This window comes from Oncorhynchus mykiss, chromosome 5, assembly GCF_057628025.1.
Source record: "Oncorhynchus mykiss isolate SJ-2025 chromosome 5, ASM5762802v1, whole genome shotgun sequence".
NCBI classification, from domain to species: Eukaryota; Metazoa; Chordata; class Actinopteri; order Salmoniformes; family Salmonidae; genus Oncorhynchus; species Oncorhynchus mykiss.
Window position 1 is genome coordinate 84876969 of NC_143026.1, and position 285559 is coordinate 85162527.

The window sequence follows — 285559 nt, forward strand, 5'->3', positions numbered from 1 at the left end:
TCTTCCTTCCTGACCTACCATGTACGTCAAATGTGTGCAGTCTCTTTGTGACAGTTTACTCATACACTTCAATATTGATTGTGGCAAGAGAGGCCTGTATATCCCTTCATGTTACCCTGGGGATCTTAGAGACTTCTATGAAGCTCTTGAGCTGAATTTGGGCTAAATTTGGTGGGACGACATGTCCTAGGTAGATTGCCAGTGGTCTGGAACTTTCTCCATCTGTCGGACAGTGGAAGGATGTACTTCTAATTTCTTGGAAATGGATTTGTAACCCCTCCCAGACTCACAAGCATCAATAATCTTTCTCGGATAGGTCTTCTGATCTTGGCATGATGTGTTACCACACACCCATATGGTTAGGACCAAACCAGATCAAGTTTATAATCTTTATGAAAGGCTGGACCCTTCCAAGGTACTCTAATGATTTCCTAATCATTTGTACTTGTTTTGGTGCACCAGATCCTAATTGTAGCCTGTTTAGGTGATGGTAAAGGTAGAGGTTTACACATTTTTTCTGCATAAGGAAATTGCGTGTTTGTTTATTTCAATTGCATAACATTTTCAAAGTAAAACATTTTTTGGGATGATTTGTTAAATTGGGTGACGTTTATCAATGAATGTGGTTGGAGTTTAGCTCAAATATTCATGTGTCCAAATATGTAAAAAAAATATATTTAAAAAATACCTCTTTCCAAAGGGTGTACTTACTTTTTCACATGACTGTATGTGGAGATGTGACATTGACAACTTAATCATACTAGTTCTTAAAAGATGGCTGCCGTCAAAATTTTCACATTTGATCCAATTTTGAAAAGAAATGTGTGTAATTATTCATTATAATTTTTGTGAGTTTGATATTCAAATTGTTTCTAGTACATTAATATCTAAGGAATAGTTAAGTCAGGACTGTTGAAAAATGTATGGCAAATAGAAAACTGTATGGTGTACAGAGATAGGTGGAAGGGTAGCTGAAGGGTGGGACTGAAAAATAACAAAAAAAATAAGATAACTCATGTAAAATATACTGTGTCCGTAAAATGTACAGTTGAAGTCGGAAGTTTACATACACCTCAGCCAAATACATTCAAACTCAGTTTTTCACAATTCCTGACATTTAATCCTAGTAGAAATTCACTATCTTAGGTCAGTTAGCAACACCACTGTATTTTAAGAATGTGAAATGTCAGAATAATAGTAGAGAGAATTATTTATTTCAGCTTTTATTTCATTCATCACATTCCCAGTGGGTCAGAAGTTTAATACACTCAATTAGTATTTGGTAGCGTTGCCTTAAAATTGTTTAACTTGGGTCAAACGTTTCGGGTAGCCTTCCACAAGCTTCCCACAATAAGTTGGGTGAATTTTGGCCCATTCCTCCTGACAGAGCTGGTGTAACTGAATCAGGTTTGTAGGCCTCCTTGCTCGCACACACTTTTCCAGTTCTGCCCACAAATTTTCTGTAGGATTCAGGTCAGGGCTTTGCGGTGGCCACTCCAATACCTTCACTTTGTTGTCCTTAAGCCATTTTGCCACAACTTTGGAAGTATGCTTGGGGTCATTGTCCATTTGGAAGACCCATTTGCGACCAAGCTGTAACTTCCTGACTGATGTCTTGAGATGTTGCTTCAATATATAAACATAATTGTCTTTCTCATGATGCCATCTATTTTGTGAAGTGCACCAGACCCTCCTGCAGCAAAGCACCACCACAACATGATGCCGCCACCCCTGTGCCTCAAGGTTGGGATGGTGTTCTTCGGCTTGCAAGCCTCCCCCTTTTTCCTCCAAACATAATGATGGTCATTATGGCCAAACAGTTCTATTTATGTTTCATCAGACCAGAGGACATTTCTCCAAAAAGTACGATCTTTGTCCCCATGGGTAGTTTGCAAACCGTAGTCTGGCTTTTTATGACGGTTTTGGCACCAAAGTACGTTCATCTCTAGGAGACAGAACGCGTCTCCTTCCTATGACGGCTGCATGGTCCCATGGTGTTTATACTTGCGTACTATTGTTTGTACAGATGAACGTGGTACCTTCAGGCATTTGGAAATTGCTCCCAAGGATGAACCAGACTTGTGGAGGTCTACAATTTTTTTTGTGAGGTCTTGGCTGATTTCTTTACATTTTCCCATTATGTCAAGGAAAGAGGCACTAAGTTTGAAGGTAGGTCTTGAAACACATCCACAGGTGCACCTCCAATTGACTCAAATGATGTCAATTAGCCTATCAGAAGCTTCTAAAGCCATGACATCATTTTCTGGAATTTTCCTAGCTGTTTAAAGGCACAGTCAACTTAGTGTATGTAAACTTCTGACCCACTGGAATTGTGATACAGTGAGTCATAAGTTAAATAATCTGTCTTTAAATGATTGTTGGAAAAATGACTTGTCATGGACAAAGTAGGTGTGGGGAAGCCAAGCATGGAAAAATAGCAACATTACAACCTATGTGTTATGATAATTGCATTGTTTGCTCTATAACCTGTTAGTTCATATGCCTTCCCACCGTGATATATAGGCCTAAGGCCGAAACAATAGGAAGAAACAGTGGCAGAATAAATTGTGCCTCGTCACAAAACTGGAGAGCAACATCTGTCCAATGAAGTCCACAAAGCATATTGCATGTATCAAACAATTACATGACCTACCAGCATGGTCATGGAGGTTAACATTTCTAACATTTTTGGACCAATAAACAACTATTGATTTAGATTAGAACCACAGAGAGTTGGGCTACCGCATGTCGCAAAGAAAGCAGGAGCCGCCTCCGCTGTTTGGGGACCATTTCAACATCATCAAATAACCTATACTTAGTCTAATACAGTGACAACTAAAAAATACCAAAAACGATTTAGTCCAATCAACGTAAGCTAAATATGGTGTGGCTGTCCATGGTACTGATGTGTGTGTGTGTGTGTGTGTGTGTGTGTGTGTGTGTGTGTGTGTGTGTGTGTGTGTGTGTGTGTGTGTGTGTGTGTGTGTGTGTGTGTGTGTGTGTGTGTGTGTGTGTGTGTGTGTGTGTGTGTGTGTGTTGTGGTGGTTAATTTATTTACTATCAAATGAGGAGAGACAAACTTATCACAGAAAACAGAATTATACTAAAACTAAATCTTTATTGACTTGTTAATAAGGGAGCAGGTCAATACAATACAAACATAAAAAGTTAATCGATTGAGTGCTCTGCGATAATAATGGCTGGTCGACGAATCAGATGATTCGTTGAGAGCCCCAAGACAAAGGTTCACAGGTCTTCTATAGCCAAAATACACCCCCTTCAATCTACATGACAACAAGATGTATGGAATGGGTCACAAGATTAATATTTGTATGAAAGATACTAATAATTCACATCAGACAGTATCTGCTGTAAAGACTGTTCTCATTGTGTAGAAACCAGGGTCTGGCCCGAGCCATCTCTCCATTGTACCGTATAGAACAGAAACAGTAACTCATGCTATGGAATGCGGTCTTGTTAGGTTTTTCACCCAAAGCATTGTAAATCTTCTGTCAGCATTAAGCCCCCCAGAGGCCCACTTTCAGTTCACACAGACACAATAGAGTTATAACAACCCTCTATTATGTTGCATAAAACAACCATTTGATCCAATAACAGTATTATAACATAGTCAAAACATGTTGACTCACACTACTTGTATAGAAACGCCAATGCGATCCCCCTCTTTCATGTTGAAGAAACGGTCTATGACTCTGTCAACCAGTACATGCTTTTAGTTTTTGTTGCCCTAGGCTACCTGGCTAAAATGCTTGCTCGCTAGCCTAACTTCCTTTCATGGGCAATGATGAGCCATCAAGTTAACATTAGTCTACTACATCTAGCTTCCATGTACAACATGAACTTCCATCCTCTCAGGCCGGGGGCACAATGTATGAATTAAGGGTTGGATCAGAATCAGCATTATAATCATTGGCCAGTACGGAGAATTAAGTAAAACCACAAGTCCAAATCCCTATCTCCATCCATGGCTAACTTAGGCAAGGGACAATTTTAGCTCGCCACCAGAGGACAACAACACAACAATTCAATTTTTTTTCTATCAATAACGTTGGGCTTTGATGTGATGTGATTGGTGTGAAGCCAGAACGAAACTGGCTTCCCTTGACAATTATTTTTGGGTGAACCAGGACCATTCACAGTTGAGCTCACTAAGTGCTTTTTCCAGTGAGATACATTCAGCCTCTTGCGAATTGAAGGACAATTATTAAATGAAAAATCCATTGTTTAACATGTGTTTTTTCTTTGTCCATTTTTGGGGGAAGCCTGGCTTCCTTTGGCATCCATGAATACACAACACTGAATTTCAGAAGGATCTAAATGGTCCCCTGTTGTGGCTTTTGTGAACTTTGAGTGGTTCTGGAACAGTTCTGACCAATATGTCTGTGTACAGCGCACTCTGTGAATGGCACAACATCAACTTCCTTTTATTTCCTAAAGGTTCTGGCTGTCCCGATTCATATGCGCTATTGCAAGCACAGCTGTGAGTTTCACAAACACAGGAAATTGGTTATTTGCATAGGGAGTGACAAGTCACATTTTCTGGCCTATCCAGACAAAGGAATGATTTCCTGTGCCTGTGAAACTCACAACATGCTTGCAATAGAGGCTACAGTCCAAACGCAAAGTAGAAAGGCCTTTGCCCTAAACCCTCAGCCCTTGAATGATATTTTACATTGTCACATCCAAGTGTACATTAAATGTCCCTTGCACAAGCGAGAGAAAGTTAAAATTGGAGAGGCGACGTGATTGGTGGAAATATTGAAGTTCAGCTTAAAAACAACCAACCTAAATCTATTAATTTACAGTACCAGTCAAAGGTTTGGACACAAGGGTTTTTGTTTATTTTTAGTATTTTCTATATTGTAGTATAATAGTGAAGACATCAAAACTATGAAATAACACATATGTAATCATGTAGTAACCAAAAAAGTGTTAAACAAATCAAAATATATTTAATATTTTAGATTCTTCAAAGTAGCCACCCTTTGCCTTGATGACAGCTTTGCACACTCTTGGCATTCTCTCAGCCAGCTTCACCTAGAATGGTTCTCCAACAGTCTTAAAGGAGTTCCCACATATGCTGAGTACTTGTTGGCTGATTTTCCTTCACTCTGTGGCCCAACTCATCCCAAACCATCTCAATTGGGTTGAGGTCAGGTGATTGTGGAGGCCAGGTCATCTGATGCAGCACTCCATCACTCTCCTTCTTGGCAAATAGCCCTTACACAGCCTGGAGGTGTGTTGGGTCATTGTCCTGTTGAAAAACAAATGATAGTCCCACTAAATGCAAACCAGATGGGATGACATATCGCTGCAGAATGCTGTTGCTATCATGTTTCCATAAAGACCCAAATGCAGACTGTGTTGAAGTAACAATGTTTAATACAGCAACAGGGGCAGGCAAATGACAGGTCAAGGCAGGTAGGGCTCGATAATCCAGAGTAGTGGCAAAGTACAGAATGGCAGGAAGGCTCAGGGTCAGGCAGAGGTCGGTAATCCAGAGTAGGGGCAAAGGCAAAGGACGGAAGGCAGGCTAAGGGTCAGGGGCAGGCAGAGTGGTCAGACAGGTGGGCTCAGAGTCAGGGCAGGCAAAGGTCAAAACCAGTAGAGCGAGAAATAGAGAAGCTGGGGAAAAGCAGGAGCTGAGACAACATGCTGGTTGACTTGTGGTTAAGTGTGCCTTGAATTCTAAATAAATCACTGACAGTGTCACCAGCAAATCATCCCTACACCCTACACCTACACCTCCATGCTTCATGTTGGGAATCACACGTGCAGAGATCATCCATTCTGTCACTTTGTTTGATGGCACTTAGCCTTAAGCTTCACGGTTTGTTTTTGTATTGTTTATTGTTTTGTCTGCGTCATTTTGATTAATTAAAGAAAATGTACGCTCACCAAGCTGCACCTTGGTCCTCATCCGTCAACAGCCGTGACACATTCACCTACTCCGCGTCTCACAAAGACAGCTGTTGGAACCAAAAATCTCAAATTTGGACTCATCAGACCAAAGGACAGATTTCCACCGTTCTAATGACCATTGCTCGTGTTTCTTAACCCAAGCAAGTCTCTTCTTATTATTGGTTTCTTTGCAGCAATTCGACCATAAAGGCCTGATTCACACAGTCTCCTCAGAACAGTTGATGTTGAGATGTGTCTGTTACTTGAACTCAGTGAAACATTTTTTGGGCTGCAATCTGAGGTGCAGTTAATTCTAATGAACTTATCTTCTGCAGCAGCGGTAACTCTGGGTTTTCCTTTCCTGTGGCAGTCCTCATGAAACCTAGTTTCATCATAGCTCTTGATGGTTTTTGCGACTGCACTTGAAGAAACTTTCAAAGTTCTTGACATTTTCCACATTGACTGACCTTCATGTCTTAACGTAATGATGGACTGTCATTTCTCTTTGCTTATTTGAGCTGATCTTGCCATAATATGGACTTGGTCTTTTACCAAATAGTATTATCTTCTGTATACCACCCTACCTTGTCACAACACAACTGATTGTCTCAAATGCTTTAAGACGGAAAGAAATTCCACAAAATAACTTTTAACAGGCAAACCTGTTCATTCAAATCAAATCAAATGGTATTAGTCACATGTTCGAATACAACAGGTAGACTCTTACAGTGAAATGCTTACTTACGAGCCCCTAACCAACAATAAAGTTTTTTTTAAATACAGATAAGAATAAGAAATACATTTTAGAAGTAATTGAAAAGCGCAAGTAAAATAATAATAGCAAGACTATGTACAGGAGTACTGTAATTGAAATGCATTCCAGGTGACCTCATGAAGCAGGTTGAGAGAATTGCAACAGTGTGCAAAGCTGTCATCAAGGCAAAGGGTGACTGATTTTATTTGTCTAACACTTGTTTGGTTACTACATGATTCCATATGTGTTATTTCATAGTTTTGATGTCTTCATTATTATTCTACAAAATAGAAAATTGTAAAAATAAAGAAAAACCCTTGAAAGAGTAGGTGTGTCAACTTTTGACTGGTGCTGTATATATTTGTTTCATTTGTTTCACATGCCGAAAATGCAGCTGTGTGTATTTGACACGTGACTACAGTTTGCATTGAATTGTGGGTCATATCAACGCCACAAGTGTTGAAAGTTCTTCATTCGCTATGGGTTTGGACTGCAACCAGAGTACCACAGTATGAGTCATAATATCCATAAAACCTTGCGGTCAAACAGGGAAATGGTTCCAATCTTTTTTCCGTCATTCATTATTCCCGTAGCGGATTTTAGAAACACATAAAATAAGGGCTGTGTTTCGTGTAGGCTTACCCTGGCGTGACGTTTTGATAACTGTGTAAATCTATGGACAAGGCGATTTTATCAATATATTCGCCTGTATTTACACCCCAAAAATGAAACGCTAATTAGCTGCTAATGTGGCTATCGTAAGGAACTACAAATGCCATGATGATCATGACGAGGCTGAAGAATCGAGGCAAAGGTAAGAATCACGGGATTAACTATCTAATCTTAGCTAAATGTAGTAATTAATAAATTGACAATTTTCTTTAAAATTGACAATTCTGTGAACTGTTTTGTGCAAGTCTAACACAATACCTGTTAGAAAAGGTGTCAGGTGGAGATGACATTCAGGAACTTGCAGGAATTTGTCGTTTTGCTTGATGTCTACTTTGATGTTAGTTAGTATTTTTGAATCTGTGAGTAAATAGATCCGAGTTGTCAAAACGTCACGTCAAGGTAGCAGAGGTAACTCTGGGCCTACACGAAACACAGCCCTTATTTTAAGTGTTTCTAAAAGGGAAAAAATGAATGGTGGAAAAACGGAGCCATTGGAGCCATTTCCCTGTTTGACCGCTAGGTTTTATGGGTATTATGATACCTCCACTGTGTGGCTCTATAGCCCATGCAATAGCGCATGTATATGAAACAGGAGAGTCTAGCAGATGCAACAATAGTAGTTTCACCGCGCTGTTCTCAGATGGATTTATAGCTCTCAACAGAAAAATATATAATAATAATTTTGTAGAATTGAAAGACCCCTTTTTCGGAGCCACAGACGGACAAAATCACTTTTGCTCAAAGCTGAAGTTATAACGAGTCTGCACACATTTGAATGCTGTCTCTGAGCCACTCAGTGGACGTTAAGGAGAAAAGTCTCTGTCGTTAGTTCTATGAAATAATGCCAATATTTTACTATCACTATTTATAATCATACTTATTTTACAGTTATAAGAAAGGTGACATTTTATGGTAAATTGTTTATAATTTGATTGTTGCTATATTTAGAAAGTATTTCTGTCACGAATCCCGCTTCCTGAGTCTGTGTGGGTTAGTGTTTGATCTGCAGCCCCATTCTTACGCCACTGACAAGGCTAGGATAGCCTTTGTTATTGAACTGCTGCGTGGAAGAGCTCTGGAATGGGCTTCAGCCGTTTGGGAACGACAGGAGACCTGCATGGCTTCATACCAGGAGTTCACGGGAGAGATGAGAAAGCTTTTTGACCATCCAGTCCGAGGTAAGGACGCAGCTAAACGTTTGTTCACTCTTCGCCAAGGAGCTCGCAGTGTGGCAGACTTTATGATCGAGTTCAGGACATTGTCTGTGGAGAGTGGTTGGAATGAGGAGTCACTACAAGCGGCTTTTTACCAGGGGTTGTCGGAGCAACTCAAGGACGAGCTAACATCCTATCCAGAGCCTAGTGATCTAGACAGCTTGGTCACCTTAGCTATTCGGGTAGATAATAGAGTCTGAGAGAGAAGGAGGGAGAAGCAGTGGGGTCCTTCTAATCAATCTGAGACTCGGTTACCATTCGGGTCAGGAAGTGGACCAGAACGGGTTGATCATTTTCCTTCACACGGGATTAGTGGAGGAGTCCTGCCGCCAGATCCTGAACCTATGCAAGTGGGGCGGCACAGGTTAACTAAGGACGAGGGCCAACGTAGACATGAGACCAACAGCTGCCTCTACTGTGGTAGCGCGGGATATTACATCTCCGTTTGTCCTCAGCGCCCGTTAAACTGCTCGGCTCGTTAAGTTTGGGAGGTTTGTTAGCGAGCCAGTTTCAACCTCTCAAGAGCCCTGTCAGACCTCGTTTTCCTGCTACCCTCATAAATAAGAATCAGAGTTTAGCGATTAACGCTTTCATCGATTCAGGTGCCGACTTAGTGGAACAGCTGGGACTTTCCAAGGAGCAATTACCGGAAGCCATTGAAGCAACCACTCTGAACGGCAGTATTCTGGCACGGATCACTATGAGGACTGAACCGGTTAAGATGTTGTTGTCTGGGAATCATTCAGAGGTTATTTCTTTTTTCATTTTGCCTTCCCCCATGTTCCTCTGGTTCTTGGATACCCCTGGCTAAGAGAACACAATCCTTCGTTCAATTGGGTGACTGGTAAGGTAACTAGTTGGAGCATTGAGTGCCATGCTAACTGCCTCAGGACTGCCTGTTCTCATGCTGTCCCCAGTCGGGTCAGTGAGTCTGCTCCTCCTGATTTGTCCTTGGTTCCTGAAACATATCACGAGTTGGGTGAGGTGTTCAGTAAGCAGAAAGCTCAGTCACTTCCTCCCCACCGACCTTATCATTGTACAATTAAGCTGTTCCCTGGAGCTGCCTTTCCCAAGGGACGGTTATACAGTATTTCTCGACCTGAGCGGGAAGCCCTGGAGACCTACATAAAGGAGTCTCTTGCTGCAGGTCTCATTCGTCCCTCGTCATCACCCCTGGGAGCTGGATTTTTTTTGTGAGTAAGAAGGATGGCTCTCTTTGACCGTGTATTGATTATCGGGGGTTGAATGATATTACGGTCAAGAACAAGTACCCCTTGCCCTTGATGAGCTCCGCTTTCGATTCTTTACAGGGTGCTACTGTGTTTACGAAGCTTGATCTACGCAATGCGTATCATCTGGTTCGGATCAAAGAGGGGGACGAGTGGTTGACTGGATTCAATACACCTATGGGACATTTCGAGTACCAGGTGATGCCGTTTGGACTTTCCAACGCTCCAGCAGTGTTCCAAGGTTTGGTGAATGACGTGCTGAGGGATATGATCGGTCTGTTTGTGTTCGTTTACCTGGATGACATCCTGATTTTCTCCAAGGAGCTTTCCAGCCACATCCAGCATGTTAAGCAGGTCCTGCAGCGGTTATTGGAGAACCGTCTGTTTGTGAAGGCAGAGAAGTGTGATTTTCACGCCCACACTACATCCTTCCTCGGGTACATCATCTCCAGGGGTGAGATCAAGATGGACCAAGAGAAGGTTCGGGCGGTTCGGGATTGGGCCCGGCCCGGTACGAGATTGCAGCTCCAGAGATTCCTGGGATTTGCGAACTTCTATCAGAGGTTTATCCGTGATTACAGCCGGGTGGCCGCCCCTTTAACTGCTCTGACGTCTTGCACCAGAATTTTCTGTTGGACTCCTGAGGCAGACCGAGCATTTCTGAACTTGAAGAGCCGATTCACCAACGCGCCGATTCTCTCTCAACCTGACACTTCCCGTCAGTTTGTTGTTGAGGTGGACGCGTCTGATGTGGGGGTGGGCGCCATCCTGTCCCAGCGTAGCTCCACTGACGGTAAACTCCATCCCTGCGCCTTCTACTCTTGTCGTCTTTCACCAGCTGAGAGAAACTACGATGTGGGTAACCGGGAGCTTCTCGCTATGAAGCTTGCCTTGGAGGAGTGGCGTCACTGGTTGGAGGGAGCGGAGCAACCGTTTGTGGTCTGGACTGACCACAAGAATCTGGCTTACGTGCAATCGGCTAAACGTCTCAACTCCCGTCAGGCCAGGTGGGCTTTGTTTTTTGGACGCTTCAATTTTTCCCTGACGTTCCGACCTGGGTCGAAGAACGGCAAAGCGGACGCCTTGTCCCGGATGTTCTCCAAGACGGATGAGAGTGGGGCCAAGACTGAGACGATTCTTCCCCAGAACCTTGTCGTGGGAGCCGTTACATGGAGGATTGAGGAGGATGTGATGGCGGCCCTTCGGACGCAGCCCGGCCCCGGTAACGGTCCACCCGGTCGGTTGTTCGTGCCTGAGTCGGTCCGTTGTGCTGTTCTTCAGTGGTCCCACGCCAGCAAGATAGCTTGTCACCCTGGCGTTGCTCGGACTATGGCGCTACTGCGCAGACGATTTTGGTGGCCTGCCATGGGAGAAGATACCCGGAGGTTTGTTGCCGCATGTCCTGTTTGTGCTCAGAACAAAAGTACCAATCGGCCCAGCTCTGGGCTTCTTCACCCCCTACCTATTCCTCGGCGACCTTGGTCGCATCTGGCCCTGGATTTTGTCACGGGATTGCCCCCTTCTGTTGGGAACACGGTCATTCTGACCATTGTAGACAGATTCAGCAAGTTTGCTCATTTTGTCCCTCTCTCCAAGCTTCCATCTGCCACGGAGACGTCCGAGATCCTGGTTAGGGAGGTTTTCAGGGTCCACGGATTGCCCAGTGACATTGTTTCTGACCGTGGTCCTCAGTTTACCTCTGCTGTCTGGAGATCCTTCTGTTTGGCGATTGGAGCTACAGTCAGTCTCACTTCTGGATTTCACCCACAATCTAATGGTCAGGCGGAGAGAGCCAACCAGAAGATGGAGTCCATGCTGCGTTGTCTTGTCTCCTCTGATCCCACCTCTTGGTCATCTCAATTACCCTGGGTCGAGTATGCCCATAATACCCTTCCTTCATCTGCCACTGGGATGTCCCCCTTCCAATGCCTGTACGGATACCAACCTCCCTTGTTTCCTTCTCAGGAGAGGGATCTTTCGGTTCCTTCTGTCCAGGCCCACATTTGTCGTTGCCACCGGACCTGGCATCGGGCCAGGAAGGTCCTCCTTAGAGTTTCTGACCGGTATCAGATCCAGGCGAATCGTCGCTGTATTCCTGCTCCCGCTTATACCATCGGAGATAAGGTTTGGTTGGCAACACGGGATCTTCCTCTACGGACTGAGTCGAGGAAACTGTCACCAAAGTTCATTGGTCCGTTTGTGGTGGAGAGAATCATTAACCCTGTTGTGGTCCGACTCAAATTGCCGGCAACGCTTCGAGTACACCCCACCTTTCATGTCTCCTGCCTCAAGCCGGTTCTCCTCAGTCCTCTTTAGCCCCCTCCTCCTCGTCCTCGTCCTCCTCGGATGATCGGAGGTGGTCCTGCCTACACGGTGCGCCGCATAATGGATTCCAGACGGCGGGGTCGAGGTTTCCAATATCTCGTGGATTGGGAAGGATATGGTCCAGAGGAGAGGAGTTGGATTCCTCGGCGTCAGATCCTTGATGACGACCTGCTTCGTGACTTCTACCGCCTCCACCCTGGCGCTCCAGGTAGTCTGCCCGGTGGCGTTCGTCGGAGGGGGGGTACTGTCACGAATCCTGCTTCCTGAGTCTGTGTTTGCCTGTGTTTCTGTCCTGGCGTGTGTCTCCGGTGTCCTGGAACGCACCCTGTCTGGTTGCCGGGCGAATTAGCTTGTTGGGAGATCGATGTTCACCCGCACCTGTATCCCATCAGTAATCTGCACACCTGTCCTGATCATCACCTCTCCCCTTCAAAAGCTCTGACCTGACATCCATTCCCTGCCAGATCGTTAGCCATGAACATTACTCATCCGGATCATTTACCCTATTCCCGCCTGGTCGTCGGAGGATTCCGCTACCCCATTGGATCCACCTATTTACTCCCATCAACTCACCACCGCTGCCCGCTACGCCACCTGGATATATCTACCCATTCACATTCACTTGTAAATAAATACTCACCTTCTTCCTACTCTCCTTGTCCTGGTCTGCTTCTGGGTTCGATTTTGAAAGAACGTGACAATTTCAGTAATTTCAAGCCCTATTGTCCCAGTTTTGTTGAATAGATTAAAAAAATGTACACATGAATACGAATATTTGTACTATACAATTGCGGTTGAGTCCTCAAAACCTCAGCAATTTATCCAGGCCTTTCTAAAACGCTACAACATTAACAGTTTTTTTATGGCCATCTCATTGTTCTTTCGAAGGCCAAACGTGGCCAAATACCTCTATTTGATATAATCTAACCATAGCATAGCCTGGAGTTTATTTAAAAGCATTACTGGCACTTGGATTGGAACCGGTGCTATGGTCACATGCTGCTAGTCTGTGGCTACAAGACAATCCTCATCATTACCTTGGCTACTTGAGAAGCATGTATAATCATAACTGGCTTAATTAAAATGTCCTTTCTGCTCAGCCACATTTCCTATAAACACATCTCATCGGAACATTGTTAAAACACTGAATATATATATAATATGACATTTGTAATGTCTTTACTGTTTTGAAACCTCTGTATGTGTAATGTTTACTGTTCATTTTTGTTGTTTTTCACTTTATATATTCACTTTGTATGTTGTCTACCTCACTTGCTTTGGCAATGTTAACACATGTTTCCCATGCCAATAAAGCCCTTGAATTGAATTGAATTGAATAGAGGGAGAGAGATGGGAAAGGGAAAACAGGGAGAGAGAGAATTAGGTGCAGGAGGAGGGAGGGAGACATAGAGAGATAGTGATAGAAAGAGAGAGAGCGAAAGAGAGACAAAGATAGCGATAGAAAGAGAGAGAGAGAGACAGAGAGAGATTCCCGAGAGTGAGAGAGAGTGAGAGGGAGAGAGAGAGAGACAGATCGAGAGAAACAGAGGGAAAAAGTGAGAGACAGAGAGACAGAGAGAGAGGAAGAGGGAGATATGGTTGAAGTAAGGATTAAGGTTAGGGTTAGGATTAGGTAAGAGTTATGGTCATCGTTGGGGATTAGGGTAAGGGTTAAGGTTAAGGTTAAGGTTAGGGTTTAGGGTATGGGTGTCCCAAGGATTCTGGATAGCAGTAACCATCTCATCATTCCATCCAATGGATTTTTAATGACACTCTATACCCAACAAAAAAAACAGGACGCGGAACAAACCAGCAAACAGGCTCTGACTGCCGGCACCACTTAAACAGTGAGAGAATAGTCTTTCATTTAATGTCATACAGGAACTAGAGGTCCTGAGTCATCATAGGTTATAAAACGACTGATATGAAATATATCTATGAGTATACAGTAGGCTCTGCGTCAACCTCTGACCGGTACACAAACTCTTTCTGCGTCTGAAATGACACCTTCTTCGCTATATAGTCCTCTTCTTTTGACTAGAGCCCAGGTACAATGAATATACAATGAATACACAATGACTATACGATGAATATACAATGACTATACAATGAATATACAATGAATATACAATGAATAGGGTGCCATTGGGTATGCACACTCTATTACTGGTGTCCCCACTGACACAAGCACGCACGCACGCACGCACACACAAACACACACACAAACACACACGCACAAGCACACACACACACACACACACAGAGAATGAGACAGTCATCATACACTCTGCATAGACACACCCACAATGCGTTAATTCAACAGTCATGTATACAGTCGTGGCCAAAAGTTTTGAGAATGACACAAATATTAATTTTCACAAAGTCTGCTACCTCAGTTTGTATGATGGCAATTTGTATTTACTCCAGAATGTTATGAAGAGTGATCAGATGAATTGCAATTAATTGCAAAGTCCCTCTTCGCCATGCAAATTAACTGAATCCCCCAAAAACATTTCCAATGCATTTCAGCCCTGCCACAAAAAGGACCAGCTGACATCATATATGTGATTCTCTCGTTAACACAGGTGTGAGTGACAACGCTGGAGATCACTGGCATGCTGATTGAGTTCAAATAACAGACTGGAAGCTTCAAAAGGAGGGTGGTGCTTGGAATCATTGATCTTCTCTGTCAACCATGGTTACCTGCAAGGAAACGAGTGCCGTCATCATTGCCTTTCACAAAAAGGGCTTCACAGGCAAGGATATTGCTACCAGTAAGATTGCACCTAAATCAACCATTTATTGGATCATCAACAACTTCAAGGAAAGCGGTTAAATTGTTGTGAAGAAGGCTTCAGTGTGCCCAAGAAAGTCCAGCAAGCGCCAGGGCCATCTCCTAAAGTTGATTCAGCTGTGGGATCGGGGCACCACCAGTACAGAGCTTGCTCAGGAATGGCAGCAGGCAGGTGTGAGTGCATCTGCACGCACAGTGAGGCAAAGTCTTTTGGAGGATGGCCTGGTGTCAAGAAGGGCAGCAAAGAAGTCATTTCTCTCCAGGAAAAACATCAAGGACAGACTAATATTCTGCAAAAGGTACAGGGATTGGACTGCTGAGGACTGGGGTAAAGTCATTTTCTCCGATGAATCCTCTTTCCGATTGTTTGGGGCATCCGGAAAAAAGCTTGTCCGGAGAAGACAAGGTGAACGCCACCATCAGTCCTGTGTCATGCCAACAGTAAAGCATCCAGCCTTTGAAACTTATGCAATGCTTGTAATTATACTTCAGTATTCCATAGTAACATCTGACAAAAATATCTAAAGACACTGAAGCAGCAAACTTTGTGAAAATTAATATTTGTGTAATTCTCAAAACTTTTGGCCACGACTGTCCCCAATATGTTTTACAAAAAAATACTCCATTCATATGGCATCGTTACAGAGATTAAACGTTATAGAGAGAAAACATCCTCAGCATGCACATGATACATAACATCCTCTCTCCCTCTAGCCTTCTCTCCCTCAAGCCTTCTCTCCCTCTAGCCTTCTCTCCCTCAAGCCTTCTCTCCCTCTCTCCCTCTAGCCTTCTCTCCCTCTCTCCCTCTTGCCTTCTCTCCTTCTCTCCCTCTAGCCTTCTCTCCCTCTCTCCCTCTAGCCTTCTCTCCCTCTAGCCTTCTCTCCATCTAGCCTTCTCTCCCTCTAGCCTTCTCTCCCTCTCTCCCTCTAGCCTTTTCTCCTTCTCTCCCTCTCTCCCTCATGCCTTCTCTAATTCTCTCCCTCTCTCCCTCTAGCCTTCTCTCCCTCTCTCCCTCTAGCCTTTTCTCCCTCTCTCCCTCTAGCCTTTTCTTGTTCTCTCCCTCTCTCCCTCATGCCTTCTCTCACCTCTCTCCTTCTCTCCCTCTAGCCTTCTCTCCTTCTCTACCTCTAGCCTTTTCTCCCTCTCTCCCTCTCTCCCTCTCTCCCTCTAGCATTTTCTCCCTCTCTCCCTCTAGCCTTTTCTCCTTCTCTCCCTCTCTACCTCATGCATTCTCTCCCTCTCTCCCTCTCTCCCTCTAGCCTTCTCTCCCTCTAGCCTTCTCTCCCTCTAGCCTTTTCTCCCTCTCTCCCTCTAGCCTTCCCCCCTCTCTCTCTCCTCCCTCTAGCCTTCTCTCCCTCTCTCTCTCTAGCCTTCTCTCCCTCTCTCCCTCTAGCCTTCTCTCCCTCTCTCCCTCTAGCCTTTTCTCCCTCTCTCCCTTTCTCCCTCTCTCCCTCTAGCCTTCTCTACCTCTAGATTTTTCTCCCTCTCTCCCTCTCTCCCTCTAGCCTTCTCTCCCTCTAGCCTTCTCTCACTCTAGCCTTCTCTCCCTCTCTCCTTCTCTCCCTCTCTCCCTCTAGCCTTCTCTCCCTCAAGCCTTCTCTCCCTCTAGCCTTCTCTCCTTCTCTCCCTCTAGCCTTCTCTCCTTCTCTCCCTCTAGCATTCTCTCCCTCTAGCCTTCTCTCCCTCTCTCCCTCTAGCCTTCTCTCCCTCTCACCCTCTAGCCTTTTCTCCTTCTCTCCCTTTCTCCCTCTCTCCCTCTAGCCTTCTCTCGCTCTACATTTTTCTCCCTCTAGCCTTCTCTCACTCTAGCCTTCTCTCCCTCTAGCCTTCTCTCCTTCTCTCCCTCTAGCCTTCTCTCCCTTTCTCCCTCTAGCCTTCTCTCCCTCTAGCCTTCTCTCCCTCTCTCCCTCTAGCCTTCTCTCACTCTCTCCCTCTAGCCTTTTCTCCCTCTCTCCCTTTCTCCCTCTCTCCCTCTAGCCTTCTCTCCCTCTAGCCTTCCCTCCCTCTCTCCCTCTAGCCTTCTCTCCCTCTCTCCCTCTAGCCTCTCTCCCTCTAGCCTTTTCTCCCTATCTCCCTTTCTTCCTCTCTCCCTCTAGCCTTCTCTCCCTCTAGCCTTCTCTCCCTCTCTCCCTCTAGCCTTCTCTCCCTCTCTCCCTCTAGCCTTCTCTCCCTCTCTCCCTCTAGCCTTCTCTCCCTATCTCCCTCTCTCCCTCTAGCCTTCTCTCCCTCTAGCCTTTTTTCCCTCTAGCCTTTTCTCCCTCTAGCCTTTTCTCCCTCTAGCCTTCTCTCCCTCTAGCCTTCTCTCCCTTTCTCCCTCTAGCCTTCTCTCCCTCTCTCCCTCTAGCCTTTTCTCCATCTAGCCTTCTCTCCCTCTAGCCTTCTCTCCCTCTCTCCCTCTAGCCTTCTCTCCCTCTCTCCCTCTAGCCTTCTCTCCCTCTCTCCCTCTAGTATTATCTCCCTCTCTCCCTCTCTCCCTCTAGCCTTCTCTCCCTCTCTCCCTCTAGCCTTCTCTCCCTCTCTCCCTCTAGCCTTCTCTCCCTCTCTCCCTCTCTCCCTCTAGCCTTCTCTCCCTCTAGCCTTTTTTCCCTCTAGCCTTTTCTCCCTCTAGCCTTTTCTCCCTCTAGCCTTCTCTCCCTCTAGCCTTCTCTCCCTCTCTCCCTCTAGCCTTCTCTCCCTCTCTCCCTCTAGCATTCTCTCCCTCTAGCCTTCTCTCCCTCTCTCCCTCTAGCCTTCTCTCCCTCTCTCCCTCTAGCCTTTTCTCCATCTAGCCTTCTCTCCCTCTAGCCTTCTCTCCCTCTCTCCCTCTAGCCTTCTCTCCCTCTCTCCCTCTAGCATTCTCTCCCTCTAGCCTTCTCTCCCTCTCTCCCTCTAGCCTTCTCTCCCTCTCTCCCTCTAGCCTTTTCTCCATCAAGCCTTCTCTCCCTCTAGCCTTCTCTCCCTCTCTCCCTCTAGTCTTATCTCCCTCTCTCCCTCTCTCCCTCTAGCCTTCTCTCCCTCTCTCCCTCTAGCCTTTTCTCCTTCTCTCCCTCCCTCCCTCTAGCCTTTTCCCCCTCTAGCCTTCTCTCCCTCTCTCCCTCTAGCCTCTCCCTCTCTCCCTCTAGCCTTCTCTCCCTCTAGCCTTCTCTCCCTCTAGCCTTCTCTCCCTCTAGCCTTTTCTCCCTCTAGCCTTTTCTCCCTCTAGCCTTTTCTCCCTCTAGCCTTCTCTCCCTCTAGCCTTCTCTCCCTCTAGCCTTCTCTCCCTCTCTCCCTCTAGCCTTTTCTCCATCTAGCCTTCTCTCCCTCTATCCTTCTCTCCCTCTCTCCCTCTAGCCTTCTCTCCCTCTCTCCCTCTAGCCTTCTCTCCCTCTCTCCCTCTAGTCTTATCTCCCTCTCTCCCTCTCTCCCTCTAGCCTTCTCTCCCTCTCTCCCTCTAGCCTTCTCTCCCTATCTCCCTCTCTCCCTCTAGCCTTCTCTCCCTCTAGCCTTTTTTCCCTCTAGCCTTTTCTCCCTCTAGCCTTTTCTCCCTCTAGCCTTCTCTCCCTCTAGCCTTCTCTCCCTTTCTCCCTCTAGCCTTCTCTCCCTCTCTCCCTCTAGCCTTTTCTCCATCTAGCCTTCTCTCCCTCTAGCCTTCTCTCCCTCTCTCCCTCTAGCCTTCTCTCCCTCTCTCCCTCTAGCCTTCTCTCCCTCTCTCCCTCTAGTATTATCTCCCTCTCTCCCTCTCTCCCTCTAGCCTTCTCTCCCTCTCTCCCTCTAGCCTTCTCTCCCTCTCTCCCTCTAGCCTTCTCTCCCTCTCTCCCTCTCTCCCTCTAGCCTTCTCTCCCTCTAGCCTTTTTTCCCTCTAGCCTTTTCTCCCTCTAGCCTTTTCTCCCTCTAGCCTTCTCTCCCTCTAGCCTTCTCTCCCTCTCTCCCTCTAGCCTTCTCTCCCTCTCTCCCTCTAGCATTCTCTCCCTCTAGCCTTCTCTCCCTCTCTCCCTCTAGCCTTCTCTCCCTCTCTCCCTCTAGCCTTTTCTCCATCTAGCCTTCTCTCCCTCTAGCCTTCTCTCCCTCTCTCCCTCTAGCCTTCTCTCCCTCTCTCCCTCTAGCATTCTCTCCCTCTAGCCTTCTCTCCCTCTCTCCCTCTAGCCTTCTCTCCCTCTCTCCCTCTAGCCTTTTCTCCATCAAGCCTTCTCTCCCTCTAGCCTTCTCTCCCTCTCTCCCTCTAGTCTTATCTCCCTCTCTCCCTCTCTCCCTCTAGCCTTCTCTCCCTCTCTCCCTCTAGCCTTTTCTCCTTCTCTCCCTCCCTCCCTCTAGCCTTTTCCCCCTCTAGCCTTCTCTCCCTCTCTCCCTCTAGCCTCTCCCTCTCTCCCTCTAGCCTTCTCTCCCTCTAGCCTTCTCTCCCTCTAGCCTTCTCTCCCTCTAGCCTTTTCTCCCTCTAGCCTTTTCTCCCTCTAGCCTTTTCTCCCTCTAGCCTTCTCTCCCTCTAGCCTTCTCTCCCTCTAGCCTTCTCTCCCTCTCTCCCTCTAGCCTTTTCTCCATCTAGCCTTCTCTCCCTCTATCCTTCTCTCCCTCTCTCCCTCTAGCCTTCTCTCCCTCTCTCCCTCTAGCCTTCTCTCCCTCTCTCCCTCTAGTCTTATCTCCCTCTCTCCCTCTCTCCCTCTAGCCTTCTCTCCCTCTCTCCCTCTAGCCTTCTCTCCCTATCTCCCTCTCTCCCTCTAGCCTTCTCTCCCTCTAGCCTTTTTTCCCTCTAGCCTTTTCTCCCTCTAGCCTTTTCTCCCTCTAGCCTTCTCTCCCTCTAGCCTTCTCTCCCTCTCTCCCTCTAGCCTTCTCTCCCTCTCTCCCTCTAGCCTTCTCTCCCTCTAGCCTTCTCTCCCTCTCTCCCTCTAGCCTTCTCTCCCTCTCTCCCTCTAGCCTTTTCTCCATCTAGCCTTCTCTCCCTCTAGCCTTCTCTCCCTCTCTCCCTCTAGCCTTCTCTCCCTCTCTCCCTCTAGCCTTCTCTCCCTCTCTCCCTCTAGTCTTATCTCCCTCTCTCCCTCTCTCCTCTCTAGCCTTCTCTCCCTCTCTCCCTCTAGCCTTTTCTCCTTCTCTCCCTCCCTCCCTCTAGCCTTTTCCCCCTCTAGCCTTCTCTCCCTCTCTCCCTCTAGCCTCTCCCTTTCTCCCTCTAGCCTTCTCTCCCTCTAGCCTTCTCTCTCTCTAGCCTTCTCTCCCTCTAGCCTTTTCTCCCTCTAGCCTTTTCTCCCTCTAGGCTTTTCTCCCTCTAGCCTTCTCTCCCTCTAGCCTTCTCTCCCTCTAGCCTTCTCTCCCTCTCTCCCTCTAGCCTTCTCTCCCTCTCTCCCTCTAGCCTCTCTCCCTCTAGCCTTTTCTCCCTATCTCCCTTTCTCCCTCTCTCCCTCTAGCCTTCTCTCCCTCTAGCCTTCTCTCCCTCTCTCCCTCTAGCCTTATCTCGCTCTCTCCCTCTAGCCTTCTCTCCCTCTCTCCCTCTAGACTTTTCTCCCTCTCTCCCTTTCTCCCTCTCTCCCTCTAGCCTTCTCTCGCTCTAAATTTTTCTCCCACTCTCCCTCTCTCCCTCTAGCCTTCTCTCCCTCTCTCCCTCTAGCCTTTTCTCCTTCTCTCCCTCCCTCCCTCTAGCCTTTTCCCCCTCTAGCCTTCTCTCCCTCTCTCCCTCTAGCCTCTCCCTCTCTCCCTCTAGCCTTCTCTCCCTCTAGCCTTCTCTCCCTCTAGCCTTTTCTCCCTCTAGCCTTTTCTCCCTCTAGCCTTTTCTCCCTCTAGCCTTCTCTCCCTCTAGCCTTCTCTCCCTCTAGCCTTCTCTCCCTCTCTCCCTCTAGCCTTTTCTCCATCTAGCCTTCTCTCCCTCTATCCTTCTCTCCCTCTCTCCCTCTAGCCTTCTCTCCCTCTCTCCCTCTAGCCTTCTCTCCCTCTCTCCCTCTAGTCTTATCTCCCTCTCTCCCTCTCTCCCTCTAGCCTTCTCTCCCTCTCTCCCTCTAGCCTTCTCTCCCTATCTCCCTCTCTCCCTCTAGCCTTCTCTCCCTCTAGCCTTTTTTCCCTCTAGCCTTTTCTCCCTCTAGCCTTTTCTCCCTCTAGCCTTCTCTCCCTCTAGCCTTCTCTCCCTCTCTCCCTCTAGCCTTCTCTCCCTCTCTCCCTCTAGCCTTCTCTCCCTCTAGCCTTCTCTCCCTCTCTCCCTCTAGCCTTCTCTCCCTCTCTCCCTCTAGCCTTTTCTCCATCTAGCCTTCTCTCACTCTAGCCTTCTCTCCCTCTCTCCCTCTAGCCTTCTCTCCCTCTCTCCCTCTAGCCTTCTCTCCCTCTCTCCCTCTAGTCTTATCTCCCTCTCTCCCTCTCTCCCTCTAGCCTTCTCTCCCTCTCTCCCTCTAGCCTTTTCTCCTTCTCTCCCTCCCTCCCTCTAGCCTTTTCCCCCTCTAGCCTTCTCTCCCTCTCTCCCTCTAGCCTCTCCCTCTCTCCCTCTAGCCTTCTCTCCCTCTAGCCTTCTCTCTCTCTAGCCTTCTCTCCCTCTAGCCTTTTCTCCCTCTAGCCTTTTCTCCCTCTAGGCTTTTCTCCCTCTAGCCTTCTCTCCCTCTAGCCTTCTCTCCCTCTAGCCTTCTCTCCCTCTCTCCCTCTAGCCTTCTCTCCCTCTCTCCCTCTAGCCTCTCTCCCTCTAGCCTTTTCTCCCTATCTCCCTTTCTCCCTCTCTCCCTCTAGCCTTCTCTCCCTCTAGCCTTCTCTCCCTCTCTCCCTCTAGCCTTATCTCGCTCTCTCCCTCTAGCCTTCTCTCCCTCTCTCCCTCTAGACTTTTCTCCCTCTCTCCCTTTCTCCCTCTCTCCCTCTAGCCTTCTCTCGCTCTAAATTTTTCTCCCACTCTCCCTCTCTCCCTCTAGCCTTCTCTCCCTCTAGCCTTCTCTCACTCTAGCCTTCTCTCCCTCTAGCCTTCTCTCCTTCTCTCCCTCTAGCCTTCTCTCCCTTTCTTCCTCTAGCCTTCTCTCTCTCTAGCTTTCTCTCCCTCTCTCCCTCTAGCCTTTTCTCCCTCTCTCCCTATAGCCTTTTCTCCCTCTCTCCCTTTCTCCCTCTCTCCCTCTAGCCTTCTCTCACTCTAAATTTTTCTCCCTCTCTCCCTCTCTCCCTCTAGCCTTCTCTCACTCTCTCCCTCTAGCCTTTTCTCCCTCTCTCCCTTTCTCCCTCTCTCCCTCTAGCCTTCTCTCCCTCTAGCCTTCCCTCCCTCTCTCCCTCTAGCCTTCTCTCCCTCTCTCCCTCTAGCCTCTCTCCCTCTAGCCTTTTCTCCCTATCTCCCTTTCTTCCTCTCTCCCTCTAGCCTTCTCTCCCTCTAGCCTTCTCTCCCTCTCTCCCTCTAGCCTTCTCTCCCTCTCTCCCTCTAGCCTTCTCTCCCTCTCTCCCTCTAGCCTTCTCTCCCTATCTCCCTCTCTCCCTCTAGCCTTCTCTCCCTCTAGCCTTTTTTCTCTCTAGCCTTTTCTCCCTCTAGCCTTTTCTCCCTCTAGCCTTCTCTCCCTCTAGCCTTCTCTCCCTTTCTCCCTCTAGCCTTCTCTCCCTCTCTCCCTCTAGCCTTTTCTCCATCTAGCCTTCTCTCCCTCTAGCCTTCTCTCCCTCTCTCCCTCTAGCCTTCTCTCCCTCTCTCCCTCTAGCCTTCTCTCCCTCTCTCCCTCTAGTATTATCTCCCTCTCTCCCTCTCTCCCTCTAGCCTTCTCTCCCTCTCTCCCTCTAGCCTTCTCTCCCTCTCTCCCTCTAGCCTTCTCTCCCTCTCTCCCTCTCTCCCTCTAGCCTTCTCTCCCTCTAGCCTTTTTTCCCTCTAGCCTTTTCTCCCTCTAGCCTTTTCTCCCTCTAGCCTTCTCTCCCTCTAGCCTTCTCTCCCTCTCTCCCTCTAGCCTTCTCTCCCTCTCTCCCTCTAGCATTCTCTCCCTCTAGCCTTCTCTCCCTCTCTCCCTCTAGCCTTCTCTCCCTCTCTCCCTCTAGCCTTTTCTCCATCTAGCCTTCTCTCCCTCTAGCCTTCTCTCCCTCTCTCCCTCTAGCCTTCTCTCCCTCTCTCCCTCTAGCATTCTCTCCCTCTAGCCTTCTATCCCTCTCTCCCTCTAGCCTTCTCTCCCTCTCTCCCTCTAGCCTTTTCTCCATCAAGCCTTCTCTCCCTCTAGCCTTCTCTCCCTCTCTCCCTCTAGTCTTATCTCCCTCTCTCCCTCTCTCCCTCTAGCCTTCTCTCCCTCTCTCCCTCTAGCCTTTTCTCCTTCTCTCCCTCCCTCCCTCTAGCCTTTTCCCCCTCTAGCCTTCTCTCCCTCTCTCCCTCTAGCCTCTCCCTCTCTCCCTCTAGCCTTCTCTCCCTCTAGCCTTCTCTCCCTATAGCCTTCTCTCCCTCTAGCCTTTTCTCCCTCTAGCCTTTTCTCCCTCTAGCCTTTTCTCCCTCTAGCCTTCTCTCCCTCTAGCCTTCTCTCCCTCTAGCCTTCTCTCCCTCTCTCCCTCTAGCCTTTTCTCCATCTAGCCTTCTCTCCCTCTAGCCTTCTCTCCCTCTCTCCCTCTAGCCTTCTCTCCCTCTCTCCCTCTAGCCTTCTCTCCCTCTCTCCCTCTAGTCTTATCTCCCTCTCTCCCTCTCTCCCTCTAGCCTTCTCTCCCTCTCTCCCTCTAGCCTTCTCTCCCTATCTCCCTCTCTCCCTCTAGCCTTCTCTCCCTCTAGCCTTTTTTCCCTCTAGCCTTTTCTCCCTCTAGCCTTTTCTCCCTCTAGCCTTCTCTCCCTCTAGCCTTCTCTCCCTCTCTCCCTCTAGCCTTCTCTCCCTCTCTCCCTCTAGCCTTCTCTCCCTCTAGCCTTCTCTCCCTCTCTCCCTCTAGCCTTCTCTCCCTCTCTCCCTCTAGCCTTTTCTCCATCTAGCCTTCTCTCCCTCTAGCCTTCTCTCCCTCTCTCCCTCTAGCCTTCTCTCCCTCTCTCCCTCTAGCCTTCTCTCCCTCTCTCCCTCTAGTCTTATCTCCCTCTCTCCCTCTCTCCCTCTAGCCTTCTCTCCCTCTCTCCCTCTAGCCTTTTCTCCTTCTCTCCCTCCCTCCCTCTAGCCTTTTCCCCCTCTAGCCTTCTCTCCCTCTCTCCCTCTAGCCTCTCCCTCTCTCCCTCTAGCCTTCTCTCCCTCTAGCCTTCTCTCTCTCTAGCCTTCTCTCCCTCTAGCCTTTTCTCCCTCTAGCCTTTTCTCCCTCTAGGCTTTTCTCCCTCTAGCCTTCTCTCCCTCTAGCCTTCTCTCCCTCTAGCCTTCTCTCCCTCTCTCCCTCTAGCCTTCTCTCCCTCTCTCCCTCTAGCCTCTCTCCCTCTAGCCTTTTCTCCCTCTCTCCCTCTAGTCTTATCTCCCTCTCTCCCTCTCTCCCTCTAGCCTTCTCTCCCTCTCTCCCTCTAGCCTTCTCTCCCTCTCTCCCTCTAGTCTTATCTCCCTCTCTCCCTCTCTCCCTCTAGCCTTCTCTCCCTCTCTCCCTCTAGCCTTTTCTCCCTCTCTCCCTTTCTCCCTCTCTCCCTCTAGCCTTCTCTCGCTCTAAATCTTTCCTCCCTCTAGCCTTTTCCCCCTCTAGCCTTCTCTCCCTCTCTCCCTCTAGCCTCTCCCTCTAGCCTTCTCTCCCTCTAGCCTTCTCTCCCTCTAGCCTTTTCTCCCTCTAGCCTTTTCTCCCTCTAGCCTTTTCTCCCTCTAGCCTTCTCTCCCTCTTGCCTTCTCTCCCTCTAGCCTTCTCTCCCTCTCTCCCTCTAGCCTTCTCTCCCTCTCGCCCTCTAGCCTTCTCTCCCTCTAGCCTTCTCTCCCTCTCTCCCTCTAGCCTTATCTCCCTCTCTCCCTCTCTCCCTCTAGCCTTCTCTCCCTCTCTCCCTCTAGCCATTTATCCTTCTCTCCCTCTCTCCCTCTAGCCTTTTCCCCCTCTAGCCTTCTCTCCCTCTCTCCCTCTAGCCTCTCCCTCTCTCCCTCTAGCCTTCTCTCCCTCTAGCCTTCTCTCCCTCTAGCCTTCTCTCCCTCTAGCCTTCTCTCCCTCTAGCCTTTTCTCCCTCTAGCCTTTTCTCCCTCTAGCCTTTTCTCCCTCTAGCCTTCTCTCCCTCTAGCCTTCTCTCCCTCTAGCCTTCTCTCCCTCTCTCCCTCTAGCCTTTTCTCCATCTAGCCTTCTCTCCCTCTAGCCTTCTCTCCCTCTCTCCCTCTAGCCTTCTCTCCCTCTCTCCCTCTAGCCTTCTCTCCCTCTCTCCCTCTAGTCTTATCTCCCTCTCTCCCTCTCTCCCTCTAGCCTTCTCTCCCTCTCTCCCTCTAGCCTTCTCTCCCTCTCGCCCTCTAGCCTTCTCTCCCTCTAGCCTTCTCTCCCTCTCTCCCTCTAGCCTTATCTCCCTCTCTCCCTCTCTCCCTCTAGCCTTCTCTCCCTCTCTCCCTCTAGCCATTTATCCTTCTCTCCCTCTCTCCCTCTAGCCTTTTCCCCCTCTAGCCTTCTCTCCCTCTCTCCCTCTAGCCTCTCCCTCTCTCCCTCTAGCCTTCTCTCCCTCTAGCCTTCTCTCCCTCTAGCCTTCTCTCCCTCTAGCCTTTTCTCCCTCTAGCCTTTTCTCCCTCTAGCCTTTTCTCCCTCTAGCCTTCTCTCCCTCTAGCCTTCTCTCCCTCTAGCCTTCTCTCCCTCTCTCCCTCTAGCCTTTTCTCCATCTAGCCTTCTCTCCCTCTAGCCTTCTCTCCCTCTCTCCCTCTAGCCTTCTCTCCCTCTCTCCCTCTAGCCTTCTCTCCCTCTCTCCCTCTAGTCTTATCTCCCTCTCTCCCTCTCTCCCTCTAGCCTTCTCTCCCTCTCTCCCTCTAGCCTTCTCTCCCTATCTCCCTCTCTCCCTCTAGCCTTCTCTCCCTCTAGCCTTTTTTCCCTCTAGCCTTTTCTCCCTCTAGCCTTTTCTCCCTCTAGCCTTCTCTCCCTCTAGCCTTCTCTCCCTCTCTCCCTCTAGCCTTCTCTCCCTCTCTCCCTCTAGCCTTCTCTCCCTCTAGCCTTCTCTCCCTCTCTCCCTCTAGCCTTCTCTCCCTCTCTCCCTCTAGCCTTTTCTCCATCTAGCCTTCTCTCCCTCTAGCCTTCTCTCCCTCTCTCCCTCTAGCCTTCTCTCCCTCTCTCCCTCTAGCCTTCTCTCCCTCTCTCCCTCTAGTCTTATCTCCCTCTCTCCCTCTCTCCCTCTAGCCTTCTCTCCCTCTCTCCCTCTAGCCTTTTCTCCTTCTCTCCCTCCCTCCCTCTAGCCTTTTCCCCCTCTAGCCTTCTCTCCCTCTCTCCCTCTAGCCTCTCCCTCTCTCCCTCTAGCCTTCTCTCCCTCTAGCCTTCTCTCTCTCTAGCCTTCTCTCCCTCTAGCCTTTTCTCCCTCTAGCCTTTTCTCCCTCTAGGCTTTTCTCCCTCTAGCCTTCTCTCCCTCTAGCCTTCTCTCCCTCTAGCCTTCTCTCCCTCTCTCCCTCTAGCCTTCTCTCCCTCTCTCCCTCTAGCCTCTCTCCCTCTAGCCTTTTCTCCCTATCTCCCTTTCTCCCTCTCTCCCTCTAGCCTTCTCTCCCTCTAGCCTTCTCTCCCTCTCTCCCTCTAGCCTTATCTCGCTCTCTCCCTCTAGCCTTCTCTCCCTCTCTCCCTCTAGACTTTTCTCCCTCTCTCCCTTTCTCCCTCTCTCCCTCTAGCCTTCTCTCGCTCTAAATTTTTCTCCCACTCTCCCTCTCTCCCTCTAGCCTTCTCTCCCTCTAGCCTTCTCTCACTCTAGCCTTCTCTCCCTCTAGCCTTCTCTCCTTCTCTCCCTCTAGCCTTCTCTCCCTTTCTTCCTCTAGCCTTCTCTCTCTCTAGCTTTCTCTCCCTCTCTCCCTCTAGCCTTTTCTCCCTCTCTCCCTATAGCCTTTTCTCCCTCTCTCCCTTTCTCCCTCTCTCCCTCTAGCCTTCTCTCACTCTAAATTTTTCTCCCTCTCTCCCTCTCTCCCCCTAGCCTTCTCTCCCTCTAGCCTTCTCTCACTCTAGCCTTCTCTCCCTCTAGCCTTCTCTCCTTCTCTCCCTCTAGCCTTCTCTCCCTTTCTCCCTCTAGCCTTCTCTCCCTCTAGCCTTCTCTCCCTCTCTCCCTCTAGCCTTTTCTCCCTCTCTCCCTTTCTCCCTCTCTCCCTCTAGCCTTCTCTCCCTCTAGCCTTCCCTCCCTCTAGCCTTCTCTCCCTCTCTCCCTCTAGCCTTCTCTCCCTCATTCCCTCTAGCCTTCTCTCCCTCTCTCCCTCTAGCCTTCTCTCCCTCTAGCCTTTTCTCCCTCTCTCCCTTTCTCCCTCTCTCCCTCTAGCCTTCTCTCCCTCTCTCCCTCTCTCCCTCTAGCCTTCTCTCCCTCTAGCCTTTTCTCCCTCTAGCCTTTTCTCCCTCTAGCCTTCTCTCCCTCTAGCCTTCTCTCCCTCTCTCCCTCTAGCCTTCTCTCCCTCTCTCCCTCTAGCCTTTTCTCCATCTAGCCTTCTCTCCCTCTAGCCTTCTCTCCCTCTCTCCCTCTAGCCTTCTCTCCCTCTCTCCCTCTAGCCTTCTCTCCCTCTCTCCCTCTAGTCTTATCTCCCTCTCTCCCTCTCTCCCTCTAGCCTTCTCTCCCTCTCTCCCTCTAGCCTTTTCTCCCTCTCTCCCTTTCTCCCTCTCTCCCTCTAGCCTTCTCTCGCTCTAAATCTTTCCTCCCTCTAGCCTTTTCCCCCTCTAGCCTTCTCTCCCTCTCTCCCTCTAGCCTCTCCCTCTAGCCTTCTCTCCCTCTAGCCTTCTCTCCCTCTAGCCTTTTCTCCCTCTAGCCTTTTCTCCCTCTAGCCTTTTCTCCCTCTAGCCTTCTCTCCCTCTTGCCTTCTCTCCCTCTAGCCTTCTCTCCCTCTCTCCCTCTAGCCTTCTCTCCCTCTCGCCCTCTAGCCTTCTCTCCCTCTAGCCTTCTCTCCCTCTCTCCCTCTAGCCTTATCTCCCTCTCTCCCTCTCTCCCTCTAGCCTTCTCTCCCTCTCTCCCTCTAGCCATTTATCCTTCTCTCCCTCTCTCCCTCTAGCCTTTTCCCCCTCTAGCCTTCTCTCCCTCTCTCCCTCTAGCCTCTCCCTCTCTCCCTCTAGCCTTCTCTCCCTCTAGCCTTCTCTCCCTCTAGCCTTCTCTCCTTCTCTCCCTCTAGCCTTTTCTCCTTCTCTCCCTCTCTCCCTCATGCCTTCTCTCCCTCTCTCCTTCTCTCACTCTCTCCCTCTAGCCTTCTCTCTCTCTAGCCTTCTCTCCCTCTCTCCCTCTAGCCTTCTCTCCCTCTCTCCCTCTAGCCTTCTCTCCCTCTAGCCTTCTCTCCCTCTAGCCTTCTCTCCCTTTAGCCTTCTCTCCTTCTCTCCCTCTAGCCTTTTCTCCCTCTCTCCCTCTCTCCCACTAGCCTTCTCTCCCTCTAGCCTTTTCTCCCTCTAGCGTTCCCTCCCTCTCTCTCTCCCTCCCTCATCCTATAGATATTAAACAGTAATGAGAGTCCCATCTTTATCCTAACTACATATTTCACAGTTCATCACGGCTTGTGGGGCAGGGGAGGGGGGTTCTCATTTCATCGCTCATTACCTCCAACGCCACCCAATTAATAACTGAAATCCATGTCTTCGTCCCAAAAGGCATCCTATTCCCTATGTAGTGCTTTACTTTTGACCAGGGCTCATAGAGGCGCAACCAATGCCCCTGTTTATTCACAGAGGGGCACAGAGTATTTCCTCACGTAGGTTGAGAAAAAACTGCTGTGTTTTAGCCCAGTGGTATTCAAACTTTATCAGCGGGACCCTCTTTATTGGGCCAGAAATTCTGAGGACACCATTTTTGGGTGATCCCACCGCACCCCAAATCTAATGACACAAACTTGACATCGGTTAAAAAAATTATAATCTTATAAACAAATAACTCATTCAATTTCTCTCAAATGATCTTTCTCAATAACGTTTGTATAGTGTCCCCTAAAATAATATTTACTCTTATATTTTTATTGGTGACCCCACAACTTTGAATACCACTGTTCTAGCCTTATGTTGCAGCAGTTTAGTACAACATTTATATTTGTTTTCTGTTCTCAGAGAGGGGAATCTGCCTAGGTGACTGCCTGGGTGAGACAGTGTGGTCATGTCCATACAGGCCCTGTGGATGCCTGTCTCTCTCTGCCATCCTCTCCATCGTGATAATGAGATTTCGCAGAATGGAATGCGTCCCAAATGGCACCCAATTCCCTATTTAGTGTACTACTTTTGACCCTGATCAAAAGTAGTACACTATACAGGGAATATGGTGCCATTTGGGACACAAAAGAGATTTTTGCCACCCTGACACGCGGAGGCCAGGTTGAGAAAATACCATTTCCCTGAGAGGATGTGTGAGGACGAGAACAAGCCGAAGAAACAAATGTGTTTCATCAGGGGAAGACGGGAGGAGGACGCTCTGGAATGGGTATTCACGGGGAAAAAACGACATTTATCATGGTTCCCTTTATCACGTCTGTGATTGAAGATATGGAGAGCGGAATGAAGATCACACAATGGAAAAAGGTATCTTCTCTCAAACCAGAAGATTGAGAACAGAAAAAATAAATGGAAAATGTCCCTCTAGCATATTTAACATGAATGTACAAATACAGTACAACGCTAGTAAAATAGGTATTTATTTTTTATTCATTAACCATTTATAAAATAGATGAGAATGCATTTGGTCTTTGTATTAGGCTCTGCTCCTTCAGGGGAGCTCACTGCCAGAGCAATGCTCAGTTATTACCATGATAATGAACTACATGTAGTGAGCGAGTTATAGCTGTACCCATCCCCGACGGGAACAAGAGCAGAGCCAAACAGGGGTTTCCTGTCCAAACTGGCTTCGCCTAACTATTTCAGGTGTTTACCTTCAGAGAAATCTGATGAAAGAATGTAGATTTTTCAGACTACATTATAGTCACTATCTTTAGAGGAAAGGGCACATGTAGAACCCTCAAACTTAACACTGGGACTCAAAATCCCTGACTGAGATAGACCTGGAACACCAGGTGGGTGCAAATCATTTTCAGGTAGAACAGAAAACCAGTAGGCTCCGGACTTCATAGGGTCAGAGTTGAATACCCCTAATGTAAAACATTGTTTTATTAGAGTTAGTTGTTTGACATTCAAGTTGTCATGCCTTTAACTATTAATTACATCTTTTCAATAACTGTGGTAGGGGAAGTTCCTACTTTTTAAGTTCTCTTAAAGTACTGTAGATCAAGCAAAGAACCAGTCAAGTGTTTAATGATTCATGACTGCAGTGACTAAAGAAATGCAATGATTTTGCTGAGCAGGACGGAGAGAGATGGAAAAACACAAGTACCCTTGGAAGTGTGCTTGTGTGTGTGTGTGTGTGTGGTGCTGGAGAGAGAGAGAGAGAAAGAAAGAGGGAGCACAAGGGGAATGCATTAATGTGGTATTGATCAGTGTGCCTGTGACATCACTATCAGCTGAGTCCAATTGGAAGGTCATGGTAACTCACTCTGACTTAACCTTACATGTCCATCTCTGAGAGAGAGAGAGAGAGAGAGAGAGAGAGAGAGAGAGAGAGAGAGAGAGAGAGAGAGAGAGAGAGAGAGAGAGAGAGAGATAGATAGAGAGAGAGAGAGAGAGAGACAAGGAGGGTGGGAGAGGAAGAGATAGATAGATAGAGAGGGGCAGGGGGAGAGACAGCGAGAGAGAGAGATGTAGAGAAAGAGAGAGAGAGAGAGAGAGAGAGAGAGGGAGAGACAAGGAGGGTGGGAGAGGAAGAGATAGATAGAGAGGGGCAGGGGGAGAGACATCGAGAGATGGATAGAGGGGGCAGAGGGTGAGACAGAGAGGAAGAGATGGATGGAGAGGGGGCAGAGGGAGAGAGAGAGAGAGAGAGAGAGAGAGAGAGAGAGAGAGAGAGAGAGAGAGAGAGAGAGAGAGAGATGTAGAGAAAGAGAGAAAGAGAGAGGGGGGAGAGAAGGAGGGAGAGAGAGAGAGAGAGATGGAGAGATGGAGAGAGAGAAGGGCAGGAGGGGAGATGGGGAGGAGCACCCGGCACACGCACGATCCAAATCTATTTCCATGACAGAGAGAGGATAGAAAAATGTTGAGTCATTGTCTGCAGCCTTTACATTATAAAATCTCAGTAACTTAAAAACCTAAAAAAAATGTATGCATCTGTAGGCCAGAAGAAATCATGCACTGTGAAAACCATGATACAACTGATTGATTTGATCATGATGAATATGCCATTAAATCCAGTCCAGTAGGGAACAAAGAAGGAGTGTGACTAATAAAAGGGAAAGGGTCTGTACTCAGTCCGTGTGGAGACCTTCTACAGCTTAAAGAAAATTATTCCTGTAAAGTACTGTATGCTGAAGCCAGCTGGCCAGTAGGGGTACATCTATGGGTGCTCAGGTCAGACTCAAAGGCAGAAATTCCTAGAAAGGATTGTAGTTCACACACTAAGATGCCCTGATCTGTCTATATCTGTCCCGATCTGTCCTTCTCCATCCCCCTCTTTCCCGCTTTCTGTCTCTCTCTGCCTCTTTCTGCTTCTCTCTTTCCCTCTCTGCCTCTCTCTGTCACTCTCTGCCTATCTATGTCCTGCCCTGTCCTTCTCTGTCCCTCTCTGTCCATCTCTGCCTCTCTCTGTCCCTCTCTGCGTCACTCTGTCCCTCTCTGGCTCTCTCTGTCCCTCTCTGTCTCTCTCTGTCTCTTTCTGGCCCTCTCTGTCTTTCTCTGTCTGTCTTTGTCCCTCTGTCCCTCTCTGCCTCTCTGTCTCTGCCCCTCTGTCCCTCTCTGCCTCTATCTGCCCCTCTCGGTCCCCTTTTGCCTCTCTGTCCCCTCTCTCTTTCGCTCTCTCTCTCTCTGCCCCTGTCTGTCCCCCTCTGCCTGTCTCTGTCCCTCTGCCCCACTCCTTATCTGTCCCTCTTCCTCTCTGCCACTTTGTCCCTCTTTGTCTCTGCCTCTCTGCCGTATGGAGAGCATAGCACACTATAAAGAGGATTTGTGGTGGAGGGTTTTGTGAAGAGGCAAGCTGTGCATTGTTTGGAACCCATAACTCACCTTTAAGACTCAGGGCCTTCATGTCCTTGATTTTATGATGGGACAGGCTGCCAGGAAACCCAGACTTTTGGAAGTTACCAAAACTATAATGTCCTGTCCACTGCACACTTTACTTAAAACCTATCAAACAAAGAATGCATGTTTCACATACTATCAATTCATAGCATAAACATATATCAATATAGCCTGGTCCCAGATCTGTTAGAGATCTTGCAAATGTCAGCTCCATACTCTCAGATAGAGGAAATGACTAGATCTGTGCTTGTCTCAGAGCCCAAACTCCCCTGTTATCTCTCCTGTTAATCTCTTTTTGTTTGAAAGAGAGGGAGATTGGTGGGTATAGGAAGGAGGGAGAGAGGCTGGTTGGGTAAGGAGTGAGGAGGGATATTAGGAGTGATGGAGCCAGCCTGACCAATCAGGGTTTTGTGAGGGTGGCCACCGACCCTCTTCTCTGTCCCAAACAGCTCCCTATTCTCTACATAGTGTACTTCTTTGGACCAGAGCCCTATGAGCCCTGGTCAAAGTAGTTCATTATATAAAGAATAGGGTGTCTTTTCTATCTCTCTCCAATAAGACAAGATCTTAAAATGCCCCCTTTTCTATCTCTCTCCCATCTCTCCCCATCCCATAGATGACAAAGTCTAGGCATCACTGCTTCAGCCACATATTCTTGATATTGTATGTATCATAACAAAGAGACCAGGACAAGGTGATTGTGTGATATTAGCAGTAATTAATTATTCTGATATTGATGATGGTATTTCCCATGCAGACATGAATGAAGAGGCCTGTTGTACTACCAGTGGAGTAACAGGTGAAAGCATTGGGACTCCCATACATACACACTGGCTGGATAACTCCTCATGTAATTACAACACAAGCCTGGCTCCAAGCCACATCTCACACCAGTGCAGGGCTAGTATAGGATTACAAAACGTATCCAGGGCTTTCAACAGTAGCCTCCGCTGCAGGTTCCATTGCCAAACATACATTTTAACTGCGTAAATGCAACATAAAGTGATTCTATTTTAATCGTTATAAAGATAACATGTAATTTCCCTCACCTCTCAATGGGGAGTAACTAACTGTTCAAACACGCACACACAAACACACACACTGGCTCAAACACACACACACACTGGCATGCAGTCGCAAAGGCACATACACACACTAGGTAGACCAATCAGTCTCTTCCGACAGTGCCATTTAGGAGGAGTCAGGTGTGTGGCGACCCGGTGACCCTGTTCAGCAGACGAGATCACATACTCACTCCCATGAACACAGCCATTCAGATCACACACACAATCCCACAAACACAGCCATTCAGATCACACACACACACACAATCCCACAAACACAGACATTCAGAACACACACACAATCCCACAAACACAGACATTCAGATCACACACACAATCCCACAAACACAGACATTCAGATCACACACACAATCCCACAAACACAGACATTCAGATCACACACACAATCCCACAAAACACAGACATTCAGATCACACACACATATACAGTGAATTCGGAAAGTGTTCAGACCCCTTGACTTTTTGGACACTTTGTTACAATACAGCCTTATTCTAAAATGTATTAATAAATAAAACAATTCCCTCATCAATCTACACACAACAACCCATTTTTTTGCAAATGTATTACAAATAAAAACAGACATACCTTATTTACATAAGTATTCAGACCCTTTGCTATGAGACTTGAATTGATCATCCTTGAGATGTTTCTACAACTTCATTGGAGTCCACCTGTGGTAAATGGCACCTAAATACTCTCAGACCATGAGAAACAAGATTCTCTAGTCTGATGAAACCAAGATAGAACTGAATGCCAAGCATCACGTCTGGAGGGAACCTGGCACCATCCCTACGGTGAAGCATGGCGGTGGCAGCATCATGCTGTGGGGATGTTTTTCAGCTGCAAGGACTGGGAGACTAGTCAGGATTGAGGGAAAGATGAACGGAGCAAAGTACAGAGAAATCCTTGATGAAAACCTGCTCCAGAGCGCTCAGGACCTCAGACTGGGTCGAAGGTTTTTAAAACCTGTTTTTCCTTTGTCATAATGGGATATTGTGTGTAGATTGATAAGGGAAAAAACAATGTAATCCTTTTTAGAATAAGACTGTAACAAAATGTGGAAATAGTCAAGGGGTCTGAATACCTTCTGAATGCACTGTACGTGTAATTCTCTGGCTGCAAGCGAGGGAGAGAGAAAGAGAGAGATTATGTGACTCAGTCATCTACCGGCTGAGGTTCACAGTCTCCTTACATCCTTTCAAGTACCAGGACAAAGATGTCTGAGGGGGAGGGAGGGAGGGTGAGCATATGTTGGTTAGTTCAAAGTGTTAGAGAGAATGTGGCTGGGTTTGAGTGAACTATTTAGCTTTTGGTTTAGTGGCTGCTTTATAACTAGTATGTATTTCTTCAACTGATAATGATGTGCATGGGTTTGTGTGTGACTGCGAGCATGTGTTGTTGCATGTGTGTGTGAGTACAAACTGTGGCCTATACAGTGTGTGCCAATAACCTGTATACAACATGTCTATAAAGATGTATGACAGTGGTGGTATGATATTCACACACTAAGATGCCCTGAGAGCAGCTACTTCAGACTACAGTCCAGGGACTAATCATTAGGTCACACACTGATAATGGAGATCATAGCAAGAGTATATTCATCCACATTTCAATTCATTAATAAAACAAGACACCAACAGATCACTGACTGAACGGATGAGCGGACTGATACTGGATGCATGATGCACTATCCACTGACAAGACTGAGTTAGGCGGCGTCCCAAGCAGCACCCCATTCCCTATATAGGGAACAAGGATAGACAGGGACATCTGTACATCTCACACCTCATTAACTTGATGGGATACTAATAAGAAGAAATAGTATTAATAATAAAAGCTAATAATAATAAATAATACATCATACTAATAATACTAATATAAAATAATACATAATAATAATAATAATACATAATACATCATACTAATAATACTAATATAAAATAATACATAATAATAATAATAATACATAATACATCATACTAATAATACTAATATAAAATAATACATAATAATAATAATAATACATAATACATCATACTAATAATACTAATATAAAATAATAATAATAATAATAATAATACATCATACTAATAATACTAATATAAAATAATACATAATAATAATAATACATAATACATCATACTAATAAGACTAATATAAAATAATACATAATAATAATACATAATACATCATACTAATAATACTAATATAAAATAATACATAATAATAATAATAATAATACATAATACATCATACTAATAATATTAATAGAAAATAATACATAATAATAATAATACATAATACATCATACTAATAATATTAATATAAAATAATACATCATAATAATAATAATACATAATACATCATACTAATAATACTAATATAAAATAATACATAATAATAATACATAATACATCATACTAATAATACTAATATAAAATAATACATAATACACAATAATAATACTAATACACAATAATAATAATAATACATAATACATCATACTAATAATACTAATATAAAATAATACATAATAATAATAATACATAATACATCATACTAATAATACTAATATAAAATAATACATAATACACAATAATAATAATAATAATACATAATACATCATACTAATAATACTAATATAAAATAATACATAATACACAATAATAATAATACATAATACATCATACTAACAATACTAATATAAAATAATACATAATAATAATACATAATAATAATAAAAGTCATATGACAACAGCACACTAAGTGTGCAATTCATATTCTAAAATATTATTGCACTCCAGTGGGAGGGACATGCTTGAGTCTACCTCGCTGGCTGTGTGGCAGAGAGGAAAGTAGCTGTCTCCCCGGGATAGTAAAGGAGCTGTCTCCCTGGGAGAGGAAATGAGCCTACTAGCAGTACGCCACAGCGTGTGGTGGCAGTTCAGTCAGATTGCTCTGGACTCGTGAAGCAATCGTTTGTATTGCGTTTTGTTGCAAGACTGCCTGCCAACCGGTCAGTCAGTAAAGAATAACCTTATATTCAGACACAAAGCAGAGTGTTTTCATTTCAGCTACTTGGCAAAGGCAAGCTGACTTTAATCAAGGCCTTGAGTGGAGATAATTAAGGATCTGGGCTCCACTGAAACGTCAACACATCAAGAAAGGCACTAGGAGACTGTCTGTATAATATCTGGGTTTCAGAAGTAGTGGGTATCTGGCATAAGGGTACCTGGCATCCCCCACATAGAAATCAGCTTGTGCATCAAATGGACACGTGCTTAAAGACACAACTGAAATGCTCTGTGGATAGCATTCATTAGAATTGTGCTTCTACCTGCATTCACTTCCTCATTCCTCTTGAATACCTCTTCTATGTCGTGTTCACACTTCCTCATTCCTCTTGAATACCTCTTCTATGTCGTGTTCACACTTCGTTCAGGGTCATCTTTGTTCTGTACCCAGTGGACTCCTAAAGTGTTATACTCACACATCTATTATATTTGGCTCTCTCCAGGGGGCAATCTTCTCAGACTGCTGTTGTGTAATGCTAATCTTTGTGAAGGTACAGACTGTACTGTGGTGTAACGCTAATCTTTCTTAAGGTACAGACTAAACTCTCTCTTCTTCTTCTTCCTGCATGGTAGGTGGCTGCTCCTGGCTGCTCCGGGCTGCTCCTGACTGCTCCTGGCTGCTCCTGACTGCTCCTGACTGCTCCTGGCTGCTCCTGACTGCTCCTGACTGCTCCTGGCTGCTCCTGGCTGCTCCTGCCTGCTCCTGACTGCTCCTGGCTGCTCCTGGCTGCTCCTGACTGCTCCTGGCTGCTCCGGGCTGCTCCTGACTGCTCCTGGCTGCTTCTGGCTGCTCCTGGCTGCTCCGGGCTGCTCCTGACTGCTCCTGACTGCTCCTGACTGCTCCGGACTGCTCCTGACTGCTCCTGGCTGCTTCTGGCTGCTCCTGGCTGCTCCAGACTGCTCCTGACTGCTCCTGGCTGCTCCTGGCTGCTCCTGACTGGTCATGAATGCTCCTGACTGCTCCTGGCTACTCCTGGCTGCTCAGGGCTGCTCCTGACTGCTCCTGGCTGCTCCTGGCTGCTCCTGACTGCTCCTGGCTGCTCCTGGCTGCTCCGGGCTGCTCCGGGCTGCTCCTGACTGCTCCTGGTTGCTCCAGGCTACTCCTGGTTGCTCCTGACTGCTCCTGGCTGCTCCTGACTGCTCCTGACTGCTCCTGGCTGCTCCTGCCTGCTCCTGGCTGCTCCAACAGTTTTTTATTAACGGTATCTGTGGCATAAAATGTCTCACGAGATGCACATCCATTCTCTATTTGAACTCACTGTCAGGGGTTGCAATTTAGTCAAGCAAGCAGGGATAAGAAGTTTTAATGCTGGCTGCCGCTCTGCTCTGTGCTGTTGTTGATGTTGTTATCTGCCTGCCTGCCTGCCTTGCCTGCCTGCCTGCCTGCCTGCCTGCCTGCCTTGCCTTGCCTGCCTGCCTGCCTGCCTGCCTGCCTGCCTGCCTTGCCTGCCTGCCTGCCTTGCCTGCCTGTGTAAAGCAGAAAAAGCAAGTCACTTTAAGCGCTACAGGCCCTCCCTGTCCATTGCAGTGGGGTCAGGAAAAAATCAATTAGCATTTTAACACAGGGGCCTGCTGACTGACAGACCTGAATTACTGTCCTGTCCAGAGTGCACACTATTCCCTTTATAGTGCACTACATTTGACCAGGGCCTATAAGGAGTAGGGTGACATTCAGGATGCATCCCCAGTCACACACGTCTGTGTGCACAAATTTGTTTACTTCCCTGTCAGTGATCATTTCTCCTTTGCCAAGATAATCCATTCACCTGACAGGTGTGGCATATCAAGAAGCTGATTAAACAGCATGATCATTACACAGGGGCACCTTGTGCTGGGAACAATAAAAGGCCACTCTAACACAATGACACAGATGTCTCAAGTTTTGAGGGGCCGTGCAATTGGCATGCTGACCTCAGAAATGTCCACCAGAGCTGTTGCCAAAGAAATTAATGTTCCTTTCTTTAAAGACCCTGAGGCCCATTGTCCTGCCATTCATCAGTCGCCATCACCTCATGTTTCAGCATGATAGTGCATGGTCCCATGTCGCAAGGATCTGTACACAATTCCTGGAAGCTGAAAATGTCCCAGTTCTTATATAGCCTGTGTTCTCACCAGAAATGTCACCCATTGAGCGTGTTTGGGATGCTCTTGATCGACGTGTACGACAGCGTGTTACAGTTCCCGCCGATATCCAGCAACTTCGCACAGCCATTGAAGAGGAGTGGGACAACATTCCACAGGCCACAATCAACTGCTTGATCAACTATATAATAAGGAGAAGTGTCCCACTGCGTGAGGAAAATAGTGGTCACACCAGATACTGACTGGTTTTCTGATCCAAGCCCCTACTTTTAAAAAAAGAGGGTATTTATGACCAACAGATGCATATCTGTATTCCCAGTCATGTGAAATCCATAGATTAGGGCCTAATGAATGTATTTCAATTGACTGAATTTCTTATATGAACTGTAACTCAGTAAAATCCCTGAAATTGCTGCATGTCGCATTTAAATATTTGTTTGATTATAGTTTGAAGTAAAATAGTCTGAAGAAAATGTTTCAGATGACCTTCAACAAGACGGGGGCTCGCTGTATGCTTCAGTGACTCCAACAGTTCTGTTCCACTAAAAAGGCTCAAGTCTAGCTGCTCCGGACGGTTCCCCCTTCCGGGCCGGGCCTGAGATTGTAAATGGATGATAGCTGCCATTTGTGAAGGTTACACACAATGTTCCCTGAATAATGATACTGCCACCAGCTACAGTACAGACAGGTAGTTTGGTGCTCCCTCAGAGGCACAATGTCCAACCACAAACACCTTGAATTTAAAAATCAAACACTGCAGTACCAAAAGGATTCATTATTAAGAGTTGACTACAATGAAATATGTCTTCTAAACAACTAATGGTATTGTCCTAGATCAACTTAGAATGTATTTGAAAGAATGCACACAAACCATGGTAATATACTATGAGCATGGTCTCTTTTCCTAAAATGACAAATGCTTGCAAATAATGCCTTCAATTAGGCTACCATATCCACAATTAAACCTACCAGGCTTACTTTCATCTGAAAGGTCACCTTTTAAATGTCCACTTTGTCCTTAAGAGGCCCATTTGAAAAGAAGTTGAAGCCTCCTGGAAGGACATTTAAATGTCTCATCATTTACATTTGGGCAGAAGGCATTTATAAAAATGTTAAATGACGCTGTCCCCTGAACCAGACCTGGGACTGCTGATGGATCACCTGGAGCTCAGCGTGTGTGTGTGTGTGTGTGTGTGTGTGTGTGTGTGTGTGTGTGTGTGTGTGTGTGTGTGTGTGTGTGTGTGTGTGTGTGTGTGTGGGCATGTGAGTGTGCTTGTGTCTGTGTGTGTGTGCTTGTGTCTGTGTGTGTGTGTGTGTGTGTGTGTGTGTGTGTGTGTGTGTGTGTGTGTGTGTGTGTGTGTGTGTGTGTGTGTGTGTGTGTGTGTGTGTGTGTGTGCTCACCCAGGAGTGTTGGGGAGAACCTGGTCTGGACATGAAGCTTTGATTAATGTCTTTTCCACAACAGCCAGTCAGGAGATGTACTACCTGCATGTTGAGAGCCCATTGTTTAATCCAACAGACGCATCATTTGCACAGCGACGTAGGTTAACGACAGAAAGATAACCATTAAAATATAAATTAATCACTACTACATTTATCTCCTCGTTCATTTTTGTGCCTCTCCCGGTAGACAGACACTACACACAGAGGTGCGCACAGACACACACACACACACGTTAAACAGGAGTCTCTAGCTCTGACAATTTTGGGACTTCCACCTTGGTTTCCTGCTCTGTGAGATTTGCCCGTTTTATCTTGGCTAAGGGATTCAGCTGGCTTCTGGGTGCGTGTATAGATTGAGCTGGCTTCAGGGTGCACGTTTAGATTGAGCTGTCATCAGGATGCATGTTTAGATTGAACTGTCTTCAGGATGCCATGTTCAGAATGAGCTGGCTTCAGGGTGCACGTTTAGATTGAGCTGTCATCAGGATGCATGTTTAGATTGAACTGTCATCAGGATGCATGTTTAGATTGAGCTGGCTTCTGGGTGCATGTTTAGATTGAACTGTCATCAGGATGCATGTTTAGATTGAGCTGTCATCAGGATGCATGTTTAGATTGAGCTGTCATCAGGATGCATGTTTAGATTGAGCTGTCATCAGGATGCATGTTTAGATTGAGCTGGCTTCTGGGTGCATGTTTAGATTGAACTGTCATCAGGATGCATGTTTAGATTGAGCTGGCTTCTGGGTGCATGTTTAGATTGAGCTGCCTTCTAGTTGCATGTTTATATTGAGCTGTCTTCTGGGTGCATGTTTAGATTGAGCTGCCTTCTAGTTGCATGTTTATATTGAGCTGTCTTCTGGGTGCATGTTTAGATTGAGCTGCTTCTAGTTGCATGTTTATATTGAGCTGTCATCTGGGTGCATGTTTATATTGAGCTGGCTTCTGGGTGCATGTTAATATTGAGCTGGCTTCTGGATGAATGTTTAGATTGAGCTGGCGTCTGGGTCCATGTTTAGATTGAGCTGCCTTCTAGTTGAATGTTTATATTGAGCTGTCTTCTGGGTGCATGTTTAGATTGAGCTGCCTTCTAGTTGCATGTTTATATTGAGCTGTCTTCTGGGTGCATGTTTATATTGAGCTGGCTTCTGGGTGCATGTTTATATTGAGCTGGCTTCTGGATGAATGTTTAGATTGAGCTGGCTTCTGCGTCCATGTTTAGATTCAGCTGCCTTCTAGTTGCATGTTTATATTGAGCTGTCTTCTGGGTGCATGTTTATATTGAGCTGGCTTCTGGGTCCATGTTTAGATTGAGCTGCCTTCTGGTTGCATGTTTAGATATAACTGCGTTCTGGTTGCATGTTTAGATTGAGCTGCCTTCAGCTGCTTTCTGGATGAATGTTTAGATTGAGCTGTCTTCTGGTTGCATGTTTATATTGAGCTGTCTTCTGGGTGCATGTTTATATTGAGCTGTCTTCTGGGTTTATGTTTATATTTGAGCTGGCTTCTGGGTCCATGTTTAGTATGTGCTGCCTTCTAGTTGCTTGTTTAGATTGAGCTGTCCCATGGGTGCATGTTTAGATTGAGCTGCCTTCTAGTTGCATGTTTATATTGAGCTGTCTTCTAGTTGCATGTTTATATTGAGCTGTCTTCTGGGTGCATGTTTATATTGAGCTGGCTTCTGGGTGCATGTTTATATTGAGCTGGCTTCTGGATTAATGTTTATATTGAGCTGTCTTCTGGGTGCATGTTTATATTGAGCTGGCTTCTGGTTGCATGTTTAGATTGAGCTGGCTTCTGGATGAATGTTTAGATTGAGCTGGCTTCTGGGTCCATGTTTAGATTGAGCTGCCTTCTAGTTGCATGTTTATATTGAGCTGTCTTCTGGGTGCATGTTTATATTGAGCTGGCTTCTGGTTGCATGTTTAGATTTAGCTGTCATCAGGATGCGTGTTTAGATTGAGCTGGCTTCTGGGTGCATGTTTAGATTAAGTTCTTCATCAGGAAGCATGTTTAGATTGAACTGACTTCTGGTTGCATGTTTATATTGAGCTGGCTTCTGGGTGCATGTTTCGATTGAACTGCCTTCTAGTTGCATGTTTATATTGAGCTGCCTTCTAGTTGCATGTTTATATTGAGCTGTCTTCTGGGTGCATGTTTATATTGAGCTGGCTTCTGGTAGCATGTTTAGATTTAGCTGTCATCAGGATACATGTTTAGATTGAGCTGGCCTCTGGGTGCATGTTTAGATTGAGCTGGCTCCTGGGTGCATGTTTATATTGAGCTGGATTCTGGATGAATGTTAAGATTGAGCTGGCTTCTGGGTCCATGTTTAGATTGAGCTGCCTTTTAGTTGCATGTTTATATTGAGCTGGCTTCTGGTTGCATGTTTAGATTGAGCTTGCTTCTGGATGAATTTTTAGATTGAGCTGGCTTCTGGGTCCATGTTTAGATTGAGCTGCCTTCTAGTTGCATGTTTATATTGAGCTGTCTTCTGGGTGCATGTTTATATTGAGCTGGCTTCTGGTTGCATGTTTAGATTTAGCTGTCATCAGGATGCATGTTTAGATTGAGCTGGCTTCTGGGTGCATGTTTAGATTGACCTCTTCATCAGGGTGCATGTTTAGATTGAGCTGACTTCTGCTGCTTTCTGGATTAATGTTTAGATTGAGCTGTCTTCTGGGTGCATGTTTAGATTGAGCTGTCTTCTGGGTGCATGTTTATATTGAGCTGGCTCCTGGGTGCATGTTTATATTGAGCTGGCTTCTGGATGAATGTTTAGATTGAGCTGGCTTCTGGGTCCATGTTTAGAATGAGCTGCCTTTTAGTTGCATGTTTATATTGAGCTGTCTTCTGGGTGCATGTTTATATTGAGCTGGCTTCTGGTTGCATGTTTAGATTGAGCTGGCTTCTGGATGAATGTTTAGATTGAGCTGCCTTCTAGTTGCATGTTTATATTGAGCTGTCTTCTGGGTGCATGTTTAGATTGAGCTGCCTTCTAGTTTTATGTTTATATTGAGCTGCCTTCTGGGTGCATGTTTATATTGAGCTGGCTTCTGGTTGCATGTTTAGATTTAGCTGTCATCAGGATGCATGTTTAGATTGAGCTGGCTTCTGGGTGCATGTTTAGATTGAGCTGGCTCCTGGGTTCATGTTTATATTGAGCTGGCTTCTGGATGAATGTTTAGATTGAGCTGGCTTCTGTGTCCATGTTTAGATTGAGCTGCCTTCTTGTTGAATGTTTATATTGAGATGTCTTCTGGGTGCATGTTTAGATTTAGCTGCCTTCTAATTGCATGTTTAGATTGAGCTGCCTTCTAGTTGCATGTTTATATTGAGCTGTCTTCTGGGTGCATGTTTATATTGAGCTGGCTTCTGGGTGCATGTTCATATTGAGCTGGCTTCTGGATGAATGTTTAGATTGACCTACCTTCTAGTTGCATGTTTATATTGAGCTGTCTTCTGGGTGCATGTTCATATTGAGCTGGCTTCTAGTTGCATGTTTATATTGATCTGTCTTCTGGGTGCATGTTTATATTGAGCTGGCTTCTGGTTGCATGTTTAGATTGAGCTGGCTTCTGGATGAATGTTTAGATTGAGCTGGCTTCTGGGTCCATGTTTAGATTGAGCTGCCTTCTAGTTGCATGTTTATATTGAGCTGGCTTCTGGTTGCATGTTTAGATTTAGCTGTCATCAGGATGCATGTTTAGATTGAGCTGGCTTCTGGGTGCATGTTTAGATTGACCTCTTCATCAGGGTGCATGTTTAGATTGAGCTGGCTTCTGGGTCCATGTTTAGATTGAGCTGCCTCCTTGTTGCATGTTTATATTGAGCTGGCTTCTGGGTGAATGTTTAGATTGAGCTTCCTTCTAGTTGCATGTTTAGATTGAGCTGCCTTCTAGTTGCATGTTTATTTTGAGCTGTCTTCTGGGTGCATGTTTATATTGAGCTGGCTTCTAGTTGCATGTTTATATTGATCTGTCTTCTGGGTGCATGTTTAGATTGAGCTGGCTTCTGGGTCCATGTTTAGAATGAGCTGCCTTCTAGTTGCATGTTTATATTGAGCTGTCTTCTGGGTGCATGTTCATATTGAGCTGGCTTCTGGTTGCATGTTTAGATTGAGCTGGCTTCTGGATTAATGTTTAGATTGAGCTGGCTTCTGGGTCCATGTTTAGATTGAGCTGCCTTCTAGTTTTATGTTTATATTGAGCTGTCTTCTGGGTGCATGTTCATATTGAGCTGGCTTCTGGTTGCATGTTTAGATTTAGCTGTCATCAGGATGCATGTTTAGATTGAGCTGGCTTCTGGGTGCATGTTTAGATTGAGCTGGCTCCTGGGTTCATGTTTATATTGAGCTGGCTTCTGGATGAATGTTTAGATTGAGCTGACTTCCGGATGAATGTTTAGATTGAGCTGGCTTCTGGGTCCATGTTTAGATTGAGCTGCCTTCTAGTTTCATGTTTATATTGAGCTGGCTTCTGGTTGCATGTTTAGATTTAGCTGTCATCAGGATGCATGTTTAGATTGAGCTGGCTTCTGGGTGCATGTTTAGATTGAGCTCTTCATCAGGGTGCATGTTTAGATTGAGCTGACTTCTGCTGCTTTCTGGATGAATGTTTAGATTGAGCTGTCTTCTGGGTGCATGTTTATATTGATCTGTCTTCTGGCTGCATGTTTATATTGAGCTGGCTCCTGGGTGCATGTTTATATTGAGCTGGCTTCTGGATGAATGTTTAGATTGAGCTGGCTTCTGGGTCCATGTTTAGATTGAGCAGCCTTCTAGTTGCATGTTTATATTGAGCTGGCTTCTGGGTGAATGTTTAGATTGAGCTGCCTTCTAGTTGCATGTTTAGATTGAGCTGCCTTCTAGTTGCATGTTTAGATTGAGCTGTCTTCTGGGTGCATGTTTATATTGAGCTGGCTTCTGGGTGCATGTTTATATTGAGCTGGTTTCTGGATGAATGTTTAGATTGAGCTGCCTTCTAGTTGCATGTTTATATTGAGCTGTCTTCTGGGTGCATGTTTATATTGAGCTGGCTTCTGGTTGCATGTTTAGATTGAGCTGGCTTCTGGATGAATGTTTAGATTGAGCTGGCTTCTGGGTCCATGTTTAGATTGAGCTGCCTTCTAGTTACATGTTTATATTGAGCTGTCTTCTGGGTGCATGTTTATATTGAGCTGGCTTCTGGTTGCATGTTTAGATTTAGCTGTCATCAGGATGCGTGTTTAGATTGAGCTGGCTTCTGGGTGAATGTTTAGATTGAGCTCTTCATCAGGGTGCATGTTTAGATTGAACTGACTTCTGGTTGCATGTTTATATTGAGCTGGCTTCTGGGTGCATGTTTCGAATGAGCTGCCTTCTAGTTGCATGTTTATATTGAGCTGCCTTCTAGTTGGATGTTTATATTGAGCTGTCTTCTGGGTGCATGTTTATATTGAGCGGGCTTCTGGGTGCATGTTTATATTGAGCTGGCTTCTGGATGAATGTTTAGATTGAGCTGGCATCTGGGTCCATGTTTAGATTGAGCTGCCTTCTAGTTGCATGTTTATATTGAGCTGTCTTCTGGGTGCATGTTTATATTGAGCTGACTTTTGGTTGCATGTTTAGATTGAGCTGGCTTCTGGATGAATGTTTAGATTGAGCTGGATTCTGGGTCCATGTTTAGATTGAGCTGCCTTCTAGTTGCATGTTTGTATTGAGCTGTCTTCTGGGTGCATGTTTATATTGAGCTGGCTTCTGGTTGCATGTTTAGATTTAGCTGTCATCAGGATGCATGTTTATATTGAGCTGGCTTCTGGTTGCATGTTTAGATTTAGCTGTCATCAGGATGCATGTTTAGATTGAGCTGGCTTCTGGGTGCATGTTTAGATTGAGCTCTTCATCAGGGTGCATGTTTAGATTGAGCTGACTTCTGCTGCTTTCTGGATGAATGTTTAGATTGAGCTGTCTTCTGGGTGCATGTTTATATTGATCTGTCTTCTGGCTGCATGTTTATATTGAGCTGGCTCCTGGGTGCATGTTTATATTGAGCTGGCTTCTGGATGAATGTTTAGATTGAGCTGGCTTCTGGGTCCATGTTTAGATTGAGCAGCCTTCTAGTTGCATGTTTATATTGAGCTGGCTTCTGGGTGAATGTTTAGATTGAGCTGCCTTCTAGTTGCATGTTTAGATTGAGCTGCCTTCTAGTTGCATGTTTAGATTGAGCTGTCTTCTGGGTGCATGTTTATATTGAGCTGGCTTCTGGGTGCATGTTTATATTGAGCTGGTTTCTGGATGAATGTTTAGATTGAGCTGCCTTCTAGTTGCATGTTTATATTGAGCTGTCTTCTGGGTGCATGTTTATATTGAGCTGGCTTCTGGTTGCATGTTTAGATTGAGCTGGCTTCTGGATGAATGTTTAGATTGAGCTGGCTTCTGGGTCCATGTTTAGATTGAGCTGCCTTCTAGTTACATGTTTATATTGAGCTGTCTTCTGGGTGCATGTTTATATTGAGCTGGCTTCTGGTTGCATGTTTAGATTTAGCTGTCATCAGGATGCGTGTTTAGATTGAGCTGGCTTCTGGGTGAATGTTTAGATTGAGCTCTTCATCAGGGTGCATGTTTAGATTGAACTGACTTCTGGTTGCATGTTTATATTGAGCTGGCTTCTGGGTGCATGTTTCGAATGAGCTGCCTTCTAGTTGCATGTTTATATTGAGCTGCCTTCTAGTTGGATGTTTATATTGAGCTGTCTTCTGGGTGCATGTTTATATTGAGCGGGCTTCTGGGTGCATGTTTATATTGAGCTGGATTCTGGATGAATGTTTAGATTGAGCTGGCATCTGGGTCCATGTTTAGATTGAGCTGCCTTCTAGTTGCATGTTTATATTGAGCTGTCTTCTGGGTGCATGTTTATATTGAGCTGACTTTTGGTTGCATGTTTAGATTGAGCTGGCTTCTGGATGAATGTTTAGATTGAGCTGGATTCTGGGTCCATGTTTAGATTGAGCTGCCTTCTAGTTGCATGTTTGTATTGAGCTGTCTTCTGGGTGCATGTTTATATTGAGCTGGCTTCTGGTTGCATGTTTAGATTTAGCTGTCATCAGGATGCATGTTTAGATTGAGCTGGCTTCTGGGTGCATGTTTAGATTGAGCTGGCTCCTGGGTGCATGTTTATATTGAGCTGGCTTCTGGATGAATGTTAAGATGGAGCTGGCTTCTGGGTCCATGTTTAGATTGAGCTGCCTTTTAGTTGCATGTTTATATTGAGCTGGCTTCTGGTTGCATGTTTAGATTTAGCTGGCTTCTGGATGAATGTTTAGATTGAGCTGGCTTCTGGGTCCATGTTTAGATTGAGCTGCCTTCTAGTTGCATGTTTATATTGAGCTGTCTTCTAGTTGCATGTTTAGATTGAGCTGCCTTCTAGTTGCATGTTTATATTGAGCTGTCTTCTGGGTGCATGTTTATATTGAGCTGGCTTCTGGGTGCATGTTCATATTGAGCTGGCTTCTGGATGAATGTTTAGATTGACCTACCTTCTAGTTGCATGTTTATATTGAGATGTCTTCTGGGTGCATGTTTATATTGAGCTGGCTTCTAGTTGCATGTTTATATTGATCTGTCTTCTGGGTGCATGTTTATATTGAGCTGGCTTCTGGTTGCATGTTTAGATTGAGCTGGCTTCTGGATGAATGTTTAGATTGAGCTGGCTTCTGGGTCCATGTTTAGATTGATCTGCCTTCTAGTTGCATGTTTATATTGAGCTGGCTTCTGGTTGCATGTTTAGATTTAGCTGTCATCAGGATGCATGTTTAGATTGAGCTGGCTTCTGGGTGCATGTTTAGATTGAGCTCTTCATCAGGGTGCATGTTTAGATTGAGCTTGCTTCTGGGTCCATGTTTAGATTGAGCTGCCTCCTAGTTGCATGTTTATATTGAGCTGGCTTCTGGGTGAATGTTTAGATTGAGCTGCCTTCTAGTTGCATGTTTAGATTGAGCTGCCTTCTAGTTGCATGTTTATATTCAGCTGTCTTCTGGGTGCATGTTTATATTGAGCTGGCTTCTAGTTGCACGTTTATTTTGATCTGTCTTCTGGGTGCATGTTTAGATTGAGCTGGCTTCTGGGTCCATGTTTAGAATGAGCTGCCTTCTAGTTGCATGTTTATATTGAGCTGTCTTCTGGGTGCATGTTTATATTGAGCTAGCTTCTGGTTGCATGTTTAGATTTAGCTGTCATCAGGATGCATGTTTAGATTGAGCTGGCTTCTGGGTGCATGTTTAGATTGAGCTGGCTCCTGGGTTCATGTTTAGATTGAGCTGGCTTCTGGATGAATGTTTATATTGAGCTGGCTTCTGGATGAATGTTTAGATTGAGCTGGCTTCCGGATGAATGTTTAGATTGAGCTGGCTTCTGGGTCCATGTTTAGATTGAGCTGCCTTCTCGTTGCATGTTTATATTGAGCTGGCTTCTGGTTGCATGTTTAGATTTAGCTGTCATCAGGATGCATGTTTAGATTGAGCTGGCTTCTGGGTGCATGTTTAGATTGTGCTCTTCATCAGGGTGCATGTTTAGATTGAGCTGACTTCTGCTGCTTTCTGGATGAATGTTTATTTTGATCTGTCTTCTGGGTGCATGTTTAGATTGAGCTGGCTTCTGGGTCCATGTTTAGAATGAGCTGCCTTCTAGTTGCATGTTTATATTGAGCTGTCTTCTGGGTGCATGTTTATATTGAGCTGGCTTCTGGTTGCATGTTTAGATTTAGCTGTCATCAGGATGCATGTTTAGATTGAGCTGGCTTCTGGGTGCATGTTTAGATTGAGCTGGCTCCTGGGTTCATGTTTAGATTGAGCTGGCTTCTGGATGAATGTTTATATTGAGCTGGCTTCTGGATGAATGTTTAGATTGAGCTGGCTTCCGGATGAATGTTTAGATTGAGCTGGCTTCTGGGTCCATGTTTAGATTGAGATGCCTTCTCGTTGCATGTTTATATCGAGCTGGCTTCTGGTTGCATGTTTAGATTTAGCTGTCATCAGGATGCATGTTTAGATTGAGCTGGCTTCTGGGTGCATGTTTAGATTGAGCTCTTCATCAGGGTGCATGTTTAGATTGAGCTGTCTTCTGTGTGCATGTTTATATTGAGCTGTCTTCTGGGTCCATGTTTAGAATGAGCTGCCTTCTAGTTGCATGTTTATATTGAGCTGTCTTCTGGGTGCATGTTTATATTGAGCTAGCTTCTGGTTGCATGTTTAGATTTAGCTGTCATCAGGATGCATGTTTAGATTGAGCTGGCTTCTGGGTGCATGTTTATATTGAGCTGGCTTCTGGATGAATGTTTAGATTGAGCTGGCTTCCGGATGAATGTTTAGATTGAGCTGGCTTCTGGGTCCATGTTTAGATTGAGCTGCCTTCTCGTTGCATGTTTATATTGAGCTGGCTTCTGGTTGCATGTTTAGATTTAGCTGTCATCAGGATGCATGTTTAGATTGAGCTGGCTTCTGGGTGCATGTTTAGATTGAGCTCTTCATCAGGGTGCATGTTTAGATTGAGCTGACTTCTGCTGCTTTCTGGATGAATGTTTATTTTGATCTGTCTTCTGGGTGCATGTTTAGATTGAGCTGGCTTCTGGGTCCATGTTTAGAATGAGCTGCCTTCTAGTTGCATGTTTATATTGAGCTGTCTTCTGGGTGCATGTTTATATTGAGCTGGCTTCTGGTTGCATGTTTAGATTTAGCTGTCATCAGGATGCATGTTTAGATTGAGCTGGCTTCTGGGTGCATGTTTAGATTGAGCTGGCTCCTGGGTTCATGTTTAGATTGAGCTGGCTTCTGGATGAATGTTTATATTGAGCTGGCTTCTGGATGAATGTTTAGATTGAGCTGGCTTCCGGATGAATGTTTAGATTGAGCTGGCTTCTGGGTCCATGTTTAGATTGAGCTGCCTTCTCGTTGCATGTTTATATTGAGCTGGCTGCTGGTTGCATGTTTAGATTTAGCTGTCATCAGGATGCATGTTTAGATTGAGCTGGCTTCTGGGTGCATGTTTAGATTGAGCTCTTCATCAGGGTGCATGTTTAGATTGAGCTGTCTTCTGTGTGCATGTTTATATTGAGCTGTCTTCTGGGTCCATGTTTAGAATGAGCTGCCTTCTAGTTGCATGTTTATATTGAGCTGTCTTCTGGGTGCATGTTTATATTGAGCTAGCTTCTGGTTGCATGTTTAGATTTAGCTGTCATCAGGATGCATGTTTAGATTGAGCTGGCTTCTGGGTGCATGTTTAGATTGAGCTGGCTCCTGGGTTCATGTTTAGATTGAGCTGGCTTCTGGATGAATGTTTATATTGAGCTGGCTTCTGGATGAATGTTTAGATTGAGCTGGCTTCCGGATGAATGTTTAGATTGAGCTGGCTTCTGGGTCCATGTTTAGATTGAGCTGCCTTCTCGTTGCATGTTTATATTGAGCTGGCTTCTGGTTGCATGTTTAGATTTAGCTGTCATCAGGATGCATGTTTAGATTGAGCTGGCTTCTGGGTGCATGTTTAGATTGAGCTCTTCATCAGGGTGCATGTTTAGATTGAGCTGACTTCTGCTGCTTTCTGGATGAATGTTTATTTTGATCTGTCTTCTGGGTGCATGTTTAGATTGAGCTGGCTTCTGGGTCCATGTTTAGAATGAGCTGCCTTCTAGTTGCATGTTTATATTGAGCTGTCTTCTGGGTGCATGTTTATATTGAGCTAGATTCTGGTTGCGTGTTTAGATTTAGCTGTCATCAGGATGCATGTTTAGATTGAGCTGGCTTCTGGGTGCATGTTTAGATTGAGCTGGCTCCTGGGTTCATGTTTAGATTGAGCTGGCTTCTGGATGAATGTTTATATTGAGCTGGCTTCTGGATGAATGTTTAGATTGAGCTGGCTTCCGGATGAATGTTTAGATTGAGCTGGCTTCTGGGTCCATGTTTAGATTGAGCTGCCTTCTCGTTGCATGTTTATATTGAGCTGGCTTCTGGTTGCATGTTTAGATTTAGCTGTCATCAGGATGCATGTTTAGATTGAGCTGGCTTCTGGGTGCATGTTTAGATTGAGCTCTTCATCAGGGTGCATGTTTAGATTGAGCTGTCTTCTGGGTGCATGTTTATATTGAGCTGTCTTCTGGGTGCATTTTTATATTGAGCTGGCTCCTGGGTGCATGTTTATATTGAGCTGTCTTCTGGGTGCATTTTTATATTGAGCTGGCTCCTGGGTGCATGTTTATATTGAGCTGGCTTCTGGATGAATGTTTAGATTGAGCTGGCTTCTGGGTCCATGTTTAGATTGAGCTGCCTTCTAGTTGCATGTTTATATTGAGCTGGCTTCTGGGTGAATGTTTAGATTGAGCTGGCTTCTGGGTCCATGTTTAGATTGAGCTGCCTTCTCGTTGCATGTTTATATTGAGCTGGCTTCTGGTTGCATGTTTAGATTTAGCTGTCATCAGGATGCATGTTTAGATTGAGCTGGCTTCTGGGTGCATGTTTAGATTGAGCTCTTCATCAGGGTGCATGTTTAGATTGAGCTGACTTCTGCTGCTTTCTGGATGAATGTTTATTTTGATCTGTCTTCTGGGTGCATGTTTAGATTGAGCTGGCTTCTGGGTCCATGTTTAGAATGAGCTGCCTTCTAGTTGCATGTTTATATTGAGCTGTCTTCTGGGTGCATGTTTATATTGAGCTAGATTCTGGTTGCGTGTTTAGATTTAGCTGTCATCAGGATGCATGTTTAGATTGAGCTGGCTTCTGGGTGCATGTTTAGATTGAGCTGGCTCCTGGGTTCATGTTTAGATTGAGCTGGCTTCTGGATGAATGTTTATATTGAGCTGGCTTCTGGATGAATGTTTAGATTGAGCTGGCTTCCGGATGAATGTTTAGATTGAGCTGGCTTCTGGGTCCATGTTTAGATTGAGCTGCCTTCTCGTTGCATGTTTATATTGAGCTGGCTTCTGGTTGCATGTTTAGATTTAGCTGTCATCAGGATGCATGTTTAGATTGAGCTGGCTTCTGGGTGCATGTTTAGATTGAGCTCTTCATCAGGGTGCATGTTTAGATTGAGCTGTCTTCTGGGTGCATGTTTATATTGAGCTGTCTTCTGGGTGCATTTTTATATTGAGCTGGCTCCTGGGTGCATGTTTATATTGAGCTGTCTTCTGGGTGCATTTTTATATTGAGCTGGCTCCTGGGTGCATGTTTATATTGAGCTGGCTTCTGGATGAATGTTTAGATTGAGCTGGCTTCTGGGTCCATGTTTAGATTGAGCTGCCTTCTAGTTGCATGTTTATATTGAGCTGGCTTCTGGGTGAATGTTTAGATTGAGCTGCCTTCTAGTTGCATGTTTAGATTGAGCTGCCTTCTAGTTGCATGTTTAGATTGAGCTGTCTTCTGGGTGCATGTTTATATTGAGCTGGCTTCTGGGTCCATGTTTAGATTGAGCTGCCTTCTAGTTGCATGTTTAGATTGAGCTGTCTTCTGGGTGCATGTTTATATTGAGCTGGCTTTTGGGTGCATGTTTATATTGAGCTGGTTTCTGGATGAATGTTTAGATTGAGCTGCCTTCTAGTTGCATGTTTATATTGAGCTGTCTTCTGGGTGCATGTTTAGATTGAGCTGGCTTCTGGTTGCATGTTTAGATTGAGCTGGCTTCTGGATGAATGTTTAGATTGAGCTGGCTTCTGGGTCCATGTTTAGATTGAGCTGCCTTCTAGTTGCATGTTTATATTGAGCTGTCTTCTGGGTGCATGTTTATATTGAGCTGGCTTCTGGTTGCATATTTAGATTTAGCTGTCATCAGGATGCGTGTTTAGATTGAGCTGGCTTCTGGGTGAATGTTTAGATTGAGCTCTTCATCAGGGTGCATGTTTAGATTGAACTGACTTCTGGTTGCATGTTTATATTGAGCTGGCTTCTGGGTGCATGTTTCGATTGAGCTGCCTTCTAGTTGCATGTTTATATTGAGCTGCCTTCTAGTTGCATGTTTATATTGAGCTGTCTTCTGGGTGCATGTTTATATTGAGCTGGCTTCTGGGTGCATGTTTATATTGAGCTGGCTTCTGGATGAATGTTTAGTTTGAGCTGGCATCTGGGTCCATGTTTAGATTGAGCTGCCTTCTAGTTGCATGTTTATATTGAGCTGTCTTCTGGGTGCATGTTTATATTGAGCTGGCTTCTGGTTGCATGTTTAGATTTAGTTGTCATCAGGATGCATGTTTAGATTGAGCTGGCTTCTGGGTGCATGTTTAGATTGAGCTGGCTCCTGGGTGCATGTTTATGTTGAGCTGGCTTCTGGATGAATGTTTAGATTGAGCTGGCTTCTGGGTGCATGTTTAGATTGAGCTCTTCATCAGGGTGCATGTTTAGATTGAGCTGACTTCTGCTGCTTTCTGGATGAATGTTTAGATTAAGCTGTCTTCTGGGTGCATGTTTAGATTGAGCTGTCTTCTGGATGAATGTTTAGATTGAGCTGGCTTCTGGGTGCATGTTTATATTGAGCTGGCTTCTGGATGAATGTTTAGATTGAGCTGGCTTCTGGGTCCATGTTTAGAATGAGCTGCCTTCTAGTTGCATGTTTATATTGAGCTGTCTTCTGGGTGCATGTTTATATTGAGCTGGCTTCTGGTTGCATGTTTATATTGAGCTGGCTTCTGGATGAATGTTTAGATTGAGCTGGCTTCTGGGTCCATGTTTAGATTGAGCTGCCTTCTAGTTGCATGTTTATATTGAGCTGGCTTCTGGGTTAATGTTTAGATTGAGCTGGCTTCTAGTTGCATGTTTAGATTGAGCTGCCTTCTAGTTGCATGTTTAGATTGAGCTGTCTTCTGGGTGCATGTTTATATTGAGCTGGCTTCTGGGTGCATGTTTATATTGAGCTGGTTTCTGGATGAATGTTTAGATTGAGCTGCCTTCTAGTTGCATTTTTATATTGAGCTGTCTTCTGGGTGCATGTTTATATTGAGCTGGCTTCTGGTTGCATGTTTAGATTGAGCTGGCTTCTGGATGAATGTTTAGATTGAGCTGGCTTCTGGGTCCATGTTTAGATTGAGCTGCCTTCTAGTTGCATGTTTATATTGAGCTGTCTTCTGGGTGCATGTTTATATTGAGCTGGCTTCTGGTTGCATGTTTAGATATAGCTGTCATCAGGATGCATGTTTAGATTGAGCTGGCTTCTGGGTGCATGTTAATATTGAGCTGGCTCCTGGGTGCATGTTTATATTGAGCTGGCTTCTGGATGAATGTTAAGATTGAGCTGGCTTCTGGGTACATGTTTCGATTGAGCTGCCTTCTAGTTGCATGTTTATATTGAGCTGTCTTCTGGGTGCATGTTTATATTGAGCTGGCTTCTGGTTGCATGTTTAGATATAGCTGTCATCAGGATGCATGTTTAGATTGAGCTGGCTTCTGGGTGCATGTTTAGATTGAGCTGGCTCCTGGGTGCATGTTTATATTGAGCTGGCTTCTGGATCAATGTTAAGATTGAGATGGCTTCTGGATCCATGTTTAGATTGAGATGGCTTCTGGGTGCATGTTTAGATTGAGCTCTTCATCAGGGTGCATGTTTAGATTGAGCTGACTTCTGCTGCTTTCTGGATGAATGTTTAGATTGAGCTGTCTTCTGGGTGCATGTTTAGATTGAGCTGTCTTCTGGATGAATGTTTAGATTGAGCTGGCTTCTGGGTGCATGTTTATATTGAGCTGGCTTCTGGATGAATGTTAAGATTGAGATGGCTTCTGGATCCATGTTTAGATTGAGCTGGCTTCTGGGTGCATGTTTAGATTGAGCTCTTCATCAGGGTGCATGTTTAGATTGAGCTGACTTCTGCTGCTTTCTGGATGAATGTTTAGATTGAGCTGTCTTCTGGGTGCATGTTTAGATTGAGCTGTCTTCTGGATGAATGTTTAGATTGAGCTGGCTTCTGGGTGCATGTTTATATTGAGCTGGCTTCTGGATGAATGTTTAGATTGAGCTGGCTTCTGGGTCCAGGTTTAGAATGAGCTGCCTTCTAGTTGCATGTTTATATTGAGCTGTCTTCTGGGTGCATGTTTATATTGAGCTGGCTTCTGGTTGCATGTTTAGATTGAGCTGGCTTCTGGATGAATGTTTAGATTGAGCTGGCTTCTGGATGAATGGTAAGATGGAGCTGGCTTCTGGGTCCATGTTTAGATTGAGCTGCTTTTAGTTGCATGTTTATATTGAGCTGGCTTCTGGTTGCATGTTTAGATTGAGCTGGCTTCTGGATGAATGTTTAGATTGAGCTGGCTTCTAGTTGCATGTTTATATTGAGCTGTCTTCTGGGTGCATGTTTATATTGAGCTGGCTTCTGGGTGCATGTTTAGATTGAGCTCTTCATCAGGGTGCATGTTTAGATTGAGCTGACTTCTGCTGCTTTCTGGATGAATGTTTAGATTGAGCTGTCTTCTGGGTGCATGTTTAGATTGAGCTGGCTTCTGGGTGCATGTTTATATTGAGCTGGCTTCTGGATGAATGTTTAGATTGAGCTGGCTTCTGCTGCTTTCTGGATGAATGTTTAGATTGAGCTGTCTTCTGGGTGCATGTTTATATTGAGCTGTCTTCTGGGTGCATTTTTATATTGAGCTGGCTCCTGGGTGCATGTTTATATTGAGCTGGCTTCTGGATGAATGTTTAGATTGAGCTGGCTTCTGGGTCCATGTTTAGATTGAGCTGGCTTCTAGTTGCATGTTTATATTGAGCTGTCTTCTGGGTGCATGTTTATATTGAGCTGGCTTCTGGTTGCATGTTTAGATTTAGCTGTCATCAGGATATATGTTTAGATTGAGCTGGCTTCTGGGTCCATGTTTAGATTGAGCTGGCTCCTGGGTGCATGTTTATATTGAGCTGGCTTCTGGTTGCATGTTTAGATTGACCTGGCTTCTGGATAAATGTTTAGATTGAGCTGGCTTCTGGATGAATGTTACGATGGAGCTGGCTTCTGGGTCCATGTTTAGATTGAGCTGCCTTTTAGTTGCATGTTTATATTGAGCTGTCTTCTGGGTGCATGTTTATATTGAGCTGGCTTCTGGTTGCATGTTTAGATTTAGCTGTCATCAGGATGCATGTTTAGATTGAGCTGGCTTCTGGGTGCATGTTTAGATTGAGCTGGCTCCTGGGTGCATGTTTATATTGAGCTGGCTTCTGGATGAATGTGAAGATGGAGCTGGCTTCTGGGTCCATGTTTAGATTGAGCTGCCTTTTAGTTGCATGTTTATATTGAGCTGGCTTCTGGTTGCATGTTTAGATTGAGCTGGCTTCTGGATGAATGTTTAGATTGAGCTGGCTTCTAGGTCCATGTTTAGATTGAGCTGCCTTCTAGTTGCATGTTTATATTGAGCTGTCTTTTTGGTGCATGTTTATATTGAGCTGGCTTCTGGTTGCATGTTTAGATTTAGCTGTCATCAGGATGCATGTTTAGATTGAGCTGGCTTCTGGGTGCATGTTTAGATTGAGCTCTTCATCAGGGTGCATGTTTAGATTGAGCTGACTTCTAGTGCTTTCTGGATGAATGTTTAGATTGAGCTGTCTTCTGGGTGCATGTTTAGATTGAGCTGTCTTCTGGATGAATGTTTAGATTGAGCTGGCTTCTGGGTGCATGTTTATATTGAGCTGGCTTCTGGATGAATGTTTAGATTGAGCTGTCTTCTGGGTCCATGTTTAGAATGAGCTGCCTTCTAGATGCATGTTTATATTGAGCTGTCTTCTGGGTGCATGTTTATATTGAGCTGGCTTCTGGTTGCATGTTTAGATTGAGCTGGCTTCTGGATGAATGTTTAGATTGAGCTGGCTTCTGGGACCATGTTTAGATATAGCTGCCTTCTAGTTTTATGTTTATATTGAGCTGTCTTCTGGGTGCATGTTTATATTGAGCTGGCTTCTGGTTGCATGTTTAGATTTAGCTGTCATCACGATGCATGTTTAGATTGAGCTGGCTTCTGGGTGCATGTTTAGATTGAGCTGGCTCCTGGGTTCATGTTTATATTGTGCTGGCTTCTGGATGAATGTTTAGATTGAGCTGGCTTCTGGGTCCATGTTTAGATTGAGCTGCCTTCTAGTTGAATGTTTATATTGAGCTGTCTTCTGGGTGCATGTTTAGATTGAGCTGCCTTCTAGTTGCATATTTATATTGAGCTGGCTTCTGGTTGCATGTTTAGATTTAGCTGTCATCAGGATGCATGTTTAGATTAAGCTGGCTTCTGGGTGCATGTTTAGATTGAGCTGACTTCTGCTGCTTTCTGGATGAATGTTTAGATTGAGCTGTCTTCTGGGTGCATGTTTATATTGAGCTGTCTTCTGGGTGCATGTTTATATTGAGCTGGCTCCTGGGTGCATGTTCATATTGAGCTGGCTTCTGGATGAATGTTTAGATTGAGCTGGCTTCTGGGTCCATGTTTAGATTGAGCTGCCTTCTAGTTGCATGTTTATATTGAGCTGGCTTCTGGGTGAATGTTTAGATTGAGCTGCCTTCTAGTTGCATGTTTAGATTGAGCTGCCTTCTAGTTGCATGTTTAGATTGAGCTGTCTTCTGGGTGCATGTTTATATTGAGCTGGCTTCTGGGTGCATGTTTATATTGAGCTGGCTTCTGGATGAATGTTTAGATTGAGCTGGCTTCTGGGTGCATGTTTAGATTGAGCTGCCTTCTAGTTTTATGTTTATATTGAGCTGTCTTCTGGGTGCATGTTTAGATTGAGCTGGCTTCTGGTTGCATGTTTAGATTTAGCTGTCATCAGGATGCATATTTAGATTGAGCTGGCTTCTGGGTGCATGTTTAGATTGAGCTGGCTCCTGGGTTCATGTTTATATTGAGCTGGCTTCTGGATGAATGTTTAGATTGAGCTGGCTTCTGGGTCCATGTTTAGATTGAGCTGCTTTCTAGTTGAATGTTTATATTGAGCTGTCTTCTGGGTGCATGTTTAGATTGAGCTGCCGTCTAGTTGCATGTTTAGATTGAGCTGCCTTCTAGTTGCATGTTTATATTGAGCTGTCTTCTGGGTGCATGTTTATATTGCGCTGGCTTCTGGGTGCATGTTCATATTGAGCTGGCTTCTGGATGAATGTTTAGATTGAGCTGCCTTCTAGTTGCATGTTTATATTGAGCTGTCTCCTGGGTGCATGTTTATATTGAGCTGGCTTCTAGTTGCATGTTTATATTGATCTGTCTTCTGGGTACATGTTTATATTGAGCTGGCTTCTGGTTGCATGTTTAGATTGAGCTGGCTTCTGGATGAATGTTTAGATTGAGCTGGCTTCTGGGTCCATGTTTAGATTGAGCTGCCTTCTAGTTTCATGTTTATATTGAGCTGGCTTCTGGTTGCATGTTTAGATTTAGCTGTCATCAGGATGCATGTTTAGATTGAGCTGGCTTCTGGGTGCATGTTTAGATTGAGCTCTTCATCAGGGTGCATGTTTAGATTGAGCTGACTTCTGCTGCTTTCTGGATGAATGTTTAGATTGAGCTGTCTTCTGGGTGCATGTTCATATTGAGCTGTCTTCTGGGTGCATGTTTATATTGAGCTGGCTCCTGGGTGCATGTTTATATTGAGCTGGCTTCTGGATGAATGTTTAGATTGAGCTGCCTTCTAGTTGCATGTTTAGATTGAGCTGTCTTCTGGGTGCATGTTTATATTGAGCTGTCTTCTGGATGAATGTTTAGATTGAGCTGGCTTCTGGGTGCATGTTTATATTGAGCTGGCTTCTGGATGAATGTTTAGATTGAGCTGGCTTCTGGGTCCAGGTTTAGAATGAGCTGCCTTCTAGTTGCATGTTTATATTGAGCTGTCTTCTGGGTGCATGTTTATATTGAGCTGGCTTCTGGTTGCATGTTTAGATTGAGCTGGCTTCTGGATGAATGTTTAGATTGAGCTGGCTTCTGGATGAATGGTAAGATGGAGCTGGCTTCTGGGTCCATGTTTAGATTGAGCTGCTTTTAGTTGCATGTTTATATTGAGCTGGCTTCTGGTTGCATGTTTAGATTGAGCTGGCTTCTGGATGAATGTTTAGATTGAGCTGGCTTCTAGTTGCATGTTTATATTGAGCTGTCTTCTGGGTGCATGTTTATATTGAGCTGGCTTCTGGGTGCATGTTTAGATTGAGCTCTTCATCAGGGTGCATGTTTAGATTGAGCTGACTTCTGCTGCTTTCTGGATGAATGTTTAGATTGAGCTGTCTTCTGGGTGCATGTTTAGATTGAGCTGTCTTCTGGATGAATGTTTAGATTGAGCTGGCTTCTGGGTGCATGTTTATATTGAGCTGGCTTCTGGATGAATGTTTAGATTGAGCTGGCTTCTGCTGCTTTCTGGATGAATGTTTAGATTGAGCTGTCTTCTGGGTGCATGTTTATATTGAGCTGTCTTCTGGGTGCATTTTTATATTGAGCTGGCTCCTGGGTGCATGTTTATATTGAGCTGGCTTCTGGATGAATGTTTAGATTGAGCTGGCTTCTGGGTCCATGTTTAGATTGAGCTGGCTTCTAGTTGCATGTTTATATTGAGCTGTCTTCTGGGTGCATGTTTATATTGAGCTGGCTTTTGGTTGCATGTTTAGATTTAGCTGTCATCAGGATATATGTTTAGATTGAGCTGGCTTCTGGGTCCATGTTTATATTGAGCTGGCTTCTGGATGAATGTTTAGTTTGAGCTGGCATCTGGGTCCATGTTTAGATTGAGCTGCCTTCTAGTTGCATGTTTATATTGAGCTGTCTTCTGGGTGCATGTTTATATTGAGCTGGCTTCTGGTTGCATGTTTAGATTTAGTTGTCATCAGGATGCATGTTTAGATTGAGCTGGCTTCTGGGTGCATGTTTAGATTGAGCTGGCTCCTGGGTGCATGTTTATGTTGAGCTGGCTTCTGGATGAATGTTTAGATTGAGCTGGCTTCTGGGTGCATGTTTAGATTGAGCTCTTCATCAGGGTGCATGTTTAGATTGAGCTGACTTCTGCTGCTTTCTGGATGAATGTTTAGATTAAGCTGTCTTCTGGGTGCATGTTTAGATTGAGCTGTCTTCTGGATGAATGTTTAGATTGAGCTGGCTTCTGGGTGCATGTTTATATTGAGCTGGCTTCTGGATGAATGTTTAGATTGAGCTGGCTTCTGGGTCCATGTTTAGAATGAGCTGCCTTCTAGTTGCATGTTTATATTGAGCTGTCTTCTGGGTGCATGTTTATATTGAGCTGGCTTCTGGTTGCATGTTTATATTGAGCTGGCTTCTGGATGAATGTTTAGATTGAGCTGGCTTCTGGGTCCATGTTTAGATTGAGCTGCCTTCTAGTTGCATGTTTATATTGAGCTGGCTTCTGGGTTAATGTTTAGATTGAGCTGGCTTCTAGTTGCATGTTTAGATTGAGCTGCCTTCTAGTTGCATGTTTAGATTGAGCTGTCTTCTGGGTGCATGTTTATATTGAGCTGGCTTCTGGGTGCATGTTTATATTGAGCTGGTTTCTGGATGAATGTTTAGATTGAGCTGCCTTCTAGTTGCATTTTTATATTGAGCTGTCTTCTGGGTGCATGTTTATATTGAGCTGGCTTCTGGTTGCATGTTTAGATTGAGCTGGCTTCTGGATGAATGTTTAGATTGAGCTGGCTTCTGGGTCCATGTTTAGATTGAGCTGCCTTCTAGTTGCATGTTTATATTGAGCTGTCTTCTGGGTGCATGTTTATATTGAGCTGGCTTCTGGTTGCATGTTTAGATATAGCTGTCATCAGGATGCATGTTTAGATTGAGCTGGCTTCTGGGTGCATGTTAATATTGAGCTGGCTCCTGGGTGCATGTTTATATTGAGCTGGCTTCTGGATGAATGTTAAGATTGAGCTGGCTTCTGGGTACATGTTTCGATTGAGCTGCCTTCTAGTTGCATGTTTATATTGAGCTGTCTTCTGGGTGCATGTTTATATTGAGCTGGCTTCTGGTTGCATGTTTAGATATAGCTGTCATCAGGATGCATGTTTAGATTGAGCTGGCTTCTGGGTGCATGTTTAGATTGAGCTGGCTCCTGGGTGCATGTTTATATTGAGCTGGCTTCTGGATCAATGTTAAGATTGAGATGGCTTCTGGATCCATGTTTAGATTGAGATGGCTTCTGGGTGCATGTTTAGATTGAGCTCTTCATCAGGGTGCATGTTTAGATTGAGCTGACTTCTGCTGCTTTCTGGATGAATGTTTAGATTGAGCTGTCTTCTGGGTGCATGTTTAGATTGAGCTGTCTTCTGGATGAATGTTTAGATTGAGCTGGCTTCTGGGTGCATGTTTATATTGAGCTGGCTTCTGGATGAATGTTAAGATTGAGATGGCTTCTGGATCCATGTTTAGATTGAGCTGGCTTCTGGGTGCATGTTTAGATTGAGCTCTTCATCAGGGTGCATGTTTAGATTGAGCTGACTTCTGCTGCTTTCTGGATGAATGTTTAGATTGAGCTGTCTTCTGGGTGCATGTTTAGATTGAGCTGTCTCCTGGGTGCATGTTTATATTGAGCTGGCTTCTAGTTGCATGTTTATATTGATCTGTCTTCTGGGTACATGTTTATATTGAGCTGGCTTCTGGTTGCATGTTTAGATTGAGCTGGCTTCTGGATGAATGTTTAGATTGAGCTGGCTTCTGGGTCCATGTTTAGATTGAGCTGCCTTCTAGTTTCATGTTTATATTGAGCTGGCTTCTGGTTGCATGTTTAGATTTAGCTGTCATCAGGATGCATGTTTAGATTGAGCTGGCTTCTGGGTGCATGTTTAGATTGAGCTCTTCATCAGGGTGCATGTTTAGATTGAGCTGACTTCTGCTGCTTTCTGGATGAATGTTTAGATTGAGCTGTCTTCTGGGTGCATGTTCATATTGAGCTGTCTTCTGGGTGCATGTTTATATTGAGCTGGCTCCTGGGTGCATGTTTATATTGAGCTGGCTTCTGGATGAATGTTTAGATTGAGCTGCCTTCTAGTTGCATGTTTAGATTGAGCTGTCTTCTGGGTGCATGTTTATATTGAGCTGTCTTCTGGATGAATGTTTAGATTGAGCTGGCTTCTGGGTGCATGTTTATATTGAGCTGGCTTCTGGATGAATGTTTAGATTGAGCTGGCTTCTGGGTCCAGGTTTAGAATGAGCTGCCTTCTAGTTGCATGTTTATATTGAGCTGTCTTCTGGGTGCATGTTTATATTGAGCTGGCTTCTGGTTGCATGTTTAGATTGAGCTGGCTTCTGGATGAATGTTTAGATTGAGCTGGCTTCTGGATGAATGGTAAGATGGAGCTGGCTTCTGGGTCCATGTTTAGATTGAGCTGCTTTTAGTTGCATGTTTATATTGAGCTGGCTTCTGGTTGCATGTTTAGATTGAGCTGGCTTCTGGATGAATGTTTAGATTGAGCTGGCTTCTAGTTGCATGTTTATATTGAGCTGTCTTCTGGGTGCATGTTTATATTGAGCTGGCTTCTGGGTGCATGTTTAGATTGAGCTCTTCATCAGGGTGCATGTTTAGATTGAGCTGACTTCTGCTGCTTTCTGGATGAATGTTTAGATTGAGCTGTCTTCTGGGTGCATGTTTAGATTGAGCTGTCTTCTGGATGAATGTTTAGATTGAGCTGGCTTCTGGGTGCATGTTTATATTGAGCTGGCTTCTGGATGAATGTTTAGATTGAGCTGGCTTCTGCTGCTTTCTGGATGAATGTTTAGATTGAGCTGTCTTCTGGGTGCATGTTTATATTGAGCTGTCTTCTGGGTGCATTTTTATATTGAGCTGGCTCCTGGGTGCATGTTTATATTGAGCTGGCTTCTGGATGAATGTTTAGATTGAGCTGGCTTCTGGGTCCATGTTTAGATTGAGCTGGCTTCTAGTTGCATGTTTATATTGAGCTGTCTTCTGGGTGCATGTTTATATTGAGCTGGCTTTTGGTTGCATGTTTAGATTTAGCTGTCATCAGGATATATGTTTAGATTGAGCTGGCTTCTGGGTCCATGTTTATATTGAGCTGGCTTCTGGATGAATGTTTAGTTTGAGCTGGCATCTGGGTCCATGTTTAGATTGAGCTGCCTTCTAGTTGCATGTTTATATTGAGCTGTCTTCTGGGTGCATGTTTATATTGAGCTGGCTTCTGGTTGCATGTTTAGATTTAGTTGTCATCAGGATGCATGTTTAGATTGAGCTGGCTTCTGGGTGCATGTTTAGATTGAGCTGGCTCCTGGGTGCATGTTTATGTTGAGCTGGCTTCTGGATGAATGTTTAGATTGAGCTGGCTTCTGGGTGCATGTTTAGATTGAGCTCTTCATCAGGGTGCATGTTTAGATTGAGCTGACTTCTGCTGCTTTCTGGATGAATGTTTAGATTAAGCTGTCTTCTGGGTGCATGTTTAGATTGAGCTGTCTTCTGGATGAATGTTTAGATTGAGCTGGCTTCTGGGTGCATGTTTATATTGAGCTGGCTTCTGGATGAATGTTTAGATTGAGCTGGCTTCTGGGTCCATGTTTAGAATGAGCTGCCTTCTAGTTGCATGTTTATATTGAGCTGTCTTCTGGGTGCATGTTTATATTGAGCTGGCTTCTGGTTGCATGTTTATATTGAGCTGGCTTCTGGATGAATGTTTAGATTGAGCTGGCTTCTGGGTCCATGTTTAGATTGAGCTGCCTTCTAGTTGCATGTTTATATTGAGCTGGCTTCTGGGTTAATGTTTAGATTGAGCTGGCTTCTAGTTGCATGTTTAGATTGAGCTGCCTTCTAGTTGCATGTTTAGATTGAGCTGTCTTCTGGGTGCATGTTTATATTGAGCTGGCTTCTGGGTGCATGTTTATATTGAGCTGGTTTCTGGATGAATGTTTAGATTGAGCTGCCTTCTAGTTGCATTTTTATATTGAGCTGTCTTCTGGGTGCATGTTTATATTGAGCTGGCTTCTGGTTGCATGTTTAGATTGAGCTGGCTTCTGGATGAATGTTTAGATTGAGCTGGCTTCTGGGTCCATGTTTAGATTGAGCTGCCTTCTAGTTGCATGTTTATATTGAGCTGTCTTCTGGGTGCATGTTTATATTGAGCTGGCTTCTGGTTGCATGTTTAGATATAGCTGTCATCAGGATGCATGTTTAGATTGAGCTGGCTTCTGGGTGCATGTTAATATTGAGCTGGCTCCTGGGTGCATGTTTATATTGAGCTGGCTTCTGGATGAATGTTAAGATTGAGCTGGCTTCTGGGTACATGTTTCGATTGAGCTGCCTTCTAGTTGCATGTTTATATTGAGCTGTCTTCTGGGTGCATGTTTATATTGAGCTGGCTTCTGGTTGCATGTTTAGATATAGCTGTCATCAGGATGCATGTTTAGATTGAGCTGGCTTCTGGGTGCATGTTTAGATTGAGCTGGCTCCTGGGTGCATGTTTATATTGAGCTGGCTTCTGGATCAATGTTAAGATTGAGATGGCTTCTGGATCCATGTTTAGATTGAGATGGCTTCTGGGTGCATGTTTAGATTGAGCTCTTCATCAGGGTGCATGTTTAGATTGAGCTGACTTCTGCTGCTTTCTGGATGAATGTTTAGATTGAGCTGTCTTCTGGGTGCATGTTTAGATTGAGCTGTCTTCTGGATGAATGTTTAGATTGAGCTGGCTTCTGGGTGCATGTTTATATTGAGCTGGCTTCTGGATGAATGTTAAGATTGAGATGGCTTCTGGATCCATGTTTAGATTGAGCTGGCTTCTGGGTGCATGTTTAGATTGAGCTCTTCATCAGGGTGCATGTTTAGATTGAGCTGACTTCTGCTGCTTTCTGGATGAATGTTTAGATTGAGCTGTCTTCTGGGTGCATGTTTAGATTGAGCTGTCTTCTGGATGAATGTTTAGATTGAGCTGGCTTCTGGGTGCATGTTTATATTGAGCTGGCTTCTGGATGAATGTTTAGATTGAGCTGGCTTCTGGGTCCAGGTTTAGAATGAGCTGCCTTCTAGTTGCATGTTTATATTGAGCTGTCTTCTGGGTGCATGTTTATATTGAGCTGGCTTCTGGTTGCATGTTTAGATTGAGCTGGCTTCTGGATGAATGTTTAGATTGAGCTGGCTTCTGGATGAATGGTAAGATGGAGCTGGCTTCTGGGTCCATGTTTAGATTGAGCTGCTTTTAGTTGCATGTTTATATTGAGCTGGCTTCTGGTTGCATGTTTAGATTGAGCTGGCTTCTGGATGAATGTTTAGATTGAGCTGGCTTCTAGTTGCATGTTTATATTGAGCTGTCTTCTGGGTGCATGTTTATATTGAGCTGGCTTCTGGGTGCATGTTTAGATTGAGCTCTTCATCAGGGTGCATGTTTAGATTGAGCTGACTTCTGCTGCTTTCTGGATGAATGTTTAGATTGAGCTGTCTTCTGGGTGCATGTTTAGATTGAGCTGGCTTCTGGGTGCATGTTTATATTGAGCTGGCTTCTGGATGAATGTTTAGATTGAGCTGGCTTCTGCTGCTTTCTGGATGAATGTTTAGATTGAGCTGTCTTCTGGGTGCATGTTTATATTGAGCTGTCTTCTGGGTGCATTTTTATATTGAGCTGGCTCCTGGGTGCATGTTTATATTGAGCTGGCTTCTGGATGAATGTTTAGATTGAGCTGGCTTCTGGGTCCATGTTTAGATTGAGCTGGCTTCTAGTTGCATGTTTATATTGAGCTGTCTTCTGGGTGCATGTTTATATTGAGCTGGCTTCTGGTTGCATGTTTAGATTTAGCTGTCATCAGGATATATGTTTAGATTGAGCTGGCTTCTGGGTCCATGTTTAGATTGAGCTGGCTCCTGGGTGCATGTTTATATTGAGCTGGCTTCTGGTTGCATGTTTAGATTGACCTGGCTTCTGGATAAATGTTTAGATTGAGCTGGCTTCTGGATGAATGTTACGATGGAGCTGGCTTCTGGGTCCATGTTTAGATTGAGCTGCCTTTTAGTTGCATGTTTATATTGAGCTGTCTTCTGGGTGCATGTTTATATTGAGCTGGCTTCTGGTTGCATGTTTAGATTTAGCTGTCATCAGGATGCATGTTTAGATTGAGCTGGCTTCTGGGTGCATGTTTAGATTGAGCTGGCTCCTGGGTGCATGTTTATATTGAGCTGGCTTCTGGATGAATGTGAAGATGGAGCTGGCTTCTGGGTCCATGTTTAGATTGAGCTGCCTTTTAGTTGCATGTTTATATTGAGCTGGCTTCTGGTTGCATGTTTAGATTGAGCTGGCTTCTGGATGAATGTTTAGATTGAGCTGGCTTCTAGGTCCATGTTTAGATTGAGCTGCCTTCTAGTTGCATGTTTATATTGAGCTGTCTTTTTGGTGCATGTTTATATTGAGCTGGCTTCTGGTTGCATGTTTAGATTTAGCTGTCATCAGGATGCATGTTTAGATTGAGCTGGCTTCTGGGTGCATGTTTAGATTGAGCTCTTCATCAGGGTGCATGTTTAGATTGAGCTGACTTCTAGTGCTTTCTGGATGAATGTTTAGATTGAGCTGTCTTCTGGGTGCATGTTTAGATTGAGCTGTCTTCTGGATGAATGTTTAGATTGAGCTGGCTTCTGGGTGCATGTTTATATTGAGCTGGCTTCTGGATGAATGTTTAGATTGAGCTGTCTTCTGGGTCCATGTTTAGAATGAGCTGCCTTCTAGATGCATGTTTATATTGAGCTGTCTTCTGGGTGCATGTTTATATTGAGCTGGCTTCTGGTTGCATGTTTAGATTGAGCTGGCTTCTGGATGAATGTTTAGATTGAGCTGGCTTCTGGGACCATGTTTAGATATAGCTGCCTTCTAGTTTTATGTTTATATTGAGCTGTCTTCTGGGTGCATGTTTATATTGAGCTGGCTTCTGGTTGCATGTTTAGATTTAGCTGTCATCACGATGCATGTTTAGATTGAGCTGGCTTCTGGGTGCATGTTTAGATTGAGCTGGCTCCTGGGTTCATGTTTATATTGTGCTGGCTTCTGGATGAATGTTTAGATTGAGCTGGCTTCTGGGTCCATGTTTAGATTGAGCTGCCTTCTAGTTGAATGTTTATATTGAGCTGTCTTCTGGGTGCATGTTTAGATTGAGCTGCCTTCTAGTTGCATATTTATATTGAGCTGGCTTCTGGTTGCATGTTTAGATTTAGCTGTCATCAGGATGCATGTTTAGATTAAGCTGGCTTCTGGGTGCATGTTTAGATTGAGCTGACTTCTGCTGCTTTCTGGATGAATGTTTAGATTGAGCTGTCTTCTGGGTGCATGTTTATATTGAGCTGTCTTCTGGGTGCATGTTTATATTGAGCTGGCTCCTGGGTGCATGTTTATATTGAGCTGGCTTCTGGATGAATGTTTAGATTGAGCTGGCTTCTGGGTCCATGTTTAGATTGAGCTGCCTTCTAGTTGCATGTTTATATTGAGCTGGCTTCTGGGTGAATGTTTAGATTGAGCTGCCTTCTAGTTGCATGTTTAGATTGAGCTGCCTTCTAGTTGCATGTTTAGATTGAGCTGTCTTCTGGGTGCATGTTTATATTGAGCTGGCTTCTGGGTGCATGTTTATATTGAGCTGGCTTCTGGATGAATGTTTAGATTGAGCTGGCTTCTGGGTGCATGTTTAGATTGAGCTGCCTTCTAGTTTTATGTTTATATTGAGCTGTCTTCTGGGTGCATGTTTAGATTGAGCTGGCTTCTGGTTGCATGTTTAGATTTAGCTGTCATCAGGATGCATATTTAGATTGAGCTGGCTTCTGGGTGCATGTTTAGATTGAGCTGGCTCCTGGGTTCATGTTTATATTGAGCTGGCTTCTGGATGAATGTTTAGATTGAGCTGGCTTCTGGGTCCATGTTTAGATTGAGCTGCTTTCTAGTTGAATGTTTATATTGAGCTGTCTTCTGGGTGCATGTTTAGATTGAGCTGCCGTCTAGTTGCATGTTTAGATTGAGCTGCCTTCTAGTTGCATGTTTATATTGAGCTGTCTTCTGGGTGCATGTTTATATTGCGCTGGCTTCTGGGTGCATGTTCATATTGAGCTGGCTTCTGGATGAATGTTTAGATTGAGCTGCCTTCTAGTTGCATGTTTATATTGAGCTGTCTCCTGGGTGCATGTTTATATTGAGCTGGCTTCTAGTTGCATGTTTATATTGATCTGTCTTCTGGGTACATGTTTATATTGAGCTGGCTTCTGGTTGCATGTTTAGATTGAGCTGGCTTCTGGATGAATGTTTAGATTGAGCTGGCTTCTGGGTCCATGTTTAGATTGAGCTGCCTTCTAGTTTCATGTTTATATTGAGCTGGCTTCTGGTTGCATGTTTAGATTTAGCTGTCATCAGGATGCATGTTTAGATTGAGCTGGCTTCTGGGTGCATGTTTAGATTGAGCTCTTCATCAGGGTGCATGTTTAGATTGAGCTGACTTCTGCTGCTTTCTGGATGAATGTTTAGATTGAGCTGTCTTCTGGGTGCATGTTCATATTGAGCTGTCTTCTGGGTGCATGTTTATATTGAGCTGGCTCCTGGGTGCATGTTTATATTGAGCTGGCTTCTGGATGAATGTTTAGATTGAGCTGCCTTCTAGTTGCATGTTTAGATTGAGCTGTCTTCTGGGTGCATGTTTATATTGAGCTGTCTTCTGGATGAATGTTTAGATTGAGCTGGCTTCTGGGTGCATGTTTATATTGAGCTGGCTTCTGGATGAATGTTTAGATTGAGCTGGCTTCTGGGTCCAGGTTTAGAATGAGCTGCCTTCTAGTTGCATGTTTATATTGAGCTGTCTTCTGGGTGCATGTTTATATTGAGCTGGCTTCTGGTTGCATGTTTAGATTGAGCTGGCTTCTGGATGAATGTTTAGATTGAGCTGGCTTCTGGATGAATGGTAAGATGGAGCTGGCTTCTGGGTCCATGTTTAGATTGAGCTGCTTTTAGTTGCATGTTTATATTGAGCTGGCTTCTGGTTGCATGTTTAGATTGAGCTGGCTTCTGGATGAATGTTTAGATTGAGCTGGCTTCTAGTTGCATGTTTATATTGAGCTGTCTTCTGGGTGCATGTTTATATTGAGCTGGCTTCTGGGTGCATGTTTAGATTGAGCTCTTCATCAGGGTGCATGTTTAGATTGAGCTGACTTCTGCTGCTTTCTGGATGAATGTTTAGATTGAGCTGTCTTCTGGGTGCATGTTTAGATTGAGCTGTCTTCTGGATGAATGTTTAGATTGAGCTGGCTTCTGGGTGCATGTTTATATTGAGCTGGCTTCTGGATGAATGTTTAGATTGAGCTGGCTTCTGCTGCTTTCTGGATGAATGTTTAGATTGAGCTGTCTTCTGGGTGCATGTTTATATTGAGCTGTCTTCTGGGTGCATTTTTATATTGAGCTGGCTCCTGGGTGCATGTTTATATTGAGCTGGCTTCTGGATGAATGTTTAGATTGAGCTGGCTTCTGGGTCCATGTTTAGATTGAGCTGGCTTCTAGTTGCATGTTTATATTGAGCTGTCTTCTGGGTGCATGTTTATATTGAGCTGGCTTTTGGTTGCATGTTTAGATTTAGCTGTCATCAGGATATATGTTTAGATTGAGCTGGCTTCTGGGTCCATGTTTAGATTGAGCTGGCTCCTGGGTGCATGTTTATATTGAGCTGGCTTCTGGTTGCATGTTTAGATTGAGCTGGCTTCTGGATAAATGTTTAGATTGAGCTGGCTTCTGGATGAATGTTACGATGGAGCTGGCTTCTGGGTCCATGTTTAGATTGAGCTGCCTTTTAGTTGCATGTTTATATTGAGCTGTCTTCTGGGTGCATGTTTATATTGAGCTGGCTTCTGGTTGCATGTTTAGATTTAGCTGTCATCAGGATGCATGTTTAGATTGAGCTGGCTTATGGGTGCATGTTTAGATTGAGCTGGCTCCTGGGTGCATGTTTATATTGAGCTGGCTTCTGGATGAATGTGAAGATGGAGCTGGCTTCTGGGTCCATGTTTAGATTGAGCTGCCTTTTAGTTGCATGTTTATATTGAGCTGGCTTCTGGTTGCATGTTTAGATTGAGCTGGCTTCTGGATGAATGTTTAGATTGAGCTGGCTTCTAGGTCCATGTTTAGATTGAGCTGCCTTCTAGTTGCATGTTTATATTGAGCTGTCTTTTTGGTGCATGTTTATATTGAGCTGGCTTCTGGTTGCATGTTTAGATTTAGCTGTCATCAGGATGCATGTTTAGATTGAGCTGGCTTCTGGGTGCATGTTTAGATTGAGCTCTTCATCAGGGTGCATGTTTAGATTGAGCTGACTTCTAGTGCTTTCTGGATGAATGTTTAGATTGAGCTGTCTTCTGGGTGCATGTTTAGATTGAGCTGTCTTCTGGATGAATGTTTAGATTGAGCTGGCTTCTGGGTGCATGTTTATATTGAGCTGGCTTCTGGATGAATGTTTAGATTGAGCTGTCTTCTGAGTCCATGTTTAGAATGAGCTGCCTTCTAGTTGCATGTTTATATTGAGCTGTCTTCTGGGTGCATGTTTATATTGAGCTGGCTTCTGGTTGCATGTTTAGATTGAGCTGGCTTCTGGATGAATGTTTAGATTGAGCTGGCTTCTGGGTGCATGTTTATATTGAGCTGGCTTCTGGATGAATGTTTAGATTGAGCTGTCTTCTGGGTCCATGTTTAGAATGAGCTGCCTTCTAGTTTTATGTTTATATTGAGCTGTCTTCTGGGTGCATGTTTATATTGAGCTGGCTTCTGGTTGCATGTTTAGATTTAGCTGTCATCACGATGCATGTTTAGATTGAGCTGGCTTCTGGGTGCATGTTTAGATTGAGCTGGCTCCTGGGTTCATGTTTATATTGTGCTGGCTTCTGGATGAATGTTTAGATTGAGCTGGCTTCTGGGTCCATGTTTAGATTGAGCTGCCTTCTAGTTGAATGTTTATATTGAGCTGTCTTCTGGGTGCATGTTTAGATTGAGCTGCCTTCTAGTTGCATATTTATATTGAGCTGGCTTCTGGTTGCATGTTTAGATTTAGCTGTCATCAGGATGCATGTTTAGATTAAGCTGGCTTCTGGGTGCATGTTTAGATTGAGCTGACTTCTGCTGCTTTCTGGATGAATGTTTAGATTGAGCTGTCTTCTGGGTGCATGTTTATATTGAGCTGTCTTCTGGGTGCATGTTTATATTGAGCTGGCTCCTGGGTGCATGTTTATATTGAGCTGGCTTCTGGATGAATGTTTAGATTGAGCTGGCTTCTGGGTCCATGTTTAGATTGAGCTGCCTTCTAGTTGCATGTTTATATTGAGCTGGCTTCTGGGTGAATGTTTAGATTGAGCTGCCTTCTAGTTGCATGTTTAGATTGAGCTGCCTTCTAGTTGCATGTTTAGATTGAGCTGTCTTCTGGGTGCATGTTTATATTGAGCTGGCTTCTGGGTGCATGTTTATATTGAGCTGGTTTCTGGATGACTGTTTAGATTGAGCTGCCTTCTAGTTGCATGTTTATATTGAGCTGTCTTCTGGGTGCATGTTTATATTGAGCTGGCTTCTGGTTGCATGTTTATATTGAGCTGGCTTCTGGATGAATGTTTAGATTGAGCTGGCTTCTGGGTCCATGTTTAGAATGAGCTGCCTTCTAGTTGCATGTTTATATTGAGCTGTCTTCTGGGTGCATGTTTATATTGAGCTGGCTTCTGGTTGCATGTTTAGATTGAGCTGGCTTCTGGATGAATGTTTAGATTGAGCTGGCTTCTGGGTGCATGTTTAGATTGAGCTGCCTTCTAGTTTTATGTTTATATTGAGCTGTCTTCTGGGTGCATGTTTAGATTGAGCTGGCTTCTGGTTGCATGTTTAGATTTAGCTGTCATCAGGATGCATATTTAGATTGAGCTGGCTTCTGGGTGCATGTTTAGATTGAGCTGGCTCCTGGGTTCATGTTTATATTGAGCTGGCTTCTGGATGAATGTTTAGATTGAGCTGGCTTCTGGGTCCATGTTTAGATTGAGCTGCCTTCTAGTTGAATGTTTATATTGAGCTGTCTTCTGGGTGCATGTTTAGATTGAGCTGCCGTCTAGTTGCATGTTTAGATTGAGCTGCCTTCTAGTTGCATGTTTATATTGAGCTGTCTTCTGGGTGCATGTTTATATTGCGCTGGCTTCTGGGTGCATGTTCATATTGAGCTGGCTTCTGGATGAATGTTTAGATTGAGCTGCCTTCTAGTTGCATGTTTATATTGAGCTGTCTCCTGGGTGCATGTTTAGATTGAGCTGGCTTCTGGGTGCATGTTTAGATTGAGCTCTTCATCAGGGTGCATGTTTAGATTGAGCTGACTTCTGCTGCTTTCTGGATGAATGTTTAGATTGAGCTGTCTTCTGGGTGCATGTTCATATTGAGCTGTCTTCTGGGTGCATGTTTATATTGAGCTGGCTCCTGGGTGCATGTTTATATTGAGCTGGCTTCTGGATGAATGTTTAGATTGAGCTGCCTTCTAGTTGCATGTTTAGATTGAGCTGTCTTCTGGGTGCATGTTTATATTGAGCTGGCTTCTGGGTGCATGTTTATATTGAGCTGGTTTCTGGATGAATGTTTAGATTGAGCTGCCTTCTAGTTGCATGTTTATATTGAGCTGTCTTCTGGGTGCATGTTTATATTGAGCTGGCTTCTGGTTGCATGTTTAGATTGAGCTGGCTTCTGGATGAATGTTTAGATTGAGCTGGCTTCTGGGTCCATGTTTAGATTGAGCTGCCTTCTAGTTGCATGTTTATATTGAGCTGTCTTCTGGGTGCATGTTTATATTGAGCTGGCTTCTGGTTGCATGTTTAGATTTAGCTGTCATCAGGATGCGTGTTTAGATTGAGATGGCTTTTGGGTGCATGTTTAGATTGAGCTCTTCATCAGGGTGCATGTTTAGATTGAACTGACTTCTGGTTGCATGTTTAGATTGAACTGCCTTCTGGTTGCATGTTTCGATTGAGATGTCTTCTGGGTGCATGTTTAGGTTGCCCGGACGGCCATTAACTGTCCAGAGCAAATCCAATGTAGGTCCTCTGTAAAAGAATGAGTCACTCAGAAGGAGAGAAAAAGAGCTGTGATTCTGTCACCCTCCTCCTCTGCTCCATCGCCAAGCCGGCCCCATCTATCTCCTGTGTTTAATTTGCCTGCTAATCAATTATGGCCTGTGTGCGCACACACAAGCACACAAGAACATGCACACACACAAACATACACACATACGCACAGAAGAGCACACATACACTGACACACACACGGTGCATGCACACACACACACACACAGTGTACGCACGCACACACACACACTTCCCTTTGGCCAGCCGCATAAATGAGGCCAAAGGAATGAAAGCCACATTACAATACAGGGCTTGTGAATAGATCTGACTAATGTATGACTAGACACTGGACAGGCGGCGTGGAGGTATTGCTTTTGTAATGAGCTTTGATTTTCTCCAGCCTCATCTATGTCAAACGAGTGTGTGTACAGAGGTTCGAATTGATTAGCAGGGCAAACGATGGACAAACAGCCCCGTTAGTTCCATTTGTGCCAAAAAAGTTTCTACTGCACTGTAAAACCTTTCCCTGTAAATGTACAGCTTTATAATGGCACCACAGTTGACAACTTAATACTTTTGCTTTTGCTTTACAGCAGAAATTACAGTACTATTTTCCTTACTGTAAAGACATATTACAGCATCCTTGCTGTACATTTACAGGGATACTGTAAATGGATACTGTAAATGGATACTGTAAGTAAAATGACAGTATTAAGCTGTCAACTCTGGTGCCAGGATAATGCTGTCAATTCACAGTGAAATTTTACCTGAAATCTAAACGTAAGAAAAACAATAGATTTGTACATAAAATGTATTTATTCAAAGTGGTAACAACATTAACAACAGAATTTAGGCAACAGAAGTAACAAAAGTGAACACGTACAGTACACTACATGCTCGTCAAAAATGAATATGCGGTTGGTTCCCCTTTGCTGCTATAACAGTCTCCACTCTTCTGGGAAGGCTTTCCACTAGATGTTGGAACATTGCTGCGGGGACTTGCTTCCATTCAGCCACAAGAGCTTTAGTGAGGTCGGGCACTGAAGTTGGCCGATTATGCCTGGCTCGCAGTCGGCATTCCAATTCATACCAAAGGTGTTCCATGGGGTTAAGGTCAGGACTCTTTTCAAATCAGTGAAGTTCTCCCACACCGATCTCGACAAACCATTTCTGTATGGACGTCACTTGTGCACAGGGGATTTGTCACGCAGAAACAGGAAAGGACCTTCTCCAAACTGATGCCACAAAGTTGGATGCACAGAATCATATAGAATGTAATTGTATGGAGTAGCGTTAAGATGTCCCTTCACTGGAACTAAGAGGCCTAGCCCAAACCATGAATAACAGCCCAGACCATTATTCCTCCTCCACCAAACTTTACAGTAGGCACTATGCATTCAGACAGGTAGAGTCCTCCTGGCATCCGCCAAACCCAGATTCATCCGTCGGACTGCCAGATGGTAAAGCATGATTCATTTGGGGCTCCCAAGGGGTGCTGCCGTCTAAGGCACTGCATCTCAGTGCAAGAGGCATCACTGCAGTCCCTGGTTTGAATCACATCCAGCTGTGATTATGAGTCCCATAGGGCGGCGCACAATTGGCCCAGCGTCGCCAGGGTAGGCCGTCATTGTAAATAAGAATTTGTTCTTAATTGGCTTTCCTAGTTAAACAAAATAATTAAAAAATAAATCATCGCTCCAGAGAACGCGTTTCCACTGCTCCAGAGTCCAATGACGACAAGCTTTACATCACTCCAGCTGACGCTTGGCATTGTGCATGGTGATCTTAGGCTTGTATGCAGCTGCTCGTCCATGGAAACATATTTCATAAAGCTCTCAACGAACAGTTATTATGCTGACGTGGCTTCTAGACACAGTTTGGGACTCTGTAGTGAGTGTTGCAACCGAAGACAGACAATTTTTACACGCTACACGCTTCAGCACTCAGTGGTCCCGTTTTGTGAGCTTGTGTGGCCAACCACTTCGCGTCTGAGCCGTTGTTCCTCCTAGACCTTTCCACTTCACAATAACAGCACTTACAGTTGACCGGGGCAGCTCAAGTAGGGCAGAAATTTGACAACGTGACTTGTTGCAAAGGTTGTATGTTGAAAGTTACTGAGCTCTTCAGTAAGGCCAATTTACTGCCAATGTTTGTAAATGGAGATTGCATGGCTGTGTGCTCATTTTATAAACCTGTCATCAATGGGTGTGGCTGAAATAGCCGAATCCACTAATTTGAAGGGGTGTCCACATACTTTTGTATATATAGTGTATGTAACCAAATAAGATAATCATTACAACACTAATGTAAAAACTAGATTGTGTGCCTGTGTGTGGGCTTTGGGGGGAGAGAGGGACAAAGAGAGAGAGGTAGACGGAGTTAAAATTGGGACTGGTACAATCTTAGATCTTCAGATTCAGTGCGCCAAGCTCCAACATGCAGGACTAAGTGAAATAAAACAATGAAAATGGTAATAAGAAAAACAGAAATAGTACTATATACATAATAACAAATGTAGCAGTTATGAATGAATAAATATCCATTGGGGTGGACATTGACCATAGTGGGAACAGCAGGCTGACTAAACGACCATAGAGGGAGTGTGGGGACCAAGTGAAACAATAAAAAGCAGATAACTGACTAGTAGTGGCTTCCAGTTTTCGCCATATTGCTCTTGTGCTGCCCGTGTCTGAGTAATGGAAACTGGGAGAACAGGCCGTGGCTCGGGTCCCTGATGATCTTTTTGGCCTTCCTGCGACACCTGGTGTTGTAGGTGTCCTGGAAGGCAAGCAGTGTGCACCTAATGGTGCTTTCGGGTGTGTGTATCACCCTCTGAAGTGCCTTGCGGTCTGCGGTGGTGGAGTTGCTAAACGCATAACAGGACAGTTTGGGCCGGAGAGCATCCAGGAGAGAGAAGTCAGCGCAGCATTAGGTGTTCCTCATGGAGCCCTGTAACAAACCTCCTCAATTCTGATTTGTCAGCTCCTCTCACCACTAGGACAAGCATAGAAAAAGAAAGAATAGAATGAGATACAGAGAGCACCAGGGCTGCTACTCTGTGGTTAAAAAGACAGGGGACAAGGGACATATCAAGCTGGTGTCGTGTATATGTACTTACCTCACTAGAGATCTTCATTCAAACTCAGTGAGCTCTTGGAAGAATGGGGCATGGTAGGGATTGAGAATAAACAGCTGGCTTCCTCTGGGCCACCTTGTCATGCACTTCTTCAGGATTCATCATCTTGGGTTGATTTGAACCTACAGCATATATTCACTTTAGTTTATGAAATCAAATGAGGCATTGAACAAATACAAATAAGACTGCTAGATACACCTACATCAAACCCTAGCAAACTAATACAACATCACTATAGGCTACACAATATCACAGATTATTTTACCAGACTCACAACATGTTCCTTTCTAGCTGTGCCACCAGATGTTTGCATACTACTGGTAAATTGAACAGGTTTAGCTAATACTGTAACATTATGGAACAATATTGTTTAAATTAAACAAATGGATAGTGGAAGAGTATAGCTGCAGGAAGTAGTTTGGGGGTGGGGGTGCTGGAAAAACGTTTTGCCCGCGCTTCAGACGGCTATATCGGTCCACTAACACAGGACTACTAAAGGCCCAGTGCACTACTTTTGTGAATAAAAACGAACAAAATATGGGTCATCTTTACAACTGCTAGAAACAAGCCATTTCTCTGTAGTAATGGTGGAAACATAGCGGTCACGAATCTGTGCTCAGTGTATTTCTATGGCACTCAGGAGCTGGAATACAGCCTATAATCACAATCTTTTTCTATGGGTGATGTTTTTCTACATCGCACAGCTAGATATTTACGAGCAATTTAGAGCATACCATTAGCCAGCTGTCTAGTTAGGTTAGCTAAGGAAATGTACAGTAAGTCAATGTTAGCTAGCAATAAATATACTTATAAACAAGTCAACGTACCTACCCAGCATCTGCTGAAAATATTCTTCCATTTCACAGCTGCTTCAAGAAGATATTTACTAAAACTGTCTGAGCTTTATGTGTCTCACCTGACAGCATAATGTTGTCACCTGAAACTGATCATTTGAACCTCTAGAAGGCATAAGCTATTCTTGTAAATAAATACAGTATGTTAGAGTCATTTTTACAGGAGGCTTAATAAGTTAATAGTTAATAAGAATATTTTTCAGCATTTTACCCATAACGCAGTGCAATCTACAGCATGAATGCTGTAAGACACATTTATGGTATTATACTGTGCATCTTACAGTGTTTTACTGTTGAAATGACAGAAAAATCTTAGTGTACTTTGTATCATTCACAACCACATGTCATTATTGTCTTATCGTTCACTTAGACACTTTTGGGGACACAATTTGAACTCCATATGATAAAGCATCCTGCTCAGACGACAGAAACGTCAAGGCTGTTCCTTTCGTGGGACTATCAGGATCACATGTCAACAAGAATGAGGGAAAAATGGTCTTTAAAAATCTACAATTTGGTATGGGATTTTAGAAGTCAGCAGAATGTCAAGACGCAATCATCCAACTTCAGTTAACTTGATCACGTCAAGGCTGTGTGACTCCTGTTATAACATCCTTCATTCTTGTCTAGGGCAGTGTCTCCTGGTGTAACATCCTTCCTCCCTGTCTAGGGTAGTGTCTCCTGTTGTAACATCCTTCCTTCCTGTCTAGGGTAGTGTCTCCTGTTGTAACATCATTCCTTCCTGTCTAGGGTAGTATCTCCTGTTGTAACATCCTTCCTTCCTGTCTAGGGCAGTGTCTCCTGTCATAACATCCTTCCTTCCTGTCTAGGGCAGTGTCTCCTGTCATAACATCCTTCCTTCCTGTCTAGGGTAGTATCTCCTGTTGTAACATCATTCCTTCCTGTCTAGGGTAGTATCTCCTGTTGTAACATCCTTCCTTCCTGTCTAGGGCAGTGTCTCCTGTCATAACATCCTTCCTTCCTGTTTAGGGTAGTGTCTCCTGTCAAAACATCCTTCCTGTTTAGGGCAACATCTCCAGTCATAACATCCTTCCTTCTTGTTTAGGGCGTCTCCTGTGGTAACATCCTTCCTTCCTGTCTAAGGCAGTGTCTCCTGTCGTAACATCCTTCCTTTCTGTTTAGGGTGTCTTCTGTCATAACATCCTTCCTTCCTGTCTAGGGTAGTGTCTCCAGTCATAACATCCTTCCTTCCTGTCTAGGGCAGTGTCTCCTATCATAACATCCTTCTTTCCTGTCTAGTGCAGTGTCTCCTGCTGAACAAACTGTCAAGTCTCTTGATTCAATACCCCATGCATGTCCAACCCAACATAGGATCCACAGTTCAATAAAATTCAGTATCATTTAACATAGTTAAATATTGTCATTTATGCATTTTACTTATAAAGGTATGTCATTTTAGTTTATGGTTTTGGTCTACAGTTATGTCACATTAGCTGACATATGTTACATTACTGTTTGAACTTACTAGGTTTGATTGAATGGTCCCACGAGGTATCTGGAATGTGTTTTTTATCTGGAGATTATTAACCTCTTATGGACAGACAACATAACATAAATGGTATTGTCACATCTGATGCAACTACATGATATTTTAGTTATGGGTTTCTGAGATTAGGAGAGGAGTAAAGGAAGTATTTTGGTTTATTAACAAACAAAATGCTAGTGCATGGCTGCATGTAGGAGAGTGACTGGTTTAAAGCATCATCTTGCCTCAAGTCTTTCCTCGTTTCCTCTAGTAGTCTGTGGTTGAACGCTTCACGTCGACTGACTTTTCAGTTTGGATAGTGATTTCACGCTTTACCCACACCTACCCAAATGCACCTTTGAGGATTCTGCCGTCTGTAATCGGGCCCTTAATTAACTGGTGTCCGATATCCGCTGAATCTCTCTTCTCTTTTCCGAACTGCACCTCACGCACACACCTGCTTAGCCTTTTTGTGAGTGCTCGTTTGATCATTAAGATCAGGGATTTACCATTTGACTTTCACACTTCAATCGTATTAGGACATTTAAAGGGGGATGGGGGCGTGTAGAGACTGACAATGCACTGAAGAATGAGGAGTCATTTCCACAGTCATTACCGTGGGTTCACGGTTTAATTCCTGCAAATCAAAGGGGGGACCACATTGGGGTAGTAGACTGTAATGAGAAATGTGTATCCTAGGCCCCCAAACCCTTCAAGGGAACAGCACAAAAGGCAGGCAAAGCAGGCAGGCAGGCAATGTCCCACTGGCTATATACACTACATGAACAAAAGTACCTGCTCGTCGAACATCTCATTCCAAAATCATTAATATGGAGTTGGTCCCCCCTTTGCTGCCATAAAAGCCTCCACTCTTCTAGATGTTGGAACATTGCTGCAGGGACTTGCTTCCGGTCAGCCACAAGAGCATTAGTGAGGTTGGGCACTAATGTTGGGCGATTAGGCCTGGCTTGCAGTCTGTGTTCCAATTCATCCCAAAGCTGTTCGATGGGGTTGAGGTCAGGACTCTGTGTAGGCCAGTCAAGCACAGAATTGTCTAGAATGTCATTGTATGCTGCAACATTAAGATTTCCCTTCACTGGAACTAAGGGGCCTAGCCCAAACCATGAAAAACAGCCCCAGTGTCATGTATTGTCATGTTGTGTCTTGTTTCTGTCCTTTCTCTTCACCCTGTCTCCCTCTGCTGGTCGTATTAGGTTACCTTTTCTCCCCCTCTTTCCCCCAGCTGTTCCTTGTCTTCTCTAACTACCTCGTTCACCCCTTTTCCCACCTGTTCCCTTTTTCCCTCTGATTAGGTCTCTATATCTCTCTCTGTTCCTGCTCCTGTCTTTGTCGGATTCTCGTTTGTGTTACTCATGCCTGAACCAGACTATCGTCGTGTTTGCTGTAACCTTGTCCTGTCCTGTCGGAATCTGCCTGTTCATCTAACCTTGTCCTGTCCTGTCGGAATCTGCCTGTCCATCTGAGCCTACGTGTGTTTCGTCATTAAAGAAACTCTGTTTTGTTAATTCGCTTTTGGGTCCTCATTCACGCACCTGACAGAAGAATCCGACCAAGAATGGACCCAGCGACTTCGGATCCTCTCCACTCTGCCGTCGAGATCCAGGGAGCGATGCTAGGCAGACACGAGCAGGAATTGTCTGCTGCTCGATATGCCGTTGAGACCCTGGCCGCCCAAGTCTCCAACCTCACAGAACAGGTTCACCATCTCCGCCTCGATCCACCGGCCACTTCCAGGGCTTTCGAATCTCCGGAGCCCAGAATCAATAACACGCCGTGTTACTCTGGGAAGCCCACTGAATGCCGCTCGTTCCTCACCCAGTGTGATATTGTGTTTTCTCTCCAGCCCAACACTTACTCCAGGAGCACAGCTCGTATCGCCTACGTCATATCTCTCCTTACTGGACGGGCTCGTGAGTGGGGCACGGCAATCTGGGAGGCAAGGGCTGAGTGTACTAACCAGTATCAGGACTTTAAGGAGGAGATGATACGGGTTTTTGATCGTTCTGTTTTTGGGGAGGAAGCTTCCAGGGTCCTGTCTTCCCTATGTCAAGGTAATCGATCCATAACAGACTACTCTATTGAGTTTCGCACTCTTGCTGCCTCCAGTGACTGGAACGAGCCGGCTTTGCTCGCTCGTTTTCTGGAGGGTCTCCGCGCAGAGGTAAAGGATAAGATTCTCTCCCGGGAGGTTCCTTCCAGCGTGGATTCCTTGATTGAACTCGCTATTCGCATTGAGCGACGGGTTGATCTTCGTCACCGAGCTCGTGGAAAGGAGCTCGCGTTCTCCGTTGCCCCCCTCTCCGCATCACTACCATCTTCCTCTGCCGGCTCGGGTGCTGAGCCTATGCAGCTGGGAGGTATCCGCATCTCGACTAAAGAGAGGGAACGGAGAATCACCAACCGCCTCTGTCTCTATTGCGGTTCCGCTGGTCATTTTGTCACTTCATGTCCAGTAAAAGCCAAGAGCTCATCAGTAAGCGGAGGGCTACTGGTGAGCGCTACTACTCCTGTCTCTCCTTCAAGATCCTGCACTACCTTGTCGGTCCATCTACGCTGGACCGGTTCGTCAGCTTCCTGCAGTGCCTTAATAGACTCTGGGGCGGAGGGCTGTTTTATGGACGAGACCTGGGCTCGGGAACATGACATTCCTCTCAGACAGTTAAGGGAGCCCACGGCCTTGTTCGCCTTGGATGGTAGTCCTCTCCCCAGGATTCAGCGTGAGACGCTACCTTTAACCCTCACTGTCTCTGGTAATCATAGCGAAACCATTTCTTTTTTAATTTTTCGTTCACCTTTTACACCTGTTGTTTTGGGCCATACCTGGCTAGTTTGTCATAATCCTTCTATTAATTGGTCTAGTAATTCTATCCTCTCCTGGAACGTCTCTTGTCATGTGAAATGTTTAATGTCTGCTATCCCTCCTGTTTCCTCTGTCTCTTCTTCACAGGAGGAGCCTGGTGATTTGACAGGGGTGCCGGAGGAATATCATGATCTGCGCACGGTGTTCAGTCGGTCCAGGGCCACCTCTCTTCCTCCACACCGGTCGTATGATTGTAGTATTGATCTCCTTCCGGGAACCACTCCCCCCCGGGGTAGACTATACTCTCTGTCGGCTCCCGAACGTAAGGCTCTCGAAGATTATTTGTCTGTAGCTCTTGACGCCGGTACCATAGTCCCCTCCTCCTCTCCCGCCGGAGCGGGGTTTTTTTTTGTCAAGAAGAAGGACGGGTCTCTGCGCCCCTGCATAGATTATCGAGGGCTGAATGACATAACAGTGAAGAATCGTTATCCGCTTCCTCTTATGTCTTCAGCCTTCGAGATCCTGCAGGGAGCCAGGTTTTTCACTAAGTTGGACCTTCGTAACGCTTACCATCTCGTGCGCATCAGGGAGGGGGACGAGTGGAAGACGGCGTTTAACACTCCGTTAGGGCACTTTGAATACCGGGTTCTTCCTTTCGGCCTCGCTAACGCTCCAGCTGTCTTTCAGGCATTAGTCAATGATGTCCTGAGAGACATGCTGAACATCTTTGTTTTCGTTTACCTTGACGATATCCTGATTTTTTCACCGTCACTCCAGATTCAGGTTCAGCACGTTCGACGTGTCCTCCAGCGCCTTTTAGAGAATTGTCTTTTTGTGAAGGCTGAGAAGTGCACTTTTCATGCCTCCTCCGTCACATTTCTCGGTTCTGTTATTTCCGCTGAAGGCATTAAGATGGATCCCGCTAAGGTCCAAGCTGTCATTGATTGGCCCGTCCCTAAGTCACGCGTCGAGCTGCAGCGCTTTCTCGGCTTCGCGAACTTCTATCGTCGTTTCATCCGTAATTTTGGTCAGGTGGCAGCTCCTCTCACAGCCCTTACTTCTGTCAAGACGTGCTTTAAGTGGTCCGTTTCCGCCCAGGGAGCTTTTGATCTCCTCAAGAATCGTTTTACATCCGCTCCTATCCTTGTTACACCTGACGTCTCTAGACAGTTCGTTGTCGAGGTTGACGCGTCAGAGGTGGGCGTGGGAGCCATTCTTTCTCAGCGCTCCCTCTTTGACGACAAGGTCCACCCTTGCGCGTATTTTTCTCATCGCCTGTCGCCGTCGGAACGTAACTATGATGTGGGAAACCGCGAACTGCTCGCCATCCGCTTAGCCCTAGGCGAATGGCGACAGTGGTTGGAGGGGGCGACCGTTCCTTTTGTCGTTTGGACTGACCATAGGAACCTTGAGTACATCCGTTCTGCCAAACGACTTAATGCGCGTCAGGCGCGTTGGGCGCTGTTTTTCGCTCGTTTCGAGTTCGTGATTTCTTATCGTCCGGGCTCTAAGAACACCAAGCCTGATGCTTTATCTCGTCTCTTCAGTTCTTCAGTAGCCTCCACTGACCCCGAGGGGATTCTCCCTGAGGGGCGTGTTGTCGGGTTGACTGTCTGGGGAATTGAGAGGCAGGTAAAGCAAGCACTCACTCACACTCCGTCGCCGCGCGCTTGTCCTAGGAACCTTCTTTTCGTTCCCGTTCCTACTCGTCTGGCCGTTCTTCAGTGGGCTCACTCTGCCAAGTTAGCCGGCCACCCTGGCGTTCGGGGTACGCTTGCTTCCATTCGCCAGCGTTTTTGGTGGCCCACCCGGGAGCATGACACGCGTCGTTTCGTGGCTGCTTGTTCAGTCTGCGCGCAGACTAAGTCCGGTAACTCTCCTCCTGCCGGCCGTCTCAGGCCGCTTCCGATTCCCTCTCGACCGTGGTCTCACATCGCCTTAGATTTTGTCACCGGACTGCCTTCGTCAGCGGGGAAGACTGTTATTCTTACGGTTGTCGATAGGTTCTCTAAGGCGGCTCATTTCATTCCCCTTGCTAAGCTTCCTTCTGCTAAAGAGACGGCACAAATCATCATCGAGAATGTTTTCAGAATTCATGGCCTTCCGTCAGACGTCGTTTCGGACAGAGGTCCGCAATTCACGTCTCAATTTTGGAGGGAGTTTTGCCGTTTGATTGGGGCTTCCGTCAGTCTCTCTTCCGGCTTTCACCCCCAGTCTAACGGTCAAGCAGAACGGGCCAATCAGACTATTGGTCGCATCTTACGCAGTCTTTCTTTTCGTAACCCTGCGTCTTGGTCAGAACAGCTCCCCTGGGCAGAATACGCCCACAACTCGCTTCCTTCGTCTGCGACCGGGCTATCTCCTTTTCAGAGTAGCCTCGGGTACCAGCCTCCGTTGTTCTCATCTCAGTTCGCCGAGTCCAGCGTCCCCTCCGCTCAGGCTTTTGTCCAACGTTGCGAGCGCACCTGGAAGAGGGTCAGGTCTGCACTTTGCCGTTATAGGGCGCAGACTGTGAGAGCTGCTAATAAGCGTAGAACTAAGAGTCCTAGATATTGTCGCGGTCAGAGAGTTTGGCTCTCCACTCAGAACCTTCCCCTTAAGACGGCTTCTCGCAAGTTGACCCCGCGGTTCATTGGTCCGTTCCGTATTTCTCAGATCATTAATCCTGTCGCAGTGCGACTTCTTCTTCCGCGATATCTTCGTCGCGTCCACCCGGTCTTCCATGTCTCCTGTGTTAAGCCCGTTCTTCGCGCCCCCGCTCGTCTCCCCCCCCCCCCCCCCCCCCCATCCTTGTCGAGGGCGCACCTATCTACAGGGTCCGTAAGATTTTGGACATGCGTCCTCGGGGCCGTGGTCATCAGTACCTAGTGGATTGGGAGGGGTACGGTCCTGAGGAGAGGAGTTGGGTTCCCTCTCGGGACGTGCTGGACCGTTCGCTGATCGATGATTTCCTCCGTTGCCGCCAGGTTTCCTCCTCGAGTGCGCCAGGAGGCGCTCGGTGAGTGGGGGGGTACTGTCATGTATTGTCATGTTGTGTCTTGTTTCTGTCCTTTCTCTTCACCCTGTCTCCCTCTGCTGGTCGTATTAGGTTACCTTTTCTCCCCCTCTTTCCCCCAGCTGTTCCTTGTCTTCTCTAACTACCTCGTTCACCCCTTTTCCCACCTGTTCCCTTTTTCCCTCTGATTAGGTCTCTATATCTCTCTCTGTTCCTGCTCCTGTCTTTGTCGGATTCTCGTTTGTGTTACTCATGCCTGAACCAGACTATCGTCGTGTTTGCTGTAACCTTGTCCTGTCCTGTCGGAATCTGCCTGTTCATCTAACCTTGTCCTGTCCTGTCGGAATCTGCCTGTCCATCTGAGCCTACGTGTGTTTCGTCATTAAAGAAACTCTGTTTTGTTAATTCGCTTTTGGGTCCTCATTCACGCACCTGACACCCAGACCATTATTCCTCCTCCACCAAACTTTAGAGTTGGCACTATGCATTGGGGGAAGAAGCGTTCTCCTGGCATTCGCCAAACCCAGGTTTGTCCGTCGGACTGCCAGATGGTGAAGGGTGATTCATCACATCATAGAATGCGTTTCCACTGCTCAAGTGTCAGTTGCCGTCGAGCTTTACACCACTACAGCCGATGCTTGGCATTGCACATGGTGAGCTTAGGCTTGTGTGCGGCTGTTCGGCCATGAAACCCATTTCATGAAGATCCCGAATACCAGTTCTTGTGTTGACGTTACTTCCAGAGGCAGTTTGCAACTCGGTAGTGAGTGTCGATTGTTATGCGTTAAGTGCTTCAGCACTCGGCGGCCCCGTTCTGTGAGCTTGTGTGGCCTACCGCCTCATGGCTGAGCCATTGTTGCTCCTAGATGTTTCACCTTCACAATAACAGCACTTACAGTTGACCGGGGAAGCTCTAGCAGGGCAGAAATTTGATGAACCGACTTGTTGGAAAGTTAGCATCCTATGACGGTGCCAGGTTTAAAGTCACTGAGCTCTTCAGTAAGGCCATTCTACTGCCAATGTTTGTCTATGGAGATTGCATGGCTGTGTGCTCGATTTTATACACCTGTCAGCAACAGTTGTGGCTAGTAGACAAATCCAATTTGAAGACAAATCCACTAATTTGAAGAGGTGTCCACATACTTTTGCATATACAGTATCAATCAAAAGTTTGGCCACACCTACACATTCTAGGGTTTTTCTCTATTTTTACTATTTTCCACATTGTGGAATAATAGTGAAGACATCACAACTATGAAATAACACATATGGAAACATCTAGCAACCAAAAAAAGTGTTTATATTTTATATTTGAGATTCTTCAAAGTAGACACCCTTTGCCTTGATGACAGCTTTGCACACTCTTGGCATTCTCACAACCAGTTGTGTTGTGACACGGTAGGGTTGGTATACAGAAGATTGCCCTATTTGGGCTATTGCAGCAAATGAATGCTTCACAGAGTTCAAGTAACAGACAAATCTCAACATCAACTGTTCAGAGGAGACTGCTTGAATCAGTCCTTCATGGTCGAATTGCTGCAAAAAAACAATTACTAAAGGACACCAATAATAAGAAGAGACTTGATTGGCCCAAGAAACATGAGCAATGGACACTAGAATGGTGGAGTCCAAATGCCAGATATGGCAAAAAATTCTGTGCTTTATTCCATGACTTAATCAAAAGATTACAATGGTACTAGAACTTGAATGATTCAGACTGTTTTCCATAAGGAATATAAAGTAAGTATGTCAATTAGGCTCCCTCTTTATCTATATCCAGGCCTCTTATCAAGAGTTAGGCCTGTTTTCTTATCATGGACACACATTTAATTAGAAATCCATTCCAATTAATGATGATTTAATGAATTCACAGTTAGTCTGGCTCAAGTAGTAGGACAGATTTCCCTTTTCGGTAAAGCTAGAATGGGCTTTAGAATGGGGACAGCACACTCAGTTGTTTCCAAACAAACAAACACACAAAGAAAAACTTTTTTATCACAGGATATGACATAAGATTTTAGAGAAACCTGATCAACAAAAACTGAAAAATAAATAAACAAAAGCGAAATAAAATAAATAAACAAAAACTGATAAACAAAAACAAAAAAAGATTATGTTCGACAGGTGTGTTCAAGGCTATGGAAGTTCCATGGGGTTCAAAACCATGCACCACCACCTCATTGTAATGATTCATTTGAACTGACTAGCAATGGATCTTAAAAACAAGTTATTTCTCTCTCTCTCCATTCGGTCCTGTTCATCTTGCTCTCTGTTTCCCCGTCCCCATGCTTTATTATTTTTCCCTGATGCAGGCCGTGTCAATAAAAACACACTGCCATAAATCACCAAAGTCTGGACACTTAGATAACTCTCTCACCCAGGCCAGCTAGTCATTTGACACACACAAGGTCATCTGGGTCGTATTCATTAGGCACAAACAAGAAAAAAAATGGCCCGAATGCTTAGGAACTGTCTGTCCAACAAGAAAGTTGTCCAATAAGAAATGCTCGTTTTCATTTTCCATTATTGATTATGAGCCTGCTGAGCACTGGGCCTATGTTGCTGCTCTGCTCGCAGCTCAGGGGAGAGGCGGGATAAGGCAGGTAACCAAGGTGCAGAAAGGACATACACAGCACAGAAGCCAGAAGTTTTATGAGACGGTCTACCTAGCTTCACCCTTCACACAGAGGGCTTCACAGTACAGTACATTAGCACCTGATGATTGATTGAGATGATGGACATAGCTCATGGTGAAATAATCTACATGGTGATTTCCAAAGGTTAACATATAGCCTAGGTGTGGACGTGTAAGGACTAATTGCTCATGTGAGTAATACTCTTTACTCTGTGATATGTAGTGGCTATGAGGCATTGGCCTGTGTCCAATATGGAACACAGCCAAATATCTTTCACAATGCTGTGTAGAAGAGAGGTGGTTAAATAATCATAGCACTCAGAACAATGGACAAACAGTCAAATTATTTCATTTATCATTTTCAGGGAAGAATTCTGTGAAACCTTGACTGCCTTCTTCTGCTCTGTAATCTATTCTGACCAATTGAATCTGACCTGTTTTCCTCTCCCTCCATCTCTCTCTAGGGGATCCCTACATATCTCATTACCTGTATCATGGCCCTGAGAAATACCTCTGGAACTAAAGCAGTCCCCAGACTAGTTGTCAAGATCATAGGCAGCAAACAGGTCAAGTATTTCATCACAGAAGAGACAGACAAGTGAGTTGAATCAGGTCGATCAAAGATCAAGCTGTGTTCTAAGAATGGAATGGCATAAAATAGAATAGAATAACATACAATAGATTGGAATAGAATAGAAAAACATAGAATACTATACAACAGAATGAATACTTTACTTTTCATTCTTGTGAGAAACAGAAATCTAAAGTAAAGTAGCAGTAAAGTCTCAATGGTAATTCTGCTTCAAAACACTACATCTTACACATGCTTATTACTGTGACTTAACTGGATCTCGATGCATGTCTCTTTAACTTTGCACAAGGGTGAATAAAGCAGCTATTCCTCTGGCCGTTGTGGATAATGTGATGAAGGAACCACCAGACAAACAGGACTCTATAGTGACCAGGTCACACAGACAAGCTGAGGCTGAGGGGGGTGTGGGGTCAGCTTTTCAGGCTGAGCTCCACAAGGTAAACCCTGAACAGTAATATAGGGGTTATACTTATGTCATTAAGTTATGTTATTATTATTATTATTATTTATTATCATGTAGCTTAGAAAAATACACAATTGTACATTATTTAAAAAATGGTATCTACCCTCTTTTAAATGTTGAATAAAAAAATAAAATATATAACAATAATACATAGTGAAAAAATGACATTGAATGAGTAGTATATTTCAAGATAGATAGACAAAGGTGACATAAACCCTATGGTTACGGGATTTCATTGATGTGTATAGTACATTGTGCACAGTGAGCTGTATCTTTCTAGTGGAGAGCTCAAAACAGTGTTGGGTTCACTTTACAGGCCTCAAACAGGCTGTGTATGACAGCTCCCTCTGGTGACCGTTCCCTGTCTTACATCCATCAGAAGAACCCAGCTGTCATAAGAACTGAACTCAAAGTAGGAACAGCAGCAAGGGCATCTGAGGAGGAAAAGGTTGGTCCAAACTACGGCCTAACTGTGATCACTTGATTTCATTTTTATTTTACTCAAACAAAACCGTGGTCTGCACAGTGATCACCACTTTCATACATAAAACAGATGATACCCACGCTTCATGAAGTTGTATGGCATTGTTTATTTCTACTGATTATCACGTCCTACTGGTGTGGAGCTCAACAAAGGCTTATTCTGATTCCGCACCATAGAAATATAATAATTCTATATAAATATATTTCTATGTAGCTCACTAGTGGTTAGAGCGTTGGGCCAGTATCTGAAAGGTTGCTGGATCGAATCACCGAGCTGACAAGGTAAAACTCTTTCATTCTGCCCCTGAGCAAGGCAGTTAACCCACTGTTCCACGGGCACCGAAGACGTGGATGTCGATTATGGCAGCCCCCCGCACCTCTCTGATTCAGAAGGGTTGGGTTAAATGTGGAAGACACATTTCAATTGAATGCATTCAATTGTATAACTTACTAAGTACCCTCCTTTCCCCACATCCACACAGAGAGATCTACCAGAGGAAGAACAGGAAGACTGTCTCTCATTGGCCATCAGTGAGCAGCTGGCTGACTGGCAGGCTTCTTCACCCCTGAGGACCATTCAGGAGGAAGTGGTTGCAATTGACTCTGCCCTCAAAGGGACCATCAGCCAATCACAGATCACTCAGGCGTTTCTGAGACACGAGGTTCCACTGAAATTACCAACATTCCGTCAGCTCCTCCTAACGTTCTGTGATGCTGACCATCCAGATCAGGTAGGGTTGAAATTAAACATCACAAAGGAGTTTATTTAGGGTCTTGTTTTTTATAGGAAATACTTGTGGTTCACCACTTCAAGTATTACTGCAGCATGGCATTCAAGGTAGTGGCAAGCAGAAGGCCTACAGTAAAATAAGTTGACTGTTACAACATTTTATAGTTTATAGTTAATATTTCATTCACATCAGTGCAACTGTATGAGAGCCTGACACTAGTATCTATTGTATGACATTGTTCTCATACTTAATATAATGTTTACATACCCTACATTAGTCATCTCATATGTATATACTGTACTCTATACCATCTAATGCATCTTGCCATCTTTATGTAATACATGTATCACTAGCCACTTTAAACTATGCCACTTTTATGTTTACATACCCTACATTACTCATCTCATATGTATATACTGAACTCATCCCATCTACTGCATCTTGCCTATGCCGTTCTGTACCATCACTCATTCATATATCTTTATGTACATATTCTTTATCCCTTTACACTTGTGTGTATAAGGTAGCAGTTGTGAAATTGTTAGGTTAGATTACTCGTTGGTTACTACTGCATTGTCGGAACTAGAAGCACAAGCATTTCGCTACACTCGCATTAACATCTGCTAACCATGTGTATGTGACAAATAACATTTGATTTGATTTGATATTTTAGGTGCATTACAAAGACCTTCTACAATTCCTCAGTGGTATTGTGTTACCCAAAGAGCTACAAGATGACATTAAGGTTCTCTATTCTCTTCCAGTCTCTTCTTTCTCAGCCCTTGCATCTCTATAGTTCTCTTCTGTAAATCTTGCTGAAAGTCCTCGTTGATATTTTGACAGGCAGAGTTTGGGCATGTGTCACACACATCAGAAGTCCCCAAGGGTTGCACTGAGCCCCCACCAGCTTCTGTGGATCCCATGGAAACAGAAAGATGGCTCCAAAGGTTCCAGAGAATGGAGAGAGCCATGCACATATGTGACAGCCAGAACACCGGTACGGTTTTAAAAGTTGATAGGTCAAAATAATTCATAAGGGGCTGTTTTACCTGAAATATAGGGAACTATCGTAACATAACTTGCAGTTATGTACTAAATTCAAAACATTTTTTTTAACCACTGATATAATTCTGATGATAAATATAGAATTCTAAATGAATTGGGGATATTATTTAATGTACAGTAAACATTCATTTCAGAGAGACATCATCACTAATGAGCTATACTACAAGTATATGACAGAATTGGGAATCTGTCTGCCATTTCAGGTTACATAGACCAGGACAAAGCCAGACGTCTGATTCAGAACTACAACCACATCTTCAACCTGAACCTGAGTCCCCTGAGGATCAGTGAGGTCACCTACTGTCATGGAGGGAGAAGACAGGGCAAAGTCCACCTGGACACAGCCCTACAGTACCTAAAGGAACTGTGATGAAGGTGTTTGGTGAGGACTTGTAATACTGTATGTGTGGGGTATGGTGTGTGGTGTGTGTTGAAGACTAGGTTTTTGTCTATAAGTAAATATTGGCATTATCTTTGTAGTAGCTACTATGTAATGTGAGTCTTGTTTAGAAAGCTACATTTGGGCAGAAAATAAAACATTTTTCTCTATACACTTTCACTCGATTACTTCCAGTTCATTACTGTATTAATAATTTGGTGCTCTAGCTGTGAATCACATCGGACTAGTCAATCCATCCAGTGCAAGGGCTTGAAAATAACTGAAGCCTCAACCCAATGCCCATCGGTACCAGATCAGTCCCAGGCCCAGTTGCGTATCGATCATTTAGACATTTAGTGGCCCTTTTGGGTACTTTGGATTATCACAGGTGTCTGTAATTATCCCTGACTTATCACATGTAAAATATTTCACAAATAAACATGTAATGATAATGCTGTGAAACATTATCTTAAATTTAAACCATTAACTTAGTTAATACCATTGGTGTTTAATATGAGGGTTTCAGCATGAAATGTATTTTTACATTGTTAATATGTTTTGATGTCAATGTTTTGACGTCAAACTGGTGGCAGTTGTGAAAAAAGTAAATAGTTGGAAGACTTGCAGAGTTAATGGAAAATAATTCCATTGTTGATTAGATGCTTTTTTTAAAAATTAATTAGGCTATTTTCTGTTGAACCATATGGTCTATCTACTAGAATCTCATGGACAATATGGACACAGATATAAAACATGTATACTTTTTATGAATACATTTTTTACAGTTATCCAAGTATAAATTACCAAAGTTACCACAGGTTGTCATATATTTTCTGTTAATTACCCAAATTACTGAAGATTCTGGTAACTTTGGTAAATTACCGGTAGCTTTGCAACCCTATATGAGACTTTCTACTAATACTAGCTGAAAGATAGTGGCTGTGGTCGTAATGAAGACTGGACAGGTGTAGAAACATTTATTCTGCAAGCAATGTTATCAAGTTGTGTAATACTTCGCCTGTCTCTTTTTGCATCTCACCTGCATTTCCTCACCAAGGCCTCACAGTTCTTCATGTTGTCCATCAGATAGTTGTGGTAGCCACGGAACTTCATGCCGTTGTCTAGGAAACGCTGGACAATCTCATCCTGGTCATCAAGGTGTCCTTTGTCCACTCTGTGGAGCATCTACAGGTGGTCCAACTCCCGTCTGCCCAAAGACTTTCTTCATTATTTATACAACAACACATTTAGACTTTCTTTGTGAACAGTGCAATCAATTGCAAATGACTGTGTTCCAGTTTCATGAAAATAAATAATAGTGCAACGACAGGCATTCCATAAGACTCCTATAGCCTACCTGCTCCTGTTCCAGCATCCTCAATGTCCCATATATATGAGTTCAGCCTTCCCGTCCACCCTACCCAACGTGGATATGATCAGTGAGCAGAGACAGACCCTCCTGCAACCCTGTCCACACCTAAATAGAAGAGGCTATTTCAGCCACTCATGGAGGACAAAGTTGATTTTAAAATAAATATTTGTTTTGAAAAACCAATTTGTTTCAGCGTGTAGCCTTCATCTGGGTTTTACAGACAGAAGTGGACGTTTGGGACATGCTGTAGAAAAAAAAGAGGCTTTTCGTCAACACCTCCTATGGCTCTCCCTCAGTCAAGCTCCACAGCAGGTCAGGGGCTACCAGGACAGTCAGTATAGCCAGGACTAACAGCCACAGCATCAGTCTCACCAGATTCAGCACACACCACTGGGCCCACTGAAGCATTGTATCTGGATAGAATAGGTCCTAAGGGTGGTCAATATAGTGGCATCAATACAATGATCCTATTGAATTATTCTGATTCTATGTGGAATTCTCTGTGCATCAATGTCGGTATAATTTGGAGTGAAAACAGAGAAAATTAAGAAGAAAATGAAGGCGTTATGAATAGTGTCTTATCTTTTGTCCACTCGCCTTGCTATCTCGAAATAAAACTGCCTGGTGTTTTTGTTGTTGTGCTCTAGAATCCAGAGGTAATTTAGAACATCGGGTGACTGGTTCATTCTACTCCTATGTGTTCGTACCTTCGATTTCAGCACTATCTAGCATTGGTCAGCGGCACTTCCAGTTACAAGATGGGAAAATAACAATTATGCAAACTAAACAATTTGTATGGATTAACGCAAAGACATTTAAAATCTAGGCTAGCCGACTGCTTGAAATCATACTATCTTTCGGGGAAGGTGTATTGCTGTTAAGAATGTTAATAAACCACTCCCATGAAGCAATGGACAACAAGGATGTATTTGATTGTTTCATTTCTGTGAAACCGAAAGTAAAATATCGACTTGAGGAGAGCAACTGAAAAACTGTTTGGTAAGCTTTATTCTACAACTACGTTAAGTATTCGTACCTGTTGTTTCTTGTTTTATATGTTGAAGAATGAGCCAGTGCTCGAGAGCCTATGGCTGTAAAGTTGTCTGCCTAGTGACGACAGGTAGCTCAGTAAACGCCTGAGTTTTGAACTTCATTGAACATAACTACATTATTGTACTACAGTAGCCGTAAATGCCTGAGGTTTGAACATCATTGAACATAACTACATTATTGTACTACAGTAGCCGTAAATGCCTGAGGTTTGAACATCATTGAACATAACTACATTATTGTACTACAACAGATATTTATTGTTGAAGTATCCAGCAGCAAAGACAGATGATGGGGAAAGAGAACCAACATAGACCATTAACCATGAGCTATAGAGACGCCCTTCAAACACCATCTAACAAAGGTGAGCTTTCTTTTTTAAATGAGATAGGGTACTATATTTTGTAAGACCAGTTTATGACAACCCAACCTTTTTGCTTTGGGGAGGGTTGTGTGTTTTTTATTGGGCACAGGGAAGGGTAGTGTGTTTTCCCCCGGTTTACATTCACTCTTTTGCAGATTTGACTATATAATGTATTCCATCCTAGCCTCCACTATATCAAGGTGTTTTGGTATTTCCCTTATGCTCTATGGTTTTCCTGCTCTCTAACTTTTAATAAAAAACTGGGTGGTTTGAGCCCTGAATGCTGATTGGCTGACAGCGGTGGTATAACAGACTGACAAAACATATATTTTTACTGCTTAAATTACATTGGTAACTTGTTTATAATAGCAATAAGGCACCTCAGGGGTTTGTGGTATATGGCCAATGTTCTTATCCGTGATCCTTCGTGCATAACACCAGCCCTTAGCCGTGGTATATTGGCCATATACCACACCCTCTCGTGGCTTATTGCTTAACTATACCACAGGTCAATATATTCTACCAGTCTAACCTTCTATCCTGCCCTCTATCCACCATTCATCGTGACAATAGTGGTAAGGTTGATCGTTTCTCCAGATCTGCAGAAGGCTTACTACTAGCGGTCAAGCAACACATAAAAGCAACCTGCACAAATGTTCCATATGAATTCACTAGAACAAATAGGAATAGCTAATAGGCAGTGGAGGCTAGGTGCATCATTGGACATGAATGAGACAAGCAGCTCAAAAGGCTCCCCTAATGATCTTGTTTAGGAACAATACAATTATCCAGTGGCGTGTATGCTTGGATGCCAAGGAAAGCCAGGCTTCCCCAAAACATTTACCAAGAACAAAACATATATACCTTTTTTTAATCTTTCATCTCTCTATGTTTCATACATTTCCTTCAATTCGCAAGAGGCTGAATGTATTTCACTGGAGAAAGCATCCGAGCGAAAGAAAAAGCACCTCTCTGTCTTACTACGTGAAGCACATCTATCTGATGCTGTCTGGTCAAAATTAATATGACATTGTTTCTGCCCATTGCATTGAATGCAATGGAAGCCAGCAGACATTTGGCCTCCCTTGATAAAAAAAAAAAAAGCTCAACTGTGAATGGTCCTGTTGCAAAAAAAAAAAAAAAGTGTCAGGCTTGCTAAAATCGTCCCTTTCTTAAATTAGGCATGGATGGAGACAGGGAATTGAACTTGTGGTTTTACTTAATTCTCCGTACTGGCTAATGATTATAACAGCGATTCTGATTCAACCATAAATTCATACATTGTGCCCCTGGCCTGTGGATGGAAGTTCAACATGTAGCTAAATGTAGCTAGCTGTCAACTAGCTGGTAGCCTAGGACAACAAAAACTAAAAGCATGTAGAGTCATAGACCGTTTGAGTAACATGAAAGAGAGGAGGATGGCATTGGCGATTCTCTTTTTCTACTTACACACACACATAAATTAGTACCATGGATGATATTTTGCTGACGTTGATTGGACTAAATTGTTTTTTGTATCTTGGTTGTCACTGTACTAGACTAAGCATAGGTGATTTGATGTTGAAATGGTGCTGGAATAGGGGAGTCAGCTCCTGTTTCCTCTACGACTTGCAGTAACTCTTCTGTGTTCTAAATCAATAGTTGTTTAGTAGTCTGAAAATATTAACTTGATTGGCCATGTAAATGTATGTTACATGCGATATGCTTTGTAGACTCCACCACGTATTGTCTCGGCCTTAGGCCTACAGTGCATTCGGAAAGTATTCAAACCCCTTCCCTTTTCCACATTTTGTTATGTTACAGCCTTATTCTAAAATTGATTAAATCGTTTTTTTTCCTCGTCAATCTACCCCATAATGACAAAGCAAAAACAGGTTTTTAGAAATGTTTGCACATTAAAAAACAGAAATACCTTATTTACATACTGTAACTATTCAGACCCTTTGTTATAAGACTCAAACTTGAGCTCAGGTGCATCCTGTTTCCATTGATCATCCTTGAGATGTTTCTACAACTTGATTGGAGTCCACCTGTGGTAAATTCATTTGATTGGACATGATTTGGAAAGGCACACGCCTGTCTATATAGGGTCCCACAGTTGACAGTGCATGTCAGAGCAAAAACCAAGTCATGAGGTCGATGGATTTGTCTGTAGAGCTCCGAGACAGGATTGTGTCGAGTCACAGATCTGGGGAAGGGTACCAAAAAATGTCTGCAGCATTGAAGGTCCCCGAGAACACAGTGTTCACCGTCATTCTTAAATGGAAGAGGTTTGGAACCACCAAGACACTTCCTAGAGCTGGCTGCCTGGCTAAACTGAGCAAGCAGGGGAGAAGGTCCTTGGTCAGGGAGGTAACCAAGAACCTTATGGTCACTCTGACAGAGCTCCAGAGTTCCTCTGTGGAAATGGGAGAATCTTCCAGAAAGACAACCATCTCTGCAGAACTCCACCAATCAGGCCTTAATGGTAGAGTGGCCAGACGGAAGCCACTCCTCATTAAAAGGCACGACAGCCCGCTTGGAGTTTGCCAAAAGGCACCTAAAGGACTCTCAGACCATGAGTAACAAGTTTATCTGGTCGGATGAAACCCAGATTGAACTCTTTGGCCTGAATGCCAAGTGTCACGTCTGGAGGAAACATGGCACCATCCCTATGATGAAGCATGGTGGCAGCATCATGCTGTGGGGATGTTTTCCAGCAGCATGGACTGGGAGACTAGTCAGGATCGAGGGAAAGATGAATGGAGCAAAGTATCAAAAGGTGCTTCAACAAAGTATTAAGTAAAGGGTCTGAATACTTATGTAAATGTCATATTTGTTTTTATTTGTAATAAATTAGCTACAATTTCTAAAAGCCTTTTTTTGCTTTGTCATTATGAGGTATTTTGTGTAGATTGATGAGGATTTTTTTTATTTGATCCATTTTAGAATAAGGCTGTAACTTAACAAAATGTGGAAAAAGTCAAGGGGTCTGAATTCTTTCCGAATGCACTGTATATATCGGTGGCAAGGCATATGAACTAACAGGTTATAGAGCAAACAACTCAATTTCACAACACATAGGTTGTAATATGGCTTTTTTCACTCTGGTTTGCTTTCCCTGGTGATTTTACCTAAGCACCGCCATTGCAATTATCCTCCATAGAATTTATTTTCCAATTTACAGATTATGTGAATATTCTAAAATCTACATAAAACAATATACGCATTTTCCTACTGGAGATGTGTTTCCAACTGACTTATTGTGGATAAACGGCTGTGCGTGATGACTAGTGCACATAAAAATAACTTCTGCAGTTAAATTCTCATGTACCGAATGAAAAATACAAGTTAAATGGGTTCCATGGCATTATCAACATTACTGATGGTTTTGTCACAAAAACTGTTGCGTTTTATAGCAAATGTGCGCATTATTAACAGCAGCCAAGCATCGATCATCATGTCACCAGAATAAGACCCTCAATATTGATTGGACACTCACCACCTTGGATACTCACCACCCTGTGAAGTTCAGAATTTCTTTAATCTGCTAATCAACTGCATGCTTTCACGAGTCGTAGTGGGAGGACCACTTAACATTAACACGACTCCCAAGTTTACTTCGACATGGTCATTATATCAATATTTGTGCATAAAGGCGTTTCCACTGCCATTTCACACATAATTCATTTTACACACAAAAATATCCAACCATGTCGACCAAACAAATTGTCTGTCGGCATTTATAAAATTCTACCAGCATTTGTCGTTTCATCAGCCCAGTTTTTTAAAATGAATGCGTCAGGTAATTAATCCTAATGAAATGTTTGTATGGAAACCTGGTAAGTGTCTGCAGCCGGCTCTTGTAGTGTAATGAGACAGACAGGGAGAGCGAGCTCGTCCATGGTGCTGGACAAACCCTCAACCTTGTGGCCGTTACATGCTGACCACACCGCTCACATTACGTGTGCGAGCTTTCTAATTCTGAGGGGAGAGATTCTGCAAGTGATTTACAGTACAAGGGGAGTCATGATTGGATCAGACCCCCCCCCAGTACATTTTTAACTATCCCTAATTTGGCTATATTACAACAATGAGAGGATAGCACCTGAGTGAAACCTCATAAGATGATTATCTTTTCTTTTTCTTAAAAAGTAAGGACTTCTGCTAGACCAGCAGCCCCTACTACTGCCCAGAACAGTTACCTGACCAGACTGAAGAGCAGCCTCCATGACCTGATGAACCAGCACCCAGAGGGAGTACCCCTTTCCCGTATGAGTCAGGCCTGCTCTCTCCTCCTGCACCCGGAGGTACTTAAGCCCTATCCCTCCACCAGGTACCTCTTGGCCTCCCTCCCCGCTGTGGTGAGGCTTCAGGGGATCGGGGTACAGACCCTGGTGCTCCCAGCACTAAGCCATTGTGGAGGTGGGACGGATGCTGGTCGTGTTGATTGTCGCTAGCCTTCTCGACCTATGCCAAGCAGGGACCAGGCCGTCCTCAAAGAGACTGATTTCAAGATTCCAATCAAAGCCAAGACAACGGAAGAACCTCAAATGTACACAGCCCATAACGATATCAGGGAAAAGCATTAGGGAAGTCTACATACAAGACAATGGTACGTCTTACAAGACAATCAACACATTCTTACCATGAAAGCACACTCCTGTGAATTACAGATGTATGATTTTTTTACATTTTTAGACTGTGGCAATACAATTTATTAAATTATTTTATATTTATGATACATCATGGAAAACAAGATTTCACTTTAAAGTGTACATGTTTGAACATAGATACTTTGTGCCCAATTTTATTCATGTTGGACAGATTTTAGACAAGTAAACCTAGAACGCTACATAAACCAATCACTGTTTTGCAGCGTCAATTTGATTATATTTTTCTTAGCATGATAAGCGACATACTTTATCATATAATAACAGTTTTCTAAACATTTGAATAAAACATTCTGAAAAACATGGAAAGTGCTTTTTTTGCCTCAAACTGAACAGGCAAGGTCTATTCTATCATGTTAAGATCACATCCATTCAACAGCACTGTACAATAACACACCACCTCTTCAACACTCTAGTCATCTTACTTTCCCACACAACCTATAACATACAGTACAATAAAGTCAAAATAAACCAAAAACTTTGAATGACACTGAGGGGCAACGTTGTTACATTTAATGCCTGTTTGCCTGAGGCTGATGCCGTGCAGGTGTTGGTATGCATGCATACACACATTCATTCACACGTAAATAGTGCCATACATTCACTCTCGGGAACTGTGGTGGGGATCTTGGAGGACTGGTGGCCTGGCGGTTGGGAACTTGGGCCAGTGGCTGATGGACCCGGCCCAGGAACCTCTGTTTTTGACCATGTGGGAGAACTGTCGACATGCCCTTGGGCAGGACGTTGACCCTGGTTGCTTCTGTGGGTCCCTCTGGATGGGAGTCTGTTAGATGACAATGTAATGTAAATGTTGAGCGGCTTCACTGCAGATAGATTGTATGTTTAATATTCAATCAAATAAAAATGTAAAAAGTGCTCACGGTGCTATACGGCTGTCTCCATACCGATTCACCTTTACCTCCTCTCCCTCTAGTCTACTTTGTTTTAACATGATTACTCCACCACAGGGCAAGCTGTAGCAGTTACCCAAGATGGTTATCTAACTCTGTCAACATCATTAGTCAAAGGGCAAGGAATATTGTCACTACCTCGCTCTCCAACCAAGGGGCTTTAATTAAGGAGCAAACTGAACTGAAGATAACATTCTGCAACTCTTGGAAGTTGATAGAAATGTCTTTATTGTTCAAACCAACACATTTCGGCTCATAGACACTGTTCTTCAAGAGTTGTTGAATTTCCTCTTTACTTCAACATCTCATTAGTTATAAAAATCCCTTGATAATTAAAGTCGTTCACACAGCACGTTTTGAGATGAGCTAAGTTTAATTCCATTATTGACCCTGCTGCCCTAGCATTTTCATTAGCTAGCATTTAGTTTAGTTTCACTTAGTTTCATCATATTATTCACTCATTAGTTTCATCATATTATTCACTCATTAGTTTCATCATATTATTCACTCATTAGTTTCATCATATTATTCACTCATTAGTTTTATCATATTATTCACTCATTAGTTTCATCATATTATTCACTCATTGGTAGACAATCTTGGCCTATGTGCTTACTAAACTCAGGTTGGGTTTTGATACAGATGCTTGATACCTACGGCCCCTGGTCTCAGTGTTTGGAGTCAAGGCTGTGACAGAGCATGGTGAAGGGTTTGGGTTTGCGGATCAGGTTGAAGAATGCCCTCCGTGTCCTGGGGAGAAGGGTTGGGGGGCCAGGATAAACACAGGTGCTGCAGCAGGGATGTGAAGAACACAGACAGATCCACCTGGCCAGCGACTCCCCCAGACACACCCACGGGCCTTCAGAGGACAGGGAGCCAGTCAAATCAGGGTTGGGGTCCTTTTCAATTCAGTCAATTTAGGAAGTAAATTGAAATTCTAAAAATTACTCAATGCTACTCAGATAATTTTTTTTAAATAATTTCAGTTTACTTCTTGAAATGACCCCAACCCTAGGCAAGGCAAAATGCTGTAGAGATGAGGTACTAGGTAAAGAAAGGAGATGCACACACATAATATTGCTGCTCCCTAGTGCTTTTCAGTCCTGCAATATGATTACAAACAATGTTCCGGCTTCACAGAAGTCTTCCTCAGGTGGAACTAGGATGTGTGTTCCGAGGAGGAACTAACCACAAAAAACACTCAAAGATCACAGAGACACACAGTTTCAACACACAAACACATACAGTGCATTCAGAAAGTTATTCAGACCCCTTGACTTTTTCACATTAGTTTTATTCTAATATTGATAAATGTGTTTTTTTCCCCTCATCAACCTACACACAATACCGCATAGTGACAAAGCAAGAACAGGTTGTTAGAAAATTCTGCAAAAAAACCTGAAATATTACATTTGCATAAGTATTCAGACCCTTACTCAGTACATTGTTGAAGCACCGTTGGTAGTGATTACAATTTGGTTTCCTCAGACCAGAAAATCAGCCAAGCAGGCTGTCATGTGCCTTTTTACTGAGTGGCTTCCGTCTGGCCCCTCTACCACAAAGGCCTGATCAGTGGAGTTCTGCAAAGATGGTTGTCATTCTGGAAGGTTCTCCCATCTCCAGAGAGGAACTCTGGAGCTCTGTCAGAGTGACCATCAGGTTCATGGTCACCTCCCTGACCAAGGCCCTTCTCCCTCGATTGCTCAATTTAGCCGGGCAGCCAGCTCTAGGAAGTGTCTTGGTGGATACAAACTTCTTCCATTTAAGAATGGCGGCTGCCACGGTGTTCTTGGGGACCTTCAATGATGCAGACATTTTTTGGTTCCCTTCCCCAGATCTGTGACTCGACACAATCTTGTCTCTGAGCTCTACAGACAATTCCTTCGACCTCATGACTTGGTTTTTGCTCTGACATGCACTGTCAACTGTGGGACCTTATATAGACAGGTGTGTGCCTTTCCAAATCATGTCCAATCAATTGAATTTACCACAGGTGGACTCCATTCAAGTTGTAGAAACATCTCAATGATGATCATTGGAAACAGGATGTACTTGAGCTCAATTTCTAGTCTCATCGCAAAGGGTCTGAATACTTACGTAAATTACGTGTTTGATTTATAAGAAATTTGCAAACATTTCTAAATACGTGTTTTTCGCATTGTCATAATGGGGTATTGTGTGTAGATTGAGGGGGAAGAAAACTATGTAATCCATTTTAGAATAAGGCTGTAACGTAACAAAATGTGAAAAAAGTAGAGCGGTCTGAATAATTCCCGAAGTCACAATGTGTAATGCATTCAGAAAGTATTCAGATCCCTTTCCCACATGGTTACGTTACAGCCTTACTCTAAAATGTTTTAAATAAATAAATCCTCACAATATCCTCACAAGAAATCTACACAATATCCCATAAAAAGACAAAGCAAAAACAGGTCTAGACATTTTTACTAATATATTAAAAATAATAGAAATACCTTATTTAAATAAGTATTTAAACCCTTTGCTATAAGACTCGAAATTGAGCTCAGATGCATCCTGGTTTCCATTGATCATTCTTGAGAATAAGGCTGTAATGTAACAAAATGTGGAAAAAGTCAAGGGGTCTGAATACTTTCCGAATGCACTGTACATACAGTTGAAGTCGGAAGTTTACATACACCTTATAGGCTGACCACACAACTCGGGTCGCGTGCGCTGCAAATTAAATTTAGAAATCTGTTATTCAATTATTGCACACACACTGCTTGCGAGCGTCAACGAGTGTCTGCATTACCAAGGGCTAAAATAGAAGTCATTCATATTTCTGACGCAGATCGCGCAGCAAGTCCTGCCTCTCCAATCTCCTCATTGGTTTATAGAAGCAGGTACCCACGTGCCATCTCCTCATTGGTTATACCCACGTGGGTGATTGGAAGACAAACTGTTGCCGGTTGTTGTGGTAATACTATGAAAGTTTAGATGCCAATCACCATATAAGTTCAACGATGAAAAGGCCTGGAAGGAGGAGAGATGACTAGAAACGATTCGGTTGACCGTTTTATGTGTGGATTAATTGTCAGAGTAGAGGATTTAGCTGATTTCTTTTGATTTTCCCATGTCAAGCAGAGGCACTGAGTTTGAAGGTAGGCCTTGAAATACATCCACAGGTACACCTCCAATTCACTCAAATGATGTTAATTAGCCTATCAGAAGCTTCTTAATTAAGCCATGACATAATTTTCTGGAATTTTCCAAGCTGTTTAAAGGCACAGTCAACTTAATGTATGTAAACTTCTGACCCACTGGAATTGTGATACAGTGAATTATAAGTGAAATAATCTGTCTGTAAACAATTGTTGGAAAAATTACTAATAGATGTCCTAACAGACTTGCCAAAACTATAGTTTGGCAACAAGAAATTTGTGGAGTGGTTGAAAAACCTAAGTGTGTGTAAACTTCCGACTTCAACTGTACTGTATGTACATACAACAATATTCTCTATATGCCCATATTGTTCTCTCCAAACAAAAAATATAATTTGGGCCAATGAGAAGAGGGACTCATCCAGAGAAAAGGCCAGAAAGTTCTGGGTACTTCCGGTGGTCTTTTCCCGTCAGGATCGCAGTCAAGTTGACAAAGTTGGTACTCTTTCACAGTAAGGTAGTAGGACACAGGTATCAAATAGCCTGAATTCAGCACTAACTATTGAAAGTAAGTAAAAGCCAACCCTACAATAATGAATTGTATAATACTATTGTTTACTGTAGTTTGTGTCCAGCTGTGTTTCTATGTGGTGCGCATATTTGTGAGCATTGAAAATAATTATTGTAGGACAGAAAACATCAATATTTGTAATGTAAGGCATCAGCTTATGGAAATCCACATTATTTTTTTTTACAAATAAATCAAACTTCACCTTGAACAGGTGGAAGCCACTGAGCTGGCGGCATGGACCACCCCTAGCAGAACGCCGTTACACTACACCCCCCCCCCCTCCGGACCTCATGGACTGTGGCATAGACGTAGGGAAGGGATGCCCTGTTGTCCATTGAGGGGGTGCAGTCGAACCCCAACACATGAAAAATCGAATGACATCGTTCTGGGATTTTTAAATAAACACAGATAAGCAATAGGACAGCAGGACTGAGTCTGAAATGGCTGCCTATTTCCTACATTAATATCAGCACTTTTAATCTCTCACACACACACCTTGAATGTATGAGTGCTCCATCATGTTGATGAGGCCCCATCTGATGTGAAGGTGGCGTCAGTCCCGGCCAGGAAGAGATCAGCCACCGACAACACCATGTTCTCCTCGAAGTACGCTGAGTCCGGACTCGAGTCCTGCTGCTCCAGAGATCAAGGAATAGTGACAGATATGACATCGTATTTATGACAACAGACAATTGAAACTTGAACAAAAATGTATAGTCTCTATGGTTGCCATGTTTGATAACAGCTAAATCAACCAGGATTCAAAATGTACAAAAATACTATAGTTTATCTATAGTTTTTTTATTTTTTATTCCAGACTGCAGCTTTAAGGATGACCTCCAGAGAGCCTTCTATTCACAGATTTACCACTTATAGGAAAAAAACAAGCATTATATAAAAGATGGTGTTTGGAGAGACCTATTTGTCACTTAGTTACTCTTCATCTTCTATGGGTCACTTACTCTCTCCATTAGGTAAGAGTCTATGAAGTATCAGAGGTTGTCCCTGTCCAGGGTCTTCCAGTGCTGCCTGGCCACCTCCAATATGAAGCCTTTCAGCTCTGACACATTCCTCTGGAGAGCTCTGGTGAGGTCCCGGGAAATGTTTCATAAACAGGAACAGATTAAAAGATCTAAAGAAATGTATCAAGCCAAATATATTGAAAGAAACTACCTGAAAAAACATCAGTTAAATACGGTACACATGATGCTATAATCTTATTTTGAATCTTATTAGCTGTTAAACGTTCCTGTTACTAATATGGTCATTTTTCACCTATTGCCTCTACATATTTTTAGAGTAGTGATACATTACTAGAGTGGCCTATGTCATAAACCTTCATAACTCTACAAGGGCAGACATTTTGGTCAAAGATAAATTCCAAACAAGTCAAATTGCAACCATTCAAATGTTTTATTTATTTCTATGTGTACTCGTACCTGGCCGAGAGCAGATCCAGTCAGGAAGAGATTTTAATTGTGGATATCCAGGAGGCTGTGGAAACGGTGTTCTTGTACTCATAGCAGTCCGAACACCACTGAGCAGATGATGTTGGACACGGCCTTCACGATCACGTGTTGTGGGTTGAATGGATTCTCTTCATGATAAAACCACCACAGATCACAGTGAAAACTTTACACAGCTGGTCAGCGTCCTTCATCACACAACAGTAGATATAATATTCCACTGACAAGATTCCAATAAGCCAATAGAAAATGTCTGTGGCACAATCAGGATTACTGTTCGGGGCAGTCCTGTCAAAAATGAATGACCTCCCTCCTTCTGTAGCACCTGTATAAGGTAGTGGGCCTCCTCTGTGACCCGATGATCCAGAGATTTCTTGCCCAGACTGAAGGCCTTAAGAGTGAGAAAGGCGAACTTCCTGTTGACACCCAACTTTCCCCTGTAGACATCAAAATCCCTGAGTGGCAAAATAAATCATAGGGTATATCTAGCTGGCACCCTATTCACTATGTAGTGCACAACTTTTGACCAGGGTCGATTGGGCTATGGTCAAAAGTAGCGCACTTGTGATAGACTTTGTGACTTGTCAATGCTTTATATCCATCCTAGCACTTGAGTGCAAGAGACCCAATCAAAACCATCTGTTCCAGCACTGCAACAATCTTTGATTAATGAAAAGGAAAAGGTGTGGTTTTTAGTTACACCTGGTGGCAAATATTGCAGAAATAATTCTGGTACTATCTCAAATATGCTTTCTTTTATCTCAGCAAAAGTGGGGTATACTGTCTCTTCAGTGCATGTTTGATTGAATTCCAGCCTCATGAAATGCAGTCTCAGGCTACAGTCCAAACACTTAAGTGTTTAACCTCTGATGACGTATCATGACATCTGACTGGTATACACTTAAATGGACCACCCTTGGCCAGAAATTCATCACTCGTTCATCCCACAATGATTGTGTTTTCAGCTGCTTTATATGCACTAGTCAATTATGACTGCATGTCTACTTATATTAACTATCTAATTATTAATATACACCTACTGTATGATAGCTAGCAAATTAATTAGCTAACAGACATTAGCTTGCCTAGCTGGAACTTCTGAAGAAATAAGTTAATTCTACAATTTCCAAAAGGTAACCAAACAAAAACATATTTACTTTTTGCGAGTCGTTTTTGTGACGTCATGTGCATTAGTAGCATAATTTCTAAATGATTTGCATAAATCTTTACTTACACTTGTAGGTTGACTTCTCCATTGATGTTAAGTTCTCAGATTTTCTTAGCGAATGTACAATTGTCTCAAAATTGAGAGGCTTACGCTGCAAACTTCCCTTGCTTGGCTAATCATTTGGACCGCCCTCCAAGATGACAATGAGGATTCCTCCAAGGGCATAAGGCGAGGTTAAGTGGACGAGGGTGTCTTTTAAATGTTTGGACCACAGCCTCAGGTTACCACAGCAAGCCTGGGCTATTACCGTATTCTCTCTCCTTCCTCCCTAAAGTGTGCACTTGCTCACCTCCCTTCACTCACTGATTTGAAAGGAAACGACTGGTAGCCCATGCCTCTACCAATCCAATGCTTTTCGATGTGTGTGAAGTAGTAAACAAGTGTACACTTCAAGATAAAGGGGATAATATTGTGAAAGCAGAGGCTACAGGAAATGTAATGTGATTGACCAAATGGGAGTGCATCCCAAATTGCACCCTATTCGGGTTCTGGTCAAAAGTAGTGCACTATATAGGGAAAGGGGTGTCATTTAGGACGCAGATGTGATCATGTCACTGACCTCCTCTGTAGATGATCCAGTCCAGAACAGGCATAGATGGCCTCCCTAAAAACACGGCTCCATTCCGTACCAGAGTCACATTGGTGACGTGGAGAGTGTTCAGCACTATAGACAGCTTCCAGCTGTTAAAGGAATACTCCACTCAAACAATTTGTTATCAATTAGTCCCAAAATGTTTTGCATGTCAGCAGTCGCGGAAAGGCGGCCAAAAGAGGAATTGGCTTTGGGGGTGGCAAGTGAAATATACCTGCTGAAGCGCATCCTACGGGTGGATGCTGCTATGGTGACCAGTGAGCTGAGATAAGGCAGGGCATTAACTAGCAAAGACCTATAGATTACCTGGAGCCAGTGGGTTTGGCGACAAATATAAAGATAGGGCCAGCCAACAACAGCATACAGGTCGCAATGGTGGGTAGTAATGGGGCTTTGGTGACAAAACGGATAGCTCTGTGATAGACTGCATCCAATTTGCTGAGTGTTGGAGGCTATTTTGTAAATGACATCGCCAAAGTCTAGGATAGGCAGGATAGTCAGTTTTACGAGAGTAGGTTTGGCAGCATGAGCGAATGATGCTTTGTTGCGAAATAGGAAGCCAATTCTAGATTTAATTTTGGATTGGAGATGATTAATGTGAGTCTGGAAGGAGAGTTTACAGTCTAACCAGACACCTAGGTATTTGTAGTTGTCCAGATATTCTAAGTCAGAACCGTCCAGAGTAGTGATAAATGGGTAGGCGGGCAGGTGCGGGCAGTGATCGGTTGAAGAGCATGCATTTAGTTTTACTTGCATTTATGAGCAGTTGGAGGCCACGTAAGGAGAGTTGTATGGCATTTACGCTTGTCTGGAGGTTAGTTAACACAGTGTCCAAAGGGACAGATGTATACAGAATGGTGTCGTCTGCGTAGAGGTGGATCAGAGAATCACCAGCAGCAAGAGCGACATCATTGATGTATATAGAGAAAAGAGTCGGCCCGAGAATTGAACCCTGTGGCACCCCCATAAAGACTGCCAGAGGTCCGGACAACAGGCCCTCTGATCTGTAACTTCATTTGTTGACTTCTGTAACCGTAAAAGCCTTAGTTTCATGCATGTTAACATTAGAAGCCTCCTCCCTCGGTTTGTTTTATTCACTGCTTTAGCACAGTCTGCAAACCCGGATGTCCTAGCCGTGTCTGAATCCTGGCTTAGGAAGGCCACCAAAACCCCTGAAATTTCCATCCCCAACTATAACATTTTCCGACAAGATAGAACTGCCAAAGGATGCGGTGTTGCAATCTACTGCAGAGATAGTAAGACAGAACTCTTCAGGCTATTCATGTCTGTGCCCAAACAATTTGAATTTAAAAAAAGTAGAAGCTCACCTTTCCAGAAACAAGTCTCTCACCATTGCCACTTGCTATAGACCACCTTCTGCCCAGGACACCATATGTGAATTGATTGCCCCCCATCTATCTTCAGAGATTGTGCTGTTAGGTGACCTAAACTGGGACATGCTTAACACCCCGGTCATCCTACAATCTAAGCTTGATGTCCTCAATCTCAAACAAATGATCAATGAATCCACCAGATACAACTCCAAATCCGTAAACACAGGCACCCTCATAGATATCATCCTAACCAACCTGCCCTCCAAATAACCCTCTGCTGTCTTCAACCAGAAGCTCAGCGATCACTGCCTCATTGCCTGCGTCTGAAATGGGTCTGCAGTCAAACGCTCCCTAAAACACTTCAGCGAGCAGGCCTTTCTAATCGACCTGGCCCGGGTATCCTGGAAGGATATTGACCTCATCCTGTTAGTAGAGAATTCCTGGTTATTCTTTAAAAAGTGCTTTCCTCGCCATCTTAAATAAGCTTGCCCCATTCAAAAAAATGTAGAACCAGGAACAGATATAGCCCTTGGTTCACTCCAGACCTGACTGCCCTTGACCAGAACAAAAACATCCTGTGGCGTACTGCACTAGCATCGAATAGCACCCGCGACATGCAACTTTTCAGGGAAGTTGGGAACCAATAAACACAGGCAGTTTGAAAAAGCTAGCCTTTGCTTTCCTAACAGAAATTTGCATCCTGTAGCACAAACTCCAAAATGTTCTGGGACACTAAGGTCGATGGAGAATAAGAGCACCTCCTTCCAGCTGCCCACTGCAGTGAGGCAAGGAAACACTTTCACCACCGATAAATCCACTATAATTGAGCATTTCAATAAGCATTTTTCTACGGCCGGCCATGCTTTCCACCTCCCTACCAACAGCTCAGCATCCCCTGCAGCAAATTTCACCTCTATGGCTTATTTATTGCCTTACCTCCCTAATCTTCTACATTTGCACACACTGTTCATAGATTTTTATATTGTGCTGACTAAGTTTGTTTATGTGCAACTCTGTGTTGTTGTTGATGTCCCGCTGCATTGCCACGTCGCAGTTGTAAATGAGAACTTTTTCTCAACTGGCCTACCTGGTTAAATAAAAGGTGAAATAAAATAAAAATAAATTAAGTATTATACTAGTGTAAATTGAACATTTGTGTTTTGCATATCCCATAGTGCATTCAAAGTGACATTGGGTCTTCTGCATGTAGTCAAACGTATGCATTGCAGTACATATACAACTTGCACTATAGCAAGTTTAATTTAGGCAGTTTGGCGATGTTTGGTGCTGCTACCTAAATTACACGTGTTATAATAAAAATACCCTAATTGCCCACACTGATCATAGAACTGCGTGATTTCCAGTTCCAAGTCTTGTGCCATGCAAGATTAAATAGTTTAAGCTATTACTATAGTAATAGTTTGTCCCGATTAATTTTTATTACAATTTGTATTTGTATCCACTATTACTTGACCCTCACCCACAAGGATGCGAGTGTTTACAGAGGAGATAAATAAAAGTCTAAATCAAACAATGAAACCCTACAATGTATGGAAGGGAACGAACACTAAATTGGCAGTGAAATATAGGTGGTTATTATTTCCTGAGGCAAATAGGAGAAGTCCTAGCTGACTGTACAGACTACTTCTACTGCCTTGAGGGAGAGCCCAAGCTCAGTTCAGAGGGTTTCCATCAGTGCAGGACAATACACTACAAGAGCTTGTTTATACTGCTAGACTGGTGGGACAGCTCCTGCCATTGAACATTGAGAAAAACACATGCCAGGGGTGTATTCATTAGTGCATACCATAGGAAACTGTTGCAAAACGTTTGCAACGAAAACAAGAGTTCCTTACTGGAAAAGTTCAGCTGATCCCTCCAGCATTAAGGCCAGTTTGGTTCTGAGTAAATACACCGCAGGGGCTTTTCTAGGAAAAGGTTCACTTTGGTGACACAACCACTACCATTATGTAATAACAGAAATCTGTGAAACAAAGTAAAGTTTACTATCAATGAACAATATGAATAATAATAGTACAGGGACTTTGCTATAAAAGTCGATAGAGTCCATGTCCTGCTGATTAAACTCATGCTCTAGTAGTAGAGCAACTGCAGGTCTGGACATTATTACTAAAGCTGGATTGTAAACATCTGTACTCATACAATGAGTAAAATCATAAAACTCACCGATCATAAATTGTGTATTGATACTATACTGAATTGTATGTAGAGCGGCCGGTTTGCGGTCCTGACCAGGCTATATCAGGGCATGCAATTAAAAATATATAAAAACAGATTAAGAATCTCTATTGGAAACAGGAAAAGACTTAAGATGCCTAGGAAAATGACAGAAATTGTCTGCAGTCAACAAATAATGTCACCAAAAACAAAATGTTTGATTTAACTTTATTTATTTTTTATGGCTTTGTTTTTTTCTTATTGTTTTCTTATTTTTTCCCCTTACTATAGGTCTTTTTGGCACTACATAATTATCTGATAGGAGTGGGCATGTTAAAATGTTGTTTTTTGTTTGAACAAATGTCTATTCAAAGCTTTAATCCTTAAGCAAGCAAAGTATGAACACAGCTAATAAAAATAAAGGATCATTTTTACCTCCTTTTCACAAAATAAAAACACTTTTTGGACCCCTTCAGAAATGGGGGTATTAAAATATTTTACATTTGTATTACAAGTCAATGTAATGAGACAAAACATGTAAAAACTGTACAAAAATGATAAAATTCATTTTAAAAAGTATTGTGACCAGATGATGCAAAGTTAAGATTATATAGTTTTTGTTTTGTCAGGGTGAAGGACCATAACGCCTAAATGAAAGAAGATGCTATGGGAGCAGAGTTCACAATTCATTTCTTCTGCTGGATGTAGTTGAGGTTGACGTGATGTCGTCCGTGGGGGAGGAGCGGGAAATGCTGATTGGGGTGCACCACAGAACCTGGGGCGGGGCCAAGACAAAGAAGGAAGTAAAGTTAACTACAGTAGGGGCATTTTTGAAAAATCGAAGGGGAGAATTATTTAGAGTAGACCAATCAATGAAGTATTACAAACTATACTAAATGAGAGGTGGATCCGTGGCTTTCCCACCCCACCAGATATGCAATAATTAATTGTATTTTTTAAACGGACACCCGTTCTGAACGGACTCAAGGACAGACCGACCCGTTCCGAAAAGAACAGTTTGAAACTGACTCAAACAGACCCATGCTTGTTCAGGTTCCGAGACACCCGTTCAGATTCTAAAGAAAGCAATTTAAAATATCCAATTGGGCGCTGCCAGCGCCATCAATAAACTAGCAATGTTGGCCAAATTAACTACAGTTGCGTGTCCTTAAAAACTGCCTATAACAAATTATTTTTAAAAACGATTAGTTGTGTTTCGACGTGTAGCGTATGGACTATACTTTGCTAATACAAAATTACATTAATTTATTTTTTTTATATTTAAAAAAAGACGAGCTTAGGCCTAGCCCTAGAACAACAGAAAAGATAGGTATGCCGGTGTTGTGCCGAAAATCTCCCCCCTGCCTCCCCTCCCCCCCCCCCCTTCTAATTTCCTTAATTTTGTGGCTAGTGTCAAATCATTTCTGTAGAACTTCAAGTCAGGATAGGCAACCAAAAATGAATAATTAATGCATGTGTGTTTTATTAAAAACATGAAGGGAGTAAAATGTTGGCAAGCAATAAACCTTTCAGAACAACTACGGCTGAATTATCATCCATAGACTTTCAAAAATACTAGTAGAATAAGACATGGGAGAGATGAAGCATTTTGGCAAAGAGATTTATTTATAGACCAATACAAAAATCAGTAGCGGATTTAGGTACGCGACAAGGGCAGCCGCCCATGGCGGCATCTTGCCGGGGGTAGCACGGGGCGCCCCCGGGTGTGTGCGCTGAAGGGGGGGTTCGCCCAGAAACAAATAGCCAAACCGAAAACTGCAGACAAAAATGCGTTCTGCTACTAAGATCAGTGAATGTAGGCTAAACTGACAAAGGAGTGAAGAGCAGAAATCTCAACTAGCAAGCAAGTCGCAGCAATGAAGAACGCGAACGGGGGGGAGGGGATTCTGAGGGGGAGATTTGGCAATACTCCAGCGCCATGTTCCCGACATCTTTTAAATCCTTGTCAGATTGATAAAGATACAGGCAGACGCAGTAGCTTTATTTGTACATTTTCTATCCAAATATTTTTTCATAAAGATAAGCATTATATTGTTAGATTAAAGGTGTAACTCAGGTAGGCATAAAACATTCTTCCTCACCTCAAGTTCAACTCTCGGTGTGCACTGCCTTCATAGGTCTGCAGTACCTAAGCCGAATAGGCATACCACACCAAACGATCACAAAAGTTGCTTAACTTTATTAGGGTAATATCAAAAGTCAGTCACTGTTCACCGGGAAAATACGAATATTGCCGCAATAAATTCAATACCAAAGGTGACTGCCTACCGCAGGCCTACCCAACAAATGACAGTAATAGGTTAATGCTATTTCTTTTACAACAGGCCTACTTTTAGCCTTAAACTAAATACATGGCACAAAAATATAGATACGTTTTCATTGACAAAAAATGTTCAACAAAATGAAACACTTTTTGCATTGGTAATTTAAAAGAACTGGTTTAGATAATTAAAATAGGTCTACAATAGTAATAAATAAACAATAATGGACTGGACGATAAATGAAAATAAATAAGGTAGAAATATGCATCAAACCTGAATAGCGAATTGCACAGTCCATTTGGCTGTGCCAACATTTTTCTCATCTTTGTCAACTACAATATCACAACTTGTCCCTGAGGACGTTCCCCTTGTCGACTTCTTTTCACTTTTCTCTTTCTCCTCTAACTTTCGTTATACTTCAATGAAAAAGGACTCAATCTTCACGATCCAAATCAGGACCAATCGGTAATACATTTTAATTGCACATACCTGGTACCCGTGGCAATTGTGTCAGACCCGACCCAGATCCGAGCCAAAAGTCAGATTTTAGGGCCAGGACCCGATTGGGTCCCGGATGAGATCTCGGAATTTCGGATCTGTTGAAACTGTGAAGACCTCTAATTCGCATCTCTCTATCGCAGAGCCTCTTACCTTGGGACATGAAGGGTTTGCCGGGTTGTGGGTAGCCCCCGTTGCCCTGCTGGATGAAGTTCTGTGGCATGCGGTAAGGCCAGGACGGGGACAGGGAGTAGTGGGCCGCATTGCTGTGCTCCCAGGTCCTAGAACCCTGCTGGCTCACACCCCCAAACTGGGTCTTGTAGCCTGGGTCTACAGGGAAAGGGAGGTCTTTAAATTTGGTCCACAAAACATAATTGGAAAATTTAAACAAGAAACTGCTCAGCCAACCACAATAATTTGATATCATCCTTCTGACCCAGCACCAGTTTAAGTGCACAGTGAATTAAGTGTGTAGCCCAAAACCACTGGTGTTTCTTACCTGACCACACAATCAGCACAGTTAACAAGGAAACAGACAGTTACTGCTAAAGACAAAGACAGAATCTGACCAGTTAGTCAGACAAACCAACAAAGACAGACTGTTCTGACAACTAGCAGAGACAGAAAGAGCCCAGACAGAGACGGAGCCACCCAGTGTGTACCTGACTTCCCCACAGTGCCGTTAGCCACCATTGCCCCCTGTTGTGCCAGGTGGTTGTGCCAGTGCCTGTCCCGTCCCTGCCCTCCTCCCAGGCCCATGGGCCTCCCCGCCGGCTGGGCGAAGATGATGCTAGGGTCGTTTAGGTTCATAGGGCTAGGGCTGCCACCCCCCAAAGAGCCACCTGGCCCTGTGTTCCCATTCCCTGGGCCAGGGGCCTGGCGCAGAGGGAATTTAAGGCCGGGCGGGGAGGGCCCACCAGGGCCACTGGAAGTCTGGAGGATGGGGCTGTGGATGGGCCAGGAGTTGGAGGGGTGGTGGTGTTGGTGATGAACCTGGTGCCCCTGGGACTGATGTGACTGGTGCTGGTTGTGGTGGGAAGGCAGCAGTCCCAGAGCAGTGAGAGCTGCAGAGTGGTGGTACTGGCCCGGGTGGGAGGGAGGGAAGCCGAAGAGAGAGAGGGGAACCTGGGGGTGTTGGGGCTGCTTAGGGGGTCCCACTCCAGCGGAGGTTTTGGAGGAGGAGGATTGGGGGGAGCTGGAGGATTGGCTGGAACCCTGGGAGAACAGGTTGGGCTGGGGGGAGTAGGGCGGAGTCTGGTGGGAATCAGACTGAGGAGGGGGGCGGGGGACAGCAGGGTAAGGATGTAGAGGGAAAGTCAGGAAGGGAAAGAGAGAAATCAATTAAATGGCATCACCATACATAGAGGTCTGTACTGATAGATAAAGAAGCTAGCTGTAGCATGTTTGAACATGGTTAGGGTGGCTCAGGGAGAGAGACAACACCGAGTTGTACTCACACATTCGGAGGGATGTCTGGTGCGTCCGGGGCGGTCCTGTGGAGGCTGGGGGATGGGGATGGACTGGGAGCTCACCATGGCTTGCACCATGTGGGGAACTGGAGGAAACGGAAGCAAACCATTACATCACTCAGTCATCGAGCCACTGCTGTCCTCTGCTGGGAGGTAGTAGTCATGACAAAACACAGGTCTTTAAATCAACAATTACATACTGTACAATACAGGAACGATAAGTTTTAGTTTGAAACGATTCGGTGCCATTCGGTTTGAATACAGAACAAATCGATGTGATTCGGTGCCATTCGGTTTGAATACAGAACAAATCGATGCGATTCGGTGCAATACGATTCGATACACTAACATTTGTTGCACAAACACCTTCATTTTCCATTCTAAATTAAAAATCTGCTGCTAATGGGACTCTTGGAGCTGGATCTGTCTGAGCTTGTTATTTTTTGCAGATTCATGTTTGAGCTTTTAATATTTATCATTTACAAATGAGCTCTGACATACCCAATGAATATATAGCACAACTTTGGATTTCACTCCCATCTCAAAATCAAATGGTTTTAACCGTTTTTACAGATTGATCTTCTCGTCGTCTCTAGTTTTGGCCATGCAGTGCGACTCGCAAAAGTGATTGCTGGCCTCTCGAGTGGAGCAGTGGTCTAAGTCACTGCATCGCAATGCTAGCTGTGCCACTAGAGATTCTGAGTTCGAACCCAGGCTGTCACAGCCACCCGCGACCGGGAGACCCATGGGGCGGCGCACAATTGGCCCAGCGTCGTCCGGGTTAGGGGAGGGTTTGGCCGGTAGGGATGTTCTTGTCCCATCGCGCACTAGCGACTCCTGTAGCAGGCCGAGCGCATGCACGCTGACACGGTCGCCAGGTGTACGGTGTTTCCTCAGACACATTGGTGTGGCTGGCTTCCCGGTTAAGTGGGCATTGTGTCAAGAAGCAGTGGGGCTTGGTTTCAGAGGACGCACGGCTCTCGACCTTCGCAGAGTCCGTATGGGAGTTGCAGCGATGAGACAAGACTAACTACTAATTGGAGACCACGGAATTGGGGAGCAAACGAGGTAAAAAAATATATTTTTAAAAAGTGATTGCCGTCCTCGTTATGAAATAATTAACTTTACACTGATTGTTCGAAGCAAAACTATCAAAAATATTGCTGATGGTGAACCTGAACAATCAAAATAAACTCAATTTTAAGCCCTGTTCAGCAGGGAGGCCAACAGCCAGTTGTCTCTCCGGTAGCTTACTTTTATTCCAGTAAATCAGCGCACAGATGACAACCTAAATGACATCTGACTGATGCATGCTACAATTGGATCGGTTTAGGGTCCGCAGACTGATACACTTGTATCTTAAACATTTGAATTGGGGACCGATGCGTATCGGTGAATCGTTACATTCCTACCTGAATTTGTCCAAATGAAACTCTTGTTTTGCTCTGTTTGCTTCTCAAATGGTAGACTGTTTACGTAATGAATTCACCCCAGAGGTGTAATTATTAGACCAAGACGGTAGCAAACAGTTGCAAAACCCTTTGCAACGGAAACAGTTTACTCCAAACAGAAAACGGTTTGGCAACGAAAACAGGAGTTTCTATTGGACAAATTCAGGTAGGTCCCTCCCTGTTTAATTTCGGTTTTCTTCCAGCGGATACACCCTCGATCAGGTGTGTGTGTGTGCGTACCTAGTCCCACTGCGGCTCTCTGTCTAAGATGACGGTACTCTTGGCAGTCCCTCCGTACGTGACCCATGTCACCACACTGGAAACAGCGACGCTCCCGCAGCTCATGATCGTCTCCCTCCTTCACATCCTCCTCTTTCTCGTTCTCCTTCTTCCTCATCCCCCTGTTCAGACAGACACGCACACAGAAGCAGAGGATTAGTTCACTCAAACATGCAGCCACCACTTGACATAGGTTCAAATACTATTATAAATCATTTCAAATACTGTATCTGTGCTTGATTGAGCTCGTCTTCCAACAGAACCAATGCAACAAAAAGTCTCAAAAGTGCAAAGCCCTCCCACCTGGAATTATTTCAAATAGTATTTGAACCCAGGTCTGTCACACACACGCTAGTTCCAAAAGAAACTCACTGATGTTCTCTCCCAGTGTACCTGCGTCTCTTGGGGCAGTCCTTCATATAATGGCCGATCTTGCCACAGACCCGACAGCACCTGTCATTAGGTGCCAGCTCCCCGTCCGTTAGCACCTTGGAGTCAAAGAAGTAGTACTGCACCACAGAAGAAACAATGTTAGACAAATGGAATAATTTGACATCAACAGTGTACAGCCCGGGCGACAATGCCCATAATTACAACGGGTTTCAGAGTGCGGATCTTGGATCAGGTCCCCCTCTTGTTCATCATCATTTAAAAAAGGCAAAAATGATCCTATATCAGCACTCTGAATACAGCCCTGTATCTAGTGTGTGCCGTACCGCCTCCAAGCCAGGCTGGGGGTAGAAGGGAGTACCAAACAGCTTCCTGCCGTTGATAAAGGCCTTCATGATGAAGTTAGTCACTAAGGAGAGACAGAGAAGGGGTGTGTTGGGGACCATGATCACTGAACTACTACAGGGAGCACAGACCATAATCACTGAAATACTGTGGTAGATGATACATACTTGGCCTGATAAGGATAACTTGAGAGTTTTGCCACCTTACTCTTAATACATTCTGTGATTTTCCAGAAATCCTGGATGGCGAATTCCGGATTTCCTGCTCATTATCTCCTGACAACCTCCAACCAGGATTTCGGGTAAACTAGGGAATTTATTGGAAGTTCCTGAAATGTTAAAACCCTACTGAGGAGACATAGTTCACTTACTTTTGCGAGAAACTCCAGCACCAAGATTGTGATTCAAGTCAAAGGGATCTAAGGAACAAACAAAAAGTAACCAGTGATCAATTGGTCCTTTCATCATCACAACCATGTGAGTGAGAAGGAAAGTTTCACTACCTTCAATAGCGATGCACTTGGAGGTCCACTGCTTCTCGAAGGTGGTGAGTCGTTTCCTCTGGCGGATGCTAATGACATGCTCCTTAAAGTCAAACTCCTCGGTGTAGAACCTGAGCAGGCCCAGCCACAGCTCCCCCACAGACTCATGGTTTTGCTGCAGCTCTGGCAGATGACGACGCTATGAGGGAGGACAAGGGACAGCGAGCTTTATCAGAACTCTTTAATAGAACGCTTTAGACTACAATGACTAGTAAGCAAAGCAACAAACGTATTCAAGGTCATCATTTAGGAGAGGCAGGTGTGTGTAAGATTTGCTACATTCAGTTGCGTTGATGACTTAACTCACCAGTTCCTCGAGGTCATCACAGAAGAAGGCATTCCAACCATCCACCATCCTCTGTGGTACAGTATGTCCGTCAAAGATCTAAGGAACAGGTGGACATTGGGTTATTTCCTAAAGCTTTTACAAAGACTGAGTGGGTTCTGTTGGTGTCAGCTACATCCACACTGACTGGCTACCACACTGACTGACATGGACCTGTAACAAGGGTTAGCAGAGGGTAAGTGAACAGTACCTCTTGGAGAACAGGGATGACGGGGGGCTTTCTCTGCTGCAGGAAGTAGAGCACCATGAGGATGTATGCATAGGATGACAGGCTTCCTCTGGACGCGTCACCTATGTCGCAGCGCTTTGCAAACACCTTCATGGTGTATCCCAGGAACTGCACGCGCGGGTCTAGAGCCGCGTAGGTAGCCAGCATTCTGGTGTTGTGTTGAGCCTGAAAGAGGAGCGACGCCAATGAATCCATACAGATGGATAGTACACAATCACTGATTACACAGCAACTTAGCTTGACTTACAAAGGACATGTTACCCAATGATAGTACTCTGTCCCTTACCAGTCCTTGTTATGGCTATCTGTAACGTTAAGTAATGATCTCCATTTACTCACCAGCGTATTGTAGAGGCTGATGTCTGCCTCCAGTCCGCTCGGTCTGTGTTCAAACTTCACAATAGGCACTTTGGCTGTCGTAATAGGCAGGATGTTCCTCAGACCTGACAGAGGAAAACACAGGTCATCAATCACCAAGTCACAAAATATGACAGTCTGCATTCATAACAAGTAGTCAAACCACGCATCCTGAAAGGGGTCAATGTAATGTGCTATGAAAGAACCTCTTACCTGCGTGTTTCTTTAGCACCTTGGCTAGGTCTTCGATGATCTCTTTGCAGTTCAACTTCTGTTGAGTAGAGAGATAGACAGATATACATCTCAGAATGACTGGGGAGAGAAAGACCTGCGGTAATGAGTTTCAATATTCAAAATGGACACCAATCACAGTGAGCCCACGTACCTCTCCGGTGTCGTGGCCCTCCAAGGTCATGCAGATGTCCAGGTCACTGTCACGGAAACCAAAGCCGTTCTTGGAGGAGCCAAACAAACACAGCTGGGCCTCGTCTGTGTGATGATATCATAGATGTTTTATAATACCGAGGTGGTACTACACAGAATAGTAAGTTCCATATTCTTGTAAACTGCTGTTACATATGCAATTCAGTTCTGTACGTACCATTGTATTCCTTTCGTATAAACCTCTCCAGACTACCCATGACCTGCTCTCTCTTCTGCTGCTCTCCAAGAGAGGGGGACAGCTCATCTACAAACAATCAGAAAAAGTAGATTTAACGTGTTTGAGTATTCCTATTTGTGCATGTGAAGTCTATATATACAGGTTTTACCAGTGTAGTGTTCAAGACATGTCTTAGCTCCATAATATAGAAGATCTGCTTGGACAAAATCTGGACATAATCACTCAAACAAGACAGCAGAATGATGTTAAGCAGCAAATGACTTACGGTAGCAGAGTCTACAAAGGCCATCCAGGATGTCTCTGAAGCGATCGGTCATGGGAGGCAGCGGTTTGAGCTCGATCTTCTTGAAGTCCTCAGGACAATCGTCCTTCAGATGGCCATCTCTCTTACAGATGCTGCACACGACTGTAGGAGGCTGCAGAGAAGATAAATAAAGATAATTAAGCAAAGCCTGTGAACTTAATTCTGGAACTTACACTAAACTTCTGTCAAAGCAAGTCTAGAATTTTCATTATCCAATTCAAAACAATCAAAAAAGCATTTTGTACAGGTACCTTTCCTCCTGTGAAGATCATCCTGTCAAATATATAATGCAGGTCCTCTGGTGCAATATGTCCCTGCATCTTAAACACAGGCTTAACTTCCTCTTCCCCCTCTTCATCACTGTCCAGCAGGCCGTTCTGGGGCGAGGGGGAGGCGGAGGAATACTCCAGGGTAGCGGAAGGCTCAGCTCCAGTCCCATCTGTAGAACTGTCCCCCTCACTGAGGACCAAGTCCATAAGGCCAGCGTTTAATGCCCGCTCTGCTCCATCCTCTTCATCACTTTCAACCTCATCATCCTCCTTCTGTCCTGTCTCAGAGCTCAGACTGTTCCCTTGCTTCCCATTGCGCACTCCACCTCCACTCTTCTCAGCCACCTCTTCTCCTTCCTCCGGTTTCATGTCGCCAAGTTTGCATGTCTTCTTGCCTCTCTGGCGCCCTCCTGTGTCCCTGTCCTTGCTCTGCGGGCAGGCAAAGTATTTGTAGGCAGTACGAAAGCGCTCCTGGACGTACTCAAAGACCATCTGACTGTTCAGGCTGCGGGCAACATTCCTCTTCAGGGCAAACGGATCTGAGAAGAAATAGAGGAGGATAAGTTTAAAGGTGGTAGAGCAGTGGTGTGTAGAAACTGACTAAAATAACTAGCCATGAAATAAAAGTTGATTCTGACTCCACCACATTACTTTAAGCTATTCATACCTAGGCAATTTAACAGGTAAACTCATGGGTACACTCGCAATGGCTGTCTAGTATTGTGATGCAATAATTTCCATGGTAAAGTATGTTAACTGATGTGGTTCATGCAATTGTACAGTGCCTTGCGAAAGTATTCGGCCCCCTTGAACTTTGCGACCTTTTGCCACATTTCAGGCTTCAAACATAAAGATATAAAACTGTATTTTTTTGTGAAGAATCAACAACAAGTGGGACACAATCATGAAGTGGAACGACATTTATTGGATATTTCAAACTTTTTTAACAAATCAAAAACTGAAAAATTGGGCGTGCAAAATTATTCAGCCCCCTTAAGTTAATACTTTGTAGCGCCACCTTTTGCTGTGATTACAGCTGTAAGTCGCTTGGGGTATGTCTCTATCAGTTTTGCACATCGAGAGACTGACATTTTTTCCCATTCCTCCTTGCAAAACAGCTCGAGCTCAGTGAGGTTGGATGGAGAGCATTTGTGAACAGCAGTTTTCAGTTCTTTCCACAGATTCTCGATTGGATTCAGGTCTGGACTTTGACTTGGCCATTCTAACACCTGGATATGTTTATTTTTGAACCATTCCATTGTAGATTTTGCTTTATGTTTTGGATCATTGTCTTGTTGGAAGACAAATCTCCGTCCCAGTCTCAGGTCTTTTGCAGACTCCATCAGGTTTTCTTCCAGAATGGTCCTGTATTTGGCTCCATCCATCTTCCCATCAATTTTAACCATCTTCCCTGTCCCTGCTGAAGAAAAGCAGGCCCAAACCATGATGCTGCCACCACCATGTTTGAAAGTGGGGATGGTGTGTTCAGCTGTGTTGCTTTTACGCCAAACATAACGTTTTGCATTGTTGCCAAAAAGTTCCATTTTGGTTTCATCTGACCAGAGCACCTTCTTCCACATGTTTGGTGTGTCTCCCAGGTGGCTTGTGGCAAACTTTAAACGACACTTTTTATGGATATCTTTAAGAAATGGCTTTCTTCTTGCCACTCTTCCATAAAGGCCAGATTTGTGCAATATACGACTGATTGTTGTCCTATGGACAGAGTCTCCCACCTCAGCTGTAGATCTCTGCAGTTCATCCAGAGTGATCATGGGCCTCTTGGCTGCATCTCTGATCAGTCTTCTCCTTGTATGAGCTGAAAGTTTAGAGGGACGGCCAGGTCTTGGTAGATTTGCAGTGGTCTGATACGCCTTCCATTTCAATATTATCGCTTGCACAGTGCTCCTTGGGATGTTTAAAGCTTGGGAAATCTTTTTGTATCCAAATCCGTCTTTAAACTTCTTCACAACAGTATCTCGGACCTGCCTGGTGTGTTCCTTGTTCTTCATGATGCTCTCTGCGCTTTTGACGGACCTCTGAGACTATCACAGTGCAGGTGCATTTATACGGAGACTTGATTACACACAGGTGGATTGTATTTATCATCATTAGTCATTTAGGTCAACATTGGATCATTCAGAGATCCTCACTGAACTTCTGGAGAGAGTTTGCTGCACTGAAAGTAAAGGGGCTGAATAATTTTGCACGCCCAATTTTTCAGTTTTTGATTTGTTAAAAAAGTTTGAAATATCCAATAAATGTCGTTCCACTTCATGATTGTGTCCCACTTGTTGATTCTTCACAAAAAAATACAGTTTTATATCTTTATATTGAAGCCTGAAATGTGGCAAAAGGTCGCAAAGTTCAAGGGGGCCGAATACTTTCGCAAGGCACTGTATGTGTTGTTTGTAATGACATTTGAGTTGAATCAACAAATCACAGCACAAATTGATAGGTACACTTCCTGCTTTGCTCCTATGGGTACACTCACAATGGTTGCCGGTCCACCCATTATGCCATAATTGATTGATCATGTCAGCTCTATTCATTACATTTCTACCTGCAACATTCTATATGTTTCAACTCTGAATATCCTGTTCAGTGGTCTCTCCCTCACCCTTGATGGCCCGCCTGTCTGTTCAGTGGTCCATCTCCCTCTCCCTCCCCAGCCTGTCTGTTCAGTAGTCTCTCCCTCGATGGCCAGCCTGTCTGTTCAGTGGTCCGTCTCCCTCTCCCTCCCCAGCCTGTCTGTTCAGTAGTCTCTCCCTCGATGGCCAGCCTGTCTGTTCAGTGGTCCGTCTCCATCTCCCTCCCCAGCCTGTCTGTTCAGTAGTCGCTCCCTCGATGGCCAGCCTGTCTGTTCAGTGGTCCGTCTCCCTCTCCAGCCTGTCTGTCTGTTCAGTAGTCTCTCCCTCGATGGCCAACCTGTCTGTTTAGTGGTCTCTCTCCCTCAGTCTTACCCTTGATGGCCAACCTGTCTGTTTAGTGGTCTCTCTCCCTCAGTCTTACCCTCGATGGCCAGCCTTCGTCGGGGCCAGTTCTTCATCTCTCTGGAGAGGAGCTCTTTGAGGCGGATGCTGATGATGCGTTCCTCCAGGGCGAACTCCAGAGTGTAGAACCGAAGCAGCTCCAGCCACAGCTGGCCCAGGGACACCCCCTTACCCAGGTCCAGGGCCAGGCGCGTCTGAGAGGGAGCAGAGCAGGAACAGAGTGAGATGGGACATATGAACTAAGCCTAAGACTACATGGACAGTAACCACAAAGAAGAACAGAGGCACTCAACGCCATAGGTGGCATTGATAAAAAAGGAAATGGACTGGTGTAAGAAATATGGTGAGTAATCAGTCTAGCTAACACACCAATACAATGCTTTGTAGCCCTCCTGAAAAAAGGGGTACACTCAGTCCTTTGAAGAACTCTGCTTTTAGCACTGCAGAATAGAAACATATTACAATGTGCAGTCATATCATTTCTTGAATGAAAACTTAATTTGAAAAAGAAAATGAAAGCCTTGTCGAGAGTACTCACCATTCCCTCTGTATGCTGGTTCTTCAGAGCTGGTTTCTTCTGCTCAGGCTTGACCTTCCCTCCTTCCCCCCTGCCGTCCCCCCGTCCCTCTGTACTGGGGGGCCGGTGCTCCCACCCCACAAATATATCCATCTCTATCCCTGTCAGATGGTACTCATCCACAGCCTTGACATCAAAGCCTTCGATCTGAAATCAACCACATAAAGTTATAAACAGCATTAACAAAAACAGCAACAAGCACAGTAAAAACATCTTAAACAAAAGCAAAAAAAATGACCTGAAAGAAAATGAATCAGTTCAAATGTGTGCAGCAATAATGGTGACTATTTTAATAAAATATCGACCTTTGTGTGGTGTCACCTACCCAGTAGCCGAAGTAGACAGGAAGGATGGGCTCTCTGCGTTGTTGGAGGAAGAAGATGACCATGAGGGAGAAGGAGTAGGACGGGATTCCCCCTTCTGCCTGGCAGTCAATGTGGCACAACTAGAGGGACAAACAAGCACACAAACGATAGTCTTTATTTAAATCAGGTAAGTCATTAAGAACACATTCTCTCTGGTCAGGGGCTGTCGTCATCAAAACCACTAAAGCGACAATATGCTAAGTTAGGTAAAGCAACCATATAATTTACAATGAAATCCACTCTACACATAAATGCTAGTTCAGTCATCAAATGCCAATACATTTAGTTACATTTGCTATTTCCGCTAAAAGCACTAGCGTCAACTAGACAGATGCTATTTATATCATATGCTGGTATCCATAAAATACTATTTTCCCTAGACCAGCCTTACCTTAGCCCAGAGGCGGAAGGCCAGGACCAGAGGCACCAGTCTGGGTTCCAGTCTAGCTAGGGCAGCCAGGTGGTTTGTGGTGAGGCAGGCCACATCATTACCTGCACTCACCTTGCACATCAACCCACTGTGGAGATACAACACACTGATCAGGGTTGTATTCATTAGACACCAAACGGAAGAAAACGGACTGAAGCAGAGATGGGTTACCTGAACTTGTCCAATAAGGAACTCTCATTTTTATTTTGTTGCGAAATGTTTTGCTATGCTGTACCCAGGAATTCAAAATGCACCCAGGAACAACTAACTCAGAGGATATTTCACAAAAGTAGGTTGTAAATGGATAACAGTAGAGCTCATAGAAAACAGTAGAATTAACCTTCCACTGACCTGTTGACATCTCTGCAAAACACTACCGGAACTTTGGCGTGAAAGTCAGACTCAACCTCAGAATATTGAGCTGGAAAAAGAAAAGCCAACATTCTTTGACTGCTCCCAAACCCAACAATTATCTTTTGGCTGGCTACCTAATTTACATAGCTTAAAACCTGAAAAGGATTAAACAATCTAATTTACCAAAGGTGTTTGTATTAAAACTACTGTGCATTAGTTCGGATTTCTATTCATTTTATTTTCTCATAACCGTCATTCGAGGTGGTTAATATGAGCTCTCCAAGCTAACAAATAACTCAATATAGCTTCTCATGCTGAATTTACAGTCTCTCTCAACACTGCGTGTGTGTGTGCGTGTGTGTGTGTGTGTGTGTGTTTAGCACACCACTGTTCTTCACGATTTCCAATACTTGTATCAGCACATCTGGTTGAGTCATCTAGAGAGACAAAAACATGACATTTATTATTAAGAGTCAAGGCATCAACATTTATCACATTAAATTCAATCACATGTCTTCATAAAGCAGTTTATGCATCATCAGCAGCAGTCAAAGTGCTTTAACTGTGGCCCCAGCCTAGAACCCAAAGACCTAATAGGAGTGGAGGCAAATCATATTCAGTCCACAGTTCATTTGAGTCCTGTTTTAGTGTCCTGTCTAGGAGTCCAATCATTCACTGGTTATTGGATCCCTCCAACTGATAAATATACCCAATCAGTTAAATCATATCCAAGACAATCAAGGTGAAAGCGATCAGAGATCATCCGATACAGACTGACAATAAGGCAATAATGCAAATCAAGGCCAATAGTGTCCCAATAGTCTTGAATAACCTCCCTCCTGTTTCCTATGTTGATTACCACTGATCTTAAAATCATTTGACTTGCACCCACATTGCATTTAACACCTGCACACTTCGCATTTACACTCAGTGGCCAATTTACACTCAATGGCCAAGTACTGGGTCGGACACACCTTTGCTTCCAGAACAGCCTGAATTCTACGGGCCATTGAATCATTGCTCAATTGGTATCAAGGGACCTAACGTGTGTCAGGAAAAAACATTCCACACACCATTACAGCACCACCACCAGCCTGTACCGTTGACACCAGGCAGGATGGGGTCATGGTCTCATGCTGATTTCGACGATCCTGACTCAGGAACCGGGATTCGTCGGACAAGGCACTGTTTCTCCACTCCTCAATTGTCCAGTGTTGGTGATTGCATGCCCCCCGGAGCCGCTTCTTCTTGTTTTTAGCTGATAGGAGTGGAACCCGGTGTGGTTGTCTGCTGTAATAGCCCATCCCTGACCAGGACCGACGAGTTGTGCATTCCGAGATGCCGTTCTGCGCCATTTGTGGCCCGACTGTTACCTTGCATGACTCGCCTTTGACCTCTCATCAACAAGCTGTTTTCACCCACAAGACTGCTACTGACAAGATGTTTCTTGTTTGTCGCACCATTCTCAGTAAACCCTAGACACTGTCATGCGTGAAAAGTCCAGGAGGACGTTTGAGACACTGGAACAGGCACACCTGGCACAGATGATCATACCACACTCAAAGGTCACTTGTTTTGTCCACTAACGTTCAATCGAACAGTAACTGGATGCCTGTCTACCTGCTTTATATAGCAAGCCAAGGCCACGTGACTCACTGTCTGTAGGAGCAAACCATTTTCGTGAACAGGGTGGTGTAGCAAATAAACTGGCAATTGCGTAATTATAATTTGCATTAGTGAGTTGTCAACCTCTCTTGGGTAGGGGGCAGTATTTTCACATCTGGATGAAAAGCGTGCCCAAAGTTAACTGCCTGTTACTCAGGCCCAGAAGCTAGGACATACATATATTTGGTAGATTTGGATAGAAAACTCTAAAGTTTCTAAAACTGTTAAAATAATGTCTGAGTATAACAGAACTGATATGGCAGGCGAAACCCAGAGGACAAACCATCCTCCCCCCAAAAAACATTTCAGCCTACCACTGTTTTCAATTGCTGTCATGTTTATTATGAGGCAAAATCCTCCCAGATTGCAGTTCCTAGGGCTTCCACTAGATGTCAACAGTCTTTAGAAAGAGTTTCAGGCTGGTTTTTGGAAAAATTAGCTAGAACTTGTGGTTTTTCTAAGTGGCTCCCATTTTGGCTGTAGTGTTTCCATGCGCGTGGATGAAAGCGCTTTCTTTGTTATTTATCTCCGGTAATGAATATACTATTCTCTGTCTTAAATTGTATCATTTATTTACATATTAGGTTACCTGAGGTTTGATTATAAACATTGTTTGACTTGTTTGGATAAATTTATTGGTAACGTTTGGGATTGATTTTGAAGGAGGGAAACCGGTGGATTATTGAATGAAGCACGCCAGCTAAACTGAGTTTTTATGGATATAAAGAATGACTTAATCGAACAAAATGACCATTTGTGATGTAGCTGGGACCTTTTGGAGTGCCAACAGAAGAAAAACTTAAAAGGTAAGGCATTTATTATATTGCTATTTCTCACTTTCAGGCACCTGCCTGGTTGAAACATTTTTTTCATGCTTTTGTATGCGGGGCGCTGTCCTCAGATAATCGCATGGTGTGCTTTTGCAGTAAAGCCTTTTTGAAATATGACAGTGGCTGGATTAACAAGAAATTAAGCTTTATTTTGATGTAAAACACTTGTATTTTCATGAATGTTAAATATTTATATTTCTGTAATTTTAATTTTGCGCTCTGCAATTTCACCAGATGTTGGCCAGGTGGAACGCTACCGTCCCACCTGCCCATAAGAAGTTAAGAAACAGACAAGACTTACAGTGGAGGGGTAGGTGACGTCAATGTTGATGTCACTTGTCTTGAAGGCAAATCGGGTGAGACAGGAGCCGTAGAGGCGGAGGGCGCAAACTGAAAAGAAAAATAATGGCAACAAAAGCCATTCATTAACCAGGGATCTATTGATACCATACATTAACCAGGGATTTATTCATACCATACATTAAACAGTATTCTATTCATGCCATACATTCAACAGGATGTCATTCATACCATTTCCCTACTATTGCATTTTATTTGTTTATTGCCACCCTGGGAACCTTTGCCACTCCTGTAGGCCGATACTTACAACGAGCTACTTTCAACCATCTAGACATGGCAGATGAACAGTCTAGATGACAGGAAGGAGACGGGAGGATAGAAATACTTGGTTACCTGAGAGGTGCTGCTGGATGATGATCTCCATCCTGGTGACCACTTCCTTTCGCATCAGGAAGTCCTGGTCAGAGATACCATGTTGTTGGGTGACCTGAAGGACGGCTGCGTCCACGGCTCTGAGCTGGGCTGGGGAGGGGGCAGGCAGCGCACGCAGCTCGTTCTCCTCCTGCTTCTCCTAAACACAACACAGGGGAGAGGGACAAAGGCAGGGTGAATCCAAATCCCCTCTAATGGCACCGTCTAATCGATTGGAGAGAATGTGGACAGAATTTGGGATTTGGGGGAGATACAAAATGGCCGACGTAGCCTTAGGAAACAGCAAAATAGTAAGAATGTATACAGATACACCAATAAGCTCCACCTCAATTAACCATTTCCACTTCTGAAATAACAAAGATGGAAATAACAACCTAGGATTTTCTTTCAAGTTACAGTACACATCAGTTGTTGGAGAACATGACAATTATGACAAAATAAATAAAAGTTGCTAACTTTTTCTCTCACCATGATGCTCTTCTTGTGTCTCTTTTCCTTGATGTGTTTGTGTGCCCCCTGTATGTTCTCTATGTGTATTGAACATAGCTTGCATAGGTACTGGAAGTTAGGGTACTCTGGAGACGGCTGTAGAGACAGAAAGCAGTGAAACCAATTATATATGTGAGAGACCAGTCACTGATAGTGCCCCTCACTGTACACGTGCAAATTATTTTTATTTTTTTTTAAACCCGTCAGCGATGTGTTGAACTGTTGACTATTAACATTGTTATTCCTGGTGGAGGGTTCTCAGCAACAAACAACAAGTTGATAAGACATCTGACCTAAGAAGTTGCCTTAAAATGTAAAGTTGTGTCCACAAATTCCAGTCAACTGTTACAGACAACACAGTGGCTTCAGGAAGTATTCACACCTTGACTTTTTCCACATTTTGTTGCGTTATAATCTGAATTTAAAATGGATTTAATTGAGATTTTGTGCCACTGATCTATACACAATATCCCACAATAATCCAAGTGGATTTCTTCAAATAACTGTTTACAAATTAATAAAAAACTCAAAGCTGAAATGTATTGACTCAATAAGTATGAAAAGAATGAGAAAAATATTCCGAAGCATGCATCCTGTTTGCAATATGGCACTAAAGTTACACTGCAAACTTTTTGTCCTAAATACAAAGCATTATGTATGGGGAAAACCCAACACATCACCAAGTACCAGTCTTCATATTTTCAAGCATGGTGGTGGCTGCATCACGTTATGGATATGCTTGTCACCTGCATGGACTAGGGAGTTTTTTTTAGGATCAAAATAAATAGAAGAGCTAAGCACAGGAAAAATCCTAGAGGAAAACATGGGTCAGTCCACTTTCCAACAGACACTAGCGGACAAATTCACCTTTCAGCAGGATAATAACTGAAAACTCAAGGTCAAATATATTGGAGTTGCTTAGCTTACAAAAAGAGGACAGTGAATGATCCTGAGTGGCCTAGTTACAGTTTTGAATTTTTATTTTACCTCTATTTAACCAGGTAGGCTAGTTGAGAACAAGTTCTCATTTACATCTGCTTGAAAATCTATGGCAAGGCTAAAATGTCTTTCTAGCAATGATCAACAACCAACTCAACAGAGCTTGAAGTGTTTAAACAATCCAGGTGTGTGAAGCTCTTAGAGACTTACCCAGAAAGACTCACAGCTGTAATCGCTGCCAAAGGTGATTCCAACATCTATTGACTTAGGGGGTTCAATACTTATCTAATCACGGATTATTAGCATTTACTCATCTTTAAAACATGTTACATTTTTTCTTCCACTTTGACATGAGTATTTTGTGCACATCATTGACAAAAAAAAGACAATTAAATCCATTTTAATCCCAATTTGTAACAAAATGTGGAAAAAATTAAGGGGTGTTAATACTTTCTGAAGGCACTGTAAATACAGACAACTGATAAACTGAAGTAACTTATGTTCTCGCCTCACCTTGACCAGTCTGTGTATGTAGTCTCTGTAGAGGCGATCTTCAGCCTGTCTGAGACCCAGCTTTTGCTCAGAGGTCATGTTCCTCCCATGACCCTTCTCATCGACCGCTGACCCCTCCACAGCAGGTTGCCCTGTCTCCAACACAGCAACGGCCTTCACGCCTGAAAACACAGACAAACCAACTCTTCACTTACAGTCAGCATGTAGATAACAAATGTTGTGACCAGGAAGTTTTTATATAACAAACAAAAAACTGCAACAGGACTCTAACACAGACATATTATAGCAGCAAATGGCTCAAACATTAAACAGTTATGTAGCTAAAGTATAGAATAACGCACCAGGTGACTTCTCCTTCAACGGCCCCATCTTGGGGGTCTTGGTCTGTGCAGTAAGGACTTCGTCAGATGAGGTGGCCACCGTACCTGCCCCTGTGTCTTTCCCTCCACCAGCCGGACTCCTGTCTGTAGCCACCATGGGCCTAGCATCACCCCCCTGCCAAGCCTGCTGCTGGCCTCCCAGTCCCACCTTCCCCTTCCTCCTCTCCCCAGAGCTGGTCCTCCCAGTCAGCCTGCGAGGCTTCCCTCTCCCTGGGTCCTGAGGGCTGGCCGTGGAGGCTCTGCCTGTCCCACGGTTACTGCCTTGGTCCTTATGGTCCTCCCTGGCTGTGGTGATGTTCTCCTTGCTCCGGCAGGCAGTGGCAGGCTTGGGGCCAGACCCCTCTCTCTGTGTCACTGGAGTCTCTTTCAGGGACCTGGAGCTGGTGGAGGATGGAGCTGTGGCTCCCCTGTCCTCATTGCGTGAGGGCTTGATTAATTTTAGGGGGCTTTTTGATTCCTCCATGCCACGATCCAGTCCTCTCCCTCACCCGGGCTGAAGAGAACTAACTACTACTCTCTATTGAGGATGGGGAGGCAGCTAGTCCAATGAAAATCTGAAGAGATGAAAGTCATACATTTTTGGCATTACTTACATTGATCTTAAAAGAACAATAGCTTAAACTATTCAGACACTTAATACTATCAAAACATAGCATATTGAACTAATTCTGCATCTGCTAGGAAGAACTGAGAAAGTAGCCAGTGGCAAAACATTTAGCTTGCAATGAAGCCACAAAGGCCTGATCAAAACAAGTACATCCTAGTTATGAACACATATGGGTTACAGTAGTTAGACTGGTGCATAAAGGGTAGTAATATAACTTGCGAATTGTATTGCAAATATACATTATTACGATATAACGAAGAGTGGCTAGCTGAGAAAAAAACCTAGGCTGAAGCACTTGTGTTTGTTATGAAACGAAACCAACCCACAATATACTGCAAGGGCCTTCTCGCGTAGCGAGACACACTGCAGATGGAAACAAACGGGGCAAGTGACATTTAAAATAACAGCTAGACAAATAAATACCGTGCAGCTAGAGCAGACTTGTTAGCTACCTGACAAATGTTTGTATTTGCTAACGGTAGCTAACTAGCCACCTCGTAAATCGAAGTACCTGATAAATGGCTAGCTAGCAAGTTAGCCATCTATCCGCTAGCTGGCCAGCGGCTGGTAGTAAGCCTTTCTATAAAGTGTTTGACTAGCCACCCGACCCTATAAAACTGACACACGACAAAAGCACCAGAACATGAAAAATAATATACAATGCCTTACTGTAACATGCAGATTTTAGCTCTAAAATACGTCTAATTTCTCTTAATCTTCCTGCTCAGTATTTTGTTGTTTTCATTCACGGATCAAAACAGCACCATAGACGCCATGTTAATTCTTGCATAGGGCATTGTGGGTACCTTTATTGAATGTAGGTGTATCAAAGAATATGGATATACTGACAAGAAACATGTCTAACCGCTTCCTCCCGCCTATCTTTCTTTGGATTGGTGCATACATCTCATTATTTTAATACTTTTTTGAATATTCGATGAGGGTGAGGGTTGTCGTCAACCGCCAGTAATCTCCATGGTATGCTGCCAGCCTCATGCCATGAATATCTATCTGCGCTTCCTCTCTGATTGTATTCATGAAAGCATTATGGGATGAAAGCCATTGACATTTTAAGGAAGTATTTTTAATGTAAAGTCAATTTAAATTCATAGAAAATTGCCAAGAAATACAAAAGTATTTGGAGGGATGGGGTCCCTGAACCATTTACAATGGGTTGTATTCATGAAGTCTTATTGATAGAAAATAGCCAAAGCCCAAAAATAGAAAAGCAGGGGGAATTCAGAAAAAGGAAGAGACATTTTGCTTTTCCATTATATATTATATTAGCGCAACACCTAATACATTTCTAAAAGGATATTTCCTAATCACACAAAAAAATATATTCGCAGGAGGAATGACACACAAATTTGTGTACACAACCAAAACCATATTTTCTGTTCACATTTGGTAAACTGGGACCACAATTATCATAGTCCTAATAGTTTTTTTTTTTTTTTTTTTTTCACCTTTATTTAACCAGGTAGGCTAGTTGAGAACAAGTTCTCATTTACAACTGCGACCTGACCAAGATAAAGCAAAGCAGTGCGACACAAACAACAACACAGAGTTACACATGGAATAAACAAACATACAGTCAATAATACAATAGAGAAAGTATGTGCAAATGAGGTAGGATAAGGGGGGTGAGGCAATAAATAGGCCATAGTGGCAAAATAATTACAGTATGGCAAATTAAACACTGGAGTGATAGATGTGCAGAAGATGAGTGTACAAGTAGAGATACTGGGGTGCAAAGGAGAAAAATAAACAAAATAAATAATAATATGGTGATGAGGTAGTTGGGTGGGTTATTTACAGATGGGCTATGTACAGGTGCAGTGATCTGTGAGCTGCTCTGACAGCTGGTGCTTAAAGCTAGAGAGGGAGATATATGCTAATTTATTTTCCCTTGTATACCTTAACCATTTGTACATTGTTAAAACACTGTATATATATATATAATATGACATTTGTAATCTCTTTATTGTTTTGAAACTTCTGTATGTGTAATGTTTACTGTTCATTTTTATTGTTTATTTCACTTTATATATTCACTTTATATATTATCTACCTCACTTGCCTTGGCAATGTTAACACATGTTTCCCATGCCAATAAAGCCCTTGAATTGAATTGAATTGAATTGATATAAGTCTCCAGCTTCAGTGATTGTTGCAGTTCGTTCCAGTCATTGGCAGCAGAGAACTGTAAAGGAAAGGCGGCCACAGGAGGAATTGTCTTTGGGGGTGACCAGTGAAATATACAGTACCTGCTGGAGGGCGGTTCTGTGGGTGGGTGTTGCTATGGTGACCAGTGAGCTGAGATAACGCCTTGAGCCAGTGGGTTTGGCGACGGATATGAAGCAAGGGCCAGCCAACGAGAAAAATAATCAGCCAATAAATCCACGCAGGGATAACAAACCCTAACACAAAATACAGAATATCCCATCAAACCAGGACAAAGCAGCGTGCCCAAAGAGGAAAGGATTTCTGGACATGGGAAGAAGTGATGGGGAGATGCGAAACCCTTCCTTGGTGACAGACGGAAGGAGATAGTGGAGGTCAGCGACGACGACAGGGTTCGCGGCTACAGAATGGAGCTGGCGGCTGAGCAGAGGGAAGAGCCAGAGACTGTCAGGGAGGCAATGGCGGAGTTGGGAGAGATTGAGTTGAGAGAGATGTTGTGCAAGTGTGTTCTGCTCAACATCCGACCAGAGGATCCGGTTAGCAGTCTGGTGCAACCTGTGCCGGTTCCACGCTTCTGGCCTCAAGTGCGCCTCTCCAGTCCGGTACGTCATGTGTCTCCTCCTCACACTCTCCCTGAAGTGAGTGTCCCCAGTCCGGTACGTCCTGTGCCTGCTCCTCGCACTCTCCCTCAAGTGCGCCTTCCCAGTCCGGTACGTCCTGTACCTGCTCCTCGCACTCTCCCTCAAGTGCGCCTTCCCAGTCAAGTACGTCCTGTGCCTGCTCCTCGCACTCGCCCTGAGGTGTGTGTCACCAGTCCGGTGCCACCTGTGCCGGCCCCACGCATCAGGCCTCAGGCCAGTCCAGAGCTTCAGGACTGGGGACCGTCAGTCCAGAGCTTCCGGCGACGGTCCCCAGTCCAGAGCTTCCGGCAACGAGTCCCACTCCAGAGCTTCCGGCGATGATTCCCAGTCCAGAGCTTCCGGAAACGGTTCACAGTCCGGAACCTCCTGAGACGGTCCACGGTCCAGAACCTCCTGAGACGGTCCACGGTCCGGAACCTCCTGAGACGGTCAACGGTCCAGGAGCCTTCCCCTGCGCCTATGCCCAGTCCAGGCACGGCGTCCGGTCCAGCTCCATGGCCGGAGCCTTTCTCTGCACTGATGTCCAGTACAGATCTGGTGTCCAGTCCCGCTCCATGGCAGGAGCCTTCCTTGATACCGAGGTCCAGTCCAGGCGCAGTGTTCAGCCCGGGTCCATGGCAGGATCCACGGGATGAGCGGGTTCTTCGGTCCGCAACAGAGCTGCCACCAAAGATGGTGGATCCGCGAGCTGAGCGGGTTCTTCATCCCGCACCAGAGCCGCCCCCGATGCAGGCGGATCCGTGGGATGAGCAGGTTCTTCGTCCCACACCAGAGCCGCCACCAATGCTGGCGGATCCGCGAGCTGAGTGGGGGCTACGACCTGCACCAGAGCCGCCACCGACACTAATCACCCCCTACCCTCCCCATTTGTTTTAGGTTTTGCGGCCGGAGTCCGCACCTTTGTGTGGGGGGGGGGGGGTACTGTCACACCCTGACCGTAGAGAGCCTTTGTTTTTCTATGGTATAGTAGGTCAAGGCGTGACTGGGGGGTTTTCTAGTTATTATTTTCTATGTGGGGTTCTATTTTATGTGTTTGGTATGATTCCCAATTAAAAGCAGCTGGCTATCTCTAATTGGGGATCATATTTAAGTAGCATTTTTTCCACCTGTGTTTTATGGGATATTGTTTTGAGTTAATTCATGTAGCACCTCTGTAGTCATGGTTCGTTGTTAGTTTATTGTTTAGTTTTGCTACGTTTCACTTTCTAATAAAATATTTGGAACTCAACATCCGCTGCGCCTTGGTCTGATAATTATTCCAGCGAACGTGGCAGAAACTCCCTAAATACAGGTGTTATTTATTTTATTTATCCGTTATTTTGCCAGGTAAGTTAACTGAGAACACGTTCTCATTTGCCGCAATGACCTGGGGAATAGTTACAGGGGAGAGGAGGGGATTAATGAGCCAATTGTAAACTGGGGATTATTAGGTGACCGTGATGGTTTGAGGGCCAGATTGGGAATTTAGCCAGGACACCGGGGTTAACACCCCTACTCTTACGATAAGTGCCATGGGATCTTTAATGACCTCAGAGAGTCAGGACACCCGTTTAACGTCCCATCCGAAAGACGGCACCCTACACAGGGCAGTGTCCCCAATCACTGCCCTGGGGCATTGGGATATTTTTTTAGACCAGAGGAAAGAGTGCCTCCTACTAGCCCTTCAACACCACTTCCAGCAGCATCTGGTCTCCCATCCAGGAACTGACCAGGACCAACCCTGCTTAGCTTCAGAAGCAAGCCAGCAGTGGTATGCAGGGTGGTATGCTGCTGGCATACCAACCTTGTAGCGTCATACACAAGAAGACTCAATGCTGTAATTGCTGCCAAAGGTGCTTCAACAAAGTACTGCTTTGTCATTATGGGGTATTGTCTGTTGATTGATGTGGAAAAATACAATTTTTAATCAATTTTAGATGAAAACTGTAACGTGGCAAAATGTGGAAAAAGTCAAGGGGTCTGAATACTTTCCGAAGGCACTGGTTGAGTGGCAATATCTTCCACTATTATCCTCAGTAATTTTCCATCCAAGTTGTCAGACCTCGGTGGCTTGTCATTGTTGATAGACAATCATTCTTTCACCTCTAATAATTGACCTCTATAATTTGGTCATATATATTGGGATGTGTAGTGTCAGCGTTTGTTTCTGGCATGTCATGCCTAAATTTGCTAATCTTGACAATTAAACATTTGTTAAAGTAGCAAAATCAGTGGGTTTTGTGATGAATGAGCCATCTGTTTCAATGAATGATGGAGCAGAGTTTTCCTTTTGCCCAAAATGTCATTTAAGGTGCTCCAAAGCTTTTTGTTATCATTCTTTATGTCATTTATCTTTGTTTCATAGTGTAGTTTTTTCTTTTTCTTCATTTTAGTCACATGATTTCTCAATTTGCAGTACTTTTGCCAATTGGTTGTACAGCCATACCTATTTGCCATCTCTTTTGCCTCATCCCTCTCAACCATACAATTTTTCAATTCCTCATCAAATCATGGGGATTTAACTGTTTTTACAGTCCTTTTCTTAATGGGTGCTTGCTTATTAGTAACAGATAAGCAACTTCATAAATGTGTCAAGTGCAGCGTCTGGTTGCTCATCATTACACACGACAGACCAACAAATATTCTTCACATCAATAACGGGAATCTTTAAAAATGAATTGTATGACCTCTTATACACTATATGAGGCCCAACCTTTGGAACTTTGTTTTTGTTAGATATGGCTACTATATTATGATCACTACATCTGATGAATTTGGATACTGCTTTCAAACAAATTCTGCAGCATTTCTATTTGTATTTGTATTTATTATGGATCCCCATTAGCTGCCAAAGCAGCAGCTACTCTTCCTGCGGTCCAGCAAAATTAAGGCAGTTTATACAATTTTAAAAACATTACAAGACATTCACAGATTTCAAAACACACTGTGTTCCCTCATGCCCCTACTCCACCACAACCACATATCTACAGTACTAAATCCATGTGTATGTACAGTGTGTGTTACGGATACAGGTATCCTGTGTCTGTGTGTATCCTGTGTGTGTTTCTTTTCTCCCCTTCTCCCCTCACAGGTGAACATCATCACTCCCCAATCAGTCAACAATCAACCCATCAATCAGAAGACACACCTCCTCCTGTTTCCTACCCAATCACAGGTCCTTCCCCATGGTTTAAAAACCCCATCATTTGTTTGCTCAGGAGCTCAATCGCTTTGTAATGCCATGTTGGTAGATCTCTGGTCTTTATAGATTTCAGTAGCTCAATCTCTTTGTAATGCCATGTTGGTAGCTCTCTGGTCTTTATAGATTTCAGTAGCTCAATCTCTTTGTAATGCCATGTATGTAGATCTCTCTCTTTGCGTCTTAAACCTCTTCTTTTGTTTGAGCACCTCCAAATCACTTTCATCTCCTGTGAGTATTGTTTTGGTTATGGTGTTTGTTTGTTGCTGGTGGGAAAAGGGGGAAACCAAGACAAGTCGCCCATGGGCATACACTACCCGTAGGTGAACTTTGTTAAATACACTAGTTAGAACTGGGCGGACCACCCACTGTATTTTTGGTTAGTTAGCTGTTGTTAAAGTAGGCTAGTCTAGCTTAGGGGTGTTTTTGTGTACTTATTGTTTCTTTCCTTGGGTCCAGCTCAGCCCCTTTTTCCTGCTCCCCCCATTACCGTGTGTTTATAAATAAACCCTGAGTTTGACGGTATTATTTCAGTTGTCGTGGTTATTTCGTTCACACTCACTTTGTCACAATTATAATTTACATGAGTTATGTTACGGGTCTCATTACCATTCCCCCCTAGACTGTCGGGCCAAAAGGGATTCGTAACAGTGTGTATGTTGTCGTGTGTGTATGCATGTGTCTGTGCCAATGTTTGTGTCGCTTCTCAGTCCCCGCTGTTCCATAAGGTGTTTTTTTAATCTGTTTTTAAAAAAATCTAATTTTACTGCTTGCGTGAGTTACTTAATGTGGAATAGAGTTCCATGTAGTCATGGCTTTATGTAGTACTGTGCCCCTCCCATAGTCTGTTCTGGACTTGGGGACTGTGAAGAGACCTCTTGTGGCATGTTTTGTGGGGTATGCATGGATGTCAATACCTCTCATAAATTAGTAGTGATGAAGTCAATCTCTCCTCCACTTTCAGCCAGGAGAGATTGACATGCATATTATTAATATTAGCTCTCTGTGAACATCCAAGGGCCACACGTGCTGCCCTGTTCTGAGCCAACTGCAATTTTCCTAAGTCCTTTTTTGTGGCACCTGACCAGACGACTGAACAATAGTCAAGGTGCGACAAAAGTAGGACCTGTAGGACCTGTCTTGTTGATAGTGTTGTTAAGAAGGCAGAGCATAGCTTTATTGTAGACAGACCCCATCTTAGCTGCTACTGCATCAATATGTTTTGACCATGACAGTTTACAATCTAGGGTTACTCCAAGCAGTTTAGTCATCTCAACTTTCTCAATTTCCACATTAGTTATTACAAGATTTAGTTGAAGTTTATGGTTTACTGAGTGTTTTGTTCCAAATACAATGCTTTAAGTTTTAGAAATATTTAGGGGTAACTTATTCCTTGCCACCCACTCTGAATCTAACTGCAGACACTCTGGCTTTACTCAAAATCAGCGGCATGTCGTTAGTAAAAATTGAAGAAAGCAAGGGGCCTAAACAGCTACCCTGGGGAATTCTTGATTCTAACTGGATTATATTTGATAGGCTTCCATTAAAGACCACCCTCTGTGTTCTGTTAGACAAGTAACTCTTTATCCACGTTATAGCAGGGGGTGTAAAGCCATAACACATGTTTTTCCAGCAGCAGACTATGATCGATATTGTCGAAAGCTGCACTGAAGTCTAACAAGACAGCCCCCACAATCATTTTATCATCAATTTCTCTCAGCCAATCATCAATCATTAGTGTAAGTGCTGTGCTTGTTGTGTGTCCTTCCCTATAAGCATGCTGAAATTCTGTTGTCAATTTGTTTACTGTGAAAAGGCATTGTATTTGGTCAAACAATTTTTTCCAGAAGTTTACTAAGGGTTGGTAACAGGCTGATTGGTCGGCTATTTGAGTCAGTAAAGGGGGCTTTATTATTCTTGGGTAGCGGAATGACTTTAGCTTCCCTCTAGGCTTGAGGGCACACACTCTCTAGTAGGCTTATATTGAAGATGTGGCAAAGAAGTGGCAATATCGTCTGCTATTATCCTCAGTAATTTTCCATCTAGATTGTCAGACCCCGGTGGCTTGTCATTGTTGATAGATAATTCTTGTCTTTCATAATTTGGTCTGATGTACTTGGATATGTGGTGTCAGCGTTTGTTGCTGGCATGTCATCCCCAAGTTTGCTTATCTTGCCAATGAAAAAGTCATTAAAGTAGTTTGCAATATCAGTGGGCTTTGTGATGAATGAGCCATCTGATTCAATTAATGAAAGAGCCGAGTTGGCTTTTTTCCCCAAAATTAAATGACATTTATCTTTGTTTCATAGTGTAGTTTCTTTTTATTTTTCTTAGTTTAGTTACATGATTTCTTAATTTGCAGTATGTTTGCCAATCAGTTGTCTGCCAGACTTAATTGCCATACCTTTTGCCTCGTCCCTCTCAACCATGTGATCACTACATCCTATGGATTTGGATACTGCTTTGAAGCAAATATCTGCAGCGTTAGTAAAGATGTGATCAATACACGTTGATTATTTAATTCCTGTGCTGTTTGTAACTACCATGGTAGGTTGACTGACAACCTGACCCAGGTTGCAGGCACTGGTTACAGTTTGAAGTTTTTTCCTGAGTGGGCAGTTTGATGATAGCCAGTCAACATTTAAATCACCCAGAAAATATACTTCTCTGATATCACATACATTATCAAGCATTTCACACATATTATCCAGATACTGACTGCATTAGTAAAGATCTGATCAATACATGTTGATGATTTCATTCCTGTGCTGTTTGTAACTACCCTGGTATGTTGATTGATAACCTGAACCAGTTTACAGGCACTAGTTACAGTTTGAACCTTTCTCTTGAGTGGCCAGTCAATATTTAAATCACCCAGAGAATATACCTCTCTATTGATATCACATACATTATCAAACATTTCACACATTATCCAGATACTGACTGTTAGCACTTGGTGGTCTATAACAGCTTCCCACAAGAATGGGCTTTAGGTGAGGTAGATGAACCTGTAGCCATATTACTTCAACAGTATTTAACATGAGATCCTCTCTAAGCTTTACATGAATGTGGTTCTGAATATAAGCCTTTGGCATTTCTGTCTTTTCTGTAGATGTTATAACCATGTATTGCCACCACTGTATCATCAAAGTTATTGTATAAGTGGGTTTCAGAGATTGTCAGAATATGAATATCATCTGTTACTAGCAAATAATTGATTTCATGAACCTTGTTTCTTAAGCTACATATGATGACGTGGGCTATTTTTAACACTTTTCTGGGATGCTTGATTGTTTTTCTTGCTTTACTGGGAAGCTTAGCAGAGGTAGACATGCTAAGGTTATTTTTATTGAGCTGCACACAGTGGACTTCTTACCCGGGCACACCACCTCAGTGCTAACAGTATTACTCTGGTTCATAGGCATGTGATTACTGCATACAATAGCCGTAGGATCAGCAGAGGCATTCAGGGCTGTAAGAGGGACATATATTAGGTTACTTACATTGTGTCGTCCAACACCCCTAGGATAATGTACATTTGCTGAAGCATTATGAGAACTCAGCGACACAATGGTAGGGATTCAATGAGCTGGACTTGGGTCATTGATAAGTCATTGTCTCAACACAGCCTTATAATGCAGTGAAAGGATCCAGGAACCCATCCTCCTTATAATACAACCTTTGTTTCCAGACGGTATCAAAATGGTCAATAATCTCCTAGCCAGTTATGGAGGGATAAGTCTGCTGAACCATTTAATACCACAATTTAAGGAGAGCAGAGGCCCAGATTGTACGGTCCTGTGGGGGGTGGGAGGTCCTGTATTAACGCAAACTAATTTCCTTGACAACTTCCTTCACTGTAAATGCTGCACGGCCAATGCAGACATCAGATTGACCATCCAGCTCCTTTAAGTGCAGCCTTCATATATAGGCATACAGTCATTGAGTGAAGCACTGGTCTGTTGTCCATTTAAATGTAACTGTTACTTTAAATGTCAATCAGAGAGAATTGTGTTTTTGTGGAACAATTAATACAAATATAGCTCTGTGTTAATTTTGCACATAAAACGTTTTGTTGAGCACATTAATAATAAACATAATGCCTGATTTATTGCTGATCATCAAAAAAAATGTGTAATCAAAAACCACGACTATCAAAGGACTTTGTGTCCAAACATCAACAGATATTTGTACTAGCTGCAATGTATCATGGAGGGGGACGTAGGCCTATCCAATGAAGTTAGAGGAAATATGTAGGCTACAGTAAGTAAAGTGTGATATCGTCTCTAGACAAGCTGTGCCATTGAATTTTTCAAGTATCATCATTATAACATGTATTGGAGGATTTTTACTCCACTGGCTGGCTACAAATAAAGGTCCTTTTCAAAACACTGAAACTGTAGACCGTTTGTCAATCAGACTCAGGAATTACCATTGGTTGAAATTGGAATCCTCGGATGTTGTGACAGGCCAAATCAAGGAGTTAGGAAAAAAGTTCAGTGAACACAGCATGTCTCCCCGGAGGCGGTGAGAAGAGTGGAAGAAAAGAGTGAAGTGGAAGAAATATTGGTAGTAGGAGTAGAGACACCAGATAATATTCCTTGTCAACCGAGGGATATGTTGTATGTTAGGAAGGTGGATTTTTTTTTTGCGTGTATTGCATAGCAACTGCACAGCTCAAACAAAGAGGAAATCTGAGAAAATTGGAGGGTTTGCAGAAATAAAGCGGTTTTTGGGACTGAGATATTTTACAGCATTACAAGTAATCCTGCCGATGAATGCTCCGTTCTCCCAGGTACCTGAGCTTGTTTAGGGATGTGAATAGAACTGGGACTGAAGTGGTGCGATATATTTATTTTTATGATGTCCGATCATCGTCCCCTCCCTCAATGGAATATTTTTTTGTTTCAATACCCGGAAGTGATGGTTCGTCGGCGATCGAGTCGGCTGTAAGAGCCGGCTCTTGTAAATGAACGTTGGGAACCAGCTCATATATCAGAAGAGCTGAATCTATTTATAAAAATATACAAAAATTAAGATATGAATAATCAAAAGTTTTAAATTAATAGAATTAACTAATTCAAAGAACAAAAAAAGAAATAAAATAATATAGGCCTAAATGCTCACACACATTCAATCTGACTGTCTGCTGAGACTAACAGCCTCACCTGTTGTTCCTGTCAATCAGACATGCAGTGTCAACCAATGAACCAAAGATGCGTGAGGGATGGCCGAGCCAACTCACTCACAATCACACACTTAGCAGCAGCCGAGGAGAGAGAGGAAGGACAGCTGTGAAAACAACAGCTGGAAAATTAGTCGGAAGCACAGTAGCATTTAGATGCATTTTAATAATGTAGACAATGTTAGAGCACAGTGTAGAATTTGCCCAGACAAAATCTCATATAAAGCAGATTCTATGCACAACCTACACAGGCATATGTGAACTGTGCACCCAACAAACTAGCGGGCCTGCTAGTGGTACTGGTGGAACCAGCACCTCCACACGTGGAGATGTATCCACTCAGTCAAGTAGGCCTACTCTGTATCCACAGCAATGCAGTATTCTATGGACCAGTTTATACCAAAGTCTATGTCTGTAGCAAAATAAGGCCAAATTGATACTGCATTGGCTAAAATGATTGTCACCGATTTCCAGCCATTTTCGATTGTGGAGGTTTTATAAATTATAACAATAGTCTAAATCCAATGTACACAATTCCAAGCAGGAAACCCCACTGCTGGACATCAAGGGTAACCACTTCTTACATTTCGGTTACATGTCACGTCTTCGAAGATTTTTCGATGTCTAGCTGACTTCTGAACTGCTTTGAGTTCAGCGACAGACACACCTCACAGAACTTGGCAGAGGAACTGTGGCCAGAGAATGGCAAGTAGATGGAAAAGTGGTATGTTGTGTTAGCGACAATGCAGCTAACATAACCAAAGCCGTGAACATTTTTAAATGGACCCATCATCCATGTCTTGTCCACACAATCATCCTTATTGTAAGAGATGCTCTGAAGGTGATGAAGCCCACTGTGGACAAAGTGAACGCAGCTGTGGAATACTTCCACAGGAGCACAGTAGGTGCTGAAAAACTAAAATCTACACAACGCCAGATGGGGATGCCTGAGCTGAGGCCTAAACAAGACTGCACTACAAGGTGGAATTCAACATTTTATATGCTGAAGTGGTTTCTTGAGTCAAAGGGTGCCATCATCTCTACCCTGACCATTGTTAATGTACCTGTTGATGCTCTGACCCAAGAGGAATGGGAGGTGATGGAGAAGATGTGCCGAGTCCTGGAACCCTTTGCGCAGGTCACTATGGAGATCAGTGGAGAGAAGTACAGTAAGCAGGTATTACTACATCATGATTTAATCCAGTATTATATATGTATATGAGCAGTAGATGAAAATGTAGTATCAGTAGACAAAACATGAACCTGAACTAATAAGTTACTGTTCTTTCTTTTCAGCTATGTGACAGCCTCAAAAATGATACTCCTGTGTAAGGGTCTGCAGCGAATCATAGCCAGCCGCCAGAGAGAAGCAAATGTAACCACAGGACATGTGGCAGAGTTGATGGACACCATATGTTCATAAATGGACAGAAAGTTCCACAGAATGGAATATAATCACGTGCTATAAGAAACTGCTGCACTTGACCTCAGGTTTAAGAAGTTAGCCTTCAGTGATGCCAGAGGGATTGAATAACCTCAGCTGCAGGGAGGAACAGCCCCAGCAGTCAGCTGGTTCAGGCACCAGGGCAACAGGAAGAAGAGGGATCAGATGGAGCAAAAGCACCAGCAGTAGTGCCACAAACAACTGTTGTTTGAATGCTGTTTGACGAGAAAGCAACTGGGGATGCAGCACGAAGGAATCCCTCAGCAGATGCCATAATGGAGGTCCGATCCTATTTGGAGGAGCCCCTCCTCCAAAGATCTGCAGATCCTCTGAGCTGGTGGAAGAACAAGGCCTCTGTCTACCCACGGCTTACTAAAGTCATGGCAGGGAGAATCTGCACAGTGGCCACATTCGTTCCCTCTGAGAGGGTCTTCTTGAAAACGGGCAAATAATTACTGAGAGAAGAAACCACATCAGCCCCTCGAAAGTGAGGCAGCTTGCATTTCTGAATGCAAATCTCTCATAAAAGCAGCATTGGTCAGCATTGCTGTGTGCTGCTGGTTATAACATGGCAATAAAGAAGAGAGAGAAAAGAGGGACCAGTTTAATGTTTTAAGTGGGATGCTGCAGTTTTGCAAATTGTTATTTATTTTTCTTTGATATAGTGCAGTATTCTATTATGCTGTTCAGATTGTGTTCGTTTTGAATGGTTAGATTTATATGCACTTTGTTTATATACATTAAAAAGTTATACTTTAAATGCAAATGTTTAATAGCATTATTTTTTATAACAAACTAATGCATTTTTAAATACATTGTGGTTAATGTAGAGTATGATTTCATTTAATAATTTAATTAGAATCGTTTTAACACCAATCATAATCAAACTATCGCAACTGTTTGACTTGAAAAAATACAAAACAGTTTTTTTAAAGAGACGTTTTGGAGCTAAAAAAGCTTACTGAAAAGAACCGGAATGCCCATCACTAAACCCGGTACAGTAGGTGGCGGCAATTCACCAAAATATGTAGTCTGCCATAAAACCTTGAACAAGAAGAAGAAGAAGAAGAAGAAGAAGAAGAAGAAGAAGTTCAGTGCACAGAAGCTTCTACAGTAAATAGTTTACGTTGTACATTGATAAATAAGAAGACATGCTTTCCGTCCTCACATTGCTATTGATCTTATTCAGTCTAAATGAGGCCAAACAGAAAGATTTGTACACTTTCAAAGTTGTTAATAGCAGAGGGAGATTAGTCTCTTTGGAAAAATACAGGGGTTCGGTAAGTTTGAAACTCGAGCCTACCAACTTTTGCACGGTAGCCTATGCAAATGTGCCATTTGTTTACCGGTGAATGCATGCTGCGGATTTTCCTTTCACAAGGCATGTATGATCTATGCACGTTTTATAACAATAGCATCTTACTCTTATGAATAAAATGCTAAGTTTAAGACCAAATTCTTTGTGTCTATCATCTGTATACGTGGCAACTGCTGCTGGACTCCAACGTTGCTTAGAATACTAAATTGATTTATAGGCCAATAGATAGCCTTAGTTTGATCCAACTGTTATGTCTTGTTGTGTATTACTGACTATAATGTAACCTGCATGCAGTTATTTCATAAGCCCTATAAAAGAGAGGTCATATTCCCTTCTGTAGTCAGTGATAATTGTATATTTTTAAAACATCAAGGTGGGCCATTTTAATACATATGTAAAACTTCACAGGACACATTTTATAGACCGTCTGCATGCTGCATAATCTGAACAGAATTTAAAGTGATACAGTAGAAAGAGGCGTTCCCAAATCTGCCCATTTTCTATCCTTACCACGTGTAGTTCCGTCGTATTGACACTAGAGGACAGCAATACCATATGAGCACAACAGGTAAAAACCTTTTTTCTCTCGCAGTGTTTACCCCCGAGCTCCATTTATTTAAAGGCCAGGTGCACAGCCAGGGATACTGATGCAAACACTTTTTGACCTAAGAAGTCCAAGTAACCTATTAATAAACGAAAACACAATGCACAATTAAAAATGCATGTCTGCTAAATGGAGCATTCATGAGGAATTTATTGCGAAGCATTTATTTATTTCTCCTTTTGAAGTTTATTATTGTGCAGTATTATTCTAGCGCTTTATACAATTTTAGAAAAGGGATTTATAAAATCATAGAAGCTCAATTAAAAAATAAATAATGAAACAGTCCTGTGTAGCTCAGTTGGTAGAGCATGCGATGCCAGAGTTGTGGGTTTGATTCCCATGGGGGACCAGTATGAAAATGTATTCACTTACGCAGTAAGTAGTTCTGGAGTACTGTAAAATGTAAAACTTTGGAAATGGAATAGCAACTATTCATTTTGATGGATACAATTATAGACCTTGAAGAGGAAGGGAGATGTATAGAAAAATACAGAAATATAAAGTTCGCCATAAACATGGCTCACAAAACCAGGCTCACAAATCACTTTTTTTGCTGCCGCCTCCGATGAGTCACACATTCACATAAGAGAACATAGGACAGCCCACAGGGCACAGACATTACTTCAACATCTATTCCATGTTGGTTCAACATAACTTCAATGAAATGAGATGGAAACAGCATTGATTAAACCAGTGTGTGCCCAGTGGGAAGTAATGGCTCAAACATTCACCTCAAGGATGTTTGGAATGTGTTTGTGCAATTCTATAATTCCAGTGTTCAAGTGATTCATTGGAGAATTTTTTGGGGCATAAAAGTAGTGCACTGGGTATTTACTAGTCCTGCATTAGAGGACCCATCTGTAGTGCAGGCAAAAAAAACATATGTCATAGCAAATCACATGTAATATATCTTATATTTGATCAAAAAGTCACTGCATCTGTTCAATGATAAACCAAGCTATTAGCCCAGAATTGCTCAAATATTTTAATCGATATAAAGAATTTGACTTGACCAAACATTATTGCAACGATTGACCATTTTCCAGGGCTTCTTTCACTATCACCCTCATTACTATCTGGCCTGAACCTCCACTATGCTCAGAGACTCCTCATCACTTACATTCACCTCCAAACCTTTGATCTTGTTTTCCTTGAAACCATGCCCACTCAATTCTTAGCCTTGTAGCTCTGTGGTAGTCCCTACACAGAGAGCAGGAAGGATAAAAGGGTCAAACTATTTAATGGAATAACCCCTGTGCCCTTACCAAATGTGTCCTCTGGTCACATAGACAACAAATCATCACATTGAAATAGCCAGTGCGTGACTTTGGCAGGAGCTCACTGGAGCTGAGTACCGGCACCTCAAATGCTCTAAATGTTGAGCTCCTGTTCCTCTTATAGAATATTTGCTCAAAAGTATTGTGCTCCTCCACCTAAATATAAGAAGTACCAGCACCCAAAATGAGTACTGGTACCTATTTCAGTCAAGCACTGGAAATTGCATTCAGCACCAATGAAAGGCTACTGGTTATTTTTATATTATCGATAACAGTTTTCATCAGTACATTTATATTTTTAGTATTATGGTTGCCTGCAGGTGTCTCTTGTGGTGAATGTGGCCAGTGACTGTGGCTTCACTGAGGATCACTACACAGACCTTCAACAGCTGCAGAGGGACTTTGGGCCGTCCCACTTCAACATCCTGGCCTTCCCCTGCAACCAGTTTGGCCAGCAGGAGCCTGGCAGCGACAAGGACATTGACGCCTTTGTCCGGCGTGTCTACGGAGTCTCCTTCCCCCTCTTCAGCAAGATTGCTGTGGTGGGCACCGGGGCCAACAATGCCTTCAAGTACCTTGTGGGTGAGTGAACAGATGAGGGATGGATGGGGGCAGAGGCATACACACAAATACATCTCGATGTATGGGCGGCAGGCAGCCTTGTGGTTAGGAGCGTAGGGCCAGTGACCGAAAGGTCGCTGGTTGAAATTCCCCAGCCAACTAGGTGAAAATCTGTCGATATGCCCTTGAGCAAGGCACTTAACCATAATTGCTCCAGGGTCACTGTCAGTAATTGCTGATTCCTGGCTCTGACCCCACTCTCAGGGGGAGTGGGATATTCATTTGTGAAATAGGACAAATGTAAGCACCCACCTAACTGGATGTGTTTTGGGTGGTGAGGGGAGCTCTAGGACCTCAGATGTAATCATTTAATAACCTAATATCCAATGTTTCCACAGACGAGCAGTCTTTATCAGGGTATAATGACAAACACTGCGGGTCACTAGTTTATATAGTGTCAAAGGACACACACAGGTGTCTGTAATCATGGCCGGGTGTGGCCTGATATCATTGGTTAATTCTCATATAAAAATAACATACAAAAAACATGAATGGATAGCATTTGATCATAAATAGAATCTGGCTACATAGGCCTACAAATGTTTACAATGAATAGCAAAATCACAAGAATGACTTCAGGTCAAAGTCTACGTTGAGACCGAAAGGAGCAAGGGTCTTTAAATTAAAGATCCAGGCAGCCTCTCGTTTTCATAATAAATTGTCGAGGTCACCGCCTCTCCTAGGGAGGTTGACATGTTCGATGCCAATATAACGTAGGTACAAAATCGAGTGGTTCACTTCCATAAAGTGGGCCTCAACTGGGTAAGTCGAGTATTTGCTCCGAGATACTTTTAATTCACGCTTATAAGTTATAAGATAAATAACTGCCTTAGTGGAGCACGTAATAACACCTTTGATTGGGATCTGTTTCCCTGTTTGTGGGTGTTTGAAGGATCTTCATTTACAAGTGCCATTGCATTGAGCGCAGCCATTACACTTGTAGTTTCCATCCGGTAGAGGCGCAGCAAATAGACGTTGTGCAGGGATATTTTGGGGTGGTATATCAGAGTTTACCAATTGATCTCTGAGATTTCTGCCCCGCGAGAATACGACCAAGGGAGGATCTGAAAACACATTAACGATACTGTCATCGGATCTTAGAATGTGCTAATGTTTGTGAACGATTCCCTTAATTTGTTCAGAGCACTTTGAATAGCTGGTAGTTAGAACGCAAGAATGCTTCTTTTTGCGAGACTGTCCTTGTAAGAGATCATGTCCCGATTTGTTTTAGAATTTTCTCAATGGCAGTATTAATCTGACAATTTTTGTACCCCTTCTCCTTTAATTTTCTTTGTGTCTCAGCCATATTTCTGTTGAATTCTGATAGTTTTTTGCAAATTATTTTTATTGCATCCTAAGCTGCTGGGTTCTTTTACTTCATCCTAAGATGCTGGGTTGTTTTACTGCATCCTAAGATGCTGGGTTGTTTTACTGCATCCTAAGATGCTGGGTTATTTTAATGCATCCTAAGATGCTGGGTTCTTTTACTGCATCCTAAGATGCTGGGTTCTTTTACTGCATCCTAAGATGCTGGGTTCTTTTACTGCATCCTAAGATGCTGGGTTCTTTTACTGCATCCTAAGATGCTGGGTTATTTTACTGCATCCTAAGATGCTGGGTTCTTTTACTGCATCCTAAGATGCTGGGTTCTTTTACTGAAGACTTCGAAGCGTACGTATAATAAACAGAACAGATTTATTTAATGTTCTCCTTAACACATTACAGTCAACTACTCTCTATGGTGTCTTCAGCCCAACTCTCCTATACATCATTGAACCTTTACCGCCCGTCCATCTCGTAATCCAATCACTTCAATGCAAGAATGGAAACTCCATTGTCATTTGTTAATTCAAATAACTCAACCTCTGCATACAAATCTCATTGGCTATTTGCAACCATTTTAAATCTAAACTCATTAACACATAATACATTTCTCAATACACCACACTCCTCCCCCAAAATTCTCACTTCCTCTGAAAACATCCTTGATGAACATCATGGGTTTTCCAAAACAGTTTTTCACTTATCAAATCATATACAACCTGTTTACAGATCCACTCGGTCCGGAGGCCTTCTCGCCCTTTTTGGCCTCTTATGATGCTCTGGGCCCTCAGGCTCACGGCCTGGCACAATCTGTGTCTCTGTAGCTCACGGCCTGGCACAATCTGTGTCTCTGTAGCTCACGGCCTGGCACAATCTGTGTCTCTGTAGCTCACGGCCTGGCACAATCTGTGTCTCTGTATGCATGCTTGTCACAGTCGTAGTTCCCAAGTCCCAATCAGAAATGTTCCACTCTGACACATTCAGGTCTTCTCTTTCATTGTGTTACATCATCATTTAATCCACATGCTTCTTACATAATTTTCTCTCAGATTGCACTAAGGAGGTTACAGGACCAAGTACCCTTTTCACAACTCTGCATATCCATTTCTCTCTCTCCTCCCTGGTAATCTCGGACAGGTACTGTTTGTTCCCACTGAAAAAAACGAGGCTTGCCCACCCCCTTGTCCTGTATCTTTGACTGCGTGTCAGCTGAAAAGCTGGGATAACCTTGTTCTAACCTGTCCTTTTAGGAACAACTCTGCTGGAGTTATTCCAGTTGTGGCATGCAGCGTATTCCTGTAGGCAAACAGAAAGTTGTCTACACTATGCTGTACAGGCCGTCCTGAGGACTTGTCCTTCTCAAGAGCCTGTTTTAGACTCTGTACAAGTCGCTCTGCTGCGCCATTTGAAGCAACATGAAACGGAGCTGATTTTATGTGTTTCACCCCTTTCAACTGGAAGAATATCTCCATCTCTTTTGACACCGGCCCTCGGCCCATTGTCTGAAACACACTCCTCAACTAACCCGTAGGATGGTTAGTCCATCCACCTTCTGGATGGTAGCGGTGTGAACAAGCAGGGACTCAGGTGGTTAATGTCCTTGATGATCTTTTTGGCCTTCCTGTGACATCGGGTGCTGCGGCCTCTGTCACACTGCTTCTACGTTCTGTAAGTGGTCCTCTGCCGATTTCCCTGTGATAAGAATATCATCCAGAAAGCACACAACCCCAGGTAAACCCTGTAAACCCTGGTACATACTACGTTGGAATATAGCTGGAGTGTTTGATACTCCATAAGGCAGTCTATTCATCTGGTATAAACCCTTCAACATGTTTATAGACAGGAAATGCTTTGACTCTTGATCTACCTCCACTTGCAGGTAGGCCTGTGTAAGGTCTAACTTTGTGAACTGTTTACCCCCGCTAGAGTAGCAAACAAGTCCAGGGTCTTTGGTAAGAGGTACTGGTCCACATCCACTCATGCATTTACAGTCACCTTGTAATCATGACATATTCTGACACCTCCGTTTGTCTTTGGAATGCAAACTATAGGTGCTGCTCATTCACTGGATTCTGTGGGGTCACTCCTTGTTTTTCTAGCTTTGTAATCTGTTTGTCTACTGCCTCTGAGTGCATAAGGTACAGGTCTAGCCTTACAAAACTTTAGAACTGCTTTTTCTGACACTTGAGTTTGGCTTTAACTCCCTATACCACACCCAGTTCACCACTAAACACCTCAGCATATTTGTCGCATTACTGTGCAACTGGGTCTGACACATGGTTCACTCTTGACCAATCTTATTTGAGGTGCTGAATCCAGTTCCTCCCCATTAGCTAGGACTCTTCCCGTTTGACACTAATAGAGGTAGTGGTAACACTTGAGCACCACATTTCATTTGAACCTCCAGCTGTCCCAATAACTGAATAGGCTGAGCTGAGTAAGTTCTCACCATGACCATGTAGGGTTTCACATAGTCACGATCACTACACACAGTAAAAAGTCCCAAGTCCTTTTCTGACTGGTGATTTCCGACTGTGCTGGAGCCTGAAGGCAGGTCTGTAACGGCAGGTCTGCTGTGATTGTCCTGTCCCCAAACAGCGAAAACAGGGCTTTGACGTCTCCCCCCTCTGGTCTGACATCCACTGTTTCTCCCTGTCGGATCCGGGTCGATGCCCCTCCCATTTTGTGGTCAACTGATCGGATCTCAACTGAGTCGATGTCTGCTGGAATTTCTGCATACTCTGGGCTGTGCAGTCCAAGTTGTTGACAATGTCCAAAACTTTTGCCCATGTTAAATTCTTCCCATTTGCCGCGCTTAACATCTTGCCATGCAGCTCCTTACTGGCCACTCCATAAACTAGCTGGTCCCTCAGCTGCTTCTCTAGTGCAGCACCAAACTCACATGTAGCTGCCATTCCCTTTATACTCAGGAAACGTCTCTCCCGCCAACTGTTTCCTATTCCGAAAAACATACCTCTCGCTCAACATAAAAGTCTCTCAGAGCTGAAATTAGCTCCTGGAAGCTAGCCTTTCCCTGCTTCTTCAGCGCTACCAAATCTTTCAGCAGCGTTAACATCTTTGAACCCAAGACTGATAGAAACACTGTTCTTCTGCGGTCGTCAGCGATCTCGTTAACTGCAAAAATCGCTCCTCATATGTGCTGAAGCTCTAGTTAGCCTCTTGGAAACACAAACCGGTCTCACTACTGAAAAGTGCCATAGCTCTCATTAGCGCATGCGCCATTTCTTCCCAGCTGACCAACTCATTTACTGACATTAGTACTAGCTAACTTTCTAGCTCGTTCACTCGGTTGGTCATCAGTAGTTTGAGGATTTTGTCTCAGAATTCCGTTATCCTCGTCGCCAGTTGTTGCATCCTAAGCTGCTGGGTTCTTTTACTGCATCCTAAGATGCTGGGTTCTTTTACTGCATCCTAAGATGCTGGGTTCTTTTACTGCATCCTAAGATGCTGGGTTCTTTTACTGCATCCTAAGATGCTGGGTTATTTTACTGCATCCTAAGATGCTGGGTTCTTTTACTGCATCCTAAGATGCTGGGTTATTTTACTGCATCCTAAGATGCTGGGTTCTTTTACTGCATCCTAAGATGCTGGGTTCTTTTACTGCATCCTAAGATGCTGGGTTATTTTACTGCATCCTAAGATGCTGGGTTCTTTTACTGCATCCTAAGATGCTGGGTTCTTTTACTGAAGACTTCGAAGCGTACGTATAATAAACAGAACAGATTTATTTAATGTTCTCCTTAACACATTACAGTCAACTACTCTCTATGGTGTCTTCAGCCCAACTCTCCTATACATCATTGAACCTTTACCGCCCGTCCATCTCGTAATCCAATCACTTCAATGCAAGAATGGAAACTCCATTGTCATTTGTTAATTCAAATAACTCAACCTCTGCATACAAATCTCATTGGCTATTTGCAACCATTTCAAATCTAAATTCATTAACACATAATACATTTCTCAATACACCACACTTTTGATTCGACAGAATTGGCTGTAGGGCAAACTGCTTTTCAAGGGAAGTGGGTGACAACTATCAGCCCTCAACAAACTGTTAGGATCAGTAGGTTTCCTGTAAATATCCGTGTATAGAACATTATCCTCACATAAAATCAGAAGATCAAGGAAACTGATTTGACGTGTGTCAGATTGCATAGTAAATCTCAGGTTCTCAGAACAAGAGTTAATAAAAGCATGGAATGCCTGGAGCTGTTTTGCATCACCCCTCCATAGAACAAAAATATCATCAATATACCGTTTCCAAATAGTAATGTTCGGCAAGAAAACATTTTTGAGAGAGTTGAAAATTGACTGTTTTTCCATGTAACCCACGTACAAATTACCATAGTTAGGAGCCATAGTGGATCCCATCACAGTACCCTTTGTCTGAATAAAGAAATCATTTAAAAACATGAAGTAGTTGTGTGTGAGTACTATTTCAGCCAATGTTATAATGCATGCACTGGAAGGTTAGGGTCACGTTGCAGAAGAAAATGTTCCATGGCTTCAATACCGCTCTCGTGTGGAATATTTGTGTATAACGACTCAACATCAAAAGTGACGAACAAGGTATTCTCAGGGAGAAGAAGAGATTCAATGATAGAGATCATACTGCTGGTGTCCTTTACAAAGGAGGGGAGCTGTTCTGCGGGTGGTCTAATAAAAAAGTGGCCGTTACTGCGTCAACTACATTCTTGTTTAATTCTGTATAGAAAGTGGCAATTTTAGGGTGTTGAAAAGTCATGTTCTTTCTTGGTGATCTGACCAGAAATTAAATACCCATCTAGGACAGTAAAGATAGTATCCTGAAATTGGGAAGTAGGGTCACTTCTGAGTTTGTTGTTAAAGGTGTTGTCAAGCAGTTGTCTATGACACTCATTTACATAAACTGTCCTATCCATGAGTACAACCGACCCACCCTTATCAGCAGGACGAATAAGGACTGACATATCGGATTGTACAACCGACCCGCCCTTATCAGCAGGACGAATAAGGACTGACATATCGGATTGTACAACCGACCCACCCTTATCAGCAGGACGAATAAGGACTGACATATCGGATTGTACAACCGACCCACCCTTATCAGCAGGACGAATAAGGACTGACGTATCGGATTGTAAATCAAGCAAAGCTTGTTTTTCATCCTTGGGTAAATTATGGAAAGATTTGGACTCCTATTTGTTCTTAAGGAGATGAGCAACATCTTTTTCAACGAGTCTGCAATATGTCTCGATCGAGTGATTGTGATTGGCTGGAGGCATAATTGGCTGGAGGCATAAAATAACTCTTACTCTTACTTAGTATGTGCAGGTGAGTAACCTACTGGTTCAGCAGAAATATAACGATTAGGGGAGCTAAAGTATCCCTTTAAACGGATGTTACTAAAAAACTTAAACATGTCTACCTTAACAACAAAATCGTTGCACTGGGTTGTAGGCACAAAATAACCCTTTATTAAGCAAAGAGACATGGGCATGGCTCTATATCTTGCTTGATAAATTAAAGTCACTCAGTCCCGTGGGTTCTGGGACCGTGTGAACGGTCTCCTCTGCCTCTGATAGTCGTTTCTTCTTACCCCGTCGGGTGCGGCATCTCGTAGATGCGCGTGCCCCCGGTCACCTCCGCCCTTCCGTCCGTCCAGTCTCTGGTTGAATAAAAAACTACCACTGGAAGCCGATGAGGCGCTGGTTGTAGAGCGTTAGTCAGACAGAGGTGCATAGAAGTAAGCGGCATCTCTCCTGCGTCTGCCATGGAGAGGAGGAGCAGGACATCTTGTCAGGGCTTCTCCAGAAGTAGACTTTGTCCTCAGCCTTGTCTTTTTTGTCTTGGTTGAATTTCTTGATTTTAAGCTCCTTTATTTCTGTAGACAACTTGTCCTGGAGCGCTTGGTTAGTTTTCATCAGTTCATTGAATATGCCATCATCATTAACAGCTCCTGGCAGAGCTGTGCGTTTCGCTTCAATTGTTATCCATTTCAATAAAATCCCTTTTCAACTGGTCAACAATTAATGTCATTAAATCAATAGAGCATGTGTTCAGGATGGCACACCAACGCTGTACCAATGACGGTTCTATTTGCCACCTGTGTCCCCGTGGAATAATGCCTTGACACACATTCTTAATACACACGCAAAACTGTTGAGCGTGAAAAACCCAGCAGCATTGCAGTTCTTGTCACAAACCGGTGCACCTGACACCAACTACCATACCCCGTTCAAAGGCACTTAAATACTTTGTCTTACCCATTCACCGTCTGAATGACACACATACACAATCCATGTCTCAATGGTCTCAAGGCATAAAATCCTTCTTCAACCAGTCTCCTCCCCTGCATCTACACTGATTGAAGTGGATTTGACTAGTGACATCAACAAGGGATCATAGCTTTCACCTGGATTCACCTGGTCAGTGGATGTCATGGAAAGAGCCAGTGTTCTTAATGTTTTGTACACGGCTATGGGTGGGGGATGCATTTTCCAACTTTTTCCTGAATAGCTTGAAGTGTGAACAACAAGACTATAACCCCTGACTGACATGGGCAGACAGCGACCGTCTTTGGACTCATTAGCAAGCCTAGGCCAGCTCAGAGAGTGTGTGTGTCTTAAGTGTGTTTGGTTTATTATGGGTTTGAGTGGCAGGTTGGGTCCCCCAGCGGGAGATAAAATGGCAGGCTACTGGCAGGCTGCACGTTTTTACAAACGGACCATCAGAGCGTAGGTGATTCAAACGTCAGGAAAAATCAAGGGGAAGGAGAAAAATAGGCAAATTACATTTTTACCACACTCTCATATTTTCCTGATGGAGTGCTCGTGAAAGGAATGAGGATTGCAATCTTCTCCTCACCTTTAAGTGTACTATGTCTAAATATTTTATTCAATGCATTTTTTTTAAACCGCAACAACTAGAGGTTGAAACATGGCTTTTGATCAGATGCTAATTTGTATTCATGTTATACTACCACACAATGAAAATACTGTATATATGGTTAATTCCCAATTTCATTATCATGCTATTTTTTTTATACCTTTATTTAACTAGGCAAGTCAGTTAAGAACAAATTCTTATTTTCAATGACGGCATAGGAACAGTGGGTTAACTGCCTTTTTCAGGGGCAGAAAGACAGATTTTTACCTTGTCAGCTCGGGGATTTGATCTTGTAACCTTTCGGTTACTAGTCCAACGCTCTAACCACTAGACTACCTGCTGCCCCAAAAACACATAATAAGTATTTATGTTTTATGGAATTGTCACAACATTTTTTTTCTCTTTTGATTCTTTACAGAGATGTCAGGAAAAGAGCCCGACTGGAACTTCTGGAAGTACCTCATCGATACAGATGGGAAAGTTGTGGATGCCTGGGGGCCCAGTGTCTCTGTCAAAGAACTCCGACCTAAAATAGCTGAAATGGTACGGAATATCATCCTCAAGAAGAAAGAGGAACTTTAACTTAACACCTCAAGACCCATCTGACAATCTATTCAGGAATATCCTATGTGATTGAAATCCACTGTCTGCAACAAAAACACCCCGAGCATCATAAAAATACACTCCAAGCACCACACACTCCAAGCACCACACACTACATACGGTAAATGTTGTATTCTACAGATGTAGGATCTTAATTTGAGCTAGTTTGCTACATCAGGAAAATAATCCTGCAGCAATAGAAAATGTGAATTATTATGTGGATTATAATTAATGGGCATTTTTGTACGTGTTGATACATTTTTAGGGAAAATCAGGTCTGGAATTTCAAATGTGAAATTACAAGCTTCAGAAGCCTTTTTAAACCTCAAATACACTAAATAGTTAAAAATCTCCTGCAACAGGGTGATCAAATTAAGATCCTGTATCTGTGCCCCTATTAACGTTTATGAAACCACCTCTACGACTGCATTCAGCATACTGATATCCTTTTTTGGAAGCAGTTGATCTGCCTGCGAAAAACTCATCAGTAATCAGAGCTTATTGTTGTGCTGTTGAGAGGTTCTTTGTATTGGATTGCCTTTTCATGGTACATGTGTGCACATTAATAAATATACTTTTACAAAGTGGCACGAATGCTTTCATCAGTGTTTTTTCTACACAAAGCTGTACATGGAAATGTGTAGGAGGTAAATTTAGGTCAAAGTTGACTTTTGCATTAACGTTTTTCTCAAATAGATTTGTTTGTTTTTTGACTGTCTCTGCTTGTAAGCAATACTCACATTCCTTTGTAGATAAGTCTTTCACTCTCTAATGTTTTCAAGGTTAACACTGTGCTTTGTGCTTTTGTGTTAGTTCTTTACCTTGTTGTCATTTACACTTTTCTTAGACTGTGTGCTTGTCCTGCCACCGCTTTGCTTTCAACTCATTTGAAACCATATCTTTGGAGAATGAAAATACATTTTGGAAATTGTTTTAGCAGCCTTCCCCTATTACCTGTCCTGAATGTGTTTTCTATGGTACAAGGTGTCGTTTCTCTGTTCAGCAAAGTGTTTTTATCCTTGGAAGATTTTGGTTAATTACCTTAGGGCTGTTGATTTCGGAGAAGACCCAGTTTGGCTGACACATTGTCAGTAGGATTGAATTCAGATTAAATAACAACCTGGAATGTTGTACCAACATACAATGCATTCAGAGCTCTGTTTCATTGAACAGCAACAAAGTGGGAATAGGCCTCAGATCTCCACCACTGACAATTACTGTTCCCTCTCATGTCTCTATCAGGAACAGATTTACCACAAGGGTCTGTAAATTAACCCTTACAGATGAATGAGGGCCGGGGACACAGATAGACTGTAGGACCTTTGAGACTATCATGACACACCCCTAAGGGTATACAGTTGTGGCCAACATTTTTGAGAATGACACAAATATTAATTTCCACAAAGTTTGCCTCTTCAGTGTCTTTAGATATTTTTGTCAGATGTTACTATGGAATACTGAAGTATAATTACAAGCATTTCATAAGTGTCAAAGTAAATCCGCCCTGGTATGCTGTCAATTAACTTCTGGGCCACATCCTGACTGATGGCAGCCCATTCTTGCATAATCAATGCTTGGAGTTTGTCAGAATTTGTGGGTTTTTGTTTGTCCACCCGCCTCTTGAGGATTGACCACAAGTTCTCAATGGGATTAAGTTCTGGGGAGTTTCCTGGCCATGGACCCAAAATATCAATGTTTTGTTCCCTGAGCCACTTAGTTACCTTGCCTTGTGGCAAGGTGCTCCGTCATGCTGGAAAAGGCATTGTTCGTCACCAAACTGTTCATGGATGGTTGGAAAAAGTTGCTCTCGGAGGATGTGTTGGTACCATTCTTTATTCATGGCTGTGTTCTTAAGCAGAATTGTGAGTGAGCCCACTCCCTTGGCTGAGAAGCAACCCCACACATGAATGGTCTCAGGATGCTTTACAGTTGGCATGACACAGGACTGATGGTAGTGCTCACCTTGTCTTCTCCGGACAAGCTTTCATCCGGATGCCCCAAACAATCGGAAAGGTGATTCATCAGAGAAAATTACTTTACCCCAGTCATCAGCAGTCGAATTCCTGTTCCTTTTGCAGAATATCAGTCTGTCCCTGATGTTTTTCCTGGAGAGAATTAGCTTCTTTGCTGCCCTTCTTGACTCCAGGCCATCCTCCAAAAGTATTTGCCTCACTGTGCATGCAGATGCACTCACACCTGCCTGCTGCCATTCCTGAGCAAGCTCTGTACTGGTGGTGCCCCGATCCCGCAGCTGAATCAACTTTAGGAGACTGTCCTGGCGCTTGCTGGACTTTCTTGGGTGCCCTGAAGCCTTCTTCACAACAATTGAACCGCTCTCCTTGAAGTTCTTGATGATCCGATAAATGGTTGATTTGTGAAGCCCTTTTTGTGCAAAGCAATGATGATGACACGTGTTTCCTTGCAGGTAACCATGATTGACAGAGAAAGAACAATGATTCCAAGCACCACCCTCCTTTTGAAGCTTCCAGTCTGTTATTCGAACTCAATCAGCATGACAGAGTGATCTCCAGCCTTGTCCTCGTCAACACTCACACCTGTGTTAACGAGAGAATCACTGACATGATGTCAGCTGGTCCTTTTGTGGCAGGGCTGGAATGCAGTGGAAATGTTTTTGGGGGATTCAGTTCATTTGCATGGCAAAGAGACCCTTTGCAATTCATCTGATCACTCTTCATAACATTCTGGATGCAAATTGCCATCATATAAACTGAGGCAGCAGACTTTGTGAAAATGTATATTTGTGTCATTCTCAAATCTTTTGGTCACGACTGTACAACAAGGCAAGATAAATGAGTTAGCCAGAAATAACTAGATCTTATGGATCAATAACAAATGTAAACTTAGATGCATTTTTGTTTGTTGAATCAATTAGACCATGACCATTTCAAGTCTATCTTTCAATTAAAAGTTAAGGCAAGTTAGCTGGCTAAATCCTTAAACCTACTTTGTAGTATCCCTATGACCTTGCTCTGAGTTTAAAGACTTAATTTAACACTATGTTTTTATATTATCCAATAACTTTTTAGGACTTGTCCTCAGACCCCATGTGCAGTAGGCTAGAATATCAGAAAGAACCCTGTTGTTTGTCGACTGCACATGTTCCTTACCACGGAGAGAAAAGGCAGCAGGGTTCTCGCTTTTTGTTTTCTGTTTATGTGAAGACTTCAGAGCAGAAACATAAACGTATCATTAATATGCATGACATTATATAACACAGATCTTCATATGCATGTCATTATACAACACCGATTGGTGAGCAAACAATGTTTCAATCCACCTCCCAATTGAATTTAGCAAATTGTTGAAGGATGGCTTTGTGAGACATTTTGATGCAAGTTAAGATGCACCTGGGCTGTGAAAGTCAATATAACTCCAATTCCAAGGCAAATGTGTTACGTCTGAGGTTTGGATGTTGTTCAAACAACTGCTAAATGATTTAGTGGTTTTTGTTCCCAAAAGGAATAATTGGAACCTGAGCTGTTGAAAATTCTAACAACATTAATACAAATGTAGGATTTACCTGATTTGTTCTTGAACATGACATTTGGAGAAAATATTGAATGTTTTAAGAACTCCCACAGAAACTGATAGAACCCTCTCTGGTGGCCAACAAGAAGAAAGGTAAAGACACATTTTTGAAATTGTGTTACATAATTTACAAAATGTGCTTTAGGATCAGATACAGTAATACCAATTAATCATATTGAGCAGCTTCTTAGGAGATTGAAGAATACTGAACAGGTCTTGGGAGATTGAAGAATACTGAACAGGTCTTGGGAGATTGTAGAATACTGAACAGGTTTTAGGAGATTGTAGAATACTGAACAGGTCTTGGGAGATTGAAGAATACTGAACAGGTCTTGGGAGATTGAAGAATACTGAACAGGTCTTGGGAGATTGTAGAATACTGAACAGGTTTTAGGAGATTGTAGAATACTGAACAGGTCTTGGGAGATTGTGTCACGTTCTGACCTTAGTTCCTTTGTTTTGTATTTGTTTTAGTATGGTCAGGGCGTGAGTTGGGGTGGGCAGCCTATGTTTGTTTTTCTATGTTGTATTTTGAGTTTGGCCTGGTATGGTTCTCAATCAGAGGCAGGTGTCGTTAGTTGTCTCTGATTGAGAATCATACTTAGGTAGCCTTTTCCCACCAGTGTTTGGTGGGTGATTATTTTCTGTTTTGTGTGTCATCACTACACAGGACTGTTTCGTTTGTTCATTCTTCCTAGTTGTTGTTTTGTTTAGTGTTCAGTTTTGATTATATTAAAAATCATGTTACACTTACCACGCTGCACCTTGGTCCTCACCTTCTTCCACCGACGACGGCCGTTACAGATTGTAGAATACTGAACAGGTCTTAGGAGATTGTAGAATACTGAACAGGTCTTAGGAGATTGTAGAATACTCAACAGGTTTTAGGAGATTGTAGAATACCTTATGCAGAAATGATGTTACTACTGAATTCTAATGTAATTAAATAGAAAATACGCTTACAATAATATAATTAAAGCTTACAGTAAGTGCATATGCATGTATATCTGACATAATGCAATCTATCACTATACATATATTTTTTTATGTACTGTATGTGTGAGGGGATCAGGAGAGGGTTTAGAATGTGTCATACATGTAGCATGTAGCATATGTATCCTACTGTATTTCCGGTGCTTGCTGAACTAGTGCTTGAGAACTCTGGAAGCTTTGGACACAGTGCTTCCACCCTCAGACTGAGCAGAGGTACGACATTTGGCTATCAAAAACCAGAGGTAAACTTAATTAAACTTAACACAGCAGAAAAATGGCATGAATAGCCCGCAATATCTAATTTCCTGTCTGTCCGTAGAAAAGTACATTTTAGCTGATAGTTCAGACAAGTCTGGCTGTCTCAGTGAGTTCCTCATCTGATTTCTAGGGTCTTGGCTTTCAAACTCAGACAGGATGATTATAGGCAATGCACTGTCATTATCTCCATACAAAGAGATTAGAATAGTTTTAGGTTTCTTACTTAATTTGAATATCATCAGCACAATTTTTTAAACTCCCTAATCTGCCTCACCTGCCTCACCTTTCACGGTGCTGTCACATCATCCTTGCCTGTTGCACAGAATAAACTTGTATAAAGAAGAACAGCAGCACAGTGTGGAAAGAGAGAGAGAGGAGAAAGAGAGTGTTGCTAGGGAGATGGGGATATATAAAGAGATGTACGATGTCAGCATGGAACAGGTTAGAGGTAGCATTCTCTTTTGTGCTTGTGAAGGTTATTTATTTTAATACCCACCAAATAGTGCTACACTGGGTACTGTCCATAGCTTTGGTCAAAATGTATGCACTATACATTTACGTTGTCATTAAAGTGCACTATGGAATAGGCTGCCATTTGAGACACATACACTAACATGCCCAGGGGTTATAAAGGTTCAAACCTACAAATATCTGTTATTTTGCATTGGATGCGTCTCAATCTGCGTCTCAAACTATCTGACCAGTTTGGGCTGCACACTAATATGACCCATTTGTGGAACGATGAGACTCTCACGAATATGTTTTGACTCTAGGATGCCCACAGGCCTCACAAGACACATCTGAAGGTCCCCTGGTGCAAGTTTAAAAAATGAATGTTAGTATATAGGAGATAGTTTAGTACCAAAAATAAGGGGTTAAATACATGTACAAAATAAAATTTAAAAAATGTTTCCTGATCTTTCTTTTATCTCTCAAACATAGGACAGACACTTCAAAACAAACTTCCTTTAGATTTTTTGGGGGGACTATGTGTTGTTCCATATAATGAATGTGTTATTGAATGAGTTTGTATGGGCTAATAGCAGTAAGGCCAAAAATATTTTTTTATGTTTTTTTTTTAATCTTAAAGGGGTCTTAAAATTCCTAATTAAATAGTCCCTCCCCTGGCTTAGACACGGCTTAGACTGTAGTTAAACCCTGCTTCCTGTGCGCAGAGAAACATATCATTTGCAGTCATGTCTTGTGATAAATCAAATAATCTACAGGTAACTGCCAAAATACTTGAATAAATGAGGGATCCAAAGTATATTGAAAGCAGGTGCCTCCACACAAATGTGGTTCCTGAGTTAATTAAGCAAATCAATTGTTTTATTTAATTTTTATTTAACCTTGATTCAACTAGGCAAGTCAGTTAAGAAAAAAATCTTATTTACAATGACGGCCTACCAAAAGGCAAAAGGCCTCCTGGGGGGACGGGACGGGGGCTGTGATTACAAATACAAATACAAATAAATAAAATAAAAATAGGTGACAAAACGCACATCACTACAAGAGAGACAACACAACACTACATGAAGAGAGACCTAAAACAACAACATAGCATGGCAGCAACGCATGACAACACAGCATGGTAGCAACACAACATGGCAGCAGCACATGGTAGCAGCACAAAACATGGTACAAACATTATTTTGCACCGACACAAAGGGCAAGAAGGTAGAGACAACAATACATCACGCAAAGCAGCCACAACTGTCAGTAAGAGTGTCCATGATTAACTAAACCTAGAAATTTGATGTTTATGGACAAACGTTGGATTTAGCAGTGAGACTGTGAGAGCTTGTTGCAGGAGGTGTGTGTGTGTGTGTGTGTGTGTGTGTGTGTGTGTGTGTGTGTGTGTGTGTGTGTGTGTGTGTGTGTGTGTGTGTGTGTGTGTGTGTGTGTGTGTGTGTGTGTGTGTGTGTGTGTGTGTGTGTGTGTGTGTGTGTGTGTGCATGCGTGCATGGTGTGTGGTTGATCAAATGGATACAGCCATATTGATCAAATGATTACAGGCATGAAAGTGCTTGATCAAATGGAGAGATGTGTGTCTCAGTGAAACTACACAAAAATATAAACCCAACATGTTAAGTGGTGTCATGTTTCATGAGCTGAAATAAAAGATCCCAGAAATATACCATAAAAACCTAATTTCTCTCAAATTTTGTGAACAAATTTGTTTACCACCCTGTTAGTGAGCATTTATCATTTGCCAAGATAATCCATCGACTTGACAGGTGTGGCATATCAAGAAACTGATTAAACAGCATGACCATTACACAGGTGCACCTTGTGCTGGGGACAATAAAAGGCCACTCTAAAATGTGCAGTTTTATCACACAACACAATGTGGAATTGGTATGCTGACTGCTGGAATGTTCACCAGAGCTGTTGCCAAATAATTTAATATAAATGTTTCCACCAACGTCATTTTAGAGAATTTGGCAGTACGTCCAAACAGCCTCACAACCGCAGAACCACATGAAACCACGCCAGCCTTGGACCTCCACATCCGGCTTCTTCACCTGCGGGATCATCTCAGACCAGCCACCCGGACAGCTGATGAAACTGTGGGTTTTCACAACCAAATAATTTCTGCACAAACTGTCAGAAACCATCTCAGGGAAGCTAATCTGCGTGCTCGTCGTCCTCACCAGGGTCTTGACCTAACAGCAGTTTGGTGTCGTAACCAACTTCAGTGTGCAAATGCTCACCTTCGATGGCCACTGGCACGCTGGAGAAGTGTGCTCTTCACGGATGAATCCCAGTTTCATCTGAACCGAGCAGATGGCAGAAAATGGAAGCTGAAAATGTACCAGTTTTTCCATGGCCGGCAAACTCACCAGACATGTCATCCATTAAGCACGTTTGGGATGCTCTGGATCGACGTGTACGACAGCATGTTACAGTTCTTGCCAATATCCAGCAACCACAGCCATTGAAGAGGAGTGGGACAACATTCCACAGGCCACAATCAACAGCCTGATCAACTCTATGCGAAGGAGATGTGTAGCACTATATGAGGCAAATCTGAAATCCATAGATTAGGGCCTAATTTATTTATTTCAATTGACTGATTTCCTTATATGAACTGTTGCATGTTGCGTTTATAATTTTGTTCAGTATACTAAAGCTTTTTATTCCCTGTTTGTTCTCCTGTGAGATGGCCAGGGGCTCATTATGCTTAGTAACATTCTCCCAGCAGGGTGTTCTGTGGCAGGGAAAGATCAAGCTTGTGTGGGTGTGTTTAATGAAATGTTGACATTACAACCTACCTGAATATACAAAAGAAAGAGAGTGACAAGAGCGAGAAAGAGAGAGAGAGAGCATGAGAGAGAGGGAGAAAGAGAGAGCACGAGAGAGAGAACGCGTGAGAGAGAGCGAGACAGAGAGAGCGAGTGAGAGAGAGAGAGAGCAAGAGAAAGAGAGGAGCAAGAGAGAGAGAGAGAGAGAGAGAGAGAGAGAGAAAGCGAGAGAGAGGGCAAGTAACCTAGCTGTAAAACGATTCTCTTACAACAGTATCATCCCAGTTTTATGGCTATTTATTTGCCATTTAGAGATACTCTAACTCTACTAGGGTATCTTGTGTCGTGCGTACATTATGTAACATACTGTATATATTGTGGGCACCTCTGCCTCCCACGGTTGCTGTCAAAACGATGCACAGTGTAGCCTAGTGATGGACAGGAGAACACTACGAGTGGAAGTTCTGTTATGACAAGCTTCAACTGCCTACATCCATTCCACCTGAAATAGCCGTTTACAAAGGTTAGCTGTTACTGTTTTTTGTTATTACTCTGTATCTCATTCTCCCTTTGCAGGTGATATTAAAAAGACTGTTTAAAAGACTCCAAGGGAAATGGTTCACTATCAACTAACAATAAAAGTAGCGGGTCCAACAAAAACCCTCCAGTATTCTACTGTACTGGATGTTATTTAGGAAACACAAGTGAGCGTTCGTATTACTCATCCACACGAACGTCATCATCAAACATCAAGCTCATCCACACTGAGGACATCATCAAACATCAAGCTCATCCACACTAAGGACATCATCAAGCTCATCCACACTAAGGACATTATTAAGCATCAAGCTCATCCACACTGAGGACATCATCAAACATCAAGCTCATCCACACTGAGGACATCATCAAACATCAAGCTCATCCACACTGAGGACATCATCAAACATCAAGCTCATCCACACTGAGGACATCATTAAGCATCAAGCTCATCCACACTAAGAACATCATCAAGCTCATCCACACTAAGGAGATCATTAAGCATCAAGCTCATCCACACTAAGGACATCAAGCATCAAGCTCATCCACCCTAAGGACATCCTCAAACATCAATCTCATCCAAACTAAGGACATCATCAAACATCAAGCTCATCCACACTAAGGACATCATCAAGCTCATCCACACTAAGGACATTATTAAGCATCAAGCTCATCCACACTAAGGACATCCTCAAACATCAATCTCATCCACACTAAGGACATCTTCAAGCTCATCCACACTAAGGACATCATCAAACATCAAGCTCATCCACACTAAGGACATCATCAAGCATCAAGCTCATCCACACTAAGGACATCATCAAACATCAAGCTCATCCACACTAAGGACTTCATAAAAAATCAAGGGTCCATTATGGGTTTGCTTGAAGTGGTGTGCTGCCTCACAGCCAGAGTTCTGATACGTGGTGACTTGCAGGACAGAGCCAGTTGGCAAAAAGTCGTCAAGTTCGTATTTTTTTCACCCAACTTTGAACCTAAATCCAATGACATGGTGACATTTTTTGTTGATTTCACATTAGTTGACAAATCAACCAAATGTAAATGAAAACTAAATGTTCAACTGATGTCTCTGCCCAGTGGGTAGGCTGTGAGTTCTCTCACTGAAAGCATCGACACACATAGCCGCTTTTCAGAACCTCAACAGATCGAAGTCTATCTACCGGTAAGCCTGAGTGTATGAACCCACTGCACCCTGAGATAGAGGAGAGGAAAGTCTGGCAATCCATCCCATAATTGGCCTGAATCACCCCTTGTCCGCATGCATAGAGTATGCGAACTGAATCTATCTGCGCTACTGTAGATATGATAAAAGGGACTCTCCTTGTGAATCAGGACTATTAGTCCATGCACTCTTCCCTTCCTGAGGGTAAGGTGAAAGAGGTCTAAAACCATAGTACTTTTCAGAAGAGGCGCTTTGACAGGTGGAAGTTTGATAATTAGATTGGTTTCGCATTTACATTTTAGTCATTGAGTAGACACTCTTATTCAGAGCTACTTACAGGAGCAATTATGGTTAAGTGCCTTTGCTCAAGGAATCAAGGGCACATGACAGATTTTTCACCTAGTCGGCTAGGTCAGGGCTCAACTTTTTTAGCCACTTGTCCTTTGGACAAGTAGGACAGATTTTTTACACAATTTTTACATCTTTGTTAGATGCAAGGAACCACTTAACAAAATAAAACAGATTACTATCTTTTTTACCATAGAGATTAAGACAAAAATGGAGGCTACTCTCACGATCGTCATTGTAATCATACTCAGACCAAAGCGCAGCGTGGAATCGGTTCGACATCTTTTTATTTAAGGAGAACCGAACAACAAAACAATAAAGAATAAACGATACGTGACGTTTTGTAGAGCTCACATGGAGCTGGATCGTCGCCGGAGGCTCCGGACCGTGGATCGTCGCCGGAAGAACCGGACTGTGGATCATCGCTGGAGGCTCCGGACCGGGAACCCTCGCTGGAGGCTCTGGACTGGGAACCTTTGCAGGAGCCTCTGGACTAGGAACCTTCGCAGGAGGCTCTGGACTGGAAACCCTCGCAGGAGGCTCTGGACTAGGAACCCTCGCAGGAGGCTCTGGACTGGGAACCCCCGCAGGAGGCTCTGGACTGGGAACCGCCGCAGGAGGCTCTGGACTAGGAACCCCCGCAGGAGGCTCTGGACTAGGAACCCCCGCAGGAGGCTCTGGACTAGGAACCCTCGCTGGAGGCTCTGGACTGGGAACCCTCGCTGGAGGCTCTGGACTGGGGGCACGCACTTCAGGGAGAGTGCGAGGAGCAGGCACAGGACGTACCTGTCTGGAAAGGCACACTTGAGGGAGAGTGCGAGTATCAGGCACAGGACGTACCGGACTGGGGACACGCACTTCAGGGAGAGTGCGAGGAGGAGGCACAGGACGTACTGGGCTGTAGAGGCGCACTAGAGACCTGGTGCATAGACCGGGCACAAATTGTACCGGAACAATGGCACACTTCGCACGGCGAGTGTGGGGAGCTGGCACAGGACGTACTGGGCTGTGTATGCGCACTGGAGACCTTGTGCGTAGATCCGGCACACCTTGTCCCGGAACGGTGACACACACTTCAGGGCGAGTGCGTGGAGGAGACACAGGACGTACCGGACTGGGGAGTCGCACTGGAGGCCAGATGAGTGAAACTGGTGCAGATGACACCAGACTGGTGTCACGCTCCTCAGCACGCCCACGCTGCAGCACTCTCATCGCCACCACCTCTCTCCGTAATTTTTCATCAAGTTCCTCCTTCTTCCACTCTTGCTCATTTCTCGGCCCCGCCGACCACACCGTGTGCCCCCCCCCCCTAATTTTTATTTTGTGGGCTGTCTTTTGGGCTTTCTACCTGGCCGTGAACCCCGGCGTTGTCGCTGTCCTCCCTTCTCTTCTTGCGTCTCCCGCCAAGGAGGGCGATCCTGTCCTGCCAGGATTTCCTCCCAAGTCTAGGATCCCTTCCCATCCAAAATCTCCTCCCAAGTCCATGATACTTTCTCCACCTGGGCACGCTGCTTGCTCCTATTGTGGTGGGATCTTCTGTCACGATCGTCGTTGTAATCATACTCAGACCAAGAAACTTATCTATTAAGTATTTCACTGAACCGATTCATACGTAATAGATAAGTTTCTTGCCTATTTCACTTGCTTTGGCAATGTAAACACGTTTCCCATGACATTAAAGCATGGGAAACAATAAAGCATGAGAGAGAGAGTGAAAGAAAGAAACAGTGACACAGAGAGAGAGAGAGAGAAACAGACAGAGAGAGAGAAAGAAACACTCAGAAGGAGAGAGAGAAATAAAGAAAGAGACAGAGGAGAGAGAGAGAGAGAGAGAGAGAGAGAGAGAGAGAGGGAGGGAGGGAGGGATGAGGGAGGAAAGGGAAGGAGGGAGGGAGGGGGGCAGAGATAATATTATTGTCTTGATCATAGTCTTCATACTCTCAGAGTCTCAAATCAAACATTTAATAGAACAAAAATAGCTTTAATGGATATTCAATTACTACAGTCATTTCAACGTTGTTTAATGGGCTCCTTTGCTCCCAGTGTTAATGTATAATAATACATAATTTAATAAAAATAAATCATAATATATAATATTAATAAATCATATTAATATAAATATATAATAATCATAAATAATAATAATAGTAATAATAATAATCATGTAATTACATGAAGGCCTACTACCATCAATAAGTAAACAGTGCATCTGGCAGAGTTAAAAGGTGCATCCTTACACAGTGTTGTCATTTTCACTATTTGGAAAATATTGAATTCATTATGGTGGTAGATGAAACATTGAGTTTTACTGAAGCTGCCCATAACATGAAGCAATCCTGTTGTATTTAATCAAACCACAACATTACATCAGGATTCTCAATGCCTCACCAGACAAAAGCACACATCTGTCATTTGTAAACAGCGACATTATTGACAACCATTATGTACAAAGTCAATCGACAGCTGATTCAGACATTTCCGTTCTCTGAATATAAACCCTACAGGTTTTTGTGTGCATGATACACAACCGGCTATCATTATCTGCCTGATAAAACAAAAACAATACAAAAACATTTTATTTGGCACTTTGAAAAATGCATAAAAACCTCACAGTAGCACACATTGTTTAAATCAGTCAAAGATTGAGACAAACACATTTTGTTGACAAACATTTCACATACCAAACAGAACAACCAACACCTCCTTTGCAAAAAAGCGACTGCAGCTAGAGGCTCATCATTGTCTGTAAAACAGCTTGGGCACATGATACCACTAATTCCTTATTTTTGCCCAGCAATGAAATACTTCTGCATACTGGAGCAAAGTAGGCCTAAATTAGGACGAGCAACATAACTCTTTTGCATTTGTATTTATTTTGGATCCCCATTAGTTCCTGCCAAGGCAGCAGCTACTCTTCCTGGGGTTTATTATGGATCCCCATTAGTTCCTTCCAAGGCAGCAGCTACTCTTCCAGGGGTTTATTATGGTTCTCCATTAGTTCCTGCCAAGGCAGCAGCTACTCTTCCTGGGGTCGTGCAAAATGAAGGCAGTTTACATAATTAAAAAAACATTACTATACATTCACAGATTTCACAACACACTGTGTGTCCTCAGGCCCCTACTCCACCACCACCATCACCACCACATATCTACAGTACTAAATCAATGTGTGTGTGTGTTTGTGTGTATGCATGTGTCTGTGCCTATGTGAGTGTTGCGTCACAGTCCCCGCTGTTCCACAATGTGTTCCATAATATGTTTTTTTATCTGTTTTTTCAATCTTCTATTACTGCTGGCATTAGTTACTTGATGTGGAATAGAGTTCCATGTCGTCATGGTTCTATGTAGTACTGTGCACCTCCCATAGTCTGTTCTGGACTTGGGGACTGTGAAGGGACCTCTTGTGGCATGTCTTGTGGGGTATGCATGGGTGTCCGAGCTGTGTGCCAGTAGTTTAGATAGACAGCTTGGTATATTCAACATGTCAATACCTCTCATAAATACAAGTAGTGATGAAGTCAATCTCTCCTCCACCTTGACCCAGGAGAGATTGACATGCAGATTATTAATATTAGCTCTCTGTGCCGCTCTGTTCTGAGCAAATTGCAATTTTTTGTGGTACCTGACCACACGACTGAACAGTAGTCAAGGTGCGACAAAACTTCTAATCGACCTGGCCCGGGTATGTTGGAAGGATATTGACCTCATCCTGTCAGTAGAGGATGCCTGTTTTTTTTTTTTTAAATGCCTTCCTCACCATCTTAAATAAGCATGGCCCATTCAAAAAATGGAGAACCAGGAACAGATATAGCCCTTGGTTCACAAAAACATCCTATGGCGTTCTGCATTAGCATCGAACAGCCCCCGTGATATGCAACTTTTCAGGGAAGTTAGAAACCAATATACACAGGCAGTTAGAAAAGCCAAGGCTTTTTCAAGCAGAAATTTGCTTCCTGCAACACAAACTCAAAAAAGTTCTGGGACACTGTAAAGTCCATGGAGAATAAGAACACCTCTTCCCAGCTGCCCACTGCATTGAGGATAGGAAACTCTGTCACCACCGATAAATCCACTATAATTGAGAATTTCAATAAGCATTTTTCTACGGCTGGCCATGCTTTCCATCTGGCTACCCCTACCCCGGTCAACAGCACTGTACCCCCGAAAGCAACTCGCCCAAGCCTTCCCCATTTCTCCTTCTCCCTAATCCAGTCAGCTGATGTTCTGAAAGAGCTGCAAAATCTGGAACCCTACAAATCAGCCGGGCTAGACAATCTGGACCCTTTCTTTCTAAAATGATCTGCCGAAATTGTTGCAACCCCTATTCCTAGCCTGTTCAACCTTTCTTTTGTGTCGTCTGAGATTCCCAAAGATTGGAAAGAAGCTGCGGTCACCCCTCTCTTCAATGGGGGGAACACACTTGGCCCAAACTGCTACAGACCTATATCTATCCTACCCTGCCTTTCTAATGTTTTCGAAAGCCAAGTCAACAAACAGATTACCGACCATTTCAAATCCCACCACACCTTTTCTGCTATGCAATCTGGTTTCAGAGCTGGTCATGGGTGCACCTCAGCCACGCTCAAGGTCCTAAACAATATCTTAACCGCCATCAATAAGAAACAATACTGTGCAGCCGTATTCATTGACCTGGCCAAGGCTTTCGACTCTGTCAATCACCACATCCTCATCGGCAGACTCGATAGCCTTGGTTTCTGAAATGATTGCCTCGCCTGGCTCCACCAACTACTTCTCTGATAGAGTTCAGTGTGTCAAATCGGAGGGCCTGTTATCCGGGCCTCTGGCAGTCTCTATGGGGGTGCCACAGGGTTCAATTCTTGGGCCGACTCTCTTCTCTGTATACATCAATGATGTCGCTCTTGCTGCTGGTGATTCTCTGATCCACCTCTACGCAGACGACACAATTCTGATACTTCTGGCCCTTCTTTGGACACTGTGTTAACAACCCTCCAGACGAACTTCAATGCCATACAACTCTCCTTCCGTGGCCTCCAACTGCTCCTAAATACTAGTAAAACTAAATGCATGCTCTTCAACTGACCGCTGCCTGCACCTGCCCGCTCGTCCAGCATCACTACTCTGGACGGTTCGGACTTAGAATATGTGGACAACTACAAATACCTAGGTGTCTGGCTAGACTGTAAACTCTCCTTCCATCAAACATCTCCAATCCGAAGTTAAATCTAGAATTGGCTTCCTATTTCGCAACAAAGCATCCTTCACTCATGCTGCCAAACATACCCTTGTAAAACTGACCATCCTACCGATCCTCGACTTCGGCGATGTCATTTACAAAATAGCCTCCAATACCCTACTCAATAAATTGGATGCAGTCGATCACAGTGCCATCCGTTTTGTCACCAAGGCCCCATATACTACCCACCACTGCGACCTGTACGCTCTCGTTGCCTGGCCCTCGCTTCATACTCGTCGCCAAACCCACTGGCTCCAGGTCATCTACAAGACCCTGCTAGGTAAAGTCGCCCCTTATCTCCGCTCGCTGGTCCCCATAGCAGCACCCACCTGTAGCGTAGCACGCGCTCCAGCAGGTATATCTCTCTGGTCATCCCCAAAACCAATTCTTCCTTTGGCCGCCTCTCCTTCCAGTTCTCTGCTGCCAATGACTGGAACGAACTACAAAAATGTCTGAAACTGGAAACACTTATCTTCCTCACTAGCTTTAAGCACCAGCTGTCAGAGCAGCTCACAGATTACTGCACCTGTACATAGCCCATCTATAATATTGCCCAAACAACTACCACTTCCCCTACTGTATTTATTTATGTATTATTTATTTTGCTCCTTTGCACCCAATTATTTATATTTCTACTTTGCACATTCTTCCACTGCAAATCTACCATTCCAGTGTTTTACTTGCTATATTGTATTTACTTCGCCAACATGGCCTTTTTTTGCCTTTACCTCCCTTATCTCACCTCATTTGCTCACATCGTATATAGACTTATTTTTCTACTGTATTATTGACTGTATGTTTGTTTTACTCCATGTGTAACTCTGTGTTGTTGTATGTGTTGAACTGCTTTGCTTTATCTTGGCCAGTTCTCAATTGTAAATGAGAACTTGTTCTCAACTTGCATACCTGGTTAAATAAAGGTGAAATCATTATAAAAAATATAAAAAACACAGATGTTTTTCCAGCTGCAGACTGAGTGTTCTGTTAGATAAGCAACTCTTTATCCACATTATAGCAGGGGGTGTAAAGCCATAACACATGTTTTTCCAGCAGCAGACTATGATCGATAATGTCGAAAGCTGCATTGAAGTCTAACAAGACAGCTCCCACAATAATTGTATCATCAATTTCCCTCAGCCAATCATCAGTCATTTGTGAAAGTGCTGTGCTTGTTGAGTTTCCTTCCTTATAAGCGTGCTGAAAGTCTGTTGTCAATTTGTTTACTGTGAAATAGCATTGTATCTGGTCAAATACCATTTTTCCCAGAAGTTTACTAAGGGTTGGTAAGAGGCTGATTGGTCGGATATTTGAGCCAGTAAAGGGGGCTTTACTATTCTTGGGTAGCGGAATGACTTTAGCTTCCCTCCAGGCCCGAGGGCACACGTTCTCTAGTAGGCTTAAATTGAACATATGGCAAATAGGAGTGGCAATATCGTCTGCTATTATCCTCAGTAATTTTTCATCCAGATTGTCAGACCCAGGTGGCTTGTCATTGTTGATAGTCAACAATATTTTTTTCACCTCTTCCACACTGACTTTACGGAATTCAAAAGTACAATTATTGTCTTTCATAATTTGGTCAGATATACTTGGATGTGTAGTGTCAGCGTTTGTTGCTGGCATGTCATCCCTATAAGTTTGCTTATCTTGCCAATGAAAAAGTCATTAAAGTAGTTTGCAATATCAGTGGGCTTTGTGATGCATGAGTCATCTGATTAAATTAATGATTGGATTTTTTCCCCCAAAATGTAATTTAAGGTGCCCCAAAGCTTTTAACTATCATTCTTTATATAATTTATCTTTGTTTCATAGTATGGTATAATATTTTTGGGCGGGGGGAGTGATTGTTCAATGTGCTTTTCCCTGTGTTTTGTGGATAAAAAATGTTTTACAGGCATGATGTTATGACATTACCACATGCAGAGTTAGTCATAGCATGTTTGAATTTCAATATGTTTGTGTCAACCCACACAGAGACATATAGGGCCATGAAACGATGATGACTCACTCTGCATCATTTAGACAGAACAGTTCATACTCATGATATGCACCAGAAAGCTGTTAAATGAACCAATCTCATGGCCAATCCCTATAATGAAGTGTCTTGGAGGTTCAGTACTGACTTGGATTATACAAATACAGATTAGATTTTTTAGCTTCCAGGCAAATCAAGTTTTATATGTCATCATGCAAGGAGATTTGTTTTTGATCTAAATCTAATCTAACCTTCCTTTACCCTCCCTTCCCTTATCCTCCCTCCCTTCCTTTACCCCTCCTCCTTTACCCTCCCTCCCATCCTTTACCCTCCCTTCCCCTATCCTCCCTCCTTTCCTTTGCCCCCCTCCTTTACCCTTCCTCCCTTCCTTTACCCTCCCTTCCCCTATCCTCCCTCCCTTCCTTTACCACCCCTCCTTTACCCTCCCTCCCTTCCTTTACCCCCCTTCCCCTATCCTCCCTCCCTTCCTTTACCCCCCCTCCTTTACCCTTCCTCCCTTCCTTTACCCTTCCTTCCCCTATCCTCCCTCCCTTCCTTTACCCCCCTCCTTTACTCTTCCTCCCTTCCTTTACCCTCCCTTCCCCTATCCTCCCTCCTTTCCTTTGCCCCCCCTCCTTTACCCTTCCTCCCTTCCTTTACCCTCCCTTCCCCTATCCTCCCTCCCTTCCTTTACCCCCCTCCTTTACCCTCCCTCCCTTCCTTTACCCCCCTTCCCCTATCCTCCCTCCCTTCCTTTACCCCCCCTCCTTTACCCTCCCTCCCTTCCTTTACCCCCCTTCCCCTATCCTCCCTCCCTTCCTTTACCCCCCCTCCTTTACCCTCCCTCCCATCCCTTCCCCTATCCTCCCTCCTTTCCTTTACCCCTCCTCCTTTACCCTCCCTCCCATCCTTTACCCTCCCTTCCCCTATCCTCCCTCCTTTCCTTTTCCCCCCCTCCTTTACCCTTCCTCCCTTCCTTAACCCTCCCTTCCCCTATCCTCCCTCCCTTCCTTTACCCCCCCTCCTTTACCCTCCCTCCCTTCCTTTACCCCCCTTCCCCTATCCTCCCTCCCTTCCTTTACACCCCCTCCTTTACCCTTCCTCCCTTCACCCTCCCTTCCCCTATCCTCCCTCCCTTCCTTTACCCCCTCCTCCTTTACCCTCCCTCCCTTCCTTTACCCCCTCCTCCTTTACCCTCCCTCCCTTCCTTTACCCTCCCTTCCCCTATCCTCCCTCCCTTTCTTTACCCCCCCTCCTTTACCTTCCCTCCCTTTCTTTACCCCCTGCTTTACCCTCCCTCCCTTCCTTTACCCCCCTCCCTTCCCCTATCCTCCCTCCCTTGCCTTTACTACCCTCCTTTACCCTCCCTCCCTACCTTTACCCCCTCCCTTCCTTTACCCCCCTTCCTTTTTCCCTCCCCCCCTTCCTTTACCCTCCCTTCCCTACTTCCGTTACCCTTTACCCCCCCTTTCTTTACCCCCCTTCCTTTACCCCCCTCCTTTACCCTCCCTCCCTTACTTTACCCCCCTCCTTTTCCCTCCCCTCCCTTCCCCTATCCTCCCTCCCTTCCTTTACTACCCCTCCTTTACCCCCCTTTCATTTACCCTCCCTTCCCTTATCCTCCCTCCCTTTCTTTACCCCCCTTCCTTTACCCCCCCTCCTTTACCCTCCCTCCCTTCCTTTACCCCCTCCTTTTCCCCCCTCCCTTCCTATATCCTCCCTCCCTTCCTTTACTACCCCTCCTTTACCCTCCCCCTTCCTTTACCCTCCCTTCCCTTATCCTCCCTCCCTTTCTTTACCCCCCCTCCTTTACCTTCCCTCCCTTTCTTTACCCCCTGCTTTACCCTCCCTCCCTTCCTTTACCCCCCTCCCTTCCCCTATCCTCCCTCCCTTCCTTTAATACCGCTCCTTTACCCTCCCTCCCTACCTTTACCCCCTCCCTTCCTTTACCCCCCTTCCTTTTTCCCTCCCCCCCTTCCTTTACCCTCCCTTCCCTTACTTCCGTTACCCTTTACCCCCCCTTTCTTTACCCCCCTTCCTTTACCCCCCCTCCTTTACCCTCCCTCCCTTACTTTACCCCCCTCCTTTTCCCTCCCCTCCCTTCCCCTATCCTCCTCCCTTCCTTTACTACCCCTCCTTTACCCCCTTTCATTTACCATCCCTTCCCTTATCCTCCCCTCCCTTTCTTTACCCCCCTTCCTTTACCCCCCTCCTTTACCCTCCCTCCCTTCCTTTACCCCCCTCCTTCCCCCCCTCCCTTCCTCTTTCCTCCCTCCCTTCCTTTACTACCCCTCCTTTAACCCTCCCCCCTTCCTTTACCCTCCCTTCCCTTATCCTCCCTCCCTTTCTTTTACCCCCTTCCTTTACCCCCCCTTCTTTACTTCCCTCCCTTTCTTTACCCCCTGCTTTACCTCACTCCTTCCTTTACCCCCTCCCTTCCCTATCCTCCTCCCTTCCTTTACTACCCCTCCTTTACCCTCCCTCCCTACCTTTACCCCCTCCCTTCCTTTTACCCCCCTTCCTTTTTCCCTCCCCCCTTTCCTTTACCCTCCCTTCCCTTACTTCCGTTACCCTTTACCCCCCCTTCCTTTACCCCCTCCTTTACCCTCCCTCCCTTACTTTACCCCCCTCCTTTTCACCCCTCCCCTTCCCCTATCCTCCCTCCCTTCCTTTACTAACCCTCCTTTACCCCCCTTTCATTTACCCTCCCTTCCCTTTATCCTCCCTCCCTTTCTTTACCCCCCTTCCTTTACCCCCCCTCCTTTACCCTCCCTCCCTTCCATTACCCCCCTCCTTTCCCCCCCCCTCCCTTCCTCTATCCTCCCTCCCTTCCTTTACTACCCCTCCTTTACCCTCCCCCCTTCCTTTAACCCTCCCTTCCCTTATCCTCCCTCCTTTACCCTCCCTCCCTTCCTTTACCCTCCCTTCCCCTATCCTCCTCCCCCTCCTTTACCCTCCCTCCTTTACCCCCCCTTCCCCTATCCTCCCTCCCTTCCTTACTACCCCTCCTTTACCCTCCCCCCTTCCTTTACCCTCCCTTCCCCTATCCTCCCTCCCCTCCTTTACCCTCCCTCCTTTACCCCCCTTCCCCTATCCTCCCTCCCTTCCTTTACCCCCCCTCCTTTACCCTCCCGCCCCATCCTTTACCCTCCCTTCCCCTATCCCTCCCTCCTTTCCTTTACCCCTCCTCGTTTACCCTCCCTCCCATCCTTTACCCTCCCTTCCCCTATCCCCCTCCTTTCCTTTGCCCCCCCTCCTTTACCCTCCCTTCCCCTATCCTCCCTCCCTTCCTTTACCCCCCCTCCTTTACCCTCCCTCCCTTCCTTTACCGCCTTCCCCTATCCTCCCTCCCTTCCTTTACCCCCCCTCCTTTACCCTCCCTCCCTTCCTCTACCCTCCCTTCCCCTATCCTCCCTCCCTTCCTTTACCCCTCCTCCTTTACCTTCCCTCCCTTTCTTTACCCCCTGCTTTACCCTCCCTCCCTTCCTTTACCCCCCTCCTTTTCTCCCCCTCCCTTCCCCTATCCTCCCTCCCTTCCTTTACTACCCCTCCTTTACCCTCCCTCCCTACCTTTACCCCCCTCCCTTCCTTTACCCCATCTTCCTTTTTCCCTCCCCCCCTTCCTTTACCCTCCCTTCCCTTATCCTCCCTCCCTTTCTTTACCCCCCTTCCTTTACCCCCCTCCTTTACCCTCCCTCCCTTCCTTTACCCCCCTCCTTTTCCCCCTCCCTTCCCCTATCCTCCCTCCCTTCCTTTACTACCCCTCCTTTACCCCCCCTTCATTTACCCTCCCTTCCCTTATCCTCCCTCCCTTTCTTTACCCCCCTTCCTTTACCCCCCCTCCTTTACCCTCCCTCCCTTCCTTTACCCCCCTCCTTTTCCCCCCTCCCTTCCCCTATCCTCCCTCCCTTCCTTTACTACCCCTCCTTTACCCTCCCCCCTTCCTTTACCCTCCCTTCCCTTATCCTCCCTCCCTTTCTTTACCCCCCTCCTTTACCCCCCTCCCTTCCTTTACCCCCTCCTTTCCCCCCCCCCCTTCCCTTCCCCTATCCTCCCTCCCTTCCTTTACCCCCCCTCCTTTACCCTCCCTCCCTTCCTTTACACTCCCTCCCTTCCTTTACCCCCCTCCCTTCCTTTACCCCCCCTTCCTTTTTCCCTCCCTCCCTTCCTTTACCCTCCCCTCCCTTCTTTTGCCCTCCCCTCCCTTATTTTATCCACCCTCACTTCCTTACCCCCCCCACCTTTACCCTCCCCTCCCCACCCCTACCCAACTTTACCCTCCACTCCCCACTTTTACACTCCCCTACTCACCTTCACCCTCCCCTACTCACCTTTACCCTCCCCTGCCCACCTTTACCCTCCCCTAATCACCTTTACCCTCCCCTCCCCACCTTTAGCCTCCCCTTCCTTTACTCCCCTTCCCCCCTCTTCCTTTACCCTTCCCCTATAGCTTCACCAGAGCTGCAACCGTTGGACAGCCACAAATTATTACCGACAAGAGAGTGGGGGGGATGAGAGAGTTAAAGGCCCAGTGCAGTCCCTTTTCCTGTATTGTTTATATATTTCCACACTGAGATTAGAATAATACTGTGAAATTGTGGAAATTATGATAATGCCCTTTAATTGTAAGAGCTGTTTGAAAAGACCGCCTGAAATGTTTTGGCCTTCCTGGTGACATCACCAGGCGGAAAATTAGTTAACAGCACAATAAGAAAGAGAGTTCCAAACCTCTCTGCCAATGAGTTTTCAGTGTTCCCTTCACTCAGGCAACTCCTAGACAGTCCTAGAAAAATTCTGGCTTGAGAAATTGTTCTTTGCTAAGAAGCTATTTTTGCATATTTTTGGCCATTTGAATTGAAAACAGTCACAGTAAGATACTTAATTATTACCCATAAAGAATTTGATATTGAGATATAAAAGGCTGCATTGGACCTTTAAAGAGGAGACACAAATAGAGAGAAAAAGAGAGAGAAAGAGAGTCCTGGTAGTAGATGCATTGTCAGCCTGGTTTAATGCTCCTATCTTCTCCTCCTCTTACACAGCCATCCCCCTCTCCTCCCAGTCTATACTGGTTTGAGAGTCCTAGGCCAGTCTATGAGGACCCCTCCACATTGATGGTGGTGACGGTGGCCATGAAGCACCTCTGGAAGAGGCGGTCTGGATCTGGAGGCTGGTTGTCACAGTCCAGTTTACCACTCAAGAAGTGCTTCTTAAACCCTTGGGGACCCGTAGGGGGGCTACTGGGGTGACTCCGACTCGGCCCCTCTCGTGGACTGGGTTCAGAACCTGAAAATACAATGTTTTCACATTAGTATTAGTATTAGTATTTTGTGTCTGATGAAGAATCATGTAATACATTACTATGAGATGGAGAGCTTTTCTCTCTATGGGTCCCCGCTCTAAAATGTTACAAATATCTGCTGACTGAAATCGAGTCTTAGTCTAAAAATATATTTGACATGTCATAGGAAAAATAAATCTTTCGCTATTCTTATTAGGGACATCTTGTACACCATCTTGTAAAATGAATCAGTCTACTTTCACATTCACATGAACTGATTACACAGAGTGACAAATAATCGACTCCTACAGGCATGTCCAACATCTAATTAAATTCTAATTCTATGTGCTTTCTTTTCACTATAAAAACCTTAAACTCCATGATCTCGGTAGCCAGTTAGCCAATGGATTTGGTTCACTTTACCAATCAGACAAAGGCAATCACAATGGGAGTTATTGGTTGACGTTGCTAGACTGGTCAAACTGTGCATATTGAGAGTGAGTGTTCGTGAGTGAGATAGACTTTCATATGGAAACGACTACCCTGAGTCCTTACTTTGAGAATGCTACAGAATTTAATCTCAAATAACCCTTTTTCATTTTCAGAATGACACTTTCTTTTTGGTTAATGACGCATTCATTTTGAGAGTTGAGTTGTGTAGTTAACGAAAGGCACTCTGAATGCTGCATGAATCTACATTACAATTACGAGCAGACAGCCGCCCCTTTCAGCATCAGCTCAGTTTCATCCCCCACTTTGAAACTGATCGCAGAGGATTAACATCAGTAGTACACTCCACTGTGGATTGGCTGTGTTTTCTTCTGGTTCCCCATCAAATTTCAAGGGCTACGCAGCATTCATTGCTTTTCTCAGCATGGCAGCAGAGGGTATATTTTGTTATTGCTCTGGCCTGGCAGGCACACAAAGAGACACTCACAAATATACACACACACACACAGTTTGAAAAAGTATTCACCCAGTTCAGTTGATGCATATAAAAAATGGTTTATTTGTCACGTGCACAGGATACAGCAGGTGTAAAGAGTACAGTGAAACGCTTACTAGCAAGCTCTTCCCAACAATGCAGTATATCAAAGGTAAGATTATAAGATAAAATACAAACACGTGAGAAATAAAAACAACAAATTAGAATGTACGCTTCACACAGGGTCATGTTTCTGTTACGGTGCGTGAATGAGGACCCAAAAGCGAATTAACTTAAACAGAGCTTCTTTAATTACCAAACATAGGTAGGCTCAGACGGACCGGCAGATTCCGACAGGACAAGACAAGGTTACAGCAAACATGACGACAGTCTGGTTCAGGCATGAAACACAACAAACAAGAATCCGACAAGGACAGGAACAAAAACAGAGAGAGATATAGGGACCTAATCAGAGGGAAAAAGGGAACAGGTGGGAAACGGGGTGACGAGGTGGTTAGGAGGAGACAAGGCACAGCTGGTGGAAATTGGGGGAGAAAAGGTAACCTAACAACGACCAGCAGAGGGAGACAGGGTGAAGGGAAAGGACAGAGACAAGACACAACATGACAGTACATGACAGTACCCCCCCACTCACCGAGCGCCTCCTGGCGCACTCGAGGAGGAAACCTGGCGGCAACGGAGGAAATCCTCGATCAGCGCACGGTCCAGCACGTCCCGAGAGGGAACCCAACTCCTCTCCTCAGGACCGTACCCCTCCCAATCTACGAGGTACTGGTGACCACGGCCCCGAGGACGCATGTCCAAAATTCTACGGACCCTGTAGATGGGTGCGCCCTCGACAAGGATGGGGGGGGGGGGGGAAGACGAGCGGGGGCGCGAAGGACGGGCTTGATGCAGGAGACATGGAAGACCGGGTGGACGCGACGAAGGTATCGCGGAAGAAGAAGTCGAACTGCGACAGGATTAATGACCCGAGAAATACGGAACGGACCAATGAACCGCGGGGTCAACTTGCGAGAAGCCGTCTTAAGGGGAAGGTTCTGAGTGGAGAGCCAAACTCTCTGACCGCGACAATATCTAGGACTCTTAGTTCTACGCTTATTAGCAGCCCTCACAGTCTGCGTCCTATAACGGCAAAGTGCAGACCTGACCCTCTTCCAGGTGCGCTCGCAACGTTGGACAAAAGCCTGAGCGGAGGGGACGCTGGACTCGGCGAACTGAGATGAGAACAGCGGAGGCTGGTACCCGAGGCTACTCTGAAAAGGAGATAGCCCGGTCGCAGACGAAGGAAGCGAGTTGTGGGCGTATTCTGCCCAGGGGAGCTGTTCTGACCAAGACGCAGGGTTGCGAAAAGAAAGACTGCGTAAGATGCGACCAATAGTCTGATTGGCCCGTTCTGCTTGACCGTTAGACTGGGGGTGAAAGCCGGAAGAGAGACTGACGGAAGCCCCAATCAAACGGCAAAACTCCCTCCAAAATTGAGACGTGAATTGCGGACCTCTGTCCGAAACGACGTCTGACGGAAGGCCATGAATTCTGAAAACATTCTCGATGATGATTTGTGCCGTCTCTTTAGCAGAAGGAAGCTTAGCAAGGGGAATGAAATGAGCCGCCTTAGAGAACCTATCGACAACCGTAAGAATAACAGTCTTCCCCGCTGACGAAGGCAGTCCGGTGACAAAATCTAAGGCGATGTGAGACCACGGTCGAGAGGGAATAGGAAGCGGCCTGAGACGGCCGGCAGGAGGAGAGTTACCGGACTTAGTCTGCGCGCAGACCGAACAAGCAGCCACGAAACGACGCGTGTCATGCTCCCGGGTGGGCCACCAAAAACGCTGGCGAATGGAAGCAAGCGTACCCCGAACGCCAGGGTGGCCGGCTAACTTGGCAGAGTGAGCCCACTGAAGAACGGCCAGACGAGTAGGAACGGGAACGAAAAGAAGGTTCCTAGGACAAGCGCGCGGCGACGGAGTGTGAGTGAGCGCTTGTTTTACCTGCCTCTCAATTCCCCAGACAGTCAACCCGACAACACGCCCCTCAGGGAGAATCCCCTCGGGGTCAGTGGAGGCTACTGAAGAACTGAAGAGACGAGACAAAGCATCAGGCTTGGTGTTCTTAGAGCCCGGACGATAAGAAATCACGAACTCGAAACGAGCGAAAAACAGCGCCCAACGCGCCTGACGCGCATTAAGTCGTTTGGCAGAACGGATGTACTCAAGGTTCCTATGGTCAGTCCAAACGACAAAAGGAACGGTCGCCCCCTCCAACCACTGTCGCCATTCGCCTAGGGCTAACCGGATGGCGAGCAGTTCGCGGTTACCCACATCATAGTTACGTTCCGACGGCGACAGGCGATGAGAAAAATACGCGCATGGGTGGACCTTGTCGTCAGAGAGGGAGCGCTGAGAAAGAATGGCTCCCACGCCCACCTCTGACGCGTCAACCTCGACAACGAACTGTCTAGAGACGTCAGGTGTAACAAGGATAGGAGCGGATGTAAAACGATTCTTGAGGAGATCAAAAGCTCCCTGGGCGGAAACGGACCACTCAAAGCACGTCTTGACAGAAGTAAGGGCTGTGAGAGGAGCTGCCACCTGACCGAAATTACGGATGAAACGACGATAGAAGTTCGCGAAGCCGAGAAAGCGCTGCAGCTCGACGCGTGACTTAGGGACGGGCCAATCAATGACAGCTTGGACTTTAGCGGGATCCATCTTAATGCCTTCAGCGGAAATAACAGAACCGAGAAATGTGACGGAGGAGGCATGAAAAGTGCACTTCTCAGCCTTCACAAAAAGACAATTCTCTAAAAGGCGCTGGAGGACACGTCGAACGTGCTGAACATGAATCTGGAGTGACGGTGAAAAAATCAGGATATCGTCAAGGTAAACGAAAACAAAGATGTTCAGCATGTCTCTCAGGACATCATTGACTAATGCCTGAAAGACAGCTGGAGCGTTAGCGAGGCCGAAAGGAAGAACCCGGTATTCAAAGTGCCCTAACGGAGTGTTAAACGCCGTCTTCCACTCGTCCCCCTCCCTGATGCGCACGAGATGGTAAGCGTTACGAAGGTCCAACTTAGTGAAAAACCTGGCTCCCTGCAGGATCTCGAAGGCTGAAGACATAAGAGGAAGCGGATAACGATTCTTCACTGTTATGTCATTCAGCCCTCGATAATCTATGCAGGGACGCAGAGACCCGTCCTTCTTCTTGACAAAAAAAAACCCCGCTCCGGCGGGAGAGGAGGAGGGGACTATGGTACCGGCGTCAAGAGCTACAGACAAATAATCTTCGAGAGCCTTACGTTCGGGAGCCGACAGAGAGTATAGTCTACCCCGGGGGGGGGGTGGTTCCCGGAAGGAGATCAATACTACAATCATACGACCGGTGTGGAGGAAGAGAGGTGGCCCTGGACCGACTGAACACCGTGCGCAGATCGTGATATTCCTCCGGCACCCCTGTCAAATCACCAGGCTCCTCCTGTGAAGAAGAGACAGAGGAAACAGGAGGGATAGCAGACATTAAACATTTCACATGACAAGAGACGTTCCAGGAGAGGATAGAATTACTAGACCAATTAATGGAAGGATTATGACAAACTAGCCAGGGATGGCCCAAAACAACAGGTGTAAAAGGTGAACGAAAAATTAAAAAAGAAATGGTTTCACTATGATTACCAGAAACAGTGAGGGTTAAAGGTAGCGTCTCACGCTGAATCCTGGGGAGAGGACTACCATCCAGGGCGAACAAGGCCGTGGGCTCCTTTAACTGTCTGAGAGGAATGTCATGTTCCCGAGCCCAGGTCTCGTCCATAAAACAGCCCTCCGCCCCAGAGTCTATTAAGGCACTGCAGGAAGCTGACGAACCGGTCCAGCGTAGATGGACCGACAAGGTAGTGCAGGATCTTGAAGGAGAGACAGGAGTAGTAGCGCTCACCAGTAGCCCTCCGCTTACTGACGAGCTCTGGCCTTTTACTGGACATGAAGTGACAAAATGACCAGCGGAACCGCAATAGAGACAGAGGCGGTTGGTGATTCTCCGTTCCCTCTCCTTAGTCGAGATGCGGATACCTCCCAGCTGCATGGGCTCAGCACCCGAGCCGGCAGAGGAAGATGGTAGTGATGCGGAGAGGGGGGCGACGGAGAGCGCGAGCTCCTTTCCACGAGCTCGGTGACGAAGATCAACCCGTCGCTCAATGCGAATAGCGAGTTCAATCAAGGAATCCACGCTGGAAGGAACCTCCCGGGAGAGAATCTCATCCTTTACCTCTGCGCGGAGACCCTCCAGAAGACGAGCGAGCAAGGCCGGCTCGTTCCAGCCACTGGAGACAGCAAGAGTGCGAAACTCAATAGAGTAGTCTGTTATGGATCGATTGCCTTGACATAGGGAAGACAGGGCCCTGGAAGCCTCCTCCCCAAAAACAGATCGATCAAAAACCCGTATCATCTCCTCCTTAAAGTCCTGATACTGGTTAGTACACTCAGCCCTTGCCTCCCAGATTGCCGTGCCCCACTCACGAGCCCGTCCAATAAGGAGAGATATGACGTAGGCGACACGAGCAGTGCTCCTGGAGTAAGTGTTGGGCTGGAGAGAAAACACAATATCACACTGGGTGAGGAACGAGCGGCATTCAGTGGGCTCCCCAGAGTAACACGGCGGGTTATTGATTCTGGGCTCCGGAGATTCGAAAGCCCTGGAAGTGGCCGGTGGATCGAGGCGGAGATGGTGAACCTGTTCTGTGAGGTTGGAGACTTGGGTGGCCAGGGTCTCAACGGCATGTCGAGCAGCAGACACTTCCTGCTCGTGTCTGCCTAGCATCGCTCCCTGGATCCCGACGGCTGAGTGGAGAGGATCCGAAGTCGCTGGGTCCATTCTTGGTCGGATTCTTCTGTTACGGTGCGTGAATGAGGACCCAAAAGCGAATTAACTTAAACAGAGCTTCTTTAATTACCAAACATAGGTAGGCTCAGACGGACCGGCAGATTCCGACAGGACAAGACAAGGTTACAGCAAACATGACGACAGTCTGGTTCAGGCATGAAACACAACAAACAAGAATCCGACAAGGACAGGAACAAAAACAGAGAGAGATATAGGGACCTAATCAGAGGGAAAAAGGGAACAGGTGGGAAACGGGGTGACGAGGTGGTTAGGAGGAGACAAGGCACAGCTGGTGGAAATTGGGGGAGAAAAGGTAACCTAACAACGACCAGCAGAGGGAGACAGGGTGAAGGGAAAGGACAGAGACAAGACACAACATGACAGTACATGACAGTTTCGAATGTGCTGCACAAATTGAAGGCTCCAAGGCTACAAAATGTGAAAAATGTGCATTTGAATACTTTTTCAAGGCATGTTCAAGACCATAGAAAATATTTTAGAATAAGAGAAGGATTAGAAGGATCCTCCCCAGTTCTTGCCAGTGTACCATGGGCTTTAGACTTGTTAAGTAACTCAGGCAGAGTGTTGCGAGACCATGTTCCTCCAGGGTGAAGGAAGGTACAGGCGTGGGTTGGAGGCAACCACGCACACACGCATGCGCAAGCGCACAGAAACGCACACGCAAACACAGACAATTATCTCAGCAGGTGTGAGAAGAAATTAACTGTGAACTTTTCTATTAACAGACGCTTTCTGGCTTCCTGCAGGCTTCCTCTATGGCTATCCAGTCAGGGAAATCGAGAGGGGGAGGGGTTTACCTCTTCATCAACAAGAAATGTTGTGCTTAATCAAGTGCAGTGGAAGTCTAGAACCATTGTTCACCTGATGGTCAAATGCCGACGCTTCTACCTCTCCAGGGAGTTTTCAGCTGTTATTGTGACTGTTGTACACATTCCACCTGGCACTTAAAAAAGTGTACGAGGCTATAAACAAGCAGGTAAACTTGCACCCAGAAGCTGATTTCCTTGTTTCTGGTGATGTTAATTCCATGCCATTACTTTTGATACTTTGATATGTATATTTAAAACCAAATCATTTTAGACTTTTACTCAAGTAGTATTTTACTGGGTGACTTTCACTTTTACTTGAGCCATTTTCTATTTAGGTATCTTTACTTTTAGTCAATAATGACAATTGGGTTCTTTTTCCACCACTGGTTAGGAGTCATAACAGCAGTCAAAATCCACATGACGGTTTAGTCATGATAATTAGTCTTCTTCAAGTTCTGATTGTCACGTTCGGGCCTTAGTTCCTTTGTTTTGTCTTTGTTTTAGTATGGTCAGGGCGTGAGTTGGGGTGGGCAGCCTATGTTTGTTTTTCTATGTTGTATTTTGAGTTTGGCCTGGTATGGTTCTCAATCAGAGGCAGGTGTCGTTAGTTGTCTCTGATTGAGAATCATACTTAGGTAGCCTTTTTCCACCTGGATTTCGTGGGTGTTTATTTTCTGTTTTGAGTGTATTTCACTAGACAGGACTGTTTTGTTTGTTCGTTCGTCCTAGTTATTATTTTGTTTAGTGTTCAGTGTTGATTATATTAAAAATCATGAACACCTACCACGCTGCACCTTGGTCCTCACCTTCTTCCAACGACGACAGCCGTTACAGAAACACCCACCACCAAAGGACCAAGCAGCGTGGTAACGGGCAGCAGCAGCAGCGATCGCAGGACTCCTGGACATGGGAGGAGATTCTGGACGGCAAGGGACCCTGGGCACAGGCTGGAGAATATCGCCGCCCTAAGGCTGAGCTGGAGGCAGCGAAAGCCGAGAGGCGGTGGTATGAGGAGGCAGCACGGCGGCGCGGTTGGAAGCCCGAGAGGCAGCCCCAAAAATTTATTGAGGGGGGCACACAGGGAGTGTGGGGAAGTCAGGTAGGAGACCTGCGCCAACTTCCCGTGCTTACCGGAGAGAGAGAGGGACCGGGCAGGCACCGTGTTATGCGGTGGAGCGCACGGTGTCCCCAGTACGCGTGCTGAGCCCGGTGCGCTACATCCCAGCTCCCCTTATCGGCTGGGCTAGAGTGGGCATTGAGCCAGGTGCCATGAAGCCGGCTCTGCGCATCTGGTATCCAGTGCGTCTCCTCGGGCCGGGGCACCAGCCTTACATGGCACCAGCCTTACGCATGGTGTCCCCGGTTCGCCAGCACAGCCCAGTGCGGGCTATTCCACCTCGCCGCACTGGCCTGGCTACGGGGAGCATTCAACCAGGTAAGGTTGGGCAGACTCGGTGCTCAAGAGCTTCAGTGCGCCTTCACGGTCCGGTCTATCCGGTGCCACCTCCACGCACCAGCCCTCCGGTGGCAGCCCCACGCACCAGGCTGCCAGAGTCTCCCGTCTGTCCCGAACTGCCAGAGTCTCCCGTCTGTCCCGAGCTGCCAGAGTCTCCCGTCTGTCCCGAGCTGCCAGAGTCTCGCGTCTGTCCCGAGCTGTCAGAGTCTCCCGTCTGTCCTGAGCTGCCAGAGCCTCTCGTCTGTCCTGAGCTGCCAGCCAGTCCTGAGCTGCCAGAGCCGCCCGCCAGTCAGGAGCTGCCAGAGCCGCCCGCCAGTCAGGAGCTGCCAGAGCCGCCCACCAGTCCTGAGCTGCATGAGCCGCCCGCCAGTCCTGAGCTGCCAGAGCCGGCCACCAGTCCTGAGCTGCCAGAGCCGCCCGCCAGTCAGGAGCTGCCAGAGCCGCCCGCCAGTCAGGAGCTGCCAGAGCCGCCAGGAGCTGCCAGAGCCGCCAGTCAGCCAGGAGCTGCCAGAGCCATCAGTCAGCCAGGAGCTGCCAGAGCCGCCAGTCATCCAGGAGCTGCCAGAGCCACCAGTCAGCCAGGAACTGCCAGAATTGCCCTTCACTCCGGAGTCTCCCGTCCGTCCGCTGCTGCCGGAATCTCCCGTCCATTCGGGACCCGTGGCTAGGGTACCCAGTCCGAGGTCGGCGGCGAGGGTCACCGCTCTTAATAGGCCACGGAGGCGAATAAGGGGCAGAGAAAAACTTTGTTGAAGTGGGGTCCACGTCCCGCGCCAGAGCCGCCACCGCAGACAGACGCACACCCAGACCCTCCCCTATAGGTCCCTTTGGGCAGTCTATGTTTGTTTTTCTATGTTGGTTTTTGAGTTTGGCCTGGTATGGTTCTCAATCAGAGGCAGGTGTCGTTAGTTGTCTCTGATTGAGAATCATACTTAGGTAGCCTTTTTCCATCTGGGTTTCGTGGGTGTTTATTTTCTATTTTGTGTGTATTTCACTAGACAGGACTGTTTCGTTTGTTCGTTCTTCCTAGTTATTATTTTGTTTAGTGTTCAGTGTTGATTATATAAAAAATGATGAACACCTACCACGCTGCACCTTGGTCCTCACCTTCTTCCACCGACGACAGCCGTTACACTGATGCTGCTGATGGTCATTAGTAACCTACCAAACTTGGTACTCAGCACTCTATTGTCCCTCTAATCACTCTGACATTTATATTTGTATTTATTATGGATCCCCATTAGCTGCTGTCAAGGCAGTAGCTACTCTTCCTGAGGTCCAGCAAAGTTAAGGCAGTTATACCATTTTTAAAACATTCACAACACACTAAGTGTGTGCCCTCAGGCCCGTACTCCACTACCACATATCAAATCAAATTCACCTTTTATTAGTCACATGTGCCAAATACAGTGAAATGCTTACTTACAAGCCCCTAACCAACAATGCAGTGTAAAAAATATGAATACGGTTAAGAAATAAAAGGAGCAAGTAAAAAAGTAATAAAAGTAATAAAGAGCAGCAGTAAAATAACAATAGCGAGACTATATACAGGGGATACCAGTACAGAGTCAATGTGCGGGGGCACCGGTGCCAAGGTAATTGAGGTAATATGTAGGTAGAGTTATTAAAGTGACTAAACACAAATAATAACAGAGAGTAGCAGCGGCGTAAAAGAGAGGGGGGGGGGGGTGCATGCAAATAGTCTGGGTAGCCATTTGATGAGATGTTTAGGAGTCTTATGGCTTGGGGTTAGAAGCTGTTTAGAAGCTTCTTGGACCTAGACTTGGTGCTCCGGTACTGCTTACCATGCGGTAGCATAGAGAACAGTGTGTGACTAGGGTGGCTGGAGTCTTTGACCATTTTTAGGGCCTTCCTCTGACACCGCCTCGTATAAAGGTCCTGAATCGCAGGAAGCTTGGCCCCAGTGATGTACTGGGCCGTACGCACTACCCTCTGTGGTGCCTTGCGGCCAGAGGCCGAGCAGTTGCCATACCAGGCTGTGATGCTCTCGATGGTGCAGCTGTAGAACTTTTGAGGATCTGAGGACTCATGCCAAATCTTTTCAGTCTCCTGAGGGGGAATAGGTTTTGTAGTGCCCTCTTCACGACTGTCTTGGTGTGCTTGGACTAGAGGTCGACCGATTATGGTTTTATATTCAATATTCCCAGTTAAGAAGTTTTAGGTTGTAGTTATTATAGGAATTATGAAGCGTCAACTATTTCTCTCTATACCATTTGTATTTCATATACCTTTGACTATTGGATGTTCTTAGTATTGCCAGCCTAATCTCGGGAGTTGATAGGCTTGAAGTAATAAACAGCGCTGTGCTTCAAGCATTGCTAAGAGCTGCTGGCAAAATGCAGTAAAGTGCTGTTTGAATGAATGCTTACGAGCAGGCTGCTGCCTACCACCGCTCAGTCAGACTGCTCTATCAAATATCAAATTCTAGACTTAATTATAATATAATAAACACAGAAATACGAGCCTTTGGTCATTAATATGGTCAAATCCGGAAACTATAATTTCGAAAACAAAACGTTTATTCTTTCAGTAAAATACAGAACCGTTACGTATTTTATCGAAAAGGTGGCAACCCTAAGTCTAAATATTGCTGTTACATTGCACAACCTTCAATGTTATGTCATAATTATGTACAATTTTGGCAAATTAATTACGATCTTCACACAGTTCGCCAAACTGAGCCAAACTGTTGCATATACCCGGACTCTGCTTGCACTGAACGCAAGCGAAGTGACACCATTTCCCTCGTTAATATTGCCTGCTAACATGAATTTCTTTTAACTAAATATGCATTTAAAAAAATATATACATCTGTGTATTGATTTTAAGAAAGGCATTGATGTTTATGGGTTGGTTCATTTGTGAAACGATTGTGCTATTTTCGCGAATTATCTTTTGTTAAATCATCACCCGTTTGGCGAAGTTGAAGTAGGCTGTGATTCGATGATAAATTAACAGGCACCGCATTGATTGTATGCAATGCAGGACAAGCTAGTTAACCTAGTATTATCATCAACCATGTGTAGTTAACTAGTGATTATGTGAAGATTGATTGTTTTTTATTAGATAAAATTACTATTACTAGTCTGTTCAACCCCTCTTTCATATCGTCTGAGATTCCTAAAGATTGGAAAGCGGCCGCGGTCATTCCCCTCTTCAAAGGGGGAGACACTCTAGACCCAAACTGTTACATACCTATATCCATCCTGCCCTGCCATTATAAAGTCTTCGAAAGCCAAGTGAACAAACAGATCACCGACCATTTCGAATCCCACCGTACCTTCTCCGCTATGCAATCTGGTTTCCGAGCTGGTCATGGGTGCACATCTGCCACGCTCAATGTCCTAAATGATATCATAACCATCATCGATAAAAGACAATACTGTGCAGCCGTGTTCATCGACCTGGCCAAGGCTTTCGACACTGTCAATCACCGCATTCTTATCGGCAGACTCAACAGACCTTGGTTTCTCTAATGACTGCCACGCCTGGTTCACTAACTACTTCTCAGATAGAGTTCAGTGTGTCAAATCAAAAGGCCTCTTTTCCAGACCTCTGGCAGTCTCTATGGGGGTGCCACAGAGTTCAATTCTCGGGCTGACTCTTTTCTCTGTATATATCAATGATGTCGCTCTTGTTGCGGGTGATTCACGCCATTTCCGGTGATTCACGCCATTTCCGGTCACAACTTGCAGACTTGTTTACGTGTTGCTGTGCGTTTTATTGCCAACCTTACTTTGCTACCTGACAACTTTACGGTTTTTACTTTTTAATTACCGTTTATATTTTTGTTTTTTCCCTCAACTTTTTCACTCCGGACACTTTATCTGGACATGGTTCATCAGGACCTCCAACAGCCGAAGCTAAGTAGTAACATTAACATGATGCTTTATCTGGACATGGTTCATCAGGACCTCCACCAGCCGAAGCTAAGTAGTAACATTAACATGATGCTTTATCTGGACATGGTTCATCAGGACCTCCAACAGCCGAAGCTAAGTAGTAACATTAACATGATGCTTTATCTGGACATGGTTCATCAGGACCTCCACCAGCCGAAGCTAAGTAGTAACATTAACATGATGCTTTATCTGGACATGGTTCATCAGGACCTCCACAGCCGAAGCTAAGTAGTAACATTAACATGATGCCTTCTAATTGCAGTCGCTGTACTCATAATATACAGGAGAACAATCGCCTTACGGCGAGGATAGCTGTGCTACAAGCCCAGCTTCAGACGCAATCGTTAGGCAAGGGTAATTTCAGTGTAGGAAAGGATGAAACAGCGTCTGTGCCACCAGTAAGTACAGATAGTAACGTTAGTATAAATCCCCTGGCACAGTCCACGCAGCCGGACAACTTTCTCATGGCTTCTGGAGGGAAATGCTGTAGGAATGCTCAACCGGTGTCACTCATATAGCCGACAGAAACTTTCAACCAGTTTTCCCCATTAAGCAGCGAGTCGGAGTCAGAGTCCGAGCCTTCTCTTGTCTCTACTCCTCCCGTTACGGGGTCTGAGACGCCGAAGCCTCCCACCATTAGCTCTGACAAATTGAAAACTCCATTACCCGCAGTATTAAACTTAAAACGAATCATCCAGCGATCATACACTGTTTACCAGGGGGCAGGGCTACCGACTTTAAGGCTAATCTGAAGATGGTGCTGGCTAAAGCTAAAACTGGCGAGTGTAGAGAGTATAGAGATATTGTTATCCACGTCGGCACCAACGATGTTAGGATGAAACAGTCAGAGATCACCAAGCGCAACATAGCTTCAGCGTGTAAATCAGTTAGAAAGATGTGTCGGCATCGAGTAATTGTCTCTGGCCCCCTCCCAGTTAGGGGGAGTGATGAGCTCTACAGCAGAGTCTCACAACTCAATTGCTGGTTGAAAACTGTTTTCTGCCCCTCCCAAAAGATAGAATTTGTAGATAATTGGCCCTCTTTCTGGGACTCACCCACAAACAGGACCAAGCCTGACCTGCTGAGGAGTGACGGACTCCATCCTAGCTGGAGGGGTGCTCTCATCTTATCTACCAACATAGACAGGGCTCTAACTCCTCTAGCTCCACAATGAAATAGGGTGCAGGCCAGGCAGCAGGCTGTTAGCCAGCCTGCCAGCATAGTGGAGTCTGCCACTAGCACAGTGAGTGTTGTCACCTCAGCTATCCCCATTGAGACCGTGTCTGTGCCTCGACCTAGGTTGGGCAAAACTAAACATGGCGGTGTTCGCCTTAGCAATCTCACTAGGATAAAGACCTCCTCCATTCCTGTCATTATTGAAAGAGATCATGATACCTCACATCTCAAAATAGGCTACTTAATGTTAGATCCCTTACTTCAAAGGCAATTATAGTCAATGAACTAATCACTGATCATAATCTTGATGTGATTGGCCTGACTGGAACATGGCTTAAGCCTGATGAATTTACTGTGTTAAATGAGGCCTCACCTCCTGGCTACACTAGTGACCATATTCCCCGTGCATCCCGCAAAGGCGGAGGTGTTGCTAACATTTACGATAGCAAATTTCAATTTACAAAAAAAGAATGACGTTTTCGTCTTTTGAGCTTCTAGTCATGAAATCTATGCAGCCTACTCAATCACTTTTTATAGCTACTGTTTACAGGCCTCCTGGGCCATATACAGCGTTCTTCATTGAGTTCCCTGAATTCCTATCGGACCTTGTAGTCATAGCAGATAATATTCTAATCTTTGGTGACTTTAATATTCACATGGAAAAGTCCACAGACCCACTCCAAAAGGCTTTCGGAGCCATCATCGATTCAGTGGGTTTTGTCTAACATGTCTCTGGACCCACTCACTGTCACAGTCATTCTCTGGACCTAGTTTTGTCCCATGGTATAAATGTTGTGGATCTTAATGTTTTTCCTCATAATCCTGGACTATCGGACCACCATTTTATTACGTTTGCAATTGCAACAAATAATCTGCTCAGACCCCAACCAAGGAACATCAAAAGTCGTGCTATAAATCACAGACAACACAAAGATTCCTTGATGTCCTTCCAGATTCCCTCTGTCTACCCAAGGACGCCAGAGGACAAAAATCCGTTAACCACCTAACTGAGGAACTCAATTTAACCTTGCGCAATACCCTAGATGTAGTTGCACCCCTAAAAACTAAAAACATTTCTCATAAGAAACTAGCTCCCTGGTACACAGAAAATACCCGAGCTCTGAAGCAAGCTTCCAGAAAATTGGAACGGAAATGGCGCCACACCAAACTGGAAGTCTTCTGACTAGCTTGGAAAGACAGTACCGTGCAGTACCGAAGAGCCTTTACTGCTGCTCGATCATCCTATTTTTCCAACTTAATTGAGGAAAATAAGAACAATCCGAAATTCCTTTTTGATACTGTCGCAAAGCTAACTAAAACGCAGCATTCCCCAAGAGAGGATGGCTTTCACTTCAGCAGTGATACATTTATGAACTTCTTTGAGGAAAAGATCATGCGCAGCAACTCACTGCCTTCCTAAAGACAAACAATGTACACGAAATGCTTCAGTCTGGTTTTAGACCCCATCATAGCACTGAGACTTCACTTGTGAAGGTGGTAAATGACCTTTTAATGGCATCAGACCGAGGCTCTGCATCTGTCCTCGTGCTCCTAGACCTTAGTGCTGCTTTTGATACCATCGATCACCACATTCTTTTGGAGAGATTGGAAACCCAAATTGGTCTACAAGGACAAGTTCTGGCCTGGTTTAGTTCTTATCTGTCGGAAAGATATCAGTTTGTATCTGTGAATGGTTTGTCCTCTGACAAATCAACTGTAAATTTCGGTGTTCCTCAAGGTTCCGTTTTAGGACCACTATTGTTTTCACTATATATTTTACCTCTTGGGGATGTCATTCGGAAACATAATGTTAACTTTCACTGCTATGCGGATGACACACAGCTGTACATTTCAATGAAACATGGTGAAGCCCCAAAATTGCCCTCGCTAGAAGCATGTGTTTCAGACATAAGGAAGTGGATGGCTGCAAACTTTCTACTTTTAAACTCGGACAAAACAGAGATGCTTGTTCTAGGTCCCAAGAAACAAAGAGATCTTCTGTTGAATCTGACAATTAATCTTAATGGTTGTACAGTCGTCTCAAATAAAACTGTGAAGGACCTCGGCGTAACTCTGGACCCCGATCTCTCTTTTGAAGAACATATCAAGACCATTTCAAGGACAGCTTTTTTCCATCTACGTAACATTGCAAAAATCAGAAACTTTCTGTCCAAAAATGATGCAGAAAAATTAATCCATGCTTTTGTCACTTCTAGGTTAGACTACTGCAATGCTCTACTTTCCGGCTACCCGGATAAAGCACTAAATAAACGTCAGTTATTGCTAAATACGGCTGCTAGAATCTTGACTAGAACCCCAAAATTTGATCATATTACTCCAGTGCTAGCCTCCATACACTGGCTTCCTGTCCAGGCAAGGGCTGATTTCAAGGTTTTACTGCTAACCTACAAAGCATTACATGGGCTTGCTCCTACCTATCTCTCTGATTTGGTCCTGCCGTACATACCTACAGGTACGCTACGGTCACAAGACGCAGGCCTCCTAATTGTCCCTAGAATTTCTAAGCAAACAGCTGGAGGCAGGGCTTTCTCCTATAGAGCTCCATTTATGGAATGGTCTGCCTACCCATGTAAGAGACGCAAACTCGGTCTCAACCTTTAAGTCTTTACTGAAGACTCATCTCTTCAGTGGGTCATATGATTGAGTGTAGTCTGGCCCAGGAGTGGGAAGGTGAACGGAAAGGCTCTGGAGCATCGAACCGCCCTTGCTGTCTCTGCCTGTCTGGTTCCCCTCTTTCCACTGGGATTCTCTGCCTCTAACCCTATTACAGGGGCTGAGTCACTGGCTTACTGGGGCTCTTTCATACCGTCCCTGGGAGGGGTGCTTCACTTGAGTGGGTTGAGTCACTGATGTGATCTTCCTGTCTGTGTTGGCGCCCCCCCCCCCCCCCCCCCCCCCTTGGGCTGTGCCGTGGCGGAGATCTTTGTGGGCTATACTCGGCCTTGTCTTAGGATGGTAAGTTGGTGGTTGAAGATATCCCTCTAGTGGTGTGGGGGCTGTGCTTTGGCAAAGTGGGTGGGGTTATATTCTTCCTGTTTGGCCCTGTCCGGGGGTGTCCTCGGATGGTGCCACAGTGTCTCCTGACCCCTCCTGTCTCAGACTCCAGTATTTATGCTGCAGTAGTTTATGTGTCGGGGGGCTAGGGTCAGTTTGTTATATCTGGAGTACTTCTCCTGTCCTATTCTGTGTCCTGTGTGAATTTAAGTGTGCTCTCTCTAATTCTCTCTTTCTCTCTTTCTTTCTCTCTCTCGGAGGACCTGAGCCCTAGGACCATGCCTCAGGACTACCTGACATGATGACTCTTTGCTGTCCCCAGTCCACCTGGCCGTGCTGCTGCTCCAGTTTCAACTGTTCTGCCTTATTATTATTTGACCATGCTGGTCATTTATGAACATTTGAACATCTTGGCCATGTTCTGTTATAATCTCCACCCGGCACAGCCAGAAGAGCACTTGCCACCCCACATAGCCTGGTTCCTCTCTAGGTTTCTTCCTAGGTTTTGGCCTTTCTAGGGAGTTTTTCCTAGCCACCGTGCTTCTACACCTGCATTTCTTGCTGTTTGGGGTTTTAGGCTGGGTTTCTGTACAGCACTTTGAGATATCAGCTGATGTACGAAGGGCTATATAAATACATTTGATTTGATTCTCTGATCCATCTCTACGTGGACGACACCATTCTGTATACATCTGGCCCTTCTTTGGACACTGTGTTAACAAACCTCCAAACGAGCTTCAATGCCATACAACTCTCCTTCCGTAGCCTCCGACTGCTCTTAAATACTAGTAAAATGAAATGCTTGCTCTTCAACCTATCGCTGCCCGCACCCGCCCGCCCATCTAGCATCATTACTCTGGACGGTTCTGACTTAGAATATGTGGACAACTACAAATACCTAGGTGTCTGGTTAGACTGTAAACTCTCCTTCCAGACTCACATTAAGCATCTCTAGCTTACCCTAGTAAAACTGACTATCCTACCGATCCTCGACTTCGGCGATGTCATCTACAAAATGGCTTCCAACACTCTACTCAGCAAACTGGATGCAGTCTATCACAGTGCCATCCGTTTTGTCACTAAAGCACCTTATACCACCCACCACTGCGACTTGTATGCTCTAGTCGGCTGGCCCTCGCTACATATTCGTCGCCAGACCCACTGGCTCCAGGTCATCTACAAGTCCTTGCTAGGTAAAGCTCCGCCTTATCTCAGTTCACTGGTCACGATGGCAACACCCATCCGTAGCACTCGCTCCAGCAGGTGTATCTCACTGATCATCCCTAAAGCCAACACCTCATTTGGCCGCCTTTCGTTTCAGTACTCTGCTGCCTGTGACTGGAACGAACTGCAAAAATCGCTGAAGTTGGAGACTTTTATCCCCCTCACCAACTTCAAACATCAGCTATCTGAGCAGCTAACCGATCGCTGCAGCTGTACATAGTCTATTGGTAAATAGCCCACCCATTTTCACCTACCTCATTCCCATACTGTTTTTACTTTTCTGCTCTTTTGCACACCAATATCTCTACCTGTACATGACCATCTGATCATTTATCACTCTAGTGTTAATCTGCAAAATTGTAATTATTCGCCTACCTCCTCATGCCTTTTGCACACATTGTATATAGACTCCCCCTTTTTTTTTCTATTGTGTTATTGACTTGTTAATTGTTTACTCCATGTGTAACTCTGTGTTGTCTGTTCACACTGCTATGCTTTATCTTGGCCAGGTCGCAGTTGCAAATGAGAACTTGTTCTCAACTAGCCTACCTGGTTAAATAAAGGTGAAATAAAATAAAAAAATAAAAAATAAATCTCCAATCCAAAGTTAAATCTAGAATTGGCTTCCTATTTCACAACAAAGCCTACTTCACTCATGCTGCCAAACTTACCCTTGTAAAACTGACTATCCTGCCGATCCTTGACTTCAGCGATACCATTTACAAATTAGCCTCCAACACTCTACTCAGCAAATTGGATGCAGTCTATCACAGTGCCATCCGTTTTGTCACTAAAGCCCCATTTACTACCCACCACTGCGACCTGTATGCTCTCATTGGCTGGTCCTCTCTACATATTTGTAGCCAAACCCACTGGCTCCAGGTAATCTATAAGTATTTGCTAGGTATAGCTCCGCCTTATCTCAGCTCACTGGTCACCATAGCAATACCCACCTATAGCATGCGCTCCAGCAGGTATACTTCACTGGTCATCCCCAAAGCTAACACCTCTTTTGGCCGCGTTTCCTTCCAGTTCTCTGCTGCCAATGACTGGAACGAATTGCAAAAATCCCTGAAGTTGGAGACTTATACCTCCCTCAATAACTTTAAGCGTCAGCTGTCTGAGCAGCTTACCGATCGCTGCAGCTGTACACAGCCCATCTGTAAATAGCCCATCCATCCAACCAACTACCTACCTCATTCCCATATTTGTTTTGGTTTTTCTGCTCTTTTGCACATCAATATTTCTACTGCACATATATCACTCCAGTGTAAATTGCTAAATTGTAATTACTTCGCCACCATTGGCCTATTTATTGCCTTACCTCCTTACTTCATTTGCACACACTGTTATTGACTGTATGTTTGTTTATCCCATGTGTAACTGTTTGACATTGTTTTTGTCGCACTGCTTTGCTTGGCTTTATCTTGGCCAGGTCACAGTTGTAAATGAGAACTTGTTCTCAACTGGCCTACCTGGTTAAATAAAGGTGAATTTAAAAAATAAAATAATAATAAGTTTAATGCTAGCTAGCAACTTACCTTGGCTTCTTGCAGCCACAAGGTCCTTTTGACGCTGCACTCGCACAACAGGTGGTCAGCCTGCCATGCAGTTTCCTCGTGGATTGCAATGTAATTGGCCATAATCGGCGTCCAAAAAGGCTGATTACCGATTGTTATGAAAACTTGAAATCGGCCCTAATTAACCATGCCGATTAATCGGTCGACCTCTAGCTTGAACAATGTTAGTTTGTTGGCAATGTGGACACCAAGGAACTTGAAGCTCCCAACCTGCTCAACTACAGCCCCGTCGACGAGAATAGTCTTCCTTTTCCTGTAATCTACAACACAAAGTACCTGTCTATTGTGCAATTTATTGTGATGGTGTAGGCTATATATTAAATGGATTTCTTAGACTTTTTAAAATGTAGGTGTTCCAAAGGTCTGAATCAGTGGCTTGTAGGCTATGCATGGAAGCCAGGAGATGCTAAATGTGTTTAAGCTAATTAACGGTAAATTACAGTGAGTCTGGCAGTAATTGACAATCACCGGGTGACAAAATTTCATGACCGCCACATTCCTACTCCTGCCTCCCCCATTCGGCAAATCAGATCATGACTATGTACTCCTGTTTCCTGTTTTACAAGCAGAAGGTCAAACAGGAAGTACCAGTGACTTGCTTTGTTGAGAATTCGTCATCAGAATCAGAGATTATGCTACAGGACTGCTTTGCTAGCGGTGACTGAACTATGTTCCGAAACTCCCTCGATAACATCAACGAGCTAACCACCTCTGTCACCGGCTTCATTAGGAAATGCATCAGCAAATGTTGTCCCCACAGTGAAGGTTCACTGCTTCCCCAATCAAAAGCCCTGAAATAACACAGAGATTGTCGCTAAACTAAAGGACAGGGTTACCGCACACAGGGGTATCGCTGACAAGTACAAAAGAATCCTGCTACGACCTCCACAGAGTCATCAAACGAGCAAAAGGACAATATAGGAAAGGTGTAATCATATTACATAGATGCCGACACCTGCCGCATGTGACAGGGACTACAGTCCATTACGGATTACAGGGGAAGACCCAACCGTGAGCTGCCCTACAATGCCTCTCTACCAGACAAAACTTGTTAAAGACTCCAGCCACCCAAGCCATAGACTGTTCTCTCTGCTTCCGCAAGGCAAGCGGTACCGGTGCATCAAGTCTGATACCAACAGTCTCCTGAACAGTTTCAATCCCCAAGTCATACATTTGCTAAATAGCTAACAAAATGGCTACACGGACTATCTGAGTTTACCCTTGTATTTTTTCTCTATGCACACTCACAGGACTTTACACACTCACACACACTGACACTTCAACACACACACTCACTTAATTTGCTCACACACACATTTTATACTGACTCTCTCACTCTCTCTCTCTCACAATGAACTTTTATTCTAAGAAGGTTACTTATATTAAGTACAATCTTGGTATCTAGGATGATAATGGATTTTAAGGCTTGGAGGTTATTCTGCCAGATAAGTGGAAAGTCATTGAGCCACTGTAGGAGCCCTTTGCTAGAGCATTCATAATCAGCCCCTGTTTTCAATGTTATTTGTTCCTACTGTACTAAGGAATGGGCATCTTACTGCATCCTATACACCAGAAGTCATTCCAATCTGAATCTGAGTGCTACTGCAACAACAGAAGACAGATGCCCCAAGCCATTCTGGCATGTCAAAGTAAAATTATTTCCATAGAGATGAGCTTAACTTCTGTTCATATCTTCTGTTTCCATCATATACTGTAGCATTAAAGCACCTTGAGGGTGGGATAAACGCAATTCAAATAAAATGCATTTTTATAGCCATCAAATTAACATATGATACTATATTGAATTCTATAGGCTCTTTTGGGTCCTATTCATTGGGGCACAACGTAGCAAAGCGTTTTTTAACAGAAAACAAAAACAGGTAGTCCCTCCCTGTTTCAGTTTTCTTCCGTTTGGTGCTTAGTGAATGCAACCCTTGCCTTGTAATAGTGGGTCATACAATTGGTGACATACCTGGTGCTATGAGGGGCAGTCCGTTGTCAAGGCCTCTGGGTTTGGTCGCGATGAACAGATAGCACAGGACACAGATAGTGATGATGAACGCTAGCAGGACCACAGCTGCTATGGACAGGCCAACCAGCGCTCCCAGACTGTCAAACAGAGTGGGTGAGAAGAGGGGAGGAATAGAGAGAGGGAGTGTGAGTGAGAGAGCGATAGAGAGAGAGAAAGACAAGAGAGAGCAAGAGCAAGAGCGAGAACGAGAGAGAATTTCATGGAACGAATGAAAGAGAAAAGGGAATATAAAGTACAGCAGACAAATGAAAGAGAGAATAGGAGAGGAAGAAAACAAAAGATATTTAAGTTCTTCTATGCACTTTCAAAGATATAAACATTTATTTTGACGTTTGAAAATGTTATCATACGTTTTAGAAGTTGTGCAGCAGTAACTGAGAGACTGTTGAGTGTGATCAAAGGCAAAACATAATTTCCACTTTGACAACATTCCACTTCAGAAAATGCACATATCATCAAATTCAAATGAAATTCTTCCCCGGTATGCAGTGATGACACATGCATTCCACTGAAATGAGAAGAAAAGTCCTTTGATGAAAAAAAAACTTTTATGATATCTACAATCACTGCCTCTAAGTATTTTCATTTGAAATTATACCAGACTATTTGCATTTACTTTTAATTTCTGCTTTGGCTGACTGGTGTTTCATTCCCAATCAGAAACTAGAACATTCTTATTTTGTTTTACCCAAAATGCAAAGCACCTAAGAAAACAACTTCAATCAAACTAATTGACTGTTAAATCAATCAAATCAATTAAGTCTCACCTAAAACTTAAAGCACAAGAGAGTGGAGGGAATAGTTACCCTGTATCAGTGCCTAGTCAGGCGGAATATTATCAATCAATTACAAGTGCATTTAATATGCATTCTGAAAGAGCCTATAGTGGTTTAACAGATCACTGTTGCCACAAGATGCCAATGCCACAACTTAACAATAATGACGAACGAGTCTGAAAGCGACACAGAGCAGCTTTTTGAAAAGGCATTAGGATCAGCAACAGATTATTTTGAGATCTATATTATGTTTGGCACGTGCACACACACACACACACACACACACACACACACACACACACACACACACACACACACACACACACACACACACACACACACACACACACACACACACACACACACACACACACACACACAACCTAAGCCTGATGTATAATTTTCAACTTCCTGTTATTAACCAAGGCATCAAAGGAACACTTACGAACCTGCATCACTCTCTGCTTTTCTGTTCAGTTCTGTAAGGACTTCTTTCACTTCTTTCACAGCAGCAACCCTTATTCATGTGATCTCTCTATGATCAGTCATTCACTGTGGGATCCTCAGAAAGCCCTTTCAAGATGGCTTTCTTTCTCCACAGGTCAACAAGAAGCCCTTTCAAGATGACTTTCTCCACAGGTCGACGGAAAGCCCTTTCAAAATTACTTTCTTTCTCCACAGCTTGCCCTTGTGATCTATTTATAGAACTAGATCAGAAGGAGAGGGGATGCTGTTGACAGGAACCTTCCCCATTGCTGGTTGCCTTAAAGCAGCTCACAGGGAGCCTCACAGGGAGCCTCACAGGGAGCCTCACAGGGAGCCTCGTAAGTAGCTTTAAAGCAGCTCACAGGGAGCCTTGCACGGTGCCTCACAGGGAACCTCGCAATGATTCTCGCATTTAGCCTTAAAGCAGTTCACAGGGAGCCTTAACGCAGCTCACTCGTAGGGAGCCTCGTAGGGAGCCTCGCATGGAGCCTCGCAGACTTTTTATTAAAAACATTGAACTACAATTATACAATATCACAAACACTACAGGTTAGCCAGGCGTTTTGTTACCATGTGAATGAAAGAGATCGTAAGACAGCTACTGCTCAAACACAATATCGCTACAGGATACTACTGTATTTGTAGGAGAAAACAGAACCCCCTCTCATAATGTTGGGTGGTTTGAAGGACTGACTCCATGGAAATGTTTAAAAGCCTGTATAACTGAATAATGCATTAAAGGGGCAAGCCGCAGTTGCTACATTCATTTTTAGACTGTTAAATTAATTATATATGTATAGCCATTGATTTTTGTTTTACTGCAATGTTTGTAAACCAAGTCAATGATAACAAACACTTTTCTAGCTTCAAAACATGCTTAAAACTATCATTTTTATCTCTCATGGATGGTCAGTCCTTGCATCCATGGCTCTGTCTAGAGTTTCTCAAGCTGCATCCCTCAACTGTTTATTGTTTGAACTGCAGATTGGTGCTTTAAGGTGGCTTTTATACATGATGACTACCTGCCTGACAGACTCAACAGTTGGCTACATCATCTTCACATCGTGAAGAAGACGTTATAGTACAGTAGTACAATGTGCCTTCTGACAACTTCTGAATTACTCATATAATAGCTTTTGTATCACTGGCTAAAAGTTTACCACTTTGGTAGGCTATTCTCTGACATTTCAATGTATTTTTGTAGAAACTCAGATCTGGATCCTCACAATATCAAGAGCATCTAATTTTCCACAGCTTCTACTAATTTGCTTATTGAAGTCTTCACCTCTCCTACACTGCAATGCTGCAAAGGTCGCTGTAAATGAGTGTGTTCCCATTCTTAAATCCAGGGGCTGCATCATCATTAGATTTGTTTTATATGAGTATGTTAATGTAGGGACTTGACAGCATTTATTTTCACTTATAGGTTTACATAATGCAACAAGCACCTTCCTGTGATGTGTTGATCATGATGGAGCCATTGATGCATGGCTTCTAGGTGCTTTTTACCAATACACAATACATATTTTCACCAATACACCACTACACCACTACACCTATCCCATTTGGGAGTTGCCAGAGAGAAATTCACTGTATAAAAGAAAGAGTGCAGTGCAGAGTGTTTTAGGCATTCCTTATAAGTTAGCAAAGTTACATTATTATTCTTACCTTAACCACCACATGTATCCATACTCGTATGGGAAAAAACTGTTTGGGTCATCACAACAGTATTTCATGTCATTGAAGCCACAGCAGAAAAGTGCTCCTGCATCGTTGTCCGGTTTAGGGCACCTGAACTCGTTTACGAGCACTTTCTCTGCGTTGTAGTAGCTCGTGCAGTCCGCGCTCATGCTGACCCCAAACGCTCAGACACGCCAACTATACAATCTGTTAGATCAGTTGAAGTTTCAATCCGTCCATATTATTGTCAATCCAAACAGCAGAGTGCTCTGTGTCTTGCTGGTTGACTTGCAAGGTATTTAAGTAAATCCCCATTACTGAGCCCACCTCTCTCTCTCGCTCGCTCTCTCCTCGCCCCACTGTAACGCAATCTCCAAATAAACACTATACCTCTCTCTGTGTGTGCGCGCGCTCGTGTGCATCTGTTCAGAATTGCCTTCATTTGGCCTTCCCTAACAGAGTATAGATGTCCTTGGTGCTAATTTGTATCCACGTCCGGTGCACCAGGATGCATGAGTTTATTGTCAGTTTTGCCCACTGTTTGGCATGTTAATGGTTACATTCTATTGGAAATAGAAATAGTTTAATTGCTGTTCGCAATGTAAAGCATATATTATCATGGATGTCTTTGGTGTGTGATTAGTGGGATGTTGAATGGTGCTCCTGTGTTTCTCTGACAGTAAGATAGGCCTACAGTATCAAGCACAAATCCCCTCTTAAGCCATAGCCCCACACATCTCTTTAGGCATTCACATGTGAGGCTATGTGCTAAACAGAGTGAGTACAGTAGTGTACTAAATCAAAGATTTCAAGACTAAAGACGGGTTTATGCTACCTCTATCGACATCTCTGTGTACAGTTGTCACAGTGACATCATGACCATTCCATTGTCGTTCGACATCAAACTTGTCATTGTAGTTATGAAAAAGTAGAAACACAAAAATGACATGCTGCATGACATCAGCAGCCTGGTGGTCCAAAATAGCATAACTGGTGTATCTGTTTAAAATTGGATTTAGTATATATCAATCTAGCAAACCAGGCAACTAAAAGCAACTTTCTAAAGAATGTATTGGCTAGCTAGTTGGCTAGCTAACGTAACGTTAGCAGGCTAGCCAGATCAAATAATGACCATATCATAGCTGACGTCTTAACTTTAGCAAATTTGTGTTCATTATTAAAGGAAAATAAACTCACAACAAGATCATTATTTATAAGTTAATGGCAAACTAATTACAGAAAATAGCTTACGGTTGTGAGTGTGATGAAATAAAAGCTTGACATTCTACCGGTGAATTTTAGAACATGGACACCGTCTCGTTGGCCTAACGTTATATTCTAATTTGACTTTGGTGCAGGTCATGTTGTTATTCACATTACCGTCTCTGGTAAACACACACTATATCAAATGAAATAAAAGTTCATTTGTCACATGCACAGGATACAGAAGGTGTAAACTGTACAGTGAAATGGTTACATGCATAGTGGAGTCTTTTGTTTAGACATGTAGCTAGCTAGCTAAATAATGAACCATAATCCCATCTCATAACATTACTACCCTGCATGAATCTACAAGTAGTTAAAGCTAACCAACTAGGTTCAATGTTAGCTAGCTAACATTAGTCTATAACTAGCAATGCAAATTACTCTGAGATATGGATAATATTACTACACAGATCATACATGTAGCATTAGCAAGCAAACCAGCCAGCCAGGTAACATTAGCTAGCTAGGTAACAGTACGCATTCATTTGCAAAGTTAGAAACATACATGGAAATACGCTTCTCCCTCTCTGTCACAGATGCAATGGTTGCCCTTCGTTTGAAGATATAATCCAGAGACAGGTATTTTATGCAACAGCTTTCTGTGCGTTCTCTTTTCAACTCCCTCCGCATATTTGCAATCAAACGCCTGGACTTTCTCCATCTCCTTGGCTATCACATTCTGCTTCCACTGGCAGTCCACTGATTTCAAAACTTGGTTCTCCAGAAAGTGGAGAGCATTAGCAACACCTTTGCAGTTCTTCATGGTATCTTTAAAAGAACATGTTAGAAAGGCTTACCTAGAAAGGCTTACCTTTCAATAAATGTAAAACTAAGAACAGATATAGCACTTGGTTCACTCCAGACTGCCATCGACCGTCACTAAAACATGAATTTCATGAGAATTTCAATAAGCATTTCTCTACAACTGGCCATGCTTTCCTCCTGGCTACACCATCCCCGGCCATCAGCTCCACACCCCCCGCAGCTACTTGCCCAAGCCTCCCCAGCTTCTCCTTCACCCAAATTCAGATAGCAGATGTTCTGAAAGAGCTGCAAAACCTGGACCTGTACAAATCAGCTGGGCTAGACAATCTGGACCCTCTCTTTCTAAAATTATCCACAGCCATTGTTGCACCCCCTATTACTAGTCTGTTCAACCTGTCTTTCGTATCGTCCGAGATCCCTAAAGATTGGAAAGCTGCCGCGGTCATGCCCCTCTTCAAAGTGGGTGACACTCTAGACCCAAACTGTTATAGACCCGTATCCATCCTGCCCTGCCTTTCTAAAGTCTTCGAAAGCCAAGTTAATAAACAGATCACCGACCATTTCGAATCCCACCGTACCTTCTCCGCTGTGCAATCCGGTTTTCGAAGCTGGTCACGGGTGATATCATAACCGCCATTGATAAAAGACAGTACTTTGCAGCTGTCTTCATTGACCTGGCCAAGGCTATCGACTCTGTCAATCACCGCATTCTTATCGGCAGACTCAACAGCCTTGGTTTCTCAAACGACTGCCTCGCCTGGTTCACCAACTACTTCTCAGACAAAGTTCGGTGTGTCAAATTGGAGGGCCTGTTGTCCGGACCTCTGGCAGTCTCTATGAGGGTGACACAGGGTTAAATTCTCGGGCCAACTCTTTTCTCTGTATATATCAACGATGTCGCTCTTGCTCCAGGTGATTCCCTGATCCACCTCTACGCAGACGGCACCATTCTGTATACATCTGGCCCTTCTTTGGACACTGTGTTAGCTAACCTCCAAACGAGCTTCAATGCCGTACAACACTCCTTCCGTGGCCTCCAACTGCTCTGAAAAACCAAATGCATGCTCTTCAACCGCTTCGCTGCCTGCACCCGCCCGACTAGCGTCACTGCTCTGGACGGTTCTGACTTAGAATATGTGGACAACTACAAATACCTAGGTGTCTGGCTAGACTGTAAACTCTCCTTCCAGTCTCACATTAAACATCTCCAATCCAAAATCAAATCTAGAATCGGCTTCCTATTTCGCAACAAAGCCTCCTTCACTCACGCCGCCAAACATACCATCGTAAAACTGACTATCCTACCGAACCTCGACTTTGGCAATGTAATTTACAAAATAGCTTCCAATACTCTACTCAGCAAACTGGATGCAGTCTATCACAGTGCCATCCGTTTTGTCACCAAAGCCACTTATACCACCCACCACTGCGACCTGTATGCTCTAGTCGGCTGGCCCTCGCTATATATTTGTCACCAGACCCACTGGCTCCAGGTCATCTATAAGTCTATGCTAGGTATAGTTCCACCTTATCTCAGCTCACTGGTCACGATAACAACACCCAACCTGCGCTCCAGCAGGTATATCTCACTGGTCATCCCCAAAGCCAACACCTCCTTTGGCCGCCTTTCCTTCCAGTTCTCTGCTGCCAATGACTGGAACGAATTGCAAAAATTGCTGAAGCTGGAGACTTATATTTCCCTCACTAACTTCAAACATCAGCTATCTGAGCAGCTAACCGATCGCTGCAGCTGTACATAACCCATCTGTAAATAGCCCACCCAATCTACCTACCTCATCCCCATATTGTTTTTATTTACTTTTCTGCTTTTTTGCACACCAGTATTTCTACTTGCACATCACCATTTGCTCATTTATCACTCCAGTGTTAATTTGCTCAATTTTAATTACTTCGCTACTACGACTTATTTACCTATTTACCTCCTCACGCCATTTGCACACACTGTATATAGACTTTCTTTTTTTTCTATTGTGTTATTGACTGTATGCTTGTTTATTCCATGTGTAACACTGTGTTGTTGTTTGTGTTGCAGTGCTTTGCTTAATCTTGGCCAGGTCACAGTGGTAAATGAGAATTTGTTTTCAACTAGCTTACCTGGTTAAATAAAGGTGAAAGAAAAAAATAAAAAGTAAAAAATATATACTGAACAGCTCATGTTATAGACGGTTCCTGTCTTTTTACAATAGTATGGTTCCAGTAGGCTACATCTGTCAAGAGTGAGGCAGTTAACAAATACATAATTTGCTCTCCTAAACTAGTTTTGTCCAAAAGTTCCAACAGTTGTTGAAAGGATAGAGTGTTTTGAATGTTGTTCACATTTCTAACACCTAACATTGAATCTGAGTTTCACAACAGCTACTCTCTGAAATAAAACAATACAACAGCTATAGCTTGGAAAAGATCTCTACAAGAATAATTTTTGTACCAGTAACTTGTTGGCGTTGTTACGGTGAGTGAATGAGGACCCAAAAGCGAACTAACTTAAACAGAGCTTCTTTAATAACCAAACGTAGGTAGGCTCAGATAGACCGGCAGATTCCGACAGGACAGGACAAGGTTACAGCAAACAGGACGATAGTCTGGTTCAGGCATGAAACACAACAAACAAGAATCCGACAAGGACAGGAACAAAAACAGAGAGAGATATAGGGACCTAATCAGAGGGAAAAAGGGAACAGGTGGGAAACGGGGTGAATGGGTAGTTAGGAGGAGACAAGGCACAGCTGGGGGAAAGAGGGGGAGAAAAGGTAACCTAACAACGACCAGCAGAGGGAGACAGGGTGAAGGGAAAGGACAGAAACACACAACATGACAATACATGACAGGCGTAGTCTTGCTTGGAGTGGATTTACAGTGGTTTAAATGGAAACATAAAATCAGATTTTTTATTTGTCAACAACTTTTGACAAATCCCTTAGTTTGTCTCAAACTAAGATAAGACATGTACCATTGGACTGCATGGTGTAATTTGGTCCTACTGTTCATGAGAAGAAGATTTTGTAAGTATTTTTTGCCTATTTTAGCATATTAGCCTATGTGCTAATATGCATCTACTGGTATAGTGTAGCCATCTTTGAATGCATAAACGTTATTTTCTCAAACTCTTTATGAACTATTGTGATGAATCCAAGTGAATTTGACTTTTAGACCATGAGAAAAATATTTTATATTATTATTTTAAGCTTTAGCGTTACATAGCCAAAAAGGTGAATTATTAATCATTTCCTTTATTTGTTTTAAAATATAAATTTCAAACATGGATTCATCATGGTTGGCTTTGATGATCCTAAAAAGTTTCAAGTTGATAGGCCATTGTTGAGGTAATTTATGAAGGATTTAAAAGTTTAGATGTGTTCCATGGACCTGCATATGGAATTTGGTGTTATTTGAAATCTATCCTGACGGTCTTTATGGGTCCTTGAGGCAAATTTGTTCATCATGGGCACAGACGTCAGTTCAATGTCAATTTAAAAATATATTTTTTATTTAACTTTTATTTACATGTGGTTTTCGTTGACAACTAACTTGAATTCAACATGAAAAAAAAAGAAGGATTTAGGTTAAAAGTTGGGCGAAAAAAAGACAAAATGCCCTTATGTTGATGACTTTTCCACGTTGGTTCAGCACCCTCACATAGATTGTTTTTGTTGAAATGACATGGAAACAATTCAACCAGTTTTTGCCAAGTGGGTAGGTCAAACAGGGCTATGAGGTTTTAAGTGAAACTGCTTATACAGCACCACCGCTGGGGTGGCAGGGTAGCCAAGTGGTTAGAGCGGTGGACTAGTTAACCAGAAGGTTGCAAGTTCAAACCCCCGAGCTGACAAGGTACAAATCCATCATTCTGCTCCTGAACAGGCAGTTAACCCACTGTTCCTAGATTGACTTGCCTAGTTAAATAAAGGTATTTTTGACCAAGTTACTTATGACCTGTAGTTTCTGTGTGCCAAATTAGAAAAAAAGTTACCAACCTAACCACACGTACAACGTAGTGAAGGCGGCACTCTTCAACTGTGGATGCTGAGGAAATTCAGCATGTCCCTGAGGGCTCTCACAGTGTTCTACGGGAGCGCCATCGAGAGCATAGTGTCTTGCTGCATCGCAGCCTGGTACAGCAACTCCACCCCCGCGGACCGCAAGGCTCTTCAGAGAGTGATACGTGCAGCTGAACACAGCATTGCACACTGCCTGCCCTGCAGGACACCTATAACACTAGGTGTTGCAGGTAGGCCAAAAAGATCATCAGGGACCTCGCCATCCAAGCAATGCCCTGTTCTCTCCGTTTCAATCACTCAGGCGCGGGCAGTTCAGGAGCATCATGGCGAATACTGAAAGACTGGCCGATAGTTTCTACCCTCAGACAACCAGGCTGCTGAAGAAAAAAATATTAAAAGAATACAGAGAACCACAATAGGTTTCAGCTTCGCTGTGAACCCCTAATTAAGGACCACATTTACTGTATCATATTGAGGTGAGGTGGGGTGGTATTCTGTGGGCCCTTACTGGTGCTCCCTTTGCAGGGGCTGGCCACTAACGACTGTGTAGACATCAGAGAGTCCACCCTCTACCTTTCATCTATCTAACTCTCACTCTACAGATCTCTCTCCCAATCTCTCTCTCTCGACCTTTCTCACATGCTAGTTCTCCGTCTCTCTCTCTATCTCTACATATAGGCTATACTCTATGTCTCTCCTCTCTCTCCTTCTAACTTTCTCTCTTTTTCTCTTCCCATTAAGCTTTCTTATTATATCTCTCTTTTTATCTCTCATCTTCCTATCTCTCTCATTCATTTGCATTAATCTAACTAGGATGGTCCACTCAGTAACATCTGCCACAGCTTTCCAGGGAGTCAACATGTTTAGCATTTTGTATTTCATTTCATTGCTAAATTGTGATGGACAACATGGTCACACAAACAGAAAGCATGTGTCCTTGCATGGCTAATGAATTCTTCCAATAATGTGCATTAAGTGTGTTTTTAAATCGGTCTGACCTTTTGTTCTGTTTGATAAATGAGCAATCCCTACAAATACATTTTAATTGGCCTAACAGTAATTGGCATGAACCTCTGCAGCAGCAACAGGCCCAATGTCAACCTCCCTAATCATAGACTGTGTGATCATAGGGAGTAAATGAACAAATAACAAAAAATGTACCTCCACACTGGTATATATGCTTCTAAAGTGTGATACAATAGGACAACATTTCAAACCCAAATTGGGTCTTTGTCAGGAATAGTACGCCTGTGAATATGTAGTCCATTAAGACAGAATGTTAGAAACCAGGGAATGCCAGAGTCATGTGTTTTTCTCTACAACTGGGTGCAAACTATTTAAATACTTTGAACTGCTCAAAAGGTTTCAGCGCACTCATACCTTTCCCAAAGCAAAATGATAGATAATGTTAAAAATATGTAACCACAAATAAAACCAATAAACACTGGAAATTGTATATGTTATTTTTGTGTTGAGTGTTTTCAATGGTTGTGTAAGTCAGTGGAGGCTGCTGAGGGGAGGACGGCTCATAATAATAGTTGGAACTGAGCGAATGGAATGGCATCAACCACAAGGAAACAATATGTTTGATGTTTTTGATACTATCACACTTATTCTGCTCCGGCCATTACCACGAGCCCATCCTCCCCAATTAAGGTGCCACCAACCTCCTGTGATGTAAGTAAGCTACGCCTAAGCCATGTCTTGGTTGTACTATTCACTGTTATTCACTGTTATTCACTGCTATTTACACAAACATGTCTCTCATTTAGTAAGAGGGGGAAACAAAGCACATGGTTGAAAATGTATAAGTCAACTTTGGCTAAGTTTCCTTTCACTGTTACCCTACCAGCCAAAGGCAGTTAGAGAGTGAGAGTTTGAGTTATCAGAATAGCTTGCCGCTTCCTGGTGCTGTAGCCGACTGAAGAAGACTGAGAGGCACTAGATGTATCTGACATCCACTTGACTCGTGACACCCGGCCCTGCAGGTGATGATGTAATTGGCTCTGAGGCAGAGCTGAAAAATTATCACATTTACTCAGAGTGGAACAGGAGCAGCCATTATGTGCATCCCAAATGGCACCCTATTCCCTATTTAGTGCACTACCTTGACCAGAGCCCTTACTTTGCAAATGATTACATGAATAGGTGATTACCAAGTCATTTTTGTTGTTGTTGTTATCCACATTTTTTCTTCACATTATACAATACACCTAAAACAGGATCACATTACAAAAAATAACTGACATGACTGACATCACTAACACCCTTTTGTACAAACAAACATACAATAAAACTAGTTACATATTGTCAGGAGTCAATTATTTAAATACACTAAATGAAATTTACAGGAAGGGAGTATAATTTATGATAAAAAATATTCTATATTATTCTCAGAAAAGAAAATGTCGTCCCCCCTCTCCCTTATCGTGTAGGACCATTGATTGTTCTATATGAACAATATCTTAAAAATATGACAACCGTGTTTGAGGTGAGGATTGTAGGTGTAATCAGCACTAAGGATAAAAAAAATGTTGCTTGCATAAATTATTATTTTCTGAACTAGTTGCATTAAAAATTAAGAGTCATCATTCAACAAAAATAAAGGTGGATCTTTGTTCACAGGGAAATACATAATTTTTGTAAGGAAATCTGAAACATGTGACCAGAACATTCCCAAAACATGTGCATTAGTGTTCTAACAGCATCATTCACTTACGGTGCATTGTGAAAGTATTCAGAACCCTTGACTTTTTCCACATTTTGTTACATTAGAGTATTATTTTTATTTAACCTTTATTCCATCAACAACAAATTCTTATTTACAATGACGGCCTACCCTGACTCTAACCTAACCTGGATAACGCTGGGCCAATTGTGTGCCACCCTAATGGGACTCCCAATCATGGCCAGTTGTGATACAGCCTGGAATTGAACATGGTCTGTAGTGACACCTCTAGCACTGAGATGCAGTGCCTTAGACCGATGCGCCACTCGGGAGCCCTATTCTAGAATCATATAATATGAATATGGAGGAAGACAATTAATGTCTCACCACAATTGATTGTAACTGATGTTGATTAATCCTGTTATACATCAGGGATAACTGTTAATCCAAGGACAGTACACAGTACAATACCTCTAACTACAAGATCTCCTCCAACTAATCCTTCTCCACACTAGAGTATTGAGCTTCAGAGTATTTTCACTGCAGTTATAGCACACGTCCCTATATTAAGTATTTTATCCCTTTGGCACATTTTCGCAATACTGCAAATGCTTTTTGTTCAAACTCACTTCCCTTTCCACATATCTTTTATACCAGAGGAGAGAGAACTGTTTACTCAGGGTGGCTATGCTGACAGATTGAGCTTAATAAGCACCGAGTGTTTTTAAGGAGATTTGAAGGATGTTTTAATTGATTGTCATCTCTTCCTTCAAAAAGTGTGTCTGTGTCTCCTGGAGATTGTAGCATTGTTGGCAGTGATCTGGAAGCTGTGTCCATTTCTACCTCGTGTTGGGTAGCCACTGGCACTTTAATACAATTAAACCTCTTCCTGCGACTGCGTAAATAAATGACATTTCTCTTCTGATTGCCAATACTTCTTCATCTGCCATTTCTTATAAATATTCTGCACAAAACTCATTTCCCAGGGAAATGCAGGCTTGACAGGGTACCTTTGGATTGCCTTGAGTTTGATTACACTTAAAGGGCTTGAGAGAGAGGGTACCACTATGTGGGAGCACACCCCTTTGGATTGCCTTGAGTTTGATTAATGAACTGAAATAGACCTACGAGAATACAACACATGATCTGAGGATGAACGCTCTCTGAGAATGTCATGTCTGATTATTTGCGGTCCTTAGTTCGAGAAACTACCCTTATCTCCATGGCAATAGTGTGTCAGCTCATTCTCAGAAATCAAAGCAACTCCATGGCCCTAGGTAATGGACATGAGTCTCTCCCTCTGACTGTTTGAACTTCCTCTAGAGGCCTACCCATGGCCCAATCCTTATTTTACCAAAAAAGTCATCTATTTTTAAAAGTTCAGTGTCTTTGCTATTTAAAATCTATAGCAGGACTTCAGCAGAGTTACTGATCCATGACAATGCAAATTGCAAACTAGAGTATTATGAAGTATTGGAGAATTTTCCGATGTAGAACCCTATGGTAGGTGCACAGTTTAATTCCACACCCATTGACTTTGTTCCTTCACAATTGGTTGGCCAGCATCAGAGAGAATCTTCAGATCCAGCGCTTTCTATAATCAATCCTCAAAGTTCACCCTTGCATGCATGCAGGTGACAAAAACCAAAAGGAAAAGCGCCTTGAGTTTAATTCTGGGACAGCTGATGAGCATCAATCCGGATCAGATCAGAGATAACCCTTTCTCTCAGAGAATGAAAGCGCAGCACCAATATCTCTGAGTGAAGGTGGTGGATTATCTTTCTATTGTTATTCTCTCCTGTTATTCTCTCATTCACCTCCTCTCCATCCCTCCTATCCTATCCTCCCTTCCTCTCATTCCTTCCTCTTCCCTCACCTCCCATGACCTCGCCTCAGTATTTACCTCTATGTCATTATTGCCTATCCTCCCCCACCTTTTAAGCTAGATCCACCAAACCTCCCCTCTCCACTCACCTCCGCTCCACTGTCCTCTCCAGGCTCCACTTTACTCTCCAGGCTCCACTGTCTTCTCCAGGCTCCATTTTAATCTCCAGGCTCCACTGTCCTCTCCAGGCTCCACTGTCCTCTCCAGGCTCCATTGTCCGCTCCAGGCTCCACTGTCCTTTCCAGGCTCCACCATCTTCTCCAGGCTCCATTTTACTCTCCAGGCTCCACTGTCCTCTCCAGGCTCCACTGTCCCCTCCAGGCTCCACTGTCCTCTCCAGGCTCCACCATCTTCTCCAGGCTCCACTGTACTCTCCAGGCTCCATTGTCCTCTCCAGGCTCCACCATCTTCTCCAGGCTCCACTGTACTCTCCAGGCTCCACTGTCGTATCCAGGCTCCACTGTCCTCTCCAGGCTCCACTGTCCTCCTCCACTGTCCTCTCCAGGCTCCACTGTCCTCTCCAGGCTCAACTGTCCTCCTCCACTGTCCTCTCCAGGCTCCACTGTCCTCTCCAGGCTCTACTGTTCTCTCCAGGCTCCATCGTCTTCTCCAGGCTCCAATGTATTCTCCCGGCTCCACTGTCCTCCTCCACTGTCCTCTCCCGGCTCCACTGTCCTCTCCAGGCTCCACTGTCCTCTCCAGGATCCACTGTCCTCTCCAGGCTCCACTGTCCTCTCCAGGCTCCACTGTCCTCTCCAGGATCCACTGTCCTCTCCAGAATCCACTGTCCTCTCCAGGCTCCACTGTCCTCTCCAGGATCCACTGTCCTCTCCAGGCTCCACTGTCCTCTCCAGGCTCCACTGTACTCTCCAGTCTCCATTGTCCTCTCCAGGCTCCACTGTCCTCTCCAGGCTCCACTGTCCTCTCCAGGCTCCATAGCCCACTCCAGGCTCCAACATCTACTCCATGCTCCACTGTCCTCTCCAGGCTCCATAGCCCACTCCAGGCTCCAACATCTACTCCAGGCTCCATAGCCCACTCCAGAATCCAACATCTACTCCAGGCTCCACTGTCCTCTCCAGGCTTCACTGTCCTCTCCAGGCTCCACTGTCCTCTCCAGGCTCCACTGTCCACTCCAGGCTCCACTGTCCTCTCCAGGCTCCATAGCCAACTCCAGGCTCCAACATCTACTCCAGGCTCCACTGTACTCTCCAGGCTCCACTCTCCTCTCCAGGCTCCACTGTCTTCTCCAGGCTCCACTTTAATCTCCAGGCTCCACTGTCCTCTCCAGGCTCCACTGTCCTCTCCAGGCTCCACTGTCCGCTCCAGGCTCCACTGTCCTTTCCAGGCTCCACCATCTTCTCCAGGCTCCATTTTACTCTCCAGGCTCCACTGTCCTCTCCAGGCTCCCCTGTCCCCTCCAGGCTCCACTGTCCTCTCCAGGCTCCACCATCTTCTCCAGGCTCCACTGTACTCTCCAGGCTCCACTGCCCTCTCCAGGCTCCACTGTCCCCTCCAGGCTCCATTGTCCTCTCCAGGCTCCACCATCTTCTCCAGGCTCCACTGTACTCTCCAGGCTCCACTGTCGTCTCCAGGCTCCACTGTCCTCTCCAGGCTCCACTGTCCTCCTCCACTGTCCTCTCCAGGCTCCACTGTCCTCCTCCACTGTCCTCTCCAGGCTCCACTGTCCTCTCCAGGCTCTACTGTTCTCTCCAGGCTCCATCGTCTTCTCCAGGCTCCAATGTATTCTCCCGGCTCCACTGTCCTCCTCCACTGTCCTCTCCCGGCTCCACTGTCCTCTCCAGGCTCCACTGTCCTCTCCAGGTTCCACTGTCCGCCTACACTGTCCTCTCCAGGATCCACTGTCTTCTCCAGGCTCCACTGTCCTCTCCAGGCTCCATTGTCCGCTCCAGGCTCCACTGTCCTTTCCAGGCTCCACCATCTTCTCCAGGCTCCATTTTACTCTCCAGGCTCCACTGTCCTCTCCAGGCTCCCCTGTCCCCTCCAGGCTCCACTGTCCTCTCCAGGCTCCACCATCTTCTCCAGGCTCCACTGTACTCTCCAGGCTCCACTGTCCTCTCCAGGCTCCACTGTCCCCTCCAGGCTCCATTGTCCTCTCCAGGCTCCACCATTTTCTCCAGGCTCCACTGTACTCTCCAGGCTCCACTGTCGTCTCCAGGCTCCACTGTCCTCTCCAGGCTCCACTGTCCTCCTCCACTGTCCTCTCCAGGCTCCACTGTCCTCTCCAGGCTCCACTGTCCTCCTCCACTGTCCTCTCCAGGCTCCACTGTCCTCTCCAGGCTCTACTGTTCTCTCCAGGCTCCATCGTCTTCTCCAGGCTCCAATGTATTCTCCCGGCTCCACTGTCCTCCTCCACTGTCCTCTCCCGGCTCCACTGTCCTCTCCAGGCTCCACTGTCCTCTCCAGGTTCCACTGTCCGCCTACACTGTCCTCTCCAGGATCCACTGTCTTCTCCAGGCTCCACTGTCCTCTCCAGGCTCCACTGTCCTCTCCAGACTCCTCTGTTCTCTCCAGGCTCCATCGTCTTCTCCAGGCTCCACTGTCCTCTCCAGGCTCCTCTGTCCTCTCCAGGCTCCATCGTCTTCTCCAGGCTCCAATGTATTCTCCCGGCTCCACTGTCCTCCTCCACTGTCCTCTCCAGGCTCCACTGTCCTCTCCAGGCTCCACTGTCCTCCACCACTGTCTTCTCCAGGCTCCACTGTCCTCTCCAGGCTCCATCGTCTTCTCCAGGCTCCACTGTCCTCCTCCACTGTCCTCTCCAGGCTCCACTGTCCTCTCCAGGCTCCACTGTCCTCTCCAGGCTCCACTGTCCTCTCCAGGCTCCACTGTCCACTCCAGGCTCCACCATCATCTCCAGGCTCTACTGTACTCTCCAGGATCCACTGTCCTCTCCAGGCTCCACTGTCCTCTCCAGGCTCCACTGTCCTCTCCAGGCTCCACTGTCCTCTCCAGGCTCCTCTGTTCTCTCCAGGCTACATCGTCTTCTCCAGGCTCCACTGTCCTCTCCAGGCTCCTCTGTCCTCTCCAGACTCCTCTGTTCTCTCCAGGCTCCATCGTCTTCTCCAGGCTCCACTGTCCTCTCCAGGCTCCTCTGTCCTCTCCAGGCTCCATCGTCTTCTCCAGGCTCCAATGTATTCTCCCTGTCCTCCTCCACTGTCCTCTCCAGGCTCCACTGTCCTCTCCAGGCTCCACTGTCCTCCACCACTGTCCTCTCCAGGCTCCACTGTCCTCTCCAGGCTCCATCGTCTTCTCCAGGCTCCACTGTCCTCCTCCACTTTCCTCTCCAGGCTCCACTGTCCTCTCCAGGCTCCATTGTCCACTCCAGGCTCTACCATCTTCTCCAGGCTCCACTGTACTCTCTAGGCTCCACTGTACTCTCCAGGCTCCAATGTAATATCCAGGCTCCACTGTAATCTCCAGGCTCCACTGTCCTCTCCAGGCTCCACTGTCCTCTCCAGGCTCCACTGTCCTCTCCAGAATCCACCATCTTCTCCAGGCTCCACTTTACTCTCCAGGCTCCACCATCTTCTCCAGGCTCCACTGTCCTCCTCCACTGTCCTCTCCAGGCTCCACTGTCCTCTCCAGGCTCTACTGTTCTCTCCAGGCTCCATCGTCTTCTCCAGGCTCCAATGTATTCTCCCGGCTCCACTGTCCTCCTCCACTGTCCTCTCCCGGCTCCACTGTCCTCTCCAGGCTCCACTGTCCTCTCCAGGTTCCACTGTCCGCCTACACTGTCCTCTCCAGGATCCACTGTCTTCTCCAGGCTCCACTGTCCTCTCCAGGCTCCACTGTCCTCTCCAGACTCCTCTTTTCTCTCCAGGCTCCATCGTCTTCTCCAGGCTCCACTGTCCTCTCCAGGCTCCTCTGTCCTCTCCAGGCTCCATCGTCTTCTCCAGGCTCCAATGTATTCTCCCGGCTCCACTGTCCTCCTCCACTGTCCACTCCAGGCTCCACTGTCCTCTCCAGGCTCCACTGTCCTCCACCACTGTCTTCTCCAGGCTCCACTGTCCTCTCCAGGCTCCATCGTCTTCTCCAGGCTCCACTGTCCTCTCCAGGCTCCATCGTCTTCTCCAGGCTCCACTGTCCTCCTCCACTGTCCTCTCCAGGCTCCACTGTCCTCTCCAGGATCCACTGTCCTCTCCAGGCTCCACTGTCCTCTCCAGGCTCCACTGTCCTCTCCAGGCTCCACTGTCCTCTCCAGGCTCCTCTGTTCTCTCCAGGCTACATCGTCTTCTCCAGGCTCCACTGTCCTCTCCAGGCTCCACTGTCCTCTCCAGACTCCTCTGTTCTCTCCAGGCTCCATCGTCTTCTCCAGGCTCCACTGTCCTCTCCAGGCTCCTCTGTCCTCTCCAGGCTCCATCGTCTTCTCCAGGCTCCAATGTATTCTCCCTGTCCTCCTCCACTGTCCTCTCCAGGCTCCACTGTCCTCCCCAGGCTCCATCGTCTTCTCCAGGCTCCACTGTCCTCCTCCACTGTCCTCTCCAGGCTCCACTGTCCTCTCCAGGCTCCATTGTCCACTCCAGGCTCCATCGTCTTCTCCAGGCTCCAATGTATTCTCCCTGTCCTCCTCCACTGTCCTCTCCAGGCTCCACTGTCCTCTCCAGGCTCCATCGTCTTCTCCAGGCTCCAATGTCCTCCTCCACTGTCCTCTCCAGGCTCCACTGTCCTCTCCAGGCTCCATTGTCCACTCCAGGCTCTACCATCTTCTCCAGGCTCCACTGTACTCTCCAGGCTCCACTGTACTCTCCAGGCTCCAATGTAATATCCAGGCTCCACTGTAATCTCCAGGCTCCACTGTCCTCTCCAGGCTCCACTGTCCTCTCCAGGCTCCACTGTCCTCTCCAGAATCCACCATCTTCTCCAGGCTACACTTTACTCTCCAGGCTCCACCATCTTCTCCAGGCTTCACTGTCCTCTCCAGGCTCCACTGTCCTCTCCAGGCTCCACCATCTTCTCCAGGCTCCACTGTACTCTCCAGAATCCACTGTACTCTCCAGGCTCCACTGTCATCTCCAGGCTCCACTGTCCTCCTCCACTGTCCTCTCCAGGCTCCACTGTCCTCTCCAGGCTCCACTGTCCTCTCCAGGCTCCTCTGTTCTCTCCAGGCTCCATCGTCTTCTCCAGGTTCCACTGTCCTCTCCAAGCTCCACTGTCCTCTCCAGGCTCCACTGTCCACTCCAGGCTCTACCATCTTCTCCAGGCTCCACTGTACTCTCCAGGCTCCACTGTACTCTCCAGGCTCCACTGTAATATCCAGGCTCCACTCTAATCTCCAGGCTCCACTGTCCTCTCCAGGCTCCACTGTCCTCTCCAGGCTCCACTGTCCTTTCCAGGCCCCACCATCTTCTCCAGGCTCCACTGTCCTCTCCAGGCTCCACTGTCCTCTCCAGGCTCCACTTTACTCTCCAGGCTCCACCATCTTCTCCAGGCTCCACTGTCCTCTCCAGGCTCCTCTGTCCTCTCCAGGCTCCATCGTCTTCTCCAGGCTCCAATGTATTCTCCCTGTCCTCCTCCACTGTCCTCTCCAGGCTCCACTGTCCTCCCCAGGCTCCATCGTCTTCTCCAGGCTCCACTGTCCTCCTCCACTGTCCTCTCCAGGCTCCACTGTCCTCTCCAGGCTCCATTGTCCACTCCAGGCTCCATCGTCTTCTCCAGGCTCCAATGTATTCTCCCTGTCCTCCTCCACTGTCCTCTCCAGGCTCCACTGTCCTCTCCAGGCTCCATCGTCTTCTCCAGGCTCCAATGTCCTCCTCCACTGTCCTCTCCAGGCTCCACTGTCCTCTCCAGGCTCCATTGTCCACTCCAGGCTCTACCATCTTCTCCAGGCTCCACTGTACTCTCCAGGCTCCACTGTACTCTCCAGGCTCCAATGTAATATCCAGGCTCCACTGTAATCTCCAGGCTCCACTGTCCTCTCCAGGCTCCACTGTCCTCTCCAGGCTCCACTGTCCTCTCCAGAATCCACCATCTTCTCCAGGCTACACTTTACTCTCCAGGCTCCACCATCTTCTCCAGGCTCCACTGTCCTCTCCAGGCTCCACTGTCCTCTCCAGGCTCCACCATCTTCTCCAGGCTCCACTGTACTCTCCAGGCTCCACTGTACTCTCCAGGCTCCACTGTCATCTCCAGGCTCCACTGTCCTCCTCCACTGTCCTCTCCAGGCTCCACTGTCCTCTCCAGGCTCCACTGTCCTCTCCAGGCTCCTCTGTTCTCTCCAGGCTCCATCGTCTTCTCCAGGTTCCACTGTCCTCTCCAAGCTCCACTGTCCTCTCCAGGCTCCACTGTCCACTCCAGGCTCTACCATCTTCTCCAGGCTCCACTGTACTCTCCAGGCTCCACTGTACTCTCCAGGCTCCACTGTAATATCCAGGCTCCACTCTAATCTCCAGGCTCCACTGTCCTCTCCAGGCTCCACTGTCCTCTCCAGGCTCCACTGTCCTTTCCAGGCCCCACCATCTTCTCCAGGCTCCACTGTCCTCTCCAGGCTCCACTGTCCTCTCCAGGCTCCACTTTACTCTCCAGGCTCCACCATCTTCTCCAGGCTCCACTGTCCTCTCCAGGCTCCACTGTCCTCTCCAGGCTCCACCATCTTCTCCAGGCTCCACTGTACTCTCCAGGCTCCACTGTACTCTAAAGGGTCCACTGTCGTCTCCAGGCTCCACTGTCCTCTCCAGGCTCCACTGTCCTCCTCCACTGTCCTCTCCAGGCTCCACTTTACTCTCCAGGCTCCACCATCTTCTCCAGGCTCCACTGTCCTCTCCAGGCTCCTCTGTCCTCTCCAGGCTCCATCGTCTTCTCCAGGCTCCAATGTATTCTCCCTGTCCTCCTCCACTGTCCTCTCCAGGCTCCACTGTCCTCCCCAGGCTCCATCGTCTTCTCCAGGCTCCACTGTCCTCCTCCACTGTCCTCTCCAGGCTCCACTGTCCTCTCCAGGCTCCATTGTCCACTCCAGGCTCCATCGTCTTCTCCAGGCTCCAATGTATTCTCCCTGTCCTCCTCCACTGTCCTCTCCAGGCTCCACTGTCCTCTCCAGGCTCCATCGTCTTCTCCAGGCTCCAATGTCCTCCTCCACTGTCCTCTCCAGGCTCCACTGTCCTCTCCAGGCTCCACTGTCCTCTCCAGAATCCACCATCTTCTCCAGGCTACACTTTACTCTCCAGGCTCCACCATCTTCTCCAGGCTCCACTGTCCTCTCCAGGCTCCACTGTCCTCTCCAGGCTCCACCATCTTCTCCAGGCTCCACTGTACTCTCCAGGCTCCACTGTACTCTCCAGGCTCCACTGTCATCTCCAGGCTCCACTGTCCTCCTCCACTGTCCTCTCCAGGCTCCACTGTCCTCTCCAGGCTCCACTGTCCTCTCCAGGCTCCTCTGTTCTCTCCAGGCTCCATCGTCTTCTCCAGGTTCCACTGTCCTCTCCAAGCTCCACTGTCCTCTCCAGGCTCCACTGTCCACTCCAGGCTCTACCATCTTCTCCAGGCTCCACTGTACTCTCCAGGCTCCACTGTACTCTCCAGGCTCCACTGTAATATCCAGGCTCCACTCTAATCTCCAGGCTCCACTGTCCTCTCCAGGCTCCACTGTCCTCTCCAGGCTCCACTGTCCTTTCCAGGCCCCACCATCTTCTCCAGGCTCCACTGTCCTCTCCAGGCTCCACTGTCCTCTCCAGGCTCCACTTTACTCTCCAGGCTCCACCATCTTCTCCAGGCTCCACTGTCCTCTCCAGGCTCCACTGTCCTCTCCAGGCTCCACCATCTTCTCCAGGCTCCACTGTACTCTCCAGGCTCCACTGTACTCTAAAGGGTCCACTGTCGTCTCCAGGCTCCACTGTCCTCTCCAGGCTCCACTGTCCTCCTCCACTGTCCTCTCCAGGCTCCACTGTCCTCTCCAGGCTCCACTGTCCTCCTCCACTGTCCTCTCCAGGCTCCACTGTCCTCTCCAGGCTCTACTGTTCTCTCCAGGCTCCATCGTCTTCTCCAGGCTCCAATGTATTCTCCCGGCTCCACTGTCCTCCTCCACTGTCCTCTCTAGGCTCCTCTGTTCTCTCCAGGCTCCACTGTCCTCCTCCACTGTCCTCTCCAGGCTCCACTGTCCTCTCCAGGCTCCACTGTCCTCCCGTACTGTCCTCTCCAGGCTCCACTGTCCTCTCCAGGATCCATTGTCCTCTCCAGGCTCCTCTGTTCTCTCCAGGCTCCATCGTCTTCTCCAGGCTCCAATGTATTCTCCCGGCTCCACTGTCCTCCTCCACTGTCCTCTCTAGGCTCCTCTGTTCTCTCCAGGCTCCACTGTCCTCCTCCACTGTCCTCTCCAGGCTCCACTGTCCTCTCCAGGCTCCACTGTCCTCCCGTACTGTCCTCTCCAGGCTCCACTGTCCTCTCCAGGATCCATTGTCCTCTCCAGGCTCCTCTGTTCTCTCCAGGCTCCATCGTCTTCTCCAGGCTCCAATGTATTCTCCCGGCTCCACTGTCCTCCTCCACTGTCCTCTCTAGGCTCCTCTGTTCTCTCCAGGCTCCACTGTCCTCCTCCACTGTCCTCTCCAGGCTCCACTGTCCTCTCCAGGCTCCACTGTCCTTTCCAGGCCCCACCATCTTCTCCAGGCTCCACTGTACTCTCCAGGCTCCTCAGTCCTCTCCAGGCTCCACTGTCCTCTCCAGGCTCCACTGTCCTCCTCCACTCTCCTCTCCAGGCTCCACCATCTTCTCCAGGCTCCTCTGTCCACGCCAGGCTCCACTGTACTCTCCAGGCTCCACTGTCCTCTCCAGGCTCCACTGTCCTCCTCCACTGTCCTCTCCAGGCTCCACCATCTTCTCCAGGCTCCACTGTCCTCGCCAGGCTCCACTGTACTCTCCAGGCTCCACTGTCCTCTCCAGGCTCCACTGTCCTCTCCAGGATCCACTGTCCTCTCCAGGCTCCTCTGTTCTCTCCAGGCTCCATTGTCTTCTCCAGGGTCCATTGTATTCTCCCGGCTCCACTGTCCTCCTCCACTGTCCTCTCCAGGCTCCACTGTCCTCTCCAGGCTCCACTGTCCTTACCAGGCCCCACCATCTTTTCCAGGCTCCACTGTACTCTCCATGCTCCACTGTCCTCTCCAGGCTCCACTGTCCTCTCCCGGCTCCACTGTCCTCTCCAGGCTACACTGTCCTCTCCAGGATCCACTGTCCTCTCCAGGCTCCACTGTCCTCTCCAGGATCCACTGTCCTCTCCAGAATCCACTGTCCTCTCCAGGCTCCACTGTCCTCTCCAGGATCCACTGTCCTCTCCAGGCTCCACTGTCCTCTCCAGGCTCCACTGTACTCTCCAGTCTCCACTGTCCTCTCCAGGCTCCACTGTCCTCTCCAGGCTCCACTGTCCTCTCCAGGCTCCACTGTCCTCTCCAGGCTCCATAGCCCACTCCAGGCTCCAACATCTACTCCAGGCTCCACTGTCCTCTCCAGGCTCCATAGCCCACTCCAGGCTCCAACATCTACTCCAGGCTCCATAGCCCACTCCAGGATCCAACATCTACTCCAGGCTTCACTGTCCTCTCCAGGCTTCACTGTCCTCTCCAGGCTCCACTGTCCTCTCCAGGCTCCACTGTCCCCTCCAGGCTCCACTGTCCTCTCCAGGCTCCACCATCTTCTCCAGGCTCCACTGTACTCTCCAGGCTCCACTGTCCTCTCCAGGCTCCACTGTCCCCTCCAGGCTCCACTGTCCTCTCCAGGCTCCACTGTCCTCTCCAGGCTCCATAGCCCACTCCAGGCTCCAACATCTACTCCAGGCTCCACTGTCCTCTCCAGGCTCCATAGCCCACTCCAGGCTCCAACATCTACTCCAGGCTCCATAGCCCACTCCAGGATCCAACATCTACTCCAGGCTCCACTGTCCTCTCCAGGCTTCACTGTCCTCTCCAGGCTCCACTGTCCTCTCCAGGCTCCACTGTCCCCTCCAGGCTCCACTGTCCTCTCCAGGCTCCACCATCTTCTCCAGGCTCCACTGTACTCTCCAGGCTCCACTGTCCTCTCCAGGCTCCACTGTCCCCTCCAGGCTCCATTGTCCTCTCCAGGCTCCACCATCTTCTCCAGGCTCCACTGTACTCTCCAGGCTCCACTGTCGTCTCCAGGCTCCACTGTCCTCTCCAGGCTCCACTGTCCTCCTCCACTGTCCTCTCCAGGCTCCACTGTCCTCTCCAGGCTCAACTGTCCTCCTCCACTGTCCTCTCCAGGCTCCACTGTCCTCTCCAGGCTCTACTGTTCTCTCCAGGCTCCATCGTCTTCTCCAGGCTCCAATGTATTTTCCCGGCTCCACTGTCCTCCTCCACTGTCCTCTCCCGGCTCCACTGTCTTCTCCAGGCTCCACTGTCCTCTCCAGGTTCCACTGTCCGCCTACACTGTCCTCTCCAGGCTCCACTGTCGTCTCCAGGCTCCACTGTCCTCTCCAGGCTCCACTGTCCTCCTCCACTGTCCTCTCCAGGCTCCACTGTCCTCTCCAGGCTCAACTGTCCTCCTCCCCTGTCCTCTCCAGGCTCCACTGTCCTCTCCAGGCTCTACTGTTCTCTCCAGGCTCCATCGTCTTCTCCAGGCTCCAATGTATTTTCCCGGCTCCACTGTCCTCCTCCACTGTCCTCTCCCGGCTCCACTGTCTTCTCCAGGCTCCACTGTCCTCTCCAGGTTCCACTGTCCGCCTACACTGTCCTCTCCAGGATCCACTGTCTTCTCCAGGCTCCATCGTCTTCTCCAGGCTCCACTGTCCTCTCCAGGCTCCATCGTCTTCTCCAGGCTCCAATGTATTCTCCCGGCTCCACTGTCCTCCTCCACTGTCCTCTCCAGGCTCCACTGTCCTCTCCAGGCTCCACTGTCCTCTCTAGGCTCCACTGTCCTCTCCAGGCTCCACTGTCCTCTCCAGGCTCCTCTGTTTTCTCCAGGCTACATCGTCTTCTCCAGGCTCCACTGTCCTCTCAAGGCTCCACTGTCCTCTCCAGACTCCTCTGTTCTCTCCAGGCTCCATCGTCTTCTCCAGGCTCCACTGTCCTCTCCAGGCTCCTCTGTCCTCTCCAGGTTCCATCGTCTTCTCCAGGCTCCAATGTATTCTCCCTGTCCTCCTCCACTGTCCTCTCCAGGCTCCACTGTCCTCTCCAGGCTCCAGTGTCCTCCACCACTGTCCTCTCCAGGCTCCACTGTCCTCTCCAGGCTACATCGTCTTCTCCAGGCTCCACTGTCCTCTCCAGGCTCCACTGTCCTCTCCAGACTCCTCTGTTCTCTCCAGGCTCCATCGTCTTCTCCAGGCTCCACTGTCCTCTCCAGGCTCCTCTGTCCTCTCCAGGTTCCATCGTCTTCTCCAGGCTCCAATGTATTCTCCCTGTCCTCCTCCACTGTCCTCTCTAGGCTCCTCTGTTCTCTCCAGGCTCCACTGTCCTCCTCCACTGTCCTCTCCAGGCTCCACTGTCCTCTCCAGGCTCCACTGTCCTCCCGTACTGTCCTCTCCAGGCTCCACTGTCCTCTCCAGGATCCATTGTCCTCTCCAGGCTCCTCTGTTCTCTCCAGGCTCCATCGTCTTCTCCAGGCTCCAATGTATTCTCCCGGCTCCACTGTCCTCCTCCACTGTCCTCTCTAGGCTCCTCTGTTCTCTCCAGGCTCCACTGTCCTCCTCCACTGTCCTCTCCAGGCTCCACTGTCCTCTCCAGGCTCCACTGTCCTCCCGTACTGTCCTCTCCAGGCTCCACTGTCCTCTCCAGGATCCATTGTCCTCTCCAGGCTCCTCTGTTCTCTCCAGGCTCCATCGTCTTCTCCAGGCTCCAATGTATTCTCCCGGCTCCACTGTCCTCCTCCACTGTCCTCTCTAGGCTCCTCTGTTCTCTCCAGGCTCCACTGTCCTCCTCCACTGTCCTCTCCAGGCTCCACTGTCCTCTCCAGGCTCCACTGTCCTTTCCAGGCCCCACCATCTTCTCCAGGCTCCACTGTACTCTCCAGGCTCCTCAGTCCTCTCCAGGCTCCACTGTCCTCTCCAGGCTCCACTGTCCTCCTCCACTCTCCTCTCCAGGCTCCACCATCTTCTCCAGGCTCCTCTGTCCACGCCAGGCTCCACTGTACTCTCCAGGCTCCACTGTCCTCTCCAGGCTCCACTGTCCTCCTCCACTGTCCTCTCCAGGCTCCACCATCTTCTCCAGGCTCCACTGTCCTCGCCAGGCTCCACTGTACTCTCCAGGCTCCACTGTCCTCTCCAGGCTCCACTGTCCTCTCCAGGATCCACTGTCCTCTCCAGGCTCCTCTGTTCTCTCCAGGCTCCATTGTCTTCTCCAGGGTCCATTGTATTCTCCCGGCTCCACTGTCCTCCTCCACTGTCCTCTCCAGGCTCCACTGTCCTCTCCAGGCTCCACTGTCCTTACCAGGCCCCACCATCTTTTCCAGGCTCCACTGTACTCTCCATGCTCCACTGTCCTCTCCAGGCTCCACTGTCCTCTCCCGGCTCCACTGTCCTCTCCAGGCTACACTGTCCTCTCCAGGATCCACTGTCCTCTCCAGGCTCCACTGTCCTCTCCAGGATCCACTGTCCTCTCCAGAATCCACTGTCCTCTCCAGGCTCCACTGTCCTCTCCAGGATCCACTGTCCTCTCCAGGCTCCACTGTCCTCTCCAGGCTCCACTGTACTCTCCAGTCTCCACTGTCCTCTCCAGGCTCCACTGTCCTCTCCAGGCTCCACTGTCCTCTCCAGGCTCCACTGTCCTCTCCAGGCTCCATAGCCCACTCCAGGCTCCAACATCTACTCCAGGCTCCACTGTCCTCTCCAGGCTCCATAGCCCACTCCAGGCTCCAACATCTACTCCAGGCTCCATAGCCCACTCCAGGATCCAACATCTACTCCAGGCTTCACTGTCCTCTCCAGGCTTCACTGTCCTCTCCAGGCTCCACTGTCCTCTCCAGGCTCCACTGTCCCCTCCAGGCTCCACTGTCCTCTCCAGGCTCCACCATCTTCTCCAGGCTCCACTGTACTCTCCAGGCTCCACTGTCCTCTCCAGGCTCCACTGTCCCCTCCAGGCTCCACTGTCCTCTCCAGGCTCCACTGTCCTCTCCAGGCTCCATAGCCCACTCCAGGCTCCAACATCTACTCCAGGCTCCACTGTCCTCTCCAGGCTCCATAGCCCACTCCAGGCTCCAACATCTACTCCAGGCTCCATAGCCCACTCCAGGATCCAACATCTACTCCAGGCTCCACTGTCCTCTCCAGGCTTCACTGTCCTCTCCAGGCTCCACTGTCCTCTCCAGGCTCCACTGTCCCCTCCAGGCTCCACTGTCCTCTCCAGGCTCCACCATCTTCTCCAGGCTCCACTGTACTCTCCAGGCTCCACTGTCCTCTCCAGGCTCCACTGTCCCCTCCAGGCTCCATTGTCCTCTCCAGGCTCCACCATCTTCTCCAGGCTCCACTGTACTCTCCAGGCTCCACTGTCGTCTCCAGGCTCCACTGTCCTCTCCAGGCTCCACTGTCCTCCTCCACTGTCCTCTCCAGGCTCCACTGTCCTCTCCAGGCTCAACTGTCCTCCTCCACTGTCCTCTCCAGGCTCCACTGTCCTCTCCAGGCTCTACTGTTCTCTCCAGGCTCCATCGTCTTCTCCAGGCTCCAATGTATTTTCCCGGCTCCACTGTCCTCCTCCACTGTCCTCTCCCGGCTCCACTGTCTTCTCCAGGCTCCACTGTCCTCTCCAGGTTCCACTGTCCGCCTACACTGTCCTCTCCAGGCTCCACTGTCGTCTCCAGGCTCCACTGTCCTCTCCAGGCTCCACTGTCCTCCTCCACTGTCCTCTCCAGGCTCCACTGTCCTCTCCAGGCTCAACTGTCCTCCTCCCCTGTCCTCTCCAGGCTCCACTGTCCTCTCCAGGCTCTACTGTTCTCTCCAGGCTCCATCGTCTTCTCCAGGCTCCAATGTATTTTCCCGGCTCCACTGTCCTCCTCCACTGTCCTCTCCCGGCTCCACTGTCTTCTCCAGGCTCCACTGTCCTCTCCAGGTTCCACTGTCCGCCTACACTGTCCTCTCCAGGATCCACTGTCTTCTCCAGGCTCCATCGTCTTCTCCAGGCTCCACTGTCCTCTCCAGGCTCCATCGTCTTCTCCAGGCTCCAATGTATTCTCCCGGCTCCACTGTCCTCCTCCACTGTCCTCTCCAGGCTCCACTGTCCTCTCCAGGCTCCACTGTCCTCTCTAGGCTCCACTGTCCTCTCCAGGCTCCACTGTCCTCTCCAGGCTCCTCTGTTTTCTCCAGGCTACATCGTCTTCTCCAGGCTCCACTGTCCTCTCAAGGCTCCACTGTCCTCTCCAGACTCCTCTGTTCTCTCCAGGCTCCATCGTCTTCTCCAGGCTCCACTGTCCTCTCCAGGCTCCTCTGTCCTCTCCAGGTTCCATCGTCTTCTCCAGGCTCCAATGTATTCTCCCTGTCCTCCTCCACTGTCCTCTCCAGGCTCCACTGTCCTCTCCAGGCTCCAGTGTCCTCCACCACTGTCCTCTCCAGGCTCCACTGTCCTCTCCAGGCTACATCGTCTTCTCCAGGCTCCACTGTCCTCTCCAGGCTCCACTGTCCTCTCCAGACTCCTCTGTTCTCTCCAGGCTCCATCGTCTTCTCCAGGCTCCACTGTCCTCTCCAGGCTCCTCTGTCCTCTCCAGGTTCCATCGTCTTCTCCAGGCTCCAATGTATTCTCCCTGTCCTCCTCCACTGTCCTCTCCAGGCTCCACTGTCCTCTCCAGGCTCCACTGTCCTCCACCACTGTCCTCTCCAGGCTCCACTGTCCTCTCCAGGCTCCATCGTCTTCTCCAGGCTCCACTGTCCTCCTCCACTGTCCTCTCCAGGCTCCACTGTCCTCTCCAGGCTCCATTGTCCACTCCAGGCTCTATCATCTTCTCCAGGCTCCACTGTACTCTCCAGGCTCCACTGTACTCTCCAGGCTCCAATGTAATATCCAGGCTCCACTGTAATCTCCAGGCTCCACTGTCCTCTCCAGGCTCCACTTTACTCTCCAGGATCCACTGTCCTCTCCAGAATCCACTGTCCTCTCCAGGCTCCACTGTACTCTAAAGGGTCCACTGTCCTCTCCAGGCTCCACTGTCCTAACGTACTGTCCTCTCCAGGCTCCACTGTCCTCTCCAGGATCCACTGTCCTCTCCAGGCTCCTCTGTTCTCTCCAGGCTCCATCGTCTTCTCCAGGCTCCAATGTATTCTCCCGGCTCCACTGTCCTCCTCCACTGTCCTCTCCAGGCTCCTCTGTACTCTCCAGGCTCCACTGTCCTCCTCCACTGTCCTCTCCAGGCTCCACTGTCCTCTCCAGGCTCCACTGTCCTTTCCAGGCCCCACCATCTTCTCCAGGCTCCACTGTACTCTCCAGGCTCCTCAGTCCTCTCCAGGCTCCACTGTCCTCTCCAGGCTCCACTGTCCTCCTCCACTGTCCTCTCCAGGCTCAACCATCTTCTCCAGGCTCCTCTGTCCACGCCAGGCTCCACTGTACTCTCCAGGCTCCACTGTCCTCTCCAGGCTCCACTGTCCTCCTCCACTGTCCTCTCCAGGCTCCACCATCTTCTCCAGGCTCCACTGTCCTCGCCAGGCTCCACTGTACTCTCCAGGCTCCACTGTCCTCTCCAGGCTCCACTGTCCTCTCCAGGATCCACTGTCCTCTCCAGGCTCCTCTGATCTCTCCAGGCTCCATCGTCTGCTCCAGGGTCCAATGTATTCTCCCGGCTCCACTGTCCTCCTCCACTGTCCTCTCCAGGCTCCACTGTCCTCTCCAGGCTCCACTGTCCTTACCAGGCCCCACCATCTTTTACAGGCTCCACTGTACTCTCCATGCTCCACTGTCCTCTCCAGGCTCCACTGTCCTCTCCCGGCTCCACTGTCCTCTCCAGGCTCCACTGTCCTCTCCAGGATCCACTGTCCTCTCCAGGCTCCACTGTCCTCTCCAGGCTCCACTGTCCTCTCCAGGATCCACTGTCCTCTCCAGGCTCCACTGTCCTCTCCAGGCTCCACTGTACTCTCCAGGCTCCACCATCTTCTCCAGGCTCCACTGTACTCTCCAGGCTCCACTGTCCTCTCCAGGCTCCACTGTCCTCTCCAGGTTCCACTGTACTCTCCAGGCTCCACCGTCCTCTCCAGGCTCCACTGTCCTCTCCAGGCTCCACTGTCCTCTCCAGTCTCCACTGTCCTCTCCAGGCTCCACTGTCCTCTCCAGGCTCCACTGTCCTCCTCCACTGTCCTCTCCAGGCTCCACTGTCCTCTCCAGGCTCCACCATCTTCTCCAGGCTCCACTGTACTCTCCAGGCTCCATTGTCCTCTCCAGGCTCCACTGTCCTCTCCAGGCTCCACTGTCCTCTCCAGGCTCCTCTGTTCTCTCCAGGCTCCATCGTCTTCTCCAGGCTCCACTGTCCTCTCCAGGCTCCACTATCTTCTCCAGGCTCCACTGTACACTCCAGGCTCCACTGTCCTCTCCAGGCTCCACTCCCCTCTCCAGGCTCCACTTTCCTCCTCCACTGTCCTCTCCAGGCTCCACTGTCCTCTCCAGGCTCCACTGTCCTCTCCAGTCTCCACTGTCCTCTCCAGGCTCCACTGTCCTCTCCAGGCTCCACTGTCCTCCTCCACTGTCCTCTCCAGGCTCCACTGTCCTCTCCAGGCTCCACCATCTTCTCCAGGCTCCTCTGTTCTCGCCAGGCTCCTCTGTCCTCTCCAGGCTCCTCTGTTCTCTCCAGGCTCCTCTGTTCTCTCCAGGCTCCTCTGTACTCTCCAGGCTCCACTGTCCTCTCCAGACTCCTCTGTTCTCTCCAGGCTCCATCGTCTTCTCCAGGCTCCACTGTCCTCTCCAGGCTCCTCTGTCCTCTCCAGGTTCCATCGTCTTCTCCAGGCTCCAATGTATTCTCCCTGTCCTCCTCCACTGTCCTCTCCAGGCTCCACTGTCCTCTCCAGGCTCCAGTGTCCTCCACCACTGTCCTCTCCAGGCTCCACTGTCCTCTCCAGGCTACATCGTCTTCTCCAGGCTCCACTGTCCTCTCCAGGCTCCACTGTCCTCTCCAGACTCCTCTGTTCTCTCCAGGCTCCATCGTCTTCTCCAGGCTCCACTGTCCTCTCCAGGCTCCTCTGTCCTCTCCAGGTTCCATCGTCTTCTCCAGGCTCCAATGTATTCTCCCTGTCCTCCTCCACTGTCCTCTCCAGGCTCCACTGTCCTCTCCAGGCTCCACTGTCCTCCACCACTGTCCTCTCCAGGCTCCACTGTCCTCTCCAGGCTCCATCGTCTTCTCCAGGCTCCACTGTCCTCCTCCACTGTCCTCTCCAGGCTCCACTGTCCTCTCCAGGCTCCATTGTCCACTCCAGGCTCTATCATCTTCTCCAGGCTCCACTGTACTCTCCAGGCTCCACTGTACTCTCCAGGCTCCAATGTAATATCCAGGCTCCACTGTAATCTCCAGGCTCCACTGTCCTCTCCAGGCTCCACTTTACTCTCCAGGATCCACTGTCCTCTCCAGAATCCACTGTCCTCTCCAGGCTCCACTGTACTCTAAAGGGTCCACTGTCCTCTCCAGGCTCCACTGTCCTAACGTACTGTCCTCTCCAGGCTCCACTGTCCTCTCCAGGATCCACTGTCCTCTCCAGGCTCCTCTGTTCTCTCCAGGCTCCATCGTCTTCTCCAGGCTCCAATGTATTCTCCCGGCTCCACTGTCCTCCTCCACTGTCCTCTCCAGGCTCCTCTGTACTCTCCAGGCTCCACTGTCCTCCTCCACTGTCCTCTCCAGGCTCCACTGTCCTCTCCAGGCTCCACTGTCCTTTCCAGGCCCCACCATCTTCTCCAGGCTCCACTGTACTCTCCAGGCTCCTCAGTCCTCTCCAGGCTCCACTGTCCTCTCCAGGCTCCACTGTCCTCCTCCACTGTCCTCTCCAGGCTCAACCATCTTCTCCAGGCTCCTCTGTCCACGCCAGGCTCCACTGTACTCTCCAGGCTCCACTGTCCTCTCCAGGCTCCACTGTCCTCCTCCACTGTCCTCTCCAGGCTCCACCATCTTCTCCAGGCTCCACTGTCCTCGCCAGGCTCCACTGTACTCTCCAGGCTCCACTGTCCTCTCCAGGCTCCACTGTCCTCTCCAGGATCCACTGTCCTCTCCAGGCTCCTCTGATCTCTCCAGGCTCCATCGTCTGCTCCAGGGTCCAATGTATTCTCCCGGCTCCACTGTCCTCCTCCACTGTCCTCTCCAGGCTCCACTGTCCTCTCCAGGCTCCACTGTCCTTACCAGGCCCCACCATCTTTTCCAGGCTCCACTGTACTCTCCATGCTCCACTGTCCTCTCCAGGCTCCACTGTCCTCTCCCGGCTCCACTGTCCTCTCCAGGCTCCACTGTCCTCTCCAGGATCCACTGTCCTCTCCAGGCTCCACTGTCCTCTCCAGGCTCCACTGTCCTCTCCAGGATCCACTGTCCTCTCCAGGCTCCACTGTCCTCTCCAGGCTCCACTGTACTCTCCAGTCTCCACTGTCCTCTCCAGGCTCCACTGTCCTCTCCAGGCTCCACTGTCCTCTCCAGGCTCCACTGTCCTCTCCAGGCTCCATAGCCCACTCCAGGCTACATCATCTACTCCAGGCTCCACTGTCCTCTCCAGGCTCCATAGCCCACTCCAGGCTCCAACATCTACTCCAGGCTCCATAGCCCACTCCAGGATCCAACATCTACTCCAGGCTCCACTGTCCTCCCCAGGCTTCACTGTCCTCTCCAGGCTCCACTGTCCTCTCCAGGCTCCACTGTCCACTCCAGGCTCCACTGTCCTCTCCAGGCTCCATAGCCAACTCCAGGCTCCAACATCTACTCCAGGCTCCACTGTACTCTCCAGGCTCCACTGTCCTCTCCAGGCTCCACTGTACTCTCCAGGCTCCACTGTCTTCTCCAGGCTCCACTGTCCTTTCCAGGCTCCACTGTACTCTCCAGGCTCCACTGTCTTCTCCAGGCTCCACTTTAATCTCCAGGCTCCACTGTCCTCTCCAGGCTCCACTGTCCTCTCCAGGCTCCATTGTCCGCTCCAGGCTCCACTGTCCTCTCCAGGCTCCACTGTACTCTCCAGGCTCCACTGTGTTCTCCAGGCTCCACTGTCCTTTCCAGGCTCCACTGTACTCTCCAGGCTCCACTGTCTTCTCCAGGCTCCACTTTAATCTCCAGGCTCCACTGTCCTCTCCAGGCTCCACTGTCCTCTCCAGGCTCCATTGTCCGCTCCAGGCTCCACTGTCCTTTCCAGGCTCCACCATCTTCTCCAGGCTCCATTTTACTCTCCAGGCTCCACTGTCCCCTCCAGGCTCCACTGTCCTCTCCAGGCTCCACCATCTTATCCAGGCTCCACTGTACTCTCCAGGCTCCACTGTCCTCTCCAGGCTCCACTGTCCCCTCCAGGCTCCATTGTCCTCTCCAGGCTCCACCATCTTCTCCAGGCTCCACTGTACTCTCCAGGCTCCACTGTCGTCTCCAGGCTCCACTGTCCTCTCCAGGCTCCACTGTCCTCCTCCACTGTCCTCTCCAGGCTCCACTGTCCTCTCCAGGCTCAACTGTCCTCCTCCACTGTCCTCTCCAGGCTCCACTGTCCTCTCCAGGCTCTACTGTTCTCTCCAGGCTCCATCGTCTTCTCCAGGCTCCAATGTATTCTCCCGGCTCCACTGTCCTCCTCCACTGTCCTCTCCCGGCTCCACTGTCCTCTCCAGGCTCCACTGTCCTCTCCAGGTTCCACTGTCCGCCTACACTGTCCTCTCCAGGATCCACTGTCTTCTCCAGGCTCCACTGTCCTCTCCAGGCTCCACTGTCCTCTCCAGACTCCTCTGTTCTCTCCAGGCTCCACTGTCCTCTCCAGGCTCCACTGTCCTCTCCAGACTCCTCTGTTCTCTCCAGGCTCCATCGTCTTCTCCAGGCTCCACTGTCCTCTCCAGGCTCCTCTGTCCTCTCCAGGCTCCATCGTCTCTCCAGGCTCCAATGTATTCTCCCGGCTCCACTGTCCTCCTCCACTGTCCTCTCCAGGCTCCACTGTCCTCTCCAGGCTCCACTGTCCTCTCCAGGCTCCACTGTCCTCTCCAGGCTCCACTGTCCTCTCCAGGCTCCTCTGTTCTCTCCAGGCTACATCGTCTTCTCCAGGCTCCACTGTCCTCTCCAGGCTCCACTGTCCTCTCCAGACTCCTCTGTTCTCTCCAGGCTCCATCGTCTTCTCCAGGATCCACTGTCCTCTCCAGGCTCCTCTGTCCTCTCCAGGTTCCATCGTCTTCCTCTCCAGGTTCCATTGTCTTCTCCAGGCTCCAATGTATTCTCCCTGTCCTCCTCCACTGTCCTCTCCAGGCTCCACTGTCCTCTCCAGGTTCCACTGTCCGCCTACACTGTCCTCTCCAGGATCCACTGTCTTCTCCAGGCTCCACTGTCCTCTCCAGGCTCCACTGTCCTCTCCAGACTCCTCTGTTCTCTCCAGGCTCCATCGTCTTCTCCAGGCTCCACTGTCCTCTCCAGGCTCCTCTGTCCTCTCCAGGCTCCATCGTCTTCTCCAGGCTCCAATGTATTCTCCCGGCTCCACTGTCCTCCTCCACTGTCCTCTCCAGGCTCCACTGTCCTCTCCAGGCTCCACTGTCCTCTCCAGGCTCCACTGTCCTCTCCAGGCTCCACTGTCCTCTCCAGGCTCCTCTGTTCTCTCCAGGCTACATCGTCTTCTCCAGGATCCACTGTCCTCTCCAGAATCCACTGTCCTCTCCAGGCTCCACTGTACTCTAAAGGGTCCACTGTCCTCTCCAGGCTCCACTGTCCAAACGTACTGTCCTCTCCAGGCTCCACTGTCCTCTCCAGGATCCACTGTCCTCTCCAGGCTCCTCTGTTCTCTCCAGGCTCCATCGTCTTCTCCAGGCTCCAATGTATTCTCCCGGCTCCACTGTCCTCCTCCACTGTCCTCTCCAGGCTCCTCTGTTCTCTCCAGGCTACATCGTCTTCTCCAGGCTCCACTGTCCTCTCCAGGCTCCACTGTCCTCTCCAGACTCCTCTGTTCTCTCCAGGCTCCATCGTCTTCTCCAGGATCCACTGTCCTCTCCAGGCTCCTCTGTCCTCTCCAGGTTCCATCGTCTTCCTCTCCAGGTTCCATTGTCTTCTCCAGGCTCCAATGTATTCTCCCTGTCCTCCTCCACTGTCCTCTCCAGGCTCCACTGTCCTCTCCAGGTTCCACTGTCCGCCTACACTGTCCTCTCCAGGATCCACTGTCTTCTCCAGGCTCCACTGTCCTCTCCAGGCTCCACTGTCCTCTCCAGACTCCTCTGTTCTCTCCAGGCTCCATCGTCTTCTCCAGGCTCCACTGTCCTCTCCAGGCTCCTCTGTCCTCTCCAGGCTCCATCGTCTTCTCCAGGCTCCAATGTATTCTCCCGGCTCCACTGTCCTCCTCCACTGTCCTCTCCAGGCTCCACTGTCCTCTCCAGGCTCCACTGTCCTCTCCAGGCTCCACTGTCCTCTCCAGGCTCCACTGTCCTCTCCAGGCTCCTCTGTTCTCTCCAGGCTACATCGTCTTCTCCAGGATCCACTGTCCTCTCCAGAATCCACTGTCCTCTCCAGGCTCCACTGTACTCTAAAGGGTCCACTGTCCTCTCCAGGCTCCACTGTCCTAACGTACTGTCCTCTCCAGGCTCCACTGTCCTCTCCAGGATCCACTGTCCTCTCCAGGCTCCTCTGTTCTCTCCAGGCTCCATCGTCTTCTCCAGGCTCCAATGTATTCTCCCGGCTCCACTGTCCTCCTCCACTGTCCTCTCCAGGCTCCTCTGTACTCTCCAGGCTCCACTGTCCTCCTCCACTGTCCTCTCCAGGCTCCACTGTCCTCTCCAGGCTCCACTGTCCTTTCCAGGCCCCACCATCTTCTCCAGGCTCCACTGTACTCTTCAGGCTCCTCAGTCCTCTCCAGGCTCCACTGTCCTCTCCAGGCTCCACTGTCCTCCTCCACCATCATCTCCAGGCTCCACTGTCCTCGCCAGGCTCCACTGTACTCTTCAGGCTCCTCAGTCCTCTCCAGGCTCCACTGTCCTCTCCAGGCTCCACTGTCCTCCTCCACTGTCCTCTCCAGGCTCCACCATCTTCTCCAGGCTCCTCTGTCCACGCCAGGCTGCACTGTACTCTCCAGGCTCCACTGTCCTCTCCAGGCTCCACTGTCCTCCTCCACTGTCCTCTCCAGGCTCCACCATCTTCTCCAGGCTCCACTGTCCTCGCCAGGCTCCACTGTACTCTCCAGGCTCCACTTTCCTCTCCAGGCTCCACTGTCCTCTCCAGGATCCACTGTCCTCTCCAGGCTCCACTGTCCTCTCCAGGCTCCACTGTACTCTCCAGTCTCCACTGTCCTCTCCAGGCTCCACTGTCCTCTCCAGGCTCCATTGTCCGCTCCAGGCTCCACTGTCCTTTCCAGGCTCCACCATCTTCTCCAGGCTCCATTTTACTCTCCAGGCTCCACTGTCCTCTCCAGGCTCCACTGTCCTCTCCAGGCTCCATTGTCTGCTCCAGGCTCCACTGTCCTTTCCAGGCTCCACCATCTTCTCCAGGCTCCATTTTACTCTCCAGGCTCCACTGTCCTCTCCAGGCTCCACCATCTTCTCCAGGCTCCACTGTACTCTCCAGGCTCCACTGTCCTCTCCAGGCTCCACTGTCCCCTCCAGGCTCCATTGTCCTCTCCAGGCTCCACCATCTTCTCCAGGCTCCACTGTACTCTCCAGGCTCCACTGTCGTCTCCAGGCTCCACTGTCCTCTCCAGGCTCCACTGTCCTCCTCCACTGTCCTCTCCAGGCTCCACTGTCCTCTCCAGGCTCAACTGTCCTCCTTCACTGTCCTCTCCAGGCTCCACTGTCCTCTCCAGGCTCTACTGTTCTCTCCAGGCTCCATCGTCTTCTCCAGGCTCCAATGTATTCTCCCGGCTCCACTGTCCTCCTCCACTGTCCTCTCCCGGCTCCACTGTCCTCTCCAGGCTCCACTGTCCTCTCCAGGTTCCACTGTCCGCCTACACTGTCCTCTCCAGGATCCACTGTCTTCTCCAGGCTCCACTGTCCTCTCCAGGCTCCACTGTCCTCTCCAGACTCCTCTGTTCTCTCCAGGCTCCATCGTCTTCTCCAGGCTCCACTGTCCTCTCCAGGCTCCTCTGTCCTCTCCAGGCTCCATCGTCTTCTCCAGGCTCCAATGTATTCTCCCGGCTCCACTGTCCTCCTCCACTGTCCTCTCCAGGCTCCACCATCTTATCCAGGCTCCACTGTACTCTCCAGGCTCCACTGTCCTCTCCAGGCTCCACTGTCCCCTCCAGGCTCCATTGTCCTCTCCAGGCTCCACCATCTTCTCCAGGCTCCACTGTACTCTCCAGGCTCCACTGTCGTCTCCAGGCTCCACTGTCCTCTCCAGGCTCCACTGTCCTCCTCCACTGTCCTCTCCAGGCTCCACTGTCCTCTCCAGGCTCAACTGTCCTCCTCCACTGTCCTCTCCAGGCTCCACTGTCCTCTCCAGGCTCTACTGTTCTCTCCAGGCTCCATCGTCTTCTCCAGGCTCCAATGTATTCTCCCGGCTCCACTGTCCTCCTCCACTGTCCTCTCCCGGCTCCACTGTCCTCTCCAGGCTCCACTGTCCTCTCCAGGTTCCACTGTCCGCCTACACTGTCCTCTCCAGGATCCACTGTCTTCTCCAGGCTCCACTGTCCTCTCCAGGCTCCACTGTCCTCTCCAGACTCCTCTGTTCTCTCCAGGCTCCACTGTCCTCTCCAGGCTCCACTGTCCTCTCCAGACTCCTCTGTTCTCTCCAGGCTCCATCGTCTTCTCCAGGCTCCACTGTCCTCTCCAGGCTCCTCTGTCCTCTCCAGGCTCCATCGTCTCTCCAGGCTCCAATGTATTCTCCCGGCTCCACTGTCCTCCTCCACTGTCCTCTCCAGGCTCCACTGTTCTCTCCAGGCTCCACTGTCCTCTCCAGGCTCCACTGTCCTCTCCAGGCTCCACTGTCCTCTCCAGGCTCCTCTGTTCTCTCCAGGCTACATCGTCTTCTCCAGGCTCCACTGTCCTCTCCAGGCTCCACTGTCCTCTCCAGACTCCTCTGTTCTCTCCAGGCTCCATCGTCTTCTCCAGGATCCACTGTCCTCTCCAGGCTCCTCTGTCCTCTCCAGGTTCCATCGTCTTCCTCTCCAGGTTCCATTGTCTTCTCCAGGCTCCAATGTATTCTCCCTGTCCTCCTCCACTGTCCTCTCCAGGCTCCACTGTCCTCTCCAGGTTCCACTGTCCGCCTACACTGTCCTCTCCAGGATCCACTGTCTTCTCCAGGCTCCACTGTCCTCTCCAGGCTCCACTGTCCTCTCCAGACTCCTCTGTTCTCTCCAGGCTCCATCGTCTTCTCCAGGCTCCACTGTCCTCTCCAGGCTCCTCTGTCCTCTCCAGGCTCCATCGTCTTCTCCAGGCTCCAATGTATTCTCCCGGCTCCACTGTCCTCCTCCACTGTCCTCTCCAGGCTCCACTGTCCTCTCCAGGCTCCACTGTCCTCTCCAGGCTCCACTGTCCTCTCCAGGCTCCACTGTCCTCTCCAGGCTCCTCTGTTCTCTCCAGGCTACATCGTCTTCTCCAGGATCCACTGTCCTCTCCAGAATCCACTGTCCTCTCCAGGCTCCACTGTACTCTAAAGGGTCCACTGTCCTCTCCAGGCTCCACTGTCCTAACGTACTGTCCTCTCCAGGCTCCACTGTCCTCTCCAGGATCCACTGTCCTCTCCAGGCTCCTCTGTTCTCTCCAGGCTCCACTGTACTCTTCAGGCTCCTCAGTCCTCTCCAGGCTCCACTGTCCTCTCCAGGCTCCACTGTCCTCCTCCACTGTCCTCTCCAGGCTCCACCATCTTCTCCAGGCTCCTCTGTCCACGCCAGGCTGCACTGTACTCTCCAGGCTCCACTGTCCTCTCCAGGCTCCACTGTCCTCCTCCACTGTCCTCTCCAGGCTCCACTATCTTCTCCAGGCTCCACTGTCCTCGCCAGGCTCCACTGTACTCTCCAGGCTCCACTTTCCTCTCCAGGCTCCACTGTCCTCTCCAGGATCCACTGTCCTCTCCAGGCTCCACTGTCCTCTCCAGGCTCCACTGTACTCTCCAGTCTCCACTGTCCTCTCCAGGCTCCACTGTCCTCTCCAGGCTCCATTGTCCGCTCCAGGCTCCACTGTCCTTTCCAGGCTCCACCATCTTCTCCAGGCTCCATTTTACTCTCCAGGCTCCACTGTCCTCTCCAGGCTCCACTGTCCTCTCCAGGCTCCATTGTCTGCTCCAGGCTCCACTGTCCTTTCCAGGCTCCACCATCTTCTCCAGGCTCCATTTTACTCTCCAGGCTCCACTGTCCTCTCCAGGCTCCACCATCTTCTCCAGGCTCCACTGTACTCTCCAGGCTCCACTGTCCTCTCCAGGCTCCACTGTCCCCTCCAGGCTCCATTGTCCTCTCCAGGCTCCACCATCTTCTCCAGGCTCCACTGTACTCTCCAGGCTCCACTGTCGTCTCCAGGCTCCACTGTCCTCTCCAGGCTCCACTGTCCTCCTCCACTGTCCTCTCCAGGCTCCACTGTCCTCTCCAGGCTCAACTGTCCTCCTTCACTGTCCTCTCCAGGCTCCACTGTCCTCTCCAGGCTCTACTGTTCTCTCCAGGCTCCATCGTCTTCTCCAGGCTCCAATGTATTCTCCCGGCTCCACTGTCCTCCTCCACTGTCCTCTCCCGGCTCCACTGTCCTCTCCAGGCTCCACTGTCCTCTCCAGGTTCCACTGTCCGCCTACACTGTCCTCTCCAGGATCCACTGTCTTCTCCAGGCTCCACTGTCCTCTCCAGGCTCCACTGTCCTCTCCAGACTCCTCTGTTCTCTCCAGGCTCCATCGTCTTCTCCAGGCTCCACTGTCCTCTCCAGGCTCCTCTGTCCTCTCCAGGCTCCATCGTCTTCTCCAGGCTCCAATGTATTCTCCCGGCTCCACTGTCCTCCTCCACTGTCCTCTCCAGGCTCCACTGTCCTCTCCAGGCTCCACTGTCCTCTCCAGGCTCCACTGTCCTCTCCAGGCTCCTCTGTTCTCTCCAGGCTACATCGTCTTCTCCAGGCTCCACTGTCCTCTCCAGGCTCCACTGTCCTCTCCAGACTCCTCTGTTCTCTCCAGGCTCCATCGTCTTCTCCAGGATCCACTGTCCTCTCCAGGCTCCTCTGTCCTCTCCAGGTTCCATCGTCTTCCTCTCCAGGTTCCATCGTCTTCTCCAGGCTCCAATGTATTCTCCCTGTCCTCCTCCACTGTCCTCTCCAGGCTCCACTGTCCTCTCCAGGTTCCACTGTCCGCCTACACTGTCCTCTCCAGGATCCACTGTCTTCTCCAGGCTCCACTGTCCTCTCCAGGCTCCACTGTCCTCTCCAGACTCCTCTGTTCTCTCCAGGCTCCATCGTCTTCTCCAGGCTCCACTGTCCTCTCCAGGCTCCTCTGTCCTCTCCAGGCTCCATCGTCTTCTCCAGGCTCCAATGTATTCTCCCGGCTCCACTGTCCTCCTCCACTGTCCTCTCCAGGCTCCACTGTCCTCTCCAGGCTCCCCTGTCCTCTCCAGGCTCCTCTGTTCTCTCCAGGCTACATCGTCTTCTCCAGGATCCACTGTCCTCTCCAGAATCCACTGTCCTCTCCAGGCTCCACTGTACTCTAAAGGGTCCACTGTCCTCTCCAGGCTCCCCTGTCCTCTCCAGGCTCCTCTGTTCTCTCCAGGCTACATCGTCTTCTCCAGGATCCACTGTCCTCTCCAGAATCCACTGTCCTCTCCAGGCTCCACTGTACTCTAAAGGGTCCACTGTCCTCTCCAGGCTCCACTGTCCTCTCCAGACTCCTCTGTTCTCTCCAGGCTCCATCGTCTTCTCCAGGATCCACTGTCCTCTCCAGGCTCCTCTGTCCTCTCCAGGTTCCATCGTCTTCCTCTCCAGGTTCCATCGTCTTCTCCAGGCTCCAATGTATTCTCCCTGTCCTCCTCCACTGTCCTCTCCAGGCTCCACTGTCCTCTCCAGGTTCCACTGTCCGCCTACACTGTCCTCTCCAGGATCCACTGTCTTCTCCAGGCTCCACTGTCCTCTCCAGGCTCCACTGTCCTCTCCAGACTCCTCTGTTCTCTCCAGGCTCCATCGTCTTCTCCAGGCTCCACTGTCCTCTCCAGGCTCCTCTGTCCTCTCCAGGCTCCATCGTCTTCTCCAGGCTCCAATGTATTCTCCCGGCTCCACTGTCCTCCTCCACTGTCCTCTCCAGGCTCCACTGTCCTCTCCAGGCTCCCCTGTCCTCTCCAGGCTCCTCTGTTCTCTCCAGGCTACATCGTCTTCTCCAGGATCCACTGTCCTCTCCAGAATCCACTGTCCTCTCCAGGCTCCACTGTACTCTAAAGGGTCCACTGTCCTCTCCAGGCTCCACTGTCCTAACGTACTGTCCTCTCCAGGCTCCACTGTCCTCTCCAGGATCCACTGTCCTCTCCAGGCTCCTCTGTTCTCTCCAGGCTCCATCGTCTTCTCCAGGCTCCAATGTATTCTCCCGGCTCCACTGTCCTCCTCCACTGTCCTCTCCAGGCTCCTCTGTACTCTCCAGGCTCCACTGTCCTCCTCCACTGTCCTCTCCAGGCTCCACTGTCCTCTCCAGGCTCCACTGTCCTTTCCAGGCCCCACCATCTTCTCCAGGCTCCACTGTACTCTTCAGGCTCCTCAGTCCTCTCCAGGCTCCACTGTCCTCTCCAGGCTCCACTGTCCTCCTCCACTGTCCTCTCCATTCTCCACCATCTTCTCCAGGCTCCACTGTCCTCATCTGGCTCCACTGTACTCTCCAGGCTCCACTGTCCTCTCCAGGCTCCACTGTCCTCCTCCACTGTCCTCTCCAGGCTCCACCATCTTCTCCAGGCTCCACTGTCCTCATCTGGCTCCACTGTACTCTCCAGGCTCCACTGTCCTCTCCAGGATCCACTGTCCTCTCCAGGCTCCTCTGATCTCTCCAGGCTCCATCGTCTGCTCCAGGGTCCAATGTATTCTCCCGGCTCCACTGTCCTCCTCCACTGTCCTCTCCAGGCTCCACTGTCCTCTCCAGGCTCCACTGTCCTTACCAGGCCCCACCATCTTTTCCAGGCTCCACTGTACTCTCCATGCTCCACTGTCCTCTCCAGGCTCCACTGTCCTCTCCCGGCTCCACTGTCCTCTCCAGGCTCCACTGTCCTCTCCAGGATCCACTGTCCTCTCCAGGCTCCACTGTCCTCTCCAGGCTCCACTGTCCTCTCCAGGATCCACTGTCCTCTCCAGGCTCCACTGTCCTCTCCAGGCTCCACTGTACTCTCCAGTCTCCACTGTCCTCTCCAGGCTCCACTGTCCTCTCCAGGCTCCACTGTCCTCTCCAGGCTCCATAGCCCACTCCAGGCTCCAACATCTACTCCAGGCTCCATAGCCCACTCCAGGATCCAACATCTACTCCAGGCTCCACTGTCCTCTCCAGGCTTCACTGTCCTCTCCAGGCTCCACTGTCCTCTCCAGGCTCCACTGTCCACTCCAGGCTCCACTGTCCTCTCCAGGCTCCATAGCCAACTCCAGGCTCCAACATCTACTCCAGGCTCCACTGTACTCTCCAGGCTCCACTGTCCTCTCCAGGCTCCACTGTACTCTCCAGGCTCCACTGTCTTCTCCAGGCTCCACTGTCCTTTCCAGGCTCCACTGTACTCTCCAGGCTCCACTGTCTTCTCCAGGCTCCACTTTAATCTCCAGGCTCCACTGTCCTCTCCAGGCTCCACTGTCCTCTCCAGGCTCCACTGTCCTCTCCAGGCTCCACTGTCCTCTCCAGGCTCCATAGCCCACTCCAGGCTCCAACATCTACTCCAGGCTCCACTGTCCTCTCCAGGCTCCATAGCCCACTCCAGGCTCCAACATCTACTCCAGGCTCCATAGCCCACTCCAGGATCCAACATCTACTCCAGGCTCCACTGTCCTCTCCAGGCTTCACTGTCCTCTCCAGGCTCCACTGTCCTCTCCAGGCTCCACTGTCCACTCCAGGCTCCACTGTCCTCTCCAGGCTCCATAGCCAACTCCAGGCTCCATCTACTCCAGGCTCCACTGTACTCTCCAGGCTCCACTGTCCTCTCCAGGCTCCACTGTACTCTCCAGGCTCCACTGTCTTCTCCAGGCTCCACTGTCCTTTCCAGGCTCCACTGTACTCTCCAGGCTCCACTGTCTTCTCCAGGCTCCACTTTAATCTCCAGGCTCCACTGTCCTCTCCAGGCTCCACTGTCCTCTCCAGGCTCCATTGTCCGCTCCAGGCTCCACTGTCCTCTCCAGGCTCCACTGTCCTCTCCAGGTTCCATCGTCTTCCTCTCCAGGTTCCATCGTCTTCTCCAGGCTCCAATGTATTCTCCCTGTCCTCCTCCACTGTCCTCTCCAGGCTTCACTGTCCTCTCCAGGTTCCACTGTCCGCCTACACTGTCCTCTCCAGGATCCACTGTCTTCTCCAGGCTCCACTGTCCTCTCCAGGCTCCACTGTCCTCTCCAGACTCCTCTGTTCTCTCCAGGCTCCATCGTCTTCTCCAGGCTCCACTGTCCTCTCCAGGCTCCTCTGTCCTCTCCAGGCTCCATCGTCTTCTCCAGGCTCCAATGTATTCTCCCGGCTCCACTGTCCTCCTCCACTGTCCTCTCCAGGCTCCACTGTCCTCTCCAGGCTCCCCTGTCCTCTCCAGGCTCCTCTGTTCTCTCCAGGCTACATCGTCTTCTCCAGGATCCACTGTCCTCTCCAGAATCCACTGTCCTCTCCAGGCTCCACTGTACTCTAAAGGGTCCACTGTCCTCTCCAGGCTCCACTGTCCTAACGTACTGTCCTCTCCAGGCTCCACTGTCCTCTCCAGGATCCACTGTCCTCTCCAGGCTCCTCTGTTCTCTCCAGGCTCCATCGTCTTCTCCAGGCTCCAATGTATTCTCCCGGCTCCACTGTCCTCCTCCACTGTCCTCTCCAGGCTCCTCTGTACTCTCCAGGCTCCACTGTCCTCCTCCACTGTCCTCTCCAGGCTCCACTGTCCTCTCCAGGCTCCACTGTCCTTTCCAGGCCCCACCATCTTCTCCAGGCTCCACTGTACTCTTCAGGCTCCTCAGTCCTCTCCAGGCTCCACTGTCCTCTCCAGGCTCCACTGTCCTCCTCCACTGTCCTCTCCAGGCTCCACCATCTTCTCCAGGCTCCACTGTCCTCATCTGGCTCCACTGTACTCTCCAGGCTCCACTGTCCTCTCCAGGCTCCACTGTCCTCCTCCACTGTCCTCTCCAGGCTCCACCATCTTCTCCAGGCTCCACTGTCCTCATCTGGCTCCACTGTACTCTCCAGGCTCCACTGTCCTCTCCAGCTCCACTGTCCTCTCCAGAATCCACTGTCCTCTCCAGGCTCCTCTGATCTCTCCAGGCTCCATCGTCTGCTCCAGGGTCCAATGTATTCTCCCGGCTCCACTGTCCTCCTCCACTGTCCTCTCCAGGCTCCACTGTACTCTCCATGCTCCACTGTCCTCTCCAGGCTCCACTGTCCTCTCCCGGCTCCACTGTCCTCTCCAGGCTCCACTGTCCTCTCCAGGATCCACTGTCCTCTCCAGGCTCCACTGTCCTCTCCAGGCTCCACTGTCCTCTCCAGGATCCACTGTCCTCTCCAGGCTCCACTGTCCTCTCCAGGCTCCACTGTACTCTCCAGTCTCCACTGTCCTCTCCAGGCTCCACTGTCCTCTCCAGGCTCCACTGTCCTCTCCAGGCTCCATAGCCCACTCCAGGCTCCAACATCTACTCCAGGCTCCACTGTCCTCTCCAGGCTCCATAGCCCACTCCAGGCTCCAACATCTACTCCAGGCTCCATAGCCCACTCCAGGATCCAACATCTACTCCAGGCTCCACTGTCCTCTCCAGGCTTCACTGTCCTCTCCAGGCTCCACTGTCCTCTCCAGGCTCCACTGTCCACTCCAGGCTCCACTGTCCTCTCCAGGCTCCATAGCCAACTCCAGGCTCCAACATCTACTCCAGGCTCCACTGTACTCTCCAGGCTCCACTGTCCTCTCCAGGCTCCACTGTACTCTCCAGGCTCCACTGTCTTCTCCAGGCTCCACTGTCCTTTCCAGGCTCCACTGTCCTCTCCAGGCTCCACTGTCCTCTCCAGGCTCCATAGCCCACTCCAGGCTCCAACATCTACTCCAGGCTCCACTGTCCTCTCCAGGCTCCATAGCCCACTCCAGGCTCCAACATCTACTCCAGGCTCCATAGCCCACTCCAGGATCCAACATCTACTCCAGGCTCCACTGTCCTCTCCAGGCTTCACTGTCCTCTCCAGGCTCCACTGTCCTCTCCAGGCTCCACTGTCCACTCCAGGCTCCACTGTCCTCTCCAGGCTCCATAGCCAACTCCAGGCTCCAACATCTACTCCAGGCTCCACTGTACTCTCCAGGCTCCACTGTCCTCTCCAGGCTCCACTGTACTCTCCAGGCTCCACTGTCTTCTCCAGGCTCCACTGTCCTTTCCAGGCTCCACTGTACTCTCCAGGCTCCACTGTCTTCTCCAGGCTCCACTTTAATCTCCAGGCTCCACTGTCCTCTCCAGGCTCCACTGTCCTCTCCAGGCTCCACTGTCCTCTCCAGGCTCCACTGTCCTCTCCAGGCTCCATAGCCCACTCCAGGCTCCAACATCTACTCCAGGCTCCACTGTCCTCTCCAGGCTCCATAGCCCACTCCAGGCTCCAACATCTACTCCAGGCTCCATAGCCCACTCCAGGATCCAACATCTACTCCAGGCTCCACTGTCCTCTCCAGGCTTCACTGTCCTCTCCAGGCTCCACTGTCCTCTCCAGGCTCCACTGTCCACTCCAGGCTCCACTGTCCTCTCCAGGCTCCATAGCCCACTCCAGGCTCCAACATCTACTCCAGGCTCCATAGCCCACTCCAGGATCCAACATCTACTCCAGGCTCCACTGTCCTCTCCAGGCTTCACTGTCCTCTCCAGGCTCCACTGTCCTCTCCAGGCTCCACTGTCCACTCCAGGCTCCACTGTCCTCTCCAGGCTCCATAGCCAACTCCAGGCTCCAACATCTACTCCAGGCTCCACTGTACTCTCCAGGCTCCACTGTCCTCTCCAGGCTCCACTGTACTCTCCAGGCTCCACTGTCTTCTCCAGGCTCCACTGTCCTTTCCAGGCTCCACTGTACTCTCCAGGCTCCACTGTCTTCTCCAGGCTCCACTTTAATCTCCAGGCTCCACTGTCCTCTCCAGGCTCCACTGTCCTCTCCAGGCTCCATTGTCCGCTCCAGGCTCCACTGTCCTCTCCAGGCTCCACTGTACTCTCCAGGCTCCACTGTGTTCTCCAGGCTCCACTGTCCTTTCCAGGCTCCACTGTACTCTCCAGGCTCCACTGTCTTCTCCAGGCTCCACTTTAATCTCCAGGCTCCACTGTCCTCTCCAGGCTCCACTGTCCTCTCCAGGCTCCATTGTCCGCTCCAGGCTCCACTGTCCTTTCCAGGCTCCACCATCTTCTCCAGGCTCCATTTTACTCTCCAGGCTCCACTGTCCTCTCCATGCTCCACTGTCCCCTCCAGGCTCCACTGTCCTCCCCAGGCTCCACCATCTTCTCCAGGCTCCACTGTACCCTCCAGGCTCCACTGTCCTCTCCAGGCTCCACTGTCCCCTCCAGGCTCCATTGTCCTCTCCAGGCTCCACCATCTTCTCCAGGCTCCACTGTACTCTCCAGGCTCCACTGTCGTCTCCAGGCTCCACTGTCCTCCTCCACTGTCCTCTCCAGGCTCCACTGTCCTCTCCAGGCTCTACTGTTCTCTCCAGGCTCCATCGTCTTCTCCAGGCTCCAATGTATTCTCCCGGCTCCACTGTCCTCCTCCACTGTCCTCTCCCGGCTCCACTGTCCTCTCCAGGCTCCACTGTCCTCTCCAGGTTCCACTGTCCGCCTACACTGTCCTCTCCAGGATCCACTGTCTTCTCCAGGCTCCACTGTCCTCTCCAGGCTCCACTGTCCTCTCCAGACTCCTCTGTTCTCTCCAGGCTCCATCGTCTTCTCCAGGCTCCACTGTCCTCTCCAGGCTCATCTGTCCTCTCCAGGCTCCATCGTCTTCTCCAGGCTCCAATGTATTCTCCCGGCTCCACTGTCCTCCTCCACTGTCCTCTCCAGGCTCCACTGTCCTCTCCAGGCTCCACTGTCCTCTCCAGGCTCCACTGTCCTCTCCAGGCTCCACTGTCCTCTCCAGGCTCCATTGTCCTCTCCAGGCTCCACCATCTTCTCCAGGCTCCACTGTACTCTCCAGGCTCCAATGTATTCTCCCGGCTCCACTGTCCTCCTCCACTGTCCTCTCCCGGCTCCACTGTCCTCTCCAGGCTCCACTGTCCTCTCCAGGTTCCACTGTCCGCCTACACTGTCCTCTCCAGGATCCACTGTCTTCTCCAGGCTCCACTGTCCTCTCCAGGCTCCACTGTCCTCTCCAGACTCCTCTGTTCTCTCCAGGCTCCATCGTCTTCTCCAGGCTCCACTGTCCTCTCCAGGCTCCTCTGTCCTCTCCAGGCTCCATCGTCTTCTCCAGGCTCCAATGTATTCTCCCGGCTCCACTGTCCTCCTCCACTGTCCTCTCCAGGCTCCACTGTCCTCTCCAGGCTCCACTGTCCTCTCCAGGCTCCACTGTCCTCTCCAGGCTCCACTGTCCTCTCCAGGCTCCTCTGTTCTCTCCAGGCTACATCGTCTTCTCCAGGCTCCACTGTCCTCTCCAGGCTCCACTGTCCTCTCCAGACTCCTCTGTTCTCTCCAGGCTCCATCGTCTTCTCCAGGATCCACTGTCCTCTCCAGGCTCCTCTGTCCTCTCCAGGTTCCATCGTCTTCCTCTCCAGATTCCATCGTCTTCTCCAGGCTCCAATGTATTCTCCCTGTCCTCCTCCACTGTCCTCTCCAGGCTCCACTGTCCTCTCCAGGTTCCACTGTCCGCCTACACTGTCCTCTCCAGGATCCACTGTCTTCTCCAGGCTCCACTGTCCTCTCCAGGCTCCACTGTCCTCTCCAGACTCCTCTGTTCTCTCCAGGCTCCATCGTCTTCTCCAGGCTCCACTGTCCTCTCCAGGCCCCTCTGTCCTCTCCAGGCTCCATCGTCTTCTCCAGGCTCCAATGTATTCTCCCGGCTCCACTGTCCTCCTCCACTGTCCTCTCCAGGCTCCACTGTCCTCTCCAGGCTCCACTGTACTCTAAAGGGTCCACTGTCCTCTCCAGGCTCCACTGTCCTAACGTACTGTCCTCTCCAGGCTCCACTGTCCTCTCCAGGATCCACTGTCCTCTCCAGGCTCCTCTGTTCTCTCCAGGCTCCATCGTCTTCTCCAGGCTCCAATGTATTCTCCCGGCTCCACTGTCCTCCTCCACTGTCCTCTCCAGGCTCCTCTGTACTCTCCAGGCTCCACTGTCCTCCTCCACTGTCCTCTCCAGGCTCCACTGTCCTCTCCAGGCTCCACTGTCCTTTCCAGGCCCCACCATCTTCTCCAGGCTCCACTGTACTCTTCAGGCTCCTCAGTCCTCTCCAGGCTCCACTGTCCTCTCCAGGCTCCACTGTCCTCCTCCACTGTCCTCTCCAGAATCCACTGTCCTCTCCAGGCTCCACTGTACTCTAAAGGGTCCACTGTCCTCTCCAGGCTCCACTGTCCTAACGTACTGTCCTCTCCAGGCTCCACTGTCCTCTCCAGGATCCACTGTCCTCTCCAGGCTCCTCTGTTCTCTCCAGGCTCCATCGTCTTCTCCAGGCTCCAATGTATTCTCCAGGCTCCACTGTCCTCCTCCACTGTCCTCTCCAGGCTCCTCTGTACTCTCCAGGCTCCACTGTCCTCCTCCACTGTCCTCTCCAGGCTCCACTGTCCTCTCCAGGCTCCACTGTCCTTTCCAGGCCCCACCATCTTCTCCAGGCTCCACTGTACTCTTCAGGCTCCTCAGTCCTCTCCAGGCTCCACTGTCCTCTCCAGGCTCCACTGTCCTCCTCCACTGTCCTCTCCAGGCTCCACCATCTTCTCCAGGCTCCTCTGTCCACGCCAGGCTCCACTGTACTCTCCAGGCTCCACTGTCCTCTCCAGGCTCCACTGTCCTCCTCCACTGTCCTCTCCAGGCTCCACCATCTTCTCCAGGCTCCACTGTCCTCATCTGGCTCCACTGTACTCTCCAGGCTCCACTGTCCTCTCCAGGCTCCACTGTCCTCTCCAGGATCCACTGTCCTCTCCAGGCTCCTCTGATCTCTCCAGGCTCCATCGTCTGCTCCAGGGTCCAATGTATTCTCCCGGCTCCACTGTCCTCCTCCACTGTCCTCTCCAGGCTCCACTTTAATCTCCAGGCTCCACTGTCCTCTCCAGGCTCCACTGTCCTCTCCAGGCTCCATTGTCCGCTCCAGGCTCCACTGTCCTCTCCAGGCTCCACTGTACTCTCCAGGCTCCACTGTGTTCTCCAGGCTCCACTGTCCTTTCCAGGCTCCACTGTACTCTCCAAGCTCCACTGTCTTCTCCAGGCTCCACTGTACTCTAAAGGGTCCACTGTCCTCTCCAGGCTCCACTGTCCTAACGTACTGTCCTCTCCAGGCTCCACTGTCCTCTCCAGGATCCACTGTCCTCTCCAGGCTCCTCTGTTCTCTCCAGGCTCCATCGTCTTCTCCAGGCTCCAATGTATTCTCCAGGCTCCACTGTCCTCCTCCACTGTCCTCTCCAGGCTCCTCTGTACTCTCCAGGCTCCACTGTCCTCCTCCACTGTCCTCTCCAGGCTCCACTGTCCTCTCCAGGCTCCACTGTCCTTTCCAGGCCCCACCATCTTCTCCAGGCTCCACTGTACTCTTCAGGCTCCTCAGTCCTCTCCAGGCTCCACTGTCCTCTCCAGGCTCCACTGTCCTCCTCCACTGTCCTCTCCAGGCTCCACCATCTTCTCCAGGCTCCTCTGTCCACGCCAGGCTCCACTGTACTCTCCAGGCTCCACTGTCCTCTCCAGGCTCCACTGTCCTCCTCCACTGTCCTCTCCAGGCTCCACCATCTTCTCCAGGCTCCACTGTCCTCATCTGGCTCCACTGTACTCTCCAGGCTCCACTGTCCTCTCCAGGCTCCACTGTCCTCTCCAGGATCCACTGTCCTCTCCAGGCTCCTCTGATCTCTCCAGGCTCCATCGTCTGCTCCAGGGTCCAATGTATTCTCCCGGCTCCACTGTCCTCCTCCACTGTCCTCTCCAGGCTCCACTTTAATCTCCAGGCTCCACTGTCCTCTCCAGGCTCCACTGTCCTCTCCAGGCTCCATTGTCCGCTCCAGGCTCCACTGTCCTCTCCAGGCTCCACTGTACTCTCCAGGCTCCACTGTGTTCTCCAGGCTCCACTGTCCTTTCCAGGCTCCACTGTACTCTCCAAGCTCCACTGTCTTCTCCAGGCTCCACTTTAATCTCCAGGCTCCACTGTCCTCTCCAGGCTCCACTGTCCTCTCCAGGCTCCATTGTCCGCTCCAGGCTCCACTGTCCTTTCCAGGCTCCACCATCTTCTCCAGGCTCCATTTTACTCTCCAGGCTCCACTGTCCTCTCCATGCTCCACTGTCCCCTCCAGGCTCCACTGTCCTCCCCAGGCTCCACCATCTTCTCCAGGCTCCACTGTACTCTCCAGGCTCCACTGTCCTCTCCAGGCTCCACCGTCCCCTCCAGGCTCCATTGTCCTCTCCAGGCTCCACCATCTTCTCCAGGCTCCACTGTACTCTCCAGGCTCCACTGTCGTCTCCAGGCTCCACTGTCCTCTCCAGGCTCCACTGTCCTCCTCCACTGTCCTCTCCAGGCTCCACTGTCCTCTCCAGGCTCAACTGTCCTCCTCCACTGTCCTCTCCAGGCTCCACTGTCCTCTCCAGGCTCTACTGTTCTCTCCAGGCTCCATCGTCTTCTCCAGGCTCCAATGTATTCTCCCGGCTCCACTGTCCTCCTCCACTGTCCTCTCCCGGCTCCACTGTCCTCTCCAGGCTCCACTTTCCTCTCCAGGTTCCACTGTCCGCCTACACTGTCCTCTCCAGGATCCACTGTCTTCTCCAGGCTCCACTGTCCTCTCCAGGCTCCACTGTCTTCTCCAGGCTCCACTGTCCTCTCCAGGCTCCTCTGTCCTCTCCAGGCTCCATCGTCTTCTCCAGGCTCCAATGTATTCTCCCGGCTCCACTGTCCTCCTCCACTGTCCTCTCCAGGCTCCACTGTCCTCTCCAGGCTCCACTGTCCTCTCCAGGCTCCACTGTCCTCTCCAGGCTCCATCGTCTTCTCCAGGCTCCAATGTATTCTCCCGGCTCCACTGTCCTCCTCCACTGTCCTCTCCAGGCTCCTCTGTACTCTCCAGGCTCCACTGTCCTCCTCCACTGTCCTCTCCAGGCTCCACTGTCCTCTCCAGGCTCCACTGTCCTTTCCAGGCCCCACCATCTTCTCCAGGCTCCACTGTACTCTTCAGGCTCCTCAGTCCTCTCCAGGCTCCACTGTCCTCTCCAGGCTCCACTGTCCTCCTCCACTGTCCTCTCCAGGCTCCACCATCTTCTCCAGGCTCCTCTGTCCACGCCAGGCTCCACTGTACTCTCCAGGCTCCACTGTCCTCTCCAGGCTCCACTGTCCTCCTCCACTGTCCTCTCCAGGCTCCACCATCTTCTCCAGGCTCCACTGTCCTCGCCAGGCTCCACTGTACTCTCCAGGCTCCACTGTCCTCTCCAGGCTCCACTGTCCTCTCCAGGATCCACTGTCCTCTCCAGGCTCCTCTGATCTCTCCAGGCTCCATCGTCTGCTCCAGGGTCCAATGTATTCTCCCGGCTCCACTGTCCTCCTCCACTGTCCTCTCCAGGCTCCACTGTCCTCTCCAGGCTCCACTGTCCTTACCAGGCCCCACCATCTTTTCCAGGCTCCACTGTACACTCCATGCTCCACTGTCCTCTCCAGGCTCCACTGTCCTCTCCCGGCTCCACTGTCCTCTCCAGGCTCCACTGTCCTCTCCAGGATCCACTGTCCTCTCCAGGCTCCACTGTCCTCTCCAGGCTCCACTGTCCTCTCCAGGATCCACTGTCCTCTCCAGGCTCCACTGTCCTCTCCAGGCTCCACTGTACTCTCCAGTCTCCACTGTCCTCTCCAGGCTCCACTGTCCTCTCCAGGCTCCACTGTCCTCTCCAGGCTCCACTGTCCTCTCCAGGCTCCATAGCCCACTCCAGGCTCCAACATCTACTCCAGGCTCCACTGTCCTCTCCAGGCTCCATAGCCCACTCCAGGCTCCAACATCTACTCCAGGCTCCATAGCCCACTCCAGGATCCAACATCTACTCCAGGCTCCACTGTCCTCTCCAGGCTTCACTGTCCTCTCCAGGCTCCACTGTCCTCTCCAGGCTCCACTGTCCACTCCAGGCTCCACTGTCCTCTCCAGGCTCCATAGCCAACTCCAGGCTCCAACATCTACTCCAGGCTCCACTGTACTCTCCAGGCTCCACTGTCCTCTCCAGGCTCCACTGTACTCTCCAGGCTCCACTGTCTTCTCCAGGCTCCACTGTCCTTTCCAGGCTCCACTGTACTCTCCAGGCTCCACTGTCTTCTCCAGGCTCCACTTTAATCTCCAGGCTCCACTGTCCTCTCCAGGCTCCACTGTCCTCTCCAGGCTCCATTGTCCGCTCCAGGCTCCACTGTCCTCTCCAGGCTCCACTGTACTCTCCAGGCTCCACTGTGTTCTCCAGGCTCCACTGTCCTTTCCAGGCTCCACTGTACTCTCCAGGCTCCACTGTCTTCTCCAGGCTCCACTTTAATCTCCAGGCTCCACTGTCCTCTCCAGGCTCCACTGTCCTCTCCAGGCTCCATTGTCCGCTCCAGGCTCCACTGTCCTTTCCAGGCTCCACCATCTTCTCCAGGCTCCATTTTACTCTCCAGGCTCCACTGTCCTCTCCATGCTCCACTGTCCCCTCCAGGCTCCACTGTCCTCCCCAGGCTCCACCATCTTCTCCAGGCTCCACTGTACCCTCCAGGCTCCACTGTCCTCTCCAGGCTCCACTGTCCCCTCCAGGCTCCATTGTCCTCTCCAGGCTCCACCATCTTCTCCAGGCTCCACTGTACTCTCCAGGCTCCACTGTCGTCTCCAGGCTCCACTGTCCTCCTCCACTGTCCTCTCCAGGCTCCACTGTCCTCTCCAGGCTCTACTGTTCTCTCCAGGCTCCATCGTCTTCTCCAGGCTCCAATGTATTCTCCCGGCTCCACTGTCCTCCTCCACTGTCCTCTCCCGGCTCCACTGTCCTCTCCAGGCTCCACTGTCCTCTCCAGGTTCCACTGTCCGCCTACACTGTCCTCTCCAGGATCCACTGTCTTCTCCAGGCTCCACTGTCCTCTCCAGGCTCCACTGTCCTCTCCAGACTCCTCTGTTCTCTCCAGGCTCCATCGTCTTCTCCAGGCTCCACTGTCCTCTCCAGGCTCATCTGTCCTCTCCAGGCTCCATCGTCTTCTCCAGGCTCCAATGTATTCTCCCGGCTCCACTGTCCTCCTCCACTGTCCTCTCCAGGCTCCACTGTCCTCTCCAGGCTCCACTGTCCTCTCCAGGCTCCACTGTCCTCTCCAGGCTCCACTGTCCTCTCCAGGCTCCATTGTCCTCTCCAGGCTCCACCATCTTCTCCAGGCTCCACTGTACTCTCCAGGCTCCAATGTATTCTCCCGGCTCCACTGTCCTCCTCCACTGTCCTCTCCCGGCTCCACTGTCCTCTCCAGGCTCCACTGTCCTCTCCAGGTTCCACTGTCCGCCTACACTGTCCTCTCCAGGATCCACTGTCTTCTCCAGGCTCCACTGTCCTCTCCAGGCTCCACTGTCCTCTCCAGACTCCTCTGTTCTCTCCAGGCTCCATCGTCTTCTCCAGGCTCCACTGTCCTCTCCAGGCTCCTCTGTCCTCTCCAGGCTCCATCGTCTTCTCCAGGCTCCAATGTATTCTCCCGGCTCCACTGTCCTCCTCCACTGTCCTCTCCAGGCTCCACTGTCCTCTCCAGGCTCCACTGTCCTCTCCAGGCTCCACTGTCCTCTCCAGGCTCCACTGTCCTCTCCAGGCTCCTCTGTTCTCTCCAGGCTACATCGTCTTCTCCAGGCTCCACTGTCCTCTCCAGGCTCCACTGTCCTCTCCAGACTCCTCTGTTCTCTCCAGGCTCCACTGTCCTCTCCAGGCTCCACTGTCCTCTCCAGGCTCCACTGTCCTCTCCAGGCTCCACTGTCCTCTCCAGGCTCCTCTGTTCTCTCCAGGCTACATCGTCTTCTCCAGGCTCCACTGTCCTCTCCAGGCTCCACTGTCCTCTCCAGACTCCTCTGTTCTCTCCAGGCTACATCGTCTTCTCCAGGCTCCACTGTCCTCTCCAGGCTCCACTGTCCTCTCCAGACTCCTCTGTTCTCTCCAGGCTCCATCGTCTTCTCCAGGATCCACTGTCCTCTCCAGGCTCCTCTGTCCTCTCCAGGTTCCATCGTCTTCCTCTCCAGATTCCATCGTCTTCTCCAGGCTCCAATGTATTCTCCCTGTCCTCCTCCACTGTCCTCTCCAGGCTCCACTGTCCTCTCCAGGTTCCACTGTCCGCCTACACTGTCCTCTCCAGGATCCACTGTCTTCTCCAGGCTCCACTGTCATCTCCAGGCTCCACTGTCCTCTCCAGACTCCTCTGTTCTCTCCAGGCTCCATCGTCTTCTCCAGGCTCCACTGTCCTCTCCAGGCTCCTCTGTCCTCTCCAGGCTCCATCGTCTTCTCCAGGCTCCAATGTATTCTCCCGGCTCCACTGTCCTCCTCCTCTGTTCTCTCCAGGCTCCATCGTCTTCTCCAGGCTCCACTGTCCTCTCCAGGCTCCTCTGTCCTCTCCAGGTTCCATCGTCTTCTCCAGGCTCCAATGTATTCTCCCTGTCCTCCTCCACTGTCCTCTCCAGGCTCCACTGTCCTCTCCAGGCTCCACTGTCCTCCACCACTGTCCTCTCCAGGCTCCACTGTCCTCTCCAGGCTCTACTGTTCTCTCCAGGCTCCATCGTCTTCTCCAGGCTCCAATGTATTCTCCCTGTCCTCCTCCACTGTCCTCTCCAGGCTCCACTGTCCTCTCCAGGCTCCACTGTCCTCCACCACTGTCCTCTCCAGGCTCCACTGTCCTCTCCAGGCTCCTCTGTTCTCTCCAGGCTACATCGTCTTCTCCAGGCTCCACTGTCCTCTCCAGGCTCCACTGTCCTCTCCAGACTCCTCTGTTCTCTCCAGGCTACATCGTCTTCTCCAGGCTCCACTGTCCTCTCCAGGCTCCACTGTCCTCTCCAGACTCCTCTGTTCTCTCCAGGCTCCTCTGTCCTCTCCAGGTTCCATCGTCTTCATCTCCAGGTTCCATCGTCTTCTCCAGGCTCCAATGTATTCTCCCTGTCCTCCTCCACTGTCCTCTCCAGGCTCCACTGTCCTCTCCAGGTTCCACTGTCCGCCTACACTGTCCTCTCCAGGATCCACTGTCTTCTCCAGGCTCCACTGTCATCTCCAGGCTCCACTGTCCTCTCCAGGCTCCACTGTCCTCTCCAGGCTCTACTGTTCTCTCCAGGCTCCATCGTCTTCTCCAGGCTCCAATGTATTCTCCCGGCTCCACTGTCCTCCTCCACTGTCCTCTCCCGGCTCCACTGTCCTCTCCAGGCTCCACTGTCCTCTCCAGGCTCCTCTGTTCTCTCCAGGCTACATCGTCTTCTCCAGGCTCCACTGTCCTCTCCAGGCTCCACTGTCCTCTCCAGACTCCTCTGTTCTCTCCAGGCTCCATCGTCTTCTCCAGGCTCCACTGTCCTCTCCAGGCTCCTCTGTCCTCTCCAGGTTCCATCGTCTTCTCCAGGCTCCAATGTATTCTCCCTGTCCTCCTCCACTGTCCTCTCCAGGCTCCACTGTCCTCTCCAGGCTCCACTGTCCTCCACCACTGTCCTCTCCAGCTTCACTGTCCTCTCCAGGCTCCACTGTCCTCTCCAGGCTCCACTGTCCACTCCAGGCTCCACTGTCCTCTCCAGGCTCCATTGCCAACTCCAGGCTCCAACATCTACTCCAGGCTCCACTGTACTCTCCAGGCTCCACTGTCCTCTCCAGGCTCCACTGTACTCTCCAGGCTCCACTGTCTTCTCCAGGCTCCACTGTCCTTTCCAGGCTCCACTGTACTCTCCAGGCTCCACTGTCTTCTCCAGGCTCCACTTTAATCTCCAGGCTCCACTGTCCTCTCCAGGCTCCACTGTCCTCTCCAGGCTCCATTGTCCGCTCCAGGCTCCACTGTCCTCTCCAGGCTCCACTGTACTCTCCAGGCTCCACTGTGTTCTCCAGGCTCCACTGTCCTTTCCAGGCTCCACTGTACTCTCCAGGCTCCACTGTCTTCTCCAGGCTCCACTTTAATCTCCAGGCTCCACTGTCCTCTCCAGGCTCCACTGTCCTCTCCAGGCTCCATTGTCCGCTCCAGGCTCCACTGTCCTTTCCAGGCTCCACCATCTTCTCCAGGCTCCATTTTACTCTCCAGGCTCCACTGTCCTCTCCATGCTCCACTGTCCCCTCCAGGCTCCACTGTCCTCCCCAGGCTCCACCATCTTCTCCAGGCTCCACTGTACTCTCCAGGCTCCACTGTCCTCTCCAGGCTCCACTGTCCCCTCCAGGCTCCATTGTCCTCTCCAGGCTCCACCATCTTCTCCAGGCTCCACTGTACTCTCCAGGCTCCACTGTCGTCTCCAGGCTCCACTGTCCTCTCCAGGCTCCACTGTCCTCCTCCACTGTCCTCTCCAGGCTCCACTGTCCTCTCCAGGCTCAACTGTCCTCCTCCACTGTCCTCTCCAGGCTCCACTGTCCTCTCCAGGCTCTACTGTTCTCTCCAGGCTCCATCGTCTTCTCCAGGCTCCAATGTATTCTCCCGGCTCCACTGTCCTCCTCCACTGTCCTCTCCCGGCTCCACTGTCCTCTCCAGGCTCCACTGTCCTCTCCAGGTTCCACTGTCCGCCTACACTGTCCTCTCCAGGATCCACTGTCTTCTCCAGGCTCCACTGTCCTCTCCAGGCTCCACTGTCCTCTCCAGACTCCTCTGTTCTCTCCAGGCTCCATCGTCTTCTCCAGGCTCCACTGTCCTCTCCAGGCTCCTCTGTCCTCTCCAGGCTCCATCGTCTTCTCCAGGCTCCAATGTATTCTCCCGGCTCCACTGTCCTCCTCCACTGTCCTCTCCAGGCTCCACTGTCCTCTCCAGGCTCCACTGTCCTCTCCAGGCTCCACTGTCCTCTCCAGGCTCCACTGTCCTCTCCAGGCTCCTCTGTTCTCTCCAGGCTACATCGTCTTCTCCAGGCTCCACTGTCCTCTCCAGGCTCCACTGTCCTCTCCAGACTCCTCTGTTCTCTCCAGGCTCCATCGTCTTCTCCAGGATCCACTGTCCTCTCCAGGCTCCTCTGTCCTCTCCAGGTTCCATCGTCTTCCTCTCCAGGTTCCATCGTCTTCTCCAGGCTCCAATGTATTCTCCCTGTCCTCCTCCACTGTCCTCTCCAGGCTCCACTGTCCTCTCCAGGTTCCACTGTCCGCCTACACTGTCCTCTCCAGGATCCACTGTTTTCTCCAGGCTCCACTGTCCTCTCCAGGCTCCACTGTCCTCTCCAGACTCCTCTGTTCTCTCCAGGCTCCATCGTCTTCTCCAGGCTCCACTGTCCTCTCCAGGCTCCTCTGTCCTCTCCAGGCTCCATCGTCTTCTCCAGGCTCCAATGTATTCTCCCGGCTCCACTGTCCTCCTCCACTGTCCTCTCCAGGCTCCACTGTCCTCTCCAGGCTCCACTGTCCTCTCCAGGCTCCACTGTCCACTCCAGACTCCTCTGTTCTCTCCAGGCTCCATCGTCTTCTCCAGGCTCCACTGTCCTCTCCAGGCTCCTCTGTCCTCTCCAGGTTCCATCGTCTTCTCCAGGCTCCAATGTATTCTCCCTGTCCTCCTCCACTGTCCTCTCCAGGCTCCACTGTCCTCCACCACTGTCCTCTCCAGGCTCCACTGTCCTCTCCAGGCTCTACTGTTCTCTCCAGGCTCCATCGTCTTCTCCAGGCTCCAATGTATTCTCCCTGTCCTCCTCCACTGTCCTCTCCAGGCTCCACTGTCCTCTCCAGGCTCCACTGTCCTCCACCACTGTCCTCTCCAGGCTCCACTGTCCTCTCCAGGCTCTACTGTTCTCTCCAGGCTCCATCGTCTTCTCCAGGCTCCAATGTATTCTCCCGGCTCCACTGTCCTCCTCCACTGTCCTCTCCCGGCTCCACTGTCCTCTCCAGGCTCCACTGTCCTCTCCAGGTTCCACTGTCCGCCTACACTGTCCTCTCCAGGATCCACTGTCTTCTCCAGGCTCCACTGTCCTCTCCAGGCTCCACTGTCCTCTCCAGGTTCCACTGTCCGCCTACACTGTCCTCTCCAGGATCCACTGTCTTCTCCAGGCTCCACTGTCATCTCCAGGCTCCACTGTCCTCTCCAGACTCCTCTGTTCTCTCCAGGCTCCATCGTCTTCTCCAGGCTCCACTGTCCTCTCCAGGCTCCTCTGTCCTCTCCAGGCTCCATCGTCTTCTCCAGGCTCCAATGTATTCTCCCGGCTCCACTGTCCTCCTCCACTGTCCTCTCCAGGCTCCACTGTCCTCTCCAGGCTCCACTGTCCTCTCCAGGCTCCACTGTCCTCTCCAGGCTCCTCTGTTTTCTCCAGGCTACATCGTCTTCTCCAGGCTCCACTGTCCTCTCCAGGCTCCACTGTCCTCTCCAGACTCCTCTGTTCTCTCCAGGCTCCATCGTCTTCTCCAGGCTCCACTGTCCTCTCCAGGCTCCTCTGTCCTCTCCAGGTTCCATCGTCTTCTCCAGGCTCCAATGTATTCTCCCTGTCCTCCTCCACTGTCCTCTCCAGGCTCCACTGTCCTCTCCAGGCTCCACTGTCCTCCACCACTGTCCTCTCCAGGCTCCACTGTCCTCTCCAGGCTACATCGTCTTCTCCAGGCTCCACTGTCCTCTCCAGGCTCCACTGTCCTCTCCAGACTGCTCTGTTCTCTCCAGGCTCCATCGTCTTCTCCAGGCTCCACTGTCCTCTCCAGGCTCCTCTGTCCTCTCCAGGTTCCATCGTCTTCTCCAGGCTCCAATGTATTCTCCCTGTCCTCCTCCACTGTCCTCTCCAGGCTCCACTGTCCTCCACCACTGTCCTCTCCAGGCTCCACTGTCCTCTCCAGGCTCCATCGTCTTCTCCAGGCTCCACTGTCCTCCTCCACTGTCCTCTCCAGGCTCCACTGTCCTCTCCAGGCTCCATTGTCCACTCCAGGCTCTACCATCTTCTCCAGGCTCCACTGTACTCTCCAGGCTCCACTGTACTCTCCAGGCTCCAATGTAATATCCAGGCTCCACTGTAATCTCCAGGCTCCACTGTCCTCTCCAGGCTCCACTGTCCTCTCCAGGCTCCACTGTCCTCTCCAGAATCCACCATCTTCTCCAGGCTCCACTTTACTCTCCAGGCTCCACCATCTTCTCCAGGCTCCACTGTCCTCCTCCACTGTCCTCTCCAGGCTCCACTGTCCTCTCCAGGCTCTACTGTTCTCTCCAGGCTCCATCGTCTTCTCCAGGCTCCAATGTATTCTCCCGGCTCCACTGTCCTCCTCCACTGTCCTCTCCCGGCTCCACTGTCCTCTCCAGGCTCCACTGTCCTCTCCAGGTTCCACTGTCCGCCTACACTGTCCTCTCCAGGATCCACTGTCTTCTCCAGGCTCCACTGTCCTCTCCAGGCTCCACTGTCCTCTCCAGACTCCTCTTTTCTCTCCAGGCTCCATCGTCTTCTCCAGGCTCCACTGTCCTCTCCAGGATCCTCTGTCCTCTCCAGGCTCCATTGTCTTCTCCAGGCTCCAATGTATTCTCCCGGCTCCACTGTCCTCCTCCACTGTCCTCTCCAGGCTCCACTGTCCTCTCCAGGCTCCACTGTCCTCCACCACTGTCTTCTCCAGGCTCCACTGTCCTCTCCAGGCTCTACTGTTCTCTCCAGGCTCCATCGTCTTCTCCAGGCTCCAATGTATTCTCCCTGTCCTCCACTGTCCTCTCCAGACTCCTCTTTTCTCTCCAGGCTCCATCGTCTTCTCCAGGCTCCACTGTCCTCTCCAGGATCCTCTGTCCTCTCCAGGCTCCATTGTCTTCTCCAGGCTCCAATGTATTCTCCCGGCTCCACTGTCCTCCTCCACTGTCCTCTCCAGGCTCCACTGTCCTCTCCAGGCTCCACTGTCCTCCACCACTGTCTTCTCCAGGCTCCACTGTCCTCTCCAGGCTCCATCGTCTTCTCCATGCTCCACTGTCCTCCTCCACTCTCCTCTCCAGGATCCACTGTCCTCTCCAGGCTCCACTGTCCTCTCCAGGCTCCATTGTCCTCTCCAGGCTCCACTGTCCTCTCCAGGCTCCACTGTACTCTCCAGGCTCCACTGTACTCTCCAGGCTCCACTGTCCTCTCCAGGCTCCACTGTCCTCTCCAGGCTTCACTGTCCTCTCCAGGCTCCACCATCTTCTCCAGGCTCCACTGTCCTCCTCCACTGTCCTCTCCAGGCTCCACTGTCCTCTCCAGGCTCTACTGTTCTCTCCAGGCTCCATCGTCTTCTCCAGGCTCCAATGTATTCTCCCTGTCCTCCTCCACTGTCCTCTCCAGGCTCCACTGTCCTCTCCAGGCTCTACTGTTCTCTCCAGGCTCCATCGTCTTCTCCAGGCTCCAATGTATTCTCCCGGCTCCACTGTCCTCCTCCACTGTCCTCTCCCGGCTCCACTGTCCTCTCCAGGCTCCAATGTCCTCTCCAGGTTCCACTGTCCGCCTACACTGTCCTCTCTAGGATCCACTGTCTTCTCCAGGCTCCACTGTCCTCTCCAGGCTCCACTGTCCTCTCCAGACTCCTTTGTTCTCTCCAGGCTCCATCGTCTTCTCCAGGCTCCACTGTCCTCTCCAGGCTCCTCTGTCCTCTCCAGGCTCCATCGTCTTCTCCAGGCTCCAATGTATTCTCCCGGCTCCACTGTCCTCCTCCACTGTCCTCTCCAGGCTCCACTGTCCTCTCCAGGCTCCACTGTCCTCTCCAGGCTCCACTGTCCTCTCCAGGCTCCTCTGTTTTCTCCAGGCTACATCGTCTTCTCCAGGCTCCACTGTCCTCTCCAGGCTCCACTGTCCTCTCCAGACTCCTCTGTTCTCTCCAGGCTCCATCGTCTTCTCCAGGCTCCACTGTCCTCTCCAGGCTCCTCTGTCCTCTCCAGGTTCCATCGTCTTCTCCAGGCTCCAATGTATTCTCCCTGTCCTCCTCCACTGTCCTCTCCAGGCTCCACTGTCCTCTCCAGGCTCCACTGTCCTCCACCACTGTCCTCTCCAGGCTCCACTGTCCTCTCCAGGCTACATCGTCTTCTCCAGGCTCCACTGTCCTCTCCAGGCTCCACTGTCCTCTCCAGACTGCTCTGTTCTCTCCAGGCTCCATCGTCTTCTCCAGGCTCCACTGTCCTCTCCAGGCTCCTCTGTCCTCTCCAGGTTCCATCGTCTTCTCCAGGCTCCAATGTATTCTCCCTGTCCTCCTCCACTGTCCTCTCCAGGCTCCACTGTCCTCCACCACTGTCCTCTCCAGGCTCCACTGTCCTCTCCAGGCTCCATCGTCTTCTCCAGGCTCCACTGTCCTCCTCCACTGTCCTCTCCAGGCTCCACTGTCCTCTCCAGGCTCCATTGTCCACTCCAGGCTCTACCATCTTCTCCAGGCTCCACTGTACTCTCCAGGCTCCACTGTACTCTCCAGGCTCCAATGTAATATCCAGGCTCCACTGTAATCTCCAGGCTCCACTGTCCTCTCCAGGCTCCACTGTCCTCTCCAGGCTCCACTGTCCTCTCCAGAATCCACCATCTTCTCCAGGCTCCACTTTACTCTCCAGGCTCCACCATCTTCTCCAGGCTCCACTGTCCTCCTCCACTGTCCTCTCCAGGCTCCACTGTCCTCTCCAGGCTCTACTGTTCTCTCCAGGCTCCATCGTCTTCTCCAGGCTCCAATGTATTCTCCCGGCTCCACTGTCCTCCTCCACTGTCCTCTCCCGGCTCCACTGTCCTCTCCAGGCTCCACTGTCCTCTCCAGGTTCCACTGTCCGCCTACACTGTCCTCTCCAGGATCCACTGTCTTCTCCAGGCTCCACTGTCCTCTCCAGGCTCCACTGTCCTCTCCAGACTCCTCTTTTCTCTCCAGGCTCCATCGTCTTCTCCAGGCTCCACTGTCCTCTCCAGGATCCTCTGTCCTCTCCAGGCTCCATCGTCTTCTCCAGGCTCCAATGTATTCTCCCGGCTCCACTGTCCTCCTCCACTGTCCTCTCCAGGCTCCACTGTCCTCTCCAGGCTCCACTGTCCTCCACCACTGTCTTCTCCAGGCTCCACTGTCCTCTCCAGGCTCCATCGTCTTCTCCATGCTCCACTGTCCTCCTCCACTCTCCTCTCCAGGATCCACTGTCCTCTCCAGGCTCCACTGTCCTCTCCAGGCTCCATTGTCCTCTCCAGGCTCCACTGTCCTCTCCAGGCTCCACTGTACTCTCCAGGCTCCACTGTACTCTCCAGGCTCCACTGTCCTCTCCAGGCTCCACTGTCCTCTCCAGGCTTCACTGTCCTCTCCAGGCTCCACCATCTTCTCCAGGCTCCACTGTCCTCCTCCACTGTCCTCTCCAGGCTCCACTGTCCTCTCCAGGCTCTACTGTTCTCTCCAGGCTCCATCGTCTTCTCCAGGCTCCAATGTATTCTCCCGGCTCCACTGTCCTCCTCCACTGTCCTCTCCCGGCTCCACTGTCCTCTCCAGGCTCCACTGTCCTCTCCAGGTTCCACTGTCCGCCTACACTGTCCTCTCCAGGATCCACTGTCTTCTCCAGGCTCCACTGTCCTCTCCAGGCTCCACTGTCCTCTCCAGACTCCTCTTTTCTCTCCAGGCTCCATCGTCCTCTCCCGGCTCCACTGTCCTCTCCAGGCTCCACTGTCCTCTCCAGGTTCCACTGTCCTCCTCCACTGTCCTCTCCAGGCTCCACTGTCCTCTCCAGGTTCCACTGTCCGCCTACACTGTCCTCTCCAGGATCCACTGTCTTCTCCAGGCTCCACTGTCCTCTCCAGGCTCCACTGTCCTCTCCAGACTCCTCTTTTCTCTCCAGGCTCCATCGTCTTCTCCAGGCTCCACTGTCCTCTCCAGGCTCCTCTGTCCTCTCCAGGCTCCATCGTCTTCTCCAGGCTCCAATGTATTCTCCCGGCTCCACTGTCCTCCTCCACTCTCCTCTCCAGGATCCACTGTCCTCTCCAGGCTCCACTGTCCTCTCCAGGCTCCACTGTCCTCTCCAGGCTCCACTGTCCTCTCCAGGCTCCACCATCTTCTCCAGGCTCCACTGTACTCTCCAGGCTCCACTGTACTCTCCAGGCTCCACTGTCCTCTCCAGGCTCCACTGTCCTCTCCAGGCACCACTGTCCTCCTCCACTGTCCTCTCCAGGCTCCACTGTCCTCTCCAGGCTCCACTGTCCTCTCCAGGCTCCACTGTCCTCTCCCGGCTCCACTGTCCTCTCCAGGCTCCACTGTCCTCTCCAGGCTCCTCTGTTCTCTCCAGGCTCCTTTGTCCTCTCCAGGCTCCTCTGTTCTCTCCAGGCTCCTCTGTTCTCTCCAGGCTCCATCGTCTTCTCCAGGCTCTGCTGTCCTCTCCAGGCTCCACTGTCCTCTCCAGGCTCCACTGTCCTCTCCAGGCTCCTCTGTTCTCTCCAGGCTCCATCATCTTCTCCAGGCTCCACTGTCCTCTCCAGGCTCCTCTGTTCTCTCCAGGCTCCATCATCTTCTCCAGGCTCCACTGTCCTCTCCAGGCTCCACTGTCCTCCTCCACTGTCCTCTCCAGGCTCCTCTGTTCTCTCCAGGCTCCTCTGTTCTCTCCAGGCTCCTCTGTACTCTCCAGGCTCCAATGTCCTCTCCAGGCTCCACTGTCCTCTCCAGGCTCCACTGTCCTCCTCCACTGTCCTCTCCAGGCTCCACTGTCCTCTCCAGGCTCCACCATCTTCTCCAGGCTCCACTGTACTCTCCAGGCCCCACTGTCCTCTCCAGGCTCCACTGTCTTCTCCAGGCTCCACTGTACCCTCCAGGCTCCACTGTCCTCTCCAGGCTCCTCTGTTCTCTCCAGGCTCCATCGTCTTCTCCAGGTTCCACTGTACTCTCCAGGCTCTACTGTCCTATCCAGGCTCCTCTGTTCTCTCCAGGCTCCTCTGTCCTCTCCAGGCTCTACTGTCCTCTCCAGGCTCCTCTGTTTCCTCCAGGCTCCTCTGTCCTCTCCAGGCTCCTCTGTTCTCTCCAGGCTCCTCTGTTCTCTCCAGGCTCCACTGTCCTCTCCAGGCTCCACTGTCTTCTCCAGGCTCCACTGTCCTCCTCCACTGTACTCTCCAGGCTCCACTGTCCTCTCCAGGCTCCACTGTCCTCTCCAGGCTCCACTTTTCTCTCCAGGCTCCACTGTCCTCTCCAGGCTCCTCTGTTCTCTCCAGGCTCCACTGTACTCTCCAGGCTCCAATGTAATATCCAGGCTCCACTGTAATCTCCAGGCTCCACTGTCCTCTCCAGGCTCCACTGTCCTCTCCAGGCTCCACCATCTTCTCCAGGCTCCACTGTCCTCCTCCACTGTCCTCTCCAGGCTCCACTGTCCTCTCCAGGCTCTACTGTTCTCTCCAGGCTCCATCGTCTTCTCCAGGCTCCAATGTATTCTCCCGGCTCCACTGTCCTCCTCCACTGTCCTCTCCCGGCTCCACTGTCCTCTCCAGGCTCCACCATCTTCTCCAGGCTCCACTGTCCTCCTCCACTGTCCTCTCCAGGCTCCACTGTCCTCTCCAGGCTCTACTGTTCTCTCCAGGCTCCATCGTCTTCTCCAGGCTCCAATGTATTCTCCCGGCTCCACTGTCCTCCTCCACTGTCCTCTCCCGGCTCCACTGTCCTCTCCAGGCTCCACTGTCCTCTCCAGGTTCCACTGTCCGCCTACACTGTCCTCTCCAGGATCCACTGTCTTCTCCAGGCTCCACTGTCCTCTCCAGGCTCCACTGTCCTCTCCAGACTCCTCTTTTCTCTCCAGGCTCCATCGTCTTCTCCAGGCTCCACTGTCCTCTCCAGGCTCCTCTGTCCTCTCCAGGCTCCACTGTCCTCCACCACTGTCTTCTCCAGGCTCCACTGTCCTCTCCAGGCTCCACTGTCCTCCACCACTGTCTTCTCCAGGCTCCACTGTCCTCTCCAGGCTCCATCGTCTTCTCCATGCTCCACTGTCCTCCTCCACTCTCCTCTCCAGGATCCACTGTCCTCTCCAGGCTCCACTGTCCTCTCCAGGCTCCATTGTCCTCTCCAGGCTCCACTGTCCTCTCCAGGCTCCACTGTACTCTCCAGGCTCCACTGTACTCTCCAGGCTCCACTGTCCTCTCCAGGCTCCACTGTCCTCTCCAGGCTTCACTGTCCTCTCCAGGCTCCACCATCTTCTCCAGGCTCCACTGTCCTCCTCCACTGTCCTCTCCAGGCTCCACTGTCCTCTCCAGGCTCTACTGTTCTCTCCAGGCTCCATCGTCTTCTCCAGGCTCCAATGTATTCTCCCGGCTCCACTGTCCTCCTCCACTGTCCTCTCCCGGCTCCACTGTCCTCTCCAGGCTCCACTGTCCTCTCCAGGTTCCACTGTCCGCCTACACTGTCCTCTCCAGGATCCACTGTCTTCTCCAGGCTCCACTGTCCTCTCCAGGCTCCACTGTCCTCTCCAGACTCCTCTTTTCTCTCCAGGCTCCATCGTCCTCTCCCGGCTCCACTGTCCTCTCCAGGCTCCACTGTCCTCTCCAGGTTCCACTGTCCTCCTCCACTGTCCTCTCCAGGCTCCACTGTCCTCTCCAGGTTCCACTGTCCGCCTACACTGTCCTCTCCAGGATCCACTGTCTTCTCCAGGCTCCACTGTCCTCTCCAGGCTCCACTGTCCTCTCCAGACTCCTCTTTTCTCTCCAGGCTCCATCGTCTTCTCCAGGCTCCACTGTCCTCTCCAGGCTCCTCTGTCCTCTCCAGGCTCCATCGTCTTCTCCAGGCTCCAATGTATTCTCCCGGCTCCACTGTCCTCCTCCACTCTCCTCTCCAGGATCCACTGTCCTCTCCAGGCTCCACTGTCCTCTCCAGGCTCCACTGTCCTCTCCAGGCTCCACTGTCCTCTCCAGGCTCCACCATCTTCTCCAGGCTCCACTGTACTCTCCAGGCTCCACTGTACTCTCCAGGCTCCACTGTCCTCTCCAGGCTCCACTGTCCTCTCCAGGCACCACTGTCCTCCTCCACTGTCCTCTCCAGGCTCCACTGTCCTCTCCAGGCTCCACTGTCCTCTCCAGGCTCCACTGTCCTCTCCCGGCTCCACTGTCCTCTCCAGGCTCCACTGTCCTCTCCAGGCTCCTCTGTTCTCTCCAGGCTCCTTTGTCCTCTCCAGGCTCCTCTGTTCTCTCCAGGCTCCTCTGTTCTCTCCAGGCTCCATCGTCTTCTCCAGGCTCTGCTGTCCTCTCCAGGCTCCACTGTCCTCTCCAGGCTCCACTGTCCTCTCCAGGCTCCTCTGTTCTCTCCAGGCTCCATCATCTTCTCCAGGCTCCACTGTCCTCTCCAGGCTCCTCTGTTCTCTCCAGGCTCCATCATCTTCTCCAGGCTCCACTGTCCTCTCCAGGCTCCACTGTCCTCCTCCACTGTCCTCTCCAGGCTCCTCTGTTCTCTCCAGGCTCCTCTGTTCTCTCCAGGCTCCTCTGTACTCTCCAGGCTCCAATGTCCTCTCCAGGCTCCACTGTCCTCTCCAGGCTCCACTGTCCTCCTCCACTGTCCTCTCCAGGCTCCACTGTCCTCTCCAGGCTCCACCATCTTCTCCAGGCTCCACTGTACTCTCCAGGCCCCACTGTCCTCTCCAGGCTCCACTGTCTTCTCCAGGCTCCACTGTACCCTCCAGGCTCCACTGTCCTCTCCAGGCTCCTCTGTTCTCTCCAGGCTCCATCGTCTTCTCCAGGTTCCACTGTACTCTCCAGGCTCTACTGTCCTATCCAGGCTCCTCTGTTCTCTCCAGGCTCCTCTGTCCTCTCCAGGCTCTACTGTCCTCTCCAGGCTCCTCTGTTTCCTCCAGGCTCCTCTGTCCTCTCCAGGCTCCTCTGTTCTCTCCAGGCTCCTCTGTTCTCTCCAGGCTCCACTGTCCTCTCCAGGCTCCACTGTCTTCTCCAGGCTCCACTGTCCTCCTCCACTGTACTCTCCAGGCTCCACTGTCCTCTCCAGGCTCCACTGTCCTCTCCAGGCTCCACTTTTCTCTCCAGGCTCCACTGTCCTCTCCAGGCTCCTCTGTTCTCTCCAGGCTCCACTGTACTCTCCAGGCTCCAATGTAATATCCAGGCTCCACTGTAATCTCCAGGCTCCACTGTCCTCTCCAGGCTCCACTGTCCTCTCCAGGCTCCACCATCTTCTCCAGGCTCCACTGTCCTCCTCCACTGTCCTCTCCAGGCTCCACTGTCCTCTCCAGGCTCTACTGTTCTCTCCAGGCTCCATCGTCTTCTCCAGGCTCCAATGTATTCTCCCGGCTCCACTGTCCTCCTCCACTGTCCTCTCCCGGCTCCACTGTCCTCTCCAGGCTCCACCATCTTCTCCAGGCTCCACTGTCCTCCTCCACTGTCCTCTCCAGGCTCCACTGTCCTCTCCAGGCTCTACTGTTCTCTCCAGGCTCCATCGTCTTCTCCAGGCTCCAATGTATTCTCCCGGCTCCACTGTCCTCCTCCACTGTCCTCTCCCGGCTCCACTGTCCTCTCCAGGCTCCACTGTCCTCTCCAGGTTCCACTGTCCGCCTACACTGTCCTCTCCAGGATCCACTGTCTTCTCCAGGCTCCACTGTCCTCTCCAGGCTCCACTGTCCTCTCCAGACTCCTCTTTTCTCTCCAGGCTCCATCGTCTTCTCCAGGCTCCACTGTCCTCTCCAGGCTCCTCTGTCCTCTCCAGGCTCCATCGTCTTCTCCAGGCTCCAATGTATTCTCCCGGCTCCACTGTCCTCCTCCACTGTCCTCTCCAGGCTCCACTGTCCTCTCCAGGCTCCACTGTCCTCCACCACTGTCTTCTCCAGGCTCCACTGTCCTCTCCAGGCTCCATCGTCTTCTCCATGCTCCACTGTCCTCCTCCACTCTCCTCTCCAGGATCCACTGTCCTCTCCAGGCTCCACTGTCCTCTCCAGGCTCCACTGTCCTCTCCAGGCTCCACTGTCCTCTCCAGGCTCCACCATCTTCTCCAGGCTCCACTGTACTCTCCAGGCTCCACTGTACTCTCCAGGCTCCACTGTCCTCTCCAGGCTCCACTGTCCTCTCCAGGCTCCACTGTCCTCTCCAGGCTCCACCATCTTCTCCAGGCTCCACTGTCCTCCTCCACTGTCCTCTCCAGGCTCCACTGTCCTCTCCAGGCTCTACTGTTCTCTCCAGGCTCCATCGTCTTCTCCAGGCTCCAATGTATTCTCCCGGCTCCACTGTCCTCCTCCACTGTCCTCTCCCGGCTCCACTGTCCTCTCCAGGCTCCACTGTCCTCTCCAGGTTCCACTGTCCGCCTACACTGTCCTCTCCAGGATCCACTGTCTTCTCCAGGCTCCACTGTCCTCTCCAGGCTCCACTGTCCTCTCCAGACTCCTCTTTTCTCTCCAGGCTCCATCGTCTTCTCCAGGCTCCACTGTCCTCTCCAGGCTCCTCTGTCCTCTCCAGGCTCCATTGTCCTCTCCAGGCTCCTCTGTTCTCTCCAGGCTCCTCTGTTCTCTCCAGGCTCCATCGTCTTCTCCAGGCTCCGCTGTCCTCCAGGCTCCACTGTCCTCTCCAGGCTCCACTGTCCTCCTCCACTGTCCTCTCCAGGCTCCACTGTCCTCTCCAGGCTCTACTGTTCTCTCCAGGCTCCATCGTCTTCTCCAGGCTCCAATGTATTCTCCCGGCTCCACTGTCCTCCTCCACTGTCCTCTCCCGGCTCCACTGTCCTCTCCAGGCTCCACTGTCCTCTCCAGGTTCCACTGTCCGCCTACACTGTCCTCTCCAGGATCCACTGTCTTCTCCAGGCTCCACTGTCCTCTCCAGGCTCCACTGTCCTCTCCAGACTCCTCTTTTCTCTCCAGGCTCCATCGTCTTCTCCAGGCTCCACTGTCCTCTCCAGGCTCCTCTGTTCTCTCCAGGCTCCATTGTCCTCTCCAGGCTCCTCTGTTCTCTCCAGGCTCCTCTGTTCTCTCCAGGCTCCATCGTCTTCTCCAGGCTCCGCTGTCCTCCAGGCTCCACTGTCCTCTCCAGGCTCCACTGTCCTCTCCAGGCACCACTGTCCTCCTCCACTGTCCTCTCCAGGCTCCACTGTCCTCTCCAGGCTCCACTGTCCTCTCCAGGCTCCACTGTCCTCTCCCGGCTCCACTGTCCTCTCCAGGCTCCACTGTCCTCTCCAGGCTCCTCTGTTCTCTCCAGGCTCCTTTGTCCTCTCCAGGCTCCTCTGTTCTCTCCAGGCTCCATCGTCTTCTCCAGGCTCCACTGTACTCTCCAGGCTCCACTGTCCTCTCCAGGCTCCTCTGTTCTCTCCAGGCTCCTCTGTTCTCTCCAGGCTCCTCTGTTCTCTCCAGGATCCATCGTCTTCTCCAGGCTCTGCTGTCCTCTCCAGGCTCCACTGTCCTCTCCAGGCTCCACTGTCCTCTCCAGGCTCCTCTGTTCTCTCCAGGCTCCATCATCTTCTCCAGGCTCCACTGTCCTCTCCAGGCTCCTCTGTTCTCTCCAGGCTCCATCGTCTTCTCCAGGCTCCACTGTACTCTCCAGGCTCCACTGTCCTCCTCCACTGTCCTCTCCAGGCTCCTCTGTTCTCTCCAGGCTCCTCTGTTCTCTCCAGGCTCCTCTGTACTCTCCAGGCTCCACTGTCCTCTCCAGGCTCCACTGTCCTCTCCAGGCTCCACTGTCCTCCTCCACTGTCCTCTCCAGGCTCCACTGTCCTCTCCAGGCTCCACCATCTTCTCCAGGCTACACTGTACTCTCCAGGCCCCACTGTCCTCTCCAGGCTCCACTGTCTTCTCCAGGCTCCACTGTACCCTCCAGGCTCCACTGTCCTCTCCAGGCTCCTCTGTTCTCTCCAGGCTCCATCGTCTTCTCCAGGTTCCACTGTACTCTCCAGGCTCTACTGTCCTCTCCAGGCTCCTCTGTTCTCTCCAGGCTCCTCTGTCCTCTCCAGGCTCTACTGTCCTCTCCAGGCTCCTCTGTTCTCTCCAGGCTCCTCTGTCCTCTCCAGGCTCCTCTGTTCTCTCCAGGCTCCTCTGTTCTCTCCAGGCTCCACTGTCCTCTCCAGGCTCCACTGTCTTCTCCAGGCTCCACTGTCCTCCTCCACTGTCCTCTCCAGGCTCCACTGTCTTCTCCAGGCTCCACTGTCCTCTCCAGGCTCCACTGTCCTCTCCAGGCTCCTCTGTTCTCTCCAGGCTCTTCTGTTCTCTCCAGGCTCCTCTGTTCTCTCCAGGCTCCATCGTACTCTCCAGGCTCCACTGTCCTCTCCAGGCTCCACTGTCCTCTCCGGGCTCCACTGTCCTCTCCAGGCTCCACTGTCCTCTCCGGGCTCCACTGTCCTCTCCAGGCTCCACTGTCCTCTCCAGGCTCCTCTGTTCTCTCCAGGCTCCTTTGTCCTCTCCAGGCTCCATCATCTTCTCCAGGCTCCACTGTCCTCTCCAGGCTCCTCTGTTCTCTCCAGGCTCCATCGTCTTCTCCAGGCTCCACTGTCCTCTCCAGGCTCCACTGTCCTCCTCCACTGTCCTCTCCAGGCTCCACTGTCCTCTCCAGGCTCCTCTGTCCTCTCCAGGCTCCACTGTCCTCTCCAGGCTCTACCATCTTCTCCAGGCTCCACTGTACTCTCCAGGCTCCACTGTCCTCTCCAGGCTCCACTCCCCTCTCCAGGCTCCACTTTCCTCCTCCACTGTCCTCTCCAGGCTCCACTGTCCTCTCCAGGCTCCACTGTCCTCTCCGGGCTCCACTGTCCTCTCCAGGCTCCGCTGTCCTCTCCAGGCTCCTCTGTTCTCTCCAGGCTCCATTGTCCTCTCCAGGCTCCTCTGTTCTCTCCAGGCTCCTCTGTCCTCTCCAGGCTCCTCTGTTCTCTCCAGGCTCCTCTGTTCTCTCCAGGCTCCTCTGTACTCTCCAGGCTCCACTGTCCTCTCCAGGCTCCACTGTCCTCTCCAGGCTCCACTGTCCTCCTCCACTGTCCTCTCCAGGCTCCACTGTCCTCTCCAGGCTCCACCATCTTCTCCAGGCTCCACTGTACTCTCCAGGCTCCACTGTCCTCTCCAGGCTCCACTGTCTTCTCCAGGCTCCACTGTACTCTCCAGGCTCCACTGTCCTCTCCAGGCTCCACTGTCCTCTCCAGGCTCCACTGTCCTCCTCCACTGTCCTCTCCAGGCTCCACTGTCCTCTAAAGGCTCCACCATCTTCTCCAGGCTCCACTGTCCTCTCCAGGCTCCACTGTCCTCTCCAGGCTCCACTGTCCTCTCCAGGCTCCACTGTCCTCTCCAGGCTCTACCATCTTCTCCAGGCTCCACTGTACTCTCCAGGCTCCACTGTCCTCTCCAGGCTCCACTCCCCTCTCCAGGCTCCACTTTCCTCCTCCACTGTCCTCTCCAGGCTCCACTGTCCTCTCCAGACTCCACTGTCCTCTCCGGGCTCCACTGTCCTCTCCAGGCTCCGCTGTCCTCTCCAGGCTCCTCTGTTCTCTCCAGGCTCCATTGTCCTCTCCAGGCTCCTCTGTTCTCTCCAGGCTCCTCTGTCCTCTCCAGGCTCCTCTGTTCTCTCCAGGCTCCTCTGTTCTCTCCAGGCTCCTCTGTACTCTCCAGGCTCCACTGTCCTCTCCAGGCTCCACTGTCCTCTCCAGGCTCCACTGTCCTCCTCCACTGTCCTCTCCAGGCTCCACTGTCCTCTCCAGGCTCCACCATCTTCTCCAGGCTCCACTGTACTCTCCAGGCTCCACTGTCCTCTCCAGGCTCCACTGTCTTCTCCAGGCTCCACTGTACTCTCCAGGCTCCACTGTCCTCTCCAGGCTCCTCTGTTCTCTAGGCTCCATCGTCTTCTCCAGGTTCCACTGTACTCTCCAGGCTCTACTGTCCTCTCCAGGCTCCTCTGTTCTCTCCAGGCTCCTCTGTCCTCTCCAGGCTCTACTGTCCTCTCCAGGCTCCTCTGTTCTCTCCAGGCTCCTCTGTACTCTCCAGGCTCCACTGTCCTCTCCAGGCTCCACTGTCCTCTCCAGGCTCCACTGTCCTCCTCCACTGTCCTCTCCAGGCTCCACTGTCCTCTCCAGGCTCCACCATCTTCTCCAGGCTCCTCTGTCCTCTCCAGGCTCCTCTGTTCTCTCCAGGCTCCTCTGTTCTCTCCAGGCTCCTCTGTACTCTCCAGGCTCCACTGTCCTCTCCAGGCTCCACTGTCCTCTCCAGGCTCCACTGTCCTCCTCCACTGTCCTCTCCAGGCTCCACTGTCCTCTCCAGGCTCCACCATCTTCTCCAGGATCCTCTGTTCTCTCCAGGCTCCACTGTCCTCTCCAGGCTCCTCTTTTCTCTCCAGGCTCCTCTGTTCTCTCCAGGCTCCTCTGTACTCTCCAGGCTCCACTGTCCTCTCCAGGCTCCACTGTCCTCTCCAGTCTCCACTGTCCTCCTCCACTGTCCTCTCCAGGCTCCACTGTTCTCTCCAGGCTCCTCTGTTCTCTCCAGGCTCCTCTGTACTCTCCAGGCTCCACTGTCCTCTCCAGGCTCCACTGTCCTCTCCAGGCTCCACTGTCCTCCTCCACTGTCCTCTCCAGGCTCCACTGTCCTCTCCAGGCTCCACCATCTTCTCCAGGCTCCTCTGTTCTCTCCAGGCTCCTCTGTCCTCTCCAGGCTCCTCTGTTCTCTCCAGGCTCCTCTGTTCTCTCCAGGCTCCTCTGTACTCTCCAGGCTCCACTGTCCTTTCCAGTCTCCACTGTCCTTTCCAGGCTCCACTGTCCTCTCCAGGCTCCACTGTCCTCCTCCACTGTCATCTCCAGGCTCCACTGTCCTCTCCAGGCTCCTCTGTTCTCTCCAGGCTCCATCGTCTTCTCCAGGCTCCACTGTCCTCTCCAGGCTCCTCTGTTTTCTCCAGGCTCCATTGTCCTCTCCAGGCTCCTCTGTTCTCTCCAAGCTCCATCCACTTCTCCAGGTTCCACTGTACTCTCCAGGCTCTACTGTCCTCTCCAGGCTCCTCTGTTCTCTCCAGGCTCCTCTGTCCTCTCCAGGCTCCTCTGTTCTCTCCAGGCTCCTCTGTTCCCTCCAGGCTCCACTGTCCTCTCCAGGCTCCACCATCTTCTCCAGGCTCCACTGTACTCTCCAGGCTCCACTGTCCTCTCCAGGCTCTACTGTCCTCTCCAGGCTCCTCTGTTCTCTCCAGGCTCCTCTGTCCTCTCCAGGCTCCACTGTCCTCTCCAGGCTCAACTGTCTTCTCCAGGCTCCACTGTACTCTCCAGGCTCCACTGTCCTCTCCAGGCTCCTCTGTTCTCTCCAGGCTCCTCTGTCCTCTCCAGGCTCCTCTGTTCTCTCCAGGCTCCTCTGTTCTCTCCAGGCTCCTCTGTACTCTCCAGGCTCCACTGTCCTCTCCAGGCTCCACTGTCCTCTCCAGGCTCCACTGTCCTCCTCCACTGTCCTCTCCAGGCTCCACTGTCCTCTCCAGGCTCCACCATCTTCTCCAGGCTCCACTGTACTCTCCAGGCTCCACTGTCCTCTCCAGGCTCCACTGTCCTCTCCAGGCTCAACTGTCCTCTCCAGGCTCCATTGTCCTCTCCAGGCTCCTCTGTTCTCTCCAGGCTCCATCGTCTTCTCCAGGCTCCACTGTACTCTCCAGGCTCCACTGTACTCTCCAGGCTCCACTGTCCTCTCCAGGCTCCTCTGTTCTCTCCAGGCTCCTCTGTCCTCTCCAGGCTCCTCTGTTCTCTCCAGGCTCCTCTGTACTCTCCAGGCTCCACTGTCCTCTCCAGGCTCCACTGTCCTCTCCAGGCTCCACTGTCCTCCTCCACTGTCCTCTCCAGGCGCCACTGTCCTCTCCAGGCTCCACCATCTTCTCCAGGCTCCACTGTACTCTCCAGGCTCCACTGTCCTCTCCAGGCTCCACTGTCCTCTCCAGGCTCCATTGTCCTCTCCAGGCTCCTCTGTTCTCTCCAGGCTCCATCGTCTTCTCCAGGCTCCACTGTACTCTCCAGGCTCCACTGTCCTCTCCAGGCTCCTCTTTTCTCTCCAGGCTCCTCTGTCCTCTCCAGGCTCCTCTGTTCTCTCCAGGCTCCTCTGTTCTCTCCAGGCTCCTCTGTTCTCTCCAGGCTCCTCTGTACTCTCCACTGTACTCTCCAGGCTCCACTGTCCTCTCCAGGCTCCTCTGTTCTCTCCAGGCTCCTCTGTTCTCTCCAGGCTCCTCTGTTCTCTCCAGGCTCCTCTGTACTCTCCAGGCTCCACTGTCCTCTCCAGGCTCCACTGTCCTCTCCAGGCTCCACTGTCCTCTCCAGGCTCCACTGTCCTCTCCAGGCTCCACTGTCCTCCTCCACTGTCCTCTCCAGGCTCCACTGTCCTCTCCAGGCTCCACCATCTTCTCCAGGCTCCTCTGTTCTCTCCAGGCTCCTCTGTCCTCTCCAGGCTCCTCTGTTCTCTCCAGGCTCCTCTGTTCTCTCCAGGCTCCTCTGTACTCTCCAGGCTCCACTGTCCTCCTCCACTGTCCTCTACAGGCTCCTCTGTCCTCTCCAGGCTCCACTGTCCTCTCCAGTGGAGCCTGGGAGTCTGTCCTCTCCAGGCTCCACTGTCCTCTCCAGGCTCCACTGTCCTCTCCAGGCTCCACTGTCCTCTCCAGTCTCCACTGTCCTCTCCAGGCTCCACTGTCCTCTCCAGGCTCCACTGTCCTCCTCCACTGTCCTCTCCAGGCTCCACTGTCCTCTCCAGGCTCCACCATCTTCTCCAGGCTCCACTGTACTCTCCAGGCTCCACTGTCCTCTCCAGGCTCCACTGTCCTCTCCAGGCTCCACTGTCCTCTCCAGGCTCCTCTGTTCTCTCCAGGCTCCATCGTCCTCTCCAGGCTCCACTGTCCTACCCCACTGTCCTCTCCAGGCTCCACTGTCCTCTCCAGTCTCCACTGTCCTCTCCAGGCTCCACTGTCCTCTCCAGGCTCCACTGTCCTCTCCAGGCTCCTCTGTCCTCTCCAGGCTCCTCTGTCCTCTCCAGGCTCCTCTGTTCTCTCCAGGCTCCTCTGTTCTCTCCAGGCTCCACTGTCCTCTCCAGGCTCCACCATCTTCTCCAGGCTCCACTGTACTCTCCAGGCTCCACTGTCCTCTCCAGGCTCCACTGTCCTCTCCAGGTTCCACTGTACTCTCCAGGCTCCACTGTCCTCTCCAGGCTCCACTGTCCTCTCCAGGCTCCACTGTCCTCTCCAGTCTCCACTGTCCTCTCCAGGCTCCACTGTCCTCTCCAGGCTCCACTGTCCTCCTCCACTGTCCTCTCCAGGCTCCACTGTCCTCTCCAGGCTCCACCATCTTCTCCAGGCTCCACTGTACTCTCCAGGCTCCATTGTCCTCTCCAGGCTCCACTGTCCTCTCCAGGCTCCACTGTCCTCTCCAGGCTCCTCTGTTCTCTCCAGGCTCCATCGTCTTCTCCAGGCTCCACTGTCCTCTCCAGGCTCCACTATCTTCTCCAGGCTCCACTGTACACTCCAGGCTCCACTGTCCTCTCCAGGCTCCACTCCCCTCTCCAGGCTCCACTTTCCTCCTCCACTGTCCTCTCCAGGCTCCACTGTCCTCTCCAGGCTCCACTGTCCTCTCCGGGCTCCACTGTCCTCTCCAGGCTCCACTGTCCTCTCCAGGCTCCTCTGTTCTCGCCAGGCTCCTCTGTCCTCTCCAGGCTCCTCTGTTCTCTCCAGGCTCCTCTGTTCTCTCCAGGCTCCTCTGTACTCTCCAGGCTCCACTGTCCTTTCCAGGCTCCACTGTCCTCTCCAGGCTCCACTGTCCTCCTCCACTGTCCCCTCCAGGCTCCACTGTCCTCTCCAGGCTCCACCATCTTCTCCAGGCTCCACTGTCCTCTCCAGGCTCCACTGTCCTCCTCCACTGTCCTCTCCAGGCTCCACTGTCCACTGCAGGCTACACCATCTTCTCCAGGCTCCACTGTCCTCTCCAGGCTCCACCATCTTCTCCAGGCTCCACTGTACTCTCCAGGCTCCACTGTCCTCTCCAGGCTCCACTGTCCTCTCCAGGCTCCACTGTCCTCTCCAGGCTCCTCTGTTCTCTCCAGGCTCCATCGTCTTCTCCAGGCTCCACTGTCCTCTCCAGGCTCCACTATCTTCTCCAGGCTCCACTGTACACTCCAGGCTCCACTGTCCTTTCCAGGCTCCACTGTCCTCTCCAGGCTCCACTGTCCTCCTCCACTGTCCCCTCCAGGCTCCACTGTCCTCTCCAGGCTCCACCATCTTCTCCAGGCTCCACTGTCCTCTCCAGGCTCCACTGTCCTCCTCCACTGTCCTCTCCAGGCTCCACTGTCCACTGCAGGCTACACCATCTTCTCCAGGCTCCACTGTACTCTCCAGGCTCCACTGTCCTCTCCAGGCTCCACTGTCCTCTCCAGGCTCCTCTGTTCTCTCCAGGCTCCATCGTCTTTTTCCAGGCTCCACTGTCCTCTCCAGGCTCCACTGTCCTCTCCAGGCTCCACCATCTTCTCCAGGCTCCACTGTACTCTCCAGGCTCCACTGTCCTCTCCAGGCTCCACTGTCCTCTCCAGGCTCCACTGTCCTCTCCAGGCTCCACTGTCCTCTCCAGGCTCCTCTGTTCTCTCCAGGCTCCATCGTCTTCTCCAGGCTCCACTGTCCTCTCCAGGCTCCTCTGTTCTCTCCAGGCTCCATTGTCCTCTCCAGGCTCCTCTGTTCTCTCCAGGCTCCATCGTCTTCTCCAGGTTCCACTGTACTCTCCAGGCTCTACTGTCCTCTCCAGGCTCCTCTGTTCTCTCCAGGCTCCATTGTCCTCTCCAGGCTCCTCTGTTCTCTCCAGACGCCATCGTCTTCTCCAGGCTCCACTGTACTCTCAAGGCTCCACTGTCCTCTCCAGGCTCCACTGTCCTCTCCAGGCTCCACCATCTTCTCCAGGCTCCACTGTACTCTCCAGGCTCCACTGTCCTCTCCAGGCTCCACTGTCCTCTCCAGGCTCCACTGTCCTCTCCAGGCTCCACTGTCCTCTCCAGGCTCCACTGTCCTCTCCAGGCTCCACTGTCCTCTCCAGGCTCCACTGTCCTCCCCCACTGTCCTCTCCAGGCTCCACTGTCCTCTCCAGGCTCCACTGTCCTCTCCAGGCTCCACTGTACTCTCCAGGCTCCACTGTCCTCTCCAGGCTCCACTGTCCTCTCCAGGCTCCACTGTCCTCTCCAGGCTCCACTGTACTCTCCAGGCTCCACTGTCCTCTCCAGGCTCCACTGTCCTCTCCAGGCTCCACTGTCCTCTCCAGGCTCCACTGTCCTCCCCCACTGTCCTCTCCAGGCTCCACTGTACTCTCCAGGCTCCACTGTCCTCTCCAGGCTCCACTGTCCTCTCCAGGCTCCACTGTCCTCTCCAGGCTCCACTGTCCTCCCCCACTGTCCTCTCCAGGCTCCACTGTCCTCTCCAGGCTCCACTGTCCTCTCCAGGCTCCACTGTCCTCTCCAGGCTCCACTGTCCTCTCCAGGTTCCACTGTACTCTCCAGGCTCCGCTGTCCTCTCCAGGCTCCACTGTCCTCTCCAGGCTCCACTGTCCTCTCCAGTCTCCACTGTCCTCTCCAGGCTCCACTGTCCTCTCCAGGCTCCACTGTCCTCCTCCACTGTCCTCTCCAGGCTCCACTGTCCTCTCCAGGCTCCACCATCTTCTCCAGGCTCCACTGTCCTCCTCCACTGTCCTCTCCAGGCTCCACTGTCCTCTCCAGGCTCCACCATCTTCTCCAGGCTCCACTGTACTCTCCAGGCTCCACTGTCCTCTCCAGGCTCCACTGTCCTCTCCAGGCTCCACTGTCCTCTCCAGGCTCCACTGTCCTCTCCAGGCTCCACTGTCCTCTCCAGGCTCCACTGTCCTCTCCAGGCTCCACTGTCCTCCCCCACTGTCCTCTCCAGGCTCCACTGTCCTCTCCAGGCTCCACTGTCCTCTCCAGGCTCCACTGTACTCTCCAGGCTCCACTGTCCTCTCCAGGCTCCACTGTCCTCTCCAGGCTCCACTGTCCTCTCCAGGCTCCACTGTACTCTCCAGGCTCCACTGTCCTCTCCAGGCTCCACTGTCCTCTCCAGGCTCCACTGTCCTCTCCAGGCTCCACTGTCCTCCCCCACTGTCCTCTCCAGGCTCCACTGTACTCTCCAGGCTCCACTGTCCTCTCCAGGCTCCACTGTCCTCTCCAGGCTCCACTGTCCTCTCCAGGCTCCACTGTCCTCCCCCACTGTCCTCTCCAGGCTCCACTGTCCTCTCCAGGCTCCACTGTCCTCTCCAGGCTCCACTGTCCTCTCCAGGCTCCACTGTCCTCTCCAGGTTCCACTGTACTCTCCAGGCTCCGCTGTCCTCTCCAGGCTCCACTGTCCTCTCCAGGCTCCCTGTCCTCTCCAGTCTCCACTGTCCTCTCCAGGCTCCACTGTCCTCTCCAGGCTCCACTGTCCTCCTCCACTGTCCTCTCCAGGCTCCACTGTCCTCTCCAGGCTCCACCATCTTCTCCAGGCTCCACTGTCCTCCTCCACTGTCCTCTCCAGGCTCCACTGTCCTCTCCAGGCTCCACCATCTTCTCCAGGCTCCACTGTCCTCTCCAGGCTCCACTGTCCTCTCCAGTCTCCACTGTCCTCTCCAGGCTCCACTGTCCTCTCCAGGCTCCACTGTCCTCCTCCACTGTCCTCTCCAGGCTCCACTGTCCTCTCCAGGCTCCACTGTCCTCTCCAGGCTCCACTGTCCTCCCCCACTGTCCTCTCCAGGCTCCACTGTCCTCTCCAGGCTCCTCTGTTCTCTCCAGGCTCCTCTGTCCTCTCCAGGCTCCACCATCTTCTCCAGGCTCCACTGTCCTCTCCAGGCTCCACTGTCCTCCTCCACTGTCCTCTCCAGGCTCCACTGTCCACTGCAGGCTACACCATCTTCTCCAGGCTCCACTGTACTCTCCAGGCTCCACTGTCCTCTCCAGGCTCCACTGTCCTCTCCAGGCTCCACTGTCCTCTCCAGGCTCCACTGTCCTCTCCAGGCTCCTCTGTTCTCTCCAGGCTCCATCGTCTTTTTCCAGGCTCCACTGTCCTCTCCAGGCTCCACTGTCCTCTCCAGGCTCCACCATCTTCTCCAGGCTCCACTGTACTCTCCAGGCTCCACTGTCCTCTCCAGGCTCCACTGTCCTCTCCAGGCTCCACTGTCCTCTCCAGGCTCCACTGTCCTCTCCAGGCTCCTCTGTTCTCTCCAGGCTCCATCGTCTTCTCCAGGCTCCACTGTCCTCTCCAGGCTCCTCTGTTCTCTCCAGGCTCCATTGTCCTCTCCAGACTCCTCTGTTCTCTCCAGGCTCCATCGTCTTCTCCAGGTTCCACTGTACTCTCCAGGCTCTACTGTCCTCTCCAGGCTCCTCTGTTCTCTCCAGGCTCCATTGTCCTCTCCAGGCTCCTCTGTTCTCTCCAGACGCCATCGTCTTCTCCAGGCTCCACTGTACTCTCCAGGCTCCACTGTCCTCTCCAGGCTCCACTGTCCTCTCCAGGCTCCACCATCTTCTCCAGTCTCCACTGTACTCTCCAGGCTCTACTGTCCTCTCCAGGCTCCTCTGTTCTCTCCAGGCTCCATTGTCCTCTCCAGGCTCCTCTGTTCTCTCCAGACGCCATCGTCTTCTCCAGGCTCCACTGTACTCTCCAGGCTCCACTGTCCTCTCCAGGCTCCACTGTCCTCTCCAGGCTCCACCATCTTCTCCAGTCTCCACTGTACTCTCCAGGCTCCACTGTCCTCTCCAGGCTCCACTGTCCTCTCCAGGCTCCACTGTACTCTCCAGGCTCCACTGTCCTCTCCAGGCTCCACTGTCCTCTCCAGGCTCCACTGTCCTCTCCAGGCTCCACTGTCCTCCCCCACTGTCCTCTCCAGGCTCCACTGTCCTCTCCAGGCTCCACTGTCCTCTCCAGGCTCCACTGTCCTCTCCAGGCTCCACTGTCCTCTCCAGGTTCCACTGTACTCTCCAGGCTCCACTGTCCTCTCCAGGCTCCACTGTCCTCTCCAGGCTCCACTGTCCTCTCCAGTCTCCACTGTCCTCTCCAGGCTCCACTGTCCTCTCCAGGCTCCACTGTCCTCCTACACTGTCCTCTCCAGGCTCCACTGTCCTCTCCAGGCTCCACCATCTTCTCCAGGCTCCACTGTCCTCCTCCACTGTCCTCTCCAGGCTCCACTGTCCTCTCCAGGCTCCACCATCTTCTCCAGGCTCCACTGTCCTCTCCAGGCTCCACTGTCCTCTCCAGTCTCCACTGTCCTCTCCAGGCTCCACTGTCCTCTCCAGGCTCCACTGTCCTCCTCCACTGTCCTCTCCAGGCTCCACTGTCCTCTCCAGGCTCCACTGTCCTCTCCAGGCACCACTGTCCTCCTCCACTGTCCTCTCCAGGCTCCACTGTCCTCTCCAGGCTCCACTGTCCTCTCCAGGCTCCACTGTCCTCTCCCGGCTCCACTGTCCTCTCCAGGCTCCACTGTCCTCTCCAGGCTCCTCTGTTCTCTCCAGGCTCCTTTGTCCTCTCCAGGCTCCTCTGTTCTCTCCAGGCTCCATCGTCTTCTCCAGGCTCCACTGTACTCTCCAGGCTCCACTGTCCTCTCCAGGCTCCTCTGTTCTCTCCAGGCTCCTCTGTTCTCTCCAGGCTCCTCTGTTCTCTCCAGGATCCATCGTCTTCTCCAGGCTCTGCTGTCCTCTCCAGGCTCCACTGTCCTCTCCAGGCTCCACTGTCCTCTCCAGGCTCCTCTGTTCTCTCCAGGCTCCATCATCTTCTCCAGGCTCCACTGTCCTCTCCAGGCTCCTCTGTTCTCTCCAGGCTCCATCGTCTTCTCCAGGCTCCACTGTACTCTCCAGGCTCCACTGTCCTCCTCCACTGTCCTCTCCAGGCTCCTCTGTTCTCTCCAGGCTCCTCTGTTCTCTCCAGGCTCCTCTGTACTCTCCAGGCTCCACTGTCCTCTCCAGGCTCCACTGTCCTCTCCAGGCTCCACTGTCCTCCTCCACTGTCCTCTCCAGGCTCCACTGTCCTCTCCAGGCTCCACCATCTTCTCCAGGCTACACTGTACTCTCCAGGCCCCACTGTCCTCTCCAGGCTCCACTGTCTTCTCCAGGCTCCACTGTACCCTCCAGGCTCCACTGTCCTCTCCAGGCTCCTCTGTTCTCTCCAGGCTCCATCGTCTTCTCCAGGTTCCACTGTACTCTCCAGGCTCTACTGTCCTCTCCAGGCTCCTCTGTTCTCTCCAGGCTCCTCTGTCCTCTCCAGGCTCTACTGTCCTCTCCAGGCTCCTCTGTTCTCTCCAGGCTCCTCTGTCCTCTCCAGGCTCCTCTGTTCTCTCCAGGCTCCTCTGTTCTCTCCAGGCTCCACTGTCCTCTCCAGGCTCCACTGTCTTCTCCAGGCTCCACTGTCCTCCTCCACTGTCCTCTCCAGGCTCCACTGTCTTCTCCAGGCTCCACTGTCCTCTCCAGGCTCCACTGTCCTCTCCAGGCTCCTCTGTTCTCTCCAGGCTCTTCTGTTCTCTCCAGGCTCCTCTGTTCTCTCCAGGCTCCATCGTACTCTCCAGGCTCCACTGTCCTCTCCAGGCTCCACTGTCCTCTCCGGGCTCCACTGTCCTCTCCAGGCTCCACTGTCCTCTCCGGGCTCCACTGTCCTCTCCAGGCTCCACTGTCCTCTCCAGGCTCCTCTGTTCTCTCCAGGCTCCTTTGTCCTCTCCAGGCTCCATCATCTTCTCCAGGCTCCACTGTCCTCTCCAGGCTCCTCTGTTCTCTCCAGGCTCCATCGTCTTCTCCAGGCTCCACTGTCCTCTCCAGGCTCCACTGTCCTCCTCCACTGTCCTCTCCAGGCTCCACTGTCCTCTCCAGGCTCCTCTGTCCTCTCCAGGCTCCACTGTCCTCTCCAGGCTCTACCATCTTCTCCAGGCTCCACTGTACTCTCCAGGCTCCACTGTCCTCTCCAGGCTCCACTCCCCTCTCCAGGCTCCACTTTCCTCCTCCACTGTCCTCTCCAGGCTCCACTGTCCTCTCCAGGCTCCACTGTCCTCTCCGGGCTCCACTGTCCTCTCCAGGCTCCGCTGTCCTCTCCAGGCTCCTCTGTTCTCTCCAGGCTCCATTGTCCTCTCCAGGCTCCTCTGTTCTCTCCAGGCTCCTCTGTCCTCTCCAGGCTCCTCTGTTCTCTCCAGGCTCCTCTGTTCTCTCCAGGCTCCTCTGTACTCTCCAGGCTCCACTGTCCTCTCCAGGCTCCACTGTCCTCTCCAGGCTCCACTGTCCTCCTCCACTGTCCTCTCCAGGCTCCACTGTCCTCTCCAGGCTCCACCATCTTCTCCAGGCTCCACTGTACTCTCCAGGCTCCACTGTCCTCTCCAGGCTCCACTGTCTTCTCCAGGCTCCACTGTACTCTCCAGGCTCCACTGTCCTCTCCAGGCTCCACTGTCCTCTCCAGGCTCCACTGTCCTCCTCCACTGTCCTCTCCAGGCTCCACTGTCCTCTAAAGGCTCCACCATCTTCTCCAGGCTCCACTGTCCTCTCCAGGCTCCACTGTCCTCTCCAGGCTCCACTGTCCTCTCCAGGCTCCACTGTCCTCTCCAGGCTCTACCATCTTCTCCAGGCTCCACTGTACTCTCCAGGCTCCACTGTCCTCTCCAGGCTCCACTCCCCTCTCCAGGCTCCACTTTCCTCCTCCACTGTCCTCTCCAGGCTCCACTGTCCTCTCCAGACTCCACTGTCCTCTCCGGGCTCCACTGTCCTCTCCAGGCTCCGCTGTCCTCTCCAGGCTCCTCTGTTCTCTCCAGGCTCCATTGTCCTCTCCAGGCTCCTCTGTTCTCTCCAGGCTCCTCTGTCCTCTCCAGGCTCCTCTGTTCTCTCCAGGCTCCTCTGTTCTCTCCAGGCTCCTCTGTACTCTCCAGGCTCCACTGTCCTCTCCAGGCTCCACTGTCCTCTCCAGGCTCCACTGTCCTCCTCCACTGTCCTCTCCAGGCTCCACTGTCCTCTCCAGGCTCCACCATCTTCTCCAGGCTCCACTGTACTCTCCAGGCTCCACTGTCCTCTCCAGGCTCCACTGTCTTCTCCAGGCTCCACTGTACTCTCCAGGCTCCACTGTCCTCTCCAGGCTCCTCTGTTCTCTAGGCTCCATCGTCTTCTCCAGGTTCCACTGTACTCTCCAGGCTCTACTGTCCTCTCCAGGCTCCTCTGTTCTCTCCAGGCTCCTCTGTCCTCTCCAGGCTCTACTGTCCTCTCCAGGCTCCTCTGTTCTCTCCAGGCTCCTCTGTACTCTCCAGGCTCCACTGTCCTCTCCAGGCTCCACTGTCCTCTCCAGGCTCCACTGTCCTCCTCCACTGTCCTCTCCAGGCTCCACTGTCCTCTCCAGGCTCCACCATCTTCTCCAGGCTCCTCTGTCCTCTCCAGGCTCCTCTGTTCTCTCCAGGCTCCTCTGTTCTCTCCAGGCTCCTCTGTACTCTCCAGGCTCCACTGTCCTCTCCAGGCTCCACTGTCCTCTCCAGGCTCCACTGTCCTCCTCCACTGTCCTCTCCAGGCTCCACTGTCCTCTCCAGGCTCCACCATCTTCTCCAGGATCCTCTGTTCTCTCCAGGCTCCACTGTCCTCTCCAGGCTCCTCTTTTCTCTCCAGGCTCCTCTGTTCTCTCCAGGCTCCTCTGTACTCTCCAGGCTCCACTGTCCTCTCCAGGCTCCACTGTCCTCTCCAGGCTCCACTGTCCTCCTCCACTGTCCTCTCCAGGCTCCACTGTTCTCTCCAGGCTCCTCTGTTCTCTCCAGGCTCCTCTGTACTCTCCAGGCTCCACTGTCCTCTCCAGGCTCCACTGTCCTCTCCAGGCTCCACTGTCCTCCTCCACTGTCCTCTCCAGGCTCCACTGTCCTCTCCAGGCTCCACCATCTTCTCCAGGCTCCTCTGTTCTCTCCAGGCTCCTCTGTCCTCTCCAGGCTCCTCTGTTCTCTCCAGGCTCCTCTGTTCTCTCCAGGCTCCTCTGTACTCTCCAGGCTCCACTGTCCTTTCCAGTCTCCACTGTCCTTTCCAGGCTCCACTGTCCTCTCCAGGCTCCACTGTCCTCCTCCACTGTCATCTCCAGGCTCCACTGTCCTCTCCAGGCTCCTCTGTTCTCTCCAGGCTCCATCGTCTTCTCCAGGCTCCACTGTCCTCTCCAGGCTCCTCTGTTTTCTCCAGGCTCCATTGTCCTCTCCAGGCTCCTCTGTTCTCTCCAAGCTCCATCCACTTCTCCAGGTTCCACTGTACTCTCCAGGCTCTACTGTCCTCTCCAGGCTCCTCTGTTCTCTCCAGGCTCCTCTGTCCTCTCCAGGCTCCTCTGTTCTCTCCAGGCTCCTCTGTTCCCTCCAGGCTCCACTGTCCTCTCCAGGCTCCACCATCTTCTCCAGGCTCCACTGTACTCTCCAGGCTCCACTGTCCTCTCCAGGCTCTACTGTCCTCTCCAGGCTCCTCTGTTCTCTCCAGGCTCCTCTGTCCTCTCCAGGCTCCACTGTCCTCTCCAGGCTCAACTGTCTTCTCCAGGCTCCACTGTACTCTCCAGGCTCCACTGTCCTCTCCAGGCTCCTCTGTTCTCTCCAGGCTCCTCTGTCCTCTCCAGGCTCCTCTGTTCTCTCCAGGCTCCTCTGTTCTCTCCAGGCTCCTCTGTACTCTCCAGGCTCCACTGTCCTCTCCAGGCTCCACTGTCCTCTCCAGGCTCCACTGTCCTCCTCCACTGTCCTCTCCAGGCTCCACTGTCCTCTCCAGGCTCCACCATCTTCTCCAGGCTCCACTGTACTCTCCAGGCTCCACTGTCCTCTCCAGGCTCCACTGTCCTCTCCAGGCTCAACTGTCCTCTCCAGGCTCCATTGTCCTCTCCAGGCTCCTCTGTTCTCTCCAGGCTCCATCGTCTTCTCCAGGCTCCACTGTACTCTCCAGGCTCCACTGTACTCTCCAGGCTCCACTGTCCTCTCCAGGCTCCTCTGTTCTCTCCAGGCTCCTCTGTCCTCTCCAGGCTCCTCTGTTCTCTCCAGGCTCCTCTGTACTCTCCAGGCTCCACTGTCCTCTCCAGGCTCCACTGTCCTCTCCAGGCTCCACTGTCCTCCTCCACTGTCCTCTCCAGGCGCCACTGTCCTCTCCAGGCTCCACCATCTTCTCCAGGCTCCACTGTACTCTCCAGGCTCCACTGTCCTCTCCAGGCTCCACTGTCCTCTCCAGGCTCCATTGTCCTCTCCAGGCTCCTCTGTTCTCTCCAGGCTCCATCGTCTTCTCCAGGCTCCACTGTACTCTCCAGGCTCCACTGTCCTCTCCAGGCTCCTCTTTTCTCTCCAGGCTCCTCTGTCCTCTCCAGGCTCCTCTGTTCTCTCCAGGCTCCTCTGTTCTCTCCAGGCTCCTCTGTTCTCTCCAGGCTCCTCTGTACTCTCCACTGTACTCTCCAGGCTCCACTGTCCTCTCCAGGCTCCTCTGTTCTCTCCAGGCTCCTCTGTTCTCTCCAGGCTCCTCTGTTCTCTCCAGGCTCCTCTGTACTCTCCAGGCTCCACTGTCCTCTCCAGGCTCCACTGTCCTCTCCAGGCTCCACTGTCCTCTCCAGGCTCCACTGTCCTCTCCAGGCTCCACTGTCCTCCTCCACTGTCCTCTCCAGGCTCCACTGTCCTCTCCAGGCTCCACCATCTTCTCCAGGCTCCTCTGTTCTCTCCAGGCTCCTCTGTCCTCTCCAGGCTCCTCTGTTCTCTCCAGGCTCCTCTGTTCTCTCCAGGCTCCTCTGTACTCTCCAGGCTCCACTGTCCTCCTCCACTGTCCTCTACAGGCTCCTCTGTCCTCTCCAGGCTCCACTGTCCTCTCCAGTGGAGCCTGGGAGTCTGTCCTCTCCAGGCTCCACTGTCCTCTCCAGGCTCCACTGTCCTCTCCAGGCTCCACTGTCCTCTCCAGTCTCCACTGTCCTCTCCAGGCTCCACTGTCCTCTCCAGGCTCCACTGTCCTCCTCCACTGTCCTCTCCAGGCTCCACTGTCCTCTCCAGGCTCCACCATCTTCTCCAGGCTCCACTGTACTCTCCAGGCTCCACTGTCCTCTCCAGGCTCCACTGTCCTCTCCAGGCTCCACTGTCCTCTCCAGGCTCCTCTGTTCTCTCCAGGCTCCATCGTCCTCTCCAGGCTCCACTGTCCTACCCCACTGTCCTCTCCAGGCTCCACTGTCCTCTCCAGTCTCCACTGTCCTCTCCAGGCTCCACTGTCCTCTCCAGGCTCCACTGTCCTCTCCAGGCTCCTCTGTCCTCTCCAGGCTCCTCTGTCCTCTCCAGGCTCCTCTGTTCTCTCCAGGCTCCTCTGTTCTCTCCAGGCTCCACTGTCCTCTCCAGGCTCCACCATCTTCTCCAGGCTCCACTGTACTCTCCAGGCTCCACTGTCCTCTCCAGGCTCCACTGTCCTCTCCAGGTTCCACTGTACTCTCCAGGCTCCACTGTCCTCTCCAGGCTCCACTGTCCTCTCCAGGCTCCACTGTCCTCTCCAGTCTCCACTGTCCTCTCCAGGCTCCACTGTCCTCTCCAGGCTCCACTGTCCTCCTCCACTGTCCTCTCCAGGCTCCACTGTCCTCTCCAGGCTCCACCATCTTCTCCAGGCTCCACTGTACTCTCCAGGCTCCATTGTCCTCTCCAGGCTCCACTGTCCTCTCCAGGCTCCACTGTCCTCTCCAGGCTCCTCTGTTCTCTCCAGGCTCCATCGTCTTCTCCAGGCTCCACTGTCCTCTCCAGGCTCCACTATCTTCTCCAGGCTCCACTGTACACTCCAGGCTCCACTGTCCTCTCCAGGCTCCACTCCCCTCTCCAGGCTCCACTTTCCTCCTCCACTGTCCTCTCCAGGCTCCACTGTCCTCTCCAGGCTCCACTGTCCTCTCCGGGCTCCACTGTCCTCTCCAGGCTCCACTGTCCTCTCCAGGCTCCTCTGTTCTCGCCAGGCTCCTCTGTCCTCTCCAGGCTCCTCTGTTCTCTCCAGGCTCCTCTGTTCTCTCCAGGCTCCTCTGTACTCTCCAGGCTCCACTGTCCTTTCCAGGCTCCACTGTCCTCTCCAGGCTCCACTGTCCTCCTCCACTGTCCCCTCCAGGCTCCACTGTCCTCTCCAGGCTCCACCATCTTCTCCAGGCTCCACTGTCCTCTCCAGGCTCCACTGTCCTCCTCCACTGTCCTCTCCAGGCTCCACTGTCCACTGCAGGCTACACCATCTTCTCCAGGCTCCACTGTCCTCTCCAGGCTCCACCATCTTCTCCAGGCTCCACTGTACTCTCCAGGCTCCACTGTCCTCTCCAGGCTCCACTGTCCTCTCCAGGCTCCACTGTCCTCTCCAGGCTCCTCTGTTCTCTCCAGGCTCCATCGTCTTCTCCAGGCTCCACTGTCCTCTCCAGGCTCCACTATCTTCTCCAGGCTCCACTGTACACTCCAGGCTCCACTGTCCTTTCCAGGCTCCACTGTCCTCTCCAGGCTCCACTGTCCTCCTCCACTGTCCCCTCCAGGCTCCACTGTCCTCTCCAGGCTCCACCATCTTCTCCAGGCTCCACTGTCCTCTCCAGGCTCCACTGTCCTCCTCCACTGTCCTCTCCAGGCTCCACTGTCCACTGCAGGCTACACCATCTTCTCCAGGCTCCACTGTACTCTCCAGGCTCCACTGTCCTCTCCAGGCTCCACTGTCCTCTCCAGGCTCCTCTGTTCTCTCCAGGCTCCATCGTCTTTTTCCAGGCTCCACTGTCCTCTCCAGGCTCCACTGTCCTCTCCAGGCTCCACCATCTTCTCCAGGCT

At 48.2% G+C, this 285559-nt stretch overlaps 4 protein-coding genes, 1 long non-coding RNA gene and 1 pseudogene across 13 annotated transcripts; 3 read left to right on the forward strand and 3 right to left on the reverse strand.

Moving 5' to 3' along the window:
• Window positions 1-86808: 86808 nt before the first annotated feature.
• On the forward strand, window positions 86809-89595 carry LOC110524683 (uncharacterized). The gene is made up of 4 exons (XM_090236709.1): window positions 86809-87028; window positions 87312-87459; window positions 88451-88699; window positions 89373-89595. The coding sequence occupies exons 1-4, from the start codon at window positions 86925-86927 to the stop codon at window positions 89493-89495; spliced, it is 624 nt and encodes a 207-aa protein (XP_090092835.1). The 5' UTR covers window positions 86809-86924; the 3' UTR covers window positions 89496-89595.
• Window positions 89596-92186: 2591 nt separating this feature from the next.
• LOC110524684 (uncharacterized) lies at window positions 92187-97884 on the forward strand. Its single transcript, XR_002473631.3, has 3 exons — window positions 92187-92514; window positions 92819-92929; window positions 97064-97884. It is a non-coding gene; the product is annotated as an uncharacterized LOC110524684 (long non-coding RNA).
• Window positions 97885-99058: 1174 nt separating this feature from the next.
• On the reverse strand, window positions 99059-105699 carry LOC110523023 (cytochrome P450 2J1-like; annotated as a pseudogene).
• Window positions 105700-109199: 3500 nt separating this feature from the next.
• On the reverse strand, window positions 109200-130249 carry LOC110524685 (terminal uridylyltransferase 4). Of its 9 annotated transcripts, none has more exons than XR_016496343.1 (29): window positions 129906-130104; window positions 128591-129183; window positions 128250-128410; window positions 126765-126893; window positions 126270-126447; window positions 125878-125966; window positions 123467-123518; window positions 123079-123148; window positions 122689-122815; window positions 122258-122377; window positions 121894-122079; window positions 121375-121549; window positions 118348-118904; window positions 118058-118208; window positions 117772-117858; window positions 117556-117659; window positions 117384-117441; window positions 117153-117256; window positions 116775-116978; window positions 116546-116623; window positions 116200-116377; window positions 116068-116115; window positions 115679-115761; window positions 115356-115471; window positions 114924-115084; window positions 113221-113318; window positions 112889-113032; window positions 111917-112093; window positions 109200-109758 (listed from the first exon to the last, which is right to left on the reverse strand). XR_016496343.1 is itself a non-coding variant. In XM_090236161.1 (29 exons), the coding sequence occupies exons 2-29, from the start codon at window positions 129090-129092 to the stop codon at window positions 109670-109672; spliced, it is 4698 nt and encodes a 1565-aa protein (XP_090092287.1). In that variant the 5' UTR covers window positions 129093-129183; window positions 130043-130249; the 3' UTR covers window positions 109200-109669. The 9 variants fall into 9 exon arrangements, 7 of the variants coding, with proteins under 7 accessions (XP_090092287.1, XP_090092288.1, XP_021460220.3 ...); XR_002473632.3 differs by having other exon boundaries at window positions 115335-115471; XM_090236161.1 differs by having other exon boundaries at window positions 112426-113032; window positions 115335-115471; window positions 126777-126893; window positions 130043-130249.
• Window positions 130250-142893: 12644 nt separating this feature from the next.
• Window positions 142894-155093, forward strand: gpx7 (glutathione peroxidase 7). The gene is made up of 3 exons (XM_021604546.3): window positions 142894-143148; window positions 145388-145649; window positions 154321-155093. The coding sequence occupies exons 1-3, from the start codon at window positions 143020-143022 to the stop codon at window positions 154482-154484; spliced, it is 555 nt and encodes a 184-aa protein (XP_021460221.1). The 5' UTR covers window positions 142894-143019; the 3' UTR covers window positions 154485-155093.
• Window positions 155094-176646: 21553 nt separating this feature from the next.
• Window positions 176647-201372, reverse strand: shisal2a (shisa like 2A). The gene is made up of 3 exons (XM_021601344.3): window positions 201083-201372; window positions 198093-198229; window positions 176647-177094 (listed from the first exon to the last, which is right to left on the reverse strand). Exons 1-3 carry the CDS (start codon window positions 201262-201264, stop codon window positions 176901-176903), a joined length of 513 nt encoding a protein of 170 aa, XP_021457019.3. The 5' UTR covers window positions 201265-201372; the 3' UTR covers window positions 176647-176900.
• Between the last annotated feature and the right edge of the window lie 84187 nt (window positions 201373-285559).

Excerpts from the sequence above, each read along its gene's own strand:
- LOC110524683 (XM_090236709.1), top strand. The coding sequence starts at position 86,925 with ATGGCCCTGAGAAATACCTCTGGAACTAAAGCAGTCCCCAGACTAGTT. Across the intron at positions 87,460-88,450 it reads TTCAGGCTGAGCTCCACAAG|AGAGATCTACCAGAGGAAGA; the intron begins GTAAACCCTGAA and ends ACATCCACACAG. Across the intron at positions 88,700-89,372 it reads ATGCTGACCATCCAGATCAG|GTGCATTACAAAGACCTTCT; the intron begins GTAGGGTTGAAA and ends TTGATATTTTAG.
- LOC110524685 (XM_021604542.3), bottom strand. The coding sequence starts at position 129,092 with ATGGAGGAATCAAAAAGCCCCCTAAAATTAATCAAGCCCTCACGCAAT. Across the intron at positions 116,979-117,152 it reads TCAGCCTCTACAATACGCTG|GCTCAACACAACACCAGAAT; the intron begins GTGAGTAAATGG and ends CTCCTCTTTCAG. Across the intron at positions 115,085-115,334 it reads TACACTGGGAGAGAACATCA|GGGGATGAGGAAGAAGGAGA; the intron begins GTGAGTTTCTTT and ends CTGTCTGAACAG.
- shisal2a (XM_021601344.3), bottom strand. The coding sequence starts at position 201,264 with ATGAGCGCGGACTGCACGAGCTACTACAACGCAGAGAAAGTGCTCGTA. Across the intron at positions 198,230-201,082 it reads GGATACATGTGGTGGTTAAG|TCTGGGAGCGCTGGTTGGCC; the intron begins GTAAGAATAATA and ends TCTGTTTGACAG. Across the intron at positions 177,095-198,092 it reads ACTGCCCCTCATAGCACCAG|GTTCTGAACCCAGTCCACGA; the intron begins GTATGTCACCAA and ends TTGTATTTTCAG.
- gpx7 (XM_021604546.3), top strand. The coding sequence starts at position 143,020 with ATGCTTTCCGTCCTCACATTGCTATTGATCTTATTCAGTCTAAATGAG. Across the intron at positions 143,149-145,387 it reads TGGAAAAATACAGGGGTTCG|GTGTCTCTTGTGGTGAATGT; the intron begins GTAAGTTTGAAA and ends GGTTGCCTGCAG. Across the intron at positions 145,650-154,320 it reads TGCCTTCAAGTACCTTGTGG|AGATGTCAGGAAAAGAGCCC; the intron begins GTGAGTGAACAG and ends GATTCTTTACAG.